The sequence below is a fragment of the Amblyomma mixtum genome, chromosome 6 (genome assembly GCF_055824585.1).
Source record: "Amblyomma mixtum isolate Tamu chromosome 6, ASM5582458v1, whole genome shotgun sequence".
Classification (NCBI taxonomy): domain Eukaryota; kingdom Metazoa; phylum Arthropoda; class Arachnida; order Ixodida; family Ixodidae; genus Amblyomma; species Amblyomma mixtum.
Genome location: NC_143017.1, coordinates 113736500 through 114018874, shown reverse-complemented (window position 1 = coordinate 114018874; position 282375 = coordinate 113736500). Strand labels below are relative to the sequence as shown.

The 282375-nt window shown below is 46.9% G+C and overlaps 7 protein-coding genes and 1 non-coding gene across 14 annotated transcripts; 4 read left to right on the top strand and 4 right to left on the bottom strand.

Annotated features, from left to right (window-relative positions):
• Positions 1 to 55861: 55861 nt before the first annotated feature.
• LOC149340091 (uncharacterized) lies at positions 55862 to 101908 on the top strand. 4 transcript variants are annotated; one of them, XM_089548831.1, is made up of 11 exons: positions 55862 to 56193; positions 63300 to 63494; positions 66128 to 66250; positions 69897 to 70275; positions 71879 to 72003; positions 72037 to 72049; positions 76143 to 76293; positions 87721 to 88405; positions 90967 to 91539; positions 95413 to 95517; positions 101057 to 101908. In XM_089548831.1, exons 1-10 carry the CDS (start codon positions 56143 to 56145, stop codon positions 95491 to 95493), a joined length of 2376 nt encoding a protein of 791 aa, XP_089404957.1. In that variant the 5' UTR covers positions 55862 to 56142; the 3' UTR covers positions 95494 to 95517; positions 101057 to 101908. The 4 variants fall into 4 exon arrangements, with proteins under 4 accessions (XP_089404957.1, XP_089404956.1, XP_089404955.1 ...); XM_089548830.1 differs by having other exon boundaries at positions 71879 to 72049; positions 87724 to 88405; XM_089548829.1 differs by having other exon boundaries at positions 71879 to 72049.
• A 12018-nt stretch (positions 101909 to 113926) lies between these two features.
• On the top strand, positions 113927 to 135740 carry LOC149340090 (uncharacterized). The gene is made up of 10 exons (XM_089548827.1): positions 113927 to 114222; positions 119168 to 119287; positions 120540 to 120741; positions 121508 to 121611; positions 122394 to 122596; positions 125261 to 125429; positions 129681 to 129953; positions 132539 to 132683; positions 132974 to 133231; positions 135543 to 135740. Exons 1-10 carry the CDS (start codon positions 114208 to 114210, stop codon positions 135674 to 135676), a joined length of 1623 nt encoding a protein of 540 aa, XP_089404953.1. The 5' UTR covers positions 113927 to 114207; the 3' UTR covers positions 135677 to 135740.
• Positions 135741 to 140071: 4331 nt separating this feature from the next.
• On the bottom strand, positions 140072 to 146016 carry LOC149340089 (sodium- and chloride-dependent glycine transporter 2-like). Its single transcript, XM_089551048.1, has 3 exons — positions 145675 to 146016; positions 141766 to 142251; positions 140072 to 141214 (listed from the first exon to the last, which is right to left on the bottom strand). The coding sequence occupies exons 1-3, from the start codon at positions 145996 to 145998 to the stop codon at positions 140072 to 140074; spliced, it is 1953 nt and encodes a 650-aa protein (XP_089407174.1). The 5' UTR covers positions 145999 to 146016.
• A 5056-nt stretch (positions 146017 to 151072) lies between these two features.
• On the top strand, positions 151073 to 167244 carry LOC149340088 (flavin-containing monooxygenase 5-like). Its single transcript, XM_089548826.1, has 3 exons — positions 151073 to 152636; positions 162299 to 162592; positions 164722 to 167244. The coding sequence occupies exons 1-3, from the start codon at positions 152304 to 152306 to the stop codon at positions 165865 to 165867; spliced, it is 1773 nt and encodes a 590-aa protein (XP_089404952.1). The 5' UTR covers positions 151073 to 152303; the 3' UTR covers positions 165868 to 167244.
• Positions 167245 to 169283: 2039 nt separating this feature from the next.
• Positions 169284 to 231531, bottom strand: LOC149340087 (galactosylgalactosylxylosylprotein 3-beta-glucuronosyltransferase S-like). 3 transcript variants are annotated; one of them, XM_089548822.1, is made up of 6 exons: positions 231274 to 231531; positions 186508 to 186596; positions 179900 to 180171; positions 178276 to 178479; positions 176907 to 177194; positions 169284 to 170260 (listed from the first exon to the last, which is right to left on the bottom strand). In XM_089548822.1, exons 1-6 carry the CDS (start codon positions 231276 to 231278, stop codon positions 170141 to 170143), a joined length of 978 nt encoding a protein of 325 aa, XP_089404948.1. In that variant the 5' UTR covers positions 231279 to 231531; the 3' UTR covers positions 169284 to 170140. The 3 variants fall into 3 exon arrangements, with proteins under 3 accessions (XP_089404948.1, XP_089404947.1, XP_089404949.1); XM_089548821.1 differs by lacking the exon at positions 231274 to 231531 and adding an exon at positions 190495 to 190616; XM_089548823.1 differs by lacking the exon at positions 186508 to 186596.
• On the top strand, positions 212247 to 255464 carry LOC149340086 (uncharacterized). Of its 2 annotated transcripts, none has more exons than XM_089548825.1 (3): positions 212247 to 212754; positions 247992 to 248034; positions 255026 to 255208. In XM_089548825.1, exons 1-3 carry the CDS (start codon positions 212570 to 212572, stop codon positions 255053 to 255055), a joined length of 258 nt encoding a protein of 85 aa, XP_089404951.1. In that variant the 5' UTR covers positions 212247 to 212569; the 3' UTR covers positions 255056 to 255208. The 2 variants fall into 2 exon arrangements, with proteins under 2 accessions (XP_089404951.1, XP_089404950.1); XM_089548824.1 differs by lacking the exon at positions 212247 to 212754 and adding an exon at positions 224444 to 224521 and having other exon boundaries at positions 255026 to 255464.
• Positions 255465 to 262786: 7322 nt separating this feature from the next.
• LOC149340084 (uncharacterized) lies at positions 262787 to 269780 on the bottom strand. Its single transcript, XM_089548820.1, has 2 exons — positions 269557 to 269780; positions 262787 to 265287 (listed from the first exon to the last, which is right to left on the bottom strand). The coding sequence occupies exons 1-2, from the start codon at positions 269566 to 269568 to the stop codon at positions 262927 to 262929; spliced, it is 2373 nt and encodes a 790-aa protein (XP_089404946.1). The 5' UTR covers positions 269569 to 269780; the 3' UTR covers positions 262787 to 262926.
• On the bottom strand, positions 265723 to 265795 carry TRNAP-CGG (transfer RNA proline (anticodon CGG)). The gene has a single exon. It is a non-coding gene; the product is annotated as a tRNA-Pro (tRNA).
• Positions 269781 to 282375: the final 12595 nt, after the last annotated feature.

Here is a 282375-nt window from a genome sequence, read left to right as displayed (position 1 = left end):
TGTTTTTCTGCCCGCAGCTCGCATAGCCTGTCCTCCCACAGACGAATCAGGGCCCTCGTTTCATCTTCAGTCCAGGCTGTTCGCGGCTGCCGAGCAGGCTTCTCCACCCTGCTTTGCGCAGATGGTCCAGCGGTGGCCATGCTGATCTTTGTGCGATCGCGGGAATGGTGGGTTGCTTAACTCCGCGCACGCACAGCACAAAGCGAAAATGGCGCCTCACGGAGGCTACCAGGGTAGCCGTGTAGAGAGTATATGACCGTCATAAAAAGCAAAACGACTCTACGGCTAATGACCGCCAATAAATTACTGTTTAATGTAACAGAACATGTTTTTAAATATACCAGACGTTTATTGATGCTGACCATGAGAAATATTGTGTTGCTCACTGGGAACAGGACTGCTCCTTTAGCTCGCTGAGGGAGATCGCCGCGCTCCCTTATTATAAAGCTTGCTTTAGCGAAACGTCCTTAACTTTTCCGTGTGACACCTCGCGCAACTCCCTTAATATAAAGAAACATTACCTTAAAGGACTTTAACGTGCCCGTGTGACAGGGGTATAAGTTAAGGTGGAATTGCCAGCAAACGTTGATGAGTGCCGGTGCATCGGATAATCATGCAAAATTTATCAGTAGGGTTCCTGTTCTTGTGGTTTTCCCCCTCATGAATCCAGCCAGTAAATTATTTTGCCAGTAAGAGCGAAATCTTAGTCCACAATGGAGAAGTTGCATTTCGAGCGCTTAATGCACGTCATGTCACAAACTGTGCTCACGTGATCGCGCTACTGTAACAGCAGAATGCTCTTCTTTTCTTTCAAAGCTTTGCTTTTCATTTCGAGCTGCATACTGTGAATCGTCGTCTTAGCCTTCCACCAACCGTTCCTTATGCGCTTCCCAAATACTCGGCGTCAGGCTGTCGCCGTGGCCGCGCAAGTGAGCCGGTTGAGTCAAGACATAGAGAGCGTCTCCAATGTAGTAGTAGTAGTAGTAGTAGTAGTAGTAGTGGTGCTTTATTTTTTAAAAAAGAAAAACAAAAAAGGCGAGGAAAAGAGTGTTGCCGGCCGCGGCAATTGCTATCTAATATTTCAAGCACCCGAGCTGCAGCCGGCGGAAATGAAAGGGAAAGGGAGAGTATAGTGAGGAGAAGTATAGAGGGGAGCGACAGCAAGAAAGGGCAAGGGAGAGAAGTCTCCAATGTCGCCACGACGGTTTCATGTAGCAGCAGACCAAGGTGGTAGTACGGCTAAACGGGTCTCTGATGCCGATCAAGAGCGGGCTATAGCGCTATGGCGCGTCAAGCAACGGGAACAAAGACGCTCAGCTCACTGCCCATGACGAAAAACAGAAGCGATTGAATGCGGTGGTACACGAGGAACCATAAAAGGCATATGAAGGCAAGCCCGCTGTCCAGCTAGCGAATGCGGCTGATCGCGGATGCTTCTCAAGCTGAGAAAGCAGCCAGAGAGGCCGTGCACGTTGCCTGTAGTTAGTAGAACAGGAACGGGCGAAGTAGGGCCGCGTTTAGGAACCAATAAATCAGGGTAAAACACGACTTCGGCTACAACCCTCTATGAGCCTTCCTAGAAAACGGTACGGCTTTCCTGCAATATGCCGTATGCTTGCAACTACTGTTGACGACGAGATGAACTGAAAATCTTTGCACTTCGTCTCATCGAAGTATGGCCTCTGCGGCAGGAATTCTGTTCGCGACCGCATGCCAAGTAGCCGAATGCGACAACTATAAGCGCCATCCCAGCGGCTGCAAAAAATACCTGAAGCCCATTTATACAGCACGAAAGAGATGAAGGAGATATTTATTTAAGAATAAAGGCAGCGAGATCGGCCTGAGAGTGATTCTCTGTTTAGCTCTCTAGGGGGAAGGGAGGGACAAGAAAGGAGGGGTATGGGAAAAAGCATTCGACACAGCCACCTTGAAAGGCGGGATGCATCCATGACATTTCACATTCCGCGAGGAACTCACAGCAACCGCCTAAGACGTTCAGACTCTGCATGCTCTGGTTCGGGCCACTTCCCGAGAGCATACAGCGCATAATCGTGGTTTTGCTTAGAACTCACACGAAAAGAGGCTGGTATTAACCGTTTCCTTGGCGTGATTCAATAGCAGGCTATTGTCAGAGGACCTCGTACTGCACGGGGAGTCCACCACAGGCCAGCTGCTCCGGGCTGCTACGAAACGGCCCGAGGAGGTTACGAACCCGATCCAGATCGACCAATGGAACGCGAATTCACCTCCACGGAGCAAGAAAACCTGGTCTGGGTCAATCTGAAATTCGCTATTGATTTCAGTTACTCCGCTAACAATAATTTTCTGTCTGAAGTAACTCCACACGAATACCTTGTGCTGAGGATAACTAACAACTTCAAATGCAGTCAACACATTTATAAAGTGACCACTGATGCTATCGTAAATTTCTTTTCTCAGGAGGGCCTTAAAACTTTTCGTATGTCCCGTTAACTTACTAGCATAATTGTAACACGGCCGCCGCGGTGGCTCAGTGGCTATGGTGCTCGGCTGCTGTCCCGAAAGACGCGGGTTCGATCCCGGCCGCGGCGGCTGGAATTTCTTTGGAGGGGAAATTCTAGAGGCCCGTGTACTGTGCGATGTCAGTGCACGTTAAAGAACCCCAGGTGGCCGAAATTTCCGGAGCCCTTCACTACGGCGTCTCTCATAGCCTGAGTCGCTTTGGGACGTTAAACCCCATAAAAACCAAAACTAAAAACCAATTGTAACACGGTTATACATCGTGCACTCGATTTTACAGCAGTTATCTACAGCCGTTTAAGCAAACCATCAGAAAGCTAGAACGGGTGTATAAAACGGCGGTTTGGATCATTTATAATAACTCTTCCCGCACCTCAGTAAAATAACTTTTAAAACGAGCCAACCTGCCTGAACTAACACAGAGTAATCGAGCTTCTCGCCTAAAATTCACTTACCAAATTGAAAATGGACGCTACAATGTTGGCTTCTCTGATATAATTCCTTTTCTTCTGGATATGCCACCAGGCAGAGATATCAACTAACAATGGCACCATTGTGGGTAAAAAACAACTGTTTTAAACTTTTTTTTTTCTAGGGCCGTAATCCAATGAAATAACTTGGCTAATATCGAAGTCGCTCAGCTTTCCTCTTCGTTCTTTGCTTCCAGTCTCGGTTGATTCTGCATCAGAATCAAATATTCTTTGTTTTTTTTTTCATATCGCACTTCATTGAATAACGACATTGTTGTACCGTCATTACAAGCAGTATTTTTGTCTTCGCTTTGCATTGTTGCGCGTTTTGTTTTGTGATACATCGTATTTACGCCCTGGTAAAATCTCTTTTGTGGATTGCATTATGTGTAAATAAATAAAAAAATATTATGTGGACGGGTGACATGTGGCTTGCCACTCGTATTCATTCATTATGTAAGAAGAAGAAGAGGACGACTCCGCAGTGCTGCACTTCGTCGTCATCGCTGGCGGTTCGGGCGCGAGTCTCGTGCTGGAGCTGCTTCCTTCGGCTGGTTCTGCCGTCCTGCTACGACCCGACCGCTGCGTGCGTTGGTCGCTGTGACCCCTTAATAAATCCACTGTTCACTGCGAGAAGTACGGGGATCGGTACTGCCGCGCCTCCACCAAGTGAACAGTCGATTTATTAAGGGATCACGGCGACCAACGCACGCAGCGGTCGGGTCGTAGCAGGACGGCAGAACCAGCCGAAGGAAGCAGCTCCAGCGCGAGACTCGCGCCCGAACCGCCAGCGATGACGACGAAGTGCGGCACTGCGGAGTCGTCCTCTTCTTCTTCTTACAATTATAACGGCATATTAAGAATGCTCTTTACCCTCCCCTCTTACACACTCCCTAGACAGCGCATCAGGCTTGAGTTCTCGTGCAGACAGCGCTGCCTGCGAGCACGCGCGCTTCCTTTAGCACCTTGATTATGTGTCTTTTTTTTCAACGAGATTCCTTTAGCATTCGCGAGAGCTACCAAAACCATGCACATCACCCCTCCCTCCGATTCCCCCGCAGTTTATTTCCGCCTTTGCTACTCTGTTCAGTGGTGTCGTCGCCCTCCTCATCTCGATGACGACGGTTTCGCTTTTGAACACGCTGCTTATCGAGCGATGGCATCCATGGGAAAGCGTCTATAACGCGCAATCGATTCGCATCTTTCGCCGCCCGACATCCGCCGTCCTCTCAGGCCCGTCAGCACTAGCTCTTCTATGCACTCGCGGGCAACACCAATAGCGCCTTTATCACTGCCGCTGTTATGAATTTCAGAAGCTCGAAAGATTTACGTCCCGAGTTTCCTTTCACCACGCCCAATTGCTTTTGAACCCTCTATCCGCGGGTGGCACCCGCATACTTCACAGCGGGCCGTGGTGTCGCCTTATCTTCCGCTCCTGAGGAGGTCGCTTGTTCTTGCCGCCTATCGCCCCCTCTTACATGGCTGTCCAATATACGCTCTGTTATGTATGAGCGGAAGTCTATAAGCGGCACATGGTTGTGCAGGGGGCATGCTGCTTGGGGTACCTTGTGCCGTAACCGCAGTTCCTAGTGCTGTACAGAAGCGTGCACCCAATCTTAGCAGTTTCGAGGATGCTTAAGAATGACATTAAAGCTCAACTTGCTGGCCCAAGTTTTAGCCAAGAGACACCAGGCGAAAGGAAAAAGGAATCTCAAACAACTTGGTTCCTCTTGCTAAATGATTCGCATGCCTAACTAGGGTATTCATAGCTGGTTTCTAGCACCTTGAGGCTTCAAACACAAGTAATCAAGAATATACGAAAGAAGCCAACATTTGTTGGCATCAAGGTGAAACCAGTCATTGAAGTAAAGCTCAGTTTCAAATACTTTTCACTTCTTTTGCATATATTTTCCAACGAGCCTCTTGTCTCCCCACTCCTATCCGCTAAAGGTTAAAAAGACATTCACTAATGTGGCACATTAGTGAATGTGCCACAAAGCGAAGAGATTTAGCGCTGTATCTCCTAGTTAAAGAGAAGCAAATTTTGGTGTTTTCTAGTACGTGTAACCTATTACGTGCACGAATACTGTCTCCTCAAAACTCATGCTTCGAATGAGAGAGAAAAAATACTTACGGTTGGCATAAGGCAGACAGAAGTGCATTATTTGGGCGACATTAAATGGACGAACAGGACTGACACAGCACCATCTCCTGTCTACTTCGTCTGTCTGCCGTCACAAAAATACAAGGCATTTGCAACGAAACGAACTTACCTTCTCGTCTAGATACGTACCATGAATGAGCCCTCCACCGCAGTGCCAATCATAGCCCACGCATCTCTTCGGGACGTGAAACTCCATGTACCACATATCACTGCCACATTTCTTATTCATACTTCCGACGGCTGCTCTTGTTCGGGCGCAGTGGGAAGGGAAGCAACTGTGGGGAGTCGTTTTTCCTCCCCTGTGGTTGTCGTTTTTTGCGCTGTCTTCCCACCAAGTATGAATTACCAACTAGCCCAGCACCATGTTTTATTGAAAAAACGGTGGGGAGGAAAATAGCGGATGCGTAAGATGTTAGCTAATATTTTACTGACAGCCAGGTTAACTCTGAGTAATGAGAAATACGCGAAATGTATCGATAAATATATGACAAAGCTAGCACAGCTGACAGCTGCACATATGCTGAAGCACTGGAGAGTTTTATGTTTCGCTTGTCTGAGTTGGATGCAAATATGAATTTTGTTTCCGAACGTTCGGAACTCTTGAGGAGCTCTTGAGCTCTGCTGTCAGTAAGCAACCCACGTCGCCCCTGTGCTTACGGTGTCCTAACCTCACAACTTCAGAAAAGACGATCGCAGACACCGCAAGAAATGAAAGCAGGCTTGATTGCTTGTTTAATAGATGACTGACAGATATAACTTAAAGTCTGCAAGAATGCTTCCAGCACTGAAAAATGATTGGGATGTCTGGAGGGTGGCTTGAAAGAATGGGGGGATGTATAACTAGTGTAGGCGCGAGCAATCCCCCAAAACCGTGCTGTGATAAGCCATTAACAAGCTCCAGTTTTTAAGCTCCAAAATCTCCAGTTTTCCATATCTGTTACTTTTGCAGCCGATTCTTTGCTTCTTGCTTTCTTTCGAGCCCACACTTAGCGTTCGCGGTCGTTGGCCGATACGCTGCTAATTACCTAAAAGAGAGTTGTAGGACACATATATATCGTGGCATCAATAAGGCAAAAGTACAGAAATACATACTGCAATTATAATTTTTTACTGTTTTCAAGTTTCGCTAATATCGCAAAAATTCTGGCTTTGTCACATCGACTGTGAAGACGGTCCGAAGTAAGGCCTTCGTAATTTCTTCGTTTTTGTTCTGTGGCACGAAAAAACTGCCAGTGCACTGCACTGATACGCTGCACTGCTATTTACCGGCTTTTGGCTAATGGTGCCTTTTCTGTAGACTCGCTGCTATCTTCCAATAAATTCAAAATTTAATGTGATTTTCAGCTGCTAGAGAAGACACACAGAAAAAACTACTTTTAGGCACGTCTAGAGCAAGGAATATTTCATCCTTTTTTTTTACCACAGTAACTTTCGGCTAGCGATTTTATCAACTTTTTCGCGATGCTCACGATGTTTTAGAACTACGGAGAGATTGCGAGCGGGCATTCTAGACTGACAACTGTCATTCAAGAGAGCAGGGATTGTGGTTCGCTTTCCGGACATACCACGAGAAAGAGCCTCCCTTTGATATGCGTGCTTGTAACGTTCCTCCATCAATGCCTGTTCGATCAATACCTGAATGGCTATAGGACGCTAAAGAGACAAGCCCTGAGCTTGGCCTTGTCAGTTCTTGACATCGGCGGAGCGGGACGCACACCGCAGCGCTAATCTAGAAATGTCTAGTAGCAACGTGTCTCTCTGCGAGCGTCTGGATTCGCCTGCAAGGCGACAGCGGCTCGTAACGTTGAGTCAGCTACTCAAGCGTGCCGTCGCGAAGGTGTTCATTTCGAGCCTTGGCGACTTTGTCAGTTGAAAGAAAGCAAAGAGTAAGCAAGAAACAGAAATGAAACAAAACAAAAACAAAGCAGCGCGCCGTACCACGTGGACCCGGAATTCAAACAAACAACGCAACCGAAGCATTCCTTTCGAACTATGCACACAGACAGGCGCTAAACCTGTTGTGCACAGGAGACAAGGGCCGTAGTGGGGATTCCCCAGGGTTGACCTAGCGCTGTCCTACATCCAGCCAACACGCGCAGAGAAGTAACACGCACGCGGGATAGGGTCACCGTGGCGAGCTGCGGCTGGACCTCGCTGGGAGCGCTGCGCAGACGGTTCCTTTGTGTCCTACCTGTATCCGCCTCGGTGGCGGCGCTGCGATGCTCGCCTCATTCGCGACCTAGATACTGGAATCCGGATTCTGCAAGCTATCCTTTTGAGGAACTGGCCACCCTGCAATAATCTGACCATGTGTGGGATGAGTTAAGCCCTACCTGCCGCAATTAAGTTACAGGCGAAGAGCATGACTGCCTAATGTAACAAAATAAGCTGTTGGCTCGATCATAATAGCGAAATTATAGAGAGTTGCGCGGGAGTGACACTCCGGGTGATCGGGCATGGTTACAGCGACAGAAACGGAACTAGGACGCGCGCTCTGTGTTCGTCAACAAACGCCTCAGGATTCCGGGGATTCGGTGAGTCTTTTCTAACAGCTTTTGTAACTTGAAAAGCATGCACAAACGTGCTTGATTTTTGCTGCGTTTTAATGTGCTGAAAAACTTTAATCAGCCTTGTCGCAGCACTTCTAGTTAATTTATTTTATGTATTTATTTAATTTATCATTTGTAAGGCTTCGAAGATGACAAATCGCGAGAACTAAAACTAGCGTTGCGCGTACGTTAGTTAGACTGAACTTTCTCATCTTCACTCATGATTTTTTAACCTCTTTTCTCCTACCTTTGCGATCTTTGATGATGAACTGAACAGTGGCCAAAGCTGTTCTCACGTTATAGTATTCAGAAACGATGGCCTTGCTAGCTTGTTGCAGCAGTGGTTCATGGCGTCATAAAACTGAACTTTGTTCATATGAAGACTCGCATGCGTCAGTTGTCATTTTACTTCATTAAAGCGTCTCCTTTCTATGCTTAACATCAGCAGTTACTTCGTTTATTGTCGGATTGCACCGACTGGACTCAAGCTGGACGCAACGACCACCTTCGAACAGTTTGCCCACTACATACTTATCCCATAGCCAGGAAAGATAAGTGTACAGGAAGGAGATGAGATAACTCGCACATATCTTTACATTATAACATGGTCCATCTTGTGTGCGCCTTCTATCTGAAAACGTACTGCATGACCATTTCTCTGCCTTGTTGTGGCGTTCTGGATGATACATTCTGCTGCTCGGAAAGCTGTACGCTCGAGTGAATAGTGGCGCGACGAACAGTAGAGGTAAGGCAAATGTGGACAACTTGTATCTTCTTGGAAGCGAATGGGGAGCATGAGAGGAAGGCATGCATCTTATTTACACCTGTTTCCTTTCTTTTCCTTTTTTTCTTGCTGCGACTGTAAAATGCTGTACATATGTTAAGTGCGAGAACTGGTTGCACGCGATTTTTTGCGTGTCAATATTCTTTTAATGTCGCATGTCAATGTTCATTCGTCAGGTGTTGGGCGCTGGTAAACAGTACCAGCAGTCGGCATTAATTACGAAGTAATGATACAAAAAGAAGATAAGTTACGATTTCAAGAGCAATTCTCATGCCACATTAACACTTCTGGCCATGTCTTGTGCGCAGCTTGGTGTAAGGGAACCGTAGCAACATTTCTGGAAATTTTTCACGGAAATGCAGAGATAACTCGCCATCGACTCGAGTGTAAACCTTGCTCTTGAGTGTAAACAGAGTTAATTAAGGTTGACTGGCCTTAAGCTACATAGATTTTATATAAGAGGACTAGGCTACAGGTCTTCGAGTTCAACCTTGCGATCTAAGCAATGATATGGCCGCGAGGTGACACAGCTTCTATTCCAGAATAATGCTTTCTAATATTATCACTCGCAAATAGCGCTGTGCTAGAACCTTGTCTTTATCTGGCAGCTCCGCAGAAATCTTATCTCTCTATTTTATTTAGAATCCAAGCGCAACATTATTTCGTGTTGAGCGATTAAGTAAACGGCCTTAAATTGTCCAACATTTTGATGTGCGTGTGCACCGAAACCATGGCACACGCACTTCAAAACTTTTGCCGTATACGTGCCGAGGGTGCAGAGCGTATAATCTTCGGCCAAGCATTCCCAATATACCTCTGTGTAATGAGGCTGATGACATTAAGACAAACAGCATATTGGTCATTTTATTTTCACACTTCATATAATCCACCGTAAAAGACAGAAACTCAGAAGAGACACCGGCCATTATTGATGACGTCTAGCGGGAAATGCGGATTGATGGAATCGAACATTGGTTCTTCCCTTGCTCCTGCTGCTCCCGTAGTGAAAAACGACGAAAAACTATACTTCGTATGCTTTGCACTTTTTAAATCCACCTCATCAATCATTCATTTCTTCCGGGGAAACTAAGAGCTTTGAAAATTCTTTGAAAGTCATCCTTGTTAACGCAAGAATTACGCCCAGAATTAAGATGCGCACTCTGAAGCCTAAAGTGAGCACAAACAAGCACAAGGCTCTGTACTAGCTCCAAAAATCTTGAAAATTTTTCTCCACAACTTTTCCATTACTATCACAAGAGCGCTGATGCACAAATATCCAGATGACTTTTTTCTCTTTATGATTGTTTCCGATTTCGAGGTTGGGGGGCACTGCAGGGTGATATTTATGCAATGGAACATAACGCGCTTCGAATGACCTCATTTTAAACACGTCCAAAATGAGTTATCTCATTTTCAAGAAAGCGTATCCCTTCTGTTTTCTGTTATTTCCTTAGTGACGAATGTGACCACCGCTCAGGATCTTGATGTTCATAAGGACTCTCGTCTTTAGTTTCACGAATACGGTAATTACATTTATTATACCTTTTCTTTTCTATAGTCTGTGTTATTACAAGAATTATGAGTGTTCCCAGTGATCCCCATTGTTGTTTGACACCATACTGCTCGCTTTGTGCTTTCAAGCAGGAATTCCTGCCGGTTGTCTGAAAGCGTATAGGTACTGCACTTAAAGATAGAAGTTAAAATTTTTAATGCCATTTCATCAACATGTATTATAGAAAGTCATACAGGTTTACCATTTTTACGACGAGAATGCCAGGATTATTCTAAGTTGAAAGCTTGAGTATGTGCCTTCTTCTAGTTAAGAACTAGGTGCACATGGACTCACTTATAGCTTTTATATTTGACAATCAACTCGGTTTAGCGCACCGGCGAGACGACTCTGGTACCAGATGTTGTTTATCGGCGCAAGCACTGTGGTAGACTGACCGCTTAATAAGCGTGGAGTTCCCCCTTCTTGATTGAAATAACTCTAACTGCGGAAATATCACCGACATTTTTGCCTTACCTCCTAAAGCTTTCGAATTTTCCTTAAGTGTCTGATTTCTGAAGTGCGCATCATTGTTAGATTGCAGCCACGCTAATAATTCTGATCTCATCTCGTCTTGCAGCTTCGAGAATCACGATTCTTGTCCTATACGCGTGTCACAAGTACTACCTCAACCTGCCTTGAGGTGTATATTATTCAATTTTGATCTTGTGAATTATCTTATCTAGTTGATGTCATGCACACAGCTTTTACAGATCACTTTCCTCTTGCCATACTCAAGCTAAACAAAGATTTAGAACTCCAATCTAAAGCAAAAAATAAAATCAACTACACGATGTTCTTAAAGCTAATTTCAGAAAAAATATTATGCTGAGTTCAAAACCATAGACACCAATGCTCGCTGTGATCTTTTAGTTGAAAATATAAAGCCTTTGATCAAAGGAAGTACTACTGCAGGACAGTAAAAAAAAAAAAACTTTACGAAACCTATATGCCCTCCGATAACATCTTCAATACTGAATGTTATGAAACAATGTAACTTTTGGCTGAATAAAATGCAACAGAGTATGGTAATGAATATTACAGCATGCGGTATCGCATGTATAGACCAAACGAAGCTAATTTAGTCTAATATAGAAAATAAACTGTTTGCAATATCGCGTTAATTATGCAATTATGGCTATGCTGTGGAGAGTTTGTAGGCTTACTTTCTTGGTGTGGTTGCATGAAGTTCGTATCATCTTTTGTGTTCGTACGTGCGGTCTTCTGCCTCAGTCATTAACATTCATGTGCATAGATCCAGCACTAGACTACAGCTATGGATCTGCTCGAATTTTTATATTAGAAGAAGGTTTGGTTGGTTTATTGGGGTTTAACGTCCCAAAGCGACTAAGGTTATGAGGGACGCCGTAGTGAAGGGCTCCGGAAATTTCGACCACTTGGGTTCTTTAACGTGCACTGACATCGCACAGCACACGGCCCTACAAAATTTCGCCTTCATCGAAATTCAGCCGCCACGGCCGGGATCGAACCTGCGTCCTTCGGGCCAGCAGCCGAAAGCCGTAACCACTGAGCCACCGAGGCGGGGCATTAGAAGAAGGTAGCGACAAATGACAATAAACTGAAAAAGCTTGCTATTCATGATACATACATATCGCGAGGCATTAATGTCATACGTTTGGCAGCAATATGACAATAAAGCTCCGGAGTGCAGATAGAAATTACTTATTCGCAATTGTGAGTTGTCAACAGCCGAAAATTCATACCCCTCCCCCCCCTTCCCCCTTAATTATTGGTCGACAATGTCCAAATGATTGCAGCCTTTTTTTTTTTTTTCTAGTCCTAATATTTTCGATTTTGCATGTAATAATCCCAGGAAAGCTAGATTGTCCTCTTTCCTCTTTCTCTCTTTTCAAACTCTAAGCCTTCAGAACGACGACTGCAGCCTGAAAAGCTGAAAAGCATGGGTCGGTGGGAGAACCACGAACAGGGTTCAATGTATGCAAGTATACACAGGCATAAAAACCCATTAAACTTGTCTCCAGTCCGAGGGCAGCTGATCAAACATGCGGAGCGCGATGTCGTGTCCACGTCCCTGACGCGTAACCTTAGAGCAAACATGGTTGCCCCTCGGCAAGGAAAGTGCGCCTCTGTCAACACTGTCAACAGTACGGGAGGCTGCTCGAACAATCTTCGCACACAAGTGATCAATTAAAAACTGATCGTGCATAATAGGTGCCCGAAGGAAGCATAACATGGTTAATGTTCTTTTTTTTTTCATTTTCTCTCTTGCACTTTTTTTCAATTTTCAAATGCTTTATAATTCAGTTGCGTGCGCTTGACTCAGCGCAGTATAGCAGTGTATCTCGAACAGAAATAAACGTTTCAGATGAAGTCTAAAAGAATTTCATTTTTTGGTTTTATTGGTGGTTTAACGTCCAAAAGCTACTCGGGCTATAAAGGACGACGCAGGGAAAAACTCCGGAAATTTCGACCACCTGAGGTTTTTTAACGTACACTCACATTGCATAGTGCACGGGCCTCTAGAATTTCGCCTCCATCGAAATTCGACCGCCGCGGCCGGGACTGAACCCGCGTCTTTCGGCTCAGCAGCCGAGCGCCATAACCACTGAGGCACCACAGCGGCTAGATGTGATTTTTTTTTACAAAATTAATAGTATCAAGGAGTATCCTACAGCTTCTAAGTGTATTAGTAAACTGGTGAAGAGAACGAAAAGATGTGCATCTCGCAAATATCTCTTTCTATGATTTTGCTTGCAGACGGTTTGCCGAACTGTCTAAATTTATGGAACAAATTTTGCTTCCATGTAGCAACGTCATACTCGGAAATCTTGGACAAGCGCAATCTTCATAGGGAAATAATTTATGAACCCATTTTTTTCATATGTCGTAAAACTTCACTATAACAGGTTTGGTTTATGGGGTTTAACGTCCCAAAGCTACTAAGGCTATGAGAGACGCCGTAGTGGAGGGCTCCGGAAATTTCGACCACCTGGGGTTCTTTAACGTGCACTGGCATCGCACAGTACACGGGCCTCTAGAATTTCTCCTCCAAAGAAATTTCACTATAACAGTCAATATATCCGCAGATCTTAACTCGGCAGCCTTGTAGTTTTTTTTTGTTTCGTTTTCTATGGCAATCTTCACTTCTTGCTGCGAGCGATGGACAAACTTCAAAAGAAATACTTGCTACGCATCGGAAGATTATTGCCTTCGATATTTCCATAACAGTAGCTTACAACATTCCACAGTTATCTCATCATTGAAATCGATGTTCAAGAATCATGGACTTGAGGGCAGCAGTGTTTCACTCGGAGAATTTTCTCTTTGTCTGGGCAATTTTAGGCTTAAAACTGGATGTGAAGAGAAAAGCAAATCTTCAAATGTTTCTGGCGAATTTTAAAAACTCCAAGGCAAATGAATATAATTTTTTTCTGCTTGAGATGCTGTTGGAAAAAAAAAATCCTGCCGGTGTAAGGCACATACTGGAAAACAAACGCAGAAAGAGAGGCGCAATCGATGCCTGTGCGTGAAGCCTTTCCCTACTGCCTCCATCTAGCCGTCTTAAAGAAAGACAGTTACAATCCATTGCTAGTGCGAAAAAGATTCGTGCACTCCCTTTTTTCAAGCCAGAGGAGAGGCAGATTCTAATATCATCAGGTACATAACGGTGATCAGAAAAGAACCCCTCCATGCCGTCGCCTACCGTTCGCACTACGGCACTATCATTCTTTTGTGGTTCAATAAATTACTGCCTTTAACATACAAATTTCCATAAAAGTGTAAAAAGCTCAACTTCCTCGCTGCGCAGATGTTCGGCCAGGTATATAGACGGGTGCATTATGCAAGTCGCTTGGCAAAGTGCAAGCACACCCTACAGCTTATGGCTGCTTGCTTACAGAACCAAGCGATTAAGTAGTTAAACTTTTGTGGGCAGCTCTACGTCATCGGCGACGTCGTGGACGTATAGGTCACCAACCGAACATTGGTAGAATGGAAGGAAGGTTCCTTCTCGCGTCTTGTACTATGCTTTCCTATATATCGCACTTTCATGCTCGTCCCTAATTGCACCGAGGACTACCACAGCGCTGTCCCCGGTGGCGCATTTCTTATGGCGCTGTTGAATTAGCAGTGTGTAATGCGCCTTGCTGGTTAGCTGAATCGCATGTCGAGGCTCAAGCTTTCCTTGAGCTATCTATGCAACATTCCAAAACCAAGAATTTTTTTTTTTCAGTTCTCGAAGTTAGGACATCGACACGACGGATCAACCAGTTTGCAAGTAGATACGATAATCACGTTGAGCTCATGCTAGCCTGAGTTGTAAAAGTTGCGTACGACATGCTGGCTAGTGCTGGCCATTTGCATGTTTTTTTTTTTTGTCCCATTACGAAGTGACTGAATAAGGCTTGAAAATTTTTAGTAGCCATGGCGCTGGCTAATTCCGATGAACCAACAAAGATTGACAAAAATTAATACAAAATATACCACTGATTTTTCGAACTGCTGCAATGAAAAACGTGCAGGATGGAGATTTTTCAGTATATGAACGGGATTTTTTGGCTACAATAGTATGAAATATCACAGATTTAGGCCAGCGGATAATTTACTTGTAAATATATTTATTTCTTTGAATCAATTACTTGTACTTACATAGATCATGAATTTATCTTGTGCATGCACAAGATAAAATCGTAGCCCTCACTGGATCGTCTGCAAATGTAGGCGTGGAAGTTCTCGGTAAAAAGAAGAAATATAACTGCCCTTTTGCCGCGGCTACATATTCGTGACTTATTCACATCACGACCTGTCTTAACGACCAGCGACCAATTCTCGGTAAAACTGACGCTTCAGTGTGGCGTTCTGCTTTGCTGCCTGGACACGCCTCAAGCAAGCAAGCTATGCTTCTCGGTAAAGGCGCCCAGCGACTGCCCTGTCGCTGCTTGTAACTATGACATCAGTGATTATGCTCCCAGAGTGTCTCAAAAGAGTGTTTTGCAAGCATCGGCCGGTTTATTGAGGAGTGAGGATCCAATAGGCGGCCGGACTGCCTTTTCCCTTTCCGCTGGCTCCGCCCGCCGAAATCATCTTTCCTGCGCTGCGCCACTTACATTTTACGAACAGGTTCTTGTTTTTTAACAGCCTCATCTTTAGGTCTGCGGATTTTAGGGCTGTCCTTAGCACTTACTGAGCATCGTTATCTTCTTATTGACTTGATCACGCGACTTCTCTGCGCAAATAATGGTCGTATGAGAGGTGGAGTGAGCGTGCATAGATTAAGCATCTTTACAATTAGCGACAAGGACTAAGGGCTCAATCTTATGCATCGCCGCTGCATCTTCTATAAATTTACAAGCGCAGTATGCACATGTGCATACTGCCGTTAGTATAAAGCTAGAAGTGTTAAAATACGAGATGTATAGGTTTTGTGTTTCCACCGTATCGAAGCAACAGTCCTAATACATCTGAGACATTAGTTTCATGGTTTCGCAAGTTGTGCTTACGCGGCTAACAACTTAACGTGTTTAACGCCTTCGTTGACTGTTACAGAGAAGATCGCTGATTACGTAGATCCCGAAGCATTGTCCTTCACCTGCGTTCTTTGAAGTCCACGGAGCACGCTGGTTAGAGTTTACATCCACATCAATCACCGGATATATTTATTCGAAGCATACTACTTTTTTTTCGAACAAAAAAATTTATGAACAGCTTGATAAAAAAACTATGTCTTTTTAATGAGTTTGTGGAAGGGGTACGATTTTACACTTTTGTTGGGTTCAATAATTGCTTAATCTCACAGGCACATGCAAACGCTATATTAAGATTGTATTAAAAGCATGCGCTTATAACTATAAACGCCTGATAAACATCTAATTCAGAAATAAAGAAACATTGCCGGACTTTCACGTGACCTATGTAACTACACTGGGCTCATGCTCGAGAGTATTCTCTGATTAGCCTTAGCCCTCCGGCTAAAGCAGGCGCTTCCATTTCCGGCATACGTAGCTGATACCGACGGCAACGCCGTCTGCCTAGGAAAAGTCCTTCATAAGCTACCTCTTTAAAAACCTACCTTCTTTTCTTCTAAAGGGCAATTTTTAAGGGCAATCTGCCCAGCATGCCGCACAACTTATGCCATTCAAACATTCGCTTTTATTTAACAAAAACAAAAATGCGTACAACCAAACCATAGTAGCGCTCTTGAAAGTTATCACGGCAGTATAAATGTATGGCTGCAGCGAAATGACAATTACGAAGAAAAAATGCCTGCGTCCATCTAATTTAGCTAAAAATTTTTTACTGATATGGCAGACACGAATTGCGTTAGCTTGTTCAAGTGATAAGTGGCTGATCGGTTGCCGTTAACCTCGGATTTTGTAGCGCGGCGTCAGTAATCAGTGCGAACATTGATATTCATGGCATTCGCTTCCTCTAAATAACACTTGTACGCGAATTTAAGGCACGCGGTATGGACTGCATGAAGCGAAGGAAGGTTTTATGCAAGCACAACTTCATCCCATAGGAAAACACAGTTTTCCTATTTGCAACTAGGACGACATGATCGCACTAAAAGAGGAGCAAGGGGGTCGAAAGGACGGGTGCCTTTCTGTCTCTCCCGCAGAAGAGGTGAAGTTTTCAGGCTTTTGGAATCTGCCCTTGGCGATGTAATAACGCCGTTTTATTTTACCAGCTACGGAGGTTTGTTTCAACTTTAGAATTAGATGCGCAAAGGTGCATTGCAGCAAATCTCTCTTATTTTTTGAAGTTTTCTTCGTGTCCAAGCTAGGTTGCTTCACAGTGAACACCTAGCTTCGTAAATATGACCTATTGTACATCTGCGACCTCTATTCAGGTTGACAGATATTGTCCTTATGTTCCTTTCATGAAAAGGTTCGTTACGTAGGTCTGCTTCTTCATGCAGGCCCTATAAATGCGCTTTCCAAGCACTCCGGGGTGGTCATGCGCTTCTCGCCGAAACCATTTCTGCCAGCAAGCTGCTTTAGGCACGCACTATTAGTAATTTCGCTATGAGCGTTCATGGCAGCTGGTGGAAGGTCCGCTTCAGCGTCTCCGATCTTAGGCAAATTTGTACGAAGGCAGTTTCGAATCTGTGCTAGCCACGTGCGTGCAGAACGTATCAAATGCATTCACTGTTGTATGCGCGTTGCTTCCGCCTGGCGACAGCGTAAAATCGAACCGGCTGGGCCAGAAGGCGTACCATGTGATTGGCAGTCAATGTTCTCGGCCACTGCTTGATCGCTGGCCGAGGGCAATTGTTCCGCACTTTCAACGCTGTTACGTATGCACCACGCTTCTGTTTCCACTTCAGACCAACCGGAACTCGTGCATGCACGGACTGACACTGTAGCCCGTCGTTGCACGCTTGGTCGGCGGCGTCAGGGCCTACTTTTTAATGCTTTTTTGTATGTCGCCACGTCGTTTTAGAAGTGCTTGGGGGTGCCAAGGTAGCCAGAAACGCTTTTCGGTCTCTTCGCAGGCCGGAAGCGCATGTTTTCCAACTGTGGGGACGAATTTTCGGCGCCTCCTCGTTCACCTTAACCGAGTTGTGCGGTCGTTGTCGTTCGTTGTATCTGAGACACAGTGCCATTGCTCTAATGCATATGTAGACGGTAGTGTCCCCCCCGCCCCCCCCCCCCCCCCCCCCCCGTTCATAATACGCGAGCGTTCGTTGTAACTGCGGCCGTTATAAGTGGCCTCGACTGTATTAACACTATGTTGAGAGGTGGATGTAAATCTTTTTTTTTTTTTATAGGGCAAGACGGCTTACAATCGTAGTGCGATAGGCGCCCGAACAAAAGGAACATAACCACGAGGTTGGCTGCGGAGAACAAGCTACCACCTAAAAGTATAACCAGACCCGTCGGAACAAATGCTTGCTTTTGTGCGTTTTTTTGTGCCCTCTTTTGGGTGTGTATACTGGTTGTGCTCGAAATGGAGCTCTTATACCGAAAAACCTTTCGTCCAAAGCAAAAAAAAAAATGAAAATAGAAGCCTTGTTACGATTTTGCTCCAGAATCTCAGCTTAGAAAGTTTATTAGAGTCATGTATTTGCTGTGTTGTTGGTGTACTTCTACAATCTCGTTGTACCACATGCATACGTGGGCTAGAACTGTTGCATTCTTGTAATACTATCACGACTCCTGCGCCTATCTCATAGGGTCGAACCGGAGCCGGAACTGATGCAGTACTTTTTGGAACCGGAACCGGAACGAACCCATATTTTTTTATCTTGAAACTGAGCCCGAACGGGAACGATTTCCGTTTTGAGCTATTTGTAGAAAATTTTAATCGAATTATTAGAACTGCTCCAACTCACAAAGCACCACGCGAAAATAGCTTTCTTCTCTTTGTGACATGTACCGCCCATAAAATAAATACAGGTGTAACGGTCCAACCATCGAAATATTTGCCGTCAGAAACGTGAATTATCTCAGGGAGCAGTTACAAAGTAAACGCTGTATAGATTGTAGCAGATCTTTTTCCAGTGTCCGGACATTTTTTTTTTTTTTGTTACAAGCGATGCTTCCACATCACTCGTCACTAGAAACTCGTCACTGAGGGGCTTCGGCTTAGTCATTAGCTTTAGTCATTGCCTTCCGCGCATTAGCATTGGCCTTGCCTTTTTTTAGCGTCAGTCGTATGTTTTGACGTTGAATCGCGTCGTTTTTTTACCGCTTGTCATGACGAATCTGAACTGGCTCGTCCAGCACCTTAACTTTCGAACACAGTGCTACTAAATTACCCATCATTTTCCCTTTTCTTCCTCTGCAAATTATAAAGAGGGACAGGGCAAAGTTTGAACAGAAAACACCTGTCCGCATTACAGTGCAATGTCTGCAGTGGCAGCACCGCCGAGACGTTGCGTCAGCCACCGCTGAACTCTAGAAGAAGCCTACGGAAGGTGATTTCTGCAGCATCTGGCTGAAATTTTGCACGGTAGTGTCCAAAATTAACCATTCGGTCGCGACCAGACGGCTGCCGCCATGAAAATGCAGAGCAGCTCTTGTTAGGAAGAGGATTAGTCTGTGTCGCAATTTCTCTAGATCCTGAATACCGGGTCAGCTTGTAATTCTTGACGTGTAGTAACAATCTCTGCCATTTGTTAAGCAGGGCAATGGCGTGAAAAAATCGGAGGACACTAAGGTTTTCACTGCTAACTTTTATCCCTAAATTTTCCCAACCCATCCGCTTGATATCTCTCATATATATGTGATTATAAAGAGTGGTGGGATTGCCCAATGCTTAAGGGAATCCTCAATGTGGAGTAGATTCGTGATAAAAGAGTAATTACTCATTAGCGCCCACCCAAGCGCAGCCAGACAGCTGCAAAGGAAGGCTCTACATCATCCACAGAAGCACTGTAGTTGAAGGAAAATTCGTCCTGGCCTAGGGATCGAACCCAGGACCGCTGCCTATCCGGAGCAGTAGCTCTATAACTAAGCTAAGCAGGACGACGAGCACAACTCTTAGTTTTACTACAAATTTGCTCCACCTTGGGGTTCTCCTAAGCATTGGTCTAAAAGCTGTTTAATTTTTTAATCCTGGATTAAAAAATTAAACAGCTTTTAGACCAATGCTTAGGAGAACACCAAGGTGGAGCAAATTTGTAGTAAAACTAAGAGTTGTGCTCGTCGTCCTGCTTAGCTTAGTTATAGAGCTACTGCTCCGGATAGGCAGCGGTCCTGGGTTCGATCCCTAGGCCAGGACGAATTTTCCTTCAACTACAGTGCTTCTGTGGATGATGTAGAGCCTTCCTTTGCAGCTGTCTGGCTGCGCTTGGGTGATGTGATCTAGGCAAACCAGCGTATTCACAGTCTCTGCCTTTTCTACGCAAAGTAGCGCCTTCACGACGTAGACCTTTCTCTGTTTCTGTGAGCCTATTTGGAAGTGAATGAAAGCACTCGGGGTTCCGACACTTCCCTGGCACAACACTTCATTCATCCGCACGCTCTCTTGCACGACGAGTTCTCCTTATCTCACCTCATTTTCTTTTTCCTCGACGAGGCATCGAGCGTCCATCGAACACGGTGCCCGGCCCGCTGCCCGCATCGCGCCTACGGACCCCGTCGTGACACAACCGAGAGAGGAGCGAGCAAGCGCACCTGCGCACGCTTGGTGCATACACACTTCGTGCCCGATCGAAAAGCGATGCAGCCCGGCGGCCAGACATGAAAGGCGCCGACGGTCCTTTGTTGGCAGCCACCGTCCCGGGCGCGCGAGACGAACACACCATGCGCAGATACGCGATCGGCGAAGCTGTCGCGCTACGCATTCATCCCCCCCACCCCTTCGACCTAGCCTGCCAAATGTTGTCGCTGAAGGGCCACACTTGCGTGAGCATTTCGGCGGTGCAGCGAGCCATGTGCAAGAAGCCACAAAAGCTCTTCTCCCTACTGCCAACGAACCATACCTTGAGCGTTATTTGGGCAGGCAGTCACTGCGTTAGAGCAAGGACAGAAGGACTGAAACGGAAATGCATGGAAACACTGTGGCGAGGAGTTCCCGACGATGCTAAGCTGTATTGCTGTGTTTAGTCTCGATAATTGAGACGGACATTGAAGACAAACTGATGTTGGCCACCTATCGTGGATTACCGCGTTCTAGCGATAAATACGTTACTATCACCAAAAAATGGAGATTTTATCAGGTAGAAAGGAAATAAAGGTGTCGCCGCCACCGGCGATTTTCGCAAATAAACTGCGTTGCGTTAAAGCAGTTTTTTGGGTGCGGATCTCTGAGGCGATAGATTACGCCGCCGTTTTGTTCCGAACAGTGATCACGAGGTCGACCACTGTTCGCGACTTTAAATCGCCGAGGCTTTAAACGACTGGAGGGAAAATTTTTAGTGAAATTTCGACCGCAATAAATGCATCTTTTGCTGCCGGACAAACATCAGCGTTGGCCAGGAAGAGGCATGGAATCGGTGTTCGCTGAGAACGAGAATTGCAAGGGGCTGTCCTCAATGTCCTTTTGAAATGCGATATGCTATACTGACGGTACGTAGACGAGGCCCGTACGAGCATACACGACAGAAGCAGAGGAGGCTGGTTATAATGTACACATACGAAGGACATATACGAGGGCTTTGCGTGTTATGCGCTCAGCGCCTGCTTAGTGGAGCCTGCAGCGAGTGGTCTACAGTTCCGATGTTTATTTTATGTGGACAGAAATCTGGAGCTTGTTCGAGGACACGGGTTGCATTTATAGCATTTATACATAGTTAATATTGCCACGTATCATTGTAGTGTCTGTTCGTTCGCGCAAGACCGCAGGAAAGGGGTGTTATCATTTTTGTTCTTGACGCGAGAAGCGACTGGACTAATCTCGATTGATCACAGCCATGAAGAGCTGCATCTACGCGTTTCCAGATTACTCTAGATGATCTCGACCTGTTATCTAGAAGTTTCCTTGCCGGCTTTAAATTGAACGATGCCGCGAGCAGCGGGCATTCGTAGTTCGACGACCGACGAGCACGTTTGTTGCTTACGCCGCCGCCGAGTGATTCAGTTCTTTTGTGGGCGCAAGTCAGCCCAAATAAAGAGCTTCGTTTCCAAGACTGGTTGGTGTCTTCCTGACCGCTGGACTGCCGTCACTACAACGTGACATCTGGTGGAGGTGCTGGGTAGCCTCCCATGTTCCGGACACCCCCTACAAGTCGAGACGCCAGCCCTTTGAGTTATCCACCGGAGGACCGGACTCCAGTCTACCACGCAGCCTCTGGAGCCTCCATCCATGACTTACGCCGCAGCAGAGCGCCGTCCTGTACCTCGACGACGGGACCCAAGCCCCTATCGCCCTTAGCTAGCTGCGCTGGAGCGCCGCACTCTCGCCCCAACTCGCCCGTCCTACGAGCGTCGCACACGGCCGAGCAAATGCGACGAGTGGAAAACACCCGACCAGCGCCGCCCACTATGCTTCCACTGCGGAGAAGCCGGTCACATTCTCCGGTGCTGCGCATACAAAAGAATGGGCATCCGAAGGTTTTCTTACGACGCCCTACGACCCCGACCCGGCCAGCGACCAGCCGAAATCGAGGAGTTTTTGCGTCGGGAAGAATGCTCACCGCCCAACCGCCTATCACGTTCCCCGTCGCCATCGTCACCGCGCTTGGTATTTCTTAGTCGAGTCTACGCAGTGCGCGGACGCTCCCCCAGGCCCCGAAGGTTAAACTGAATAAAGCAGCCTCTGGAGGTGAGGTTGCTGATGAGCGCAAGAACTAAGATCCTCCATCAACGAAAACACAAGACTATGCCTCAACTACGACGACCCCTACGACGACGACCCCTACGACGACGACCCCTACGACGACGACCCCTACGACGACGACCCCTATGACGACGACGACCCCTACGACGACGACGACAAATACGACGACAAAAACTACGACAACACCGACGACGACGACGACACGGCCAGATTTGAAGCTTTTACCTCTGCCCTTACACCTTATTAGGAAGGCTAAAGGACTCTAAGTTCTCGAAGCATTCTCCGCGTTTATTTTCATTTTAAAGCATCGAGACGATGCTTCTTTGAGAGGAGGTAATGCCACGTATCATTGTAGTGTATGTTCGTTCGCGCAAGACCGCAGGAAAGGGGTGTTATCATTTTTGTTCTTGACGCGAGAAGCGACTGGACTAATCTCGATTGATCACAGCCATGAAGAGCTGCATCTACGCGTTTCCAGATTACTCTAGATGATCTCGACCTGTTATCTAGAAGTTTCCTTGCCGGCTTCAAATTGAACGATGCCGCGAGCAGCGGGGATTCGTAGTTCGACGACCGACGAGCACGTTTGTTGCTTACGCCGCCGCCGAGTGATTCAGTTCTTTTGTGGGCACAAGTCAGCCCAAATAAAGAGCTTCGTTTCCAAGACTGGTTGGTGTCTTCCTGACCGCTGGACTGCCGTCACTACAACGTGACAATATTATTTGCGGCCTGTATAAGCGTGTTCGTACACAAACTACAGTAGGTATTGGGGTTTGTGTGCGAAGTCTTTCTTTTTTTTTTGTATGAGTTTTTGTTGATGCGTGCGGTGTTTTTTTTTTGCAGCTTTGACAAAGTCATCACTTCTCTCCAACGTGTTACACCCAAAGTGGGACAGACTTAAAATAAGGGAGTAATTGGCAATAAGATCAGCACTGAGTGCTGATCTTATGGTGGTTCTGTGAGCACTCAGTGTTTGCTGGTTTCTAATGACATTCTCGCCTTCAGACAAAAAAAAATCTTGGCTGCAAAATAGTTCCTCACCAGCAGTTTTTAATGTGCTGTAAGCAATGGTGACCCTGACGTCGTGAGGGTGTGCCGTGCACACCTACGAACGCGTTGACCTCGGTACGCTTACTGTACACACGCGACAAAATAGCGCAGCCCCGTTTCAACCTCGAGCGACCCGTCACCGTCCCCGATTCGGCAGTGTTGGCAAAGAAGGGAGGGAGGGTAGCCGCAATTTCGGGCAGCTGTCTCGCCCGTGGTCTCCGCAGCGTGTGTCTCTCCACCCTGTGACGGGCAGTGGGCGCGGCAAAGAGGACCTCTAAGCGCCCCGCAGCTGGAGACTGCTGCCCCGGCATCCATGGCTGGGCCCAGAGCTCGGAGCGGCGTGCACCCGGGCACAGAAAATGAACTCGCGCAGCGGGATCAGCGCGCGGGGCACACGCTCTGGCAGCACATCACGGCCTCCTCTTGGGTGGCGAGGAGGAGACGGTGGATCAGACAGCCCACGCCGCGGGGACTCGCAAATCCCCGCGATATGAGCCCGATTTTTCACGTTACTCTCTCCTCCTCTGCCTGTCTCGCCCTTCCTTCTTACAACACGCGACAGCACTGAGAAGGCGATGTTGTGAACTATACTGCGCCGAATAGTGCGAGAATTAAGTATAAATGAATTGGTATGGGTATGGGTATGGGTATGGTATGGTATGGTATGGTATGGTATGGTATGGTATGGTATGGTATGGGTATAAGTATGGGTATGGGTATGTGTATGGTACGCTATGGTATGGGCATGGGTATGGTATGGGTATAGGTATGCTACGATACGATATGATTCATTGTACAGTACGGTGGGTTCGGTAAGGTGCGGTTCGGTACGGCTCGGGCCGATTTGGTTCGTTACAGCACGATACGGTACGACACAGTACGTATACTCTATCTCATTAATTTCTTGCAGCGCTATGGAAGGTAGAGACCTCCTCAACCAATCAACCAATCAGGAGAGCGCGTTAAACATGCTCCTCCGCGAATCGTCGTCTACTCGCGGCGTACACTAACATGCTTAGTAAAGAGCCTAAATCGACGCTGTCTACGTTCAATTAGCGTATGCACGCTTACGCATTCTAAACGCAAGTATTCTGCATGATGCTTTTTATTTCAGCTTATGCAAACGGAGACACAACGATAAATTCAGCACAATGGCGCCATCTGGTTGCTAGAACAGGAACAATTTTTATCATCAAACCAATGCTCCTCTTAGGACTAGAAGCGGCAGAATCGTCACTCCAAATAAAAAATAAAGCGACTTTTTCGTTAATATGTTTTATTATAGGCGAGATAAGATGAAACGAAAGCAGGTGCCCTTTTTATGGCCAGTGAACGTACTGAGGACGTCAGTAGCAAGTAACAACGACGAATTCAGTCCGAGGCGAGGAGTCCTGCTTCAAAGGGGGCCGCCGTTTTGGAAACAATGTTAGAACGTACGCAAGAGTCGCGCACGCTAAACTCTCTAAATATCGTACGTAATGCGATCGTACGTTAAGGCTCGATATGAAATAGCGTTTGGCGCATGCGCATTTTAAAGAACGCTATCCCATATGCCCGTATGCCTATTTTATACAGGGCGTTACATTCTGCGGCGTCGGAACGTCGCCTGTGTACTCATCATAGATTTGGTAGTACTCCAAGAGGCTACTGAGATGGAGTATACGAACGGTATGGTATGTGGAGCTTTAACGTGAACAAGCTCCTCATGATCTATTAATGATGTTGCACTGAAAGGCACAAGATTAACTTCGATCACCTGGGATTGTTTACGCTCACTGTCATCGCACGCCACATGCGCAATGTTTCATTTCGCCTCTATCGAAATACGGCTGTCGCGAACGGGCTTAGATGTTGCAACCTTGAACTCAGCAGGAAAGATCTATAACAACTGAGCAACCGGATTCTTGGCATAAACCGAGGTCACAAACGCTGCAACTTGGGGACCCTCGTATAGCTCAAAAGCAACTATCGCATGGCTCAGGTCCCAAAGAGGCGAGGCACGCGTATGTGTCCCGCTTGCATCGCCCACTGAAGTTCGTCCCTGGCGCGGCACCACCCGTGGCATACCGCTATACGAGGGGCATTTGTCTTACAAAACCTCCGAAATACGATGCCCTCGGGAAGGGCAAGTTGCCGCGCCTTTGCCGCCACCGTCGGTGCAACGAGGAAAGCGGCGTATTTTGGGCAGCCGCCCGCGTTTGCCCCTCCGGGACGCAACGGCCCAGCGGCGAAGTCGAACCACCTTTCCGTCGTGCCGAGCTCGGAGTTAGAAGACGTTTCTCCCGGATGTTTGCTAAACTCTTCCACCAACGTACGTGCTACGCCTTTTCCGCGGGCCGGAGCTGCGCCGTATCAGGCGTCCGCTGTACGGTGTATACAACAGAGGCCAGGAGCGGAAGACCGATTGAGTCACGCCTAAACACAGGGGCGTTGAACTAAGCTGTAAGTGCGGCCCGAGCCTTAGGCCCCGTGACAAGAAAACGTCATGCTTTTTATATTTTGTTTTAGTAACAGTGCACTTTGCGAGGCTGTACCCTCGTCACCCTTCCCCCGCCCCTTCCCAATTTATAATGAAGGCTCGGTATACTGCCGACAGGAGAGTAAGTCATGCTCCGTATTTGTACCTTAAATGACATAGCACAATTAGAAAGAGCAGAGCGTGAGAAATGGAGGTCCTTCCCGGTGCTTAATAAAAACAGCAAACACATGTTTATATAGACTGTCGCGCGCAACCGGAACTAAAAGAAAGAGAAAAAAAACACTCTCCGGGAAAACTCTGGCACAAACTCTTGTGATGTCGCGGTGAAGAACGTCAGTGGCCGCAGCAGAAGCGCGTTTCAGTGCGGGCATTGCTTGTTCTATATGCAGAGCGGCGTTCCTGGAACTAGCGCTGTGTCAAAGGAGAAACGAAAAATGCTCACGTCTGCCTCTCTTCAGAGTTGGGAATTAAATGGATTCCAAAAACTATTTCTTTGCCAATTTGAGTCGCCTTTTCACCCGTGACCACTCCTTTCAGCTCTTACATACTTTATCTCCTCCTTTCGTGGCGCGAATGAGCCTTTTCAATCTGCTGATTCGGGCACTACAGATGTGCCTTTTTGCATACAAGCTGGCTTTGCAGCGTGGCATGAGTGTACGTTGAAGAAGCCGACTTCAGCCCGCCTGAGGCAGGGAGTTTTGCTAGTGATACCGTCCCTTCAACTCCTCGCTTTGCGGTGGTCACAAAGGAAGAGACGTGGAATCAAAACAAAGGAATAGAGAGTGATAAGAGTCGAGCAGAACAACTCTAATACTTTCCAAGAACCAAAGAAAGGCGGAGGTAGCCGTACCGCCAATGGCAAAAATGGCGGCCAGGAAATGAAAATTCCGATGAAAGCGAAAGAGGGTGCAGTGAAACCTTTCCACTAATGTAGAGGTAAAAAATGCGGCAATTGAGCAGCAGAGAACTTGAGGTCTGGTGAATGATGATGGAGATAATGCGCTAGAAAGCATACCCTGTATGAACATTACCTCCTTAAGTGAAGTGTATGGCGAGAATGTTAGTATTACACAGTGGTATATAAAAATGCTGTTGGCAGAATTAGACAGCGTTGACTAGCTTATTTTCTGTCGCTAACACAGGTATTTGCTACAGTGATCACCATTGGAATGAGAGCAACATTAGCTTCTGTCAGTCAAGGGAAAATAGTAATTTTCGGACAGACAATAGACCCCATTCACACCGTCAGTCAAGTTGTAAAGGAATGCGAAGAACATAATCAGTCCCTCTATATAGCCTTCACTAATTACGATAAACTATTTTATTCAGTCGAAACGACAGCAGTTTCAAGGCGTGGAAAAGGAAATGAAAACGTGGCACAGAGCGTTGACAGGGAAAGAAAAATGACCATGTCCTCCTCAAGAAAAGTAAAAAAAATAGCAGCCAGAAAGTGCGCCCGACACACTGACAAAATCTTTCCGCTGCTATTCACTGCTATGGTGTTTGCACGAAGTGAACAGTCATGCCTAAATGTTAATAGAGGACACTATCGTAACCTCCGATTTTCTGAAGATATCGCCCTCCTAAGTAACACAGAAAATGTACTGCAACGATCATTCACGGCTTAAACGTGCAAAGCCCGAATGTGAGGTTAAAAATTAACATAAAAACAAAATACTGTACAACGGTCTGGGAAAAGAACAGATCTACAATAGCTAGTGAGGTATTGAAAAAAGTAAGGAACTCCATCTATACAAGTCAAGCAGGGACCACCCATCCTGATTCCGAGAGAGAAATTACTAGTAAAATTAAGTAAAAGTAAACAGTTGGAGTGCCTTGAGTGGCACTCTCAAGTTACCATTATACCTCACAAGAAAGTATTTGAAGATTGCACCCTGCCAATACTCGTCTATGGAGCCGAAACCAGAAAGGTAACGAAAAATCTTGAAATTAAGCTGAGGATGCCGCCGCGAGAAGCAAACGGGATAAGGAAGGCAAAAAAACATGATTAGGGGAGCGTATGTTAGAAAACAAACATAGATTGATGATATATTTGCTGGAATCAAAGTTGCAAAATGGACACAGGCAAGATATGCAATGCGTAGAAAAGATAACTGATAATTTCTTAGGTACTATCGGGGACAAAAGTGGTATACTCCACGCGGCGGGAGCCGGAGCAACGGAAAACTGATGCATTTTGGCGAACTAAAGCACGAAACATTGAAACGAGCCAACCGACATGTCTACTGATAATAAAGGTCATGCATTGGCTGTCTCGATCCCAGATGCCGCCAGTAGATGGCGTTGCAACGCAGTTTTCCGTTTCTCCGGCTCCCGCCGCGTGGAGTATACCACTTTTGTCCCCGATAGCACAAGAGTACATTTTACGAGAAGAAAAACGTTGCAGGGGACGGCAGAGAGTCAGGTGGGAAATATAACATTATAAAGTTAAAGGGGATAAGTGGCCGCACCTGTCACTTTGCAAAACATGTTCACGTTTTTCACGGTTACCTGTAGCTTACGAAAAGCCATCCTTTGACGTTTACTTGCATGTTAGTGATAAAATTTTCCTTATGAATCCGAGATTAGCAGTTTGGACGCTTGCCATGCTCTGCACCGGAGCTAAACAAAAAAGATGGGCGGCGGGGGTCTTCATTACCGACGGGTATCCCTTGTAGAGCGAGGGGAACTGAGACCGCGCCAAGTAACTAGCTGTTCATTCGTAATTACCATTTTACGACATTATTTGGTTAATGCGAAATATATTCATGGTCCACATAATGAGGTTAAAAAGCTCCCCTTTGTCACAGGTCATGCCACCTTGACACCTGCGGACATGCCTCTCTAGGACTGCTTGCAATGACATCCTGAGGCTGCAGTATTTGCATATAAGGGGAAATTCCCTGAATCATTACCCCACGGTCCAGATGGCAAAGAAGGAACAACAGAAGAAAGTGGCTTCTAATATCGGCAATCACTTTGCTTCTTGGAAACTGAGATCAGATGATGTTGCTCACGACGGGAACTCACCCTCAACTGACTCCTTAATCTTGTATGTCTCAAAAAAAATGAAACGACTATGAATACCCCACGCACATACTTACACACTTTTTTTCTCTCTTTATCCTTCCTTAGTTGCTACATTGCTTGCCAGCTTGCTTTTTTTTCATTTTCTTTTGAATAATCACCAAAATACAAAATTTGGATGTTTCTACTACACGTTCAACTGGATGCCAAAAGACAAGCGATGACGATTGAACGGAATGAGTGCGCATAGTGTTTACCTCCGTCTTCGTGCTGCGAACTAAGCATCGTAAAGCGCAACGCAGCATAAAATCGGTCTGGTCATTGAGCAAGTAAAAGTCACTCAAAAGTAGACTGTTGAAGTATTTCTAAACCGCCGCAGAAGTCTTGAAATCAACAAGGCGCAGTCATTTTCACGACTGAGTCCTAGCGCAGGAGGCAAATAATACGCGAAAAAAAAAACGCAAAACATGGAACGAGAAGGTTGAAACGAAAAAAGAAGAAAGAAAGCCTTTGCCGCCTTTTCGGAGAGGAAAGCAGAACAGCCCACCGAGAGGGATCCAGCCTGATTCAAATGCAAAGCCGTTCGCGACAAACGCACATGAACCAAGGGACGATGGGACAGCGACGACGAAGACTCGATTTCCCCAGCGGGATGGCCGGGAGAGAAAGGTGGGAGCGGAATAAGGGAAAGGAAGAGAAGGGGAAAGAAGGGAAGGGGAAAGAAGGGAAGGGCGAGGCGACGGCGGATAGGTCGGGTGAGCATCACCGGCGCGGTCGAGTGTCTTTATCCGCCATCAAAAGTGAGGCCGCCAGCACGCGCTTAAGCCGACCGCGCGCAGCCCACCTTACGAGCGTCTATGGGCGCTCGGATGAAGCGGTGGCGGCAGCGCATACCATCCATCATCGTCGAAGATCCTCGCACGACCCGGGCTCGCTGCAAGAGAGGCAGCCCGGGCAGAAGGAGAGAGAAGGGACAGCGGCGAGAGCCAGAGCTCCATCCTCACTCCGAACGTCAGCGCAGCAATCGAGGTGCGAACGGTGGAGGCAGGGAAAGACGGGGGGAGAGGACGGGGGAGGAGGAAGAAGGGAGGAAGTGGCCGTAGGAAGTGTCTTTAGTAGAGGAAGTTCAGGTGGAAGTAGGCAGTTTGGCCTTCGGAAACTTGCACTTAGTAAGTGGAAATCCGCTCGCGACCGCCGCCAAGGAGATAACGCCCTCTGACGACCGGGTGAGGAGGCGTCGAAGAAAGAACGAAACGTGAGGGAAAAAAAAAAAGAGCCGAAAAGGATAGAGGAGAATGGGAGTCCTGTGCTGGCGGGTAAGCAAAAATAAGTTCAGAGAGGTATATAGCAAGAAGCGGAGGATGATCATCGACGTGCAGCTTTCTTTTATATTAGTGAGCTTCGGTTCGCAGCTCTCCTCACTCTCTCTCGAGTGGTACACACACACACGTGTCCTCGCTTTTCGTCCAACTCCTCCTCCTCTCCCTTCGCGTTGCGCTGCCCCAGCAAGCTCTGCTGCGCCCCGTCGCGTATAAACCGGCCATGAAGCACAATTTATGAACGCTTCTTGTTTCTTCCGAGCCGGGATATTCTTTCGGGCCCCGCTCCTTATACACCATGGCAGCGAGCAGCACAAGCGCATCAAGAGCTCATGGTGTAGAAGCTCTTTTCTTCTTTTTTCCCCCCTGTATTGTGTCAGCGACGTGTATAACCTATGCTCTTGTTGCCTCACCAAGTAGCGCTTTCTGTTTCTTTCTTCTTCTCATCTTCCTCGTGAACAGCGAAAGAGAGAAAAAAAGGTGTGAATGAAAGCATGAACAAAGAATAGTAGCCAGAGTGCTAGGGGGAGAGAGAGAGATTTGGGGGGGGGGGGGATACGCTGGAAGCCCCCCCCCCCCCCCTTTTTTTTTTTTTTTTCTGCAGCGGCACCTCGATGGAAATCACTTCCGTCCTGAGCTGTCCGAAAATACAGCGAGCGGAAAGACGCGCGTCCGGTGCTCCGATGCGGCGACTGTACGAGCGTGGCGCCGCTGGTGGCGGTGGTCGCTTTGTATACGGTGAGCGCTGCCCGTTAGCGCCGCACTGGCGCGCAGTTCACGGAACGAGGGGCCACTCACAGTGGGAACGGTTTTGAGAGTTGCTGATTCTGACTTGAAAGAGAAAAAACTCTAGAAACGAAAATTTAGTTACCAAACGTTAGATTATTTTCTAATGCAGAAACACATTCAAGGGCTTGGTCGTTTTTGCGTCTCAAATCAAACAAGCTCATCCATCGATGTCTTTAAAGCGTACGCTTCTTACATGTCCACGTAGGTAATAGGACAGGTTACCTCTATTATCCAAATGAGCTTCGATGAGGCGGAAAGTGAATAAGGGAAAGAAATATTAGACCATGACGACGAAGATCATCTCGACTTAATACAGGCCAAAAACAACAATAACATGGCATATTTTTCTGCAAAGTCCAATGGCACAACGGATTTATTCTGACCACCTGGTGCTTTGTTCACCGTGCGTTGGCATCGCATTGTACAAGAAGTGTGCGCACCTGGCCTCCATTGAAACGCAGCCACTGCAGCCGGGATTTCGTCCCGCGAAAAATGCTCCACGTTTCGCGGGTGTAACTGCATTTTTATGCGAAGCATACTACTTTAGCTACCACTTCAGCCCTTCACCGTGGTTATGCGCCTCCAAATCACATGACGTCACACCACGTGACACGATGACGTCACGACAGTAGAGAAACGGGGGCCCACCTCGCACCGTCGCTGTGGTTGTGCGCCTCCAAATCACGTGATACATGACGTCACACCACGTGACACGATGACGTCACGACAGTGGAGAAACGGGGGCCCACCTCGCGCCGTCGCTGTGGTTGTGCGCCTCCAAATTACGCGACACGATGATGCTTCGCATTCTCCAGGCTTAACCAAGTTAAGCCTCAGCCATTTTTTTTTTTAGTGCAATAGTACTAGATGGATACCACTAGCGAAAAAGCCGTTATATCCGGTTGAAGCTCGGAGTAACAGGTGCAGCCACCGGCGGGGTTTGTGAGGGACGCAGGTTTTTCTTTCCGAGCAACCTCTTTCGTCCAATAATTCATTTAACTGCCACATATGCCACGGTGAGCAGGTTGTGATGACGTCACAGGGTTCGTACCGCCCCCCGCGTCATGCGTCAAGGCCCTTTAAACTAGGGCAAACAAACATACAATGAACAAAACAAAGAAAAAAAGCCGAACAAAAAGAAACAGAGAAAAACGAGGGCAAATGTTCTAGTGCACCTAAGTCGTATTTAGCTTACCAGGTAAACTAGAGGCGAATTTTCTTTTTGTGTGTGTGCTTGACATTTACCACTAGTCCACAAACCCAAAAGCACGGAAGCTGCATGCCAGTATTTGGCCCACGCACAAAATTTCATCTTTGTTTTATTTCAAATGTCTTTTTATTTTATTAGTCAAGCTGCACCTAATTATCCTGCTTTTCCACTTCGACTCTGGAAACGTGCACACACACTTCCTTCGTGCCAAATTATTTTATTTTTGACACTGAACGCTCACCATGATCAAGTGCGTGCGAATTACCTTAGCAGAAATTTTATGCTTAGACAGCACAGAGACCTCAAACCATTCTAGACCTGTGAAACAACCTTGTCAGGTCTGCAGCCACCGCCATCGCCGCCACTCCTTTCCTCTTAAGTAACGACGCTTTCTCACGCACTAACTGTAGTCAGCAAAAACATAGTGCATGAGCTAAGGATATTTACGACTGACGTAGATAGCGTGCAATAAGCCTTTGCCGAGTCACTTAGCCAGCCCGTGCGCAAAGCCTAGAAACCGGCCGAATCAAAGAGCAACCCAAAACAGTGGAAGCTAGAGGTTCGTGAGCGTTGTGCGGGGGTCGAAGATTTACGATGGGATAAGCCGGGTGATAAAGGAAGCTGCGAGTTCCTTAATGTTTTGTTCGGATGGTGAGGACGCTGCCATAACGGGGACGTGATCTGACTCCCCAAAGGTGACCCGTGAGGAAGCTTTAGCGAAACAGAAGATCTGCGTCCCCAGAAAGCCCTCATAGAAGCTTAGATGAGGTGCGTGGTCCAGATTCCCCGAGAAACAACACTCTCCCCGTGAACACAAGCGACTGGAATCCCACCCTCCTATCATTACATTAGTTTTATTTTCACGCGCATTGGCATACATAAATAAAATGGGCCCCTTTAATTTCAGTCGCTAGCTTTCACTTCCATATTGTGCATTAGCATTTTCACGCTGCTTATAGTAAGGGGAGACTCGTTGCTGGGCAAGAACAGCCAAGGCCTAGCGCTCTACAAAGATGGAAGGAGTAGAGTTCCGATGTTCGTTTCCTTCAGGAAGGTTTTGGCGTGGATGAAGATGACCAGGGGCCGTACTTGTAGAAGATGACAGCAAAGGATATATTCACAGCATTTATATACAGAGAGTAAAACTTTACGAGGCAGAAATGAATTTACAAAAAGAACAAACTTCGGGCTACTTTGCTTATCGACCTAACTCCAGGTTTAGAGCCAAAGTATAACGCGTTACGTGCTAAGCATGGAGCCCCAGCTCAGACTGGACTGGATGCTTCGTCATTCGTTAACTTTAATTTTCAATACTTTAATTAACAAATAAATTGGGGTGGTCATTTTCAGTTGCCCGCCCCAAGCATCAATTCACCAACGCAAATATCGTGCAAGGTTGGAACTACTCCGTGGGCTGGGCTCATCCTCGAACCCAGGTTCCTACCTTAGTAGGAACGCTAAATAAATCGAAAACAAATACCACAGTGCTCCGTCAGGTAAGAGCTTCCGCACCCTCTTCCTTCGGGGGCTTTCTTCCCACTTGCCTCCTGCACACAGCCGCCTGCCTACGCTGACGTTACTTGTAAAATTCTTGACATTGATGCGCTCCCACTCGTCATCCATGCTTGTCGTCCATCAACAACAAAAGAGAAGGACGGGGCGTTCAGCGAACAAGATGACGAACGGTCCTGGCTCCCACGCATTGGTAACTTGGACAAAGAGACGCCGTAATTGCTTTTTCGGGCACTCGTTTCCGCCATCTTCGAAAGGCGCCATGGTTAAGCCAACAGAGTAAGCCTTTTGACAAGTCGGCGCCAGTACTCTGACAGTTCGCCGGTCGCCTGAGTGCCCGCGAGACCGCCATGCAGGTGTTCGGAACCATGTCGAAAGGCGTCAAGCAGTCCCGCTGTCAATGGCCCTGTCCATTTCTCCTTTACACGGTGCAGGACGCGTGTTAGATCCCGGCATGGAGGGAAAAAAAACTAAGGAGGGAGCATGACGTCACGCGGCCAGCGTTCGCAAGCCTGAGTGTTTTGAAGTCGTTTTCTCCCTCAGTTTTTCGCTCTCCGAGCCGGTCCTTTATGTTTTGATTTCGGTATCTTTTAGTGCGCGCGTATGCGCGACCCGCGGCGCGGGCGTCTACAGCAAGGAAGTTGATCTACAGTTAGTCTGCCGCGCTAATCGGCGCATGCGCGCGCGCAGCGGGGCTAGACTTTACCGCACGCTATCACGTGGTGCGATCACGGGGGGGACACACTCTCTTTTTTTTGCTATATCTTTACTTGTTAAGCCTAGGCTTCGAGGTTGCCGCCGGACGCTCCCTCCTCAGTTTTTTTTTCCTCCATGGATCCCGGCCGTGGCGGTCGCATTTTACCAAAGCCACCATTTTACAGGCCAGTGTACTGTGCGATGTCAGTGCACGTCGAAAAACCCCAGGTGGTCGAAATTTCCGAAGTCCCGCCCTGCTCCTCCACTACGGCCTCCCTTATAGCCTGAGTCGTTTTGGGACGTTAAACCCCATAAACCAAACCAAATCTACACGGTAAGAGATACATTTAGCATAGCGGGTGCCGCTGCCGCTTACCGCGTAGAGCGTCCCACCACTATGACTACGCATGCACAGATCGCACAGAGGGCGCCAGGTGGCACCACGTTCCCATGAACAACGCGCCTGCATGCGCAGTGGCGGGGCACGGTACGCGGTAAGCAGCGACGGTAGTGGTACACGCCATGCTAAAAGTATCTAATAGAAAGTAGCTTCGGCGGGTGCAGGCGTCACGCACTTCAATAGAAAAAAGAAAGTAGCTGGAAATGAGCGGTGGCCTCATATAAGGGAAGTGTAAATGAGCTAGGAAAGCAAGTCCCAGAAGAAAGGCGTCCCCACGCTTCCATGTAAGCAGAAGATGCCGACGTATACTGCAGAAATATTAATGCCAGAGTGAATTCGAGGCACCAAAAGAAAAAAAAATAGCGACTCCTAATAACACCCAGCTTTCGAGGTTTCATTAACTGCGCGATGTCATGTATGATTTCTCAGCGGTTGATGTAGAGTTCCTTGCACAACCCTTCCTATATACTGCTAAATACGGACCCGTATATATCCTGTCAGGTTACAGCTAGGCGCTTGACATGAAACCTGTTACGCACCATTATAACGTGAACTTCTGAGGTTAGCTATATTGTTTGCTTATCCGCTACCTTTCACTATCTATGCTTCATCCCTGTGCCGCTCCTCAGTGGTTCTCGAGTCGAACTTTCATAAGCTAGAAAGCTTTTTCATAAGCTAGAAAGCGCCAAAAATATCAAAAACGGGTGTCGCCACCGCCCGCCATTTTCTCAACCCCGCGGCGAATTGAAAGCAGTTTTTTCTTAGCAGATCCCTAAAGTTATAGCTACGTTCCCATTGAATTTCAAATGGTGATCACGGGGTTCTCTTCGGTCTTTCCTTCGCGAGTTTGAATCGAGCGACGAAAAAGAGATATCTCGATTTTAAATTCACTTTTCTACGCAATATATGCATCTTTTAACTGCTGCCGGGAAAAGATCAACGTAATCATAAATACCCATAAGATCCATTTCTACTGAGCATAAAAATTAGATGGAGCTGTCCTCAGGGTTTCCTTAACAGCCCCTAGTGGAGAAGGCAGCAACTACGCGTTTAGAGTACTTGATACAAACCGCAACAGGCATACCCGCGTCCAGACTATAAGCGATACAACCATGCGCCAAAGGCTTTTTGACCCTCGGAGGCGCATCCATAGCGGGGTCGACCAGCTGGTCTGAATTAGGCGACGCGGTAGCCACGCTTTTTCCGAGAACCGCCATGTTCGTGTGCCGTCACGCGTGACTCGTGTTTCGCGCACCACGTCTCCGCATCCAGGTGTAAACAACACTGCGAGGCACTGCACCGGGAGCAGGGAAAACCCGTTCGCCAGCTCGGCGCGAAGCCGTGCGCCGCCTAGCGTTCTCGATCAGGCTTGCGGCACGCGCTGAGCACGGACGTGGGTGCTCGCGCAATAGGTCATTACGAAGAAGTGGATCCCTCGGAAGAAGGAGGGAGTAGTGCACAGTTAAACAACTCGCTCCCCACCGTTTTCATGCGCATGCGGCGTACGGTCACGAAGGAAAGCCGCGAATTATTTAAACCACCTGGGCTCGAAATTAAGCCAAGCGGAGGAGAGAGGACAAAGGGGTACCCGGTGCACTCCAGAAAATTGAAAAAGCGAGACCTCATGCACGATGCGTAGTAAACAGAGTATTCTTTCAGCTGGGTTATGTGCACACATTTCGGTAAATGCTTTTGTGGGGAGAGAGAAAGGGGTAGTGCTGCCTATCAAAAGAGCTAGCGCGCTGCGGCGATTTAGAAGAAGCATTGCACAGCCTCCTGCATCCGTCATGTAACCGGATCTGGAGAAAAGAGGCGTAACCTGCCTCATCGCAAGCTTCCATCGCTTGTGCATTGAGAAACCGTACGGGAAACAGAAGAGTTCACAAAAAATAGTCCCTCATCGAAATCGCCTAGGTGCGACTAGCGATTAGACTTTCAGCTTAAATTGATGTCATGATACTAGAAAAAAAAATTGCCACCCACCTAATTTTTTTAACAACCGCAGTCCTGACATTGCTTTTGCTGCTGCCGTGGAAGAGATTTCGCTTCAAAGTTTGTTTGTTTGTTTTTCGTTTTCCAGCGTGTTGGAATAAAAAACCGCGAGCGTGGCGGATTACATCGAGCTTTTCCTCTGCTCTTCTACTTAGGGCAGTTCGCGTCGATGCTCGTGTACTATGTCGAGGCTGTTTCGTCTACTTCAGCTACTGTCACTTCTTCTCGGCGCCCGCCTGGATAACATGGATCACTCCTCCTACCTATAAACGACCATGCACGGAGTGCGCGTCTATAACGGCCCAATATGCACACAGTTCACTCAGGGTGCTCTTTATCGTGGTCCAACCCGGTTCTGAGGAAATTGTGCTCACCAGGAAAGTGTGGAAGTGATGGACGAACCGTGAATGTAAACTTTAAATGAAATTCTGCATTGAAGAAAAAATATGCACACAGTTCACTCAGGGTGCTCTTTATCGTGGTCCAACCCGGTTCTGAGGAAATTGTGCTCACCAGGAAAGTGCGGAAGTGATGGACGAACCGTGAATGTAAACTTTAAATGAATTTCTGCATTGAAGAAAAAAATATGCACACAGTTCACTCAGGGTGCTCTTTATCGTGGTCCAACCCGGTTCTGAGGAAATTGTGCTCACCAGGAAAGTGCGGAAGTGATGGACGAACCGTGAATGTAAACTTTAAATGAATTTCTGCATTGAAGAAAAAAGAGCGTTGATTCTGGGTATGATACAGAGACCACTGGTGGAGAAGTCTTTCGCGTACAGGGAAGCGCACCTGAAGTTTGCTCCCACTGCACCAGCGCCACTTCTCCCCTGCCGGTCATTTTGGCGTTTCCGTCCGGGCACGTCGCTGGCGGAGCGCATTGAGCCAGCAGCCTATCGGCTGGTACGCGCGTGCTGCTCGCGCAGCTGGCACTCTCTCTTTCATTGTGAGCACGTGCCGTCGTGCTCGCGGGCGCTCAAAAGTGGTGTTGCCGCTCGCTGTGAATTCCGCGACGTTCTAAGAGTGGAGAAACTTGTTGTGTGTGGGGCTGTCACAATAGTTCTCTGAACATCAACGGCCAAGGACTGCCCATGTAATTCTACAGATTTCCTGGTGATGTCTTACATTCTTGGGCAAAAAAAATTTAATATTGGAAATTGTAACTTACAGTAACGGAAATATTGAAGGTTCTATATGCAGCAAAATCTTAATATTTTTCATCGCTCGTATCGAGCAGTTGACGATAGGAAAAACGTTAATACGAAAAAAAATGCGGTCATACATTTTTTACTATTCAAAAATGTTTTTGTCCGGAATCGTTGGGTACGAAATGGATGAGAACGAGAAACGGCAAGCCTCGATAACTGCTAAGGGCAGGGTGAAGTAAGTTTTTTCCTGTTACTAGACACGTTTGGTATGTTGCACGCGTAATATTATTTCTGAGCAGTTTTTGCTGTAATTCACTAAGCATGTAGTGTTTAGTAAAGCTCGCGCTAACGAAACTCATTTTTTTGCCGTTTTTTATTTTGGAACTGACTACAGCTAGCGGCATTATGTAGACGCGTGTGAGGCAAGGTCAGAGATCGCCTCAATGTTCCGACTTGTGACGCCGGGCTCAATTTTCGAAGTTGCTTTACATGTAAAAAATTTCAAAAAATAAAAATAATCAAAATGTTTGCTTGCACATGAATGAGCGCTTGCATATGAGCGATGGCTCTGCAAATAAATTGTTTTGGGGATGCGCGTGCGCTGTACTCGGAATTTAAATATACCAACCACTTATCTCCGTTGTAGCGATTGACAAACTAGAGCATTTTTTCTCTTAGCCGTATATAGCAAGCAGCTGGTAGGCGCATTTCGTGCGTGTTTTCGTTTTTCTCCTTAGCCTTGCGTGTCGCCTTAAGGCCACTTTATGTTAAGTTAAAATAAAAATTATTTCCATCATTATTCATCGAAACACGTAACAAAATCCTTATTATTTGGCCAACAAACCTGCATGCACCGAAGTGCTCAGTCACCCAACGAAATTAAGCATCTTGCGAAGATGGCCGCGCCAAGAAAAAATGGTATTTACCTCGAATTCCACGTCTTAAATGATCTCGTCATTTACTTGCGATACACATTTCGCCGTTACGGTACCGGCTTTTTCGTCAACAATCTGCTTCACGTAGTGGGCCTGATCCAGCTAGCAGTTCTTTTTTCAAGTTCGCAGCGAAAAAAAAAATTCACTGGCCACTATTTGTTTTAACCTACATCTCAGAGCGTACTGCCGCGACCGAAAGAAATGCGAACAGCGAAGTGCCTAGGCGCTCCGCTGTTGGAATTTATTTTCGTCACGCTTATGCTTGGCTCGCAACACAAATACGCTAGAGACATCCGTGATACAATAATGTACCACTCTAGCGTCTTTTTGTTACTACCGAGATAAAAACGCATTGAAGATCAATTCCGACTGCGCAGCGCGTGGGCGCCGTGCTGTTCGCATTTTTTTCTAGCGCCCCTGTACATTTTGCTAATCCTCCGAAGCTCGTCAGCGTTCAAGCACGAGGGAAAAGGCTCGGGACTGCACAAAGAGATTTGCAGGCTGGCCAACACGTGAAAAGTACGTGCAGAACTGCCTTTTTTTCAGGGGAAAGCGCGCTGCTCGCGCAGCTACTCAATGGGAGGGGTGACCGGTTTGCCCGGACAAAAATACGGTGTCGGCCGGAGAGGGCGCTTTTCACTGCCGTCCGCAGCGCCCCCCTGCGAAGCTGCGGTCCCCTACATAAATGCAAATGCCCCTCAAAACAGGCCGTCCAACCAGTGGCATCTACCGATTGTCACGCCCTCGCAGTTAACCCCTCTGCAATCCATTCACCTGCTAGTATGACGCAACAGGTAGCTTGAAGGTGCAAAAGGATTAGCCTCGACGTCATGACAATCGGTAGACGGGATTGGCTGAAGGCTTTCCTTTCAAGGGCATTTGCTGCTGTGTTCCTGAGTTGCATTCGTCTACACTAAAGTCATTTCATCTATCTGTGCGTGTTTCTACAGTAACATTCTCAGAAAGGGCCAATTTCTCTTGAGGAGACATCGAGACATCATGGGGAGAAGTAATTTTAATTAGCACAGAATGAGAGGCGGTTCCCTCATTGTTTTGTTATGAACAATGTGAAAATTTTCGCTCTCTCGATGAAAAAATTCACTTGAATAGTGGACTGATACGAAATCATCATAGCAGTCTTCTAAGCAGTTGCTTCTTGTCCTCACTTCAAATTATTTTGTCTTGTTTCGGTTATTTTGTTCTCTTTGACCCAAAAGCAATCCACTACGTATAGCAATGAGGGAAATGAGTACAAGGAGGGCCCCCTTCCCCCACAGATCCTCTTAGTAGTGGTTTTGTTGGGCTTGGCCCTCCTCCCTCGCCCCGATACAAGAATTTACGTGCCCCCCCCCCCCCCCCCCCCCTCCCCCAGAAAACAAATCCTGGCGATGTGTCCGATGGCAATACTTGGACGCATCATTTTTCTAAAGGACGCAATGGACTATGGTGTTTCCTTCAAGAAAATAATAGTAAGAAAATACTACAAAAGAGCATGTTTATTGGCGTTTTTCAGTTGGAACAGGCAATCCCGACCGTGCGTTTTCGCCTATGAAGGTGGGTAAAAATGAACGCAATCGAGTACCTTTTTCCGTTTAGTTCAAGTGCTACTGAATGCCACAGTGTAAAATCATTTAGAGCGTTGAGCGCTGAAGCCACTTGATTTCCACAGGCTCGACACTGACTAAAAAAATAAGCACCGTTTCCCAAATGATTGCAGCAAGCTGCCGTGGCAACGCATGATGTGTCGGGGAAGCAAGTGTAACGAGCCAGACATCTTGCGGATGGCCCAAGAATATCAATTAGCCTAGGTAGCAACGCCTCCCCAAGCAATCTTGTTTGCCCAGCGCGGGAAACCTAGCAGATGGAAGCCGTCGTGTTCGCCACCCGCAGAAAGCCGCAAACTAGGTTTTGAAAGGTGGCAGCGAACGGTGCGAGACCACCCAGATCTACGTCGTCTCTTCTTTTTTTGTTCTTGGGAAAATTGAGAAAAAACAAGGGTGCACCAGACGGTGCGTCCATCGGTGGCCATCGTCGCCAGGGCTTTCCTCGGACACCGAAGGAGCGAAAAGGACCACCCCGATAAACGAGCCGCGTACCCTTTAGCAAGCCGCGCCGTCGGCATCATTGTGATGCGAACGAGGGGCTCGCTGATGCCACTCCTCACCCACGCACTAGCCGCGCCACTACCACCGTGAGTCTCCGCGGTGGTCGATGATGAAGACCACAGGGCGAGCGAGGACTCACCGCCTCCGGCCGAGAGCGGGCTCCTCGAAGCGCCCTTTTCTTCCTTTGTAGTTGTCTTCGGCGCGGACGTCAAGCGCAGCGATGGCAGGATAAGAGGCGCCGGCGCAATGTTTCTTTCGCGCGGTGGGTCTAAAGAGCGTTGTCGCACAGGACGCTCGACGCCGACAGGCCATCTTTGCAGCCTCGTCTAATTTCCCCACGCGGCGCCTCTGAATGGGCCTGTGCGATGGGAGGTACCGTCGTTTACAGAAGGAAAATGTGCGCGTCCAAGGGATTCGTGTCGCTGCTTGCTGCCAGCTTGTTTGCGCCTGTGTGTGTGTGGCCAAGTGCGGTCGAGGCGCGCACACCGCCATCTTCTTTTTTATCGGCGTAATGGGTGCTTCCACGATGACGATGCATGCGCTGCCACGTCCACCGAGCCTTGGCGAATTCTTCGGTTGCTCTTGTCGGGGCCAGACCGCACTTTTGGCCGGCGGCTGTGCGACCACCAAGCAGGGCTTTTGATGATGAGTCGAGTTGAGAAGAAAACATGCGCTACGCATTCTCCGGGCAAGTAGTAGTCGCTCGTGGAATGGAATTCTCCATCACAGAAAGCGAAATACAAGCTTTATATACGGTTTGGTTTGATTCATGGGGGTTTAACGTCCCGAAGCAACTCAGGCTGAGGGACGCCGTAGTGAAGGGCTCCGGAAATTTCGACCGATTCTTTAACGCGCACTGACATCGTACAGTGCAGTGACCTCTAGAATTTTGCCTCCATCGTAATTCGACTGCCGCAGCCGGGATCGAACCCATGGGTCAGCAGCCGTGCGCCATAACCACTGAGCCACCTTGGCGGCCCAAGCTTTATATTCATGCGACCCATTGTTTGTGCTGAGGAGCGAAGTTGGCCCTCGTTCAGAGACTGCGCGATTCTTTGTGACGTGATTCCAAAGAATTTTAATTGCAGCTAGCACTCGACACTATAATTAGTGTCGTTGTAATTGAAATATTTTTACCCTCAAATCGATCACAGTGGCTAATATATTCGTCCCTTGGTAAAAAGTATAATCGACATTTCGCTGGGAGCCGATAACCAGCAATTTATTCGTATTTAGCTGCCTCCGTCGAAAAAGCATTTTTGAAAACTTGTTAGACTATACGGTCGGACGAAAAGCCGCTTAGTGTATATGGTGCTGGTGAGAAAGTTTACTCTTGGCGGTTCTTGAGAGTCGTGCAGACATCAAAAAAGCAGAAAGGCAATACATCGAACTAGCGCTGAAATAAGTGCCGGGAGGGGGGGAGGGGGGGGGGGGGGGGGGTAAGGAAGCGCTTGCAGTTTTAAAGTGCAGCTATTTTACATTCTGGCACTTGTGCCAAAATGGCGTGGTCCTCCACATTGGCCCATCAGCGGGTGTCAGCGCTCCATAAGTCTCGCGGCCTGTCCGCGCGGCGCATATGCAGTTGAACAAATGGAGGCAAACCGGTAAACTATGCCTTCCATTGCAAGGAGGCGCTGCAAATAGCGCCAACGTCGCGCAAGAGGTGCAGCGGGTTGCAAAGCAGCGCTTCGCATCAAAGTCGCGGCGGTGTCGGTCGTGGTGGCCGCACGCGCTCTGTAATTACGCCAGTGTGAACCGAGGGCCGCTCAACGTGAATCCCACTTCCTGCGCTTCGCGCGCTGAGTGGCTGAGGAGGACGCGACAGCTCCGCTGCCCAGGGCGCCGCCGGAAGAAGTACCGTTCCCTGGAAGCTACTGCCTTTTGTTTGCTTGCTTTCCCCCCGAACAGCTCTTTCCGCGCATCGTTAGGAGGAGTGCGCGGGTTTGCAAAACGCCGACTAGCGGCAGTTCCTTCTGGTCGGTTCGCGAGTCGCTGTGAGAGAAGAGAAAACGCAGATCCATCTTCGTTTGATCTGTACCGACAGCAGCGTCTTGTGTGGCCGACCGACCGATACACATGAGCAGCGGGGACGTGCGGCAAAGGCAGGTGCTGCAAAGAAGCGTATTGGGAGCACGACACGGCCGCCTTCCCCTCGGTCCGCGATTGGAAGAGGAGGACCGAATGAGGAGACGTCACTCCACGGCACATTAGTCTGGCGCTCCTTTGCGGGCGTCCGCGAGATGCCGACTGCGCAGAAGAGGTTAAAATAAAGGGAGAACGAAATGTGCCGTCGAAAAGAGTGAGCAGTAGAGGGGAAAAATGAAAAGAGAGTCTGTGGCCAACAGAAGCCGGACACTTTGTTCTTTTCCTTTTCTAACAGCTTTGAAATGCTTTGACATACGTGCCCTAACCAAAAATAAAAAGCAGCTTGCGGGAGGGGCAGAAATTGCGTAGTACAGCCTGCACACCCGTCACACTAAAGGTCAACCTGTGGCGCAAAATCCACTTGTGCACCATACTCGTTAAACCCCACACCCCTAATCCCCACGCTCGCACCCGTTGACTACTATTACACCCGGATACTCCTACACTTTCAACGCGCCGCACTCCCACATCCTTTTATGTGTCCATACATATATGTTATAGATGGATGGTGACCGTGCGTGACACATGCCTACCTTGCCCCCACGACACACCTCTGCCCTTTGCCACATGGTAAACGTTCGTTCACTCGTCGACCGTTCACGCCAGCTATCCATGCATGAAGTTCGTCTCACCACAAGGGTAAATGTCTGGGGGACTTCATCATTTCTTTGCTACAAAGTAATTTTTTGGGCCTAGCAAAGTTGGTCGGATGCTGTCAGAGTGCGCGCGCGAATTACCTGTTTGTGCCATTTTGTTTACAGCGCCTTTTGTCTGCAGGTGCGCTGGCTCTGGCTTTCCTGTACTACCCACACCAACTGGACGCGTTGCTTCGTATATCGTGCGTCGTGTCTTCCAACCTCACATCTGGCCCTGCAGTGACAGCCGCGCGTCGTGCAAGGTTTCTTCCTGTTCCCCACGAGCACTGTGACGGACCAGAAGCTTTTCGTTGTCCAGCTTCGTCTGTAAATGTGCACCATTACTGCATGCAGCGTGTTCTTGCCATGAACTGCATTTATCCATTGCCTCCGCTGCGGTGTTCGTCGAACAACGTGCTCCACCGTCTTCATCTACCATCACAATACCTGACTCTGAACACAAACAAAAAGAAATTCTGTGCCTTCCGCCGCGACCTCTTTCATAAGAAGTGCCAATAATTAAACACATCTCACCGTGCAGAAACAACAGCCTGTGCTGGACACTTTTGTTAGGTATAGCTATGGGCTTACTTTTACCACAGAAACCATTCAACATGGCAGGATTCAGTTTCTGTATCTAGAACTGAGGCTCGAACCGGGGCATGTTTGCTGGCTGTATTCGCCCGTTCCGTCAAGAGGCTACTAAGCTTCCAGTCGGGGCATTCCAAGCTGGTGAAAGATGGCATTGCCACTTCATGTATTCTCGCCGCTCTAAATAAGTCGTGCTTCCATTTGATTGAGGAAAGTGTGAAAAGCCATACTGCCAGGCTTAGGGAGGCAGGTTTCCCAGAAATCACGATTGGAAGGCTATGCGAAAGAATGGTGTCAAAAATGAAATCTACCCAGATGCGTGAAGCAACCAAGCGCAAGAAAGTCGCGGTTATTCCTTACATCCACTCGGTCTCTCACCGTCTGAAGAGAGTGGGCCGTAAATATGAGGTTGATGTTTTATTTTCGTCTCGAAGAAAATTGAGTAATATTTGCCCGGCTGTACAAAGAAGGCGTGAGTCCCTATTTGGTAGGAGGGCCGAAAGTGAATGTACCACTAACAATGCTGAAAGGAGGGTCGATTGCGTAAAAAGGGGTTGTATACAGAATCCCCCTGTCTTGCGGCGTGGGGTATGTGTACGACAGACAGGACGTTGCTTAAACGAGCGCCTGAGGGAACATTTTAATTCGTTGGACAAAGCAGGCGGATCAAATTTAGCTCTGCATAGCATACAACGTGAACACGCCTGCACCCCTTTACTTCAAGAGACGTCTGTAATTTTCAAAGTCAAAGATCAGACGGTAAGAGAATTAGTAGAGGCGTGTCACACTGACAAGGGGGGTTCCGTGTGCGTCGCAAAACCGTCGTTGTCATTGATTAACCGTGAATTTGCCTTTCTTGAGAAGTCGTTGCCGGAAGTTTAAGATAGGATAAGTAGGTTTTTTGTGTGTGTGTGTGTGTGTCTTTTGGCGGGATTAAATATAATGTCTTTTGTGATAATAAATTTTCAGTTGAAACTCAGCGCTCGTGTTGTTGTGTGTAAACGTCGTCGTCTTTTTCGCGCTGTTAAAAAATGCCTATCTCCCTCTGCTTTACGTAACCTCAATTAATTTATTGCGTTGTCCCTTTAACGATCTGTTTCCGGATAGCAGCTACGTTGTTTGCTTAGTTTGTGAAAAACTAAGCAAGCACCCAACCCGTAGCTTATTCTTCTCGCTAAAATTCGCATACGTGGAGTTTAAACTCCCGTGGGTTTGAAGTTAGCGCAAGCCGAATGGAGTCCGCTCAGCCGTCGTCACACGCGATCAGAGATATGGCGCGCGCACCCCGTTTCCACTGGAGAACACGGCTCGCCACAAGGAAAGCTTCGGCGTTTATGGAGCGGACTTCGGTACACCGCAAAATATCGAAAGTGCCTCATACGTATGAATGGAAGTAGCCAGGAGTAATTTTGCAGTTCGCACGCTGCAGCCAAAGATGTGTGCGTTTTCCGGCAGCTCGTCCGCTCATCGCGACTAAAACCACTGACATGCATGAAGAATCAGCAATAATGAATGCACACGAATATGTTATGACGTAGTAAACACTCTCAGCACTCTTCAAAATCGCGTATATCGGTGTTCACACCCAGCTGTGCGCGGCGCAGCAGCAACACCGGAAGCGTGTACGAACCACTTCCGGGCAAACACCAACGCTTTTGTGGGGAAGGCGGGAAAAGTCCCCGCACATAGAGTTTGAACGAAACCTGTGCACAGGGTTAGCTTGTACTAAGCTTGCAATTAATAAAAATTACTTGAAAATTAGCACCCGTGTTTCTACTTCCCCAGTACGTGCCTTCAAGCTTGGGGAACCAACTCGCCGGAACAGCCACCCGGATTGAGTTTAAACCCCCGTGGATTTGAACTTAGCGCATGCCGAAGGGCTAACTTCAACTTCGTGCGTTACCGGAGCTGCTGCGCAAGGCCTCCTCCGCTGCCGCTCCGTGAAAGGTCGAGGCTTCACACATACCTCGGGTTTTTCAGCTTGGCTAGCGAACTGGCGCTTTCGCGCTAAAAAGCCTCCTGCGGCCGCCCCGTGCGTAAAAGCGTTGCCTCCACTATAAGGTTGAGGCTTATAGGTTCATGCAAGCTCATGCAAGCTTCATGCAAGCTGCTACTAAGCGGAGATTTTTGATGTAGACATAGCTAGACCAGTTAGATTGGGAAAAAAGCAGAGAAAGGATAAAAATTGGTAAATTGGTTTTTGAGGAAAGGAAATGGCGCAGTATCTGTCTCACATATCCAGGTGGACACCTGAAGCGCGCCGTAAGGGAAGGGAGGATGGTCAGCAAGATAGTTCTGAGGACTGCGAATTTTTGCACACACTGATTACGCGTCAAGCAGCGAACAGCGTTCACGTCAAGCCTATTCTTCGCCGAATAAGTTGGGACGGAGTTCCGCTTACTATGTTGGTGTACACACGGAGTGACCAGTTAGTGTGATTCCGCGAGCAGTGTTCAAGAACACCGATATAAGTGGCCACGACAGCAGACAACAACAATGGAGCTATCATGTTTCAAGGGGGAGCCTGCGCTGCCCAGGTGGCACTGCCGTTATTCCACTATTCGACTAAAAACTGCTGTCGTCAGTCGCTTGGGCCGCTACAAACAGCGGGCACATTCTGAACGATTAGAAGCCCGCGTTTGGTTGATAGCACTATTTGCCTCGCTTCTGTAGACATAACCCAGATAACTGACACGCACCACGTGTGGCTTCGACAGAGCGCAGAAGCTCACGCCATAAGCTCAGGAAGGTGGCGTGGAAGAGCATTACGAGTGCACCAAAAACTGCTTGCGCCTCTCGCTATGCTGCGTGTTACGGCGCTGCAATCGGCACGGCAAACTTCAGCGCAGGTTCAGAGTCCACTTCCTATCGCTGGGAAGTTGCAACTCACTGCGAGCCTGGGTGCAACGACTCTACAGTCCAAGCAGGTTGTTGTTGATTGTCCAGGACCGACGCTTTGCGGCCGTGACACTATCTGCGAAGCTTCAATACGGCTTGCGTTCCAGTAATCACTGCCAACGCTGTGGCGTGCGTACAAGCGGGCCCCACAGACAGAAGGTTGGAAACCCTGCTTTCAAGGTACAACGACGTTTTCGCCTCGCGACTTGGATTGCTCAAAGGGCCACCGGTCCACCTGTCCGTCAGAGAAGGTGCCAGGCCTCGGTTTTGTAAAGCTCGGACGGTGCCGTACGCGCTCAAGCAAATGGTGTCAGAGGAGCTTGATAGGCTAGTCTATGAAGGGGCGTTATCTCCAGTGACGTCTTCGGAATAGGCAACGGCTTACGGCCTAAAAGCGATAACATAACAGCACTGCTCGACGCCCCATGAGCCACCTTGGTGAGTGAGCTGCAAGCTTTTTTGGGCCTTCTAAATTACTACGGCTAGTCCTTGCCACATGTGTCAACTCTACTGGCGCCCTTACACGCGCTGTTGGCGAAAGGCGTGGAGTGGTTCTGGGGCAAACAGCAGCAGATGGCTTTCGAAGCAGCTAAGAAGGCAATAAAGAATGCAAAACTTCTGGTGCATTTTGACCCAGACAAGCCCCTTCGTTTAGAGTGTGATGTGTGAGCAGTGGGTCTAGGAGCCGTATTGTCGCATCGAGTTGGCGGCGTGGATTAGCCCATAGGATGCGGATCACGAACGCTAATGAAAGCCGACAAGAACTATTCCCAGCTAGAAAAGGAGGCGCTGACTCTCGCGTTCGCCGTTTTCGAGACTATCTGTATGGAAACCACTTCGAGCTGGTAACAGACCACAAACCATTGACGGGACTGTTCAGCCCGGACAACGCGATTCTGCCGATGGCCGCTGGGCCATCGTTGGGCCCTGCTCTTGGGAGGATAGCGGTACAGCCTGTCATACCGTTAGGAGTCCGAAAATGTGAACGCTGATGCCTTCAGCCGTATCCCTCTTCCTATTCTGCGGGAACAGCCTAAAGAACAGGAAGACGCGCCCGAGTATGTGTTATATACTGAGGCTGTGAACGTGGCATCCATCAGTGCCAAGGAGTTGGCGGCCCTAACCAGCCGTGACCCTCTGTTACAGCAAGTGCGGAAATGGATCTTGCATGGCTAGCCGACCTATCTGGCAGAGACAGAGGGGCAGTTCCGGCCGTCTTTTTTTTTTTTTAAAGTGAGTTGACTGTTAGTCAAGACCTCATTTACTAGGGGCAGATAATAGTCGTGCCGTCAGCGTCCTCTACAGGTCTTCTGAGGCTCCTCCATGAAACGCACCCAGGAATGGCTGCGATGAAAAACCTGGCGCGAACCATTTTCTGGTACCAGGGCTGGATGCCGATGTCGAGAGGCTAGTAAGCGAATGTGATTCATGTGCTCAAGCCAGTGCGATGCCTCCGGCACAGGTACCGGCACCGTGGCCAGAAACCGGCCAGAAGTGCTCTCGAGTGCACACTGACTTCACAGGCCCCATCGAGGGACACATGTTCCTAGTGGTGGTGGATGCCGAGGCCAAGTGGCTAGAGGCCATACCGATGAGAAGCACGACGTCCGAGTACACCGCGGAAGCGTTAAAAGCCATGTTTGCTAGGTTCGGACTGCCCCATACACTGGTTTCAGGTAATGGGCCACAATTTGTCTCTGCAGTGTTCAAGAACTTCGTAAAAAGGAACGGGATCAACCATGTGACGACTGCGCCTTACCACCCGCAGTCGAATGGCCTGGCGGAACGCGAGGTGCGCACAATCAAGGAAGGCCTTCAAAAAGCTCAGGGGAACAGCCTCGTCCCCCGCCTGAGTAGCTTTTTATTCCGCTACTGACGGACGCCTACTAAGGGTGGAAAGTCTCCATCCGGGCTGCTGTTGGGGTACCCGCTCCAGATTGTTGCCATCCGAATGCAGCCGGTGAAGCGCAATTTGAAGCACGTGCGTCTACCACGCCGTTCTTTGCAGGACAGCCAGTGTGGCTCAGAAGTTTTCACCGCCGGCCCAGGTGGTTGCCTGGAGTGGTCGTGAGCACACAAGCGACTCGGATGGCGACTGTGTCTTCACCGAACGGCGGGCAACGTCGTCATGCGGATCAACTGCGACCGCACAAACCCAAGGGCTCCAACACAAAGCCGCTAGCTTGCGCCACAGGACCCGACACCTTAACCAAACCTCGCCCGAGCCAGACAACATTGCGAACCCCGCTCCGGGGGAGTCGCCTCCCAATGAGCACCCGCCGTTTCGTCGGTCTACCAGGCAACGAAGTCCACGTGAAAGACTCAGTTCGTAAAAGGGGGAGATGTGCTGTGTCATGCAGGCGTGCAGGCAACCACCCTCAGGCAGCAAGTCCGTGACGTCATCTCAAGCGATGCTGCCTATCGGCCGCGGCGTCACCACGAGAGCACATATAAACGGCGCTCGTGAACTAAAACCCGATCATTTTGCCTGTGTTACCGAGCGGTTCAATCGACACAACAGCAATAGTAACCTACTTCTGAGGTTTCCGTTAGTAGCCAATGCTTTCTCGGTTCTATTTTCATTGTGGCACTACTACTAGTCGCCAATTTCAATTTTGCAAGGAACGTGGGGTTTGTTACGTAATATTTTTGTGCTGCAATTATGCGTAATATCAATTAGCACGCGGATAACTGTGATTAAACTGTTCGCACCATTTGCGTGCAAGAGTGCAAGCCCTTGCTTTCACGCATGTGGTCCGGAAAGTGGGAGTTTGAGTCAGTTGCACGCACTACATATCGCGCTTAGACCCGCAGACGTTCGTAACAGCGCCCTTCTCAGAGCTCAGAGTTTTCATTTGAAGCAAACACTGCATTTTCTCGTTTCTTGTATACCATAGCGTTCGTACAGAGATATGTGAATCACATCACAGTGAGTGGCTGGCGTTGAGCTGCTGAGTTCGGGGTGCCAGCGGACGGCAGGCGAGCTTTTGGGCTGTATTGTCATTTCGGCCTCTTCTGCAGGGCTTCATGCAGGTGGTTGGATACACTATATATATAGGTACGGCGCCTGATTTCAGCAGCCGTCTTTTGCAGCCCTCTCTGAAATCTGAGGGTCGAAAATGCAAGCTACCGACGGTGTCGTCATTGCCAATCGCGATAGTGTCACAGTCGTCATTTGAAACTGCCTTCAGCCATCGTTCACGTAAATTGCTGTCAGATGGTTTTTCATAAAAAGATAAACCGGGTTCTTTTCTTTTAGTGAGTTGACTTACATTGCGGCACGAAGCAGTAGTGCATGATGAGGCGTGGCCAAAGCAGGAGCATGGGCCAAGTGTAAGGCAGGAGCTGAAGGAACAACTATTAAGAAACAAGCGCTGGCACTCAACAGATGGAACAGCAGCAGTACGTTCGTCTGCTGTTATGAACCCGCATCACTCTTCGAGTTGAATAAAGAAAACTAAAAAATAAAAAATAAAATTGTGCTGTTCGGTGTTTCATTTACATTACAATGTTCTTGTTTTTTTCAATGAACATAAAAGCGCAATTGTTTTCGTCTGCTAGCTTTAACTGAGAGCAATGCACTCTCCGTGGCCTGCTACCAACCGCAGCTAGCAGACGACACTCGTATGCTCGTTTCCTCCGAGATAGTGTATGAAATGTAGTCTCGGAGGCCAGGCAATGTTGGTTTGTGGTTGCGGGTTCCGTCAAGAAATAGCAATAACTGCCGCTCACTTTTAAATTCGCTTATTGCTCTTAAAAAAGCACAGAAAAGGGCTTATCACTTGGTTAGAGAGGTTTTTTTGTTTTTGGGTCACTGGGTGCTCATAGAGTTCCTGTATACACCATTTTACGAGGAGCGGGCAGGAGAGGGAGAAATACTCTCAAACACGTGCGCTGCGCGACACCCCACTGTTGCCTTCCTCCCCTGGGCTGATAAACGGGCGCGCGGAGCAACGTCCGCGGCTGCTTAGCTACCTGTCAAGCGCGTGTTTGCGTCTGTACAACAAAAGCAGCAATGTTGTATGGAGCACCAACGTCTTCTAGACATCTTTGTTTTATTTTCGCGATTGCGGAAACAGTCGACGAAAGTAGAAAAGAACGAACGCCGCCAGTATGTACGCGCACCATGTTATGTGAAGGTCTCAGCACGTCTGCGGTGCCCATTTCTTCACCGCTTTTCCGCCGGTCCCGAGTTGCATTGGCAGTGGGCGTAGTTGTGGAACAAAAAATACTTGCGCCAACAAAAAGCTTAAAAGTTAGCGCACTTTGTGAACGAAAAGCAGACAGAAACAAACCCACTGCCTGCGCCTAATATCGGGCGCGGAACGAAGCGCAGCGCCTGGGTTACCAAACTATAATCTGTGCATAATCTTAAGAGATCAAGTATTTGGACGGCCTTGGCAGAGCTCTTTTAATTCAGCAGTACACTATGTGAGGACTTCACAAATTTGGCCACAACTTCGTTTCGCCGCCCCACATGATCGTCAATATCGGGAGGGTGTGGGGATCGCCACCTGAAAAAAATAAACATGTCGTTAGTGCAAAAAATACTAATTTAATTTGCACAGCATGGCATGAATAGAAGCGGCGATATGAACTTTTACCCAACTGCAAAGTGAGGAAAAATGCAGCCATGGCAACGTAAGATGAAAAAATACACGGCATGCACAGGACGGTAAACTCTGCCACGCATTGTAATAAATTATTCGACTGAAATCGCATCGAATGCACTGTAAAAAAAAATCCACACTATGCATAACCGTGCCAGAGATACAACAAACGCAGCAACTTGAGCAGTGCCCCGACCCGATTGAGGCTGGAATTCTCAACACAGGTGCGGCGATTCTGCCTATCAGTAAGTGGTGTTCCATTAGCGTACCAACCTATTAGATCGTGTAATTGCACATTTTCTGGTATTTGTGCACTAGTGAGTACTGGCGGGAGCGGAGAAAGCGAGAATGCGAATTGCTTTCAGTCAACTGGCTTGTATCACTCGTAGCACGAACAGCGCTACGCAAGCGGCAGGAGGGGCCGAATTTCAATTTCATCGCGCGTATCTCCGCAAACAAACATTCTAATCATCAGAAGCGGATTCGTTTCGGTCATGTACTCGCTGTTTCCAAAATGTTCAGTTTGTAAACGGGGTACTCTGTCGCAAGCTCAGCATCTAAACTATCACACTCGCCGTGTCCAAGCAGGCAGCGAAAGCGTTCATGAAAAACTGCGCTCCACGAAAAACTAGATATTCATTGCTCTCCGCGATCTTGTGTTTCAACACATTTTGCTTTCGTTTTTCTAACATGCAACACCGTGCCGCATTCGCCCTACAGGCAACCGGCGACAAAAAAGCACGCGTGAACTGCGAGCATGGCACTCACCGATGCTGATCGTTCGCTGCGTCGAGGAATGGTCGCTTGCTCCCAGTTGGTTATCGCAGGAACATAGCACACACGAGGATGGACACGAGGCGAACGCCCACCCAAAATTTCTAGGCTTGGCAGGAATAAAACGGGCGAATGACACTTTCAGAGATCGCACGCTGCTTCGTCTGCAGCCCACCGGCTGCAAATTATCAGCCCAAGATGGCGTCGGCGGTAGGCGGCGCTCGAGTAAAACAAACATGGCGGCGCCCAGGTATCGAAACTAAAATGCATATACACCATTTTACGAGGAGCGGGCAGGAGAGGGAAAAATACTCTCAAACACGTGCGCTGCGCGACACCCCACTGTTGCCGTCCTCCCCTGGGCTGATAATCCGGCGCGCGGAGCAACGTCCGCGGCTGCTTAGCTACCGGTCAAGCGCGTGTTTGCGTCTGTACAACAAAAGCAGCAATGTTGTACGGAACACGAACGCCTTCTAGACATCACTGTTTTATTGTAGGTTGCGGAAAAAATAGACGAAAGTAGAAAAAAACAAACGCCGCCAGTATGCACGCGCACCATGTTAAGCGAAGGTCTCATCACGTCTGCGGTGTCCATTTCTTCACCGCTTTTCCGCCGGTCCCGAGTTGCATTGGCAATGGACGTAGTTGAACACAAAATACTTGCGCAAACAAAAAGCTAAACGTTAGCGCAGTTTGTGAACGAAATGCAGACAGAAACAAACCCACTGCCTGTGAGCTAATATCGGGCGCGGAACGAAGCGCAGCGCCTGGGTTACCAAACTATAATCTGTGCATAATTTTAAGAGATCAAGTATTTGGACGGCCTTGGCAGAGCTCTTTTTTAATTCAGCAATACACTATGTGAGGACTTCACAAATTTGGCCACAACTTCTTTTCGCCGCCCCACATGATCGTCAATATCGGGAGGGTGTGGGGATCGCCACCTGAAAAAAATAAACATGTCGTTAGTGCAAAAATACTAATTTAATTTGCACAGCATGGCATGAATAGAAGCGGCGACATGAACTTTTACCCAACTGCAAAGTGGGAAAAAATGCAGCCATGGCAACGTAAGATGAATAAATACACGGCATGCACAGGACGGTAAACTCTGCCATGCATTGTAATAAATTATTCGCCTGAAATCGCATCGGACGCATTTAAAAAAAAATCCACACTACGCATAACCGTGCCAGAGATACAACAAACGCAGCGACTTGAGCAGTGCCTCGACCCGATTGAGATTGGAATTCTCAACACAGGTCGGCGATTCTGCCTGTCAGTAAGTGGTAATAGCGTTCCATTAGCGTACCAACCTATTAGATCGTGTAACTGCACATTTTCTGGTATTTGTGCACCAGTAAGTGCTGGCGGGAGCGGAGAAGGCGAGAATGCGAATTGCTTTCAGTCAACTGGCTTGTATCGCTCGTAGTACCAACAGCCCTACGCAAGCGGCAGGAGGGGCCGAATTTCAATTTCATAGCGCGTATCTCCGCAAAACAAACATTCTAATTATCAGTGGATTCGTTTCGGTCATGTACTCGCTGTTTCCAAAATGTTCAGTTTGTAAACGGGGTACTCTGTCGCAAGCCTAGCATCTAAACTGTCACAACACTCGCCATGTCCAAGCAGGCAGCGAAAGCGTTCATGAAAAACTGCGCTCCGCGAAAAACTAGATAATCATTGCCCTCCGCGACCTTGTGTTTCAACACATTTTGTTTTCGTTTTTCTAGCATGCAACACCGTGCCACGTTTGCCCTACAGGCAACCGGCGACAAAAAAGCACGCGTGAACTGCGAGCATGGCACTCACCGATGCTGATCGTTCGCTGCGTCGAGGAATGGTCGCTTGCTCCCAGTTGGTTATTGCAGGAGCTAATGGCATAGCACACACGAGGATTGACACGAGGCGAACTCCCACCCAAAATTTCTAGGCTTGGCAGGAATAAAACGGGTGAATGACACTTTCAGAGATCGCACGCTGCTTCGGCTGCAGCCCACCGGCTGCAAATTATCAGCCCAAGATGGCGTCGGCGGTAGGCGGCGCTCGAGTAAAACAAACATGGCGGCGCCCAGGTATCGAAACTAATGGTGTCCGGCTGACGGCACTCGTGGAGTTTTCTACGCACTCGTGCGGTGCCCCACGTTCGGCTGGATGCCACTCGTGCAGTGCCGTACATTCGGGTGGGACGAGCACGACACGCGTGCGCGCCACCGCGCCACCGCGGAGACCGACGGTGGAGCGCGGTGCAATCCCGTCGTGCAGCGCGCGCTAGCAGACGACGCTGTTCGCGCTCGTTGGTTGACGCAGCATCGACGAAGAGCAAAAACGGACAAAGCATTACAAGTGGGCACATTTTATAGAAATGTTGAATATTATAGCGGCCACAATGCATTTATTCGCGCTGCAATCACGCAGCCACCGGCCGGCGAGCCATGTGCCTTCCGTTGTGAGGAAATTAAAGGTTTGTCAATATTTTTTGTCTTGCAAGTTCTGCCTTAGCTCTTGCAGCGAACGGCATATGCTGTTCATCCGGCATGCCCGCACTTTATAACATCGTACTTTTTGCCAACGTATGCACAGTTTAAAGGATATCAATAAAGCGACAATGTGGGGCGCTTCGTGGATTGAGAACCACCTGCTGATATTTTCGGAAGTTTGCATCGCGTATGCATCGAAACTGGCAAGCATAACGCCTTGGTGTGGTGTCTTACAAACCTGCGCCCCCATAATTAATCGCAGTATCTCTCGAGCAGGCTCGTGGGTCCCGCGTTTTCCGCCGATTCTATCAACGCCTGTTACGCGCGCGCGCTACTGCACTGTTCTGAAGAGGCTGTTGCTAATTATACAAACTGTTGACTGCGCTCGTTGGCGTCGGCCGCTCGTACGAATAGCCTCTGAGATCATCGAGGGTCTCGGAGGCCTCAGTTAACAGACGGCAGAAAGAGCAACGGCACTCTGCGAGTGTTTCGCACGTTCAGCTGATGTGCAAGGAGATGTGCCACTCGTGTAGTTTTTGACGTCACTTCCTGCGCACCGGCACGAAGGCAGTGCGCGTCAGCCGAAGACACCATAAAATCATGCATATACAGGAACTCTAGGTGCTCAGTTCGTGTGCTGCCATCTGTCGACCGTAGCGCCACTATACTGAAGTAACCATCGGAGGCAATCATATTGTATTTAAAGCAAAATCTACTCATTATGCTGATGATATAGTTAGAAATTATTGGATTCAGTTATCACTGTCATGAGCTTTTTTGATGTGCGCCTTTGTACAAGACGATGAGTAGGAGAGACATCGCAAGCCGAAGCCCGAAGCAAGTAGCCAGCGTGCAGCCAATACGAAGAGCTGAAGCCGAAATTCGTATTGTTTCCGCGTTTTAGTCTCGTAGTTTCGATATTTGAAGAACGTTGGCGTTCGTTACCTATCTCGGGAAGTTCGCAAATAGAGCGCTCTTTATCGCCGAAATTCTGAGTTGGAAGTGCCCGATATTACACTTCGGTTGGTCAGTGTGTTTCCTTGCGTGGCCGTACGAGTGAAGGTGCTTCTTGGCGCATTTTCACCGCCGGCTTCTGTCGTGGGCATCATGTCCGAATGAGACAACAGCATGTTCCCGAGAGCACGTGTGCTGTCTGGCACCGAAGACGTGTCAGAAGATGTAAGTCTAACTGGCATATTCCTAAGCTATCCACTTCTTCGCTCGGTCGTCTGAGTGCGTGGCATTGATTTCTGAGTTGTGTTTAACTGCCCGTGTGGAGTGCCGCCATGCGCGATGTCGCGGCTTGCGCCGGTGTTCATGTGTTCCATGTAAGCATAACAGTTAACGCACGAGTTCATGGCTTGAACTCTGATACAGGCTGTTTTTCATTATACTGCTTACTGCCTGCAACCATTATCCTTGGCCCCTAAAAGTGCTAGACTGACTTGGTATTACTCATGTCTTCCGCCTTTGCTATATTTGTCACGGCGTGGGCTTAAAATACTTTTTTTTTTTTTTCAAACACATGCGTTTCTAAACTGCCACTGAATTGATCTTTGCGTATTGCTTTGTTTCTTTCGTGACATAATACGCGGACAAATAGTCGGCGAGGCATATTTGAACTAAGTAGAAAATAAGAGCGTTGAGGGGCGTTGACATTATATTGCTTTCGTTATCTTAAGCAACTGCACTCCGTAAATGGAAAAAAAAAAAAAAGGATAGCAGCCATTCAGTAGTCTTAAACAGGGCTGTTGGGATTGGTAGAAAAATGCGGCGGGGTTTAAAAATAGTCTAATAAGGCTGCGCTCCGAACCGGGGTAGGCTCTCATGAATGTCCAACGTTCAAAACATTGATACGTATTGTATCCACAATACGAGCTCGTGGGCATATTTTTGTTCATTACTGCCGCACGGCGACCTGCTAACGGCCGTTTTTAATGGTGGCCTTATGAGGCCACACTAGGTTTCAAAGCGTGTGGCATGGGCAAGTGTAATGGTATTTTAGTGAAAGTGCTCGTTGGCTTAACCGTTACAGGCTTTCAGTTTACTGATCTCTAATAAGATAGCTTTTATCCACAATAAAAAAATTTTTCAAGTCATGTACAGCCTTTGTTAAAAATATAGATCCAAAGCGGTTTGCTTCTGGTCTGTGCTGTGTGGATCATTATGCATCATCAGTGTTTTAGTTCTCCTCGCCCCTACAATAGTTGGGGCTTTCATGGAGGCTACATTAGCCCTGCTGTATGGCTCAGAAGCAAATCCCTTGGTCTCTTCTGTCAAAGGCTCTATGTCTGCTGATCTAAAGAGAACGAGTGCCCATGCCAGTTGACATTTGTAAGACGTAAACAGAAATTTTTCTTCAGGTATTGTCGTGAGCTTTATGTACGCGAATGCGGAAGCACATGGCAGATAGTCTCAAACTGTACTGTACTGTAGCCATGTTTCTCTACGTGGTGGAAAGTTTTCTATTGCCTTGTCTGCTTCTGGCAGTGGGGGATCACACCTCCTTTCTACTTGGTTTCTGAAAGCATCCTCTGTGTATCGCCACAAGCAGGGGCCACAGACTACCTGCCACGGGCTTGTGTATTCCCCTTCATAAAGCTGTCGGCAGTACATAAACCTTTCAAGGGTCGCGGACCGTGTACTTCTTAACTACCTTTTACTATTGGTGGGGCCGTGGGAAGCTCATTTTCCACCAGTGAAGCTCAATGCTATTTCCTCCAGTTTTTGAGCAACATTTTAACCCATGGCAGAAAAGTTGTCATTGGTAAATGCTTCATTTTGTATTGGGGTAGGCATTTCTCACTGATTTTTTTTTTCTAGTGCTTCATCAGACTACTGAGTGCAGCAAAGATTTGGGATGGTTATTGTTTGTGTATTGTTTAAAATGTTTGTTCCTGCATTTGGCCCACCCTCTGGACAATAGGGCCCGTGGGTAAAACCACAGTGCATTTTTACCGCACGGTGCAGATTTTAGGGCTGCTTGACGGTGGAATTAATCACCAGCCTGTCAACGCAACGGTTTGGTCCAAGACCCTTTTCCCAAGCAATTCACCCCAGAAAGGCCAAGTACTAGGCCAGGGGAAATCTTGTACCAATTAGAAACCGGTGGGTACCCGGTGGCACTGGGGATCGAACCCAGCACCTCCCGAATGCGAGGTGGGTGCTACATGCAGTAACACGTTGGCTTCTACTGCAAAAGGCGGATCTAAGGTTGCTTGGCGGCGGAACGAATCACTGGCCCGTCAATGCAACAGTTTGGTCCAAGATCTTTTTCTCAAGCAATTCACCCCAGAAAAGCCGAGCACCAGGCCGAGGGAAATCTTGTACCCATTAGAAAACCGGTAGGTACCTGGCGGCACTGGGGATCGAACCCAGCACGTCCCAAATGCGAGGTGGATGCTGTGCCCTAAGGCTGCTTTTAGAGGGTTATTCGAATAATTTCTAAATTGAATAGCCCGGTTGTAGTCCTTCATTTGCATTGCAAAGGTTGTCTGTAAAAGAGTCATTGCTACAGAGCATGATTCTTGATACACCAAACATGAGCAGAAGATGAGCAAAATATAACTGTACACAAATGTTTTTCCCCACATTTGTGTTTTCTTTCTAGGGTAAAGGGGTCAAGTCAGTTGGAAAATGTGCTATGTGTAGGCCTGGCTGCAATTTAAAAGTCTGGATAGAGCCCCAGCCTAGTTAGCCATCTCCATGATATGATCTTGTCAAGAATGGGGTGCTTGAGAGGAGCATGCTCAAAAGAATTTCGGACTGTCACTTAGGAAAGCAGGTCCTTTGTCAAAAATGTTGAGACTAGGTATAAGTAGAATATGAGTTGAAAACACGTGGAAAATCAGAATCTTGGTGCCTACTGTGTAGAGATATGAATGGCTTCAGGCCACTCACAGGGGAAATTGACAAGAGCAGCAAGGTGCCAGAGCCCCAGTGGTCCTGAAAAATTTACATGAAGATGTGACCAGAGCCTCTCACGGAATCCATTATATGCTGATGGCCTAATGGTTTGAGCATCTGCCTGGTATGCCTCGAACCCTGACCGAGGTGCAGGGTTCCATTCCCACGGCTGATGAGGGGCACCCACTGGTTTTTACCCCTGGCCTTTTATTAAAATTCTGCCAGATGAAACACCTGGAAAATATGTCTTCGACCTTATGCAGGCCAAACACAGCCAAGGCACTCTTCGGCGAAAGCTGCCCTTGCTGCATTCAAGTCAAATGTTCATCTTTGAATAGGGCGTTGTTAGTGCTGCTAGAGCTAGTCTCCGATACACCTGACATGCATGGCAGTGCTGATTGACTGCTATCTGTCGTCATCTGTAATTGCCACCGGGGTGCCTTCTAACTGTCGACGTCATTTTTGTTTATCAGAAAGCTTCATAACTGCTGGATGAGTCAGTTGCTAAAGACTTGCTGTATTTACTCTCATATTGGTGGATGTGCCATATAGACCTTCCCATTGGGCCAGGAGGATGTTATACCCGTGCCACACGCGCACAAGAAATGGCAGTAAATGCTTAAGGCCTTAAGTTTGTTAATGCCATTATTTTCGGAGTTGGTGCTACACGTCCACATTTAATGCCATTATTGAAAGTGACGGTGACGATAACGCTTGCAAGGTAGTCAAAAGTTTAAACTGAATATAAACATTCCTAATGAGCACAATATATCGGGAATCATGTTCAAATGTAATGTAAAAACGATTTTCCAGAAAATATGGCTGTTCCTGCTTTACAAGTCGAAAAAGTAGCCATAAACTCGCATGTCAACATACAAGTCGAGAGTACCAGTCAATAAGGCTGGTTAAAAATGGCGCTCTTCGCATCGAAAATGCGGTATAGATGCCTCATCTGGCTGAAAGTTAACAATTAACCATTTCCTACTGGTTAGGAAGTCGTTACTGACAAAGCTGCATGCTTTTCTGCGTGTAGAATGGGAACGAGCGTACACATTGCACGGGCAAATGAGTTGTGGCGAACTCAGTAGGTCGCGAATGGCAGTAAGTCTAATGCCATTAAATTCATGCGTGTGGCACCGCACGAATGCCATTAAAAGTTAAGGCAGTAAGCACTTAATGGCATTAAATCTGTCCGTGTGGCACGGGTATTAAGGCGCCCCGTTGCAAACTGGTTTTTCTGCCGCTACCACCGTGCTAGAGCAAGGTGCATAAAACAGCCCAGCGAGCAATGTGGTGACGCCCAGGGAGCCCTCAATGGAAGGGTTTATAGGTCGACTTCCTAACTTCAGGCACTAGAAAAAAAAGTTGGATTGTCTTATTAGTCTATGAATGGATGCTTGGAGCTGTAAACCTTTCAGATATGCATTATGTTCTACTATTGAGGAAAATCTGAAAACTTGTGTGTGCACATTAGAGCCCCCTATTTAAGGAAAACAGTGTGAATGGTTCAAAACCTTTACGAATTGGTGCATGCCACGCACTTCCACCCGCATGGAATTGCAGTCTTATTCTTATATTAGACACATTATATGCACAATTTTTTTTAATCGTTCGAAGCTGTTTCTGCAATGAAAACCTAACTTAATAAATTGTTCCATTGCATTGGAGAAGAAAGAAGTCACAGCAGCAAACAGCACTTCTTAGGTGCACCAAAAAACTTGAAGACGTGCATCTTTATTTCTTGTTTTGGAAAAGCGGTTAATTTTTCAGGACATAAATAGTCCGGCGATTCTGTCGGGCAAGAGTTTGAAATGTATATCACTAATTTCTCGAGAACTCCGCTAGTGCGAAAAAAAATGTCGTGCACAATTTTTGATGCCATGCCACTAAGGGTTAATAAGGTGATCGGCAGACAGGTGCTCCCACTGCTTTTCCGAGTGTCAGACGCACTTTTCGATGACATCAAAATCGTGTGCTGTTGCTTTGTTTTCTTTATGCCTTTGAGAATGAGCTGAAGGCTTGCATAAATGCTGCCTAAAATGATCCGCTGTGATTGGAGCGCATGATTTGCTGTGAGGCTGAGCAACTGACAGAAGTTTCGTTTTACGATGCTTCCGTTTAAGTGTGCAGTCAACAAGGTAGTCTTGGTGCAGGAAGGCACCGTTCTTATCTTCATATCGGCCTTATCTAGGAACCTCTTGTGTGGCTCGCTTGAGAAAGAAGGGACACAGGAAACCATTGTGCAAACCGTTGGCAACAACTTCCGTAGTTTTGTGAAGGCTCTAAGGCGTAAAAAATGCAAGACTCTCCACAGTAGCATCTTTGGTATTGTTCTTCATTATATTGCCAATATAATGAACACTCGCTTATTACGAACGAGTGCAGTACTGTGCATTAGGGCAATGGCAATTCATCTTGGGTACAACCAACATTTATGGCTGTGCCACTCTGTTACAGTGAACTAAGAGGGTCTGTTAACTTGCTACCAAAGTTGACAAACTTGTGCCTATAATCGAAGAGCACCTCTCAGCCCCTACGACACCACCCTGGAAAATACATGTTGACCCAAAAAAGCAATAAAGTGGCATCATTGAGACTGTAAGTCATTGCTGGCTGAGCACGAGCCGATGGCCTAAAAGGTCGATCATTGCCTGCTTGGGCTTGAGACAGGAGAAGCGTCGGAGGCAAAGCTGTAGTGCATAGTCAGGGATGAACTAACTGCAATTTGAGAAGTTAGAATGCCTTGTTGGCACGCAAGTCACCTGGTATGCATCTCCAGCCCCAGTCGGCTCTGCCTTTTCTGCTGCTACCATGTGCAGGCCACGCAGATAGCGGACAGTGCAGCTGGTACAATCTGTACACATGAGCGCTGTGCTATTTCAGCCGTGCTATTTCAGCTGTTCTATTTCAGCCGTGCTATTTCAGCTGTGCTATTTCAGCTGTGCTATTTCAGCTTTGCTATTTCAGCTTTGCTATTTCAGCAGTGCTATTTCAGCAGTGCTATTTCAGCAGTGCTATTTCAGCAGTGCTATTTCAGCAGTGCTATTTCAGCATGTAGCTGAACCTGGAGCGAAACATGAGTGAACATGTAGCAAGACTTATCTTAAACACTGCAAAACTTTCTGCCCAGATGGTATCTAGCAGAAATAAAACTTCACCATAATTTAACCAAGGGTGGAATTCGAACCAGCAGTGTAACAAGCAGAGCAGCTTTGTTTTCCAATGCATTATACCCCATTTCCATCACTGCAGCCTTTGCCGATTTGTGATCTAACTGGCAGCCTGCCTTGCTGTGCATCTAAAATAGTCTTATTTGTTTGTTTATTTGTTCTGCGCTGTGATTGTTTATGGCTGCTGAAGAACAGGTGAGCGCTATGGCAACCCAAATACTGAGAGCAGTGAAAGGCATTGAGGGTGCTGCTCAGCACTAAAAGAAGCAGCTTAATGTGGCGGCATGTAAAGCACGAGAGCGGCTGATGGCAGAGGCTCCCCAAGTTGCAGAAAAAGCCAGGGAGGCTATGCATGCTGCTCAGCTTCAAGAACACAAGTGGGAGAAGGCGGAGGTATATTTGGCAGCCACAAGACCTGAACAATACTCGTAGAGTCTGGATACCATCATCTCTATACATTCCCAGAAAATGCTGCGTCTTTCCTGTTGTGTATTCATGGTTACATTTACTCTTGATGGCGAAATGCCATTTTTGTTACACTTTACTCGCAGTGCGGAAGCAATAGCTCTAGTTGCAGGACTACCCGGTTAACAAGAAGGTAACCCTATGTTTAAAGAGATACCTTGTTGGTTGCCTTGGGCCTAGGAGACAGAGCTTCTAAAAGAGCAATACTTTTCCCTTGCATTAGACAGGTGTGGAAATTCATGCCATAACAGTGAAGGAGACAGCATCAGTGCACCATTGTTGTCTGCTAAACAGAAGGTCGTAGGATTGAACCCCAGCCATGGTGGCCACTTTTCAGTGGAGATGAAATGCAAAAGTGCCCATGTGCTGTGCAGTGTCAGTGCATTTAAGGAATCCTAGGCTGTTGAAATTAATCCAGCACTTCCCTTCCACTCCTCCTTTCTTTCCCTTTGCTACCCGCCACTGTTCATGAAGCATTACAGTTTTCAGTGCGTTGTGTACTAATGTGCTTGGGTGACAATGTCTTTGTTGAGAGCGCCCCCGTCTAAAATCAAGCGCTATTAGTTTTATGGAGCCCTCCTTTGGGCAAGTTCACAGATTTGTGCATTCTAGCTAAAGGTGTAGGGGCTTCTGAATTCTCTGCTTTCGTGCTTCCTCTCATTTTGTGGTGCCATCTGCCGCAACACAGGTGTGGCGAAGCTTTATTTTGCACTTGTCAGTGGACTGAAGAGTGTGTTGTCGCAGGACGAGGCGTCCTTGGTGCAAGAGCGTGACCGAACACTGCGTTCGGCCTTGGATCAGATCCAGCAGCGACGCCGCACGCCACCTGTTCGCCAGGCTGCCTCTCCCCCTCCTGCTGCCTCTCCCCCTGCTGTCTCGGAGCCACAGCCCAAGGAAGCTGATGACAGTGCCCTCCCATTGGCACCTCTGCCACCCCCGGTAAGGTAGATGGCTCGATAGCGTCACACAGTACGAATGGAGCCGCGTACAGCAGTTGCATTTGATAGTGAGGAATACACACTTGCTGCATTAGGTTATTCTATAAAAGTGGTGGCAAAGAAGGCTACTGGGTTCATTTTTAGTAGTTTACGCTAGCTTAAGAATGGCAGTTAAAGTGCCTAAGATATAGCATATGGGTAACGGAGTGGATTCCAAGAGAAAGCAAACGTAGCAGGGGACGGCAGAAATTTAGGTGGGCGGATGAGATTAAGAAGTTTGGGGGGATACAGTGGTGGTAACTGACAAAGGACAGGGTTAATTGGAGAGACATGGGAGAGGCCTTTGCCCTGCAGTGGGTGTAGTCAGGCTGATGATGATGATGATGATGATATAGCATATAGCACCAGAGGTTTACTGATGCCTGTAATGACGCGTTAAATTGATGCGGCTTTTGTTATATCCTTCCTCTAATGACGCTAAGTGGAGTTTGGCTGCATGCAAAAAAACAAGAAAAAGGAACTGTCTTAGCAAGGGCATAAGCCTTTTTAGATCATCTGTGATGCCGTCAAGCTATGCAGGAGGGAGGTTTCCCCTTGGCACTTTAATCCTTGTGCTGTGTGAACCTGGTGGGGCTACATTGCTGGGCCTGAACCTGACAGCACTTTGTGTGCATGGGTACTGATGTGTCTAAAGTTCCTGTGTCATTTGGGACCTTGAGAGGAATAGACAGGAATATGGCTTGCATTTTCATCATTGCCTCTGCAACTCCATGGGTCCTGAACAGTGCTGAAGCACAGGCAACCTCTGCATACACCACAGTTGCGAATATCTCTGGCTGAGGATTGGGCATTCACATTTGACTCGCGGGTTCCTTGAACAGAATGGGGATCAGTTCACCTGCAAAATGTGGGGAGGCGTCGTCCCTTTCTTACACATACTAATTTTGTGCCCATCTCCTGAATGAAAACGTTACTACTTCTAGCAAAACAGCGTGCAAAAAAACGGGACAACACGTCTGTCCCAATGTTTGCACGCTGTTTTGCTAGAATCGCGTACCAACTGGCTCAGCTACTTTCTGTAATGTAATTGCTGCTAACAAACAATGTTTTATTTCGCCCTGTATTTAAACATTTAAACTCTCAATGTTTGGTCTTTAATATTTGCCCATAGCTAATTGCATTAAATACCGTATTTGCTAATGTATAGAATTCTCCAGTAAGCACTCCCTGGTCATCACCATATTGCTTGCTGCAATATGGTGATGACCAGGAAGTGCAGCAGTGGAACTGTTTTGCAACAGTCCAGGAAGGAGGTGGTTCTGCATTTCTCTTGCCTGATGGAAGGGTCTATTGGTCGGCCCTTTTTTTCAGAATTGCGCTTTCCGAACGCGGGGGTGGATGAATATGCAAATTTCGGCCAGGATAAGGTGTAAACTCAGCTGCAAATGCAGAAGTGGAAGGGAGAGAACACAGCCAACCATGCTACTGCAGAAGGCCTGCATTCTGGCCCCCTTCTGGCCCCCTGGTTGCCACTGCACAATTAAGCCCAAAAATACTATTATACTGCTGTCACACGGGCACTTTCGATCGCAATCAAGTCGATCAAAATCGAACTCTATGCAGATCTGGCGTTGCTACACGGCGAATTCAATCGTGATCGACCGCAATCCTGCTGAACCGCATGTAGTACGATCGAGGGTTGCAGGATGCGTTGACAAGATGGTGGCGCCGTGCTCGCCCGCTTCGGAATAAATACATGTCACCGCTGGATTCTTCGACGCGATAGCTCGCTCAGTGGTAGTGATTCACTTTTATTTCGCACACTCTCGCCCACGCCTAGAGGTTTAAGCGATAACTAGCCCCTGTTTTTCAAATAATTTGGCGATTTTCAAGCTGTTAGGCCTAACTAAATGCAGTGTTTGCCTCGCAAGAGCGACACCTGGTGAAGCAGTTGTCTTGCTTTTAGTCAGTTGTTACATTTTCTGCTATTTGCAGTTTTTCTTCTTGGAACGAAAAAGAAGGCTTGCAATGCAGAGACCATAGTTACCAGTAATTACGGAAGAAAATTTTTCATCACAGAGTTCATGTGCTTTGGCGCCTTGTCGCTAGATGTCGCTACCATTTACGCGTGCCCCGAGCGTTGTTTTGCTGCTGTTTGCTATCGAGTCCACTGCTGGTTGCAGCAGAAAGTACTTAAGCTGCTTTTTCTACTCATAGTTTGAAATTTTCGAAAGAAAATTTTTATTAGCGATTTTTATTTTTAGTTTATTAGAAATCGATAGCGATGATGACCGTATGCGCAGCGCCATATCGTATGTAGCAATCTAACTAGTTGATCGGAATCGAGGGGATACATGTAGCGGCTGTCCAGCTCGACCGCGCTTCAAACTTCAACCGCGTTAAGACCGATCGCGGTCCGAAGTGCCCATGTGACAGGGGTATTACACTACATTTCCATTCTAGACAATAACTTTGGACTAAGGGGCAACAGTTTTGCTGCGTTCAGTGGAACTTCAAGTGCTTCATATTTTGAGGAATTGAGTGCAGAATGAAATAGTAATGTTTGCATCAAGTTGTCTTTGCCTCTTGCAGTGCTGTTAACAAGTAGTGTATGTATGGTGGGCAACTGTGCAGGCGTCCTGTGCACAGCAGAGTCCGCTGGAGGCACTGCGGCAACGTGAGTGGCTGCTGAACCTGCAGGAGCAGCAGGAGCTGCAGCGCTTGAAGGCTGCCACACCCCCTCTCCCTCTGCACAAGGTATCATTTCTGTAGTGTAAACCTGTCTCCCCTTACCCTTCGTGATTATCATCACGTAAGGAACTGCTCCCAGTTTAACTTTGCACTTTCTAGGTGGTCTGTGTGTATCTGTGTGTGTCTCTGGGTCTCTTCATTGTGGATCGTCCCGTGCGTGTGCAACCTTCACCTTTACAGTAACATGTACCAACTAGTAGTAGTAGTAGTGGTGGTTTTTTATTGAACATTTGATATGGAAGGTAAAAGAATACCAACTTGGCCCAACTCAAGTTTTATTGAAGCTCCCTGTCTAGCCTCCTTTGTACTTGTTCACATTGTTTTAGCCACAGAGACACTTTGTGTGCCTGCCAGGTCAAGGAAGCGCCAATTTGCTGTGTAGTGCTGTTGCTGTAAATTTAGACCTAGCGAATATCAGTGGTCACCTTTGATTATGGCGCATATGTCTGCCAGTTCTGAAACTGATACCTGCAGAAATGGTTCTAATTTCTGTGTCTATGGCAGTTGTTTTTTTTGTTAGGGTACCGCATTTGCTGGGTGGTGAGCGCTGGCAACCTTTTGCTGAAGAGCGCGCCGACGCTACATGCAGATGCGACAGTGGCAATGAGTTTTAAAGCACATTCATACCTTCCATGCTCATACCTAGCACACCTTAAGAGTAACATGCAATAGCATTAGAGGTTGTTGCTAGATTGATGTTTGTGTGTCATTTTCTATGTGTTTTGGTGTTGCACCTGAGACAGTTGTCAGCCTTGAACCGGCCCTCTTCAATCACAATGCTCAATTAGCAGATGATTAGGTTGATCGAGCACTGACGCACCACATACACAGTGTTTTCTCGAAGCATCATATTGCTCTCACATTCCGGTGCGTGCTGACAGTCCAGTGGGGGGGAGAGGGTAGGGTAGGGTAGGGTAGGGTAGGGTAGGGTAGGGTAGGGTAGGGGGCCACCAACCCTAATGTGCAGTTTTTAAAGACGTTACGAGGTCACGGGACCTCTGTCGGTGGGTTGGTTGCCACCTGCCTCTGTGGGCACGTTGTGATGGCATCACAAAATCATGTGACCTCTTTAGGCCAATCACCAATTTATTCTCTACCTGTCATGGTGAGCACATGTCTCTCAATCTGCTGGTCCAGTTGCCAGCAGCTGCCACAGCGGGCAGGTTAGGATGATGTCACAAGGTCACATGACCTCTCTGAACCAATCTGTGAATTTTGTGACACATGCCATCATTTTTGCAGAATTTGGACTCTAATGATCTCGCCTTAATAATACCGCTGTCATGCATCGAGCTCAGTGGGGATCGGTCAGTGCTACATGCCGGTTTTCAATGAGCATTGAACTCAATGGGCGTTGACTAAATGAGGGTTCGCGAAGGGCCATTGGAATCTCAATGGCCATTGAGAACAGCTTCACACTCGCTACACGTTGAGGTAACAAGACATAAAAACTAATAATAAAATTATGGTTTTAATTTAGTTCCAAATTTTGGGGTATAATAGCCAGCTCATAAATTAACTTTTATTCTGTAGCCAAATGAAAGCTCTGCGCACAGTTTGGTGGTCAGATGTAAACAAACCAACCCAGTTCATGTTGAGCGGTGTGCCGCTGTGTTTTGCTCGTATTCACCTCTAGGATGCTTTGTGGCAATAGTGACCAAAAAGGGCCCCACAAGTGCTGAAACGTTAGTATCTATGAAGGTGACAAAGGCTGTCAGAGTCTGTGGTAGCTGTGTTGCTCATCGTCGCCCCGCGATCGTCTGTGGTTGTGCCGAACTACAAAGTATTTAAATAGCTTTTCCGAACAAACTTTCAATTACAAATAACACTACACTAATATTCGTCTTGTTTTATTCTGCTTTACTTCCTCTCAATGTTGCTGTCTCTTGTTCCAATATCTCCGATCGCATGCTCACTACTCAGTTATCATTAAAATTCACTATGTGGCAGCGGTGCATCTGGATGGCCATCGAAAGTTCTGATGGCCATTGACTCGATGGGCTTTGAGATTGCCCATGTGACAGGGGTATTAAAGTCAGGGACACTCTTAAAGGGACACTGAGGAGAAATTGAAGTTGACTTGCATCGACAGAATACCAGCTCCTGATTACAAAAACGCCATTCATACTGACAACAAAGCTCCTGTAACATAGAAAAGAGCAAGAACCAAAATACAGGTATCGCCGCCACAGGCCAAACTCGCAAGTACAAGCTTCATGGCGTCATAGGACAAAACAGTGTTGCTAGAACCAATAGTTCTAGCAACACTAGGACACGAGAAGCTACGAATCACTGAGGCACAGCAAATGCATGCGCAAATCTCCTTGACGTCGCCAGATGACGCCACGTACCCGATAGCTACGCGCGCTCCTGCAGCGCCGGGACCAATCAGCGCTTGCTCTCAGCGGTATGGGGGCTCCCGGTATTCCGCTAACGGTAACAAGGTACACGGTATGCTAAAGGCGTCTATTTGCGAGAACTTCGTTGACGACTTCGAGAACGGGATCCATTGTAACGCTGGCAAAACGCCGGTGCAAATGTAAACGAAGCGACGGCCGCAATAGCCGATAGATGCCTTCAACGTGCGGCCGGCGGTAGCTTTCTTTTCGGCTGCTGCTGGGCCGCACTGCTGGCCGCCAGAAATCACGGAGTCTGCGTTACGTCATGTGAATGTCATGTTTCACGTCACTTAGTTCTGTGTCGTCATAGCAGAATCCCAAGTTTGAATCAGAGCGGCGGGAAAAACTATTTCAACTTCGAATCCAAATTTCTTAGAAATAAATGCATCTTTCGCTGCCGGCCAAGTGGCAACAAAGCCATGAAATGCCGAACTATCGGATTTTGCTATAAAAAAAAGCTCTCCTCAGTGTCCCTTTAAGTTTAACACAGATGCAGTGGAAGAGAAAGTGCCCTGGTGGGAAGCAGCTGTCGCCATGGTGAACGGTGAAGGCAAGCTGCCGCACCATGTGACTGGCCATTTTGCAAATGCGCAGATTTGGCAAAGTAGGTTTATTTGCTTCTCTTGCTTGTAATGTTTAATCTGGCTTCCAAGGAATCTGTTATCAATGCATGCTGCGAAGGTGAAAACTGGCACAATTGAAGAACATGGTCTAGTGCAGGATAAGGTTGCGTCCTGGCCATTGTTTGGCTCAGGCATGATAAGATCTTGTTCTTGGCCTGCCATTTTCTGGGCCCTATGCTTGAAGGGGGGGACAGGTGGCGCTGCGAACCCATGAATGTGCTGTTCCTCTTTCCAGCTATGGGATCATTCGTGAGGTGGGCAGTTCTTGCAGTTACCTTGATGTGTGGAAAAGCCATGATGTTGCGCTCGCATGGAAGTCTTTTTTTTTTGTCTACTCTTTGCACTGGTGTAACCTTTGAATTTCTTGCAGTTTTTGTGCGAAAATCAAAAGCCATCAAGGTTTCGGATGCTTATGGGCACACCCCTGATGAGGACTGTGGCTGTGCATTGTGTCCCCATGCACAACTTTGTGGTATTTAGGTGTTCACTGTAACTGGGTCTCGTTTTCGCTGATGTTCCTTCTATCTGAGACTTGGTGCCTTAGCCCTAATGGTCATCGTGACTCATGTTGCCTTTGCTGGTACTGAGTGGGTGTTCCTTATAAGTGGGCTTGACTATACTTTGCTGCAGGATGCAGTGGAGAAGGAGGATCAGCTGCTGTTCAATGGGGAGGTGCCCCCGACCCCACCAGCATGCTGCCAGGCCACCACCACAGCAACCTCGACGTGCACCACGACGACATCGACGTGTTCGATTACCTCAACAAGCTCCACGGGTCCCAAGCAGTCTGGGACCTTGACAAGCAGCAGCACGATGTTGACTGTGTGTTCTACAGCTTCCAATACACCTTCAACTTTTTCGCGTCCCATGACGAACAGGGGGGGCCCCTTACTCAGGGGCAGAGGGAGTGATCGCTCCCGTGCATTGCTGCATCATAACCACAGGGGTGGAGGCAGTGGCAGACCTTTTCCGCGTAGGGATCATCCCCAGCAGCAGCAGCAGCACCATGGTGAGTCAGACATCAGTGGCCCTGACTGTTCGAAACTGTGATTGTTCAGTTCGGAATGTGCATAAGTTCTCTTAGAGTTTTTCTGTGAAAGGCCCTGGAGCTGGTTTTTAGCCAGTGGGCCTCTTCAATTTATGAGCCCCTTACTGTCCACTGACAAGCCGCAACTTCAGCTCTGACAGAAAGTGTCGTCATGGTCAAGATTGGCTTGTTGGTTTGGAAGCCAAGCTGTCGCATTAATTCTGCTGTCTATTTTTGCCTGTGCAATGCATTCGGGCTCATAGTATTAACGCTAACCTATTAGGCATGGTAACCACATTCATGTGTTCAATGAGTGTCACAGTGTGGGGAATTTGATATGTCTACTAGGCTATATGTGCACTCTGTCAAGTCACCGGTCACCGCCAAAGAAGAAAAAGTAATATAACCTTCTATGTCACCACAATACAGGAGTGAAAGCTCAGCGACACAGTGCATATGTTTACTTCTTGATCGTCCACACACCTGTCCATAGTGCTCGCGAGATGCACTGGGTAGTAAACGTGCATCATTTATGAGTAACCTGGGGCTCACAAAAAGACCTTATCATGCATACACATTCCAATGGATCGTGTCTAGCTTCTCATGTCTTTCAAAGCTATATCAGATCTGTCAGGTAGTGGTGACTGTCATAAATAAGCAACAGAACACCATTCGAATGCTGTAGACAGGTGTGTGGACGACTGTACTACAGATGTGTTGAAGATTGACAGCAGATGTGCGATTGATTTGCTTCTTCTCGAAACGGAGTGCAGCATGCCTGAATGTCAAGCATTTGACAACGTGAGTACCATCCTAGTTGGAGCGCACGAGCAGCTTCTCTTTGCTGAGATGATAAATTTGTTTATGCGTGAAGTGGCAAAAGTGCAGAGATGTAAATTAAAGAAGCAGTTGCTAGAACGTCACACATATGAAGTTCTTGCACATGACAGCACATTGTGAGTTCCATATTTGAAGAGCACATACGTTGGTATAGTTTATTTTCAACGTTATGACTTATGAAAGCATATACTGTCCAAATCATTGCTCTTATTCAGCAGGTTGGGACCAGCATGACTGCCGAGCGTATTTTTGATATGTTGAGGTTACTGCATACAACACAAGCTTGAGCTTACTGCACGCAGCACAAGCACACGAAAGCCATTACAAAAATGTCTTATAGCATGAGCTAGCTGCTCCAGCACATAAAGAGCTTGTGGGATTGCTGAACTACCAATATTTTCCTGCAGGGAGATGAAAAGCATGCAGAATGCCATGCAGCCTAACTCATTATGGCTGGCCATTTAGGTTGTCACGTTCCTGGTAGCGGGTATCTACTAGGTAGCTGCAAGATCTGGAACTTCTTTACAGCTCCAAGGAGTCTATGGACTGTCAGAGGAGAAAAACTCTTTTTTAACAGCTTTTATGCCGGTGGGTGGAGAAAATGGAATACGGCAAAGCAGTTCTGGGTAGTCAGTAAATAATCCGGTACTCAAAAGTTGACGGCACCCATTGCAAAAGTGGAATGTCACACGTTTGTGGCAATTTTACCGTGTTTGACTGCTTGGCGATTGCTTCTCTGTGCCAGGTGGTCGTTGGGGACAGGAACGCAAGCCGCATGGCCGGGATGGTCCTGGGCACCATCCGACAAACGACCGGGATGGTCCGGGCCACCATCGTACACATGACCGGGATGGTCCGGGCCACCATCCTGCACACGACCGGGATGGTCCGGGCCACCATCCTACACATGACCGAGGTAGGCACAGGCGAAGATGTTGGGCGCTCATGTTGGGCTCTGTAACCGTGATGGCGTATCCCCCAAGATGAAAGTGTATGGCTGTGGTTAGTGGGGGTTTAACACCCCTAAGTGACTAAGGCCATGGGGTATGCCGTAGTGAAGGGCTCCGGAAATTTCGATCCCTGGGGTTCACCCGCCACGGCCGGGGTCGAACTCGCGTCTTTTGGTTCAGCAGCAGAGCGCCATAACCACTGAGCCACTATGGCGGCCTGAAGGTGTATGGTAATGCTTGTTTGGGTGCTCGCCGATAGGGTGTAAACTTTGAGGCGAACGAAAAGGCTGAAAATGTAAATTGAGGGCAATGCAGCTAGCTGTAAAGGAACATGTTAGAGGTAACATGAGAGCAGAGTGGGTTACGGAAGAGGCACAAGTCAGGGACAGCCTATCTGAAATAAAGGCCTATCTGAAAAAGTAGACAGCCGATGGCATTAGGGTTAGAGAGTAGCTTCTTAGCATAGACGTAGTCATTTAGTTAGCAGTATCTTACCGCTACCACCGATTGATTTTACCCACGGTGGATTGAAGACCAGGTGAGGTGTTAAAGAACCCCATGTGGTCGAAATTATCCTGAGCCCTCGACTATAGTGTCCGTCATAGGCTGAGTCGCTTTGGGATGCTAAACCCCATAAACCAAACCTAACCAGGTTTCTTAGCTTGACCTGAACTTTATGATAACTCCTGCCTGGTTGTTGAAACTGAAGTAGCATGGTAGAAAAATTCTGCGGTACATTTTTTACTTGCACAGGCAAACTCTGTGCGATTATTTTACGTGTATTCTCGTTATAATGGATCCGGTTTTAATGGATATTTGGTTATAACATAGTGATCTGCAATGTTTCATTGGTTTTAAGTTATCAATCAATCGCTTACTGCGGATTTGGCTACAGTGGACATTTGGATACAGTGGACTAAATTTTGACGATAATTTGGAAGTTTGCACTTAACAGCTTACCTTCAAATGATCCTTGGCGCACGTTAGCGACGCAAAGCAATAGTGGCAGCAGCGATGGCAGGTGCCAGTTTGTTATCAATGTATGTAGCTGTCGTGTATGAATAAACTTTGAATGCAAGTTGATCGATGCTGAGCTCGCACCTATGGCTCGCTGAAAAAGAAATATCGGTAGACTTTAAACACAAATCAACAACCCCTCCTCCATGTACCGCCCGAGCTGGTCAAGGAAAGCTGTTTGCTCTGTATCCCTCGGTACGTAGCTTTTTGCTAACCTATGCTCGCTCACCTCTCACACATGGCGTTGTATCCAGATATCTGAGAATCCCTTCTGATATGGATTTGCCTTGTGAATGATTTTCTGTTGCGGAAACGAGTGGAGCGAGTTGCCATTATTTTAGACGAAAAGGATTTCCATTGCAGTGAAGGCTGGCTGAAGGGGGGGGATGAGGGTCTTGAAAACTTTTTTTTATTTGTGAACATATCTTTCTGAAACGTAGCACCTGTGTATACCATTGAATGCTGATTTCGAATATGCATTTAGATTTCAAATAGTTCAGCTGGAAGGAAATATATGGCAAAAATAAAGTATCCTAATTAGGTCATTTCTTACGGGCCTTTTTGGTAATTTATCAGTTAAATAAACATTTTTAAAGAATAAGCAGACATTTGCAAAGGCCCAAAGCACACCCTAAAGCTAACGGAATGTCTACAAACTAATTTTGTTGATCATAAATAAACAACAAAGTTGGAAAGAAAAAATGACGTGGCAGTAATTAGCCCACACTTGGCCTAATTACTCATATATTAAGTTTAAAGGAAAAAAGAAAGCTTTAGCATGTGTTTTGGGCCTTTGCAAATGTCTGCTAATTCTAAAAAATCATTCTTTAACTGATAAATTACTATAAAGGCCCGTAAGAAATTACCTAATTTGAATGTTATTTTGCGATAAATATTCTTCCAGGTGAGGTATTTGAAATCTAAATGCATATCTGAAATCAGCATTCTATGATACACCTGCGTGCTAAGTTTCAACGAGTTATGTCGAAAAATAAAAAGCAAGTTTTCAAGACCATCATCCCCCCTGGCTGAACCGCTTCGTATTGCGCCACGGAATTACCTTTAAGTGCATTTCCAGCTGTGAACCAGAAACGCAGGCTATGAACAGCACGACATTTTCAACACTGACAAAAAGCGGACTCTTCAAGAATTTGAGGCCAGAAAGACGCTTGCTTTCTCTGCAGATCCAGGCCACAGAGTGAAGCAGTCGAAAGATTGTGCGAGTATTCTCCTCTGCTGCAATATGGATGGCACTGAAAAAGCAAAGCTACTAGTCATCGGAAATTCAAAAAGGCCCTTGTGCTTGCGCGAAGTGCACATTCTTGTGGACTGGGGAGTCCAGTAAAAGTGCTTGGATAACGAAGGACATTTTCTACAAATGGCTATTGAACTTGGACAGTAAGAAAAGGAAGGAGAAAAATGAACACACTAATGTTCCTTGATAACTGCTCATGCCACATGCAGGCACCAAGGCCACAAGGGTGTTGTATTATGAGACACAACTTTGTAAGCAGAGTCAATTGACCAAGGTCCTGTTCACTCGCTGAAGGCAAGGTACCACACTCGCCTTGCACGACGCTTGCTCTGTGAGACAGAGCAGAAAAGGGAGTTGGCAATAGGCTTGAAATTTGCCATACAGGTCGTTTTTGGCATTGTGGGAGCAGCTTCAGGCAAATATTGTAAAAAATTGTTTCTGCAAAGCTAGATTCATCTCGAGCCTCTCTGGCAGAGGATAAAGACGAGCCAGATCCAGGACTACGGGCACCTGTCAGAGATTCTTCTGGTAAACAAGACTTTGCAGGGCACGCAGACATGGATAATGAACTGGTCAACACGGAGTAGCTGACTGACAAAGGTTGTTGCACAAGTGAGGAAAGTGCCAGCCACTGATGAAGAGGATGAAGGTGGCACTGTCACTCCAAAGGTGGCCTCTGCCGAGGCACTCCATCATATTCTAGGCCTGAAGTCCTGTTTTGAACAAAATGCTGCACCTAAAGAAGCCAGTAGCCTTGTGCTAATGGAGGCACAAGTGTGAAAAGCTGTTAGTTGCTCAGTTCAGTCAAAGCTAATTTCTGTCAGAAGTGTTAGATATTCAGCAAAGCATTTCTTATGTGCCAGGGTGTATAGCTTTAGTTCACTCTGTTGCCAGCAGATCCAGGTGCGGTTACACATGAGTCTTGTGTAACGGTATTCTGCAGATCTCTCCTACAACAGACTGAAACTTTGGGCACTACTGAGGTCTGTTATAACGAGATTTTTCTGTATATGCTAATGTCTTATGCACAGTTGCAAGGAAAATAAGCAGACAAGTGCTTGGCGATCACACTCCATTAAGGGGGTATGAGGGTCTTGAAAACTTTTTTTTCATTTATTAACATATCTTTCTGAAACTTAGCACCTGGGTGATCATTGAATGCTGATTTCAAATACGCATTTAGATTTCAAATATCTCAGCTGGAAGGAAATATATGGCAAAATAAAATATCCTAATTAGGTCATTTCTTACGGGCCTTTTTAGTAATTTATCAGTTAAATAAATATTTTTAAAGAGTAAGCAGACATTTGCAAAGGCCCAAAGCACATCCTAAAGCTAACAGAATGTCTACAAACTAATTTTGTTGATCATAAATAAACAACAAAGTTGGAAAGAAAAAATGACGTGGCGGTAATTAGCCCACACTTCGCCTAATTGCTCATATATCATGTTTAAAGGAAAAAAGAAAGCTTTAGGATGTGCTTTGGGCCTTGGCAAATGTCTGCTTATTCGTAAAAAATCATTCTTTAACTGATGAATTACTATAAAGGCCCATAAGAAATTGCCTAATTTGAATGTTATTTTGGGATAAATTTTCTTCCAGGTGAGATATTTGAAATCTAAATGCATATTTGAAATCAGCATTCTATGATATACCTGCGTGCTAAGTTTCAACAAGTTATGTCGAAAAATAAAAAACAAGTTTTCAAGACCCTCATCCCCCCTTAACTCGCATTTGTAGTTGGAAAGAAAACCTAGTTGAGCTCGAAAGTTTCTGCACCATGCAGGGCATTCACATGGCCCAAAGAATGAGGAGCCCCCTCCAGCGGCTCCTCCGCCAGCGGTGTGGCAAGGACCGCCGGTGCCCCAGTCGCCGCAGGATGAGGCCTCGATGCTGGCACGGGCGCTCGAACTCAGTCGCCTCGAAGAGAGTTCCAGGTGAGCTGCCTCCTGTGTCGCTGTGCCAATGTTGGTAGCATTGGTCTTCATCATAACGGGCCTCTTTGAATATCTATCCCTGGCTGCCCACGGGTTGCCAGAGTGCAGAGCCTGTTGCTAGTTTTTCTCTGGTCTTCATCATAGTAGGCCTTTTCGATTACCCACCTCTGGCTCCCATGGGTTACCAGAGTCGGGAGCCAGATTAGTTAGTTTTTTTTTGGTTTGCTCTGTCCACTTCTGATGGCTGCCCGGAACGTGTTTGTTTTTCTCTGGCTGGATGGTTTTGGGCCACCTGTTTGCAGCCAGACTCATCAGGATGATTTTGTGCTGGCTGCACATGGGTAGCTCTCTGGCAGCTAGCAGATGAAGGATTTTAGTGCTTTTCATTCAAGTGCTTGTTCTTTATGGCGAAGGGATAGCACATGGATGTCATATGAGGCTAAATTTGTGTGAACGGTACACTCACTTCCACGACAAAAGCATTTAATCATCTGATGCAGGCTTCCCACCAGCAGCTATACCGTATCTACTCGCATAATAGCCGCATCCCCAGTTTGGTTGCGAAAAACCCATTTTTTTTTATTTCCACGCATAATAGGCGCACCCCGAACTTAGCACTGTTATCAGTACTGTATTTACCCCCCCCCCCCTTAATTTTTATTTTAACTAAGTTTTTGCTGAACTGACTACTAGTCCTCACTACAGTAGAACCCCGTTCATACGTTTTTCACCGGACCGGGAAAAAAAAAACGTAACAGCCGGGAAAACGCAACAGTGAGGAAAGCACCGAAAATTAATAAAAACAGTGCAGCTTTGACTTTAAACAATTTATTTCCGCAAATTGACCCTAGGACTTTAAAAAACCAAGAATAGTGGATTGCAGTTTCTTTCGCTCGCTGGAAAGAACAACGCGTTTCTCAATAGCAAAGGCCGCATTGCTGTCAGCGTCGCTTTGCGGTGCGGCCACACTGCACGCAGCAGTGCTGTGCAGTTCACGCGCTCACTGCAGTCCACGCTGAAGCGACGTTGTGCACAGCGTCAAGCACTGAAATGTTCGTAGGCTGCTCGCCGCGCTGCTCCGCGTAGGCCTGTCGACTGCGTTTAGTACGTCCAGCTTTTCCTCAAGGGGAAGCGCCTTCCGCTTACGCAACGCTATCCGCCATCAAAGCACGCTGTTGTTGCGACTGAGAGAAGGATAAAAAGGAAATTGCACAGGCCTGCCGACTGGCTCCAGCGGAGCCACCACCGCTGTCACTTGCAGATAGAGGAGAGTTAAAAGATAAAAAGAAAGAGTGAAAGAAAAGAAAAGACGCGCGTCGCAACAACTGCATCCGCCGAAGCGGACGCTGGCTGAGAAAAACAGATAAGCGACCGCAGCCGCGCGCCTCCTCGTCACCACCTCCCACGATAAAGATCTCGGCATTCGGCGTTCGCGAGGCAGATAACCATCTAGTGGCGGCCTCTCCAACTCGCGTGCGGCTTCTTGCAGCCAGTTCCGTAGCCAAGCCTGGCCAAGACTCGTCAAAAATCAAAATGCCGGTTGGCGCGCATTGCCCGGGCGGGTTCGGGGTGCCCGGTTGCGACGTATCATGCGGGATCGTTTCCTCGGCTACGACGTAACAGCGGGGTTCCCAATACATTGGATCCTATGGAAGCTGTGCCGGGACCCGAAGAAAACGACGTAACAGCCGGGAAAACGCAGCAGTGAGGAACGTAACAGCGGGGTTCTACTGTATTGCTGTTGTCGTTGCAGCTGCTGCAGACCCACAGCACATACAACATAGCATGGAACAGCCGCGCAGAGTTTTCAGGGATGCTCACTTTAAACGTCTGTTTGGAAAGCTTCATCTGCAGCCGGACACCTTCCCGACTTATACCCCTGTCACACGGCCAGTTTCAATGGCCATCGAGTCGAGGGCCTTCGAGATTTTCGATCACCATCGAACTCGAGGGAGTTGTGGCGCTACTACACGGCAAATCTGAATGGCCATTGAAATGGTTCTCGCGTCTTACGCCAAGCTCGTGTAGCGCTACAATCGCTCCGTTCGGTTTCGCACAAATACAAAAAATATTGCTATAAAACCTGACTAAACGTTGAAATACACTTTTCTGCAGTCATAAGGCGCGTTCACACTTGTCCAAAAAAAAAAGTGAAGGGCTATCGCTCGCCGCAAAAACTAGGACTTGTTCTCATCTGTTGACGCCCGGGCGAGGTGAAACTGCCGCGCAGCTGCTGTCTATCGCTTTTGCTCACCACGTCGCCGCTTGCGGCGTACACAGATACAGTGAGAAAAGGACATAAATTTATGCTGTATACGTACCAGTGTATGCATGCTTACGTGCGCTAAACACAGGCGCATTCCCACCTTTAGTTCAGCGTATGCTAGCACAGACGCGAAAATAAACTCAGCCTCTAGGGGCGCCATCTGATTGTCAGGACGGAAACGATTACAGTGAAACCTCGTTATAACGAACAGTTAAAAAATCGGAAAATAGTTCGCTATATCAATAATTCGTAATATAAAATTTCGTACAAAATACATGCAAGAGCAGCAAAATTCAATCAGAGAAGACACAGCGACTCTGAGAGTGCTTACTTGGGTCACGTCCATTTATTTAGGCGCAAAGAACTGCGTTATCGCGGCCTGCTTTTTTGCGTTGATCGCATTCCGTATCACGCCCTGTTCCACAGTTTGCAAACACTCAACAAGGGCAAACCCACTGCCCTCAATAGTACTGCAGTGGCGGCGCAGTAAATCCAAGGCAGCAAGCGCTTCTTGTGAACTCGGAATGTTCTCATCGTCTGCGGCGTCAGCGTGAGCTTCGTCTGCGGGATGTTCAGAGACTTCCGCAGTGATTTCGACTTCCGTCAGTACAGCCGTGGTCGCTGCGATATCGTCGCCACCTACAAAGTCTTCAATAGTCATTGTTGCGGGCATGTCACTAACAAGACGCGAAAAATCGTTCCAGGCCTCATCGAGCTCGCGGAGCTCTGCTTCTGCTTCGTCGGGATCGTCACCATCGTCACTTGATGCACGGGCCTCCGTCGGAACAAAACCTGCGTGCCGAAAGCAGTTGGCAATCGTTTCACCTTCCACGTTGTCGCATGCCGCTTTGAGCATCTGGATTGCTCCCAGCAAGTCGATCTTTAAGCCCTGCTTCATACGAAGCCTCACGAGAAGAGTGTCAATCAGTCTCCTCTTGTAAACTGCCTTGAAGGCCCTGATGACGCCTTGATCTAAAGGCTGCAGCTTGGCCGTAGAGTTAGGCGGAAGAAAGCGGACTTCAATGTTATTGAGTGCGACATCTGTGTTGTGTGCGGTACAGTTATCAACGAGGACGCACACTTTGCGACCCTCGCGCTCAAGCTCGCAGTCCCAAGCTTGCAGCCACTTCGCGAAAAGTTCTCGCGTCATCCAACATCTACGATGACGAAGGGTTGCAGCTTCACAGTGCCGTCCATGTTGGCGGCAAGCAATACAGTGATCCGGGCCTTTCCTTGCTTCCCGCCATGGCACAGCTCTCCGCGCGCGTCAAGGGTAAGCCTGGGTAGCATTTGCCAAAGTAGGCCCGTTTCGTCTGCATTAAAGATGTCCTTGGGCTGATATTTTGCAAGGATTTGTGGCCACTCCTCTTCCAACCACTTTTTGATGCTCTCGCAGTTGACCGTCTCACTTTCGCCAGAGATCATTTTGCCTACGATGTCATAGCGTGCCTTGAACGTTTGCAGCTATCCGGAGCTGGCGACAAAGTTTTCGGCATTAAGGATACAGGCAAAGTCTTTCGCTCTTTGTTGAAGCATCGGTCCCGAAACCGGTATGTTTCGAGCTCTGATATCCAAAAACCATTTGTAGAGCGCCTTCTCCATGTCGCTAAACACAGGGGGCCAAAGACGATGTGCACTTGTTCGTGTGCTCTTTTGTGCTTGTGCCTTGATGGCATCTTTCTTCTTCAAAATTGTACTCAAAGAGCTGCTTGGGATTGCAAATAAGTTCGCAAGAACGCACTTCTTTTTGCCGTTCTCGACATGCTGAATAATCTCGAGCTTGGTCTTTAACGTCAGCGCTGCTCTTTTTTTCGCGTTCACCGCCATTACAGCACTACGCACGCCCGCGCACCACACTTGACACAACCACCGACGCAGCCTCCACAAATCGTCACGACGACCACGCACGGCTAACACTAAAACGCAAAAGACTCAAAAGGACAAAAGCAACATTCCATCGCGCCGCTGCTGAAGTGGCGCTGTCAGCGATTGTGAGATGCGATTTCTTTGGCTGTCAACTCTCACTGCCGACGTGGCATCTGTGGCGCTGTCGGTGCCTGCAAGGTAGTCGGTGCCTGCAAGTTTGAGAGAATAATGTTTGTTCATGCTGATGTATCGTGCACGAAAGTCCTCATCGGTGCTGTTCGAAGCAATGCTAGCAACCTTGGGCAACGCTCGAAGGCCCTCGAATTCTCGACAGAGTTCCGGGCTGCTCCGCTGACTCGATAGACTATTGACTCCATGGCTATTCAAACTGGCCGTGTAGCAGTGCTCGATTGCCTTCGAGTCGATAGACTATCAGTTCGAGGGCCTTCAAAATGCCTGTGTGACAGGGGTATTAGGCCCACGAAAACCTCAGCGATAGGAGTCGAAAACGAAAAAATTTGGCACGCCGCACTCGCAACTACCGCACTTCTTGGCCACATCGAATTTCTGGCCTGCCGCACGCTTGCCGTGTTCGACAGAAAACTCCCAGCAGTGTAGCAATTAAGGTACTAGCCCGTCGTGCTAAAATAGCAATGCTCGGCGGCAGCACACGAAAGCCACAACTGCGATGGACTAACTGGCTACCTCAGATCCCGGGCCTTTGACAGCCACAAAAAAACTGGAGCTGGTGATGCTGATGCCGATATGGATAGCGAAAGCTCGTGGCAGAGAAAAAAAGTTGGTGATTATGATGACCTTGGTCTCAGGCGTCATCCGTGGGCGGCCCCTGTAAGCTCCTGTGCGCGCGTGAGGCCTCCGTAATCAAGCACCCGTTGCTCGCAGCCAGAGCCGATCGCGGAGGCCACGGTGTGTGCATTTCGAAGGCTATGCCTGCATGGGTTGTGGGAAGTTTCGGTGGGGCCCTTACACGGATCTCTTTTTTTTAATGTTTCCTTTGGGAAAACGGTGCGGCTCGTACACGGGTGTGTTTATTTATTTATTTATTTATTACCTCAAAGGCCCCGGTTGTGGGGCATTACATGAGGGATGGGCGGATTACATGCAGATTATATAAAGATTACAGAGTACATAAAGATCAGGATGCATAAAGATTACTGATTACATAAGGATGGCCTCAGTCTTTTTCTTGAAGTTGATGCAGTTGACGATGAGTATGGCTTCCGGCGGCAGATCGTTCCAGTCCTGAGATGATATGACAAAAAAGAACGGAAATGAGATGTAGTTCTTGCAGCGGGTGGGTATACAGTCCTGATGTGGTTGTTGCGGCTAGAAGGAAGATGAGCTGTTGATATGATAGATGATCCTAAAGGTGAATGATAGAACTTGTGGAATAGGCATAGTCGAGATATTTTTCTTCTAGTTTCAAGGGTAGGCAAGGATGCTCTGGATTTTAAAGAGGACACGCTAGTATAGTAAGAGTAATCACAATAAATAAAACGGATAGCGTGGTTTTGAACTTTTTCAAGGATTATAGAAAGGTTAGATTGATGAGGATCCCATACTGCTGATGCGAATTCTAGTTTAGGTCGGACGAATGTTTTGTTTATGCGGTATGTTTAATTTTTGTTAGTTGAAAAATTTCTGGAAATTTTACCCCGCATAATAGGCGCACCCCGAACTTTGAGCCGGATTTCTTGAAAAAAAAAAAAGTGCGCCTATTATGCGAGTAAATACGGTAGTTGGCAAGTGACAGACTATAGTTCGGTGGCACGTATCTCAATTATTTTTCACTCTGAACCCACAGGAAGCAATTCATGACTGTCGAAATTGCAACAACCTCAGCAGAATCACTCATGGGGGACATCTGTGATTATGCTCTGCAGGTAGCCAACAACAATGGGAAAATTTGAGAGCATGGCATGTTGAGTGATGAGCAATGTGTGTGTTGTGTAAGCCAGCCAAAAAAAACTATTAAAAACGACAGCAAGGGCAGCACGCAAACGGCATTTATTTCCTTGAACCTGCTCCTGCTCACTTGTCCTCACCATCTCTGACCTTCTTATCACTCCCCTCTTCATACAATGCACAATATTTGGTGATATCAAGTGCATTGCAAATGCTGCACTTCTGAAGCATGCATGCAACCAAGCTTTCCAGGATGCCATCCCATTCCGCAGCAATCCAGCTAGCTACAGTTAAAACTCGATTTAACGAAGTTGAGGGGAGCTGTGAATTATTTTGTTAAATCGGGAGCTTCGTTAAATTGAGTGAGGCATTTCCTGGGCACATAATTCGGTACATTCGATTACAGTCAGGCCCACTTATAACAATGCTGGTTATAACAATATATTGGATATAACAATGGTCAGTCGTGGCACCATCAGCTTTACCATGTGTTCTGTGGTAAAATAAACTGCTTATAGCAATGCTGTCAAGGCACATTATTGGTTATAACAATTAAATCTGGTAGCTGAGTGTCAACCATTACGAAAAAAACAAACCAGAAAATGCTACGGCCACACCAGCAAAACCATGCTTACAACACAAAAGTGCGTGCGTGTGGGGCTGATCAATGGACTAAGCCGGCGCAGCGACAACACGAAAGCAAAAGAACCCGTTAATGCGTTCCCCTGAGCAAAAGGCCCACGCAGAGAAGAAAGTTTCGAGCATGGTAGGGAGCCTTGGCGGAGCAGTCCATTATTAACATTTCTGAGAGGTGCGCCGCTCGCAGAAAAAAATGCGCAGATGCGTTTTTCTTTGTTTTTACACTCTGAGCTACAGCTGGCACCAGCAGCGTGTACGTTGTCCCATCTTCTGCTGTTCTTCGCTAACTTCCCCACAGTCCCCGCTTCCCAAATTTCACGTGTCCCAGAGGCAGGCGTCATCGCATCAGGCGAGCTGCTGCATTGCTGCATTGGCTACACGCACCATGCGTACTCCCATTCCGTCGGTGCAGTGCGTGTGCGTGCAGCCAGCGCGGTTTTTTTCTTGTGAGCTGTCACCACACCCTTGGTTCTGCATGCTTCTTGAATTTCCCATAAGAATCGCTTCCGGAAAGCCAGCTTGATTCCTGTGACAAGGAGGTGCGCGAAGCTCCCGCTAGTGCAGTAATGGCGGTGCTTTGGTCATTGGTGAACGGTGAACATTTTTCCGGTCCCGTGAAGTTCGAATTAATGAGCTTCTACAGGTATTAGAACAATCAAACCCCTCCAGGTGTTTACTGTCGATAAATGATCTGAAGTTTGTCATATTTTCTTTTTTTTTTTCAGCTTAACCCTGTTATAACAATTACTGGTTATAACAATGGTATTTCCATGGCACTTGAATATTGTTATAAGTGGGCTTGACTGTATATGGTATGCTGGCATCCAGAAAGCTACCGCAGCATCATATTTGTGAAGCGTAAATGCTCCAAAAATGAAACTGTGGACCGCGGACACTACTGGCGCCACTAGCGCATGTGAAATGAAACAACAAAAATTGTTAGTCAACAAGAAAGCCCCGAGAGGACTACAAATTTACTTTCCAGCAAAGAAGTCGGTGATCTTTGCTTGCGTGCGTTTTGTGAGCAATGGCCGCACTGATTTCTCGTAGGTCTGAAGTGCGTCCAGCGCGTCTTCCATCCCCTCGTGTGCTCCGGCAAAATGCCGCAGCAGATCGAAAGCATCCATCACCTGACCCGGTGTCTGCATGGGAGCTTCGGCACCTGCAAGGTCGTCATCAGTGTCTTCAGCCTCCACTCCCTTCACGCTTCCTGCAAGCTGCAACAGATCGGCATCAGTCAAAACTTCTGTTGTGACTGCGTTTGCGTCGGCTTTCACGTAGTGGGAGAAACTTATGCCTATGGGCACTTCTTCCACTGAGTGAAGGTGTTCCCAGGCATCTTCATCCTCGTGCACGGCGCTTGCGCAGTCCGGACCAGCTTCGGTAGTTTCAGGGCCTAGTGTACCAAGACCGGCAGCCCCGAAGCAGTTGACAATCCGCCTTTTTCACGGTGCGACTGCGCATGCGCCCTTCCCCTGGCGGCATTGTCGCGAAACATACTGGAAGTGTAAACTAACCGGGTTCCTACGCAGGGTGCGTTGCTGCAGCCATTGGGCGCTCAGCACGATGCGTTTGGCGAGGCCTATGACATGTGTTGCATAAGGCTGCGATGCCCATGGTGTAAAAGGAAGCAAAGTTGGGTTTTTTCGCTTTCCGAACGCTTCCCGGGACCGCCTTCGACGCGAAGCGTGGATAAAAGCAGTTCGCCAGCTCGACGATCGTGGCCGCCCTTGGGCACCGTCTAGCACGTCGAGACTGTGCAGGAATCACTTTGTGACAGGCACAGACGAGGTACTGTGGTTAAATGCGTGAGCAGTGTATGACAAAATTTTTTATTCATGGGCAGGAAGGCCTCAGATGGCACCGCAGCACCCAGACTTCCGGTCGCTGATCTCAAGATCGCGGTTTCGATGCAGACCACGACAGCCACATTTCAGTGGAGGCGAAATAGAAAAGCACTAGTGTGCTGTGTATGTCAGGGCACGTGAAATAAGTCCAAGTCGCATATATTAATATGGAGCCCTTCACTGAAGCGTTCCACGCAGCCCTTGTGTCAGACGTTTAAGTCTACGTATCAATACCATGGTGTGCGCTCATCGCAGGCAACTGTTTTTCAAGAAACAAGCAAAGGTGCACTGCGGCGGTAGCCTCACATGCTTTCAGTTCGTCACCAAAAATGGGTTTAAGATTGTATCCCGGTAGGGCAAAAACTGAATAGGGCATATTTAAGTTATCGCTAAAAGTTTTGCAGCGTGCACAACCCTACGGATCCCTACAGACGGGCGGACAGTGGAACGGAAGAAAAAATAGCGGACACTTGAGGCGAAAATGTGGCCATTTCATCTGTTCCTACATTAAAACACTGCAAAATGGAATTGAACACTAGCAAGCACATACGAGCACATACATTTGATAAAGCTAAGCAGCACTACCGCCAATAAATGGGAAATGATTGGGGATATTTCATTGACCATTACGTTCCAAATGTAGCCTTCATCTTCGAAGTGGCGGCCCTTGCTTAGCTGGTGATCACATCGCATGCCGGATGATCGGAGATACTGAAGAATTTGCTCTTCGGTGGGCACAGCAGCCTGCCTCGGACTTCGCACCAGCCATAAGTCAGCCCTAAAAATCCTTCAGATACCAGGTGCTGCCCAGGACACGCTATCGTCGACAGATTCCAACAAAACAAAACGTGCTCCGTCGTGGCACTCAGTCTGGCCGGGTCGGGCGCACAGTACCCTTCCAGTGAGCTTCGAGCGTTGTACGCGAGATGGCAGCACAGGAAAATGAAAAAGGCCGACTATCGACGGCCTCAATGCTCTCCAAGTCACCACCACCAGCTCAACCGCCATAAAAATATCTATTACATACAAGCGTCGACGACTCGACGATTGTATGTGCACTTAATGCTGTTAATTATTCCTTGATCCAAGGGCTGAACCACAGACGTTGCGTTTGGGAGGAAGTAGCGAAGCTCCACGCTGGTCAGCTCGACCTCTGCCACGTAGTGGGCCGTGCAGTTATCTAGTAATAGGTACACTTTCCTTTTCTGGCGACACATGTTGCTGTCAAATTCCTTAAGCCATGTAGCGAAAATAGCACACGACATTCAAGCCTTTGAGTTGGCAACATACTTTACAAGAAGCTTTTTGGTGCCTTTAAAGCATCGCGGCATAGCACTCTTTCCGGTGACAAGCGGGTCTCGTTTGTCGGTACCGTCCATGTTGATGCACAGCAAGAGATTCAGCCTGTGTTTGCTGTGTTTGCCGCCGTGGCACGCCTGCCCCTTCAGTTAGTGTTTTTTTAGGCAGCATTTGGTAGAAGAGACCGCTCTCATCGGCGTTGTGGATGTCTCTGGGGCATATTTTCCCAGAATGTAGGGCACGTTTTCAGACTGCCAGTTGCCGACTACAGCCATGCTTACGCTGCTTGCTTCACCGCTGAGCACTTTCCCGACAATGCCGTGTCATTCTTTGAAGAGCGACAGCCAGCCGGGACTTTCCTTGAATTCGTTGTCGCCCAGCAAGCACGTGAAAGCGCGAGCTTTTTGTTGGAGCAGGTCTCCACTCATGGGAATATCCTTCGCCCACAAATCCATAAACTGTGTGAAGAGGGCCTCTTCCATTTTGCCTTGGGGAGTAGTCTTCAGCGTTTTTTTGCGCGAAAGATTCCCCGACGAAGTGGCGCGGAGGATGTCATCTTTCCCTTTTGTAGAGAGAGTACTCGCTGGAATGCCATGTGCTGCAGCCACGTAACATTTCTTCTGTCCACTTGTCACAGCACGAATTATGTCCGCTTTCTCGTCCAGCGTAAGCCTTTTTCGTTTCTTGGAGGTCTCCATCTGCTAGTCAGGAGGGTTAGCGGCACGCTTGCTCGCACACACCACGTCCGCGTTCATGATAGCAAGGCTAGACTGACTGGAGGGACAGCAAGCTAAGCTTGACAAAGACATGTGCTCAAAGGCACGGGGAAATATCTGCACGACGACGACGGTGAGCGAACACAGAGCACAACACACATACACACACACAAAAAAAAGAAACACTCTGAACTGCAACAGTGCCATCTATTAAATGTGGCACGAAACTTTTTTACCGCTGGCACCATCCGGTGAACTCAACTCAACATTACAGCTCTCGTTTTGCGCCGCGCAGTTTGAAAAAAGCGGGAAGAAGGTGCTCCGCGCTGTTACCGCTTTCTCGCAATCAATAAATTTTCGGGTGCTCTCTACAAAATAGACCAAAAATTAACCTTTTCACCTTTATGTCTCGAAGAAAGGTTCGTTAAATCGGGAAAGATCACGGAATCGGTTTCGTTATTTTGGGTTAGTCAAAGCACTGAACCCTATGGGTGTTTGAGGGGGAATTAGGAGATCTTCGTTAAATCGGGGCTTTCATTAAATCGGGTTTCGTTAAATTGAGTTTTGACTGTATACACATTCCTATCATATGTGTGACGGTGCCTCAGTGAGGTCCGAATTATTGGAGTCCGAAAGATTGGTGCCTGATGTCTGTGTAGTGGGTTGTACTTTCGGTTCTACTTTCAATGCTGTGAAGCTGAGCAGATTGAGGACAGGTACACGTAAAGCCCACAGTACAGCTGGTTGCGCACTTGTGCGACCATGTGACATGTAGTGAAAGGTTTATGAGCCTTCTGCGGATGGAGCTTGTCACAAAGCTTTCAGTGTTTGTTGCGTCTTTGCTGAAGTGTTCACTGTCATGTGGCAGCAGCATCGCCGAGGAGGAGCAACTGCGCCAGGCCCTGGAGCAGTCACGGTGGGAGGCGCGTGGAGGCGGTGGGAACCGCCGAGGAGCAGCGTCGCGCCCTCCACGCCGAGGCTGGGGTTCCACGAGGGACCGAGGTGTTGAGCACCACTCGGGGATGGCCAATGAGGCCCCATCTGTGCCAATGATGCACAATGGTATGAACATTGTGGGCAGCATAGACGCTCGACGCCTGACGTCTGGAGGTGCGCCGCCACCACCACCACCACCTCTGCTAGCGCCACCCTCGGCACCACCACCACCGCAGACATCGGGTGCGGAGCCCACTGTGAGCTTTGACCAGTGGCTCTCGCTGTGCAGTCGCTACATGCCTCTGCTGGCGCAGAGCATGGTGGAACTCCAGAGGACCTGCGCAGCAGTCCGCTCGGCCGCGCCTTCGCTTGAGGGCTCGCCCTTGCTGCTTCCACCACCACCCCTATGGCCTCCATTTACACCCACCTCAGTTGGGTCCCCATTGGCTCCACCTGTTGTGGCCCCACCTGCAGTGACCTCAATCAGTGTGCCCCCACCCCCGGTTATCCCACCCATGGCTCCGCCTTCTCGTGAAGGTGGTGACTTTAGTGCCAGCAATTCTGTCTTCCAGTGCCAGCACCCGCCTCAAGGGCGTCCGCCAAGGCCACCGAAATCGGTAAGTCGCTGTGCCCTGTGTGCTCCGAAATAGCAGCTCAGTCCAGCAGAAATTTTCAGAGGGGATCACCTCCTGACTTCGAAGACTGCACAATGTCTGGTTACGTGCATAGTGGTCAGCGATGGAAAAATGCTGGGTCAAGGGGGTCATTTGGTCTCGAGCTCACCAACAAGTTAGTTGTGAAGAATTAATCAGAAAATTGTTTGGCTTCTGAAATCTCTGTCCCCATAACTGTCTTTCATAATCAGTGGTACCTTGAAATTATTGAGCAGTGGAAAGGGTGTCAATCAGTTTTTTTTTTTTTGAATTGCTGAAAAAAAGAAAAATAACTGAGTCTGCTGCCTGCATGCCATTTGCACTAAACTACAGTACAGCAGACAAGATTTCTGGTGCCATAGTGATAAAAAGCTGGAATGTTGCACCAAGCTGCTTTGAATGGTTGACTTCGGAATAGGGCAGCTTCATACGCCGCCTGCTGTGACAGACAGGCATAACCTCAGTTTGTGCCCCGGTTTGAGAATGGAAAGGCCCATTTGAAGCCCGTTCATGAACACGGCTGTCATGAGGCATTTTTTTTGGTTGTATTCCGAAGTTTCCAGTAAAGGTAGATTCACATGGCGGACGAAATCGAAGGTGGGCATGACGCAACCCTACATCACTGATTCCTGCGGCTCCGCTTCGGTCCATGAGCAGCTATTTGTGATATGACTAGGAGGCCGTTTCACAGCTGGGATCTTCCACAAACGGCACTTTCTTTTCTTAATTATTTCCCTTGACGAAAGTTCTCTAGCTATTCTTCTTGTACCCAGGCATGCACAGTGCGACATGATATCACACTGAAACGCTGGAGGAAAGCAACAAACAGCTTTACGGGACTCTCTTGCACAGCCGCGAAGCGCACTCAAATGAGCATCGCACCGTTCCATGTCGCGATCATTTTAGTACGATGTTTGTATTTTACACGTAGTACTAATGTGTCTGTTACTCAGTCTCAGATTGCAGTAGCTTGTTAGTATTGTGTGACAGCCATTTCTATTTTGCAGTCGCACTAGTCTGTAGTTTAAAGTCATTTTATAGTCTTTCAGGCAGTCTTTTCATCCACTCTGGTTTTGTATTGAAATTACTGTGACGGCTTGTCAAAACTGTGCGACACTTGATGTGTTAACTTTGGGGCTGCACAGTTCAGTCACTTGAAGGAATTTTTTTCTTTCGTCTAGAGTTTTAGCGTGATTACATGTTACGCTGTATAAGCTTTAGCTTTTGAGTTGTACAAGGAGCATGAAGGCAGCAATCCGGGTGGTTGCCTTCCATAGTTTGAGTGTGGCGTGTTTATGTAGTTCTCATTGCAGTAAGCTTGATTGCTTGCACTGTAGAGGGTCGCTAACAGCTTCGTTTTATGTCATGTTGAGTGCGACAGCGAGCACGGCAATGCTTTGGCAAAACAGTGCAGCATTAGCAGCAGTACATAGCCACTACGCCTCAGCCCGGTGTCCATATTGACAGCTGCCCTGGGCAGTAGCGTGCCTGCGCAGGGCTTTAGGAACAAGGGTTAGTCCTCGCTGTTGTCTGCTATTTTGTCCTGTTGTGTAAATGCTCACCGCGGACGGGCGGACCGCGCGTTAAGACGTCACGTGACCGATCGGTCCGCGATCCAGTCTCTCGTGTGAATCTACCTTAAGCGGATTAATCATAAAATAAGGATCTGGTACAGGAGCTTCTGGGGCATTATTCGTTACAATATACTGACTTGACATTGCTAATTTCTAGATCCAAGAGCCAGATGCTGCATGACATTCTTGTTGTTAGTTGACTTGACTGTGTGAGCATTTACTGTCAAGGAGTGTGTTATTGAGGATGCCGCAGAATGTTTGAGCGAGTTGACTTCGTGCCAGTGAATGAAACAATGGGGATGTGGGCATAAGGAAATTTATGCGTGGGCCTATTGTGTCATAGTGATTGTTGTTTCATGGTCATGAAAGTGCACTGAGTTTCCAAGCAATTTCTCATTCACATGCCTTGCTATGTTAAGTTTGGCTCAGCAAAGAAATGTCCCATTTCTTGTTTCCATTGAGAGCCAAGTAGCTGCTGCGGGCAGCTTCAAGTGCGCACCAAGAAACTCTCAATGAGCTGTTCTGGTCATGGCCTGGCGTGCACCGTGCCCCTGTAGGGCACATTCTCTGGCAAATGAAGGCAACGTCCAAAGGATTTACGTTACTGTTAAACAGAAAGCATAAAGCCTTCATCTCCTCTTGTCCCATACATTTTTGTTCAAGCTTTCGGAGCTTAGGTTTGTTCTGTGTCTTCCTGCTCGTGTGCTAAATGTGGGCAAGCAGCATTGTGACCTTTCTGGTAACGGGGCCCCATGCACAGTTTACGTGGCTTCCTGACTGGTCCTGCTTTCGTTTGCAACCATCTAATTTGTTGGGAGAAAAAGTAGGCAGAATGGAAAAAAAGGTTAGGGAAGGTGCAGCACAGGCAATTCTTTGTGAGCAGGATACTGTTTTCACTGCGTTCACAATTTCTCATGGTGTCTCCTCTTTCTTCAATGTCATTGTATGCAGGCTCGCGGTGGTGGTGGACATGGTTCTGGCGATGCGGGGCATCGCCCTCACCAAAAGACTAGCCAGCAACAACAGCATGCTGCAGCTGGCAAAAAGCAGCATCAGCAACACCAGCAGCAGAATCAGCATCAGTCGCAGCAGAATCATCAGCAGAATCAGCACCAGCCACATCAGCCATTCCATCAGCACCAGCAACATCAGCAGGAGCCACTGTATCAGCCACCTCATCAGCCATTGCATCAGCTATTGCATCAGCCACAGCATCAGCCACAGCAGCAGCCACAGCAGCAGCCATTGTATCAGCCACAGCAGCAGCGACAGCAGCAGCCTCATCAGCAGAAGCCTCATCAGCAGCCGCCTCATCAGCAGCCGCCTCATCAGCAGCCGCCTCATCAGCAGCCTCCTCATCAGCAGCCGCCTCATCAGCAGCCGCCTCATCAGCAGCCGCCTCATCAGCAGCCGTCCCAGCAGCAGCCGCCTCAGCAGCAGCAGCCTCAGCAGCAGCAGCCTCATCAGCACCAGCCTCAGCAGCAGCAGCCTCAGCAGCAGCAGCGGCAGCACTCTGGCGAACAAGTAAGTGGGCAATAGCTTCTCTGGGTGGTATTTTGATGGGAGCAAGGCGCAAAAATGCCATGTGCTGTGTGATGTCGATTTTACGTTTAAGGGGGGACACTGGTCTTGAAAAAAAAATTTTTATTAATGAAGTCACAGTTACAAAATCTTCAGGGCATATGTATTTTTGTGTGCTGATTCCGAATATATCATTTAATTTCATGTAAAGCAATTCCTTGAGCACTTATGCAATTTTTATGCTAGTATTTTGCAGAGAGTTTTGAAGAAAATTTGCTGCGGGAAACTCGCTGAAATGTATGCCATTGGGTTCTCTTGACACCAAGGAATGCAATAAGGGTGAAATTGTCTTCCTGCCTATCAAAGAACTTAAGTTATAGAGTTTTGAAGTTGTCGCTTCAGAAATGAGAAGGAAAATGTGTATTCCTGTGTGTGAAATGGCAGCTTCAGTACCTTATTACTCAAGTTCTATGAGAGCCAGGATGATAATTTTACCCTTATTGTATTCCTTGGTGTCAAGAGAACCCAATGGCATACATTTCAGCAAGTTTCCTGCAGCAAATTTTCTTGAAAACTCTCCGCAAAATACTTGCATAAAAATTGCATAAGTGCTCATGGAATTGTTTTACATGAAATTAAATGACATATCTAGAATCAGCGCACAAAAATACATGTGCCCTGAAAATTTCATAACTATGACTAAATTAATAAAATTTTCTTTTCAAGACCAGTGTCCCCCCTTAAAGAATCTGAGGTGCTCAAAAAAATTTCCCATGCCCTTCACCTCATTATCCTTCGTAGTCCCATATGCAGCTTTAGGAAGTTAACCCCCACACACCATACACCTACACCATGTTTACAAACAGAAGGGGTGCTCACTGCAGCCAGACTCTGCTGGGGGTGAAAAGTAGGCTTAACGCTCATAGGGGTACATTGATACGAATATCTTCAGAGCAGTTATCTGATTTCACACCTCGCTTGTGATGCCGTTCCTTTGTGAAGAGTAATCATGAAGATCCTAGAATGAGATTGTGAAAGTATGAAATGTCATTTCAAAGGCGTTGTATTTTTAAAGCACCGCGAAACGTGTGCACAGTGGCTGCTGCTGGTGGTGCGGCCCAGTAGTGTGACCCATAGAACCAAATGTAAGCAAAACTTGCCGAAATATTTTTCTCGTTTCATAGAGCACCCATGGAGGCTGCCGTTTGTTACATTTTGGCGAGTGCTTTGAAGGAGACTGGGCCAAAGTGTACTTCATCGTTTCGATGCTATCTTTGTAAAACATCCTGACAATCTTTTTGTGAAGCCGAACTTGCTCCAAAAAGGCGCTCTATTTGCTGGATGTTTCTCTTAATTGCGCTAGCTTCTCGTGCAGTCCAACATGCCTTGCATATGCTAATTTTGCTTATCAATACAGTCGTTCACACCTGACAGCATAGACAGCATTACACAAAAAAGCTGTTCGGAAATGCCTTCATGAGTGAATGGAAGAGAACTGTGCACTGTAGTGGACGATGGCACAGCTGATACCGACGGCAACCTGTGGCTCCAGCATACGCGAGTGCTACCTGTCTTTGTAATCGCAATGTTGGTTGTTTGCTGCTTTGCATGGTTCAGTTATTGCTTATTGTGTTGTCTGATGACTGTATTCAAAATAAACCCTTGTTTCAGGTTAACTGTAGTATTTGCGAGGGAGTGTAGCGAGCAGCAGCAATGTTGGACTGCACGAGAAGCTTGCGCGATTTGGAGAAAACCTAACGTATAGAGCGCCTTTTGGAGGCTTGTCTGACTTCGCAACAAACATTTATTTTGGCCTTTGAAGAACACAGCTTCGAAATGACATAGCGTACTTTGTCCTACTCGCATACTCGGCAACTGTGAACGAACAGCGGCCCCCTTGGGTGCCCTGTCAATCGAGAAAAATACCGTATATTGCCGCGCATAAGTCGACGTTTTTCTTTTAAATGTCCTTCCAAAGTTGGGGGGTCGACTTATAATCGGAGTCAACATATATGCGGAGTCTTAAAGTCGGCCTATATGCAGGGTCACAAGTAATTTCGACCAAGTCGCGGATAATATCGTGCCCTGTGTGCTCGTACTTCCATAATAGTTGTCAGACATGGTGTGAAAGTGGATCTGCTTAAAAAAACTTGAATTTAATTGAGGTATGCTCCAAAGGTTTGTTGTAATATGATAGCAACTTGTTATCGACAAACCAGCGGCAGCAGTGGCTCATAAGATGATGATTGCAACGGTGTCCTCACAAGCAATGACAAGTCAGAGGTGTCTCGTGAACAAATAAATGTTTCTAAATTTTTGGGCGAGCTAGGACCGCAGGGTGTGGCACGTTTCGAGGGTGTACGTTTCGAGGAAAAGCTGGTTGCATTGTTACATTAATTGAGGATTGGTTGAGAGGGTTGTGGCGTCACACCTTGAGCTATGGAATGAAAACAATTAAAACCAGAGTTGAATTGTGACTATGAAGTCTCAACATGACTGATGTCATTGTGAGATATCAAGATGTAAAGTAAATTAGTTATGCTGAAAAGAAAATTGCAAAAGTACTATTTGGTAATTGAACCCATGACCCTTGTGTTGAAAGTCAGAAACGCAGCCCCTAGGCCATTGAGACACATTCGTTTGGTTTGGTTAAAGGCAGACCTTTTGTATCTTGGTGTGTATCCGGTGGTCTAGTACACATACTAATGTATGGTAATGATGTGTGTAGGTAATTAGAAAGGGGTATTAATTAAAAAGAAAGTAGCAAATAACCATTAACGCTGTTGGGTCATGGTACTAATGTCAGAGTGTAAATGCGCCTTGAGGCAGAGCTTCAGTGTCCCCTTAATTTCTTTCCTTTCTCAATACATTTTTCCTTTCCTTTTCCAGTAACCTGTACTGCCTTCTTTCTACTTTCATAGGTAGCTGTTCTTTTTCTGCAAGCACTGTGTGCTTTGCTTCACGGCCTCAAGGCCTTCGAAAAGTTGTCATCTTGTCGCAGCTCTCGAGCTTGGTGGAGAAGCCATCTTAGAGAGCGCCGTTTTATCGCCTTCGGTATCCATTTTCCTCCGAAAGTTGGCCTCGCGATGCTAGACTTCATGCGTGCTGTGGTGTCATCATTCCGTAGGAAATACATGGCTACGGCCAGATGCTTTTACTGTAGCTGTTTCTTTTAAAAAATATCCTTACTATAAACGAAAAAAAAAATTACATTTGTCTATGGAAGGTGAACGAAGACCGCAGTTTCACTTTCCTATCTTCGAATTTTTACTGTATCTAAGTTAACTATAGCAGGGTTCTAATGTACATTAAGTTAGCAGGCGCACTTATTTGTCCTGTGCCTGTAGTTGCACATTGCAAACTAGCATGGACACACCAGTGCTTACAAATGGGTCGCTGCTGCATAGTCTTTTTTTTTTTTTCATTAGCTTTGCCTTGTTACGAAATGGAGGTAGTAGCAGTGTATGTATTGCAAGGAAGGTGAAGCCCACTAGGAATAGTGATTAGTGGACTTGTGTCTGCCAAAGCTGAGCGAGTGGCTGTGAAGCTCACAATAGTGGAGGGCTTCAGAATAGTTTTTGCTTCCCGAGTTTCTTTGACTTGCTCGAAAATTTAATTGGTGTTATTTCATGTTGCATTCATGGAAATTCAGATGCTATGCAGGCTTGGTTTGCAACTGTGATCTCAGGTGCTCCAGCTCTAAATAGCCATTTGTAGGGCACATGGTACAAGCGGTGTTTGTGAGAATTTGAAAGAAAACCGGTTCGAGAAGTGAGCTGGCTTTTTTTTTTTTTGGGTGCTTGAGTTGCCAGCGAGAATCGGGGTGGGCACATCTTTTGCGTTCTCGTGTGAAGGGTAGACCCCGGATGTTTTCAGCGACGGGCCCCTTCTTCCCAGCGAGGTGGGGCTCGTTTAAAGAAGAGGAGGAAAGGAGACAAGCCAGCTAGCTCCTCTTAGCTGCTGTGTTGTGTGCACGCACTGGTGAGTTCTCCTGGTCCACTCGATACACCGTGCCTGCTCTGCTTGCGGCTCCTCGCTTCTCCCCCACGCCCTGCCTTCGCATCTTCAGCCTTGCCCATGCTGCTCAGGACGGTCAGCGGTCGTTCCATGGAGCTTGCTTGCATTTGTAGCTTTTGTGTGCGTTATCTCCCATGCTTTGTGCACGTTGGTGGTGGTGGCTGCCGTGGTTTCGTTGTCGAAAGGTACGGTTTTTGAGTTGCATGTGATTGGCTCCGGCTTGCCGCTTGTATTCTGGCATTATAATTACTGCTTGCCCATGCTACGATACCGTCACCAATGCCGCCTTGGTTGTCAGAAATCTTCTTTGGTTTTAGTTCCCATCGGTCATTCGCCATGCCTGATTTTTCTTGGGAACACGGGCTACAATTTCAGGGAAGCAGTAGTGTAGTAATTCCTTGGTCATTTCCAGTTTTCACCTCCCGTAGCTTCATTCATTTGGCTGTTTGTCCTGCATTAACTTCTTTTAATGTCTTGATCCTCTTGTCACTTTTACAGCAGTGCTGGAGGATATTTGTGAAGCAGCATCCCTTAACATCCCAGAAATACTGCACCTTTATTGAGAGCCCCTTTTAGAGATCGTTTAAAATGCAGGGACTTGTTCCGCGAAAGCATTTCTAGGCTATGTCGGTGGGGTCGTGTCACCAAACGTGTCCGTAGCAGTTGTGACATTCTCAGAAGAGGTAGCATCAATCGATTGGTTGTAATCAAAAGAGGATGATGTGAGGATGCTGTGCAAAAAAAATTTGATGATTAGTAAATAATTAGAGCCAAAAATGTAAAAAAAATCTTCGAAATAGCGAGGACATCATTATAGTGAGTGAATGGGAAAACAGCCATGGACGGCAAAGGATTGAAAGTAAAGTTTGAAATGAATTGAAATGTATTTATTGAGTGATAATTAATCGAACAAAAAGTTAATAGTTTAATTGGTCATTTAATTATCAGCAAAAACCATTGGACAGTTGAATAGGCTGGACGGGGATAAAGTAAGTGGACGGGAAAGCAACCACGGCGCCAAATGAAAAACCAAAATGGTTGATTGAGGTAAAAGAAAATATAATCAGAGTAAATAAATTGATCTTTAATTCAAGCATAAGATAATTATGCTAATTCAGTCGTTAAATTAATTAACAAACAAAGAAAATGATAAAGAGAGGTGACAAGTGCCGAGGAGACGTCTATGCTTTTGCATTCTCCCAATGCGGGGTCGCCGCAGTGGTCTCTTAATTTTTTTTTGAGTATCATACTGGATTCACTCAAGAGCTAAAAACTGCAGTTACAAGTTTGGTAATGTCTAAGAGGATTTGTACACTGCAGTTTAATTGTAGCAGGACCTCATTAATTCAAAGCCCGTTAATTAAACTGTCGGAAACAGCTTGAATTAAATGGTTTTTGAAATTGCCTGAGAATGGAGTACTGATTATCAACATCATCACCACCAGCCTGACTACGCCCACTGCAGGGAAAAGGCTTCTCCCATGTCTCTCCAATTAACCCTGTGCTAGTAAATGGAGTACTAGGGCTGAAAAAAATGGGTAAAATATCCAGCAATGGCTCACAGAAAACTGGAGTTACTATCATTAGGGCCTCTCACTTTTTGCTGCAAAAAATTTCAACTTCTGCAATGTCAGATTATGCTCTACAGAATTCACATGCACACAATAATTATGAAACTTTTTCTTTGAAGCATGCCTTCAATAAATAAAAGGTGGCTACGGTAATTCAGCACTGCTTAGTGATTGGTGTTCTATCTCACTGATGGTGCCCTTTTGATACAATGTCCGCTATTGACTGAATGTTCATCATTCCCCATCTGGTGTGGTGACTGTGCCTGCTGATGGTCGGCTGCCCTCCAAAAGTTTGGTCACTCGCCATCTGCTCACTTTCTTTCCTGGAGGATTTGGTATCCAAAGAAATGAAAGCTTGCAGAACAGATGCACGACGTTACCGAACTTACTAGGCTGCTATTAGACATATTAGGGCGTAAATCTTAGGCACCCTATCCTGGATTGAGCACCGTGCCTTCGACGTCACCAAACGTGAAGCGAAGCGCAGCAGGGGGTGAAACTGTGATATTGGATACTGCGCGAGGAGGAAACTAGAGGAGGAGGTACTTTGGGAGTGTGAAGGCCGTCATCTGCTCGCTGATAACCTCATCAGTAAGGTATACGTCGCTCACAAGAGATGGCGCCAGAGTAGCACGCACTGTAGGCACACTGGTTGTTCGCCCAAGGCGAGGTGCAGTTCATCGGCAGCAGAACGCTGTGTGCACTGCCCAAGTCGAAACCCAAAGCCGCCTCCGTTCGGCACTGGGTGTTTAGCATGGAGTCGCCTACGGTTTGAGTACTATGGAAGCTGTGCTAAAAAATCATGGATCATTTCTCATTCATTTGCTATGGAAAGCTGCGCAGAGCACTGCCATGCATATTGCTTCATGTGACGCTAGGGGTTTGCATGCACAGATCGATCGTGTGAAAAGTGGATTTCCCGTACCTCATTCGCGCGGCTTATGGTCACCTGACTGCACAGCATGTATGTAATCGCGCGGTCTTGCTGTGTTTTGTGGAAGACTTAAATTTGGCTTAGCAGCACTGGTTAGTTAGATTGCAGAGAGAGTACACACTTGCTGCAGCATGCACTCCACTGCTATGTGCATCTCCGAGGTGAAGCGGGTGTACTGACCGGCATGGGCTGTCCACCAAGACGTCTTGGGCTACGTGAAAGTCAAAAGATGTCGGCGAAGGAAAGCACATGTGCCGGAAGCGGCGTGCAGCATGCCGGCTAACGGAGTGCCTGTCTTGGGCGTTTTGGTAGTTCTGCCGTTATGCATTCTTTTCTCCTCATCTTCGTATTTCTGGTTTGGGCTCTCCATGAGGCCTCTGCAATGGAGTATCTTCATACTTTTGTATCTGGGCTTCACCCTGTCACGTGTCTGTCGGCTACATGCACAGCACTGCAGCCGTCCAAGGCCGAGTTAGCGGATGCAGCTGCCGTGCTAGCTTCTCTGTACACGACGTGCACTGAAATCAGACTAATGGTGTGATAGCGCAGAAGTGTCAGAATGACCATTGACTACTTCCAGCAGCTTGTTAATTTGGAGCTTTTCAGCAGAAGCTGATTTTTCGAACATTTGAGCGACCCCTGTAATGTCTGAATAATCGATCACGGACTGTATTTGAGGGTCGGTTACTTTCATTGTCCTAATTAATTAGGGAGACTCATTGTCGACACAGTTGCCATGCCCATTGAAGCTCATCATTGCTGGGGCAAACAAATGAAGCAAGCATGTCAAAGCATCAGCAGAAGTTTCTTTGTAACCATTATCTATCTTGACCATTCCTGTAGCTGAATGATCCCATTCCTATTGTTCTTTCATTCCTGTTGATGGTACCCAAGGCAAGAGTACAAATTGAGGTTGCTAACATGCAATTCTCTAAAAAATGCTAAATTCCATACATTTTTGTGTGATTGCTACAGGCCTTAGTTAGTATTTTTGTTGAGTGCTTTAGTTTTAATGTAGCCAAGAGAGGGCATGACCTTGTGGGGTGTACAATTGTTCCTTTGACTCCACTGTTTCACATAAGGAGACTTCTGAACTTTTTGCTCCTTGTGACTGTGTTCTTATTAGAACACTTCAAACATTTTTGCTCGCAATTTGGGGCAGCTAAAAATATTATTCTACAATTAAAGGAGTATAGACGCCTAGTTTTGGTGGCATGTTTTCTTCTCTGCAATGATGCTGAAGAGTACTGAATCACCACGTAGTATTCACCTACGACCGCTAAATAATTTACAATCGTATTTTTCAGTCATGGCTGTTTTGGTTTCAACAGCTGAACGGTGGCTGTGTCATCAAAGAATGGTTTTATGTCACTTGAGGCATGGAAAAACATCGATATAATCACTGCTTCATTGTTTTAATCCACAACAGTGCTGAAGGCAGCCTTTCTCAAGAGCCAGAATGACGACTAATGTGAAAGCAGCGATTATATTGCAGTTTTTTCGTGCCTCACAAGACATAAAACCACACTTTTGACGTCACAGTCCTCATCCGGCTGTTGAAGCCGAAATCGAAACAGCATGAGAAAGAAATTCAAATAAAACTTATTTAGCAGTTTGCTAAATACGCAAATAGTTTGCCTTACGCATCATTGCAAACAAGAAAACACACAGCGAAAAGTTAGGTGTCTATACTCCTTTAAGCCCTTCACCGTTTTGTTATATCAACGAATTTCTTAACAAAACTGCTTATTTTTTTTTATTCTTGATTTCGAATATTATTGCAATAAAAAGCATGAATTCGATCTTTTAAAAAATATCTGAAGCAAACATGAAGTCAAATTAGCTTATTCAAGTTTATTATTTCTGACATTACGGTAAACCAACTTCCTGCTGGTAATGAGCGATAAATATATTCAAGCAAGTCATCAGGCAAGCTTATAGTGAACATGTTACCGGGAACTGCAAGAAAAGGAAACCGAGAGGGTCATGTAGGGATGTTACTGACGTTGGCCTTCATGCACTGACTCGTGCTCGCAAAGTTCGCTTCTGAGGTGTCCACTTCTTCATCGGAAGAACTGATAAGCACAACGTCAGCACTGTCGTCCTCGCTCCCTGAAACAATGTACACTTCAGTGTCTCAGTCACCATCGTCTGAAGAAGATTACGACGAAGAAGAGCGTCTTTTCCGAGAAGACGGGCCAGCAAAACACGCGTCGCCTCCGCCGGATGCCATTTTTAAAACCCAGGTTGCCATACGAAAAAAAAAACGTTTATGCGGTAGAAGAAAACGAAATTAACAGGTCAGTGCTGCCATCTGTCGAGCAAAATGTTATCTCAGCCACACACGAGCACTGCTCGTCCGAAGAACGTATTCAGAGAGGACGAGCTACAGTCGTCCAAAACGGTTTGGGGACGGCTTGGCAAGGACGAGCACAGCTCGTCCAAAACGGTTAAGGGGTTAATAAATAGTTACTCACTGATGTCCACCTGAGTGCAGCTATATGGTCACAAATTTTTTTCATTTAATTATCTGCATATGGACTGAAGGCAGCCCCAAACACCTCTACCCATTCACTCACCTCTCCTCCTTTGCATTGTTTGCACCCACAATTAATTTTTTTTGCACCTGTGCGACTGCATGCTTGTACATTTGGCTTGCCATGTAGTATCAGGTCAAGCATGTCTTCTGTGGGAAATTAATTTTTGCCTCACATTTTGCTGTGGAACAGTGCTCTTTGGCTTGCTTTGTAGCTACTGTGAAGGAAAGAACAGAGGCACCAAAAAATTAAGGTGAAAAAGTGCACTGTAGTCGAGCAGATTCATTTGTGCTCAATGAATCCTTTCAAGGAGTTCATTTTTTGGCAGCTTGACACTGTCACTCGTTAACTGAGGGGTGATGTCATTCTTACTATTTGTTACAAAAGTAGCATAATTTTTCCCTGTTGATTAGCATGGTGAAACCAAAGTAGCTGTTGAAATTTTTACTTGTTTATTGCAGCAGTGAAGAACACACTTTCGACGCCGTGAGTGATTCAAGATGAGGACATTGTGATGCTTGTGTGTGAACTCCTGCACTCGAAGCATGGTCGTTAAACGCGCATCTGTGAATCATTCCTGTATGGGGCAGCATCGTCGTTATTTTCCTGTGTATCCTTGTGTGTGTTAATTAATTTTCTTTTAAAAAGTTTGCTGTGCCGCTAAACTGTTTTTGCTGGTTACAGAGCTGTAACCAAACTGTTCTTGCTGACATCTTAGTAGTAGTTACCAAGGACAGCGTTATTGCCCTTTGGTCATTGCGCACCACTGTTTAACTTTGATGCTGGGTGTCTGCACCCTCATGAACCTTGTGCACAGGTTCGATACTAACATTTCTGGCTCCAGGCATTGCTGAGTAAGATAAGAACCTCATGTCATTTTCAGATATGTACTATGTAGTTTTATTTTCCAGCTGTGAACATTTCTGATGCCGTAAAAAATTGTGAGGAGTGTGCATCTACTCTTGTTTACAGAACAGATTTCTGCATTGAAGTCTACATGCAGTCACGGAATGCTAGTTGGCTGCCCCCCCCCCTGGTGTGCTGCAAAGCCTTTGATTGTTGTCTGCGTTGAACTGAACCACAGTGTATAATTTGTGTTTGATTGATGTGAAACACCCTGTAAATTTGTAAAAATTAAATGAACAAAGGTCCACAAGCAGTTTACGGAGTGCCAGCAGGCTGCACTCCTGGCCTGCTACAAAGACCTTGATTCAGGTCTTTGTGGGACTGAACCAGAGTATATAATTTGTGTTTGAGGTGAGATACCCTGTAACTTTGTAAAAAGGAAATAAACAGCTATTTTTCATAATTTACTGCTCGGGGTTAGGTGTGCCTCAGAAATTTGCATGCAGCATTGCAGTTCGCTTACCTTGAGCTTAGTTTATCAGCTTGATTTTGTTTTTCTGCTTCCTTTTGAGTTTCTCTACTACAGGAATGAATTTCACCCACGAATGGTATAACTAGGGATTGTAGAACAGAAATTGCGAGGGAAGATATCAACATTCTCTAACAGACAGCTTCAAGAGTGATGGAAGACCAAGGTAAAAGGTAAAGTGCTGCTTCAATTGTTCCATTGGGGAACCAATCTCAGTAGAAGGGGCCCCTCCATCCTGACATTGAATAAAGGCCTGCATTATCAACAGTTGACTCAGCCATATGAAATCCTTTTCTGTGTATCAGGTATGTATGCACCTTTGTATAAAGTTGAAAGAACCATATGCAAACCACTGTCACCTTTTGCACTTCCTATGTTGTGCTAAGAGTGCAAGACATTTCTAGCCGCCGCGGTGGCTCAGTGGCTATGGTGCTCGGCTGCTGGCCCGAAAGACGCGGGTTCGATCCCGGCCGCGGCGGCTGAATTTCTTTGGAGGAGAAATTCGAGGCCCGTGTACTGTGCGAGGTCAGTGCACGTTAAAGAACCCCTGGTGGTCGAAAGTTCCGGAGCCCTCCACTACGGCGTCTCTCATAGCCTTAGTCGCTTTGGGACATTAAACCCCATAAACCAAACCAAACCAAACCAAGACATTTCTGGTCAATATTTCAACGTGTCAAAATTTTGTGAGGCTGTTAAAAAATATGTGAGAATATGTGAGGCTGTTGTTTGAAATTGCACTTGAGCGTCTGCAAAAATGCTCATGAAAGATTTTTAGAGTGAGAGCTGTACTCCCTGAGGTGCAACTTCTATTTTACCTTCAGTGCCTCACAAGGCCAAACCGAACTTAACTGCATGGTGCTGTGGCTCAAGCCATCGTAGTGTGACCACGTGATTATACGATTATGACCATTGGGCACCCGACCTAGACCTTGGCATTTGATTTGAGACTGTGGAGACCGTGCTTAACAGGGCTTTCGCTCTTATAACTAGGCGCAAGCCACGTTGAACCCTAGCCATTTTTTCATGGCTTTGGTGTGCTGCCTGCATTTGGTATTTGGGCATCAATGGCTGGTTGCACCAATGAGCGCTGATCGACCACTTGTTTTTACACTGTTTCCCAATTACGCAGAGAAAGCCAGTTTTTTGTGCAAGCCTGTGGAGGCTTTCGGGCCAGTAATCTGGCAGAATTCTTCCACCTTTCATTCCAAAAGCACCAAAATCTTGCTGTGGATATAAAGTGTGCACACTCGCATTTTTGTGGAATGAAATCTGAATACTAGTAGTCGCCATTTTGTTGCGGTCCGTAAGATGGTTTGGTTTGGTTTATGGAGTTTAACGTCCCAAAGCGACTAAGGCTATGAGAGACGCCGTAGTGGAGGGCTCCGGAAATTTCGACCACCTGGGGTTCTTTAACATGCACTGACATCGCACAGTACACGGGCCTCTAGAATTTCTCCTCCAAAGAAATAGAAATTCAACCGCCGCGGCCGGGATCGAACCCGCGTCTTTCGGGTCAGCAGCCAAGCACCATAACCACTGAGCCACCGCGGCGGCAGTCCGTAAGAGTAATGACTATTTCTAGTAGGTCAGTGATCCGGAGACAACTTTAGACCGGCATTTTCTTCATTTTCCTCGCTTGCACCCATTCCTGCCATAGCCTCGGACCTACCAGATATGTTCTGCGAAGCTAAATGTAACGAAACTTTTAATAAATGGAATGTCCTAGCCCAGTGAAACCAGCTGAGACTTGTTTAGAGTCACATGGCCTAGTCTGCAGTTTATTTTTTTCGTTCTGCAAGCTTCAGTAGTTAGTAAAGACTAATTAGCTAACCTTTTAACTGTCTTTTAATGCAGAAGTTTTAGATAGCAGTATTGAAAGACACTGACTGAAATGCTTTTACCAAGCTACCGTTTACTCTTTTTTTTTTTTAGCAGCAATAAAAAAGCTTCCACGTGACAGTGGTGCCACTTCAACTTGCCACTGAACAAAATCCATGTGTTTCTGGGGTGCTCTCCCCAATGAGGCTTTGTGTGCGTACTGGGGCATTGATGGGAGCCAGCAGCTGGCCACATAATTTTCTTTGAAGGCAAATAAACCAAGCTATGCAAATCATACCATGCTAGCTGTTTTTCGAGATTATCTACAGCTTCTGTGTGGACACGTTGTTCTTCAAGACAGTAATTAAAAAGTTGGGCTTTTAGTCTACTTCTTCTTCCATTAGCAATGCACCAACTAGACCAGACAAAAGTCTCGATTCGATGTTATAAAATTATGCATGTTGAGAATGTGGTTACACTGCAACGTTATGTTAATGTTAAAAATTAAGAAATGACTTGTTCTTTTATACATCTTCAACATTTGTTTAACGTTCAAGCTAAACAACATTTTTGATGGTTTAAGTGATATTATAACGTTCTAATCGTCACTATCAAAACCACATCGTACACATGCATTTCAAATAATATGTCCTAAAACCTCTGCTGTTCATCATTCAGTAATGATGCTTTTGAACTTGCAGAAATTGTCGTTTGACCTTCCGCACTGTGCCTGCATGCCATATTTACTCATGTAAGACACACCCAAGACCTTTTTTTGTGATGTAGAAATAGGGGGAAAAGAAAACACTCATGCCCCAGTTTCCTTATGCGTTACTGGATGGTGCTAGGTGCTTTTCTGCCAATGATCTAAATCGTTGTCGCTGCTGTGCGGCCGCTGAATCGCGTGCATGTTTCTGTTATGCGTAGGAATGCATAGCATGCCTGCTGACCAGAAAGACGCTGGTTTGATCCCGGCCGCGGCGGTCGAATTTCGATGGAGGCGAAATTCTAGAAGCCTGTGTTCTGGGCGATGTCAGTGCATGTTAAGAAACCCCAGGTAGTCGAAATTTCTTGAGTCTCTCACTACGGCATCTCTCATAGCCTGAGTCTCTTTGGGACGTTAAACCCCATAAACCAAACCAAACCAAATGCATAGCATGCATTGTGCCTTACAATACCTTGTCTATAGTGTTGTGGTGTTGTGTCAGACTGTGAGCAGTGGGGCACGAGCCTTCGGATGCAATGGGTACAGTCGCCAGATGTTCACTGCAGCCTTCAAGCTTGAATGGATGCCAAGGAAGACGGTAATTGAGCGGTTGGGTGTAAGTGTGACGTCGATGAGATGTGCATGCACTGGCGGCTTCTCTTGAAAGATGACTTCGCTTCGACCGACCAGACCCGAAATGCCTTCAGTGGAAAACCATGCAGGTTTCTGGACCTTTAGGAGGAGCTCCTGAGTAACATTCGCAGCACTGGGAATAGTGGCCACGCGGTGTTGAGGTGGTACGCCTGAAAGGTCTGGATATCACCCGCCGTATGGACATCACATCAGCGGATTTCAACGCAAACCGAGGATAAGTTCATCGATTTAAGAACTGGCACACTCTCCATACGCCGTCTAATGGCGTTGCGCCATATGCTAGCAGCTGAATAAAAGCACAAGTCAAACAGTGTGACTAGCAAAATCTTGAGTGCCAGGCAAATTCAACCATGAAAAACTGAGTGCAAATCGAATCGAATATTTTTCGAATACGCCAAGTTAAATTACAGATAAAATGTACCGAGAAACATGGTGCCGTACAAAAAAAAATTGATTAGAGGTGTCTGAATATAAAATATTTTGGGGCGAAGCGAATACGAATAATAAAAATTGGGCGCAGAGCCATTAGAAAAATTTCAGTTATCAGTACAGGCAATTAAAAACCAGAACAAGAACTTTTCCACAAAACAAAGCTGTGAAAGGAAACATATTGCAAACAAGTTTTATTTTTAGTCATAATTTGTTCTACTCGCGCACTAACCCCAAGAGCATCTGCGACTCTAACCTGGAGCAGTGGGAGACTGCATATTGTCCAGCTTGGACCCAGAGGTACAACTTCGTGTGACAGGCAGGGTCGAAGAGGTCCCTGTAAGGCTGTGCTGTGGGAGCAATCTTACTGGAACACACTTGTGTTTAGTGCTCTGTAGCGACCAGTCGCCCCAGTCTGGAAGAGAGTCCACCGTGAACTTTAATCCGAATATCCCGTGATTCCCTTGCTGACACTTTTCGATGAATAAAGTTGTTCTGCTATTACTATAATTCGTGTAAGGCCTACCGGGCATTAAATATGGAAGCGGGAATTGTGTAGTGGCAATGCCAATAAACATCATGTAGACTAGTAACTTGTTTGCAGTTCTCTCAGTACCAGTTGCTGTTAGTGGAAAATATCAGTTTTACTTACAGGGCCTCCGAAAAGGGGTGTTCGAGGTTGGCTTTCAAATTATGTCGTTATGTAGATTACAGACCACCGAACGTTCATGCCATGGTCAAATGCGAGCGGGTAATTTACATTTTTAAAACGCGCTTTGGCACCTCGCCGCAACCAACGGTGGCGGGCTTTCGCGCGTAACCTGGCAGATGGCGTCATATCGTGCAAGTAACGTCAGCAGCCGGGGATTGTCACTGGTTCGCCGTCTGCGGCCACTACGGCAGTATAGAAGCCGGAGGAGAGACCGGGGAACCAGATTACTGAGGACTGGCTGGGTGGATGCTAAAATGACAATCCTAGCTTTTGAATCAACACCCCTTATTGAGGTTGCGACGGGCGTTCTGCGAGTCCGTGAGGACAATGGCTTTGGGATTCGAAGCTATATAGCTAAGAGCCAATAGCTGCTGCTTCTGCGTGAGTCGGTTTAGACGTTTTCACCTCGGCGCAGTTGACCAGCGATCAAAGGGTTGAGGCCATGATGGTCATCACTCCCTAATATGCATCTATATTCATCACTCCGTGCGCAGGGCCAAACGGGCACAAGCGCTTGAGAAACGCTTCCGATCCTACGAAGACGAGGACGTGGTCTACGTGCATGCCGATGAGTATGGTAAGAACACGATGACCCTCGCGGTCGTCAATAATAAGCAACTCCTAAAAATAAGTGCCTGTAAACTGTCTGGTAACCCAGAGACTGCAGAGGAAGCTGCCATATCACTGGCTTCTGCCGGCACAAAAGCGAAGTATATCATCAGCGGCTCCAAAGTTGCCATATTAAATTTCATAAGGGGTCGAGTTTCCCCCCTGACAAATACGATTATAAGCCATCATGCAATAGACCGAAAAATTGCGCTAGTCTGGACACCAGCACATGCATCCCTGCCTGGTAATGGATGGATCACGCCCGAGGCTTTTCCTTCCGGGCGGACCCGAGCGAGGTGGTCTTTACAGACAGGGATCGCATGATGGGATACAAAAAAATTACACAGCACTATCGTTTTCAAAGAGCTAGACGTCCTCCAGCGGATAGATTCTTAACCAGACTCCAAGCCACCAGCTGGCGCCGGTTACAAGCTTGCACATTTTCCAACCCGCCCCTCTGGAGTCTTATGTACCCAAGGAAGTTTTCAGAGAAAATGAGCAAAATGCAAACTTAGGGCCACCTTGGACCACATACTATGGGAGTTCCTTCATGCCCCCCTAGAGGGACGACACGCAAAGTCGAAAGACCAATGGAAGGCCTTACTACTTAGCTCCGACCCGGAGACTCAACTAAAGCTCGTCCGATTGGCCGAAGCCGCCGCCGAAAGGCAAAGAGCTTTCGGCCGTCGTCTAGGCGGTTAGCCCTCTAGCTACCCTCTTTCGGTTGGACATTAAAAATTCTCCTATCCTATATACTTTATTTGGTCTTGCTGTGTCCACGTACAGAGTGTTTGGTTTTTCGTGCCAGTGCCTTTTTGCAGGACCGCTCCCTTTGCTTTTCTTCTTTCAATGTTATATGAAGGACGCATATTCCTTGGAATCGGGTACACGGTGATGAGTCTCCTGACATCACGTGGTATCTCCTCCCTCTGGTAGTTGGTATAGGGAAGACTAATGTGGACTTTCTCCAGCCGGCCCGGCTTTGTGAAGGCGAGTCTGTGGAGTTGCGAGAGTCGTTGTGCTTCTCATATCTGAGGGTATCATGAACTTTGAGCTTTGCCGTTGACATAGAGTGTAGTAGCCCCAGCGCCGCCTTTAGGATTTCGTAATCAGGTTCTCCAGCTGTTCACTTTCCGTCTTGTAGAGATTAAGGAATTCCATGCCGCACATTATCCGCGAGACCACGAAAGCTTGTACCTAGCGCAGCGCCTCTTTCCTTCATGTCGGGATGTTTATTCCCGATACGCTGTATCATTCGGATGATTTGCTGGGTGGATGTAGAAACCTCTTCAAAATAGTTTCGTTGTGTCATCCCTGCGGGATATATTGTCCTAGGATCTTGACCCTCGGGGGTTGCTGAACTGGTTGGTTGTCTATAAGCACCGTGCTGTTCTGTGCTGGTGGTTTCCACGGGTTTTTAAGGATGAACAGCGAATTTTCCGGCTCCCCGAGTTGCACTAGACAGGTGTATCGTCCGCATACAAGGTGGGTTCGATGCCCGGCATTGCGAACAGAAGGGCTGGGGAGTCTTTCATAGCCAGATTGAACAAGAGGGAGGCAGTACCGCCTCTCTGTCCCAGAGTGATGGGGTTCTACTTGATTCAGTCTTTGATGTAGTTTTTTCTGGCGCCGTATTTGGTATCTGTCATGCCTCGCTGGATGTTTTTAAGAACAATGTTATTCAAAATTTCTTTTAAATCGAGCGCCATGATAGTTCTTGTCTGCGACCTGGGAGGCTCCTGCAGGAGGTCCTCATACAAGAGGACATCCTACATCGAGAGGTGAGGGCGGAAGCCGAATTGGGTATGGGGAAGAAGGTTGTCTTCGAGGTATCTGCTGAGTCTCGTGATGTCCCTCTCGAAGAGCTTGCCCAGACACGAGGTCAACGATATCGGTTTTACTTTGTCTAATTTAAGTGGTTTGTTGGGCTTGGGAATGAACCGAACCTCGATCGTTTTCCAGGATAGTGGTAATGTTCCGGTAGTCAATTGTTAATCGTTGAAGCACACCACCAACGAGGTGATGGTAACATCGCTGAGATTATACATATAGGAGTCTCGCTGTTATTCGGTCTGGACCTGGAGCTGCATTCCTCATGGTCGCAATTTCTGCTTTTACTTCTTTCGTGTTGAGTGTCTAGCTCCAGAATCGGGAGCTCAGAGTATTCCGATGGTTCCACAGGTTTGTCCGTGCTAAAGTACATGGTTTTGAGCTTATCTATAAGGTCGTCCTTAATACTTGTGGTGGTGTGTTTGATTTTAGTGAGTCTGTCTTGAGTTGCCGGCTTGCTGCTGGTAGGGTCGATTATAACTCGTAGGAGCTACCATGTCTTTAAAATACCGAATTTCTTTTGAATACCGTCGCAGTGCGGTTCTGTCTGCCCAGAGATGGCGTAGGCTTCCGCCTTGCTGTTGATCCCCTCCATCTTCGCCCTGAATTTTCTTTTTAGTCTCCGCCTTTTCCATCTCTTCGTCAACGAATGTCTTGATTCCCATAAATGTAGAAGGGGTGGGCCGACCGCTGGACACTAATCTGTCGTCTAGACTTGCTTGGCGAAGGCTTTCAAGCTCTCCATCTCACCCTTGACCTATACCTCTACGTCTGAAATAGCGTTTTCAGCAGATGCCTGTGCCTTTCTCAATCTATGCCGTTTAGTGAATTGCAATAGACGATATGCGAAATGCGCAGCGCCATCTCTCGGCGCTCCGAGAACTAAGTCCTCCATGTTGGTACGGTACAGAAAACGAAACCGCTGCCCAGCGTTGGGTTAAAACGGCTGCGCTTCGTTTGAAAAGTAAAATGCCGATGCAGTGTTGCGCTACCTTCTCCACTGTGAAAAGACACTGCGATGTGTGCCACAACTAGGTGCGCTCCAGCTTTTCGCTTTTTACTCTGTCCCAACGTTTTAGTAACACAAAACGCCATGCGAGGTATCATGTGTCAGCACGCGGATCAGTGCGCAGATTTCGCTTTCTGCGCTGATTTTTGACAAATCTCTCGAGGTGATTTGCGTTTAAATTAAGATAAGGACCACAGCCTTTGTTGTCTCTGATCAGAATTAGAAGCCGATTTCGTGCATTTATCAACTCTCCGATCGGGCGTGAATATATTAGACGCATACTTGAACAACGTGTAATAGATAAGGTAATTTTTTTGATCGGGCCAATCGCTCGTGCCGTGGCGAAATAAGTTCACTCGAAGAACCATATGCCGATTACTGCTTAGTTTGCTACGTGTTCAGTTAAGTTTTTCCCGTCTTCAATTAGTTCTAGAAGGGCGAGCAAACTCTCTGGACCATACGCATATGTTATGCGCGTTAAGGAGTCTTTGTGAAGCAATACAACCTACGCATAAAAACTGAGGTGCGAATGCTTTATTTCTTGAGGATTCCTATACCTTCGATATCTGCGGCGACGAAAATCTAAAAAAAAAAAGGAGCGAATAATATAGCTACTTTATTATGAAGGAGGGACGCATTTCTAAGCTAGAAAGTACGTGCAACAGTGTTCTGAAAACGCTTCAGGCCATCAGATTTTATTATCGTTGTGGCAAGCTCCAACAGCTTGCTTCGCAACAAAGCCATTTGTCCAAGTTTGGGAGTGAGCTAATTAAGTTTCGGAAGCAACCGAACATGCTAATTTCGCCCCTGCACACACAGATTGACCAGCGTATCGAGTCCGCGCATGCACCTACAGCTGTAGCATCTTTCTCTAATCAAGCCGCCGCGGTGGCTCAGTGCTTATCTGAAAAAAAAAAAAAAAAAGCTGCGTCTTTGCTTACAATATTTTGAATTATATGTGCATGCCTACTTTCCTCTTGTTAATGTCGACTGACTGCGTCTTAAGCAGGACGCGGTTTCAACGAATTGTGGCGAAAATCAACCGACGCCGGGCTCTGAAACGGTGACGTTGAAAACCGCGGATGCGCATTGCACATTACAGTAAAGGAATCGAATTACGCAGCTGGTCGAGGGTCTTGTGTGATTATACTGCAATGCACGAAGCTCCTGGCGTCGGCGCGAAAGAAAGTTCGCACTGTCAAAGAAGTTTGTCAACACACGTGCGCACTCACCGCAAAATAACCGCTCGCTACCCTACCAGATTAATTCGTGTCCACCTGGGAATAAAGTAGCCATGATAATGCGTGATGTTTGAACTGGTGCTTTAATGCGAGCATTAAAACGACAACAGCACACGGTCACGGTTCGACTTTCCAACCCACTTTCGAGTGCCGATTATTGCGATCATCAGCGCCAGACTTCAAGCGAAGCTGAGGACGCGGTAGGAGTAAGCTGGCGCTTATTGAAAGCACCTACATTTGGTCAAAGATCAGCTGTGAAAACAACGCAGCAGCTGAAGCTTGCCTGTTGAAGTTCCACTCGCAAGAAGAAAGTACGCATAGCAAACGATGCACCAGCTCGACGAGCTCGACCGCGCCAAGATGGAAACCGGAAGTTGTGGGCGCGGTGTTGCCAGACCGCTAAGCAATTTCGCATATCGTCTATTCCAATTATCGTTTGCACTTAGTCGTGCTTATCTCCAAGGAAGGGATGACTTGTGATCGCTTCCCAGGTGCTCTTCGGTATTTTTAAAAATGGTGTGGTGTTCTTAGCGAACGTCAGGTCCGCACACGTATGCCTGCTAACGCTGTCTCTCAGTGTCGTAGGTGGGGTCGGTGAGGATGGGTAACCCTTCTTGTATACTTCCAGTTTTTCTACCGTTGCGTGTCGCCGCCGGGTAGCCCCATGACGGGTTCGGTGCGTTAAAGTTGCCTCCTATCACGAAGGGGGCATTGCCCGCTAAGGTTAGGAATTTCTTTATGAGGGAACCCAATTTTGAGTGCCTGCCTTTAAGAGGGGTTTAGACAGTCAATACGTTCGTGCCTGTCGCTCCACTTTGGAGGGGGCGAATAATGGTGTAGCGGTGCGCTATATCCTTCTCGAAAGGGTCGTGGAGTACTGCAGAGTACAATTTGTGCTCTAACGTAGCAGTTAACTGTTCGTGCTTTACGTTGCGTACTCTTAGAGTTTGACAGGCATTAGGTGCGGTTCTTGAATTAGAATAGCTGGCGGAAGGGGGGGGGGGGGGGGGTCGGATTTCTGAGGTAGGAGGGGACTGAGAGCCGCCTGCTTTCTTTTATATTCCCGGCAGTTCCACTGCCAAAGCTTTATACTAGGTTCGAATGACATGTCGAGTCCGTATCTGAGGGCTCGTCCATTTCCATTGTATGAGCGAATTTGGACTTATGCCTTTTACCTTTCTGTTCCTTCTGAAACGCGGCAATTGCCATCTCCGTGTATCGTCGGTTGTTGGAAATCTGCTCCAGAATGTCTTCGAATTACGCGCTTACATAATGCTGGTTCGCTCGAAGCTCCTCTTTAAAGACTCTGAGTTCCTGAATAATTTGTTGATAGATCTCGCCTATGGCAGGCTAAGAGTTTGGTTTTGGGGAGTTTGATGTGGAGCACTGCAAGTCATGTTCGCAGCCAGCTGTTGACTGCATCGTGGCTAGACGCAGGACGTGTCGCATGGTGCGGCACGTCGTTTTTCGAGCCGTCGCGGTGGCTCAGTGGTTATGGCACTCGGCTGTTGTTGACCGGGAAGACGCGGGACCAGTCCCGGCCGCGGCGGTCGCATTTTGATAGAGGCGAAATGCTGGAGCTCCGTGTACTCTGCGACGTCTGTGGACGTTAAAAAACGCCTGGTGGTCGAAATTTCCAGAGCCCTTCACTACAGCGTCCTTCATAGCCTTAGTTGCTTTGGGACGTTAAACTCCAACGAAACCAAAGAAGGCACCAGCATGCTCTGCTTATTTTTGTTCGCACCTGCATGTCGTGTGGTCTTTCACATTGTATGATAGGTGTGTGTGTGTCTGCGTGGGCAAGAGGAGCCGCTGACGGGACCCATTAACGAGCACTATAGCGGCATACCCTTAACGGCGAAGCTGAAGTATCCTCCAATTTTTTTAAAGGTGTCTATCACGCACACAAACACACACAAAAAAAGAAAATGGAACGGGGAGGTAATCAAGGAAATCATGCTAAAGGATTGGTGTGTGTGTATGTCGGGGAGAGGAGGTGACATTTTCTGTACATGGGCTGTGCCGGCCTTAGGTATTTGACGGTAGTGTTCTGTGTCGCGTCTCGCACATCCCGTTTTGCGTTCAAGCCGACCGCGCTCTCATTGGCCTAGGATATATTTTGCGCGATTTGACTGTCGTCCGTACTTTCCGGCCGTTGAGTGGAGGCGAAATTATTATTATTTTTTACTCTATGTTGCGGCTGGCCATTCACAAGAACATGTAATAACTGCAGCTCTTCTCTGTCCGCACACTGATTCATAAACGCTCCTCACACTCTTATTTCCCTCCGGTTAGCCGATTTTAATGAACGAACCTCGTCGTACTGCTATATGCAGGCCCCCGGCTTTGCACCTTGCGCATGCACTACGTACCTAGAATAAGTGGTAGCTCTTCATCAAGGTTGCAGTGAAATTCTTTCGCCTTTCGCCTAAAAGCGTGTATATTAATTGCTGCGTACATTCTGCCTTTTACTCTGCTTGATTTGTATTCATTTCAGTGGCATTTTGTCTCTCCCTGGTCGCTCACAGCCTAATTTAGATCGCCTACATAGCCTATAGAGATATAGATCGCCTCACAGCCTATATAGATCGCCTCACAGCGTATATAGGCCGTACGCCCTATATAAGGGCGTACTCGGCTGCTGGAGAGAAGCGGACATGTGATCTACAGACATGAGTTCGTCCTCCGTTGTTTGCCATTTCTGTAGGAATGGCAGCGGCTGATCAATGTCATTCAGAGTTCCCGGCCACCTGCGACAGTTGACGCGGGCTCGCCCGTCATAAGGGAGAGGACGAAACTGCGGTTCACTCTAATGAGAGAGCCAAGCTTTCCGCCTGATTTTACATGACCCGCTTCGATGGGGCCACGGGCGCTGTCGCCCGGGCGGGAACGTCGCCGCCGCTGACGAGAGCTGTCACGTCCGCGCACAGCTGCAGCGTGAAGCACTCTTAGTGCGCACAAGGGAGGGAGAGCTACTTGTTTGCTATTCTTGCTATGTGTGTATTCCTCACCACCTGGCCGCAGTGCTGACCAATGAGTGCGTGGGCTGTTACGGCTGAAAAAAAAGCTTACAACAGCGCCGAGTTCCCTCTCAGCTTCACGGCTTCCAGCTCACAGCGACGTCGCCTTCAACAGCGGTGTTGTGTCTCTCTTGTTGACACCGCCCATTCTCAGACGCTCGTGCACCGTCCGAGCACTGTAAGTCCTCTCTGTCACCGGCCGATACGCCATGATGATGTCAAAGGTATGTAACACCTCCATTCATCCGAACTGAAAGCAGTCCCCTTAGTAGTGGCAGTATTGGAGTGTTACACGGGTGCATTTAGTGCCATTTTCAACGAGTGACATTCGCCTAAATTGTTATTCGCGTAGTGTCACACCATGAGCTTCAGTGACACTAGCTGCAGAAGGCACTTTGGCGAACTCACTTCACTTGGCCTGGCAAGGTGATTGTGTAGTCTCAACAGCAGCGCCTATCACTAGGCTGGGGAAAATCGTTTACCCTTTAGAAAACCGGTGGGTATCCGGCGGCACTGAAGATTGGACTCAGCACCTCCCGAATGAGCGGTGGATGCTTTACCACAAGGCCTCCGCTTCGGTTCAGTGGGTGATGCTGCAAGCCCTTGTCGTGCCTACTTTACGTCCTTGTCTTTCACGGTGGTACAGCCTTTTCCAAAAGGAACCAGGCTCCTTGGTTTGCTTCTCATTCGTATAGTAGAGCCCTTACGGCTTCCTTAATGATCAAAATGTTTTTGGAAAGTGAGGACAAGGGTTCTCCTTACCATACAGAGATTTTAGAGTTTGATGGCTGGCATAATAGCTTCCATATACGACTGAGAAACAAACCGTCCAGCCTGGTTACTTTTGGCACGAACTGTACATTTAAAATGATGCTCTAACCATTGGTCCCGTTCTCTTGCAAGGTGAGGCGAGGGCGTGGCCGGGATTTTGGGAGGAGGACGGGAAAGTGAAAAGATAGGAAAGCGCTCGTCACTAGCCTAACTTTTCGAGGGCCACATACCAGACCGCAAGTGGTGCTGGGTACGAACTAAAAATAAAAATTCTGTGGTAAAACAAACTAGTGAATAAGAGATAGTAAAATGTGTAAAGATTCTAGTTAGCAACTACCGCGACGTTTTCTTGGGTCATAGTTTTTTTTTCGCCATTAGATGGTGTCGCATGCACGGCACTGCGTGGGGGTCGAAGATATGCCGTGCGAAGCATAGGGCATTATGGAGGTACAAGAAGTATGTAGTATTCTGAGACATTTGGAAATAATAATTGTTACAGGGCTTACTTTTGTGATCGCATTTTTGTACTTAAGGGCGGATGTTCAGTCGGGAGCTAGAAATAATTCGAAAACCTGTTGGAAGAGTAGCAGTAGGTGCCCACGGCAAAGCCACAAATGAGGGAGGGCAGAGGTAGTGAGGTGAGTGTGAGGGAGGACAGGATGCACGGCTTGAGGGTGAGGGTGTATGACAAAGATTGTGCCTGCCGCGGCATTTTTTCGAGCTCTGATATTGAAAATAGAACATCATATGAGACCTGGTCAAATGCCTTCTCCAGACCAATCTGGAGCATGGCCACGGCACCACTCATACTGTCAAAGCACTCTGTAGTATGCTCCTGGCCACTTGAATGTTAATAGCAATGATCGACCCTATATGCCGCATGTTTAATGAGGGCCCACAATATCTTGATTACGGTTTGCATCCTCCTAGCTGGTATTGTCGTAAGTATTTTGTGTATTTTACAATCTGTGGAGGCCTTGTGGATGATTGGTGTATCACGTGATCACGTGTATGCTAATTAGTGCGCTAATGCGATGTGCTAATTGAGTCCCGTCATACCCTTAGAAGCGGAGCTAAGGCGTCCCCCCCTTCAAGTTTTTCTTATAAACTGCCGGTGAAAATGTTTGTGTAGCTAATTGTTTCTTCTGGTATGGTTTCCCCGATCATGGTTCTTACTTCCTCTCGCGTCGAAGAAAAGAAAAAGCATCAGCAGTGAGAAATAGTTCTATTATTCTGCATATTCTCACTCCTTTACGTAGCAGCGCACTGGTACGTAAAATTCGGCCAACCGTAGTCGGCTGATACCATCGAGCAATGGTGAGAAGAAGCAGAAGAAGAAACAAGTGCGCACACTGAGGTGGGTGAGGTTAAATACTTCTGCAGACTTCAGGTGAGACTGAAACGGCTTGCACAGTACATTCCGCTATCAGGCTGCTCTTCTTGGCCTTATGCTCCTTCCTTTGAGCGATGCAGCTTATCCACATCGTGCAATGGCAAGGGCGTCATGCAACTGATGTTCACTTCATCGCTTCTGTTGGAACATAAGTGTTCGATCGTCTTCTCATTCAAGAAACGCTGATCAGCGCGGCTTCTGGAGATGCGAAGAACGAATGGGATAAAGACAGGCAGACAGATTAACCATAATTGTTTCCGTGTGGCTGTCTTGCGGAAAATTTGAAGCTTGCTACCTAGCCGTGTTGTTAGCCTACAATCCGGTGGAACCCGATGCAATCACTTGGAACTGACGTTGATGCTCAACTAGTATTTGAGGCCTAATTGCGCGCAGTGCATAGTGGCAGTTATAGAGTATAATGGTTCACGCTGTGCTTTCTCACGGCCGTGGTGCGGTCGGGGAGTGCTTGAGCCTCTGCAGCCTTCATCTGTGTGTACCTCTCATTTGGTGTACATGGTGCCACAGGAGACAAGCGATGTCCTGCCCTATGAAATAGTCACCGTTCAAGCGCTCGTTTTATTCCTGGCACGTACAGGGTCAGTCACACTTAGAGGGAACACGGCTCCGCGTGGCCACGAACTTGCGGAGTGTGATTGCATCTAACCAGCTCATGAATCGATGCAGAGTGGCACACGAGAAGAGGGACCTCGACGTGATGCTTCATGTTATCTGCCCCTTTGCACGCGTTTGCTATCGGCTTGGTCGCATTGGTGCTCCGCGTGTGCGCAGCCACGCGGAACCGTGTTCCCTCTAAGTGTGATTGACCCTGTACATACATAGTTCCCGCTCGTGGCGCATCTGTGGCCATCTGAGCTGGCAAAGCGAAAGTTCGGTTATCCGTGTTCTCGCTAGGCGTTCTTCAAGCGTCTTCTGGCTGCAACGCAAGCCGCGTTTGAGCTTATTTGTCAGCATGACATTGCATATACTTCTAGTCTACGTACAGCTGTGGCATGACGCTTATAGGAATGTGTCCGATGGAACACTTTTAACTCGTACTTTTTTCTCCTGAGGCCAAAAGCAGCCGCTGTGTTATCGACGGGAAGGAGACTTAGCTCTTATGGTGGCAAAAAAAAAAAAGGAATACCATTTAGCGTGATTACGCCGAATGCGAATTCGGTGCGCTAGCTCTGCGGTTTCAGTTCCCGGCTCGGTTTTCAAGGTCAAGCAAGCTTCAGTCAATGATCGATGAAATGGGACTTAAGCTCCGCCTGAAGGGTATGACGCGATAGCTTTAATGTGTTATTGCCCATATATGCGGAATGGGCCGTTCTCTGCTTGACATTCGTAGATCCCTGAGAGTCCTCGTACCGCTCCTGGCGCAGTGGTGCAACGGTTAAGCGATGCGCCACTGCCTTGCGATGGTAGATGCTGGCGCGGGTGGGGCTTGTGAGACTTAGTTTGCTCTTCCTGAACAACCTCTCACGACCAATCATTAACTGAATAACTACCACCTGCCACGGTGGGTACGGTGGGACTGGACAGGCAACGGCGAATTCGGCGAGGGGTGCTTTGAGAGAGGAGAACGTACAAGTTAATAAGGCAGTGCTGCACATAAACGTGCAAGAATGCCGGCACATATTCTTGCTTGCTCACGTATATTTGCTATAAGAACGCTTGTTTTTTAGATAGAGTAAATTATAGTTGAGAGGCGTCACTTATAGTTTCCATTACACGTATTTTGTCTGTCTGTCTGTCCATCCGTCCGTCCGTCCGTCCGTCCGTCCGTCCGTCCGTCCGTCCGTCCGTCCGTCCGTCCGTCCGTCCGTCCGTCCGTCCGTCCGTCCGTCTGTCTGTCTGTCTGCCTGCCTGCCTGCCTGTCTGTCTGTCTGTCTGTCTGTCTGTCTGTCTGTCTGTCTGTCTGTCTGTCTGTCTGTCTGTCTGTCTGTCTGTCTGTCTGTCTGTCTGTCTGTCTGTCTGTCTGTCTGTCTGTCTGTCTGTCTGTCTGTCTGTCTGTCTGTCTGTCTGTCTGTCTGTCTGTCTGTCTGTCTGTCTGTCTGTCTGTCTGTCTGTCTGTCTGTCTGTCTGTCTGTCTGTCTGTCTGTCTGTCTGTCTGTCTGTCTGTCCGTCCGTCCGTCCGTCCGTCCGTCCGTCCGTCCGTCCGTCCGTCCGTCCGTCCGTCCGTCCGTCCGTCCGTCCGTCCGTCCGTCCGTCCGTCTGGTTGTCTGTTTGTCTGAAGCCGGTTTTGTGGCAGAATGTTCATCAGCAGCCTGCTCACGGTGTCAGGCGGCAGCTCGGTTAATAGTGAGAGGCTGCTCGCGAGGAGCAACCCGGATTTCAACCTAACCCAAGCAACCCAAGTCCCACCTATGGCAGCACCTGCTACAGAAGGGTAATGGCGCATTTCTTGACCGCTGCACCACTGGGCCAGAGATCTATGAATGTGGAGAATGACCAATGCCGCATATATGGCCGTCAACAACTGCCGTCCGTGAACACTGAATCTGAACACCGGGACCGAAGTGAAAACCGAACTTAGCGCACCTAATTCGCATTTGGTTTAACGACGGAAATCGAGCATCATTTTTTTTTGTTTCTTAGCATAGTTAAAAAGGCTGATGCATCACTTACTGATTTGTCGCTGATAACATCAATATTGTTGTATACCGTGTGCATTATCTGGGTATCAGTGTAATCATATCCAGGGGCCTCCAATGTTAGACCTCTATTGGCGCACACGTCTGCAGTCTAGCGGTTTTACCAACTTCGAGGTAGTAACAGCCCCGTGACCTTCGTTAGCGTTCCGTTTTTTAAACGCAAATGTATAGAGGCGATGCACACGTAAATCACGGCACCACTCCGGGAGGACCCGCTTTATTTCCGGGTTGACCGTCACGAGTGCGTTGCAATATATCTGTTGATGCGTTGATGAAAAATGGGTTTGTTTCTCTTTGCCATTTAAGGCCGCAATAAATGTGTAAAGAACCGGCATTCCGTTGCATTCCCAGATGGCTGTCGTGAAGGACCGCATAGTGTACTCTTCCTACCCGGACATCCACGTACCGGAGTGCACGTTGTACAACTTCATGGTGAAATTCCTGAAGAAGTATGCGGACAGAACAGCTTTCGTGAGTGCCTTTTCGTGATCCACATTTCAAGTGTAAATGCTGTACATGGGGGAGTATAAATGATGTAGCCTGTGAATGTTGATCAGAACGAAAACACGGGAGTGATTTCTTTTGAATAGCAAGAATTGTCCTGCGTACATTAGAATTCTTGATCCGGATACTCTTTGGTGTAGTTCACTTATCCGCTCTTCGTACGTGAACATAATATCGCCACCTGAGAACTCCAGGTATCTGAAAACTGATACGCCGTTTCTATACTCAAATACAGCAACGCAAACCCTGTTATTGTCTCGGGATTGAGGAAGCTGCCGCATCTCTCATTCGCAGCCTTTGGAACATGGTTGTGCAGCTGTACATCCCGGATGACTCTTAACGAAGAGCTCCCCTCACCTAAGCTGGGACGTGGTGAGAAGGAGAGAAGTAAATTGCTTCGCCCTTGCGAAAATTGGTCGACGAATTGTAAATGGTGTAATTTTATTCAAATCTCTGCACCTTACACCTGCCTTCTCCGACCCCGTTCTTCTACGGTGCAAACAGCAAACAGGGTTTCCGTTCTTCTAAGGAAGAACGGATATCCGGCTGTTCGCACCGATTGGAACTTTCGGGCAACTGAGACAACGTTCACTGAAACGCAGCTCTTTCTCTTTCTCTTTATTTGTTCCTTTCCGTTACAGAAAGCCGGAGCGAAAGCTAAAGGCTGCAGTGCCTGACAAAGGCTTTCGCTCCGGATGACGTTCAGCGAGCAGGTAAAGAGCACACAATCTTTGGTCACATATAGATTTGTGCCATGCATGAACACATAAATACTTACAAAATAGACTAACGTAGAATTGCTGATTGCTTTGCAATAACAGAACATCTAACTAAAATATATTGAAAGCAAGACATGTCGTTGTAAGAAACATTGCTAAAGAAAATCGGTTATACTAAAAATAGACATACATTGTCAGGTACAACAAAACAAAAGAAACAGCACAAAATTACACAAATACAAAGTCATGCTTGAGCAATAAGGTTTTTAGAAAAAGTTTGGACATTGGTTCCGTAAAATTTATTAATTCATCAACACGATTCAACAACAAAGGTATCTGGAAGTCTGTATGTTGCCGGCGCACCGGTTTCGTCGCGCACCGGTTTTGTAAACAGATATCAGACGAGCTGCAACCCAGGTCCGCCACATTTGTGCTCGCATGAAGCATCGTCGGTGTCAATCCACTGTCTTCATACCTTTCCCCTTTCTGTGCCTTCCAAGATCGACGGTGCGGATACCACGAGCTACGCACAGCTGCTGAGTCGCCTTCGCCAGTACGCCACGGGTTTCCACAAGAACGGCGTGCGGCGCGGCGACCGCTTCATCGTGGCCGTGGACAATTCGACCGATGCTCTGATCTCCATCCTGGCGCTCATGTTCTCCGGATGCGTGCCGTGCTTCTCTAGCGGGCCCCGGACGACACGTACGTGCAACTAACTGCTGGACGTCCCATCTGCAATGTGTAGAGACGAAATTCGTGGTGATGAAATGCAAGTTTTTTTTAAACTTTTATTTGATACAGACATGCAAATTGACGCTGTACCCTTGAAAAAATGTTCCGTGTCCGTGGGGGTGGCAGAAAGTTAGGTGGGCAGATGAGATTAAGAAGTTCGCGGTGATAAAGCGGCTATTGTGAACTCACCATATTTGTGGGAGTCGAGCGCCTTGTCTAATCACGTTAGCGCGAGTTGCTGTAACGTCGATATCGGCGAAGTATGCGTGTGGCGGCGCGCACGGCAGGAAAGAAGCGCCGCGGCGCTGGCATGATTGAATGCTCACAAACGAAAGAGAAACCTTGTTTTTACCTCTTCGGAGGCCCGCACGTTTCCGCTGTACTGTATGCGCTAAGCTGTTCCGCTGGCATGGGAGCGCAGGGCTTAATCGAGCAGTGAGACCTGTCGATCGACTGTTACCCTTTGTTACGCGCTACGCGCGTTTCGTCCTTGGTGCCAGGAGACTCTCCAACATAGTGCTGGGCCGGCTTCCCCCGTCGTAGCCGCTCTGTTAAACCGATAATTACCTTGGTATCGCTTGTGTATGTATGCAGGGCATCGAGCTGGTGTCGTAAAACATTTTTCACCCGAAAGAAAACCGCAGCTCAAAAGTACCTTTTGTTAACAGTGCTTTCAGCGCGAAGAGTCTCTTCTTCAATGGTCTTCCACCATGTTTGTGTTCTCTTCTCTCAACAGGCGAGCTGGCTTATCAGGTCAAAGACGCCGGCGCATCGTTCTGCCTGGCGGACATCGACAATTTGGCGTCCATCATTGATGAACAGCCACAGTGTCGTTTCAAGGTATCTGCCGTATCGCCCAGTGCGCTCTCATGACTTTGGTACGCAGTGTTGGGGCTGGTTCCGATTAGCAAGCAATTCCTCTTGCTAACCCTCCATACGTTTTTTTTCTGTCTTTTTATAGCTTGCGGATTGCAAGCAATCTTAGAGGGCCGTCCAGCACGAAATTGCAGGAACACTTGGCGGGATATAACACCCTTTATTCGGCATGCACCCCATGAACTCCCGTCTGCTATTTCTTGCGCTTGACATTACTGTTTACATTCTCCGTTAGAGGTGGCCTGACGCAGTGGTGAGAAGCTTTGCACTCTGTTTGACTCATAAAACTTCCAACGAGAACAGTAATAGTTCTTGTAGTTCTTGTAGGGATTGGTTGCGCCGCTTTAGTCTTCACATGAGTGATGCAACAAGCATGATACTTGATTAAAAAAAACTGCTCTGGGCTTTCTCGCTTTTGGCCACCGTGGTACGTAGAATACCAGCGCCGCGCTCAACATTGCAATTGGGGACAATAACGCAAGATGAATCTCACTCACATTATTTAATTTTTATTGCCTAACATCTTCTTTGCTGCCTCTTCCCATTTCTGTGTGGGGTCGCTGTTTCTGCTGAACCTTGTCAACTTCACCCTACCATTGAGCTTCTTCACCCTTAGATATTCCTCCATATGTCATCTTGTCACACCTTCTTTGTCTACGGGCCTCCCGGTGAACTGCGCTTAAGGCGCGAGTTTCTCATTGTCTTCGTGTCGCTCTTGAGTTGCTTTACTGTGGTTTCTGGTGCAGAAGATATTCGTGATGAAAGAGACGCCGGGCTTTGTCGCGGTGACATCGTTCCGCAAGCTACCCGAGATGAGGCTCGAGGACCTGCGCGAACCGGACACCAAGAAGGCGCTGTGCGCGATCGCCTACACGTCGGGCACAACGGGCGACGCCAAGGGAGTCATGGTGTCCCAGTACAGCTTCGTCGCTGCCATCGAGAGCATCAAGTGAGCGGCGCCCTCCCTTACTTACGGCGATATGTGAGGGCGGTAAATTCTCCGAGGCGAGCGGGTGTTGCCGTCAACACACCATACTCAAAAGTCCTATATGAAATCGTCAGAATAGGGAGCCCATATCGTATGGAAAAATATGTGGATTTTTTATTTGAAATGTATTTTAAGTACGCTTTGCAATTGTTTTTCACGTGGTTTCTAGTGTTTGGGCCAATGAGCGCAGCCTTGTTTGGAGTGCAGGTACTGTTCAAAAGCGATTAGTACCTTTGAATCCTTCGTTGCTGCAGCTGGTATCGCTACTGTTAAGCGTTCCTGCTGACCAACGTCATTTGTTATTCGGGAGTCACTCACCTCGTGCATCTGAAAGTTAATGAAGATACCGATTTACAATTGCCTTGGTTTTAAATCAGCTGTCCTGGCGGGCCGAATCCAAGCTTTTCTTGCCGTCATGTATGAATGGGGTACATTCGCGTCACAGCGCTCAAGACAGCATTTTAGATGTATCAAGTCACTGCGGGTACAGCAAGGGAAAAGAACTGTCAACTGTTATCCCTAGATATATCGAAGGCCTATGACTGCGTCCTACGAGAAGCCATTTTTTTTTCTCAGCTACAGCGCATGAAGGCGACAGGGCACACTGTTCGCTTCATTCAAAGATTTCTCTACGAGCGTCGGATGCAAGGCCGCCTTGGGAACACATTTAGCAGCGCGAAGACACTCCCTCAAGGAGTGCCGCAAGGAAGTGTGTTATTGTCCTTTTGTGTAACATCGCCATGGCAGCACTTCCGGACGCCCTGCCATGTAGCCATGCACCTCCGAGAAGATCAATTTACGCTGGTGACATCTGCAGGGCGACATCCGGTTGTCAGCTCAAGTCTCTAGCTGGGATCGCACAAAGAGCTCTTTCTGTTGCAGAGCCATTTGGACACGTTAGATCTCTGCTGGCCCGAGGAGAAAGGCGTCGGTGAACGCATTTAGGCTTACGAATGCATCACACCCAGGTTCGCCAGGCAAGAGATGCGAGTTTCCTGGGCGTGATCCTTGACGTCTGACATGCAAGAGAGCGGTGGACAACATCGTTTTCTCCTCACTGCCAAGGCTAAACGTACTGAAATGTTTCGCAGATGCGACGTGAGGTAGTAGTCCTTCAACAATACTAAAGCTGTGTTCAACTATTACGGCCATTAAAATTCTATACTCCCTGCCTTTTTGGTCGCCTTTAGAGAGCCAGTATAAGCATCTTGAGATTGCCCACACCACAGGGGAGGCCAGAAAACTGCACTGAGAGTTCTACACCAGGCAGCTTCCAGTAAGGTCTTGGAAGAAGCCCGTTCCCTTCCGCTGCGTCTGAAGGGCTCCAAAAGGCTGCTTCTACGATTAGTCCGCCTTGGAGAGACCCAGACAGGTCGTCCTGCTTCGTCGACTACGAACTAGGACGCAAAGCCACGCCTTTGCTGCTTTTCACACCCTGCGCACTTTAGGTTGGTCTCCCACGAAAATCAGGAGTCAGCAGGGCCTGCACCATGGTTTTACTTGGCATCAGTTGCTGCTTAGACATCCCCAGCGTACGCTAAAAACGATCGATGCCCTACGTGGAACTAAGACATTCGATTCTTGAGTATCTGAGCAGCACCCACAGGGGCACCTATATGTTTACACCGATGGTCATATGAGCAGAAATAAGCAGGCACGTGTGCAATTGTAGTGCTTAACACTGATAAATCTTGGGCTGGCCGCCTTCGAACATTAATGTTATTAGCTATGACTGAATCACTGGCCATTACAAAATCGCTCAAACATCTTTCATTCTGTGAACCGCAGAGTGTTGTGATTTCGTCGGATTTCAAATTCGCGTAAAGCATCTGCAAGCGGTACTCCCGCCGTTAAAATTTGCCTCTGGTTTCTGACCTGGCTCAGAAATCTACACTTAAAATGGTTTACAGTTGTCTTCCAGTGGATGCCATCTCACGTTGGAGTCGCTATTGATACAACGGCAGACTTTCTTGCCCAAGAATCTCGGTCATGTCAAACTTCAGTGGCTGCCCCAAAGGACGAGAGCTTCGCTAAACAGCTTGTGGTGTTCAACTACTCTTTACATCAGACGCCTCTGCACCTTCCATACTTTGCACGAGGCTTGCCGCGCGGCGAAGCCTATACACGAGGCCTATACGCCGGCATGGCTGCACAAGGTTTACCGTGCCACCTCACTTAAGTGCGTTGGTTTTGCTGTCGTGGGTGATGTGAATCAATTCTTTTTATGGTGCCCTTGTTTCTGTGACGAGCGGGAGACACTCCTGTCCAGCCTGAGAAAAATGAATGTTCGATTGAACGACATCTATCGCATCGTGTACCCTGAAGGCTCACGAAGTGAGAGGCAAACAGTGACAAAACAATCAATGTTTTTCGAGGACACTAGCCTTAGGAGACAGTGGCAGACCGGAGCAGTTGTAGACAGTACACTGTAAGGCTAATCCCGTGCGTACATAAACACCATCACCATCATCGTACACACTGGCACGCGTGTTAATGGTTGGTCCAGAGCGCCCTGGTTACGTCTTTCATTACAGATTGATATGACCGTATGTGGGAGTCGGTAAATGAATGGCATGGAAAAGCAGACACAACAAAGGACTGCGGCATTATTTCCTCTCATTTCAGAGCGATGAATTGCGCCCAAGACAAAGAGGTGGTCATCATTCTCTGGTCACTGTTCTCCATAAGCGCGGTTCGTCTTTTCATCGACGCGCTGTGCATCGGAGGTACATCAGTGATGGTGAAGCCAAAGCTTGGGACTGCGAAGATTATAGAAGCTATAAACAAGCACAAGGTGAGCCCTTAATTTACCTTTGCTTTATGCTTGCATGCAGGAGAAACATTTCCCGCATGGAAGTTAGTTCTCACTTAGTCCCCTCAAATGCACGACTAGTGCACTCTGTCGAGAGCGATGAAAGGGGGACGCTGCAGTTAGAACTATTTTCATTATTTATTCTTGCAATGTAATAAAATTTCGGCCAGGTGTGCAACTTGTTATAGTGATTTCAGAGCTCCATTTTATTTTAAGCTAGCTCGCTATCTTATTATAAGCTAACTGGATGTGAGTAATTGCATTTAACGCCTTCATAAATTCGTCCGCGTAGCGTTAGATACTAAGAAGAACGTGCACAAGTTTTTATCTCAGCATGGTAACAAAGCCATGTCCCGTGGAATGAATCAATTATTTGTTTAGTTGCCCAGTACACATGTAAATAAATCTCAAACTTGGGCATGCATATTTACAAGGAAACGGTTCATACAGGAATACTTTTCAAAAGCTATTGCACGTGTACATAGCAAAATCGAGAGCTGCATTGCACTCCTCAGCGTCTCAGGATTCATGCGCAAAACTCATTCTGCTGTTGTTCATTACGAAATGCCGAAGGGATGAATGATTCCAATCGTAGAAAATGCGAATGTGCAGAAAATGAACCATAAAGTTTACTGCCTAGTTTGCCTAGCGTATCGCTTTGTATGCTTTTGCTTTTGATTAGCGAAATACGGTATTGCAGTCAAACGAAGTTTTGATCTTCTGATCTCTCCTCTTGGTGGTGATACTAAGATGGTGGTACTCCGTCGTAGGAAACCTGTAGAATTTACGATGCGCCGGTACCATCGGAAGAGGGTTTTGCTCACAATTTTCCACGACCACACATAAAAAAAAACATAACTTTCTAAAATTGTATTGCATATTTCGCTGTAATTTTTCGTCACAAGACAAATGAAACCCGAGGACTGCGATAAAAATTACGCGTAAAATGAGAAATCTAAAATCTCGACCGCATTGGTCATTTCATTTGCCGCGAAACCCCTTAAGCGGTTGTTTTCGATAAATTTATTTCCTTTATTTACTTGTTTAGGGCATGTTTGATTGCGTTAACTTAGGCCTTGCCACTTTTTCCTCAAGTTATTGTTTGTCACAGTCTATACCACAAGCGTGCTGGAATGGATAGCGTGAGGCACAGGGCAGCACATGCAACACCCCCTATGTTTTGCCATTATAAATTTTCATATGATTTGCATCTCTCTATGTTTTTTTTTACCGGCGGTGTACATGTGAACGCGCTTTATATCCCATGCCTTACACCGGCGCATTTCAGTGTTAATGCAATATTGTTATTGAGCGCTGCTCAATTGGCGCTAATACAACGGTATCTCTGAAAGATAAACTACAGGATAAATCTGCAAGATGACATTTAGGGCTCCCTGAACACAAAAACATAAATTGACCCTCTATATCGCAGATGTCATAAAAGGAAGTGGGCAGGAAAAGCGGCGGTAGAATGGCGCGAAGACCACCCACGTAGAAAGGCGCTCCACATGTTGGGAAATCTCTTTTGGTAGTTTCCGCTCTTTTGCTGCATGTGCTCACAGTCAGGTTCATAAGCGAAGTCGCTGCACGTTACAGGAAGTGCAGAGCTGGCAGGGAATGAGGACGCGCACTTTACAGCTGCGATGCCGCGCGGAGCTGAACGCTTGCCCCTCATTAACTTCTCACCTCAATTTAGCCTGTCATGGGCAAACACGTGCCTCTAGTGACACGTGGCAATAAATTGAAGCCAAAAAAATTCAATGCAGTTGCCACCTGCCCAGCGTGGCGCTGCACATCAGCCTTACGTGAGCTCGGGAAGAGCAACCTGGGTCTCACAAGCCATACCGGCCGCGAAACAGCCACCTACCGGGGAAGTGGCACATCGCTTAAAACCTGGATCGAGCGCGCGGCCCCGCCGCGCACGTGTGATCGAGGCGGCCGTGAACCGCAAGCACCGCTGCGCCAGTAGTAGTATGATGAGGATTCCCCGCGATTTATGAAACGAATGACGTCATCAACACCACGTGACCACCAGTGGGTACATGATAGGGTGTCTGCCAAATTTGAAAATCTGAGGACCCTCAGAATTTGGAAGTTGGCCCATCGCCAAAAATTCCAAAGGGCCCCCAGATATTTGGAAGTAGGCCCAGTACAGAGAATGAATTAAAATGGATTAGTGGGGATTATCGGGTGCGTTAAGGTAGATTAGCTAGTCGGATCAGCATAATCCCGCATAGTAATCCAACGTATTACTCGCCGCGGTGGCTCAGTGGTAAGGCACTCGTCTACCGAGCCGGAGTACCCGGGTTCGAACCCGACCGCGGAGGCCGCGTTCCGATGGAGGCGAAACGCAAGAGGCGCCCGTGTGCTGTGCGATGTCAGTGCGCGTTAAAGATCCCCAGGTGGTCGAAATTATTCCGGAGACCTCCACTACGGCACCCTTTCTCGCTTTCTTCTTTCACTCTTACCTTCCTCCCTTCCCTTACGGCGCGGCTCAGGTGTCCGCCGAGATATGTGAGACAGATACTGCGCCATTTCCTCTTCTCAAGAACCAATTTACCAATTTAACAATTTAATCCAACGTAAGGTACTCGAATATTCTAGAGGGTGATGACACATATGGAATAAGTGCTATGGAATCGCTTCGAACAGAAGTTTTGGCAGGAAAATTGCAAGAACATTAGAGACTCATTACCTTGCGTAAGCATATCCCTAGCCTAAATCGCACAGCCAGCGCCTACCTCACTGCCCTGTCACCTTATAAGCGGCAGCACACCCACCTGAAAGATCTGTTCGACTGTACGAGGAACGTTTGAGAGCACTGAAATCGCGGCGCACAAGCGGGTGCCATGTAGCATTTTTTTTTTTGTATTTCGCGGGCATCTGCAGCGAGTGAAAAAAAGTGATACGTAATAGATGGAAAGTTAGAAACTGTTCAGTCGGACGTTTTGCGGACCGTTCTACAACTTTCTAATTGGATTTTTCTGGTGAGCTTCGTTGCTTGCGAAGTTTGTAACAAATTCATCTCGAATAGTTATGCAGCTAAGCATAATTTAAAAAATAATGTGAATTGCTAAATGCAATAGCCAGCAACGTGCATTTGGTCCCGTCGTCTTAGAGTACTTCGGCATATTTTAAACCCTGGCCTAAGTTAGCGGGGACACCCTTTATAATGCACACCGCCGACGTGTTCAGTGGTTAGCGGGCTCGGCTGCTGAGCCTGAAGGTGCGGGTTCAGTCCTGGCCACGTTTCGATGTAGGCGAAATGAAAAAAAATTAGCGAATACACTTTGGAAATTCTAAAGTGTGCTTGGCGAAAGCCTTGTGGTCAACCCACCGCCACTTTCCCGAACCGCTTGGTGCGTGGCGGGCTTCCCGCATGTGCGATTTTTATTGTCTTCGGTGACTGCGGTCTCTATTTTGACTGCAGTGTTTTAGAGAGAGCTCTTTGGCTGCCGTTTCGCTGCGTGCCCGTCGCCGTTGTCCGTTCGGCGTTCATTGTGTTCATTGGCGTTGGCTTTGACGTTTTACACTCCGATCATTTTAAGGAAAGGAAGCGCTCATAACTGGCTCCCCGGGTCAGTGGACGCCTGAATCGCGCTTTTGTGTTGTTGTTGCGGCTGCAAGAGCCGTTGCCTAGCAACCATCGCGGTGGACACCCGAACCGCACCGTACAGGAAGGGAGCGAGTGGGAGTGAAAGAAGATAGACAAAGAGCGGCCGTAGTGAAAAAAAAAATGAAAATTCTATTTGAAGAAAGGAAATTACGTCGTAACTGTCTGGCATCTCCTGGTGGACACCCGTCATCCGTTTCCAGAGGAAGGGAGGAAGTGGCAGTGAAAGAAGGAACAGAATGAGTGCCCGTAGTGAAGAAAACGAATTTGAGGAAAGGAAATTACGGAGGAGGTTGCGCCGCTGCGCGGAGGAGAGGCCACACTTGGCACGATTACAGCTCAAGGACGGACACCGCGAGCATGCACGGACGCCGCGAGCACGGACGGACACCGCGAGGAGCCATTAAAGGCTTTCGCCTTAATACGGCCGTGTGCTGTGTGATATACGTACGAGCATGACGTCAGAGGTGGTCGAAATTTATCTGGAACCCCTTGCTAGTATTCGTCCTTTTTTCTTTCTTTCACTCCCTCCATCATCCTTTCCCTGGACTGCACGGTTCAGGCGTCCACCGGGGAAGAACATCCGTTCTTTCCTCAAAGCCTGTTTCCTTTCACCGCAGGTTACGACTGTGTGCGCGTCGGCCGCGCCCATGCAGCGGCTGGTGCGCGACGCGCTGAACGCGGGCGAGACGCTCCCGAGCGTCACCTTCGCCTGCAGCATCGGAGGCACGCTGCTGGAGTCCTCCGTGGAGCAGATGCGGCGCGTGTTCGACCTGCGCCGCCTGGGCCACTCGTACGGGCTCACCGAGGCCGCCGGGGTGGTGCTGGCGCCGCCCGTGCAGGACGTGACCGTCGCCTTCCTCGGGTACCCGTGCCCAGGGGTGTGCATCAAGGTCGGGAGGCCCACGCGCGAGTCTGTTTTCTGTTTGCGGAAAGCAAGATTTTTGTTCGAGAATGTCGGTTGAGCCTCTGTGGCATGGGGCCGATAAAGGCTATGCTGCTTGACGAAAGCGTCTGTTCCTGTGTAGCTGAGAGTTGCGCACTTGCGTCTTTGCACACTAAGGACCAATGTTTAGAGTGCTCCAGGCCTCGGTGAGGATGCCCAGGGAGCGGCTCGCCTTCATCCCGTCAGTTTTCCAACGACTGCAGTTAGGCGCCCATTCCTGGCTTACGCGTCGTCGTAATAGTAGTAGTAGATACCGTGGGAGGAACAGGGTACGGCGGGAGCGTAAAAAGGCGCAGCCGGTGAGTGGTTGCCACGCGAATAAGCCGGAGGTTAGTTGCCTTGGAAGGAGGAGGAGAGTTATAGTGGCAGGAGGCGAGTATTGCAAGAGTGTGGGAATGCGTAACCGGAAGGTAGCTATACCGTGGAAGGCGAAGGGAGATTATGGCGATAGCGGAACACGATTCATTGGCGGCAGCTGCTGCGAAAAGCGCTGCCCGAGGATAAGGTAGCGCCGAGCGCCCAGAGGGGCGGTCTTGGAAGGAGAGCTAGTAAAAAGCGAGTATTTGTGGACAATTAAAAACAGCGTTCTAAAACTGTACAGATATGAAGTCGCTCTCATAGTCTACCTTAAAAGTTGTCGCTGAATCTCCCGTTACACAGTGGTAACCTTTTTGTTTTTTCAAACATGACTTAGGAATCCCTAACGAGGCCTCCTTTGGAGCGTCCTTTCTTTGAGGTAGCACAGCGCTGAGTCCTAACCTCGCTCATTGGCCTCAACGCATGCTTCACTGCATGACGACTCTGCGCTAGTCCAGTAGGGCGGCAGTGACGACGTCGAGTTCATAATAGCAGAGCTAACATTCGCTGCTGCCGCTGCACTCTAAAGAACGGGACGTTGCCAGGTCAACTATGTTTTCCTGCCAAGCCATTTGGAGCATTGATATAATAGCGCTAAAATGAAAAACGAGCGCACATTCGCACGTTCGTACCTTAAAACAATACCAACAACAAATACAAACTTATAGATGTGCGCTCGTTTTTTTTTTTTTTTTTTTTTTACTGTGCTAGCACTAAGGCCTCCACACGCCGATTTCTCCGATCTTTGCATGGAGCCTGCTTGTCATTGAAAACAAAGCCTCGAACCCGAACCGAAACAGATGTGCTAGCGCACCTTATTCACATTTGGCATAACCGAGCTAAATCTTCCGTCATTTTTTTTTTATGTTGAGACACATATATTTATTAGGCGCATGTTTTCGACATCAAATGCGTACGTGCGGCCGCTCGTAATTTTGAGCGCCTCCTACCCATGGAGCGGCTAAGAACGGTTGTAAAATTAAATTTCTTCCATCAACGCTTCCTTCAGATAAGGGAGCTTGGAGGGCTCCTCATCTGAGGTAAGGAAGCGGTGTAAGCTGAAGGCGTTCTGAAATTTGACCCTAACAAAAAAAATCTGGCACCCGTATCACAGATTGCACAGACAGAAATAACTAATATTCAAGATTTCAATGAGGCATCAAGGAATATGGTAATGAATGAACACAGTGACATTATGATTTTTTTTTATGATGCGCTGCGATGGCTTATTGACTAGGCATAGAGCTGCTGAGCTTAACTGCTAAGTTATGATACACCACTCTAAACGTACGTCGGATTTCAAATTGTTCACTGCGTTAGAAATTTGATGTCTGTGCTGTTGACTTTGGACGAGGTAGATATGTAATTGATTTATATATTTTTACTTTATATTTCTTCACCGTTTGGGTTGAATGGCTAAATCTCAGTTTGTGTATAGGCTGCGTGATATCATATGCCTTTTCCTGCCGTCTCTTTTTGAGCGGTACTTGCATAATTTCGTGATAGCGGTCACACCCCAGTGCTCGTACTTAGAAACCTTGTTCTGTACTTGGGTTGTACGTACCTCTGTACTAAAGTGCTGCACATACAAGAAATGGCCATAAATTCAACCTCAAACGTGCGTGTACCAACAGACACGATGTTCAGGGTTGCCGGTTGTTGTGTGCACACTAAAAGATAGTGTAGGAAAGAGCTCTCGAAAGAACGGGTTTGTGGAAGTGGCACAGACAAAATTGGCTGACTAGCAGCTGTAACATTCATAAGTGGCTTGAGAGCCGATCGTATAGATTTCCATGTGTGAAGAGGTATAATAAAGAGGAATACTGGCATAAATTTGTCGCTGTCGACCAAAAACCATGCTTTGATTTTTCATATATATTAGTCTTTATAGATGTAGTCATTTTGTACCAGTGAAGTTATTATTTGACAGCCGCTCGGAGAAGGATGGGGTGATGTTAGGCACCAGGTCGAATAAAATTGCAAACAGTTTTGTCCTTTCAAAGTGTTCCATCTGCTCTGCTGCATGATTACTTTGTATCAGATATTAAATACTTCAATTCATCGCCCATCTGGGAGTAGCTGCGATGACGCTATCACAGTGCGAGCAGTGCTGATGACACTCCATGAAGCGGAGCTCGAACTGTGAGTCGTGCAGCTTGCTCGTTTTTCGCACAGGTGGTCGACGTCGACACGAGAGAACTTCTACCGGCCGGGAAAAGTGGTGAAATCTGTGTCAAGATTCCGAGCGTAATGATGGGCTATCTGAACAAGCCGGACGCCACAAAGCAGGTCCTTGACCCCGAGGGATGGCTCCTTTCTGGTGAGTGCCTTTTGTCGTTAGGGTTCGAAGAAAGATAGAATCATGCCCAAGGTGTTCTTTTACGTGTAGAAGCAAGTTTTGGGGATGAGATTGTATTCTCAAGTATGAAGACGCGCCCTCTTGGTGTTCTGAAGCTGTTCTCACAAGATGTATTAAGAGTGTGGTGTTTCTCCGCTGGCTGATTTACTCGAACGTGACAACAGCTCCCGCCATAATTGCTTCAGTTTCTGGTGACCCTCTCGATACCAGTGCACCTACTGCTGCTGTTGCTAAGCGCGATGCTTTCCCAGGCGACTGCGGTTATTACGACGAAGAAGGGCGCGTCTACTACATCGATCGACTCAAGGACACAATCAAGTGCCGCGGCTACCATGTTCCCACCAGTGAGCTGGAGCAAGTGATCAGCTCGATGGCCGAAGTGAGCGAGGTGGCCGTGGTCGGCGTCCCGTGCCCCGAGAATCAAGACGCGCCTCTGGCGTTCGTAGTGCCCCAGGCGCCCGCCACCGGAAGCGCTGCCCTCGCAGAGAAGATAAAGAAGCATGTGGCAGGTAAGGAGCAGGTCGTGCCACACCCCACCGCTGGGACTTAAAGCGCATGCTCGCTTTGTTGTTTCTCGCTTTCGACAAGGCCGGCACCAGACTTGAGTTTGCGAGACAGGAATACTTATTCCTTAACTGCCAAGGCTATTTTTAGACTACCGCGGCCACAGTTATTGCAGAGGTCCGAAAGATGCAAGTAAGTGCATCGACAGGTTTAAAATAGAAAAAAACGTGAGTGTAGACGGCCTAAAATCTCCATTCCTTGTACATGAGTCCGTTTGTATCCGCTATGCACCCTGACCAGTCCCCCCGCCATGGGTATGTCCCATTAAGCCTGAGGGCATCATCATCATCATCATCCTTCGCATCGCCGACAGCATCCGCTGTTCGCCATGTTCTTCCCACCACCACTCGCCGGCACTGCATTTCGATAGACCTTAAGAATGTAGCAGCAAATTGCACTCAAATGAAGCCCTCCAGCTGATGGTGTCGACCGGTTATCCCGTCGTCACGGTCGGTCGCCTTGCACCTGATAGAATGACATTGCTGGGGAGGACAGCTGCAAGAGGATAAACCGTGGATTAGCCACGACGTCATGACAGTGAGTCGCGCCATTGGCTAGAGGGAGGGCCTCCTTTGAAGGGAATTTACCGCTGATTACCTGAGTTGTATCCGACTGCAGTGAGTGTCTCCGAACAAGCCTGTTTGCATGCACACGGCAACACATGGCAAGCAGACATGGCGCGGTAGACTCTGCGGACCCGCCTAACTTGTGCGCCTGTGAACGCGACCTTCCTATCTGTCAACTCCTTATCGAGGAAGAATATGGTGGGCCGGTGAGCAGTTTGTCGCTTGTTCTCATCGTCGCAGTCGTCGTCTGTCTGGCTGCGATGTCTGCGTATACTTCTGCTGTATTCTGACACGCTCTGCGTGCTGCGCCAACAGGATTAAGTTACGTAAATGCGCGCTAAAAACAATGGGCTCATTACTGAGTCACTAGCTCTGCCATCCCACAGCGACGATTTCGGTTGTTCTGTGTCTACTCTAGAACAGTGGCAGTAGCACGGTGGTCCTCTTTGTCCTGTCGGTGTGGGCCGTCAGCACCTTCCTGCCTCGTTTGTTGCTGCTCTTGTGTGTGCGTTTTATTTGTGCTGCGAATTTTTTCTACGCCTTGGATAGAGCAGTGGCGCAAGATTGTTTTTTTTTTTGTTTCTGATTCACTGCTTATGATGACCACACACTCTGCGCGCAAGCCACAAGATTCAAAACGAGAACTGCAACGCTCTGGAACAGCTCGGAGGAAGCCTGGTTGACTCTGGCTTTATATCACGCGGAGGCGTCTCTTTCTGTGGCATGTTTAATACGTATTCAGCTTGAACTACTGTCTTTGAGTGAAACTCACTCGGTGTTACCGTGCAGAAAAGGAGGTGTAGCGGGTCTCTGTTTCTAGTCGCCCTATACTGCCATTAATTATCCTGTACGAAATAAAAAGCCGCACAATTAACGGCATTTTCTTTGTGTGTGTGTTCGACAATGGAGGAAGGTGTATTTGGTCACAGCTCCTTAACTTCATAGTCCTTGCGCGGTGGTTAGTTGACTGTGTGTGTGTGTGGGCCGCTTGCGCTTTCTGCTGTCAAACAGCGCGAAGGACAGAGACACTGAGAAAATATATGCACAACTGAAGCCTTTCTTTGTCTTTTCGTTGTCTGCGTGGTTTTTTAGAATATATTGCATACTCGCCGAGGTGTACGTTATGTTGGCGCTGTGAACACATGCGCTTAGAGTGTGAGTTTCTAAGCGTGTAATTTTGAAAGAGTCGCGTAGGGTATACGGCGACCTTGGACCTTGTGGTAACGCGGCCTGAGCCTTGCGTGTGAAGGAGGCCGTTTTGACTTTCAGCTGACACAGGGGTTATCTGCTCCCTGAGGACAATCTTAATTATGTGCGTGTGTGCACGTGCGCGCAAGTGGCGGGCACCATGTCATTTTTTGTCATCTTTATCTAGAGTAGCTTGCCAGATATATTATTATGCAAAAAACTCCATTCACCATTAAGAGTCTTTCCTCCGTTATGAGAACAAACTTTCCTGGTTGCTTTGAGGTCACCTTTAGTGGGATATTTTTATGTATTTCAAGTTAAAACCTTTGGAGACTGTGAGGACTGTGTGTGTGTGTTTTGTTGTCTTTGACAAGTCAGCTGGGATTTTAAAAAATTTGATGACGTTGCTGTTTGGGGAGACTGAAGGCGTAGCTTTCTCATTTATTCAATTTGGCAAGTATGGACTGAAGCTGGCTTCTGACAATCATATTCCCGTTTTCAGCGAGAACACCGAGCCACATGAACCTGTACGGAGGCGTGGTTTTCACCGACAGCCTGCCACGAAACGAGATGGGAAAGGTACTGAAGAGAGAGCTCAGGAAAATAGCTGCTGCTAAAGATACGGTGAAGATGTGATTTATAGTAGTTTTAACGCTTTACGTGTGGGCTTGTAATAAATTTAAGCAAATTATATGCTCGATGCAGGTTTGTGCGTGTTTATTTTTCTTTCCCAGGGACCTTGTCAGGTACTTTGTACCTTTAATCGCTATGAAGGAAATTCAACCTTGAAGCCCAATTCTACCGGCGCCTGACCCATTCGATCGCCTGTGGTTATTGAAGCACTATTAGCCAGGAAATGCTGAAAGCGTTGTGAAGCCATGAGGCGTGATAACTCTCAGCGGTGCAGACCCGCAGGCTGGGTTGCTTATTATGGATGGGTGGAAGACTGGAGCGTCCCCTATGAAACGGGGTGGTGACATCTATCACCGTGCTTGGCTTTTTTTTTTTTTAGCGAAATAGCGTTAAGGCTCTCGTTGTGGAGAAAATCCTTCGTTGTCGTCGTCGGTGACGGTGGCGTGAGCGAAAAATCCCCGGAGAAGCAATCTAGGTGGGACCTAGGTCACGTGACCTTGTGGCGTCATCGAAACCTGCTCACCGGAGTGGGAGAAAACTGCCCATTGTGGCATGTGGCATTTAAGTAGATGATTCTCCGCTAAATGCTACTCGGGAAGAGCAACCTGCGTCGCACAAGCCCTACCGATGGCAGCATCTGCCATCGCAGGGCCATCGCTTAACGGCTGCACCACTGCGCTAGGGGCAGTATGAGGACTCCCAAGGATCTGTGAATGCAAAGTCGAGAATGACCACTTCCGCATATATGGCCCTTAACCCCCTAAAGGTATCGCGTCATACCCTTAAGGCGGAGCTTGAGTGTCTCCTCCAATTTTTTTTTTAGCCAATCCGTATCTGCGTCCGTTCATGATTTGCCTTTTTCGATTTCTACATAGTTCTACAGTTAGCTTCTTTCCTATTGAATTAATTCAGCTCTGGTGTTATGCGTTTTTTACCTGTCGTTTAAAGCTCTGTATTTCTCAGTTCTTGTTTGCTGCATACTCACTGGTGTGACGACCCCACATAATGCGCAGGTCCACACGGGACGGAGAGGCAAGAAGACACCGTATGGCTCAGTTTAAACAAAATGATGTAATCAATAATTATACATTGTACATCAGAGGCTGGGGTGTCCGAGCTTACGTGGCGACGCCGTCATGGGGGCGATGGAGGGGCTCCGGAGTTGCGATCCGTCGGTTGCTGGCAGAAGCTGCGCGCCGTCCGGCTTCGGCGCTGAAGGACCCTTTTCGTGAACCATGTCGTCCAGAGCGTGCCTTTCGTCCGCACTGCCCAGCTATATGTGCTCCGCCGGCCACGCCCGATCTCCTGTCTTCCAGACTGGATTGTTTCCTTCTTCCTCCTTTCCACGGCGGCGCCTGCGGCACCCCCGACCTCCCTCGATGGAATGTCGTTTGTCTCCCGTCGGCAGCTTTCTTCTCTTGTCCGGTTGTCAGCCTCCCCTGCCGACCTGCCTCGTTGGGATGTCGTTTGTCTCCCGTCGGCAGCTTTCTACCATTGTACCCCTTCAGTGGCTTTGCCGCCGCTGGGGGCTCGGTCTACGCGGCGCCGCCGAACGCGGACCGTTTAAGGGGAGACAAGGGAGTAGGACGGTTGAGCACAGAGAAGATTCCGCCGAAGATATGGGCCCTGGTAGCTCACGCACGGAACGTCACACTGGTTAGTCTCTTTCCGCCACTGTGAACACTCATTTTGTGTAAGTATTACAAGGCCTTAGCTTGTTACCTGTTATCATCCAATTTCCTCAGGCGCCCTTCATGTAATATTTCTCCGTGCTTCGACTGATGCTCATCCCATGTCCTGAACTGCCTTATTTGTGGTTTTGCCGTCGGCCCCTAATGCTAATCCTCCAACAGTTCTCTGATTTCTTTCTAGTCCTGACTGAACTTCTGCCCATAGGCACGAGAACTGCAGTCCCAAGAGCAGGCCCTGATACCTTTATTCCTTTCCAAATGTCTTTGTATTTCTTACTTGTTGTGCCCCTATAATGACCCATGATTCAGTATCGCGTCATCTCTCCGCCCTTTCGCCCTAACAGTTTGTTCGTTCTTTTCCACGTATACCTATCCCTAGTTTAACCACACACGGATATATTTGTATTATGCTATTCTGGGCTCCTCATGGCCTTGTATTGTAAGCATCTGATCATTGGAATCGCTGAAAATCATCAGACTTGATATAATTGTGCTAAAAGTGACGTCTACAGCGTTTCCTTCGTCTCCACATTAGTTAACCAGGGTCTGTAAATATTCCTGGCTGTCAGCTAATAGTAAAATATCGCCCGCGTTCATTAAACCGGGAGCCGCTGCTCTACGACGATTCCGCCTAATGTTTACGATATAGTATAACCTAGATTACTTTCTTGTAGTCATCTTTCCATACTTACATGTAAATCATGAACACCAGCGCTGATAGAGGACAATCCTGCCTTAATCCTTGGCGTACCTCGCCAGTTGCCGCACTTCCTATGACTTCCCATTTAATTTCAACTTTGTTATCTTGGTACATCTCATTTACGAAACAAATGATCTCATCTCCTTTCTATTTATTAATTACAAATCACAATTAATCAATCTGTCACATTTGGCAAGGCGCTTTGAAAATTCTTAACATTGTCACTATGTGCGATTAACCGTGGTGCTGCTTTTTTGTGCTGTTTCATTTCTATGTGAACCCGATCCTGTCACGGCCTCTAGCCTCTAAGTGAGACCAGCAGTATTAAATAAATGAATAAATAAATTCTCTGTCTCCAGCTGTCCCAGATTTGCTTATTTGTTATGGCAGTATCCATTGCTGTTAACTACATTTCCTTACTGCTTGGACCAAGTCCATTAGTTAGCTTGATTGGAATTTCTTTTATCCTTGCGGCTGTGCATTTAGGAAATTCGCCACAGACTTTTTCCAGTTAGTCTCTTATGCTATCCTGTTTTGCTTCTTCATTCGGTGAGATTGCCCTATCGTCTCTCCTAAATGACTCAGCATCTGGAATCCGTTCTTGTTTTCTTCTTTACTTCTGCCTACAGCTAAGGCCGGAGTTTCGGCCCGCCAGGCGCCAGCTCTCACCCTTCCTCTAAAATGGATGCACTCTCGTCCAAACCACCTGCCAACACCTGCGCCACGCATTTCCCTTTTATTCCTGTCACTTCGAGGGCGTTATCTTGGCTCAACTCCCCGATCTCCCGATTAACAGTTGCAACTTTCCATCAGCCTCTTCGTTCCGTCCAGCAAATCCCGTACTATGCACGCCACGATCAGCACTTACAGTGCTATTTCTCTTATACTGTCAGAGAGAGAGAGATAGAGAAAACTATTGTCAGCAATAGGTTGATGTTCTTGGGTTCTTTAGCCGCTCCAGGTGGCCGGCAGTTTAAGTGTGTCGGCGACCTCCTGTGCTCTTGCCGTGGCCCTGGACTGAACGTCCGGGTCCGGGCTAGCGAGAACAGCTTCCCATTTTTCAAGCGTGGAAGGTGTGTCTAGACCTGCCGGAGGCGGATCCTCCTTGCAGTCCCTGATTATGTGGTCTAAGGTGGCAGGCTGGCCGCACAGCTGACCGTACAGATTTACCAAATCGGGAAAGATTAAAATATATCCACGGGTTTGGCTGCGACCGCATTTGCAGCCGCCTCCACGTGGTAGCCTTCTCGCGGCTGAGCGAAACGTGCGGATTAGGCACGCTCGCCTTAAGCTCCCTGTTATAATTTGTTATGGCCTGATATGCAATTAGCGCCTCACCCCTTGGGGCATCAGGGTGCGAGACCCCGTCACCGGCTCGGCTGAAAACACTCGTTGAGCTAATATTTCCACTACTTGTGCTGGTCACCGTTGAGAGCATTATTCAGTACCACTGCTACCACTGCCAGGTTATGCTGTGCAACATTTTTCGACAGTTTGTTTTTTGTTTGATGCGAATATCAGTTGTGATTGCAGCGCTGTGCTGCCAGACTTTGTTACGGCGGCAGCAGTGTGCTGGTGACGAGAAAAACAACCGCCAAGGAATCAGTACTAAAATTGGTTTCCTTATAACCGTCACTTCACTAAACGAATGCGGTTTTCTAAACTATACTGTGTGCTAAAGATTGCCCCTGCCTCCACCTTAGGAGAAGCAAGCGGAGCAAGGTGGTCTGACCCGCTACACTATCATGATCGCTTAGCAGAAAAATAACCCAATAGTTTGCGTAAGGCATGAATGACGATGTGGTGGGATCTTTCTGCGGAGTTCTGCTTGAGCACCTTCCGCACGCAGTTGTCGCACAGCAAAATAGATAACTGCACTCACGCTTTCGTGGGTGCGCAGCAAATATTAGAAGATGCCTTCTTGTTTGACTGACAGACTTCTTACACAGGACCTTGTAAATACCGATGGTTATATTTGACCACTAGGCAGTCAGGCGTGATCGGTAGTCAGGCGTGATCGGTGTGGGTGCTTTTGGTTTTGTGGTGGACGTCTCGGGTGAGCGGGTAGTAACAGGCAGCCAGGCCTGACTTCTCCAACTGGTCGAAGTAGCGCAACCTGTACTTCGTCTCGTAAGGACCCCAGTCGGCGTCCGGAGACATTGCCTTCCACCAGTCGCCGCTGCACTGGCGTACCCTGACCACAGCGAGAACCAGGACCGGTGCCATGCCCACAATAGCCAGTGTCCAGCCGAACCCGTCAGCCCAGATTGGAAACACGTAGTCTCCCACGCTGCTCCTCGGCAGAGTGGCTAGCGTGTAGGTCAGAAAGGTGCCGAGCACCGTGGGCGCCACGTACTTGATGGTGATGAAGAAGAAGTAGTGTGGGCAGGTGCCCGTCATGAAGGCCACGTCGAAGCAGAAACGTTCCATGCCGTACACCCAGGCGACGATGAGTGTTTCGCCGAAGCAAGTGATAAGGACAATCAGGGCGCCCAGGTAGTTGTCCAGGATAGTGAGGAAGTAGAGCCCAGCCTGCGTAGTCAACGGCAGGCCGATCATGAAGCAGAAGGCGCAGTACAGGAAGGTGGTCAGTTCCCGGCGCGTCTCGAAAGGTGGGAAGAGCTCCTGGACAGACTTGACGACGAACTCGCAGTTGGCCATCTGCGAATCGATGCCCAGCATGAAGAGCATGGCGAAGAACAGCACTGACCACATGTTCGGCAGGGCGATAAGTGACAGGGCCTCCGGGTATGTGACGAAGGCCAGGCCAGGCCCCGCGCTCACTACTTCCTCGATGGGCACGTCCAGTGTGTGCGCCATATTTCCCAGCACGGAGAAAATCACGAGCGAGGCGAAGGCGCTGGTCATGAAGTCCATGATGCAAATCAAGCGTACACTTGATTGCATGTCGTCGCGGAACTCTTGGAAGCTACCGTAAAGAACCAGGCCACCGGTGCCAATGCTGAGGGAGTAGAAGACCTGCTCTGTGGCCGCGGCCCAGACGCTACCGTCGAGCAGTGCCTCCCATCGCGGCAGCAGCAGGTATCGCAGCCCGATGGTGGAGCCAGGAAGTGTGATGCCCCGGAGGAGCATCAGGCTCAGCACCAAGTAGGGCACGGTGGCAGTGAACAGCGCCACTTTTCCGGAAACCTGTGGATTTTGCAGAATGTTGAATGGCTATAAATTGTTTTCGGTAACAAAGTTATAATGAAGAACAGTAACACTTGTTTGGGCCGCTTGCTTGCCTATCTCGTTGTCAAAGCATTGTCTACAGCGCATTCCAGGGAAGCTGGAGCGGGTCTCAGTGTAGGACATGTATTGCAGACGAACATGCTTCATCTAATACTAACTCAGGCTTTCAAAACATGTTAACGCTTGTAAAAGGAAACCAGCGCTGCTAAATACAGGTAGAAGTATAAAGGATAAAATGGGTGCTACGTCTCTATCTGTCGTGCGAAGGCTGAAAATACGATTTGTATGCACTTGCACAAAAATGCTTCAACAAATATTTGCATGTGGACATTGATAAGCTAAATTTTACCGCGTGCATCACCTGATTACATATACTTTAAACCTTCTTATGTCATATCCTGCCTTTTGCCTGGCATGATATCCCGCTGAAACTGCGGGTCGTACTGTTATTCGTCCTTTCCCGAGTTATGCGTTTTATATCATTTAATCTAAACCATCAGTGCCCCCACCTGGATGCCTCGGAAAATGACGAGGAACACCAGTGTCCAGCACAGGCCATAACAGAGGATCAGCGGTGGTTGGACGTTGCCGACCTGCTCGATGCTGGGGCTCGAGTTCAACACGTAGTAGTTGTAGAATGCCTCTGTGGAGGACACGTTGGCGCTGAGGCAGCCAGCGAAGCGGATCGCATACTCGGTCTGCGACACCAGCACTGTGCGGTTTAGATACGACACGGCCACCACGGACTCGGCGCCGGTGTCGTTGGCGCCTGCATTCACCAGGATGCGCCGCACGCTGTCGCAGAGCCGCTGGTGGCTGTCATGGCTGATCCTCCGGAAGCAGCCATCGAGCGGCACGCCCCACCATTCGAAGCAATCCGTCCAGGGCAAGGGCCGCTTGAACGAGTGGTACAGGTAGAGGAAGGCGTACGTCAGCACCATCTGGTAGTAGACTGTGGTGATGAAGGCGCCCCACATCATGCCGAACGCATTGCCCTGCAGAAATGAGGTACGAAGTGATACATGAAGCGAAACGGACATAGGGATATATGAGGTCCTTGTTGAATCGAATGTCCCAAGTACATTATTATCAAATAAAAGGACGAAATGGTGATGTTTATTTTAAAAGCAGGCGATTTTCGTCACATTCGGAGTCAATTCAAATAGAGTAGAAGAAAACATTTTACAAGAACATAAGAAGCCAACTGCCTCTGCATGCCTCGTTCCATTTGCTACCAATGAGCCTTACAGCAGAGACTGCCGTTTCATCTACTTCCACAGATGTCTATGCAAGTGCCCGTAAACGTCGAACCGCAGCGGCAAGCCGTAGAATGATATCTAATGGTGAATACGCGAGGACAAATGTTCTATAGCTAGCGTGCATAGCGCTGGATCTGCGTCCCGCGCTACTGCCCCCTTCGTCGTTTTCTTTTCTGTAATGCAGATCACAAAACACAATACTCATTATGGTGCAGTATAACATATAGCATGCAGGAGATAAGAAAGTCTGTCAGGCTGTCGGCACTAAGGGGGATTTGCTCGAAGTTAGAAGCAGCAACATTACCGTCGTCAGCTACGTTTATGTGTTTTAGTACATAAACGATCTCGAAAGCAGATGGAAAACGTTGTTGATGTAGCTGACCTGGTACAGTGTACTTGCGACTTCCGAAGGTTACGGGTATCAACTTTCTTTAAATGGGGAGTTAAACTCCACTGCAGTTGCAGAAACGAATCCCATTTTGCATTCTTTTGGCTTCCGATTGTCTTTTTCTTCATCGGTTTAAATAATTTAGCAGCTTTTGCCGATGAAAGCAAGTGGCTGAAACCCTTACAACTCAGAATTATGGCAGGTGGAGCTATTATCCACTTCTGTCGTGATTTAGAAGATGTCACAATTGTCTAATCCTCGCATAAAGAAGAAAAATTATATATAAAGGGCACCATTTGTTACCTTCATGAAACAGCGTAAGACCATTTGTACTGGCTTGAATACGTTTTAGCCTCCATTGTTGCCGAAGGATGGACGACGCTCCTGCGACGATTAATCATGACGAAATTGGCACCTTCCGGTAACTTTGAACTTCTCCGCATCTAATTACTACGGCTGGCCGGAGCGGACTACTTCGCGATGGTCTGGTTTTTTTTAGTCTGAAGATTACTCTGTAGTTGTGAAGTAGGAAACGGTACTCAGCATGGCAATAACTTGGCAACCTTGAAGATTTCACATGACTGTGGCAGCGGCAGCCGTGTTTCGAGATGAAACGTACTGGTGGTGTACATTAAACAACGCCTGCAGATTGAAACTAATGCACAGTGCTCCATTATAGCATATATAAAACTCAATCGAAGAAAATTCTAGAACTTCCAGAATTCCAGAACACGCACGCACGCACGCACGCACGCACGCACGCACACACACACACACACACACACACACACACACACACACACACACACACACACACACACACACACACACACACACACACACACACACGCACGCACGCACGCACACACACACACACACACACACGCACGCACGCACGCGCGCACACACACACACGCACGCACACACACGAGCACACACGCACAGAGAGAGAGAGAGAGAGAGAGATAGATTTAGAGTATTGCAGGATAGACGCGTTTTGCCGCGCACACAGCACGAAGCGCCTACTCAATTCGAGTTACACAGTTAAAATTGCTACTTCAAGTTTCCGACTTCTATTTGCTTGCTTTGTTTTTTCACCTCAAGCCTACTGCTTGCGTATGTCAGCACTTTCGCCACACCGTTCTCATTCAGGCCCAACGAGTTTTATAGCTGAATGTTGCCCTCTCAATTCCTCGAAAGTTTCGAAAATAAGAAGACAAGTTTGTCCTAGAAAAGTGAAGGCTGCCTTCTACCTCTCGCTGTAGTGATCGCTTCGATAAGAGCTCAGCGACAGAAGAGTAGTTCACTGTCGCCCCGCCCGCGATATCCCGGCAGCTGAGGGTGAGTCAGCTCAAGTGTCCTCGTTACGGACAGCGACGCGACATTTCCGACTCGACAAGTAGACCTCAGAGTGGCCGCAGCAGCGTGGAAAGTGGCACGCGCCGCAGTTAAAGCTAACGCCTGTCGTGGAGACGCAAGCGAAAGGGCCATGGGAGCAGCGGGCCGCAGCGTGTGATCATGGAGCGGGCGATAAGCATCGTGCCTCAGCTCCGACTCGGAGGCGCATGATTGAGCGAGCGCTGGGGGCCACCGGGTGCGAGGAGCCATCGGACAGGTAAGAAAGAAGAGGGTGAAGGCGACCGGCAGCGCCAGGAGCAGCCGCTGCCGGAGGAACGGCATGTGGATACCAAGCAGAGGGGGATTCGGCTGCTGTGGCTTTTAGCTGCGCATTCCGCTCGCCAGTCTATAAGCTGGCACTCGTATATAGGCACCGTGGCAAAGCTGCACTAGAAGGTTGCGTAAAACTGCGTGACCGAGGGGAGGTTGCGGGGAGGGGTGGGAGTGCATAGGGTGCTTTGGTGAAAAAAAAGCAGAAAAAAGGTGGCTCTGGAGGTGAAACACCACTCTGTGCACAGTTGCAGTAGAAGTACGGAGAGTTGAGCTAGTTGGTGCATGGCAGGACTGAACAGCGCACAAAGGACGAGGACACAGAGAAGATGCGACAAGACACGAGCGCTGTGTCTTGTCGCTGCAGTAATGCGGTGTTAAGGTACAAGCACGCGCAATTTTCTTATACGTAGGAGATATTTTTCGGAAGATCTGAAAATCGGAGGCAGTTTTCATTTCTTAATGCGAATAAAACTATGGTCCCGGACATTCTGAAAAAAAAAAAAAAATGTAATGCTTTATATGCTTCCTAACATTTCGCCTAAACTACGTTCCTAAAGGCTTATGACCTTCAAAAAAAAGCGCGAAGTCAGCATTCATGTCCAGGTTCGTACACCTAACTAGACAGTTCCTTTAGTAAGATATGCAGAAATCTGTCCTACATAAACACGATCCTGAAGTGGTAATCACATGTCCCTGGTGCTACATCGGGGCCGCTGAGTAGTAAGCGAGATCTAAGTTGTTAAAAACTGGCCTCTTAATCAGTGATATCACGTCCGACGTTTCACCTTTATACCTAAATACAGCCTTTGTGAAAATACACAGAGATTCGCTTTTGGGCACAAGCAAACCCGCGGGACCCAACGAACCTGGCTTGTTTTGCATAGCAGTTGCTACAAACCTCTCGAGGGTGAGAGCAAACGTTGTCCTCTATCACCCAGAGCTTTACAGTGCAGACAATTTGATACGTCGGCCAGGACCAGGCAACCAACAGCAGACCCGGTAGCTTGGAAGCTGCTCTTTGATTGCGGATGCTTATGGCCTCCCGTTTGGTACAGTAAAGGAGCGAGGCTAAGCCCGCTGTCTTTGAAAGAAGAGCTCGCCTGGAACATGGGCGACAGCCGGAATGCTCCAAGCGGACCGGAGCTGCTGAACTGTCCGAGCAGGAGCTCGAGGTGGTAGATGGGCCTGCCGACGACCATGTTGACGATGACGTACGGCACCAGGAACGCCGCGCCGCCGTTCTTGTACGCCACGTAGGGGAACCGCCACAGGTTGCCCAGGCCCACGGAGTTGCCGATGCACGAGCACAGGAACTCGATGTGGCTGGACCAGTGCTCCTTGACCACCACGCGTGAGCTTCCGCTGGAGCCCGACGGAGACAGTGGGCTCATCACCTGTGCTTGGTCTTGGTTGGTGCCACCCATGGTACTTAACTAAGGATGCAGAGTCCTTGGTGCAGGCTGTGGAAAATTAGCGACGGAAGAGAGCAGCGGCGGCCGAGGCTTATCGACTGGGACCCTGTGCTTGACTGCGCGCGGCAGGAGCGTGAGGCACGGACACTTGTTATCTGGCTCGTCGTCTTCTATCTGGGGGCTGGGCGCTTTTACTTTTCTTTTTCTTGCCCATTCTAACATATGTTTGCAGCCCATGGAAGTGAAGGAAGCCGAAAAGCAAGCAAATCTCATATGGACGCCATGCAGCGCATCAGTAAAAGAGGAACGAACGCTCGCAGGCCGCAGCCCGAGCACTCTAATCCCAGACACCCAAACACACGGACGAGTGTAAGTACTCAAATTTACTGACCATATGCTGAGAAGTCCTACAACGCTACAGGCTAGACAGAAGGAAATGCGTGCCACCGGAAGAACCAGAGAAGGGAGAGGAATGACACTGAGAGGAATACAAACACACATGTACACAAGCCCAAAAAGACTACGCAACCTGCCCAGAAACATATGTGCTACAGTGCGCACACTGTGGCATAGAAGTGGATCTGGACCACATGCTCTGGCCCTGCTAAAATAAATAAATAGAAAGGATAAAAGAACCGACGATTGAGCAGTGAACGAAATGCGGTCCAGCTCAGTCTCAAAAGTCCAGCAGAAGCTGACCGAAAGGGAGAGTGGCTACAAGCGCCAATGGACTCGTGGAATAAGGGGATCGGTCACTAAATTTAGTTTCAATTAAAATGTCTTCATCATCATCATCAGCTTGTTCTGGCTGCCAGCAATCCGCCAAAATGGTCAGCAGTGCGAGGCTGTCGTACACGAGGTAATGTTTAATTATATTTTGCTTCTTTAATCATGTCTGTTAAGAGGTTAGAGGACGCGCCTTAATCTGTGCGGGTAAGCTCATGATTGTGCAACGGTTCTGCTGTATGCTATCGGAGTTGTGCGAGCTGTATTTGCATTCGGCTAGGCATGAACCTAAGGCTGTTTACACGTACAAAGGGTGCGCGCCTATAGCAGTCACGACAGAGCCCTAAAATATTTAAGTTCACTTTATAGTCACTCCTGCTAATCATGGCTTGTTTATGCCAAGACTGGCTTGTGAACAGAATTTGTGTACTCCGCTTGTAATTACACTCGTAGACAGCCTTCCGTGTTGATGCAGCCAAGGCTAGGCAGGAAAGGGAAGTAGACGCTCCTTTGTTCATGTGCCATGGGGTTTGGGTTCTTTGTTCGCGCTGGGGGTGCGGCGGCTTGAAGTGGCGAGACCGCGCGGGGTCGTTGGGGCGGAGATAGGCCACTCCCCACGGCAATGGAACAAAGCCTCGTCTCGCTGCCTTTTCGGCCTGGCCTTGGCTGCACAGCCACAGAGTATAGCAGAGGTGTAGGGTTCTTGAATGATTTTATTCAAGGCAGGATATTAGCGGACTTTTATGTATACCTCTGTGCGCCGTTCGTTCTGGCACCTTTTCGTAGTGCGCCTGGGAGTGAACTTCACGCGTGCAAGACAGAAACGCTGCGTTTCAGATAGTCAAAGGGAATGCCTGGAAGCCAGGCTTCGAGTAGCAAGTATCACTTTGTTAGTCTTGAAGATACCTTTATGTAAGCATCCAGACAAAGTGTGAACAAAGGAGTTATCAAAGACGCTTGAAACACGCCACCTCTTTTTCTATGGACACAAAATGTAGCGGCTGTTCGAGGCCGTAAATCTGCACATTATAAAGTCTTGGTAACTTCTGTTTTTTGCCCCTACCAGCAAAAAAAATTAAATCAACCTGAAAAATTCTGTGGGCACGAGGGAATGCGCCAAAGTGTCTTTTCAGCACCATTCAGACACTTTGACAGGTCATATTCACATCCACTGCTAGTACCGAATCTCGCAACTTTGTTACGTGCACTGTATTGATTTGATGTCAGTAGCTCTTAGACTGCAAAGAACAGCGCACATGCAGCCTTTGCCGTGCAGAGAAATAAATTCAAAGCAGATGCCCGGGCTAGCCCAAGAAAACGTTTGCAAACACTAGCGCCTTTGTCACCACAAGCGAGGTCTTGCGAAAACGCATGACAAAGGCTACATCCTGTCTGCCCTCCGCTCATGTCCGAACTGCCACTCCGATTCCAGAGGAAAACAACAGCGTCGGGCAGTAACTCTTTTTATCCTTGCCTCTGCATAAATTTTCTCTTTTTCCCGTCTCAGTTGGCTCAAAGGTTTGCCGTAATAACCCTACTTGGGTGTGACGCTCCGTCCCTTTGTTTTTGCAACTCCTGCGGCAACGGGCTTTTAGGATGTTTACGCGCGGGTAATTTCTCAGAGCTCAGCCAAGTGTAACTGAAACACGAGCGAAGACCCTGGTTACTGTCTTCTTCGTTAATTATGCGCTATGTTAAGGTTGCCACTCCCTCCCGCTTACGTTTTTTTTTTTTTCTGTGACGTGTCGTCCTTGCTCAGGTTGGGCAATGAGCTCTCTCTATTCGCCGTCGTAGAGCCGTTAGTGATGCCTTTGGCCATTGAGGAAAAAATTGCGAGGACACTTTCGCAGCTGAAGTGTTGAGAGACGAAAACCGAGGGCACTATGCCGTGACGACTTCCGGTGGATGTGACGTCACACCGTCGCCGTGGATATATCTATACCCAAATTACACATCTTTCGGGGATCTTAAGTGTTAATTATGCTTAATTACACATTTTTCCATTTAGTTTGACCCAGACCGTCGTTTTTCCAACCATTCTGTGACAATTATCACTATGCCGTGACGACTTCCGGGGGATGTGATATCACATTGTTCCCTTGGCTATATCGACGTCTGCGTTATTTCGACGCAATCTTGATATTTTCGATTATAATTAATTAACTAATTACTATACAGTCATAAAACATGGCTTCTGGGTTCATTTTATCCTCCTCTATCTGAAGCAACCATTCGTTTTCTCCTATCTTTTTAGTTCCCGAGTTAACACTCTGCCAAAGGTGTGACACCCTCTGCTAACAGACGACAGTATGAGCCATTAAAAGCTTTCGCCATAAAATATCGATGATTTAGGAGAAAAATCAGCTTAACGTTAGGTCGCGATTTTCGGTCTGGAAAGCGGGAGCTCTTTGGCAATGTCGTTCATGCGGCAAAGCACGAATACCGCTTATCGATTAAGAAGGCCGCCAGTGGATGGCTTTAAGGAAATCATGAACGTGCCACATTTGACTACAGTCGGCAGTAATACAGATCGCATTGTTTGGCTCTCATTAGGCATTTTTCGCACCGGTAACGCGACCAGTTAGTGGAAGTACTGGTGCAACGCCAAAATGCAAAATCTGAACCTCGTTAACAGTTCCCAACAGTATGAAGTTAGTTTTCGTACTGTAAACCCCTAAACAATATAGTAATAAGTAAAGAAAATGTTGAACAAGAAATGCCAGTAAGGTTTTCAGTAAAAAGAAAAATAAGAGAACTCTGTAGCTATTTGAAGTGAGCTGCTGTTTTTATTGCCCTGGCTGTAGCTTGGATTTTGAATTGTCTTGCATGCTTCGGCTCGCAAGCAGCCGTCCAAGCTATTTGTAACGGTGAGAAGACAGCGATGCTGTTGCGTTTCAAGGAGGGCCATTGTTTTTCAGTCAGAATTTTAGAAGGCTTTATCTCGGGTTCTCCCGGTAATGTGAGTGTGGAAATCAATAAAAAAAGCAAGAAAGAAACAAAGAAAAAAGAAAGAAGAGGGAAAGGATGAAAGAAAGAGAGAAAGAAAGAGAGAAAGGAAGAAAGAAAGAAAGAAACAAAGAAGGAAAGAAAGAAAGAAAGAAAGAAAGAAAGAAAGAAAGAAAGAAAGAAAGAAAGAAAGAGATAAAGGAAGAGGTAAAGAACGGAGATACTTATTGGGGGGGGGGGGGGCGCGGTGGATGTGTTGGGCATTCTGCTCCCTTTGCCTTTCCTGCTCTGCGGTCATGGCAGACACATCAGTTCAGTGAATGTTGTGAGCTTCAGCCCTTAGCGATGCAAAGCGGTTTGTAATCGTATTAGCATTTTTCAGACTGTCAACATTATCTGTTACGCAACATTTCTGCGGTATTTTCGCTGCTCTCGAACAATGGTATAGAGTCACATGAGATAGAGTGGCTTAATATGCTTTCATATTTAGAAAACTAATTATTGGTTGTCGTCAGGTTCGGAGGCAGTAACGAATGCGCTGGTAATAAGTGCTAGCGCTACTTGGCTGGCAAAGCGCTGTTGACAATGATAAGAAGTGACTTCAACAAACTTTCGCTTGTCAAGGGTTTATTGCGCTTTATATACGAAAACCTTTGAGCATAAAATATAGTTTGTAAGAGAGCTAAATGACAAAAACAAGAATTTCTAAGCAGGTAAAATTTCTATCCAGAGGAAGTCGGTAGTCAATATTATGCCTTCCACATTTTCTACTGCCGGGACAGCGGCAGCTTTATTTATTTTCTTCAACAAAAAGACGATGCTCAGTGCAACGAAGTTGCTTGGCTACCTAAGCATATAACTTTTCAGTATAACTGAACCATTAATTGTTCTTTTGACGTTTAGCGCTTAAGAGTTAATTTCGTCATGTAGGCCCCACTGCTTTCGCTTTTGAGGTTAGCCCACAAGATGCATAAACATTAAAGCTGTTCTTCACCCGTGCAGTTCGTGGCAAGCGTAAAAACGCAGCGGCGCTACGATGTCCTTGATGAAACGTACGAGTCATTCAAGTGAATTAGAGCCGCAGTATAGGAAGGCGGGAGAAGTCATTGAACATTCTTCACATCCGGCTACGCCGCACCAGCGCGCTCGCGTTACCTTGAATACCGCGAAAATAGGTCGACATCCGCAAATAAACGCGAGGAACCCCAAACTATCGTCGTCGTCTACTCGGTGCACGCTTGGAGTGGATATCTGGCGGTTAGAGGAGTGGTAAATAAAGAGAATCTCCACAACTTTCTTGCCTCGAGCACTGACGCTATTTGCCTTCTTTCTGCGCGCCTCCGCCATCGTGTTAGAAAACTCAGCAAGCCGCCGCTGGCTGCGTACTGTTCACCGAGCTGCCTATTTGTCTGTCAGGTTTTTCTCCCTGTCTTGCAGTTTCATTTGCCAATTCGTTGTCTTTTTCTCTTCTTTATCCCGTTCCGCCGCCCCTGCATCTGCCTACTTCGTTGCTGCTAACGACCTCCTCGTTCTGCTTCTCTCCCTACCACTCTACCGGTCCGCTGGCTTGTCCCCGGACGCACACTCAAGACGGGTTGTTTTCTCTCGGCCCCTTTGTTCTGCCCGCTCGTAATCGTGCATAGCCTACTGTTCCCGTGTCTCACGCAAGGCGTCGCCTCTCTGCTTTGTCAACCACGTGCCTTCACGCTCACGCGAAGAGGCTAACCGACGTGCAGCCCTCGGGCAATTATGCGCTCGTCGTACTCCACTCACGGTTGCTCGTTTTCTAGTTTATTTAGGAAGCCGCTCCGCCAGACGCTTTATAAGCTACGGCGCGGAGTGTAGTAGGAGCATGAGCGTGGAGCAGCCTTACGGAAAAAGCAGCCGCCGTCTATTGGGCTGCGTGGTTGTCTCTCTACGTAATCGCCGGGCACCATCCGTGAATGAGTTGTCCTGGGTTCATTTTCGCCTGTTCTGACAGCCAATCTTTGGTGACTTTCGTGCTGCTGCAGTGTTGATTACAACTGAGGAAAATAACAGAAGCCACCCTCCTGAGTGCTGCGATCCCTCGTGAAGGATGTCTCCGCAGCTGTCACAATAGAAGAACCAACACTGTGTGACCTCTACTGGGCAGGCATCCTGCAGTAGTGGACTTTCGTGCGTCTGCCTTAGTCACATCGTGACTGTTTTGTGCGAGACGTGAATTTCCCCTCCGAGTTCGCTCAGTGGTTATCATGCATGGCTCAGGCAAAACAGGCAGGGTTACAGTGCGCTAGATGTTTAGAGCATTCGAGAGCGAGCGAATCTAATAGCGTAGCGTATATATAGCGTGCTTATAACGTACCCCGTCCTCGTGTTAGGAACAGTTCAGGCTTGACGTATGCGAAGAACGGCATTTTCTTCTTGAAGCTCATTTCACAGTTTTCTCTTTGCTGATGTGTGTTGTGCGCCGGAAAGCAAGCTTAACAGTGTACGGTTGAAATTCATTTTATATTTTTTACTAAACTGCACGGAAAGATCGAGAGGAAAAACTTGGTTTACAAGAGCAGCTGACGACAACACGCGCTCTCACTATCTCGTTGAATGTTTTCTGAATAGTCGAGACTCTTGTAATCTGTAGCTCAGCACCCGTCGTTTCAGCGAGAATGACTCGCGTGGCGGTGATCGGCGCCGGCGCGAGTGGCCTGACCGCTCTCAAGGCTTGCCTCGAGGAAGGCCTGGACGCGGTGTGCTTCGAGAAGACGGAGGACCTCGGCGGCCTGTGGACGTACCGGGAGCACAACGTGGACGGCGTAGCCTCCATCATGTTCTCCACCACGACCAACACGAGCAAGGAGTTGTCTGCCTTTAGCGACTTCCCGCCGCCCTCGCAGTACCCCAACTACATGCACCATAGCCTCGTGTCCCGCTACCTCAACGACTACGCCGACGCCTTCAGCCTGCGAAGCCGCGTCCGTTGCTGCCACTCCGTACTCAGGGTAAGCATAAAAAGTCGGAGCGGCTTAACTACTTTCATACTGGTGAACAGCGCAAAAAAGGCGGGACAACAACAAGACAAGCGCTGACTATCAACTGGGTTTATTGAAGGACGGAAGGGTATATATACAAAAACATAACACAAAGAAGTAAGAAGATAGTGTGAAAAGGGCCGTGAAAATCAAAAGTTATGTCACATGTGAAGTGATGTAAGCCAATTCCTTGTTGTGTTACTTCTTTGTGCTATGTTTTTGTATATATACCCTTCCGTCCTTCAATAAACCCAGTTGATAGTCAGCGCTTGTCTTGTTGTTGTCCCGCCTTTTTTGCGCTGTTCACCAGTATGAATGCATACCAACTCGCCCAGGTCTCAGCCTTACTTAACTACTTTCCCTAGCGTGAGCATTTACCATCATTAGCCCGCAAGAATGGATGCGTACGCCAGTTTAGAACACATCCGCGCCGTTCTTGAACATGCGCCATTTGTCTCCCAGCCAGAAAGCTGAAATTTAAATTTCTCTACATTTTTGTTTGCACTTGTCGCTGATTTTTTAACCACTTGAGATAACAGCGGAGAGTTACCTGAACCAAAAAATAATCACAATAAAAAATTGTAAGGACTAGAATTTTGATACCTGGCTTTTTAGTCAAACATTAAAAAGTTGATTTAGTTTATTATTGAGATTGGCCATAATACAGTACGCCGCGGACCATGGTCCAGTGCTAGCAACTGCTGTTTTTTTTACGTTGTATCCTACCATACTTACGCTCGCAGCTTGCACTCCACTAACTCGAGCGGTTGCATGCATGACAAATCAATAGCCCAAAATGGCGAGAGGGGGATGAAGTGGTCCTTTAGTGCTTTGTCGTTTGTCGTCATTTTGTTCCACGGTTTCTACCTCGGAGTCGGAATATACGGTATAGCTTTGTCTTCCACTACACCTTGTGCTTTCAGAAAAACAACTACCACGCCTCGCGTTCTCTAATAGGTCTGCAGCCTTGGGCATCACGCGCAGCTTGTGCTGCTCGCGCTTCTTTTCTTTGGCGAGACAATGACCTCCAAACTGCGGCTGCTAATGAGTCGCGCCGCGCCGCGTTCGCGTGCTTGTTACGTTAAGTTTCTGTTTTCATGGTAGGCGTTGCCTGCTCGCTTGTTTTTCTTTTTTTTTTTTAGCGACAGGTGCCTGAATGACTTTCGCCTCCGCAAGCGGTATGCCGTAATCGGAGACTATTGGACGGCCCCGGGTTAATTTCGGTGAACTAGGGATTTTTAAGCTGCACTGACATAGCACAGCACACGGGCGCCTTTTGCGTCTCGTCCGCGTCCTAATTGAATCCACTGCCTTGGGCTCAGTAGCCGAGCCAACCCAGCGGGCAGCCGTTTATTGTGCGATCTCAGTGCACGCAATTTCAGGTGGTCCAAATCTGTCTGGAGCCCTCGGATCCTCCTTTTCTCTTCCTGCTTCCATTACCATGTGGACAATTACTGTGCTTTTCCTTCCCTTAAAACCAGTTTTCTGAGAGAAATTACTACAGCGCACCTTTTACTAAACTGCGTTGAACAAGTTTAGATGGGTGCCTACTTTACCATAATATTTATATCCATTGATTGGTCGCACGAATCATACCCTTTAACAGATGCCACGCTTTGTTCTGAGCTGGGAAGGCCGCGTCAGTTGTTCTATAATAAGCGCCACAGCTGTACCTAGAATTCTGGTCGAAATTCCGGAGCCCTTCACTACAGCGTCCCTCATAGCCTGAGTCGCTTGGGGACCCCCAGAAACCAACAAAACCAGAACTATGTTTTTACTTTGTCGTATATAGTTTTCTCGGCCAAGGCGATGTCCCTCAGAAGCCTACAACTCGGTGCGACGCTTCACGTCATGCATGGCCACACCTTCTAAAATCGCTCGTAGGATACACTTCAAAAATGTTCTTTCACTTTGAATTGCAGAAAATGGGAGAAATAGCTGTATAGCAGAAAATCGCCACCGTTTGTCTTATCATAATACTTGGCTTCTGAACAACTTTCACATCCTCGTTAAAAGGTTGGTTGGTTGGTTTGGTTGGTTTATGGGGTTTAACGTCCCAAAGCGACTAAGGCTATGAGGGACGCCGTAGTGAAGGGCTCCAGAAATTTCGACCACCTGGGGTTCTTTAACGTGCATTGACATCGCACAGTACACGGGCCTCTGGAATTTCTCCTCCAAAGAAATTCAACCGCCGCGGCCGGGATCGAACCCGCGTCTTTCGGGTCAGCAGCCGAGCACCATAACCACTGAGCCACCGCGGCGGTGCCCTCGTTAAAAGGTGTTTTTGTGATGCAGGCATGTACGCGAGACTTCTTAGTTTTGGAACACTCGACGACAGCAATCTTCGAGCGCGACGAATTGCAGCAGAGCGCTCTGCAAGCTACTTTGCTTTTGATTCGCGGGAAAGTTCAGAGTTGGATTGTGGTGAGTGCGGGCTTGCTTCACGGTACATTGAAAGGCCTTAACTTGGGAAGCACCGCGAAACTTGTGTAAGCGCACTAACAGGGGACGGTTATGTGGACTTCATTAGCTTTAAAGTTTGAAAAATATATTTTGCAAGAAACCCTGTTTCGGAAATAATGGCAGCGTGATTAACAACACTGCATATTTATTTATTTTAATGTTATCGATAGCAAACGCAGTATCATCAAGCTACACCCACTCAATGCGTTGTTCTGAATGGCTGTAGCGCATCATACATAGCCGTATCTTCAGGACTGCCCCAGGGCGGCGTTGTGGGGCCACTTTTATTCTTGTTTTTTTATTAATGACATTGCAGACGAAATACAGTCCCCCATAAAACTGCTTGCAGATGACTGCGTTGTATGGAGAGAAATAAATTCACCATCAGATGCAGCGATCCTGTAGAACGACCTTCATAAAATAGCAAATTGGTGTCTGCGCTGCAGTGCGAGTATTGGAAATAATATACGTAATCACGTCCGTTTTTAAAATAAAAATATCGAACTTGAAACACAATGCAAAGTTGGAAACATAGTAATAAAAATATGTCAGAATGCAAGTACCTTGATATTTATTTCGTACAGAAACTTAAATGGAACGCACACATACAGCAGTCTAATCTATTTTGATTTGTAGAAATTAGCGTGTAGTTTTTGTGTTGTAGGAATTTGAAAACAGCGTTTACAGATGTCAAGATTGGAAAATTAGTTTTTGAGGAAAAGAAATTGCGCAGTATCTGTCTCACATCTCGGTGGACATGTGAACAGCGCCGTAAAGGAAGGCATGAAGAAGGGAGTGAGAGAAGAAAAGAAGAAAGATGTTGAGGAAACACTTACTTTTCGCATGTAACATTGATGCTCGATTAAGAATGCGTTATTTTCGGCCAATATCAGAACTGTTTGATATAACCAATAGAAAAACTCCAAAATCAGGCTGCACGCTTCGTCTCCAATAATTACGAGCCTTTTCAAAGTGTCACCGAGATAAAGTCCTTGCTGGGCTGGAAAATGTTAAGCGCCAGAAGAAAAAAATTAAATCTCAGATTTTTCCATCGCATCTTCTATAATAAAACAAGCACTGATAGGCGCGACTACCTGTCGGAACCAACTGTCGCCTCGGCTCGGCACGGTGCGCGAATACGACTGCGAAACGATGTTTTTCCAAATACTTCTTTCCAAAGAACAGTGAAAGATTTGAACTTGTTGCCAGAAGAATCTGTTTCGGTCTCTGATAACCACGATTTTTATTCCCGACTGTATTTGTGAAAGTGTATTACTGTTTACATTCCTATAATTTCTGTAGCCCTTAATAATGCGAACTTAATGTTTTAACTTCATGTTAGCTCTGTTCTATGTACTTTGTGGCTTTTTATTGTGAGCAATTACCACATCCATCTAAAACTAACGCCACTATAACGCCTCGAGGCGACGCAGGTATTCTGTAAAATAAATAAATAAATAAATAAATAAATAAATAAATAAATAAATAAATAAATAAATAAATAAATAAATAAATAAATAAATAAATAAATAAATAAATATTTCTTAAATAGTGGCCTCCTTTCAGCATTTCTCTTAGACACTGTTAAAAGTAGTTATTCAGCATTTGACGAGAAACGCGTGCAGATACTTAGGGAGCTGATGGTTTTTAGCCTTTTATTAAGGGATAAACTTCGCAATGCATCCTATAGCTAAAACGATATTAGGTACAGCGTATGGAAACGGGTTTTCACCGTACTTAGCGGATTTAGAGCTTGGGAGCGTCACCGACCCGTCGAAGTGGATGCGGGGAGGGGGGCAAAGACCCTGTTCCAAGCTTTTGAGTCCTGGAAATCCGAACACCAGGATAGAAGAAAACTTGTACCCATTAGAAAACCGGTGGATACTCGCAGCTCTGGAGATCGAACCCCACACTTCCCGCGTCCCATTCGGATGCTCTACTAGTAAGCCACTGCAGCAAAAGTTTACGGGGTGTGGGTATGAAAAGACAAAAACAAAAACTTTGGGCTCATTCACGCAAGCCAGTGACCTGAAATATTTGCAACTATGAGGGGACCTGCATTCCCCACCCGCTATCATCTTCAGGCGATTCGTTTTTGAGGCAGCACTAGATAAATTTGTTTCTCAGCATGCCATAAGGTTTCGCTGGCGACAGTACATTCTTTACAGTACATTCACGACTATCACCAGTTTTCATTAGCCGTGAACGCCAGCACTATTTAAGAGCGTAGTTCGGCGACCGAAGCGTTGCGTGTAACTTATGCTTGTGCTTTGCAGCTGTCATTACTGCTTACATTTTGTCGTTAACATGACACGGTGCACGGTGAGGCCCCTGTGCAGCTTTCGGTGGACGTCCAAAATTACGGCAATTCGTTATTCTGCTGACTGGGATATTTCATCCAATAAACGCACCTTTAATTGGTTCGTGTCTTCTTTTTATGAGCAAAGGTGTCGACAAAACGAGTTGGCTGCTCTTACAGGTCTTGTAGAACCAATCCTTTATTCAGAGATATAGGTCGCCATTTGAGCATTCATCAGTCATTCGCAGCGAAGAACGCTGCAAATCTCTCGGCGCGACAACCTGTAATTTTTCGCCGACACAACGTCGATTGCAGCCTTCATCTTTGTGGTCGTGGTCGAGAGCGTGTTCCTATGTGCGCCATTGGTTTCTTAGCGGCCATTGTTGAAACAATGGTTCGCGACACAAGGCCGGGGACGCGAGCAGCTTCTAGGCTTTTTATAGCAGAGGCGGGCTCATTAAGATAGCAATTTTCTGCCGCAATCGCCTTCCCAAACCATTCACCGCAGCGTAGGATGAATTAGTTTAGCCTTGGCAGCTTTTGTGACGGCGATGAATAAGCGAGCGCTCGCTTATCAGCTTACGTAAGCTATTGTGGCAAAGTCGAGCATGCAACGCGCTTGCCTCGCGGCGCTCTTTCAACAGCTGCGGGTCTTCGTTTTTCCTTTACAGCGAAAGTTTATGTGGGACTTTCGGGCTTTGATGACTTAGGACGTCGTAGCTTAAAACTCCCGCGTTCACCCGCTAGCCGGTGAGAGTGCACGACAGGGTCTGGGCTAGGCATTGAGACTCATCTGTTCCTGGAAGTCGGTGCTGTGAGGTTGCGTCTTTAAAGGACAACTATGTAGTTCTTTGAAATCCACGAGCTTAAAAGGGTCGAATGTGTGAAACTTGCAGGTAAAGAGTGCGAAGTTCTTTTGGTCTAGCATTTGAAATGGTGACGTAATTACGGATTAAAATCGCGACGGCCCTCAAGCTTCTCCGCAGCGCGCAACGCCAAGTGGAAGGGGGGGGGGGGGAGGATGTGTCGTATGATGGCATCATCAAAGGTATCGGCACATTTGGGACGCATAAACGCCTGTTTTGAAGGGGAAAAAAAAACAACGCCACCAAAGGCTAAGTCCGCCGAACGTTGTTCGGCAGCATTCAACTAGGCAAGGCAGTGTGTAGCTGACGGCAGCGATAAATTTAAATCATACCTTCCGTGACGTCACACTGAACTTCCCGCACCTCCGGTGCCTTAAGGAGAAGCGCAAAATTCAATCGTCGACTGCGTCACTATTTTAAATGCAAGCGCAAAAACACTTGGCAAGCATTGCCTACAGCGTATGTAAATGTGAATCTGTGAATATTAGGGGTGTGCGAATATCAAATTTTTCGAATACGAATCGAATACGAATACTTGGTTCCGAATATCGAATCGAATATCGAATAATCAAGGACAGACGCATTTAACCACTACAAAACATTTATCTGAGCGCCCAAGAACATCACAGTTCATTTATCAGTGATGAAATGAGCACGAAAGGTGTGTGTGGCTGCACAAAAAGTATCAAAGTCTCGAACATTGTTTTTATAAGAGTGGAAATATCAGAGAAGATGGCTAGTACAGAGCATTGATCAAGGCTAGCTTGCCATAAGCACAAAAGCGCGTTGTTGGGATGAACATAAAAGGTTGTCGTGAAGAAAAGCCGGCTGCTGCACATGGTCAGGTAGAAGTAGTTCCCTTCTAGCTGAAATGACTTCTCCAGCCACAGAAAATACCCTCTCAATTGGCACTGAACTGGCACTTATTGCGAGGTATTTCGTGCATAGCTCTGACTATACCAGCTTCGCAGGTATGGCCACAAAGAAGCTCACCAGCGTAGTCAGCTACTGCACGGCCTAACGTTACGCATTGCTAGGGTGTCTAGAATTGCTCTGGGCGCCGCCATGTTGTTATGTCTCTGTCGATAGGACTTGCGGACCGAAATGAACGCCGGTGCTCGCAATAAAATATTCGGCTAGATACGAATATTCGCGTCGTGTCGAATATTCGAAACAACACGAATACTTGCATTTCGAATCGAATACGAATACTAAAAATATAATATTCGAATTATATTCGAAAATTTCGAATATTCGCACACCCCTAGTGAATATCGCGAAATTCTCAAAAAGTGGTGCAGTTCCCCTTTAATGATTATGTGAGATATGCGTTTGCTTGGTAAGGGTGGTGTGGAAGGGACGCGGGAGTGCAGGTATCACTACCGTTTCATCGCCTTGTAAGAAGGGGAAGAAGCTGGAAGTATGGGTGATTTCGTTGCTTCGTGCTGAATCTTCTCCGGTTGTGGATATGGTACAAAGTGTTCAAAATTAGGCTTTGCGGATTTGAAAAATGCCAAGGGTACGCAAAAGTCATTATTGCAAATGGCTTGAAAGTTTAGACGTGCTAAATGTTTATACGTACATATCTCAGGACACAGGCGCGTTACTAAAATTGTACAAAATAGAAGTCTTTGAATTCGCTGCCTTTATGTTTTCAATAGAAGAATGCACGCTAACTGCAGCGAATAAAAAGTTTATAATGGCTTTTAGTTAACTGCTCAGGTTACTATGGCAATTCTTCTCACTCTATGTCCGCCTGTCCGCACAACCAATTTACAATAATGGCTTTTGTGTACAGCTTTTGGTGTTTTTTTTTTAAATCCGTAAAGCCTAAGTTCGTGCACCATCTATGCCTGGTGTTCGTACTTCCTGGTACGTCGCAAGTAACACCCATGACATCACAGATGCACAGACACCCATGAAACTCAGCAAAGCGGGTGCGTTACCGGTGTGATGTTAGGATTAGCAGCACATACGTACACTGGGCCAATTTTTTGCAGAATCGCTCGACCATGGACTCCTCGGCTTGTCAACGCCTTATTACGGCGCCGAGCGGTGAAACAAGCGAGAATAAGCGCACATGTCACACATGTGCGGTTATTCTCACTTGTTTCGCGCACTGTGCCGTGATAAGGCGCTGACAAGCCGCCGGGTCAACGTTTTAACCACGTTAGGTGCAGGCTTTCTCCACTCTTATTTTCTCCCTTGCTTTTCTACTTGGAGGACAGTGTAAACAATGGCGCTTTATACCCTCTAATTTTCTAATGTATTAGTGCGCTAGCAATAGATGAAATCGCTAGCGAAAAAGCCGTCCTTCCTGCAGGTAAAACATCCTCCTGACAACTGCAACCTGCCACGGCTGGCAGGTAGAGTGCGCTAGCACTAGGTTGGCCACTATCGAAAATGCCGTTGTAAGTCCTAGTGAAACCTCACCTGCCAGATTCCACCTGCCATGGTTTGCAGGAGCAAAGTGGAGAGTGGGAAATCTCCCTTTCCTTTTTGTGCGCTAGCGTTACGTGGGTTATTAACGAAGAAGCCGTTATGTGGTCTGACGAAACCCGGTACTATCCTGATGAAGGGAAAAAAAACAAAGCTGCAGCCAATAAGAAAGGCAGAAACGGCGTTCCGATTTCCATCCCCATTCTCTAGGAATTTGCACAGCTGAACACACTGACAGAACTAATTAAACAGCGAGAGATAACAGGAAATCTCAAGGGAAAGTATGTTATGCCCAAAGCATATTTGTACATTGCGGTGACAATGTAAACATGCACAATGGCTAACCCCCCGCCCCCTGCATGAGAATTCATGACTATTACTACGAACAAGACGACTAAACTTCGTTGTAAAGAGAAGCCGAGAACTCTACCTTTAGTTCACGTATGCCCAGGAGCATGTGTATATACGGAGGCGTCGATTATAGACAAGGGCGGCAGTATAGCAGCCACTAGCTGGACATACAAAGAGCTAAACTTACATCATAAATACGTACCAGACCACCCAGACCCGCTTGTTATGGAACTTTCTGCAATCCGCGATGCTATCGAGGCCATAAACAAAGTAGAGCCTATAACAGAAGCTCATATCTATACAGACGCCACAAAACAGCTGAAAAGAATGACAAAGACACTATGTGTACCTCGAGAGAGCCATGCACTCAATAAGAAAACAAAGATACTCATCCAGATACACTGAACACAATTCGACGCTGAGAACGCTGAGCAGAAAAAAGTGGACAACCTTACACACCAAGTTCCAAACACTAACGCATACCCCACCAGGCTCCCTTCTGATGCCCGCTCCGCTCTCCCCATCTTAGCATCTTTAAGGAAAGGTACGCGTACCATTCCCCTATGCACTTTTCCTCTCCGTCATAACCTAACGAGATTGGAGGAGGTATCCCTTAGAAGTATAAGGGCTGGAACGGCTCTGACCTCGTCGGTCACGTGTCGATGGGGCTCTCAAGAAGACGTAGCACTCACCACCGGCCCGAGGTATCGTACAGTGGCTGCAGAGGTGGATGCTCGCCACCTGCTGTGAACTTGTGCAGGGACAAGGGCTTCAAGGACACAAATTTTACAGGAAGTAGGACTAACGGTGACAAGGAAGAAGGATTCCTCCAAGGGGCTCACCGACATCAATAAGGGCAGGAGCCTTTTCTGGTTCCTGCATGAAAATACCTTACGTGATTTTTACAGTATAGCATACAGGGAACCCAAATTATGCCTTTATTGAAAATGTGGGGATAAAGAAAAAACATCGTGGTTTAATTTTTTTTGAACAAAACCCACTTATTGTGGGCAGTGTCCTCATCTAGTTTATCTATGGCTGCTTCAAACTGATCAAGTAACCTTGGTAGTTAAGTTGAAATCAATATCGCGATCGATCTGAAATAACTTGGAGTTTCGAGTGCCACTGACTGGCCATGTCTGCCATGTCTGTGCAGTTTCGCAGGTTTGGACTTGATAAGGAAGCTGAAATGCTATTCGCTATTCTTGGTGCAGCTCAACCCCATAGGCGACCACAATGAAACAGGTCGTTGGGAGCTGGTGGTTCATGATCTCCAAGAGGACAGAATCATCGAGGAGACCTTTGACGCCGTCATGGTCTGCACGGGATACGACCACACGCCTGTGACGCCCGAGTTCCCTGGCCTCTGGGACCGGTTCCGAGGTCGGGTGATGCACGCCAGGGAGTACAAGCGGCCCATGGGGTTCGTGGGTGCCAAAGTTTTGGTCGTCGGACTCGGAAATTCCGGCTGCGACATTGCTGTGGAGTTGAGTGCCATCGCTGACGCTGTGAGTGGCGAGGGGTGGTATTTACGCAGTTCGTCGAATCGTATATAGTTGGTGGCATGTGCGGTAACGTGCCGGCGCAGACGCCGCAGTCGAGAGCTCCTTTTAATTTCGTGCCGCCGCGGTGGCTCAGTGGCTATGGTGCTCGGCTGCTGGCCCGAAAGACGCGGGTTCGATCCCGGTCGCGGCGGCTGAATTTCTTTGGAGGAGAAATTCGAGGCCCGTGTACTGTGCGATGTCAGTGCACGTTAAAGAACCCCAGGTGGTCCAAATTTCCGGAGCCCTCCACTACGGCGTCTCTCATAGCCTTAGTCGCTTTGGGACGTTAAACCCCATAAAACCAAAACCATCCTTTTAATTTCGGCCACTTGGTAGTTGACGTGCGCTGGCATCACATAACGCAGGGGCGTTTTTAATTTCTCCCGCACCCAAATGTGGCCACCGTAACCGGAACAAGACCCCGGCGCATTGGGCTCGGGAGCTGTCTTTGAGCCACCGCCGCGGGCATCATATGACATTAAAAAATCTTTCTGGCTAAGTGTGGAGCTGCATCGCTGCCTGCAGTGTTGTTGTTGTTGCTTACCTCAGTAAACATGGCTCATAATCACGCGGGGGACTGGCCAAGGTACAGAGGTGAATGCCAAGGACGTACTTGAGCAGAGAAAAAACGCGTGAGGCGGTGAATTAGAATAGTGGATTGACTGAAACTAGAAAAAATGATGTTAATTGCTGAAAAATTTAAATAAATGAATCAAATTTGAAGTACCATAAATAGCATAAAATACATTTTTTCAGACATACGGCAGAATTTTAGATACGTTAAAAAGGTAACCGACCAGTTGCAATAATGTAATCATGAAGGTAGCCGCAAACAGAACTTAACGAGAATCGCTTGGCACTCGCACAGAACGAGAGAATAACTGGTAGAGGCACAGGGTGTCTTAACCTCGAAAGAGGGGGCTCCAAATACTGCTTTCTCTGAAATGCGAACCGCCGGCAAGAGAGGAGAAAATGTTCTCTTGTTGCAACGTCTCCACATGAGTGACAAAGGTTTGTTGTAGCGAACCCGCAATGTCAGTAACACATTTTTCTTCCTCGTCTTTGGTTTGTTCGGTAGCAGGGTTTCGTTTAAAGCGCTTGTTTACGTCGTTTGCGAACACTGAGTTGATGGAATGTCTTTACGTCTTCTGTTCTGTGCGAATTTTAGCACAAGAAGAGAAAACCGTGCAAAGATGCGTGAAACTAGACATCCATACAGCATAAAGCTGTCTTGAAAGGCCCCAAGCATCAAACATTTGCATACACGAGAGAGACTAAAGACGAACTAAGATCAAGCAATAATGGTGTCTCTTATATGTTGTTCCACTTGACAGTGATTTCCTATGGCTTTTATCGCGAACTAGGGACAATTTTCACATATTGGCAGATGAAGCAATGCCATTTCTAACGGACAAGCTTATGTTTAGCATGGAACATTGCTGTATTGAGAATCGTTCTTTTAGTACACAAGGTTCTCTTTCTACATTTAACTTGCCTGAAATTAGTTTTAACGAAGGCAACAGCAGCGCAAAAAGACGGGGACACAAGAGACACACAACCAACAGGACTGGCGCTGATCCTGTTGGTTGTGTGTCTCTTGTGTCCCCGTCTTTTTGCGCTGCTGTTACCTTCCTTAAGATGAATCACCGACTAGCCCATACAAAAATTTTGACTGAAATTAGTTACTGTTGAATACAATGGTAAAGGCGCTAGGCCAGAGCGTCTTTTCGTTGCGGAAAATCGCACTGCTTGTACATAATGCAATAATGGAGCTGCCACCGTGGTTTCCGCTTCAGGTAGGTTCAGACAGCCCTGCTTTCCGTTATGGGGTCCTTCAAAGCTTTTAATTCATGGAAGGCGTTTTTTTAGACGGTTATTTGAACCAAACTTTTTCTTCTAGGAAAAAACGTAGTTTTACACGAGTACAAGATCTCAAGCGTGCTTTGCTTCTAGCTCGGTATGATCGCGACGAACAAGCGGCAGATAGCGGAGTCTTCATCCTTTGTAACCGTAGATGTGTCTTAGAGTTGCCGCACTCACGATAATTCCTGGCGATGAATATGAGTGTGCTGTGTTCTATGGGACCTGTGCAGGTTTACGTGAGTACGAGACGAGGCTGCTGGACCATTCCTCGCGTTGGCTCGCGTGGCGAACCATTCGACGTCGCCAACGTCAGGCGCTCGTGGAACTGGCTTTTCCACCGGCTGCCTTACTCGTTGGTGTGCAGCGTGTGCGAGCGAGACGCCAACCAGCGCTTCGACCATGCCCATTACAACCTCGCCTGTCAGCACCGCATCCACAGCCAGCACGCCACCATTAGCGACTTGCTGCCCTCCAAGATCCTCAACGGAACTGTGGTCGTCAAGGGCGACGTGCGCTCTTTCACGGAAGACGGGGTCATATTTGAGGATGACCCGAAAGTGGCCGCTGTGGTCGACGTTGTGATCCTGGCCACCGGCTACACAGCCCATTTCCCTTTCATAGACCACTCCGTGCTGCCCGTCCGAGGCAACCGCGTACGCTTCTACAAGTACGTCTTCCCGTCACGCATGGAGAGGGGCACGCTGGCGTTCATAGGAGCAGTTCAGCCCGAAGGTAGCCTGTTCCCCATTTCCGAGCTACAGAGTCGATGGGCCGCGGGGGTGTTCGCGGGGCGCTACAGCCTGCCGTCTGTCGAAACTATGGAGGAAGACGTGGATTTCAAGGAGCGGCGCGTCCGCGAACGCTACATATCTGGCAGCAGGCACGCGCGGCAAGTAGACTGGATAGACTACATGGACGAAGTGGCCGAACTAGTGGGCTGCAAACCGCGCTTGGGCCGGCTTCTTGTTACCGACCCTATGCTGGCCTGGGCCTGCGTGTTCGGGCCTTGTCTACCCTATCAGTACCGCCTGTACGGTCCCAGACCGTGGCCCCGTGCTCGTCAGCAGATACTCGAATTTTGGGAAAACTACAGGCTCGGTCTTATGACGAGGAGGCCTCCTTGGATGACGCCGAAGCCATGGGAGGCTTTTGGGTCAAGAAGAACGGTGGTTGATCTGAAGGTAGTCGTCATGGTGCTGTCTGTTTTGGCGACAGGGCTTAGAATGAAGGTATTAAGACTACTCCTGCTCCGGTGCGTTGCGTTCTTCGTGCACCTGATTCGCTCTCTAAGCGTCGCCGTGCACGATCAAAAGTCACAGTCATTGCAAACCAGTATGAGAAACTATTTAATGCTTTTTACCCGCACGAAGGCATGATAGAGGTCACATGGTACAATGAAGTTCGCTGTGAATGCATTGCAGCAGCACCCATGAATAGGAAAGACAACAAGGGCAATGTCTAGAGGCCGCTGTTATGGCTTGGACGAAGTTTCATTAGCAGGCGCAGAGCATAATCAGTGCGCCATCATTGAAGCTTAGCGCTCTTATACTAGCTACGAGATTTTAGTCATGTGGTGCCCCAGAAAACTCCTCTTATAACAGTTTCTTCCCTGCTGATTTTGCTGCTGCTTGCTTTAAGAAGAAAATGCTGCTTCCTTAAATAAACAGATGTCCTGTTGACGTCAAGCATACTTCAAATATTTGGAGTTTGTGTATTCTTTCAGAAGAGCCGATACATGACTGTTTCGCTTGCTGCCTTGGCCAGTGGAAATGAAATACTGCGCGTTTCATGCTTATTTTAAGAGTGATTTAACTAGCTATGGAGAATAGTATGCAAGTTGTTTTCATATTATTCAATACGGATTTTTCTTTAAAAAGCCGTGAAAGATACTTCGGTGCGTTTTGTGGAGTTTTTATTTTACGTGAAGGGGGACATTATTTACGTGATAAAGTGCAATAGAAAGACTAAACTTAACTGAAATTAACTGATTAGCTTTTTGTTATTTAGTGCGCAAGGTTAAATTGCGAAATTGAAGCCCAGGAAAATCCAGCACAGTTTTTGAAATTTCAGGATCGGCATAAGGATACGAGCTTCCAAGATGATTAGGTTTATCATGCGATCCCTTGCTTTTTCATCCCTTTCTGTCCGACAACTCGCCTATGTAACATTCATCCGTTCCAAACTCGAGTATGCCTCGGCGATCTGGAACCCCCATCAGAGTTATCCAGTCGATCACTTGAAGCCAACCAAAATCGCGCGGCCCGTTTTATCATATCGCAGTACGGCAGACAACACAATGTTAACTCTTATCAAGGCATGCCTTGATCTGCAACCCCTGGCACTTCGGTGTAAAATTTCACAGCTTTGTTTGTTTCACAAACTGTACTACACCTTCCCACAGGTAAGAAACTCTGTATTGCACCCGCCGCTTTGCATCTCACGCCGACTTTTTATCTCTTTAAGTTTGCAGCGCATACACGGCTCCACAAACTCATTTAATAAACCTTTCTTACCTAGCTCCATTACATTGTGAAATGACCTACCCATTTTTATAGCCACTGAAATAGAACCTAATAAATTCAGGCAGTTATTAACAGCATATTTCAAGGGCTGAGTTTTTTTTTTCGTGTTTCTGAGAGTGTGCATGTGTGTTTTCCTACATTTCTCCGAGTTGTTCTTGAGCTGCTGTGTCTTTCTTATGTTATACTTTTGAAAATGTTGATAAAGTTAATGTTCAACATGAAGCTCGCACTTTGTATTTCTTGTTCATATTACCGACCACTGTACTATGTAACGACTGCTACCCCCCCCCCCCCCCCCCCCCTTTAAGTAATGCCCTAAGCCAGGGCCCTTAAGGGTATATAAATGATGATGATGATAACGAACGTGAAAAATAGGCTTTTGCAATCTTTTCAAGGTGGCTTTTCAATGTTGCATATCCATAAAGTGGGTGTTCCTTGAATCAAATGCAGCAGCAGTTCATTTATTTTGCGCTGCCGCGGTGGCTCAGCGGTTATGGTGCTCGGCTGCTGACCCAAAAGACGCGGGTTCGATCCCGGCCGCGGCGGCTAGAATTTCTTTGGAGGAGAAATTCTAGAGGCCCGTTTACTGTGCGATGTCAGTGCACGTTAAAGAACCCCAGGTGGTCGAAATTTCCGGAGCCCTCCACTACGGCGTCTCTCATAGCCTTAGTCGCTTTGGGAAGTTAAACACCATAAACTAAACTAAACTAAACTAAACTAGTTCATTTATTTTAGGACGTAGAAGTTGTTGACTTGATTCCCGTGACATTGTAGCCATGCAAACAGCATATATACGCGTGAAAGTAAGTCATCATCATGATCAGCACTCTCATTACGCCTGCTGGAGGACAAAGGCCTCTCCGATATTCCTCCAATTAACCCTGTTCTTTGCCAGCTGCGGCCAACCTATAAATAACGCAAACTTGTAAATCTGATCCGCCAAACTAACTTTCTGCCACCCCAGCTACGCTTGCTTTCTTTTCGAATCCACTGCGTTACCCTTAACGAACATCGATTATCTTGCCTTCGCATTACATGCCCAGCCCAAGCCCATTTCTTTCCCTTGATTTCGACTAGGATGTCATTAACTCTTGTTCGATCCCTGGCCCACTCGGCCCGCTTCCTGTCTGTTAACATTGCGCCTATCATTTTCTTTTCCATAGCTCGCTGCGTTGTCCTCTATTTAAATTGAACCATTTTTATAGCCTCCACGTTTCTGTCCCACAGGCAGAAACATATAATGCAATATGAAATCAAACTTTTAATTTCGTCCCCTGTCTTCTATAATTGAGGACACACGAAATGTACACACTAAATGAAAGTATGCTGCCACAGATAGTCTACAGAATGGAAAAAAAAATGCAACAGGCAAACGATGCTTGAGCACAGTGCAGTCGAAGTAGCGTACGAGTGTGCTGTACCTGCCTCGCCCAAAATCTGCCTTTGCTTAAAACATGCACTGGCTTTGCGAATAGAGTACCTTGAGGGGCACGGAGGTTGACGCTAGTCCTATTGAGACTTGTTAAAAGGTGGTTGAAGCTCCTCGCATTTTTGTCACAAGAACGTGAGCGCGGGATGTACAGCCTTTGTCAAAAGTTTGGAGCCCAGGGGGTTTGCTTCTGAAGCACACTGTCTGGTTCGTAATTCATCTCCAGCGCTCCAAATTTGCTGACGGTAAGAAGATTTCTGGTCCTGCCTTCTCCAATGGGTAGGACTACCACGAAGGTTGCAGGAGTCCCACTGCGAGGCTTAGAAGCAAACCCCCTGGGCTCTAAACTTTTGACAGAGACTGTACTGGCTGCATGCAAAAGCAAATGACACTACAAAGTAACAAGCTTGAGGCGGGAATTGAGATCTTTTTCGCTATTTGTCTTTAGGCGTGATCAAAGAAAAAACGTACTACCACTAAGGGCAGGCATAGGTAAAAGCACACTGGCCACGTTGCTTTCTAACAAGCACTTCGTTCGCAAGTCAGACCGTTCGAACCATTTAGAGAATTGTTTAATGTTCTCCACATTAGAATCCGAACTTACCTAAAAGCTTCCCGCCAATAAAGATCACCATATCTTCCGAGAATTCCCGCATGAAGAAGTGGGAATTTGAAACAGGCAATTATCTGCACCATTCATCTCGGTTTACACCCAAATACATGAACGTTTCATTTAGACAGCGAATCCAGATGTCAACAATAATAATACTGATGCAAAATAGTTATAATTTGTGGCAGGAAGTTAGTATCGCCTGTCAGAACTACCTAATGCTACAGCACAGAAAACCAAAGGGCCTTTATTTCAAAAACCGGTAATTTCATACATATGTTCCGAGTACTACGAGAACTTATGCAATGAATAACAACGACTTCGACACGATGGTGGACACTTCCTCCCGTATGAGCCGAATGCTGCTCCGGGCTGAGGCAGAGCGACTGCTCCTAACCATTATAACCGCTTTGTAAAAAAAGAACAAACCGTTGCAGTGATACACTGTTGCGTTGATTAAGTACATATGCCTCACTCGAGCGCAGAAAGCGCAGGCCATGCCTGCTGTCTGAAGTTTTCTCCCATTGTTCTGACGGCAACTTCCCAGGACAAACACGTAGAACTTCAGTTGGAATTACCCGCATCTAAAAAAGAAAATAAAAAGAACACGCATGTTCCTCAACAGTATATGTAATTGCGTAATGTTGCTGAAGATTGCGTGCTCACGGGCGCCCCCTGCGAAAAAAAGCAATGAGGCTGCTAGTGTGCGTATGGCATCCATGACTGTAGCGGTATTTTTGAATAGCGGAGTGAACTGCTGTACGTTTAACTAAGGAACGACACATGATGCACCCTTCCGAAGCAGTTTTGCATAACTTGGCTTGATTATATCACTTCGGCGTGCGACGACAGGGTCGCAGTCTGAGGATGATCTGCACAAGCCGTGTCGACTTAGACAGTGCCAAGAACATTGCCACTTCAAACGCTGCATCACTGTGGCGTGCACTACTCGTCACTGTCCGCCGTAGACGTCGTGGAAATGTCTAAGTTCACGCAAGTAGGGGATCACACGGCACATTCTGTAGAAACGCACTTGTTCTAAAGAACGTCATTTTCTCTTGGATGCGTCCGTGGGTCCCGTTCGGTCGCTAGGAATTGATGTAGCGTAGTAGGGCGTCGAGATTCGTCTTCAGTGGCCTGAAAGTTTTGCTTATCCTTTCCGCAGACGGGAACACTGATGGCTTCGACTGCGTGTGCCAAACGAGAACCTGTTGGGGCAGGAACATAGGTACAAAGGTTATTCGCAAGAACGTTCAAGGAAGAATCTTATGGGCTATAGTTTTGAAATAGTGTATAGGCTACTATGTTGCATTAGAAACAAAAAAACGCACTACCACATTGTAGGAAATATATCCAGCGGATCATTATCAAATACCACAAAGCCATGAAGTTAAGGTTGTTTAAACCTTTCATTTGGCATTCAAGAACAACGTAAGTATATCTATAAATATTGGTCAAGAATATATACAGAGTAAAAATGCAGAAAAAGAATAGAAAAATAAAACAGTGTGACAGGGGCAGCCTAGTTGTCTTGCTGTCGTTTCTTTTGGTCGCTCCGCAGGTGTGCTGTACCTGTACTCCATGTAACTTGACTTACATGGCGTGAGCCGTCCACAGCACGTGCTGCCAGCTCGCCCGACTGCCTGGCATCAGCCCAAGATTAAAATAAGTAAAATAATGAAACAAATCACAGGGTGTGCTCTGCAAACAAAATAAAGCTCGAAGGGAGGCAGCCGTTTCTATGGCATCTAGTGATGTTGCATTAACAACAACGCATTTTACGGTATGCGCAGATGTATACAGTGGCCACTATTTCTCCAGCTTGTGCACTCATCATCTTTGTGTTGTTTACGGGTAAGATTTACTTACAGATGTAGACACTCTTGGCAGCGCGTCAGCAGCGCAGCAATGGGGGTACTGGATAATATCAGTACTGGACTATCATCATCATTATATTATCTACGTTTACTGGAGGACAAAGGCCTCTCCCAAATCCCTTTAATTAACCCTGCCTTGTGCCAGCTGCGGCAACCATATCCCACCCAACTTCCTAACCTCATGCGGCCGCTTGACTTTGTCTCTCTCTGCTGCGCTTGCCTTTTCTTGGAATCCTCTCCTTTACCATTAACGATCATTTTTTATCTAGCCTTCGCATTATACGCCCTGCTCAAAGCCGTTTCTTCTTGATTTCGACTAGGAGATTATTCACTGACCCATGTTCCCCGACCCACTCCGCTCTCTTCCTGTTTCTGATCGTTGCACCTATCAATTTACATTCCAAAGCTCGCTGCATTGTCTTCATTTCATTTCATTTATTTGTCCCTTAAAGGCCCGAAGGCATTACATAAGGGGGGGGGCGTACATACAGGTTGGAGGGTAGTGGCAGAGAACACAAAAAAATAAGAAAGGGGAAAAATACACGGGGTACAAAAAGAGTACAATAATATACAAACTAAAAGCAAGAAATAAACATACAAAAAGAAAACAAGGAACAGTTGGCACTTCGGTGTCGCAGTATGAATATGTTTATGAGAAGTGATTAGCCAGTTTCTCGCGGAAAAGGCGGCGATCGGAGCATGTTATTATGTTGTCGGGAAGGCCATTCCAGAGCACTATGGCGTCGGGAAAAAATGAACTGCTCATTGCGGAGGTGCGGGTTTTAATGCGTGCGATTGGGTTACTGTGGTTTAGGCGGGATGACGTACGTGGGGGTGGCTGCAGCAACAAATGTCTTGGTGAGCGATAAAAGAAAGAGTGAAAGAGGCATAGACGGGAAATAACACGGCGAGTTGCTAGTGTTTGAAGGCCGAGGGATCGTTTTAGTAATGTTACGCTGGTTTTTCTTGAGTACTGCGATGTAATGAAACGGGCGGCGCGATTTTGAATGGCTTCAAGGTCTGAGATGAGATATGATTGTGATGGATGCCAGACAGATGACGCGTACTCCAATTTAGGACGTACGAATGTTATATATGCCAACTTTTTTACTTCAGGTGATGCAGATTTTAGATTGCGCCGGAGAAAACCAAGTGTGCGTGATGCTTTGGAACAGATGGTCTGAATGTGTGTTGTCCATGACAGCGATGATGTGATGTGTACTCCTAGGTATTTATAAGATGATGTTCTGGTGACGGCGACCGATTTTATGTTGTAAGTGCTATCAATAACTGTGTTTTTGCGGGAGAATGATATGGATTGGCATTTATTTAGATTAAGAGGCATGTGCCATTTGTCACACCACGCTGAGATAGTGGTTAGATCCTGTTGAAGAGCGGCAATGGCACTAGCGCCGTGGATGGGGCTGTAAATTACGCAGTCATCTGCGAATAAACGTAGCGTGGATGTTATGTTGATCGGTAGGTCATTGATGTAGATGAGGAATAAAAGAGGTGATAAGCCTGCACCTTGAGGTACGCCGGATGTTACGTCGGTAAAAGCTGAGCGACAGTTATTAACACAGGTGAACTGCTTACGTCCTTTAAGGAAGTGCTCTAGCCAGGAGAGCAAAGTTTGTGGAATGCCGAGCGATGACAACTTAAAAAGAAGAAGATTATGGGAAACACGATCAAATGCTTTTGAAAAGTCGAGAAAGATAGCGTCGATCTGGACAAGGTTATCTAAGTATTGTAAAATGTCGTGGGTGAATTCGGCGAGCTGGGTCTCACATAACAGCTGCTTGCGGAAGCCGTGTTGATTAGGATAGAAAAAGTTCATTGATTCTAGGTGGGTCATAAGATTGGAAAAAATAATGTGCTCAAGTAGTTTAGACGGTATACTAGAGAGGGAAATGGGACGATAGTTGTTAGGGCACGTGCGGTTATCCGCTTTAAATATGGGTGTAATTTGAGCTTTTTTCCAATCGTCGGGGACAACCCCGGTATCTAAGGATTGCGCAAAAATTAGATGCAGTACCTGGCTAGACAATGAAATGGTATTTTTTAGTAGCTTACTGTTAATTTGATCGCAGCCGGCAGATGTAGATATTTTCAGTGAGGCAATAAGCTTTGATACACCATCAGGGTTAATTTCGATTTTAGGCATTTCTGAGAGTGAGATTTCTGGAATGTGCTCATTAGCAGTAACGTTAGCAGCGGAAAAAACTGACGTAAAGTAATTGTTGAGCGCGGTCGCACAGTCATCGCTTTTGATTGGTTCTCCATCAGCATCTAGGAGTTGCACATGGCGATCTTGTGGTTTATTAGATAGCATGCGCCAGAATTTGTTGGGGTTAGAGTGAAGGATTGATAGTAAATCTTGAGAGTAAAATTTATCTTTAGCACTTGTCAGTTCTGTGGTATACTGTTGGGCGCACAAGCGATATTTTTCCCATGCTAAGTGACTATTTTGAAGTTTTGCTGTTCGATACAGGCGCTTCTTTTTGCCAAGGAGAGACTTCAGGCGTTTGTTAAACCATGGATTCTTGGTATCTGATTTAATAAGTAGTGTTGGAACGTACTTACTTTCCAAATGTAGTAGGGTGTCTTTGTACAAATTCCAGTTTGAGTTAGGTGTGCGATTTAGATAAGTGCAACGAAAGTTGTCGAAAAATTTTGCAAGATCATTGTTCATAGCATCAAAATCAGCCCTTTTGTAGTCTTTTATCAGTTTGCTGGTTGGTGATTTCTTTTTTAAAGGCAGTGTCATGGAGATATGAACAAGGTTGTGGTCGCTTAATCCAGGAAGGACAGTAATAGATTTTACGTCGTCCGGGTGACTTGTGAGCAAAAGATCAAGGATGTTGTCTCCTCTCGTTGGACTTGTTATCACTTGCTGAAGGTTAAAGTCAAGGGTTAGTTCTAGAAAAAGTTTCTGTTCGTTTGCAGGTGTCGAACTTAGTGTCGAGAGCAATGACCAGTTAATTTGTGGGTAATTGAAATCACCAAACAGAAATATGGGTGCCTTAGGATACTCATTCCTAATAATCGTTAATTCATGGCGTAGGGAATCGGGGAATGATACGTGACTGTCTGGAGGTCCATAGCAGACACCGAACACTAGCTTTTCGGAGGCGTTGTGAAGGCATACCCAGATCATTTCTAGGTTATTATCATGCCGGATAAGCGAGGACTGCAGAGTGTTACGAACGGCTATTAGAACACCTCCCCCTTTTCGGTTAGTGCGATCTTTGCGGTATGTGGTGAAATGGAAGTCTGAAGAAAACAATTCGTGGTCTTCTATCTCTGGGTGCAGCCAAGTTTCTGTGAGTATGACCATATCGGCGTCTGTGACTTCAATGAAACTGTGAACCTGATGGCGTTTAGGTAGAACACTCCGTATATTAGTAAAAGCGATGTTGATGAGTGCGGGTGAATGACGATTGCTTGGCGGAATCGGTTCATGCAGTTCAGTAGAGTGTCACTTGGCTTGCTCTGAGGCCTGCTGTGTATTGTCCTGTGCTCCATTTATCTTTGCCGCGGGCTTGGTGTTCGTATCTGTTTCTGTTATGGTATCAGAGGCATGATCGTAGGTGTAACATTTCTCGCCAACGATAAGTTTATCGTATCTAAGTTTAAAGCTACACCCTCGGGGCTTAATGAATTGAACTAATTTGGAGCGAGCGAGTCGAGTGGCGAATTCGAAGTCTTCTCGGATAACTTAAGGTGTTTCTTTCAATTTACGACCACATGCAAGCACGCTTTCTTTTCCCTTGTAGTGATTCATTTTAACTATTATTGGCCGTTTTTTTTCCGTTGAGAATTGACCAATGCGGTGGGCGCGTTCTATTGCGCTTGGTTCTAGATACAAATCTAGTTTTTCTTTGCACAGCGCAATAACTTTTTCCTCCGATTCAGTCCACGATTCTTTGTCGCTATCATCTAAGCCGAAAAAGAGCAGGTTGTTTCGGCGCATTCTGTTCTTCGCGTCTATGTTGGCGGCCTTTAGTTCAGCGATGTCCTGCCTAATCTGGCTAGTCTCTACCTGTTTTGATGGTGATACTGTTTTACGCTGGTCTAATTCGAGCACTGCTACTCGGTTTGAAAGTGCAGTAAGTTGTGTTTCATGGCTGATTTGGGTTGTTTTCAATTGATCAAGGTCGGCACGCATGGCTGCATGGTGTTCTTCTAGCCGCTTGAGAGCATCTAAAACATCGGAAAGGTTGGTTGGTCCGGGGCCAGGATTAAGTTCAACATCTCCCGAAAGCAGCAGCATTAGCTCAAATAGCAAATCAAAGGCAAGTATGTCACATAACACACGCAGCGCAGTGCGCCATTTCAAGTCGTAGGGGCACGACACCGCGAAAAGACAACGATCGCTACTACGAGTCTCCTTAGCGTAGTCTAGGTAACTAACCTGGAAGGCCAATACCGGGGTGAACATCGTGCAACAGTCGATGTCGTACCCCGCCGAGCTGACGTTGTGCCGCAGATTAAATACTGTTGCCTCTGGCCATGTGATTGATGACGTAGTCGATGGCGGTGGTTTCCAGGCGAAGGCGTCGAGCGGCGCCAAATATGGGCGGTCAGGTCCGGTTGATACAGCAGATGACTGTTCAGGCATCCACGGAGCTGAAGAATCCGGGAAGTGCAGTGTAGGTGATGGGAAGGGGTCCAGGCCACGGCGCGTACCAGCAGAGAGCCAGTACGACAGCACCTGGAAGGCCAATACCGGGGTGAACATCGTGCAACAGTCGGTGTCGTGCCCCGCCGAGCTGACGTTGTTCCTCAGATTAAATACTGTTGCCTCTGGCCATGTGATTGATGACGTAGTCGATGGCGGTGGTTTCCAGGCGAAGGCGTCGAGCGGCGCCAAATATGGGCGGTCAGGTCCGGTTGATACAGCAGATGACTGTTCAGGCATCCACGGAGCTGAAGAATCCGGGAAGTGCAGTGTAGGTGATGGGAAGGGGTCCAGGCCACGGCGCGTACCAGCAGAGAGCCAGTACGACAGCACCTGGAAGGCCAATACCGGGGTGAACATCGTGCAACAGTCGGTGTCGTGTTTTTGTTTTAACTTTTGTTTTAACTTTTGTTTTTAAATTTTTTAAATTTTGTTTTAACTTTTTTCGTTGGCTTCTACGTTTCTCTATGTGCCTGTACGTTCCTCTACATTAGCCTCTACGTGTTTGCTAGTTTGCTAGTGTAGTACCACTGGGCTCCGACCCGCGCGATGGCTCAGTGCTGAGGGCGCTCGGCTGCTGAGCTGGAGTACCCGGATTCGAACCTGACCGCGGCGACCATGTGTCGATGGAGGCGATAGGCACCCGTGTGCTTTCACTCTTACCATTCGATGGCAGAGTGTGCCGCCGCTTAGTTTTGAGGAAAAGAACGGCGCAGTAATTGTATCGCTTCACGGTGAACACCTCAACGCGTTACTTGCGTAACGCGCAACGCGTTACGGCTGTCGTTTAACCCTTAAGGGCTTATACAAAGCCAAGAATTTTACTCAGTATTAGACAACCAGCTTACTAGTTAGCATACCTTAGCTGTACTTTGATGCACTACACCGCTGACAGTGCTATGCCAAAAAAAGCGTTTTTCTAATTGAAAAAGCCTATTTTTCAAAACTGCAGAACATCTTAGGTGAAACATCCGGTCTTCTAAGGTTTTCTTTATCTCATGATTAATAGCGTGAGTATATTTCATTGTCGAGTAGCCTTTCCGAAAGCCAACTTGGCCCCTTTGGTTGACTGTTCTAAGGTTGATCGAATTCCATTAGCGGTTACCTTAGTAAATACTTTGTAAATACTACACTATCAAGGCCACCTAGATCGACTGCCACGACACTATCCACGCCGCAATCTAGGCGTTTGTTCTACTACCACGTGCATGCTTATGGGCTGATCCAAGCATATCTCCTGTTGCTAATAAATGTTTTCGCAACCACCATACGCCATACTCGAGCCGAAGCATCTACCTTGGTGGCGTTTTCACAGAGCGGCTCGAGGTCGCTGATGGAGATGTTGAGGCTCTCGAGGAATATGGTCTCCTGGTAGCCCTCCATGTGCGGCATGTACAGGTGGCTGTTGTTGAGCAGCAGGCGCAGGTTGACGGCGAACCCGGCCATGTCTACAGCGAAGCGGCGCTTCTTAATGTACGGATCGTGGAAGCCCACCACTGTTCCGTCCACAACGACGGGGCTACTCACGCCGGTGACCAGCATGGAGCCGACGGGGAATACGCTCACGCCCTGTGTCCACCGGATCTACGAAAAGGACGCAGGCAGGAGTGCTGGACTGAGGACGACGCAGAAAGGGAACGCCAATGAAGAGGGGAGGCAGGATACCTTCCCTTGTCGCATTTGGGATCAGCTTAATTTTTTTTCTATTATATTGTGACGCAAAGAGAGTACAGCGCGCTGACAAATAAAGGGTGAAAGCATTAGGCACATGTCTTAAGGGTATAGTGTCGCATAGAAGGAACTACACCCAGGTTATATGCGTTATACCGTTTCGCCGCCTGTTATCCTGCATATTGCGTTGATCTACACTCAAAAGTGAGCTTAGTATAGGGCCTCACGAACCGTTGGTGACAAGAGCTTCTGCACTACTCCCACTTTAAAGCTCGTGCAAAACAATAAATCAATTTTTTTCTCTAAGGCAGGTTTTGTTGTACATAGTAATTTGAGTGCGCATGCTCTTTCCCTAATAAAATGGCATTTGCAACAGGAAAAGTGCATGATATCATCTCTGGTGAGGTTTTCCTTGCACGCAATAAAACGATCTGCACTCTAGACACGAAATGAGTAAACAGGGAGTAAGCTGTTCTCTAGCGCACTCCCTTTGAAGTGCAGGGTATACCACCCAAGCCTTAAAGTAGATTTCCATCACTGAAGGTAAGGAATACTTATCGTTGACAACAGAAACAAATTGCATCTCCAAAACACGTGAAGTTCTAGCATTCAAGAAGGTTATAATCGAGGTTTCAACCTTCTCTATTTGTTAGCCTCAAGCCCTCCGCCGCCTCGTTGAAAAACCTTGTCCCATTGCTAACTGCATCAAGTCACTATACTTTGCAGTGCGAATATACCTCCGTTGCCAAAAGTAAGCATTCCGCATATTTAGTCCTCGATATCTAATTCGGAACTTGGGCAGCATAAAGGAGTAGGCTAGAGAACACTTACTTTTCTTTTTACCTCCCTACTAATTCGTGTTTAGAATGCAAGCACCGGCTGTGATGGGTCGGCGACAACGGTGTTTGCCACTTAGGATGAGGTCACTGGTTCGACCAGAACTAGTTCAAGCGGGTTCGAACGCTGTCACGATCATTTTCATGGGCAGGCTCACCGCGTCGAAGAGCCGGTGGTCGTAGGAGTTGTCGTCGTCGGCGAAGTAGAGCACTCCCGGCAGCGTGGCATTCGCCTGTATCCAGGCCAGGGCAGTGCGTCGGGCCGACACACCGCGGCCCTTGCTGCGGACCCTGAGCTGCGGAGGGCACGGTCCCAACAAGTGCACGTGCGGAAGGCCGCAGTCGCGAAGCAGCCGGGACACCTGCGCCAACGGTGCCGAGTCAAACAGGACTCGGAGACGGAGAATCACGCTAACTCGATGAATTGCGTTACGTTTAGCGGCCCGTGCTTAAACAGCGAAAATATCCCCATTTGCGCCCTATTCAGGTTATGTCCAAGGTTCTGGGGCCTTGGACACAACCTTCCACACAAAGGAAAGTGGTGAAAGCACTACCAAGATTTTTGAAGGACTCGGGGTTGTATTCTCGGCTATAATCTTAAAGTTTTTAGTGCGCGCCCTCTGTCCCGTTGACATAGTGGTCGATGGACACCTGATAAACTGATTTCATTGCCGCTCTTTTTTCTTTTTTTCCCCTTTGTTCCCCTCCCCAGTTGTAGGGTAGCCTATTGGGCGTCGCCTGGTTAACCTCCCTGTCTTTCAGTCCATTTTTTTCTCTCTCTCTCTTGAAGCAGGAATGCATTTACAGCCCTCTCTCACCTCAAAGATGTCCGGAGACCATTAATATAGGCATGCGACCCTAACAATATGCTCTCTCGGGCTACTTTGTGTACTCTCAGCGTCAGGACAAGGAAGCAGCGCCTGAAGAGGTTGACAGCTTCAGACAGGCAAGACGCTGTCTGACGATGTAGTGCTCTTTCTGCGCTGTTTCCTTGTTATGACGTTAATATAGGTATCGCCTTTAACACAAGAGATTTTAACCGCGTGTTTGGCGCATCATAGCCCTAGTTGCTTTGAAACTCAATATAATTGACTTGTTAGACAGCCTAAATTTGCACAAACCATTAATGCCATGAGAAATCGGCAGATAATGTTCGAAATGTCTCATCGAAAGTATTTTAATGGCTTGCTTTCCACGGGTGTACCCGCCAAATTTCGAGAGCCAGGGATCGCCGAGGGTCATTTGAGGGTCATTTTCCTCTGCTTTCTTGAGTTGTGTCCGACTATGGATTGTGGTGTTCGTGTACGGTTGCGACTGACTGAGAGAAGGATGAAAAGGAAAGTGCACGGGCCTGCCAACTGGCTCTTGCCGAGCCACCACCGCTGCCACGTGCAGATAGAAGAGAGTTGAAAGATAAGAGGACAGAGTAAAAGACAGAGTGAAGACGCGCGTCTCAACAACCGCGTCCGCCGGAACGGACGCTGGCTGAAAAATACAGATACACGGCCGCAGCCCGAAGGCTGAAAACCGGATGCCACAGATATTATTCAGTGTTCGTGTACGCGCACCGAAATCTCATCACACGGGCTTTTTGCGGGTCGCTCCAATAGCAATGAAGCCGCTTCAGGCAGGTACTGACTTCGTGTCGGTAAAACAATACCCTAGTTTTTTAGTTACATCAACAGTTAAATGACCGACGGACTACTCGTATGTTGACTTAATTTCCGAAGAACTGATAAAAGAACCCCTAATTAATCGATTGACCGACTTTGTAATCCATACCGATTCGGTGGGTTTTGTTGCATCTTCGACGAGCACCCAAAAGATTCCCGTGGCCAGCATGAGTGCCTGAGCGACACGCAGCAGGTCTGGCACCTGTGTCGGCCTTCGGTAGGTGGGCGTCACCACGTACACGGTCGGCAGCACTGGGACCCCGGACGAAGCCACGGCCTCCGAATACGAGGGCTCCCAGTTCATGCAACCCGTCGCCGCGCCGTCCTTGCTGCTTCGTGTGGCACTCCGACCGCCGGCGCTGAGTGTCTTGTTCTGGAAGCCTGGACCACAGGATTAGTGGAAGAGAGCGGGAGAGTAATGGTGCAGAGAAGGAAACTGGCACAGGGGTTTCAATGAAGACACTTTAGGAAGAACATTGGTTAGGTGACAATTAAGGTGATGTCACTGACCGTGTTATTGTGTTATAGTGCTGTGCCCATGAGAGAGGCGAGTCACATGTACTCTGGTGGTGCCATCTGAATGTGTGTTTACTCGAAATATATATATTTTTTATTCTGCAAATACAGTCATGTCGAAATGAAAAGCAGCGTTGTTGCTTAGGCAATGGACACTTTTGGTAGTTGTCCTAATTAAGCTGTCGTAGTGTTAATACTTGTCAATAATTCTAAGTATGTGCACCTCAAGACCGCACTAAAAGCTGTGCCTTTTTTCTCAAGGCTTGATGTCATTAGGCAACGGAAATGCGTGCGCGAGTGTATTAAGCGAAACCTCACAGGTACCGAGAAAACTGGGAATCTAGGTTGGCCTTCTGTTCTCAAAACGACTTATATAAAATGCGAAAAATGTTGTGAATTAGCATGCGCCCCTGACGCGCGCGTATCTAAGCTACATATACAACGTCCATGCTTTTTAGCGGCAGCGGTTGCGGTAACGTCAACAGTCAAAAGGCTACCAAAGCCGCCAACGTTTAATAGCGATGGCTTGTTCTTCACCAACCGCCTGTCGATTCATTAAAAGAACCCTTCTTAGGCAAACGAGCCAACAGAGCTCGAGAACCCCCTCAGGGGCGTGCTGTATAGCCAGCACCGTTGCTAAATGCTCCGTTTCTCTTTCTTGATTACTGCCTCTCACTTTCGAGCTTGGCCATGGGAGATGCCAGTCAAACTCAGTGCCTGTCGTGGTTCTCGCTTACGGTATCCGGGAGCCGTCAGCTGTAACAGCTTCACAATTTTTTCCATGTATTACAGCTATGGCAGGCGTCGCAGCATTCGTACTCTGTTAGTGCATACGGATTATGAGAAAGGTAATCATAGTTTAACGAAATTGACCAGGCTTTCTGCGCTGTACATGTTTCAACAGCTAAACGTCACATCAAAGAAAGGCCATCGCTGCAGAGTTTCGCATTTACGTGAACATAGTCCGAAAACTACACACTGCAGCACGTATACACGTACACATGTAAATAGCCGGTGCAAGTTCTCGGCAGTGAAACGCTTTCACCACTGTGAACATTATTCTCATTACGAAGGTATCTGCAGCAGTCTGTGAGCAATGCCACATGCATTTTTAGCGGCATATCCAGACAAGAGGCTTTCATTAAGATTGGTTTAACGAGACCAGTTCTCCTTCCTGCCTCCGGAGACGTAGCATACGCTATAGGAATATTACTTGCTTGTTCCTTTGCATTACACAACAATCCCGCAAGAGCGACGCTGCAATCTCTTTTGTCCCGTGCTATTGCGTGATTCCCTTTCATCCACCACCTCTTCCTAAAGATGTGAAAAAATATGTATATACCATATTCCTAATTTACTACGGAAACTATGACGGGCGTCATTTGACAATTTAGACAAACATTGCGTTCCTATCAACAACGCGATTGATTACAAAGTCGCGGTTGCTGACAGCTGAAAATTCGGACACAGACTAGAGTTAAGACCTCTGTTTTTCTACATGAAGCGCCTTGCTTTCCCGAGCACCATCCTGTCTGGAAATCGTCCGCGACCGTAATATCAGGAGAGGACTACTAAACACCGCGTTGGTAAAGTAGATCGAAACGAAAAATAAAGCCGCTCGAATCCTCTAATCCTTTTAAGCGGGATGCTGCTTTCAGCCTAATCTCAGAGTTGCTGCGGCTTAGCGAAGGAGGACGTCAGGGTTATTTTCCGTTTGTGTTTTTAGAGACATCTTTCTACTTCTTTCATAATGGTTGTTATTCCACGTTTTACGTAATACCATCTCAACACGGATCTCCAATCCATTGAATTGATAAAATTCGTGATGAGGACGTCGATTGCTCTCAGGCGATTGTTGGCGCCGTGCCGTGGGTCGCCGGAGAGCGTTTGCATGGAGAAAGTACGTTTGACGTCACTATGTTTACTGATGTGAAAATAATGGGTCCTTCAGATGTGTAAAACTTTCGATTTTACCATTGGTCATTAGTAGTTTTCCTGGCTGTGCGTTGCACATACCGCGGCATTGGTCCCGGTTGTGCCCGGAAGCAAGTTAGACGCGTCACCACAAAAAGTGTCCCGGTCGAAAAATTAAACAAGACAGTCCATGTGTAATCCAAGTTCTTGAAGGCTTGAACAGGAATAAAAACCCAAACTCTCTTGATTTCTGTATTTCCAGCCGGATACTCTTGTCAGCACTGCACGTACGAATCTCTATGTGCACGATGAAATTGCGTTCTGCAGCTATGACGTCCGGCGGGGTACGATATTGGGTTTGCAAATAGGCGCTTCGTTATTGCATTGCACAGCCTTTTCATAACTGGCCATGATTATTTACGGCTGGAAATACAGAAGTCAAGAGAGTTTGGGTTTTTATTCCTGTTCAAGCCTTCAAGAACTTGGATTACACATGGACTGTCTTGTTTAATTTTTCGACCGGGACACTTTTTGTGGTGACGCGTCTAACTTGCTTCCGGGCACAACCGTGACCAATGCCGCGGTATGTGCAACGCACAGCCAGGAAAACTACTAATGACCACGTGAGATCGTCCGCAAGCTGTTGTCGCACATACGTACAACTATCGAGGCCAATGAGCGATGACAGCTGAAGGGTGACAAGTTGACGCGAACTAGCGCAGTACGTTCTGTAACTTTCCATTAGTGCACTGGTGCCAGCGATTAGATTGTGTAAGCCTATTTTGCTTTCTATGTATCCGTAATCTAGTTTAAAATTGAGAAAAATGAGTTCCTCGCGCGTTCTTCATGTTTTATGTTATGTAACGTGGAATGTGAAAATTTTCACGTGTAACCGCAAGTGATGCGTGATGCGTATAGCATGAACAAGGTTGATGAGAGAACAAGGCGCGTTTGTTGACAGCATCCTCCTACCAGTGCTTAGCTTTAAGTCAGTCTCGGTATTTTCATTTTGTTCGCTATCAGAAGAGACAAAAAGCCGGGAATGTGCTGTATTGCGCTCAATTTAGGCTCAGGGGTTCCATTTTTCACCTTATCTCGCAGCATAGTTCTCGTGATGCTTATTTGTGAACAGTATGCACCCTGTTTGTAAAAGAATCAGCTAGTGTCACTTCAGTGTCGCTATCAAACCCAGAATGTCTCAGGGCTATTGATGTTGGCTGCACAAATACCACATGCTTTCCATTGCTTTAATTATCGAGTGGTGCCAATACTACCCCGGTCCTATAGCACATAATCCATTCTCATTGAAGTACAGAAGCATTGCTCCGGTCATACCAAGCTGATCACCGTTGTTAGAAAACTAGAACGACATCTGCTCAAGAAGAATTTAGCAATTCTCTTCCTACGTCAAGGAACGGCTGGAGTGAAGAACCAGCGAGAAACAGCGGTTCATTATCCATATACATGAAGGGCGGTTTCCGTAGACAGTTGATTCAATTGAGGCCTGCACAGATTTTCACCAACAGGACTCAAGTTTGTGCTCAAGTTCACTGTAACGATCAAGCATCCAACATTCAAGCATCAAATGAAGCATCCAACAAACATCCAGCAGAAACTTCTAAAAGCTTAGCTTTAAACAATATGCCCTCAACGGCGAACCAAATCGATAAAGCCATTGCGCTACGTAGAACTTAATCGATAGGCTCGCTATACAGCACGTCAAGAAACAAATATAGACTGAAAATTCTAGGTATTGCTGGCAAGCCCACGACGCCGAGAGAAATTTCAATTATAAAAAAGTTTGCTTTTTATCGTGCGCTTAGGGACACGCAAAGGTTTGTTAGCGGTATGACGTACTACAGGAGTGGGTGCTACGTAATTCAGAATTCTGAGGCATGTGATATTGGCTCTCGTGTTTCGCTCGCGCCGTCAGCAACAAATATCCGCGCTCAAAAGCTGTGACTTGCTCTTGAAATAAAGTGTGCGTCAGGCAGCGGGAGTATCTGTATTTTTTTTTTATGTCTAAGCAGGTGCAGGAACAATTCTGTTTATTTTATCGACCACCGTCAGGCAGGGACGTCACCGATATGCGGCGGCGCTGGTGTTAACAGTGGTTTTCATTGTGTAGGCAAAAAGGCGGGACCGTCAGCATTCGGTGTACCACGCTTGCTTGATTTTGTACACACTTCGCGGCATGCTAATGAACTGTGGCGCGGTTGGTTGAGCCGCTAGACGGAGGAAAGGAAAGGGCAAAAATTTCCGCAAGTTTCTTGCGGTCAGATGGGGGCGAAAACGAATGGCAGCGGTCGAGGAGCGGGATAAGTTCGATTGGGGGTCGGGTTCGCGGCTAGCATCTCATTTCTGCATCGAAATTTGATCAGTTAGCTTGCGTCTCTTTACCTGTATGGTTGCTTTTCGGTCGCGCCGCAAAAAATGCAAGAATCAATGCTTGCTTCCACAAGCGTGTCGTTAAGCAGCGGTCCTGATAGCGATTAAACAACGCAAGGATCTCGGCAAAGTCACGCAGTGTTAATTCCCAGATTATTTGAACTTTCCCCGATGCAGGTCGATCAGAACCTGGCGAACACAGCAAATACCACACTGAAAGCTACTCCGATGAAGCAGAAGGAGCACACTTAGACGAAAATTAGAAACAGAATGACTTATTTATAGCTCAGCAGAGCGAACGATAATTTTGTTGGAAGCTTCAGGAAAACGTCTATGTATGCGCTTGTGTAGGTCTCCCAACTTAAAGAGAGAAGAAAGAGAGCTTTCTTGCGTGTATTACCGGTGGAGCGAGGCGATCGACTCCTGCCATTAATGTCCGTTTCATCAGGCAGAATAAAGCATTTAAGTTCGCTGCGAGCATTACAATGTTCCGAACAACAAAAATATCGCATATTCACCTTATTCAAAGTAACTGCATGAATTAAGTACTCGGTAATTTATACGTTCTATGAAGTCAAGTGGCTCGGCCAAAATGGGATCGAAACACATCACGAGGTTCGTCATGTGAGAAAGCTGCTTTGCGTCATGCATCGCGTCGTCCGGCTTCGTTCGCTAGCAGTCGGTTATGCTGTATGTGCTCAGAAGTTGAGAACAACATCCCAATACCTTGCGTTTTCTCGGTTTCATTTAATCAGTCAGCGTAGTCGACCGCTCGCTCAATCGTCGCGGTAGGCAGAACATGATATATTTTCTCTACGCCTATACACGGTTTCATGCCAGTGTCCTACATGTAGTTAATAAACCTACTTGACCAACTAACTGCTCTAATCGGATGAGGATAGTTAACAAACAGTGCTTAGCCAGCAGGCGGCGAGCAGGAGGTGCTCGCCGCCTGCTCAACAGGGCACGTCATTTGAGCGCTCTAGACAGGCTAACTTGTAAAGGTCAACTTTTTATGTATGTATGTATTTATTTATTTCTTCTGTGCTGCAGTGAGAATTAGCACAGGGACGGCCAGCTCGCTTACATGGTGGATTTTTCAGCGGCACATGAAAAAAAAAAAAAACTTCACCGCGTTTCGCGCGCGTTGTCCTGTGTACTTCTCCTGCTTGTGAACGCGTCATTTCCGCTGGTTTTCCCCTTACCACGCACCAACTGGCCCAACAAGCTAAGCTTCTTCAATTTTGTAGAACAGCAGGCTTATGGTTTAGGTTTATGCGGGTTTAACGTCTCAAAGCTACTCAGCCTATGAGGGACGCCGCAGTTATGGACTCCAGGAATTTCAACCACCTGGGGTTCTTTAACGTGCACTTACATGGCACAGTACACGGGCCTCTAGAATTTCGCCTCGTTCGAAATTCGACCGCTGCGGCCGGGATCGAACCCGCGTCTTTTGGGTCAGTTCATGTTCATGTTTATAATAGGCGACAGTTAATGATCAGTCGAGGTGGTTTTTATGGACTGCCACGTAACCAAGAGATGAGAAAAGCTCAATAAGTGCGAGGAGGATCATCGAGCAAGCCGTGCACTGTGCGCCAGCCTCGCTTATGTCTGATCTGTCCTTCAATAAAGCGCGCTATTTTCTATTTTGCGAGGTTGTTGTTGATTTCTTACAATCTTCAACTGTAAAGACACCTTGCGACGCGAAACCAACTTTGAGAACAAGGCAACAATAACTTGTTATTCGTAGCGTATAGTAAGTGCAAACATCCGGCGAAAATGATGGTGGGAGAAACAACTTAAGACCCATTAAAAACCTCTGGTTGCCTTTAACTAGCGAGCTCTAGCATCTCATTAGGCTCGCTGTGGATTAAGTAATTCTTGGCGGCGCTCACTGACCGCAAAGAAAGAGAACTGCTGCGCACATGGTGGCCGCGATGATCAGTGGCACTTTCCCACGGAGTGCTGGCGCCATGGGGCAACTGCTCCTGCGAGGGATGCAGAAAAGGGAAAGAGTAAGAGAGGGCGTTCAACGTGGCTTTGGTTGACGCGGAAAATGCCGCTCTCTGGTTTCACATATTCCTGAACTGCTCACGGCCCAAATGGACAATCTACAGAGTAAGAAATTTATTTTTATTTCGCCAGTGCGCGCAAAAGACTAGAGGAGTGGGACCAGCAGCTAGGCTGCATTTTGTTTCATGAAGGAATTGTATAATAAAGATCGGGATCTATGGGAATATTATATTGATCTTTGCATATGAACACAGATGAAAAAAAAGTATTAAATATTGCTAGGCACTCACTGTAAGGAATGGGGGTGTTATTTCTTTGATCAAATGTTTAGGGAAATCCTTAGCAGATTATTGCTATTGCTTATTATTTTATTGTTATTGCTTTGTAGAGAAATTGAACTACCAACACGATTCCAGGACACGATATTTGTTCCCAGGGCATTTTAGGATTAGTTGTAATATGCGATGGCAGATCAGAGAAACATATTTATCTTTTGCGGCGGACAAAGTGGAGCAGTAAGTCTTCAGACAGTCACTGAACTTGTTCTTTGAAGAATAAGCTCACGCACGCTTAGCAGTCCGGTAGAAACGCTTTTTTTTTGTTCTTCAGCTGCTTAAGCCTAATCGCAAATCAAGGGGTACATCTACTTCTAGTTATTGTGATTAAAGGACCATACCCGCTGACAGAAGTCTAAACCTTATCTCTAAATAGCACCCAGTCCTCTTGAATGAACCAGTTGTGAAAATAAGGTAGAAATGTATGACGAAAGAAGATTTCAAGTGCTGTGCTCATAGCTGTGAAATTAGCATTATTGTAATCATGCATCGTCTTTGTCACATAGACCTTAAACGGATCTGGAATGACTATATTTATTTAAGTAAGTGATGATCGTACATTGCATCAAGATCAGTTATTTCTCTCATCGTTACCGGTGCTGTTGTGTGAGATCCGATTTTGTCAGTGTCATGAGTTGGCTAGTTAACGACCTGAAAGAGGTTGTAATAAAGCGTCAGGTTGCAGAATTCAGTTCAAATACGACAAGATCATGATATTTTTGGAATAGGAATAGATTTGTTCAGCATTCAAGATTACAGAATATACATATTCCGTCCGCATAAGCCGTGTGACTTGTATGTGTGAGTAGGCAGGCTACACAGGAGTTGGTGCGATTTTTCCCGCCGAAACTCCGGTTGGAACCGGTTCCATGGCCATTATATGGCTGCTTGTAGAACGTTCGAGTAGTTTCTATTGGATTATCATTCGGAATTGTACTAACCCTACCCACTTATCACTTATTACCCGTAATGCAGGCACTGATGCCCACTAATCAAGCTGAATTCATTTCCTGGGTGGGCCTACTTCCAAAATGTTGGGGGTACTTTGGAATTTTTAGGACTTGGCCAACTTTCATACTTTCAGAGTTCCTCAGATTTCCGACCAGTTGCCATCTGCTACCGTGGGCACGTCGCGGTGATGTCACAAGGTCACGTGACCTATCTCAACCAATCATAAATTTCCACTTGCCACAGTGGGCAGGTTCCTTCCAATTCTGTTGGGCAGATTGTGGTGACTTCTCAAGGTCATGGGATCTCTCTCGTCTAAACGGGGAATTTCATGACAGATAATTCAGATTTTTTTTGTGATACAACCTAAATGCTAACGCCTTAAAAAAGAGTACGCTGTCTTCTGAGACAATTGCGGGGTCTTGGCGTTAACTTCGATCACTAAATATAAACAATCCTTTCTCCAGACAACGGCGGCATATTTCCGCTGATAAATATAGTAGCTTGATGTAGTTATCGATGGGAGGAGGCCTTTAAACGCGGCATCGGAGGTCTTGAGGTTAGCAAGTAGAGGAAATTGAAACCTTTGTCAAAATCATCGTAACTGCTTGAACTTCGCATGTTTTGAAGACGGAATTTCCACTGACAACCGTAAGCATTCTGTATTTTTAGTAATAGAAGTATACCCCAGGGCTTCGGTAGCGCGCTCGAAGGCAGCTTACCCACTTTTTACTTCCACGCAGTCTAATTTGTGTTTACAGTGTTAGGGATTTGTTCCCGCATCAAGAAGAACAGGCGGCACCGAATACGCCGGTGATGCACACCCGACTCGAATACGAGTCACAAAAACAGACTTAATTCTCTCTCTCTCAATGACGAAGTGCATTCTTTCCACCACGTAGTGATTTAAACCAAAGTCCTTGCAAATGAGCATGGCGACAACATATCAATTACTTTAGGCTCGTAACTTCACTCGTAAAGTTGCGTTGCCCAATCGTACATTGTCTTCACCCAAGGACTTTCTCGGTATGCTCTACGCAGTACGTGTAGTGTGACCAGCACTGGCGCAAGCACGAATTGTGCCTGTACGGCAACTTCGCCCGCCTCTGGTCCAGCATTTGGATAGCAACAGCAATGCGGAGCCTTTAATATCCGCATGGGGAAAGAAAGGCGTGTGACGAAGCATCTCGCCGAAAAAAGATGGAAGCGAAGGATTGGGCCTGTCAGAGACCGAAGCGTCGTGCAATGAAAATAGATGTTTTGTTGACTGAGGGCTGTATGCGCCCAGCAAGCAATGATACCAGAGCGCCTGCATCCTGTTCGTCTTATTGCGTAATAAAAATACGCAGGACATCCAAATGCGCATACTACCTTATCCCTCGTCTTGTTTGTAACTCGAAATGAAAGGCTGTGCCTAAAATAGTCACTAAGCTTCGTGCGCGAAGGAAATAAACGTACGTATGGGATCTGCCGCGATCTCTTTAATACAGTAAATAGGCTATTACATCCACTTTCCCTTTTTAGTGTTCAAAAAATAGCTTCAGTGAACTGACATAAGACACGCAGTGCTTAGCAGCAATCGAGACAAGTTTCTCAAGTCAAATGCGAGGCAGTATTTTTTGGTTGTGTGCAAGTTTGAGTTGGAACAAAGTCGTGGAACAAAATACACTAGAGAGAAGCATTTCTGATATGAAGGCACTTCGTCTGGAATTATTTTTTTACATGTGTAAAATGATTAAATTTATTGCATTGGTACCTGATGGCATGCTAACTTCAGGGGCGGTCAAACGAAATCATTGAATTTGTGATGAATTCCCGGGGCTTTCATCCTGGCAGCTGCTTCAGAAGAGCACTCCCTCCCCCATTGAGCTACAGGTGAGTTGCCATTAATCTCAAAACACTGGCGCTTCTCTCGACGACGCAAATACACGACATGCATCATTTAAGCTAGCTGTGCCTAAAATCAGGATTTCATAGCAACTTCATCACCCTCTTTTGACTGCGCACGTTTTCACTGCCGGCATGCTGAAAAAAGCTGAAGTCCGTATGTTTTAAACACTGCTGGGAAAGTGTAAGTCGACACACAACATAGCAGTAGTAAGTCAGTGAATGAAGTTGCCTGAAAAAATATATCTGCAGTTAACATCTACGGGGGCACGTAACGCGGATTTGTTATTAAATCTATTTTGAACACAGAGATATAACCCCTTTCGTCTCCCCACAAAAATAAATCACTAATCAGCAGGCATGTCTTGTTGTCACCGGTCGCCGAAATAACTTACAATGTAATCTGAAAACCGACAATGACGTCAAAGTTGATTAACCAAAAGTGCCATGGACTCTAACTGACATAAGAACGACGAGCAACGAACAGGCAAAACAGCATGACCGAACACTTCTCACATGTCAGCTATTTTCGGCGGTTGCTTCAGATAACACCCTGTATTTCGAAAAGCATGGTCAACATGCTGGCCAGACATCTTGTCAAATACGAAGAACACAAGCGTGCTCACACTACTGTCATGACAGGTAATATTACCTTTATAGTTCATGAACAAGATGCCGAAAGAGGTGACCGATTTCTACGTACTCAGTTTTGCTGCCCCCACAGAGACGGTGCAAGAACGACAACATCGTCCGTCCAATGATGCACCTTGCCAGTCGAGAACGGCGTGAAGCCAGATACGCTGAAGACACGCGGTCGCTGAGCCGGGCTAAAAACGGTGCATTAGCTGGGCTAGAGAGGCGACAGTCGGAAACTGCGTGGCGGATACCCAGAACGGAACGGAAGCCGGTCGGGAGCGATAGCATTGGCGCCTCCTAATTGCCTTCAAGGCGACAGAAAGCTCACTGCTTTTTTGGTGCAAGTGAGCTTTGTTCGGACGTAACCTTCCGCCGAGACCTGATGCCTCCATGCCAGAAGCAAACGAAGCAAGGACACACGAACCTGTGTTTGCACAATTCGCACAAAAAGCCATCGTCCCGTATTCGATCTCCCAGCTAACAGGTCCCCTGTCGTTGCGTCGTCCAATATGTCAGCCTATTCCCTATTACTACTCCCTTTCCTCTATAAATGCTCCTATTTCCAGCAGTTCACCGCCTGTGTTTTGGCCACTCTCCCGTAGTGGGTATGTGCCATTTTATTTGAGGCCAACCAACCAACCAACTAACCAACCAACCAACTCTCTGCTTGCGACCTGTGCCTAGCCCTTTTGATTCCGGTTCTATTTGTGACATTTGTGGTAGAGTGCGCTGGGTAAATCGCCCTGGAATATTTCGCACACCCCTCCTAGCACCGAGGACCCCAGACCTCTCCCTGTCGACACGCCAGTGCATCGGGTCAGTCGCCGAAATCTAGGACTGTCCCCTGAGCATGGGCTATTAGAGACTACCTTGGCGCCTGGCCGGCTGCCTCCTGAGCTCAGGCCATTTGACTCTACCTCGGCGCCTGCCCCTCGACCAGCCATGCAAGGCGCCGCGTACTACACCGTCCAGAACCGACGGCTACCAAAGTCTTTTCACGGGACTCAGCTGGAGGACGTGGAAGATGGCTCCTGCAGTTTGAAAGTGTCGCCGCATTTAACCAATAGGATGACGCCGCCAAGCTGAGGAACGGTTTCTTCAGCTAGGAGGACGGCGCTCGTACATGGTACGAAAACCGTGAGGACACTCTTTTATCATGGCATGAGTTCCGACGTCAACTGCTCGCCTCGCACGTCAGCGCTGATCGTCAGGAGCGAGCTGAACGCACCCTGCAGTCCCGCATGCAAATACCCAACGAAACGGTTATAATGTACGTCGAAGACATGACGCGTCTCTACCGACGGGCTGACCCAGCCATGCCGGAAGCTAGAAAGCTGCGCCACCTAATGATGGTGTTAAAGGATAGCTTTTCGCTGGCCTCGGACGCAGCCGCCCAAGTAATGTCGTCGAGTTTCTAGTAGAGGCTGTCACAATGGAGCAGGTCCTTCGACAGCGTTCCACCGCGTACGACCGGCCAGTCTTTGCTGCTTCTGTTACGGAGTCTCTCCCGACGTTCAACAGCAATACCGACTTCCTCCGTGACATGATCCGTGCTGTCGTCCGTGAAGAGCTAGAGAAGATCTGTGGTACGTCGCAGCCAAAGGCCAGCTCCCTTATGGGCGTTATCCGCGAAGAGGTGCAGCAAGCTCTCAGGCCTCCGTTACTACGCGGCGAACCACAGCCCATTCAGACCGACTACTAACGCCCGACGTATGCTGAAGCTCTGCTACGCCCTGCCCCAAATCCAGCGGCATTCCGACAGCCCATCCAGACAGACTACTGCCGCCCGACATGTGCTGACACTCTACGGCGCCCTGCCCCAAAACCAGCGGCATTTGTTCAAACCCCTCACGACGTCCCCCTACCCTCCGTGCAGCCAGTGCAGCACATCCCAAGTGATCGACGATCCCTGCGCAGAGCGGACGTCTGACGTGACCCTGACCGACGGCGTTTGTGCTTCCATTGTAGGGGGCTCGGTCACCTGTTCCGCCGGTGCCCATATCGAGAGCTTGGCCTGCAGGGTTTTTCCTCCGATGCGCCAAGACCTCGATTTGGCCAACTGCCCCCTGAGATTGAGGAGTACGTGACCCAGCAACCCCTGTGGTCCATGGCGCGCCGTCAGTCCCGGTCAGCGTCACCTCGCCGATCATCATTTTCACCGAATCCGCAGAACTGCTCGCGAGCGACGGCGGACCGCTCGTCCAGCCCTCGCCGGGAAAACTGAAGACAGCGATCGGTTTTCTTTTTCAGTTCACATTTGTGATCTTCGCTTTGCTAAAATCAAACAACGACATGACCCTCAACGAAATGTCCTCCTCAAAATAATTATGATAATAATATTCCTGAAACAGCAGTGCAGGAATCATACGCACCAGATGTTTGTTTTTCCAATAAAGTTAACCCTGTCAGGTTCACTTTCGTCGCGGATGGTCTAGAAATGCTTAGTTATGTTTGCCTTAAAAAAAAAAAGCGTTTCAGCAGAATTATGTGCTTTCGGCAGAGGGAAAAAAAGTAACCAAAATGACTTTTAGTGCGTTCTTGGTCAGGCGGTTTGTTTCTTTTTTTTTTCTGCGCAAAGAAGAGCTTGTAAATTGAAGTTTATCGGACAGATCGCGTAGTGGCAGCGCCAGCACCACTTCAGAGTTTTCGTGAATTTCACAAATACCTGGAGCAAATGAAAAGAAATGTTTGCGCACATTCCCACGGGAGAAATTTTCAAGAAGAGATGCACTCAAGCTTCGCTCTTTCGTTTCATAAAGTCGCTTAGAGACAATCTACGAGATTTTGGTTTAACGCTGCTGAAAAGAATCCAGTTAGTATCCCGCTTTTTTGTCAATAACACACTTCCAGAACATCGTAAGAACCGCTGCACACGAATTGTGATCCAGAGGCATCGTAAAACATTATTTTAAGGATGCACTCTTTCAGTGTTAAGTTACTCGAATCATGAAGTGGGGCAACTTCATCGCACTGCGCACAACCTGTGTGTATCCTGGCACTTTTTTCAATGCCTGGAAGACCAGCACGCTGAGTTATTTTTTTTTCACGTTTTCTCTAAAACGCTGAAGCTGTCAATCTTTAGTTGCACGTTTTCATTTGAAGCCTGCATTGAAGTGACGGGGAGAACAGGATTGGTTGCCATTGTCAGCTTTCCGTTTTTTGCTTCTCTGTGCGGATTGTGGCAATTGAGAAAACGACACATCAGAAAATACTGCAGCCTTCTTGCTGGAGTCCGTGTCTCTGTCGTCGGTGCAGCAGCAGTTTGAAAGAGGCACTTAACATGTCACTGAACAACAACAACAAAAGTATATTCTCCCCACAGTATTAGGCTGTCCTGTGAGGCCACACATGGGGCACTTAATGCACAATTTCTAAAGCAAGCATATAATCAAACATAACTAAATATCGGGCACAACGGGGTCGACATCAATCACCAGCTCTTCCTCGTGCGTCTGCTGCTTTAGGACACAAAGCCAGATTTACCCGGGAATACTCTGTCGAAAGGAACTCAGCCGTGGTAAGAACATTCATGCAATATGCATGACAACCGAACTCCAACCCACCGCGGTGGGCCATGGGGAGGGGGGAGGGGGGTGCTGTGTAATGCAGCGGCTGAGCACGCGGTAGCTGATTCTAGCCCAGTAGCGCTAGTGGTATTTCAAAGGAGGTGAAGTACGAGAGAAATCGTTTTGTGACACTTTGCAGTGCGCAAAATAACATCAGATGGCAGTAGTTAGAGCCGAAACCCTCTAGTACGGCTTAACCAATAGAACACGGTGTTGTTCTGGCACCTAGAAATTCGTTATCTTATTTAAAAAATGCTCCTGTTTTGTTACTAACTGGAAAGCGGGCAGGATTGCATAATGCTCCGTAAATGGTCGTTCAAAGCAGTGGCTCGGGGTCACCGCATTTCGAGTGGCCAAAACTGGGTTAAGTCAATACACTTAGTCTCGAGATACCCGCAATGAAGGGCAGAGCTGGGTAAGATGAAACGATAGTATCCGAAATTCGGACGAGGTAGTCTTGGTTTTGTAACGATCTGATCAGTGAGCGTTGCGGTACGTGTGCGCTACGTACGTCATTTATTTCTGTAAGAAATAGTAAACGATTGTCATGCGTACTGCTGAACGTCGAAGTGTCGGCGGACCGTTGTTGCGAATGTTCGAGAACCATCTCGCCACGTCCACAAGACAACTCTCCTGCGAGGCGAGGAGGGAATAATCCTGCCTACCATCTGCGGTAAACGAGCATCATTATAAAATGCGCAGAAACTTCTAGAATGCTTCGATTAGTTTTCAAGCTTTATTTCAGTGCTGCTTGCTTTAAAGTAATAGGGTTAATACAATGCAAAGTAATACTTTTTGCATAACACTGGCATCAAAAATTCGGACATACTTGCGGCCGATTTTTTTTTTCCTGATGAGAAGGTATTCACACGAAGCTCATGAGAACAGCAAAAATATAAGATATTTTTAATTATATTTTAATCATATCATATTTTAAGATATCTTTAACATTCAGCCACTAGAGCACCGACGAAAAATCGCAGACTCCGCCTCTTTCATAACTTATATTGAAATTTTCCTGATCCTTGTGACATATTATTACTAGCTCCATGAGAACATCGCGCCGCCTGTTTAACCTCCTCAGCGTTCAACGTATACAGAGATCGACATTAGCATTTAATAAATCTTTTCTTCCAACTGCAATGGGAAACTGGAACCTGCTACCCGACTACATTGTGAACTAGCGCGACCCTACTAAATTTCGACAGGCATTAATTAATCACTGTACTGAATAAACGGTATTGCCCATTTGTCTAAAACATCATCAAGTTACACTTATTCTTTTTCTTGTTGTTGTTACCGCCTAATACAGCCTTTTGTCACTCAGCGTTGTGTCGTGATGTATAATTTTTCATTTTAGTGTATTGCATCATGTTTTGTTGTATTACCGTGTTATTCTCAATTGTATTTGCATTGTCCCCCCATGTAATGCCTCAACAGAGGCCTTTACGGGTAAAATAAGTGATGGCGATGATGATGAACGAATAGGTTGTACGTATAGGTTGTACGGTTGTAAAGCTCTTACAGACTCATACCATACGTACTCGCGCAAGCAAACGCATGACAGTATATCTTCCTGGAACCACATTGGGTGCTTGTCCACACTGGTACTCACCTAATCGGCATCGGAACTACCTAGCTATGAGCACTGTCTCAAAAATTGACATAGAAAATAAAAAAGAAAAATAACAGTAGGACCTTCTTGTTGGCTAGTTGGCTCATTTTCGAACGATGTTAGAAACCACGCAAAAGGAGGAGGACAGTAACAGGCTGTCAACTGTCCCCAGGAGGAACACAAGGCCCGCCTGTCCCAGGAAGGAAGGGGAAGGATGTAGAAGAAAAAAGAGGCATGTTAGACTCTGCTTGACCGCACGCACAGCCCGAAAACCACAGGAAAGGCGCACTGGTCCTTAAATAAAAGGCGGTGGGGATGTTTTAGTCATTTTATTCACGTTTCGCACCTTTCAGTCATGCGCTGTTCTGTTGTTTTGTTCGTAGTGCCGCGATGAGTGGATCTGGTTTGTTTCTTTGTTAATTTTCTGCGTTCCCTTCTCTGTATTTATTCTTGACTGATTTAGAATAGCGAATCAAATGAGCCGCCACAGACGTCTCCATTCTTCAGGAGAATTGACTTTAAGTATCTTACGTGCTGACTGCAAAGAGTGAAACTGTAGCGGCAAGCCAACATCAACAAAACTTTTTAAATATTCTTAGTTTCCTATATCTTTCTCTTGTCTTGCATACAGGGAGATACCTTATACTTTCATGATAGAAGGGCTTTGCTTTATGTGTTTGTGTTGGGTTTAATGGCACATAGGCAGCTAAGGCCATCATGCGCCAACCACAAGGTAAAATGTTTTAATGCTTTAATGGAAGATGATAATTAGCTTCGAGGGTATACAACAGCTGTATCTTACCGGTACTCACCTAGGGGGCAGAAACGTGGAGGCTAACAAAGAGGGTTCAGCTTAAGTTAAGGACAACACAGCGAGCTATGGAAAGAAAATTATAGGTGTAACGTTAAGAGATCAGAAGCGGGCGGAGTGGGTGAGAGAACAAACGCGCGTTAATGATATCCTAGTTGAAATCAAAAGGAAGAAATGGGCTTGGGCAGGGCATATAATGCGAAGGCAAGATAACCGCTGGTCCTTAAGGGTAACGGAGAGGATTCCAAGAGAAGGCAAACGTAGCAGGGGGTGGCAGAAAGTTAAGTAGGCGGATGAGATTAAGAAATTTGCAGGAATACGGTGGCCGCAACTGGCGCAGGACAGGGCTAATTGGAGAGACATGGGAGAGGCCTTTGCCCTGCAGTGGGCGTAGTCAGGCTGATGATGATGATGATGATGAAACTTTTCAGCACTACGCACCTTCGTCACGAGTGGAAAAACTGCAGGAGGGTGCCACTCCTTGTGACAAGTAGTTACTATTTCTTTGTATCACTTTTTAAACAGGATCCTGTCACAAAAGACAGAATGCACCCGCTTTACTGACTTAATCTTCTTCTGTTTACGTCGTTCATTACGAGTAACAACAGCTTTAAAAGCCTGTCTGGCCTGCCGATATAAAGTGGTACTAAAGGCAGTATATATAAGACTATACTTTTAATATTTCCGTGCCTGAGTGTGCTCACAACGTTGTGGTGTTTAGGGTCGAATACTGGGACGGAGCTGTAAAGGTCACTTTATAAAGGGAACATGGAAGCTTCTATTTTTTGCACCGCTTCCGCTCCTGTCGTTTTGGTTCGAAGGTATTTCATCAACCGGGGCTGTGCACCTCGTGACGCATGGCGAACAGGAAAGGAGAAAAATGAAATGGTGAGTACGAGCCAGGCAAAGTTGTTGTATATTTATGCCTGGCTGATGAAACACAGTGATATGTTACAGTCTTGCTCCTGACACCGTAGCACCATAGACCGCGCCTTTATTTTAAACTCCAGAACTGAGGACGCGCGTGGCACGACGGGACCCCCAACTGAGCCTTCGTCGCTTACCGAAAGTGCAAAGAAGAATAAACAGAGCGAAGACCACGAGTCGGTGAAGCTAGTTTTTCACGATACTTTGGGAGGACGAGTTGCGTAGGCGTAACATAAGCACGGATTCCTCAGAAGTTGCATACAGTGCGGTGTGCAGAGTCCCGTGGAGTAGATTCCTATGCACGAGGAACACAGCGCTATGTTACGTAAAGATGGCGTTTCTCTGACAGATGGTCTCAGAGAGAGATGCTGTCACACTAACGGCACTATCTTATGCTGATGGTGCGCAAATCTCTGGGCGCATGAATGGAAAATCTCAAATATACATTGTGTCTTCATGCTGGCGTGTGGATACGCTGGGTCTCTATTTGATCGACACTTTAAGGGAACATGTTGGTTGTTTAAAAGGGACATAACGCACACATACATCTGCAGAGGGAAAGCTGCGGAAGCACTTAGGGGAGTAGAAAGGGCACTCTTTTCAACCACTCAGACCCTAACTCACGTTTGAATGCGCGCATGTTAGTAGCGGGCACTAATAATAGTATGCCGAATGATGATAGTCAATCCGATTCGTCATCTAAAGTGTTGATCACCACTGCGCCGTACAGCGATGAAATGCGTCTATCTCCAGCATTGCCTGGAATTACCGGTGAGCAGCGGACGACGGAACGCAAATACATGGTCGCCGCGATCAAGCTGAGCCCTCAAGACAGGGCCCTCACCTGCATCCCGTCCGCGGGACGGGGATGCAGGTGTCGCCGTCGCTCTTGTACTGCTGTTCTTCCAGGGGGGGGGGGGGGGGGGGGGGGGAGCTACGCGAAGAAAGCGAAGCTGTCGAGCGCCCTCACGTGCGACTGGCTGCCGATAGAGGTGGGCTTTGCGAAGGACAGGCGTCTCATCGGTGACGCCCGCGGCGCAAACCCGCGATGCCGGTGAGCCTCTCCAGCCGTAGCAGCGAACGTGGAGCATTACACTGGAGGAGGCTCCGAAGAGCATTTGCCGGAGTACGCCATCCTCGAAGCAGCTCAAGAGACAGACGTCGCATCGGCGCAGAGGGCCATCATGGACGCCCGCTTTGTCTCGAGAAGCCAGCGGAGTGTAAACAACGCAGGGCCTGGCAAGCATCAGCAACGCATCCCGTCGGGCATCCGGCTGAGAGGCCTTTTGGCCGACCTCAACAGCGCTAGACTAAGATTCAGCGAGGCTGTTTGTTGGCTGCAAATCGAATCATTGCAGGATGTGGTCACAACTCTTGTGTCACCGGCATGGCAGGTCTTCTAGGATGGCAGAAACGATGCTTAGCCAATTACAAATGGCGGAAATAAGCTGCTCGTGCTACTGGCGCCTAGTGTCAGGGATTCTGATCCGATAAACAGGGTAACCTGAAATGGCGGAGCGACGCCCTAAATCTGCCCTAAATCTTCACGCAGTGCCGACAATACAAATCAACAGTCAAAGTGCTCCCTGCCTCTCATTTTGAGTGACCCTGCGGTCGTAACGTTTTGTGAAGACACATTTTCGGATCTAAGCAACAGAATCAAAACGCAATAAAAATTGCGAAAGTAGAAAGCATTTCATAATGGTCGTAGAAATGATACGGGGAGGTGCAGACATATCACGCCCCTGGCTCGTTTAACACCCATTATGACGGCCCAAACGCGCTTGTCTGCACCCTCGTGGCAGTGTCTATCAATGGTTTATATTCTCAGAGGTGCTGGAAGCCACCGCTTATTCCGACCGTCGTTCCGTCCTTCCAGGTTAGCTTTTCCATGGTTTTGATAAGAACGGGCGTACTTGCCAAAGCGCGTGATACGTAATCAGCATTTTCCTTTTTTTGCGCATTATATCAGCTTTCCACCTCTCGAGCATCACGCCATGTACACATATAAATTTATTTCAAGAATAAACGTAGTTGTTGGTCAGCGCTGCGTGAGTCTTTTCTCTCTGCGTCCCTGTCTTTTGCGCTATTTTATGAAGCATGGACCGCCAACTAGCCCGCATGTCCACCCTTGTAAGCTTAATTTACATCAAAGCATGCAGATTTATGAAGGTGCTGCACGTGACTACTATGTAGTGTCTGCGGCTTGTTTCTTTTGGATGGAATAAGTTGTGATGCTCTTGACACTGAGTGACGCGTGTGTATGCTAATTGCGGGCCCATCGTGTGTGCCCTTTGTGACTCATAACTGACGTTTGCCTCAAAGATAAGGCTGCAAGCCAACAATGTGAGGCGCCTTAAATTCCTTAAGGAATAATTCGTTACACTGATGCATGCCGCAAATACAAAGGACGAGTACTTTCACGGGAACTCATTTCTTCGCACTCCGTCAAAGAGTGGAAGGTTCCAGGATGACCCCAAAGATTATATAGTAGATTATTGTTCGTGATAACTTTTCTTGGCAGGCTCGGTCACGACGAAATTCCTCGTCGTGTTTGCTGGTTCAGTTTGTAATGAGGAATAAAAAAACCTGACTGTAATATCGCCTTTGTGCAGTCCCTCACTACGAATACATAGTATCGGGTTGGCGCTGCAGGTATGCTTCCAGTGAAAGCATTTGCCCTGGACGATCCTCCACATATGAAGTTTTTCATGGCATCCATCTCTGCTGTTCGTGGTGGTTTGATACGCTGAAGAAATTGCTTCTTATTTTAATGAAACAACAGCATGACAAACTCGTCATTGGTGCGTAGACGCGTCTTGCCTTGGCGTCTAACTGTCACCTAAACTTTTTTTCCCTTCACAGCTCACATCATCATAGAATGAAATCACCATTTTTTCGTCTTTCAATTTTAGTCACCAAATGCTGCTTACCTTTGCGACACTGCCAAGTTTTCGAGAGTCGAAATTACGAACCGCAGCTAATACGTTGTGTTTCAGTTCTCAGGAATATTTCGCGTTCAGAAGTCTGGATGGTGCTAAATGCTAGCGATTGGGGACTCATTAAGAACACGCCATTAAAAAAAAAATCAGCTTTTGGGCGTTTCTAAATCCAACATTTGCTGGATTCCAATTGGTAGTTTTGGGGGCGGTTTCCTGAACGATCAATACTTTAAAAAATGGCTGAGGCTTAACTTGGTTAAGCCTGGAGAATGCGAAGCATCATCGTGTCGCGTAATTTGGAGGCGCACAACCACAGCGACGGCGCGAGGTGGGCCCCCGTTTCTCCACTGTCGTGACGTCATCGTGTCACGTGGTGTGACGTCATGTATCACGTGATTTGGAGGCGCACAACCACAGCGACGGCGCGAGGTGGGCCCCCGTTTCTCCACTGTCGTGACGTCATCGTGTCACGTGGTGTGACGTCATGTATCACGTGATTTGGAGGCGCACAACCACAGCGACGGCGCGAGGTGGGCCCCCGTTTCTGCCCTGTCGTGACGTCATCGTGTCACGTGGTGTGACGTCATGTATCACGTGATTTGGAGGCGCACAACCACAGCGACGGCGCGAGGTGGGCCCCCGTTTCTCTACTGTCGTGACGTCATCGTGTCACGTGGTGTGACGTCATGTATCACGTGATTTGGAGGCGCATAACCACGGTGGAGGGCTGAAGTGGTAGCTAAAGTAGTATGCTTCGCATAACAAGAGCTGGGCCGTATATCCTTGCGGACTCGACGCGGTGTTTCAGTTCCAACGTGGCTGTACATTCTGCGCGAGGTAGCAGGCTATCTATAGGCTAAAGTAGCCGCATATCAGCGAAGTGAGGCGCTGAAAAGCTCATGTGCAAAGAGTCTGCTTCATGTCAAAGAACCTTAGGTCATCTAGACTATTCCAGAGCATGACACTACGGTGTGTCTAGTAGCGGAAAGCTTTAAACGTGCGAACTTCGACCGCGAAAAGCTTTACCATCGAGTATGTGGTGCGCATTTCATAACAGGTAAATTTGCGATTTCTGCTATTGAGTATGCAATAATGGCAAAGCACGGTACAAGTCACTTATTAACCCGAGTGTTTTGCCAGCCAAGGTTACCAGCCAAGTAGCTCGAGGAGAGAAATACCATCTGGGCCCCCCGTAGTTTCTCCTTGGATACAAGGCCAAGCATGAAGATTTCGCAAGACGCCAGCGTACAACGAGACATTACACTGCGAAAAGCGGCGAGCTGAGGCCCGGAAACGGTATGCCGAGGCCGACGCGGTTGGGACACCGATCGAGCTGTGCGCGGTTGTCTCGTTGTTCCGTATCGAGGCAGCTTAGCCCTGCGCCGATCTTCATGCCGCCACAGCGAATTAACGGCAGAAATCAACGTTTTTGTGAACTGTGTTTTAGCATAAAAAAAAGAGCTAACATTTACTGGGAGTGATATATTAATGCCTCTAGAGCAGTTCATCTAGCTCAAGAGCTTAAAAGTAAAGAAAAAAGTTTAGCGGTGACCTCTGAAGTAGGGCTCCGTCTTTTAGCTGCGTTGCTAACAAGCTCTCACTTGCCGCCAACTAAGGGAAGGTGTGATTATAGCTATTTTTGCACTTTGAACCGAGGGTAGCGAAATTAAATGTTACCGTGTAATGTCCTCAAACAAGCTATGCCCGCGGTTTTCTCTGCATGCTTCCAGTCGTGAGGGGCCGATGTGATAGCTCTGGCGAACCTTTTCCTCGCGCCGAACGTGCGCCGAACTACTGAAGCTGTTATGGTCGTCGATAGCTGTTATGGTCGTCATGAAGGGATCGTGTCCTCAAAATGAAAAAAAAAAAAACAGTGTCCTACTGCTCTTGAAATAGGAATGAATAGCACCGCCTTTGCTTACAACCCTAATACTCTTGTTTTAAATAAAATACACCACCAATCGGTTATTGACATTTTCGACCTCCATTCCGCATTCCACCTGTCCTTGCACTGAGGGAAATACAGACCGGTTCCTGAGAAAAATTACAACGCCTTTCAAAATGAACGACTGCATCGAGCTAAACTTTTCGTTTGCTTTGTTAAAACAACGTTTTTATTGCTTAGGTTTACCGCTCGAAAAACTTGACCTGAACGGAAGACAGGGCATTGAAGCTGAGAACGAAGCACGCCATGTGGTCAGCGCCCTTTTCATCTTTAGCGACATTTTACTCTTCAGTTTTTCCGACTCTTTTCAGTTTTATCGTCAACAAACTTCGCCGCAACAAGAGAACGATTGGAAAACGAGCAGGGAATCCCCTGTGTGGCAGGAGTTAGTAGGGTGATGTCGTCGCAATAAAGAAGTAAGAATAGAGAAACCAAGCAAAATTTTACTACCAGCCCTGGCTACATTGTTATGCAAGATCATTACTTTCAGCAGCAAAAAATCAGCGTTCAAAGAGCCGCGCCATCGTGCATTCGTAAGATCGCAGAAAACACACCTTTCCCGGAAAAGCGAGCAACGTGACCGGGGGCCAACACAAACCCGTCTCAGTTTGTCCCCTTATAAAAGAGGGGCAAATATTGGATTAACGTCTCGTATTTGCCCGGACACCGGGTGTTCTAGGGCATTTAATATGCATCTGCCGTTATTCGAAAGCGTTTGTTTGGTGAGCCCGAGGAACGTGTACAGAATTTCTTGTACATTGCGCTACCGAGTGCCACGTTCGTGCTCTGCCTTCGATCTGTGCCCGCATTTTTCACCGACGCGGTCAAAAGCTGCTATAACAGCTGGGGCACTTCGAACATGAAGAAAACCAATATATTTAAGAGCTGACCATAAAAGATTACATTTTGCTTTGGTTGAAAGCCTTTAAAGCAATTTTTGCACTGGATGTTAAAGGGAGTTGCGCGAGAACCTACTGCAGTTTTGCATGCGCCTCTGCGTTTGGCACCTTACACGGTAATTTATGCACGAAGAAGATCAGGGCTGAAAGGAAAACCATATGGCCGTCATGAAGCACAGCGAAAGACGGGAACAGGACAGCGAATACGACACACAACCAAGAATTTAAACACACATTTCAGTTTCACCACAGCATCTTTGTTTAAAAAAGAGTTGCCGTATAGTCTATTACTTCCATAAAGGTTGAGAACAAGCCGATTGCGTGCGAGAGGGAACCTGTGTAACTCTTTTTAGTCATATTTCGTGTCTGCTGGTTAGTGTACTTTTTATGCGTGAGTTGCACTCAGCTTCCATTCATCGCCCAGAAACTGCGGCGAACCTACACCGAACGTGAGGGCGATTCTGAACCGAACTTATGCGAAATTTACCGTCCGGATAGTATCCAGCAGAAAAAAAATGATCGACGATTACGGGACTCCCTAAGACGAAATTTTCTGTTTAATTAAGTTTAGAAGAGTTAAAACACTGCCAACTTTTGTCTTTTGTCCACATCATCACTATGTGCAGGTGTTGAAATTAAACTGGATTGAAATTTGACTGATACCCTCTCATGCGCTAGCTGCTGGTGTGGCGAGACAATAGCAGACGTTCTACGTGAATTCTCTGCACATAGTGACAGATGACAATCGATGCGCCTTACACTGGGAGCGCTTTGATCGTCTTCCGCTGACGGAGGTGAAGATTATCTAACGGTGGCTGTGGTGATAGTCGGCTGTGAAGGCATGCCCAAAGCATTGCTCTGTTTCTTAAGGGCGTCGGGCCTGCGTGATAGGCTATGACCGTGACGCATGATAAGTCCTTACTAAATTCACTTTAATATTACCTCCATTTTCTCCTTCCCATTTATATCCTCTCATCCTTTTTCCTAGGTAAAGGGCAGCAAACCGGTACCTTCTGAAGGTTAACCTCCCCGCCGTTCCTCATCCAGCTCTCTCTTTCTCTCAAATAAATGACTAGATGTACGCAAAAGTCGCTAGCGTACACATGCGCTCACTTAATATTCACAGGGCTCATGTAAGTCTTGTGTTCCTGAGAAACCAAACGGGCGTTTGTACTCCACGCCCAGTCGTATAGCTTTGCAGTAAAGCTTGCACTTGTTCTGCGACCGACGACATTTGTCAGACAAGTTGTCCGCTTTCGTAGCTGTTCTGCCCTTTCGTTCTTGCCGCTAACAGGGCTCTTGCTTTCGGCCGTTCTCCTGGAAGCAGCTCTTAGCAAGATGAGGTCATGATAATTAAGTGAGGCGAAATGATCCTCCAATTAGTGTCAGGCTCCACGCTGAGCTCTTTTTCCCGCCCTCTTTAACGATGGCAGCCGCGATCCGTGGTCTTGCATTATGAAGAGACACACTCTGCTACTTCCGGCTGCGTTCGTCGCAGTCATTGCCATACTGAGCGCGTTGTTATCAGCCCAGTGTCCCACGTTGTTTTTCGCGGAAATGCAATGCTCTGGAGGACAAACTGGAGGACAAACTGAACCGCTGATTTAAGACCCACCCGCATCTCAGGTTGTTTAAAAGAAGAAAGGTTAAACTACTCTTTGTAAAAATTGAAAATTAAATTATTCCGAAGCAAAAAAAACTTTTTCTTAAATATCTGTTTCAGGAATTCAAGGCATTAAGCATGGATGCGACGCTCACCCCTTTCATACGCCTTGTCATTTTTAATTTTTTTTATTGCCTGGCTTTTGCAAAGGAAATTGGACAAAACAAACAATCAACAAAACACAATAAACGCTATGTACATACGACTCGTGGTCAGCCAGCATGAATCTGGCTTCGTCTAATTAAAATTCAGGCAATGTACAGAGCGGCTCTAGTTTTGAGAGCCACTCCGGAGGGTCCGCAGCGGCCTTCTGAATGGCCAGAAACATGTCCATATTTTCGCGAAAGTAAATCCTGGCAGGTCTTGCGTCTCGGTCACAATGGTAGCCTGCCATTCTGGAGCGCCATATACAGTGGAGGCCTGTCAGCATTATTAAGTCGAAAGGCAGTGCTTTCGCAATGCCAAGGCGTATCAACAGATAAGTACCGTACGGCATTCGGTACTTATCTGTTGATACGCCTTGTCATTGCGAAAGCACTAATCCGGTGGTTCTGACCGGAGCAAAATCGTCTCTTGCCGATTGTACTTACGTCCGAGAAGCGCGAGCGCTCCGTCCCGCGACACTGCCTGCTCATCGTCGTCATCTACGTGCTTTCGCACTGATTCGAATGCATTAAACATTCTATGCCATCTTTTCGGCGACGCTTTAAGCTTTGTTTTACATTTAGGCAGCTCTAATTATTTTTGCGTGCATGGAAGATTTACCATGGAAAATGTACCAAAGGGCTTGGTAGAGCTTTTCAATGTGAATGCTACAGTTCTATAAATTTTTGGCTCTAACAAAGAGACTAAAATCTAACTTTTGTGTTTCTTGAGATAAAAAAAGTAAGCTTGTTAATAAAGAAAAGAGAGCAACGCCGCTCAATTGTGAGATAATTCCATTGAGAGAGAGTGTTCTATTGCGAGATAATTCTAGTAGAACAAGTTTTGTAAACAAAAGAAAATAATAAGGGCAAATAAATGAGCTCGACTAGCATTAGTTGATTTTGGTGACAAAAGCCGAACGGAAGATTCGAGCAGTCACATGCCCTGAAATATTGCTATCCTGCATATACTGCTGAAGTCTTTGGATCGCCACAGGAAGTGGCCCTGAAGAGCTCGGTAACTACAATGCATGTCAAGAGAAGAAAAACTGTACAGCCCTTCAATGTATACGGATGGCTTAGCTACAACAACTCAACTCAACTCAACTCAACTCAACTCAACTCAACTCAACTCAACTCAACTCAACTCAACTCAACTCAACTCAACTCAACTCAACTCAACTCTAGCTCTGGTGCAATGTTCTCGTGAAGGTGTCTTTCAGCTTCCCAAAAACGCCATTGGCTGCAGTTTTCACTGCTGAAAGTTCTTAAAGTGCAAATTTTCTCCTTTTGCTCATTGCTTTAAAAAAAGCTGTTGAGCGCTAGTGCATTAAATATGTAGTAACGACTACCCATTATAGTTTCTTTTTAGCTGAGTAAAAACTTACATGGATAATGACCACGCCATGGAAGATGTACCAATGATCTGACACAGAATATTCATTCTGGCCAAAACACATACACGTCACACAGAGGCGTGCGTCACTATTAGCGGAATTTCGGTGCGCACAACTCCAGTCAATATTTTCAGACGCTTTCATCTTATGTTCCTTGAAGCGACAATCGTACGTAGCAGCGGGATTTTGTTCTTTCCTTCCAGGGTTTCCCCATTCTCCGCGCATTGTTTGTTCGTTGAAAGGCATGGGGATATAAATGGCGCAGTGCGCGCTTCGCATGGCCTGTTCAGCCTGTCTTTCGTAATTTTTCTAAAGAAAAAGCTTTTTGTTGTTGTTGTTCACCTCGTAGAATGGCGAATACCCACACAGGGGCACCCTTTTCAACGACGCAACCGTGCAATCGTTCTCTTTTTCCCTCATGAAAGAAAAACAGCCAGTGTTTTGAATGGTTTCATTATACTCTCAGTGACACAACGTGCACCCTCCTAACGTCACAGAGGGTACAAGGACGGTGAGAAACAGGACGGCGCAGAAAATGATTTTCAGTGTTGCGGTTAAGTTTAAATTGCGCAGTTTTCTTACTGTGGCGCTGCTCACCAAATTCAGTGTCCGCTGCGGTATTTGTCACATGAAAGAAAGCAATCTTAAAAAGCTTTTAGTTTTCGTTAAGGACCATTAGCTTCTGCATAGACCAAGCAAATTCGATTAGTTGTGTACAACATAAAGAAAGGGAGCTCATCCTACGGCCCTGGTCATCTACTAGAGTGTTTCAGGACAAGAATGCTTAATTAAAAAGAATATCTAACCGACTAGCTTACCGTGTGCTATATTTTTTTCCCTGTAGGTACGATTAAGCCTTGTCTGCCCAGTCTAGTAAGCTACATTGTTTGCTGAATACGAAAAGTATTTAGTTTTTTTTTTTCGCGAAACCACTTTTCTGTTCATTGGTGCGCACTAGCTTTAGTTTGGTTGGTTTATGGGGTTTAACGTCCCAAAGCGACTAAGGCTATGAGAGACGCCGTAGTGGAGGGCTCCGGAAATTTCGACCACCTGGGGTTCTTTAACGTGCATTGACATCGCACAGTACACGGGCCTCTAGAATTTCTCCTCCAAAGAAATTCCAGCCGCCGCGGCTAGGATCGAACCCGCGTCTTTTGGGTCAGCAGCCGAGTACCTTAACCACTAAGCCACCGCGGCGGCCGCACTAGCTTTAGTTTTGACGCTTAATAATTTAGTGATCACAGAGAAGCACCGTTGTAGTGACGACATCTAGAAGTAAGTAAAGTAAGTAAGCTGACGCTAATTAGCCGGAAAATACCGCTCGCTACCATCTTTTAATTGCAAAGTAGAAAAATTCCGCGGAAAGTCCACATTCAGCGGCGTCTAAGAGCTCTCATAACAGCCGACAATCAAACGTATTTTGCATGGTCACCATGAATGAAAAAAGCAAAAAATAAAATGAATCCAGAGGAGTGCGATGTCTGGAAATAGCACACGACTGCTGACCTAAAAAAAATAATACACCAAAGAGAGTCGCAGAAGTAATACGGCGAGAAAGAAAAAGCAATAAAGGATGGAGGGCGTATGCAAATTAAATCGGATTAAATGGGAAAAATACGGTCATGTTTTCGCAAGAATACAAAGCACGTTTGTGTTCGGGGTGGGTGACCGCAGATGCTCTTGAAGAAGAAGCTAGAATTGTGGAGTGTCCATAAAGAGCGAATACATCGCTCAAGGTGAGTAAGACCAGAGAAACGGGACTTCCCCTACTCTCCAACAGCAGAAGGATACAAAGAATATGCCAGTAATACCATGCATACCGCATCCTCGCAGAACTGTGTTTTCCGTAAGGGAAAAGCAGGGATGTTACAGTTTGTACGCTAAGAAAGAAGTGGCGAATGCGAACAAATGGAGTTTAGCAAAGAGTTTGTGTAGGTGAACGTACGTTGCAAAGCTCACTCCCAGAACCAGCGTTGAATTTACATATGCTACATCTTCGTCGCGAACTTGAGAACGGCAATACTATTATGCGACAGAAATAGGCTTGCTGGTTATGTCCTTGTGGCATCTCAGACGCAGTTAATTGCTGAGCAGTGCTGAGACACAAAAGTGCTTCGACCACTGAGTTACAAAAGTGGACACAGCATAGGCGACGCATATGCCTCGTTTTCTGACATTGATGTAACGGTCCTTCGTTGCTACACATTCGTTTTCACTTAGTAATTTCATTACTGATCCATTACCTATGTGCTACACTTTGAACATGTATTTTATAATTCTCAACAGATCATTTAGAGAGCCGATACAAGTGTCTCAGCGAAGAGCAAACCTCCGTTGGGCGCCCTCGTTTCCCTTCGCTGCTATTTTACGGTGTTGTGCAGCCTCGCCTTTGTGCAGTTACTTCGGTGAGCAGCTACAGGTGCCCACAGGTAAGTACTCCAAGCTTACGCGCTGAATGCACAGCCGAAGCAAGCAGCAAGGTTGCGAGTTAGGCGAGCTCATCTTGAAAAGCGAGCTTGAAAAGGTAGAGCCAAAGAGGCATATCCTATAGCGCGCATAGCCGAACGGACGCCTATGTGCTACCGTCTTGGTGGGAACAAGTAGCGCGCTGGCGCGACGTGCTAAGTATTGTTGGTGATAGCGCGCAACTTGCAGACGTCGTAGATAAAAAGGGGAGGATGAAGGGAGGGGGCACAAGAGGAAAGGATGATGTTTGCGCTGGGAGTGATCCTTCACGCTACACTGCATCGACAGGGCTTTTTGCGTGTTTGGTAGTTGGTTGGGTCGAATGTTTTCTCTTCTGCAGGGCTGGATGTCAAAGCCATGCTGTCCAGTTTTCGCGACGGGCCCTGTAACTTCACCGCCTTCGAGCGCAGGGTGGAGCTCGCTCACATCCAGGCGTATATGCGACTCACGTTAAGCAGGCGCTACGCTTGGGCAACAGCTGTATGCGCGCCTGCCCATAGTAGTAGTTAAGCAGGTTGGCTTAGAGCGAAACAAACAAGGACAAGAGAGGGACACAGGACGAGCGCTAAGCCAACATGCAAATCATGAATTATCAACTGGCCCAAAACTCTACTTTGCTAAAGTAGTAGTTAAGCACCGCTCCGTAAATAGAGGTGTAAAACCACGACCGTTGGCGCGGACATGAACTAAGTCACGACTTTTCACACAACCGACGACTGGGAGGAGCGGCGTAGAGCAGAAGCCCATGCTCAGGACGCTGCACAAAAGCGGGAGGCTGGAACCCGAAACCACGCCGAGGGCCGAACAGAGCAAGAATGTGCTGGATATCATCATCATCATCATCCTTTTTATTATAATTATTCTTCCAGTTCGCAGGCGTTCGGATGAACAGGGTCCCGAGGCACGAGCTCAAGCATTGGAGGAGAACAGTGCGTCAACACAAGACCAAATGCACCACCGCCAAATCATCATTGTGGCCACTAAGACTACCACTAGCGTAATCGGCATCGTCGCCATCAGTCGTCACCAAACTCGTTATGCATTGCGTCACAGTTTCTTTAAACATTTCGCGAACCAGCAGGCTGCGGTCACTCCCCGAACCAACAGGCAAAACATTCGTGATTGTTTGTTATTGAAACCATGATTACTAAATAAACAAAAGGTGCTACACCCTCTCATTTAGCGACGTGTAGGTAGGTGGTGTCTATTTTTTTGTGGAATGTCTCGGAAAGAATAAAAAGCAGAAAGAAGTACATTTTTCCTTCGTCGTTAGTCAGGAGGTATTTTACGCGTTATTACCTGAATTTATTCGGGCGAGATGCGCAATTTGGCCGTTCTCGTTCATAAATCGTTTACGCAAACCAGCGCCAGGCGATCAGGGCGTTGCTGAGAGCTTAGATGCGTACAAGTGGAAACAGGGGAGAAAAAAAAAAACAGGATTAAAGGCAAAATCTTAACATGGGAACGTTCGGCTCGTTAAAGCCCACCTGGAAGTGGAGATTAGTTATATCTGACGCCAAGAAAGAACGAAGTCATGGTCATGCATAACATCGCAGAAACCTCGGTTCCAACAAGATTTCTGCACGAGGAAGCTCCGCACCTGAGGGGAGTTGCATGGCTTCAGAAACCTTTGCAATCCGATTTTATGTTTCCCATATTAATGAACACAAACTAAAAGCATCTGTCATCAAGTATCTCTGAGTGAAGCTTTATACATGGCCTTTTCATTCATTACGAGGCCTCGAAAAATTTAGGTCTAGTATTATAGTATTAGACCTAAATTATATAGGTAGTATTAGTAATGCTATCAGATAGTATTAGTATAGTTGCACCTTACTGTTCAAACTACTGCAAGAGAAAATTTAACTTCAGAAGAAGGCAGCACGAACCTGTTTCGTTTGCTCGCTGTCTTCCTCCGTACTCTTTAGTACGTTACGTCGCTAGGCTAAAAAAATAAAAATAAAGAGCGACCAACTATTATGAAAGAGGCCTCTATTGTGCAGTAAAAGTTTGTCAATAATTCATTCGTTACTGTCGGACACGAAATCATCCACCACAGATTCATACTATGTCTCCGAATTGGCTCGCACAAAAAGAAGTCGGAGATAGCGTCAGAAAGAGGTTAAACATTAAGACAATTCACAAGCAAGAGCATTTCGAGGCTTACTATACCGCCTTTGACATCGACTATAGTCAATGCACGGCGTGTAGTCATGGACAAACAAACAATAAACGACAGATTGACGACCAGAAACTACCAGTGGCGGCAAGCAGCAAAGAGTGCATGAACCGCTAACACCGGCCACGGAAGTGCAGGCAAGAGCGCCTGGGTCAGCATAATCGGTGACGGGTGCGTGCCTTTCTTGCGACTTATTATATCGCTCTTAAGGTCAATTACTGAGCTCTCTTTACTTTTGCAGTTTTTGCTATATTTTCTTTCTGGCGTCTAGTCTAGTTTTCAAAGGCGTTGTCATAGCAGAGCCATTTCGCTCATGATGCGACGCAATCTTCACTTCCGTGCGTGTGTTCGTTGTTAGGCAATGTTCTCTTAACTGCACAGCGCCACAATAGCTTTTGGTCGTCGCTCTCTCATTTTGAGTTAGCTCGTCCATGACAAGCATCTAACACGCACAACAAGGTATCCACCACTGCTGTTTGGCCGGCGGAAGCTCGCACCCATAGCTCATTCCGTTGTGTACGCGGTGTCTAGCGCTGCACAATGGCTCAAGCCCCCACGCAGCTGCCCTGATCAGCCTGCCACGCACCCGCATGTTTTCTTGCTTAGGCGGCAGCAGTCGCAGTGGCAATGACCATTATCCCTAGGGGAGCACGGGCTCGGCACGCGGGCCTTGTTATGCCCTACGGACAGAATAAAAATAAACATAGAAGAAATCAAGGAAGAAAAAAGAATCTCGCGTCACTTTTTCTTTGATTACTGCACTCGCTCGCCGCGTCGCTCGAACCGGCAGTGTGGAGGATGAGTCAGCACATGGATCAGCGGCAGCACAAAACTCCGCAGACGACAACTGGATCCAGATACGGCGGCAATATAGGCTCAACGAAGGCGAGACGAGAGCTGGATACATGCAAATGCGTCGGGTCGGGACGATATTGGCTGTCGCAGTTAGGCTGCATTCTGTGCATTCGTCTCCGCTCTACCCTGGCCAGCTCGCCAACGGATAGCGCAGAGCGGGCATCGCGATTGCACCCTCGGCGCCGTGTCATTTGTCTGCGTCGCCGCCGTCGCCCCTGCGAAACCCCCGCGGCGTTCTGCGCCGTCAATGCGACGCGGGCGCCGCGCCGCGGGAGGCGCGCGCTCGACGGCGCACCTTCCGCGGGAAATCCCGCTTTCCCGCGAGCGCGCAAACCCCCGCGCCGGTCGCGTCTCCTTTCTTCATCGAAGTGCTTTCTATTTTTGTGGGCGTCCTCGTTCCCATTGGCCCACGGCGCGCGTCTTTGACCACGTGACCACTCGTACGCACGCGTGCGCGCGCCTTATAAAACGGGCTCCGTGGGAAGTCTTCTCCCGGCTGACCTGCGCGCACGTAGTACGTCCGTGAGTACTGAAGTGCCGAAGACAAGTGTGCGATCGCGGGGCGGATTCCGGGAGATCGACACGGCTAGTCGCCAACCTTCCCAAAAGTGAGGGAAAAAAACGGAAAGGGAACACCACGCGTACGGGTATCCGAGAGAAAGAAGAAATAAATCGAGCAGACGCATTTGCAAGCCCCTCGATCATCAGATATCCTTGTAGCCACTGCTGCTGAAATGATGGGAGTCCCCAAGGGTCGCGCGGTGGCCATGACGGTTGCCCTGCTGGTTGGCTTGCTAGTCCTGCAGATGACTGCCGTGTCGGCCCGAGCGTACCCAGAGGAAGTTGGAGGGAACGTGGTCGATGCGCTGCGCTTGCTTGAGCATCTGGACAAGTATTATTCGCGCGTCAACCGACCCAGGTGAGTGCCACGCATCGTTTGACTCTTTTTGCTAACGTGTCCTGTGGTGTGCAGACGTCTTGAGAAAGCGGTCTGCCCTTTATGTCTTCAATCAAGGCTCCATTTCGTCTCGGAAAAGGAGGCGTTCATCATAAAAGTTGGTGTTGGTTTCATAACAAAAAATACATTGTCGTGTAGTTTTACGTATGACAACAGAAGACATTGGCATAGTTGAGTGTCGTCACGGATGAGAACCAGGTTGAAAGATGCACAGTAGAGCATGCTAATTCCTCTGCCCCCAAGCTTGGCACCCCATGCTTTGTTCCGGGTGGTGGGATTTTACCTGCCCCTAACTAATATTTCAGCTATCCACATGTGCACTATCTGGCGGTGCATGCAACTCAGTTAGGTTTTTAGTGTAATGTTTCATTCGGTTTCTTTTTTTCCTTTCAGGATGGGTGGGGCAATTTATTAGCATCGTATATAGCTGGATGTTTTCATGCCGAGAAAGTCTTGTATACTAACGCTGATTGAAACGCCGGCATAGAAACATCCTCTTGGAGATTTGGACGCACATTTTGCCAGCGTTGGCCGGCAGAATATGCGGCACAACTCCTTTGTTTGATTGGGTATTTTGTGTATGAGGGGAGCTGACTAGTGTTTGTGCCTCTTAGCGATTAAAGTCAAGAATTTATCCCACAAATATTTTTTCGTAAGATCAGCTTTATTCTAAAGTTGTTCGCTGAAGGGCAGCTTTCAGCACTTTGCAGTCGAGTTACGAATATTGAAGGCATATATCCAATGCGACCGCACAATATTATTGAGGAATATTGCAATCAAACTTCCATGCTTGTAGTTCGTTTGAAATTTTGTGAAAAAAAAAAAATGCTCAAGTGATTGATTGACTGACTGACTGACTGACTGACTGACTGACTGACTGACTGACTGACTGACTGACTGACTGACTGACTAACTAACTGACTGACTGACTGAATGATTAACTGTCTGACTGTCTAACTGACTGACTGACTTACTGACTAAAGCACGTCCTTTATTAAAAACACTTCACGTACGCAGTACTCACACAACATGATATTTTTTATGTTGTGAGCATTGCTCCTCCCCAAGACATCGTTACTCCTCAAATAGTACTCTGTTTACGCAAGGATTCTTCAGTAGGAAGTAGGTTTCGCGTGAAATAAAAAGAAATGAGAGCCTTCGGAAATTAATTATGCGCATAAATTATCATGGTGATAGTAATGTATGGCAAACTTAAAAACTGCGAATGAGGATAACCTCTGCACATGCCTATTCTTCTGAAAAAAAAAAAAAATTCGTCCACCAAAAAACTTAGAGGCGCTTAGGGCTTTTCTCGTTTTCAGAAGTTCTTGCTGTTGGGCCATAGTTGGTTCATAATAAATTTGAATGTCGCAAGAGAACGAACACAGGAAGGCAGAAAGATAACCTACTACCAACTGAGATCATTGCAGAAAACATCTCTTTTTATATGTCAGTACATTATCATTATCAGTATATTATCAGAGCCAGAACAAGCCAACACTAAAAAAATGACAGAATCAAGGTGATATTGATATATGAGCGCCAGTGCTTTACTGCTCCCAGAACAAGGTGTGAAAAAATTTGGAAAAACGATAACATGACCGAATAACAAGATCTACACATGACCATCTAAAAAATCCAGTTCCTGGGAGCTGAGTTTAACTAACGAGAGACTAATAAAGGTGGGCCCCCTTTCTGTATGTGGAATGCTTCTATTACTTACCTTTCAACTCGCTCTCTGTCTTTGCCGATAAACTTTGCCCTTTCTAGCACAGGCTCGCAATCTTCACAATCTCTGCAGGCATCTCGGAAGTTCCCCCTTTCATTGTTTCTTTTTGTCCGTTTTTGCTCGCTCTCTCTCTCGTTGAAACAATGGCCGGTCTGGCCAATGTAGACACGCCCACACTTGAGCGGTATCTCGTATGCGACCTCAGACCTGCATTAAGTATATCGCAGCCTATGCTTGATAGCGCACCTTTGGTGTCGTTTGTCCATCATGGAGCAAATCTTTGCAAGCTTACATGGTGCTGAGAACACCACATTCATTCCACATTGACCGCCTGTCTTCTTGGCGTTCTGCGCTATTTTATGCATATAAGAAATTACCGCCATAGACCTTTTATCTCGCTGTATGCTTAGTAGATCACCGCTAGAAGCAAGTTTGATGTTTAGCAGCAAAGCTTCGCAAACCGCGGTTATCATAAGGCACGGACAGCCAGCGTTGTTCAGTCTCTGAAGCTGCTTGTCAAAGCCAGCCTGCACACTGTGTTCGCATGATTTTAAGAGAGCGGCGTGTAAGCACGTCATGGCGATGCTTTATTTCACCAGTTTGGAATGGGCACTGCTGAACGGCATGAGGCTTTTCTTGGACCGGCTTTGTTGGGTGTATAAGACAGCCTAGTGACGGAATTCTAATGAATTCAGAAATAAATTGTAATGAATTCAGACCTATCCTAATGGGTAGTTCTGAATTTCATGGCATCCATGATTTCCTACCGTACGATAGCTTTTCGCATTATTAGAACCTCTGATAGCATACCGATATTTTATTGAAAGCGTTGTTTTCGGATGTCTTCGAAATAATAGGGGTAAATGAGGGCTTAGTTGTGAGAGTCAGCTTTTAAACGTAATAGCTCATCCCGTCTCCAGGAAGGTCTTTGCGTTATGTCTGAGATCCGAAGGCGTCGAAGAGTGCTTGTTAGGCGAAGTCGAAAAAACCTTACTAACGGCTGAGCTTTTAAACCTCACTAACGATGTCCTCATGTGGCCCCAGTGCCTGTGACGTTGTGATAGTGAGCTATATCTGTAGCAGACTCATTTTCAGTAGCTGAGGATTTGCTTTAAGACACAACAGCGCTGCCCACTTCTACTGTAATTGCTGCCTTTTTCGTGTCAGTAGGTAAGTCAGCCCTTAAAGATTTTGCTGCAGTATAACAACGGATGTAAAAGTCGTTTCTTAGTAAATCCCGCCAATGCTTCTGAGAAGGTAGTTTGAAGAACTTGACATGGATAGAGAGGAATTTAGCACGAATTTCTTCGTTCCTGAAAGCTTTAATATCAGGGAGCGTGTCTGCCTCCTTAAGTGTTAGTATTTTAAGCTTTACTTGCAGTATTTGGCTCTTAAAATAGATCAGGAGTTTCAGGCGGCACAGAACAACATCTCATAATAGGTGAGGTTAGTTTTCAAGTGAAGTGAGCGTTCGCGAGGAGAACTTTAATAACGAGTATTTCCGAGGCCGGCATGCTGTGGCGTGAGAGTTAGGCGTCGAAAATGCAGCAAAATTTTATACTCGAGAGTTATTGCTGATTGCAAATGAGCTGCGCCGAACGAATATGTAAGTGTAATGACTTGAAAATCCTTTTCTCTACCTCACAGACAAAACTAGTAGGCAACACAGAGCGCAAGAAACTAAGAAATAAGCTATTTTTGTTTGCGAGCGAAAACGCAACAAACGTCAACCTTGTGTGTAATACTAATGAACGGACGTGAATGTGGAGAGTTTGTTTACTCCTTATTCGAGAACATTTTTAGTGGCTGCAGCGAAAGGCACTGCGGCTTCTTTGAAAAGCCAGCATAGTATACGTTGCTAGGAATATAATAAGGGATGGTCAACTGCCCTGTCTAATGCCTCCTGTCCCCTTACAGTAATTAAAGAAATAATTTACGGATCTCATGTACCATCACTAGTTTTCAGAAGTAATGGGCGTAGCATAACCTCAGAGGAGGTGCCGCGAATACGCGTAGCAAACCTGCGAATAGCTTTCATTCCGCCGCAAGTTCAGCGTCGAACCTCAGTGTGTGGGGCGTCTTTTGGCTGTGCAGCAAATTCGAGATATAGTCGCACTTGCCTCTTCTTGTCGAGATCGGAAACTAAGAAGGCTCTTACTCCCAGTTTGCAAGGTTGGTAAAAAAAATGCAGTTAGGTCATAAGGCTGGGGGTTAGCCCCGCTTTTTAACCTCTTATTTGCTTTTAAAGATAATATGAAGCGCTCAGTTACACTTCATACCTTCGTGGTCAATATGTAGTCTATGTCATTATGAAGTTTTAGGAGAGCGGAAAATTCGTAACATATACGTATACCGCATTCCGGACACCTTCTTCGTCACCTACCTTCTAAGAGAAAGGTAGAGCCAGTTTCAAAGCTTTTTACGGAGTTTTCAGACGACGTGTCCTAAGCGCCACACACACGCTTAGCGGCCTGGTCAGTAGAGTATGCCCTGCGCATCAGTGTTTTTCATGTCGACTTCTGCCGTGCATAGTTTCATTTCCGCTCGTGGTGGGCGGATGTCTGACAGGCGCAGCTGCCCTAATAGAAGTGAGTGGCCGTTGAGCCATCGAGCAGTAATTGATTTGCTTATCTTCAGACTCACTCGGTGGCCCCAAGCCTGGATGGCCCGTTCACATCCCCTGAATGTCACGCGCATATCCTCATGCCCCTCGCACGATTCTCGAGAGTGCTGTCCATCGCACATCCGCTCAGTGGCAGCGTCAAGTGGCTATCGGGGTCGGTTAGTGGCCCGCGTGAAACAACTATACAGCGCTGCTGCCGCGCTCTGCACATGACGCAGTATTTTTCGCGCGCAACATAGTATGAGCCACCGGCTTACCACGAGATCGGAAATAGCGCTTATCACGACACTCGAGTTAAAAGAGGGACATCCGTTAATGCCCAGGGATCATTGCAGCCTGCCCGAAGGAACGTTGCCGAGACAGAGACATATAGGGTCAAGCTGAAATCCATACAGCGCCTCTCTGACTACTTACAAGCGAGGTATGACTTATTTCGGATGCTTCGCAACTATGCAGCAAAGTGCATCTGCCTTGCTTTTTCTGCTCTGACACACAGATGACCCTTTATTTCCTGGAGCGCTAGCAAGGAAGGAGTGATAAACGCGAACCCCATTGCCAAAGTGTCTCGGGGCTTCCTAGGCTAGAACATATTCTTCTCAAGCAAGTTAGAGGCGCCATCTGTCTCGAGCGAGATGCGAACGATTGCTTGTAGTTTTCAGACAAAGGTCAGAGATCTGTGGTCTCGTAGTCGTTGTCAGCTTCGTATTGGTATCTCGTACTTTGAGCACGCATCTCGCCTTCTATCTCTTAATAACGTGAATCAATGTAAGATAAAATAGTAAGAGGCAGCGCAGCGCAGTGCACTGACCAGAAAGGACTGCAAATACAGGCTACATCGTGATCTGATAAGCAAGCACACGGCGACCTGAGTGGGCGAATGCAGTAAGGATGAACCAGATGAATTATGGAAGCGGTCACGGTAAACTTGATCACTGGTGAATGATCGAAGCGGCGAATAAGATGTTCATGTAGGAAACACAAATTGAAAAATCTGCCAACGAGTAGATATGTCTCCTAGCGAATGAAAGAAGCAGTGAGTACTGTCCACACGAAGCGTCGATGTTTTAGAGCTGTGCGCACGCCTCATTAAAGACGCCTCCGCTCTCGGCCACCTTACATGTTTAGGAAGCAGACCGGAGTTGCTCGTCATGCTTGTAACTTCTGAATGGCGCACGAAGGGAAAAGACACAAGTGTTAGTCGGGAAAGCATTTGGCGCGTTGCTTTCTTCGATTCTTACAACAGCTGTTTCTTTTTTGTAGGGGTCGCTTGTCTCTGCGCAGGCCCGCAAAGTTTTTCTTCTTCGATACCGAGAGTCCTTGTCATGAAATTTATCTAGAGAAAAGGTCAGGCTCGAAATATAGTAAAAAAGAAACCGTCATAGTCCGGCCATGCTTGGACCAGTTTCGAGAGCCGTATTTTTGGAGTAAGATTATAAATGCTGCGTTTACGTAACACTGTAACTGAACCAGAAAAGAAAAAAACTGGCATAAATTGCGCAAAAAAAGCACGTAGTATGAAATGCGCATTAGTTTTTCCCTCTACAAGCAGTGAAGGTTAGATAACACACAAACTGCGAAGATTCTATTCACCAATTTTGTTGCTCTGCGGTAGCGATAGGCTACTGCGTTTGTTTTTTACAGATGCCTCACAGAAGCCGAAAATTTTCAGTGCTTTTGATCCAATTCTTACGTTTGTTGTTTTCTGCTGCTTCTCTTATGCTGTGCATGTTATGCCGGAAAAACAAAAAAGGAAGACAAGCACACAGAAAACAAGCGGCGTGGAGACTGTAGGAACCCACTCTGCCAAATCATGAAGCCTTTGGCCACTCCTGTTTTTTCGCTATGGCTCAAATTTTTCTCAATGAAGTGTCACTGTTTCCGCTTTCATAGCCAAGCAACCAGTCTATAATCTACATCTAGAGACATCGATAGGAAGCTCAAGGTTACACAAGGCTTATTTGAAACGGTAAAGAAGACTTCTTCGGCTATGGTTGGGCATTTGGATTGGTTGTGTGAAGATTCTTTGCTTGCGTCACATTAGCAAGGCATTTATAGTGTCGCAAAATATTGTTACGAGGTGGCAAGCCTAGGAAAAGCACGACATGATGACAGATGATAAAATGGTTTAATGGCTGTGGGCCTAGCACGAGCGCTCCGTCCCGCGCCACTGCCCTCTTCTTCGTAACACGACCCGGGTCCTCCGAGCGATCGTCCCGATCGATTGGTTAAATTCTCGAAGATGAGGTGGCGATGACCATGAACACAAAGGATAGAAGAAGATGAAAGGCTTGCCACTAAGATGAACGAGATGATCTAATGAATGGTTGTCCCTGGAGCTTCAGGTCCAGCGGTCGGTCGCCCACAGCCGAAGGTCAGGGGTTAAGGACTCGCCGGACAGCTTGGGCGGGGGTGCCGTCTTGATTAGGGTCGTCGTCGGGTCATGCTGCGTCTGGTCCTGGTCGTCGTGTCTTGTGGTCGGGGCTGGGGACGGGGCTGGGGAAAGCGGCTGGTCGGTTCTGGTCAGGTCGGGCTCGGGTTGAGCTGGCGGCGGAGTCCAGGTCCCCTCGGCCAACGACGAAGGCGAGCAGAAGGTGGCGATGCTCCAGGGACCAGGATGATGAGGAGGAACCCGCACCTCACACCAAATGTTACGAGGTGGCAAACCTAGGAAAAGCACGACATGATGACAGATGATAAAATGGTTTAATGGCTGTGGGCCTAGCACGAGCGCTCCGTCCCGCGCCACTGCCCTCATCTTCGTAACTATATTATACTATAATACTGGTTGACTTCACTCCATACATAACAAGAATGAATAGATAACTATTCAAGAAAAAAAGTTGAGGAAATGACACATAATTAATTATAATTAGAAGTGCGTTGAGAGCCTTCCGCCTAGCGCACTAGTCGAGTCATGCTTTCAGCGCGCAAGCAATAGCAGAAGCGGAGGAAATGACCCGGAGTTTAGTGCAAAGGGTAGATGGGAAGAAAGGTGATTAGGGGCTTGTTTAGGCTTGCCGTACAAAAAGGCTTTTGCACAAAATAAAACGGAAGAGTCTTGTCGCTAGCTTGTTTTCGCTAGCCTGCACCTTAATTAGGCCTTCGTAATTACGCCCTCTCCATTTGTATACGCAAGGCATTACGTCGCGCTATGTTCGTAATGTTTGAAAGCCATCAGACCTTAGAAACAGTAATGAGCCTGAGTTCTGGCACAAGGGGCTAAAAAAATTTAAAACAGTGCCAAGACTTAATGGGCTCGATTGGAACATGTTTGCTGCTCTAGCTAAGCATAAGTAGTATGAAACAGAAAAAGAAGTCACTTCCACCGCTGAATTTTGTACTAAGGAAATTCGCTCCTGAGAATAATGCAGTCACTGACTGCTTATTTAGTAGTTCAATTTCTCGCACGGTGCCTAATTGGTCGCGAAGTTTGTGAGTATTTACAACATCATTTTGCAACCGAAAGGGCATGATTACTGCTAAGTCTAGGATTCTGGTAACTCATAATTAAGTTTGAAAGAGCAATACAGCTAGTGGATGAAATTAGTAATGGTGAAGATGAGAAACATCTATTCGCAAGATAAAGGAATTTCTTGCCCTTTTCCTCTCGCATTCTTGATTGCGCTACTTTATCTCGCTCCACAGTTGCACTCGTGTCTTGCTTAAAGCATTTTATTTGCAGTGGTGTCTCTGCCATCTGTCTCGCCCTTTTTCGGAAGCCTCGTCAGTACACAGGTAAAAGATATAAGACGCGTGTAATCACCGTACCATCATTCTTCACAAAAACCTGCCCGCGTCGAAATGTTCAATAAATGCGTTGAGTTTTTCACTGTTCAGTTCTTCATTTTGTGGTGATTTTCTTTGCATGTGTTAATCAGCTGCCAAGAAACCATTTGTGATATATGTACAGTCTTTGCCGAAAGTAACCAGGCTGCATGGTTTGCTACTCAGTCGTGTATTAAAGCTATTATGAAAGCTCTCAAGCTGCCCTGCCTTAACCTTCAAAGAACTTTTTGATCTTTAGGGAAGCCGTGAGGGCTCTAATATACGAATGAGAAGCAAACCATGCAGCCTGGTTACTTTTGGCAAAGACTGTATATGTGTGTGTGTGAAGAAAGCCAGCCACCGCAACGAAGGGCCATAAGGGAATGTTTATTATTATTTTGTTAATTTGTGTCTTTGGCTTCCTTCATATGTATGGCCTAATGAGCCACTCATTTCCAGCGCCTCGTTTTCTCTCTCTCTCTCTCTCTCTCTCTCTATATATATATATATATATATATATATGACAGAAGCCAACAGCCACAGAAACCAAGGGGCACAGGGGATTTTTTTAATTAATTTATTAATTTTTCTGCTGTTGATTAATTTAGAATATTACTGAATATGTCATCGCTTAAAGCTAATTGATTAGAAAAGCAGAAGAAAAAACAACCACATGCCGCTGGTGGGATCCGAACCCACGACATATTTACAACGAGCCCCTCATTCCCCTTCCTTGTTTGCTTAATTGCTTAGCGAGGGCCTCGATTCTGGCAGCCTTGACGCCATAGGAAGCATAAGAGGGTTCTCACACAGCTTCCACCCTCTCCGTTCGATGACGTTCTACGTCACACCTGCGGTAACTCAGGACGTTCTACGTCCGCCGCTTATGAACTTGGGTGGCGCTGACGAACACTCTCAAGGTTAGGTTACTTGTAAACATAAATACCCCCGAAAGCAGAAGGTTTGACAGCCGTCGCCGTAGCTCAGAGGTAGAGCACCGGACGCGTAATTCGGAGGTCGTGGGTTCGGATCCCACCGGCGGCATGTGGTTGTTTTTTCGTCTGCTTTTCTAATCAATTAGCTTTAAGCGATGACATATTCAGTAATATTCTAAATTGATCAACAGCACAAAAATTAATAAATTAATTAAAAAAAAACTCCCCTGTGCCCCTTGGTTTCTGTGGCTGTTGGCTTCTGTCATATTTACAACGAGCCCCTCATTCCCCTTCCTATATATATATATATATATATATATATATATATATATGGGTGTACCCTGTGTGCGTATGAAAGCTTATGCGTGCGCGTGTGTGCCCGTGTGTGCGTCCACCGTTAAAAAAACAAGCATTTGTATGGCTGTATTGAATGTTTGGGCTCCTTTAGATAAACTAATATAAATGAAAATGACCACTTTCTAAGTTTATTTACATATGCGATGACTGCGTCTTGAAGTGAAAGTGCGGACAGATAGATCCTTTTCGTCACCGAGAGAGAGACACGCGGTACTCTCTTAATAACTTCATTTTGCTTTTCCCCGCACCTGCCTAAACAAACAAACTGTAGTGGTTCTATAACCCAGCAATGGGTGGCGTAAGCATCCACGTTTAGAGCTGAGGAATATGTGCCTCATTCGGTCGATACGCAAAACAAGCCAGCGACGCACTTTGCTTCTGTCCGGTCCTTTCGTTCTGTCCGTCTACCCGCGAACACCTTCGCCTTTTCTCGTGTCATCCTATTATCCTGTCAAGGGGACCGCCCGTGGACGCCTTGTAGATTCCCTGTTCTCTTACGGCATATGTCTTCCCTTCTCACGCCCCCACCAATCGAACCATGCGGGGCTGGTTCCGATGCTTTTGCTTTGACAGTGCGAGATCGTCAGCTCTCGGCGCGGTCTGCCCGTCGAGCGCAGCTAACGCGATCTATACTTCACCAGAATAATTATATGCAACGCTGTCAAGGCTCGGATATATCCCCTGGATGTCTTTTCCGCAAGCGTGGCAATGTATCTCATCTGCGTTGGCTATCGCGTCGCTAGTTTTGACAAATGGTCAACGCACTGACTACTTGCAATGCTAGACTTGGCATTTGGCTATTTTTAACTCACAGTGTACTGGCGGCGGCTTATCACGGGCCGACCTTACATACATAATGGGGAACATTTTGAATAGAGCCCCCGAAATGTCTTGCAGAGCCTCAGCGAAGCGCAACTTAAATATTAAGCTCTGCAAGAATCCTTTATAGAGCGTCCTTAATTTTCGGGTAGAACCAGATTTTAATCGATTCTTGCACCCCGAACAGATTTCTTGAATATCGGGGTAAACCCAATTTCTACCCGGAAAGGAGCCTTCTAGAGAACTGAGCTTTCTTGTGTATAAAGCTGAAGACCCCGCACGTGAAACACACCTGTCTTGTGCTTAATAGAAAAGGTATGTTCAGTCAACCGATGATTTTAAACTTTTTAATGCTATTTATTCGTGTTGGGACATAATCTGAGATGAGGTTCGAACAGTACGTTTTGGAAGAAAGAAGCCAAGACATTAGTACTGAAAAAAAGTGCCTTATTGGCATCATTGTACCAAGCACTACCCAAGCTGCGACGTCCTGCTCAAGGCTGTTCTGCGTTTAAAATGATCGATGTGACATTCAATATTTTCGCACTGTATAAACAAATGTAGGCAGGTCTTGCGCGGACGCGGAATTGCTGTGCAGCAGTTGAAGATGTTCGCGGTGAAATAACAGTGATAAATTTAAGAAAAAATCTTAATTGGTAAAAGTGTTGCAGCACTACAACCTACCGTTTCCACGTGGTTTGTAAAACAATGTTAAGAAAATAGGAACATTTTGTCCTGCACAAAAAAGAACGCCTATAGTGAACTGTGTTATGCCACAACGTACGATGTGAGGTAACCCGAATTGTGGAATATTTTGCTGGATAACCTGATTTGCATTTGCAGTGGCGGCAAAAAAATATCGCCCGGTTTTTACCTCCGAATTCCCAAAAAATGAAAACCAGAATACGAAGGGTCAAGTTCCGCTGCCGCGCAAGGACCGACCAATGTAGCGACCGAGGCCCTTCTTGAACGCCATGCTGACCGGAATGCAGAGAGCTACAGCTTTTCTTCAAGCTGCACGGAACTGCGAGGTCATCAGGAAGGTGGATGCAGAAGACCGCCCCCTTTTTGATGACTCCAAGCGTGTTTTTATTGCGAAAGCAATACTACTTTCACTTTCAAGCCTTTGCGGTGCGACGGCGGTGCACATGAAATGACCTTTCGCATGACCTCTGTGTGACGTCACGCCGAAGAGCTGGGCGACCATCTCGCGCCGTCCGTGTGCGACGGCGGTGCACATGAACGGCGGCCTAACTCCCGCTCTCTCCGCCAGGAGCGCCACAGGTGTTGTGACGTCACGCCGAAGAGCTGGGTGACCATCTCGCGCCGTCCGTGTGCGACGGCGGTGCACATGAACAGCGGCCTGCCTGGACTGGATTGGATTATATTATATTATATTGGATTTGATTGGATTGGATTGGATTGTATAACCGATGCATCGCCACAAGTCTAACCACAAGCACCACCACCAGCTACACTACCAGCTGAACCATGGCGTAGGTACGGATATTGCTTTCGCAATTACCGGGCTTCACCAAGCTAAGCCACAGCGAATTTTTTTAGTTTTATTTTGAGCGTGCTTTCGGAGTGGTGCGTTGAGCAGAACGCGAGAAATATTTTGCAATGAGAAGGCCTGCCAGATGGAGGCGATGAGGAAGGTGGGTAGAGGAGGAGTCAACCGGTTCTGCATTGCGATCCCCATGTTGACACAGGCAACACCTATGGTGCCCTCAAATTAATGCCATGTTTCGAAAACACTCACGTTACGAATTGGGCTCCCAGCCGTGTGCCGAGGACATATTCGCTCTGACGTTTGGTATGGGCAGGGTGGAAAGGAAGCAAGTGAATGCTGCGCCATATAGTTTGTGTAGTGACTGGACGGGGCAAAGCAGCTCACGATGCCGTTCTGTGAAGCCGCAGAGTTTTAGGTTGTGCAGTTGCGCCTCTTACTTTTATTGCGAAAGCAATACTACTCGCACTTTCAAGCCTTCGCGTGACCCGGCTGCAGTTACGTTTGACCTTTAGCGGGGTGAATATGGGCGACCAACTCGCTCCTTCAGATAGCCCGGCTGCAGTTGCGCCGCGCACCTGTGGCGCTACTGCCGCTGTGACGTCATACCAGCTGTAGATTATGTTTTCTTTCTCTAGTCGCAACAACATCAAAAACAAAATATAAAAAAATTACTGGAGGCTCTTTGAGTCGTCGCGCAGCGGCGGCCGGTAGCCACGCGTGACGTGTAGACGCGGCGCACTGCGTTCCAAGACGCTTTCAGTCGTCGCACAGCGGCGGCCGGTAGCCACGCGTGAGCTGTAGACGCGGCGCACTGCGTTCCTTCAGTTGGAGGCGCTGCGCTTTTGCTTTCGCAACCTACCGGGCTTAACCAAAAATTCTAGAGGCTCGTGTACTGTGCGATGTCAGTGCACGTTAAAGAACCCCAGGTGGTCGAAATTTCCGGAGCCCTCCACTACGGCGTTCCTCATAGCCTTAGTCGCTTTGGGACGTTAAACCCCATAAACCAACCAACCAGGCTTAACCAAAGCTAAGCCCCCGCCATTTTTTTTTATATCACTTGAATGCGCCCCATTATGAACCTATCACTCGCATTTGTCATCTTCCATTTTTACGGTCTGCCGTTATGAGTAAAGTCAATCCGGCGCATCTCGCGGTGAGTGTGTTTACCTTTCGAGGCGTTCATCTCTAGATCTAAATCGAGGACGCCACCAACGGCATTGCGCCTATCATAGAATATTAGCGACGCTTCCAGGAGGATGGGAAACGAGTCAGAATTCAATCTCTCATGAGATATTGACAGCTATGAATCCCAATTAGAAATGGGCCGCTTGGTTCGCCGAAGGCACTGGAGTCCTGGCCTAGTGTGAAAAAGAACAAGTAGAAGTAGCGCGATGCACGTGCACACATACACGTGGCACATTCGCTAAGAATTTTATAATGACGTTTTTTTCCTTTTTACCCTGCAGCAGACAGTAAACTAATTTGTGTTCATCGCTCAATATGAGTTGTGTTATTATGATAATGTAACGTTCTTGATTTTAAAATATCAGCATGTTTTCGGTTAGCCCAGTAGCTGTACGCATGTATATTATGCATGAATTCTTACCCGTTAATTTTACACTCTATGTCTCAAACCATTTAAGTGCCCCTCTATGCTTTGCAAACTGGGACTTAAACGTCATGAAGCGATTTGTTTTTCACTTTTGTTCAAGTCCTTGTCACTTCGACTGAAAGAAATCAGATTAAATAAAAGAAAAAAATAAAGGGGAGGCTCAAGCTCCGCCTTAAGGGGATGACGCGGTATCATTAATGAGTTTAATGCCCTCATAGGCTGAATTGATCATTCTCTACATTCATAGATCGCTGGGAGTCCTCATAGCACTCGTGATGCAGCGGTTAACCGATGCGCTCGCAGTCAACGACGCCGACGACGACGCCGGTGTTTTTTGCGACACGGAACTATGACGCTATCGCGTTTAAATATTCCCATTAAGCTACACTATATTCGCTGCTGGCGGCCTAAAAATGGCGCTAGTTTCTGATGTCCATGAAAGCTGAGCATGTCTTCCTCCATCTCTCCCTCTTGTCTGACGGCGCAGGAAATATTTGTTTCCGAATGCTTGCCAAAAACGGACGTACGCAGTGAAGAATAGCCAATAAATTCAGGCTTACAGGTGAGCAAAAAAATTTAAGTAACATGAAATAAAGTTAAAATACATGCCGCACTCGTGTTGCAACAAAGGTAAATCGTACTATCTTGAGTTTGCGGTCACCTAAAACTTGGCTGGTCATTTAAGCATTCTTTCACCTCGGGCTGTTTCTATACAGTGAGATTAAACACTTAAGTGGGTGTCGTCTTGATTTCGATCTGCTTTTAAAGGATTTAAGAAGGTATACTTGAAGCGCTGAAGTGCTCCCCTCCAGTGCATCGAGTACGATAGTGAACGCCATGCGGAGTATGCTGCCCATGACTGGAGTCTTCACAAAGTGTTGTCATCTTCTCTCGAGATGCTTTTATGACGGCGAGGACTGTGGATTGTTTGCTTATGCATGTCTAATGGGGCGCTGGGAGAAGGGCAACAATGAATAAAACGCCCGAAGAGTTTTCATGCAATATTTTCGCTGTTTAATTTGTACAGTGAAGCCCCAGAAAAAGGTGAGCGGCTTAGAGAACTAGGGGAGCCGCTTACGATTTTGGAGACATCTTAGCGCCAGCACGCTACGGCTACTGAGAGATAAGCGGAAACTTGGCGTTAAATATGCATATTTTTTCTAATAATAAATATGTGTTAAGTTCGTTCAGTACAGTATATGTTTTTTTAATCGCCAGAAAAATTTTATTAAACGAGGGCTTCGACGATGCTCTGCGATACGCTTGCGTGATATTTATTGTTTATTGCGCTTATGATAACGAATGCAATTATGGGCACACGACTGTTGTCTAAGTAATCTGTAGATGACCCACAAAGTTAATATTGAATAGTGCCAAAATAAAGCACGCACTATGCAACTGGAGAAATTGTCCCACTAAAATGTAGATGGCTATGGACTCTCTGTACGCCCACATAACAGTACGCGATACATATATTTTTGTTCTTTTTGTTTTCTCAAAACACCGCAGTTACTGCGCAAGTAGGAACAATTTTCCGAAATTAAATTACTCGCGTGTAGCCTGGAAGTTGTGAGAACTGTGCAAGAGGTTAACAGGCAGAGCGCTACACAAGTAATAAAGTAACAAATAAAGGATTCATTCAGCCATTCACTTCCACGTCCGTCGTTAAACGTTTTCGGCGAAAATTATACTTCATGAGCAGGGAGTCGCCCAGCCACAGCATTAACTCTCGGTTGTAAAATCAGTTTTCTCGGGTTTTGGAATATCTAGGTCAATGGTAGCTTTTCTTCTCATTCTTTTATTTTTGTCTCGTATTCGGAGTGCAGCTTTGGCTGAAGAATGATAAATGTTCGATCGTATTTATTTTTTCATCGTGTATCTCTAGTGGCTCGGCATCGATGTTGCGTGTACAAAATGAGAAAGCGGACCAAAATGTGTAAATTTTATGATTATTAGTTATGAATCACCTACAGTGCACTGCCCACTGTCTGGAAAAAGTCAAAACATCCCTGACGTCACTCTCCGTGAACTCCAGCAAACCTGGCCGAGATTTCGTCTCCCCAATGCGCTCTCTGTATCACCCGGGCGATAACAAGGAAGATATTGGCTCCAGTCCGTGCTTCATTCTGAGAAAAGACGTGAAATGAGCTCACGCGCTGGACACGTTGTTCTGATCATGCATCCGCACGCATTTTCGCCAACGGATGTTTGACAGCCAGCAAGGGTGCGTCCCGAAACCCACGCGATTTCCGGTCTAGACGGTCGAACCCGCGTACGTGCGCAGCTGGGCCGGGCTGACGTCACTTCCTTCCCCAGGAATAGCATTATGGCCCGGTTGCTGCTAATCACATAAGCAACTGTGTTTTTGCGGCCAGGCACGCTCGCAATCCCCTGTCACGCACAATGTCTGATGTCATAGCTTCCCGAGCAGTATTAATGCAACACCTAGTCATTTCTGTCGCCGCCAGCCGAGCCACAGCACAAAACGGCAGCCGGGCACTAACTTCCGGCGCCGCATTGGTAAGGGGAGTGTGGGTGGATCACCCTATGCCCGTTATTTCTGCTGGGTGTTTTCGTAGCTCTTCTATGCTGCGACCGAGGAGAATGTACCATCGGGCGTAGCTGCAGCTATTTATACATCATGGATTTGAATACGGGTGCACTTCAACGGACAGCGTTGCTGGCTTCCCAACCCCATCTCGGCATCCCATCCCTCCTGTTTTCACGGACATGTAGGAAGAAATGAACGGAAACACTATATTGAAAATATGTGGTAGGGTGGGTAAGGAAATAAAGCTTAAATGCACAGCTCTTTGAATGCGTTGCTTCATTCAATGTATCGAAGGAGACATTTTCTTCTTTCAGCTTCTCGTTTCGCCCCACAGTCAGACATTAAATGGCACTTCAAAGTACTTGTTTGTTCACAGAGATATTTTTGGCAGCAAGACCCAGTTCGCCTTTCACAACGTTTCGCTACTCGTCCTTGCTGTAGTGTCCTTGATGCCTGCTTAAGTATGCATGCACTTGGGAACTGCGTACCCGTGCTTCAACAAGGTCCCATGGTTGCCGCTCTCAGGTAGTCAGCGCTTGAAGTAGTAGTATATTTAGCCGTTAGCTTGGTTACATGCGAATGAATTTATATAGAAGTGTAACCCGAAATTTAATCTCCATATGAAAACCGTAGGAGCGAATCCTAAATCGCAGTCTGCGTGTCTGCCGCAAAATGCGATACCCCCCCCCCCCCCCCCCCCACACACACACACACACGCTCCAAAAATGATGTAGTAAACAACGTAATGCCGTGCGCGAGCCGTCTCTATTTTGCGGCACAGGCTCAATGTTTTGCAAAAGTCGATTCTGCAAAAGGCCTTGCAGCAAGAACCCATAAAAGAAAAACGATAAGATAGGTTAGGTTGGAATGGAATTTCTAACGAGAGATGGGGACACGTTTTTATGAAGCATGTATAGTGCACCGCAAGCTTTTTATTTGCTTGTTTTGAAACTCTGGCGATGACGATGGTGAGCGAGTTCTTTTTCGTCACATGTATTCTAGAAATACAGAGGTAGTAATGCAGGCTTGAAAGAGGACGAAAATTTCAGCGTTATTTAATGTACTTCACTTCTGTGTGTGACTCAAGTTATAATACGGTCGCATTGCCTTTGAAGTCTTCCCGGTACCAATTGGTAAGGGTGCATCCGAAATTCAGCTTCGCCTGCAGACAGAATATATTATCGCCCGACGAATCAATCCTGTTCGAAGAATGAGATTACGTTTCTCAGTGTGCTGAGCGCTGCCCCGTAATGGAAAACGGTGCCGCGAGAATTTTCGAGGAACGGCCAACGATTTCAAGCAAACTCGTTACGGTTACCCTTGTGGCCGCTTCTGACAGCTTTTTGGTTAATGAAATCATTGCGACCTTACTGGGCATACACACTCAAGTAACAACGGCCAGTGACAGCTCATAGTATTGCTTGTGCAGAATATGTCCATAATATGCGACCTCTTTTCTCATGTCTACCTTTTACAGTTTGTAGCTTCAGCAGCGACCGCTCGAGCTCACATTCACAAAGCCCAGTCACGTCAGCGAGCAAGGAAGGCTTCAGCAATAAGGGTCATTTTTATCGCGGGACCTCGCGGACCAGAGAGCGCCGTGCCCACGGCAAGGCAAATAAAGTAATGTCGATACATTTCAAAACTGCTTTTTGTAAGTCTGCAATGTGCACTCCACTTCAACCTAGATTATAGAAAAAAAATTTGCTTTCAGTATTTCTGTTTGGGTAGTCATGTTCGCGGAATGTCCTTTTCTTGAAAAACTTGGGCATTAGGAACTAAAACTAGCTTCGCAATGAGATACATAAATAATCATGCTGGGAGAAAATAAGGTTTCGATTTTACTTCGCAAGCTGTAGCCGGAGAAGAGATTCCCAAATTCTGCGTTGTCGGAACGCCAGCTCTTATGCCTGATATAAGCAGCCATTATATGAATATCAGGGCCTATTGAAGTGTCTGGGAGCGGGCAAATTTATAACGTCGTTTAGGTCTTTCGTGGAGCAGCTGCACAGTAACGGTGATTATGTACGAAATCATGATCTAAACAACGCTTGCCCTTACATGGAACTTCGGTGAATTCTCTTATTGCGCTGCCATAAATACTATGATGATGTTACAGCCGGAGAGCAGGGCACTAAAATTATTTCTCTCATTATTGAACGATCGTCGGAACATTTATAGGAGCACTATTTCTGGTATATGCAGCGCGCTTGTCTCGAGAAAATTTAACGCAGCTCAGGAGATAAGGTTTTGAAACCATTTCCAGACGGGAGTGCGAGAACGACGCCATTATTCCGAGAATATAAAAATAAATCTATATTTGTTTCAAACAATAATAGCTATAATAATGAACAATCTCAATGACGCTGAAAAAACGTAAACACTCTTTGGAAAGTTCTTAAGCTTGTATTAATAACATTCCTAATCATTTTACTCCTCTAAAACAATGACGTTGTGTCACAGTCTTTGTTTACGTCTATTTGTTTTCAATTTTCATGGTTCTCGGTGTTTTAGGAGCCACAGGTAATATCTTTCTTCCTTACCCCCTCCCCGTCCCCTTGTCCACCCTCGCTCACCGCATCCGACAGCTTCCTCAGGTTAATCCTCGGCTGTCCGCTGAGCCCAGGGCTTCATTTTCAGCACCGGCAGTTGAGGCCGCAGTAACCGAGCGACACCGGTCAATGCTGCATCGGCGTGCCCGAACGCGGCGCCGATGCCGAACATCTTTCGGCACCACACAACTCTGTCGTCGATCATAATTCTAGCGACACTACAAGGACCATGTGCGCTTGCCACCAAAACGTCGCCATTAGAGCTCGCGTTGTCGCCGTCTTCTCGCCTTCAGAACCAGCGTGCTATAGAGAGAGAGGGGGGGGGGGGGGGGGGCTCTCGATGAGGAGAGGAAAAGTACGCTCAGGGGGGAGGAGAAAATACAAACAACAAAGCAGCACGAGGCCATGGTCGTATACTTTTGGGCTTGTTTGTGTTTGTTCTTCCTGTTTTCATCGTAGCGTGGCACACGTCACACGCGACCCGACGTCAGGCGTGCCGTGTGACAGCTCCATTTGCCTGCGGTTGCCTACGGCGTGAGCGTCGCACCTTGTCGAGAGCGGGAAAAAAAGACAGAAATGCCAGCTGCAGTCGTTTGTCGCGTCGCACGACGTTCTTTTAGCGAATTAGAGCGTGAACGATGACGCTGAGAGAGCGGGATGTGTAGCGCGGGAACTGAACGGGTGGTGCAGAGCCCACAAGAACAAATGCGTTCATACATACGTATTTTAGGCACAACAAATGTGAAAGGGAACACCTTATTTTCTTGCAGGAAGGGGATGCTTCAAAGCAGGAATGAGAATTATACTTCCTGTTGCTTCAAAAGTAGTGCTAACCAAGTGCAAGTGATTTCCGTTTCGCTTTTTTATGTACCTCTGCTGATTAAGAGTGGAATGGATTACTGATGGCGAATTAAGTGTTTTCTTTCTTGTTGCATGTACCTGTTCGTTCGGTTCGCAGTTGGTCGGCAGGGCTTGTATGTTTTAGTAACCATGGTCTACGTGATGACATTCATTTCTCGTCCCCATTCCTCATTCCCCCTTAATGCCCTCTTTCCTGCCTACATATCCTTTACGGTACGGTACCCGGCCCAACAAAATAGCCCTCGCATCGACCAGCACGAGGTCTGCGCAGTCTTAGATAAGACAAACCTTCCACGACACTGACTAGCCGCCCATATTCGTATCGCCGTTATAGTAATTAGCATTTTAACTCTGTTGCACTCATGCTTTCTTTCAACCCATCTAGGGTTGCCTTTTACTCAGGAAGTCGTTTAAGGGATGGAGAAGGTATGCGTTAGTTAAGTGGCCACATCAGGACGCGCAAGGTCACTCAGTTCTGGTTATGTCGGTACATTTTCCCACTTTGAGGCGTCTTCAGCATCTCGAAATGAAAAGGGGACACCTCCATGACTACTTGAGATTCTGGGTACGTAAAGCGGCGCCATTAAAAAAAAAAAAAACAGAGACCGAAACGCTAGTCCGTCAGTATGATTTTCACTTGATTTGGTTCAATCATATGCAACCAATGAACCATACGTTTTGTGGGGAATAGATAGAGAGAAAAGTGATTAAAATAACCAAAAAAATATTGCATTTTTTTCGTTCCTTCATCAATGGCTTCATATTTTGCTGGTCTTCCATTAACCATGTGTTAGAAGGGGAGGCTATGTTTATCTTTCATAACTAGGCGAGGAATTACGAAGCATTTCTTTCCAGAGCTTTTGGTTGACTGTCGAGTACCGTCAGATTACTTACGACATGTCTAAAGTACACTTTTACACTCTTGTACTTTTGTACTTTTTACACTTTTGTACTTTTTAAAGTACACTTTTACGAGTTCGGACGTTCTCGCATTTCACCAACCTCTCTTCGTGCAGCCGATATGTAAACGCCGCATCATGCATTCCTTTTCTTGATTTTAGCTGCCCATTAACACTTCGGCATACCCCTAATAACGGTAGCCACAAGCGACCGATGTCGCAGGTGAGCTCCTACATATCTCCTATCTTGTTAGCGATTCCTCACACGCCATGTGGGAAAACATTTTGTTCCTGGCCCACGCGACGTTATTTATTTTGTGCGTATAGAGTCAGTTTTCGTATGTTCTGCTTTTCATACGTTGGCTATCAATTGTAACGTTCCGTTGAAATCTATACATTCAATCAAGTACACAGAGGCCCATACTTCGAACAACGTACAATAGACTTCTTTTGGGTAAACACGCTGAAAGAACAGGGCACAAAGAACAGGAACACGCAAGGCGACAATGCCTCTGTGCCAAGTCATCGTGAAATTTAAAGAACCTCACTGTATTGAATACCTGTCTTCAAATAACTGTGGCGGTTGTTAGGAGGACTTGTGTCGTTTGGCGTATTTTATTATTTCTGTCCTGTTCTTTTGCTCTTGAGAAGTATATGTTTTCACTAGGCCCGTTCAAAACCTTGCCAAGGTATAAACACTGGGCCCAGTTGTCAACAATGAAGATTATATTGGAGGCTTGCTGTACCTATGTTTTTATAAACAGGGACTCCAGAGGGAACAAAACGGTACAGGGGTGACAGCGATGTGAACCCATTTAATGTACAGGGTGCGACTGTCGCTTAGCTAGCACTCTTTCAACGCTTCTAGCATGGGTGGCGTGCAAACACCCTCACTTCTATAAGGCTGCGGCCGATGAATGCTATAAGTTACTTTGACAAGCCCCCGTATTCCCGACGACTACAGAGATATGCGGACTAAAGAGCTTGATTAACGATCCCCTCAGAGGTTGATTCACGGTGCGTCGCCAAGTTCGCACCATGGCGTCAGGCTTTACGACAGAGCCCAGGCTTGCTCTGTGGTTGCCCAGGGCGAAGGGGAGCAGCGCGTGTTTGCGGTTAATTAAAGCTACCCTCTCGAAGGTGGAGTGAGAGGGAGGGCTTGATATCGATTTACTGGCGACACCTGAGTCACGCCTACCTCGCTCAAGCTGCCACACAATATAAAAAGCACACAGCTGAAGTCAACACCCGCCCTCCTCTTTCCTCTTTCCTGAGCTCGGCCCATTAAAGAGCATCTCGAAAGATGGCTTTCATGGAAGGAAAAACATTGCACCACTGCACGATGTGAAACCTATTTTGGAGTCATCTTCACTATTCTGTCTCCAGCTCGTTTACCGCTGATTAGTAATATAGTTAATACTGAAGCCGACAACGAATACTGCTGGCAAACTATCTCTCCGGACGTGACCGGCTGTGGGACCGATTGGTATAGGGAAAAAAAGTAAGCAGCAAAAAAGAATAAAGGAAGCGATACAAAATTCACCTCCTACTTTCCCCTTGCTTCGTTATTATCATACTAAAAGCAGCTTAGATACCGTGGTTGATGAATACGTGAGAGTGCCTTTCCCTTGGTATGCACCGTCTGCATCTCAGAATTACAAAATTCATCTTTAGAAACAGAAATGAAAACTGTGTCATAATAATGCCAAACACCGTCCATGTTTGGGGAACGCAGCATTTTTAAGGCGAAAGCCTTTAATGGCTCATACTGTCGTGACCAAGACGTGTTAGCAAATTTGCCCGCGTTTCAGATTGGTCGAAATGGTCGCGACGTCACTGCGCGCGAATTTTAACTGGTGTCCACCGAAATATGTGAGACAGTTACTGCATAATTTCCTTTCCTCAAATACAATTTTCATTTTCTTCATTACGGCCCCTCTTTCTCTTTCTTCTTTCACTCCACTTCCTCCCTTTCTGTACGGTGTGGTTCAGGGGTCCACCGAGATGACAGAGAATTACAGCGCCATTTCCTTTCCTCAAAAAGCGTTGCGTTCAAAGGGCAATGCATCGCGCCGAATGGGTGGTGGCGTTCAGTGGACTCCCTGGCCCCGGTTGGGCCCGAGTACACGTACTCCGGCAAGCCAAATCAGGATTTAGACGCCCCTTTTGAGTTGCATGACCTTAAGGCGGCCCTGGCTAAAATGCGCCGAGGTGGGGCACCGGGTCGGGATCGCATAACAGTGAAACTGTTGGCGAACCTCTCCGACTCTGCATACCTCCATTTGCTACAATACATAAATCAGATCTGGGATGGGTGTCCGCTCTTACTCGAATGGAAAACATCGCTTGTAACGTTCATCCCGAAAGCAGGTAAAGCCGTGACTACGGACAACTTGAGACCCATCTCATTAACCTCGTGTGTGGGAAAGCTCATGGAGACGATGGTTCGGGATCGCCTCTCTCCATACATGGAGGGAAAGGGCCTCTTTGCAGACACTATGTTCGGGTTCCGCCCGCATATGTCTGCACAGGATGTCCGGCTCTAACTACACAGGGACATAATACGACCCACAGACATGCAACAAAACGACAAGGCCATTCTCGCCCTCGATCTTAAGGGGGCGTTTGACAATGTTAAACATGGCACGATACTCTCTAACTTGAACACCACTAACTGCGGGGCGAAGGTCTTCGCCTATGTCAGAGACTTCCTCTCGTCGCGTCAGGCACTCCTCCGGATCGAGGACGAGGAATACGGCCCGTACTCTATGGGTACACGAGGTACACCGCAAGGGGCGGTGTTATCACCGCTCCTTTTCAACATCGCCATGATGCACCTGCCCGACCGACTGGCTCAGGTGGAGGGCCTAAAACACGCACTCTACGCAGACGACATTACAATCTGGACCACCGAGGGGAGCCTTGGGGAGATGGAGGACCGCCTTCAGCAGGCCGCCTCCATAGTCGAAGCATATGCTGCCGACTGTGGTCTCCAATGTGCTCCCGCCAAATCAGAGCTTCTACACGTCAGGACAAACCACAAGGACAACACGTCTCTACACATATCTCTGTCGGGCGGTCCCATCAGAGAAGTGGCAGAGCTCCGGATCCTGGGTCTGTTCATCAATAACAAACTTAGGCCGGACTCTACTATAGCGAAACTCAAGAGCATAGGTGAACAGGTAGGGCGCATGATCCACCGTGTTTCCAACAAGCGGGGTGGTCTGCGGGGCAGGGACGCGCTACGGCTCGCCTATGCCTTCGTGACCAGCCGGATCCTCTACGCCGTGCCGTACCTACGCACCACCAAACAACAAGACGAGCGCATTGACGCCATCATCAGGAAGGCAACAAAGCGAGCACTGGACCTCCCGGTGGCTACCTCCAACGCCAAACTGAAGGCGTCGGGAGTGGTAAACTCCTATCAGGAGTTGCGGGAGGCCCACCTCGTGAACCAATATACGCGGCTATCGCAGACGGTGCCTGGACGCCGCCTGCTAAACCGCTTACACATCCAACACACATGCATACCAGAGGGGACGGAGAACATCCCGATGCTGTGGCGCCACATGCTCTTGGTCGCTCCGCTCCCGCGTAACATGGACATGGCTTCACATGAAGGTAGACGACAAGCGCGGGTTCGCACGCTTGAGAGGCAATATGGCTGTAAAGAGGGCGTCTATTACGTGGACATCACAGGGCCGTCGCCCGCGGGATTATTCACGGCTGCCGTAGTCCACCGGGGAATGAATGTAGATGGGCTATCTTTTCGTGCCCCAAATTCAACACGAGCGGAGGAAGTCGCAATAGCTCTCGCTGCCGCCGATCCAAAATCGAAAACGGTTATCACAGACTCTCGCCGGGCCTGTGAACATTATCTTGCAGGCGAAATATCACCTCTTGCCTCACAAATTCTAAGACGCGCTCTCGCCGATCCAACTCGCACAAAAGTGATCTGGGCTCCTGGCCACCAGGGTCTACGAGGCAATGAGGCCGCTGATGCGGCCGCCCGAGCGCTCACACACCGGGCTCCTCATCCTAGCTCTCATGGCTCAGAAGCTAATAAACCGCTTCTGCGGTTCCGCGAAATCCTAATTTATTATTGCGACAGCCACCGTCTCTACCCGGCACCTGCCAAGGGGCTGAGTAAGGCGGAGGAGCGAACTCTGCGGCGCCTGCAGACAGGGACCCTTCTCTGTCCTGCAATAGCAAAACACTTCGATCCGAACACAGATGGGCGCTGCCCGCACTGGTGAGAGATCTGCGATATCTTTCACATGGTGTGGGCATGTACTCAGAATCCTCACCTTCCCCCCTCCCCCACCCCCACCCGAGAGGCATGGGAGACTGCCCTCCTCAACTGCTCCACACTGGAGTCCCAAAGGGCTCTGGTCAAGCGGGCGCGAGACGGGGCCTCGTCGTGCGGTGTCCCGGACTAAGGATACCGACCATGCAGCAGGGTTTTTTTTTACCCTCAAGCTCTCTTTGATTAAAGTTTTTCACCACCACCACCACCACCCTGGCAGCGCTACAACACGCTGTCGCGCTCCACTCCTAAAGGCAAAGGTTAAGTGTCATTAATGGGCAGTTAATTAATTCTCCAACAAAATGTGAAGTGAACAATCGCGTAGCAGAATGCAGCACTCAGGCTTTCGCCTTTCACCACTTTAGCCGCTAAAGTTCCTCGAAATTTTTAAAGATGAGTTGGAAGTGAAGGTCTTACTACCGAAATGTTACCCAATAGTGAGTGCCAACGATTCTGAAAGACCCTCTCCGAAAGGACTCCAGACAAGAAATTTTAAACACCAGCAAGAGATACCATTTGCATTCTGAACGTATAGTGGTTCCACATGCACGCAGCAAGTATTAATCAAATGCATTGACTATAATTTTATTCCACATGGCTTTCAGTATTGGCAAGCGAGCAGCTTTGTCGTTTCCACCAGCACACAAACGGACTTCAAGTGACATGAAATCCGAGAACAACAAAAAGGCTGACGCATATTTGCCTACAAACAGCGGTGACGTGGAACTTGACGAGTTGTCCGTTAGCGCATGGTGTAGGCGCGAACAAGTGAGCTTCTCGCGTCAGAATTTCCGAGCCCATGTGATCACCGAAACTGCAGCGGGTTGAATTTGACGTCATGCAAGGCTAGCGCGCTGGCACTGACTGAAAAAGAAAATGAGGGTAAAATATAGGCTAAAAATATTTAGTAAAATGGCGCGTTGGATTTATGAGGCAATTTTCTTCATTACTGTGCTTGCAGAGACCTTCTAAGGGGAAGTTCAGGGAACCAGCTTCGACAACCAATGGCTGAGAGAGATTGACGAACTGCAGTCAGCTGGCGCCTGACTCAATCTTGCTTGCGCAGAAGCTTCAGTGTTCACGTCCATGCTTATTCGCTCTTAATTATTGCATGAGGGAGAGATGACGCGCAGCTGAGAGTGGCGGCTGACGACTTTATTGAGTTCGTGGCTGTCGGCTCTCCGAGCATTCTACGTGACTGGCCTATGAGGGGAAGGGAGTGGCAGGGTGTGAAGAAGTGATGACGCGGTAATTAAGCAGTGACGGTGCCGAATTTCGATGCGGTGAATGAACTGGATGCAGGCCCCGTGCTAAAGACAGAACACTCAGTCGCTATACCTTGTGTCTACCTGATGCTCGATGAGCTTCAATTAAACATAGTGTGTTAAAGGTGTTATGGGACCATCATCCTAAACACAATTATTTCACAGCGCTGAGTTCAACTTAATGGATCAGCTATCGGAGAATGTCGTATATAATGTAGAGCCGTTGATCACATGTGGTACATTTCTTTTTGTTACACGGGGATGAGTTTGACACGTCGATGAAGATGACATTTTTTCCTTTTCTTTTTGCGTATTTCAGAGTGATAAATTTGTCCAGTTTTGCTTCCTTCTAGCGCAAGTCACCATTTCTCTGTCGATCCACGCTCCGCAGAAAACGAGGCACTTTGCGGGACTTACGAAAGCACCACACAGAGAATCTTGATCGACGCGCACAGCGACTTAGCTCGTTCTCGAATGCAGTTAAATAGATACCAAGTCTGGTTAAGTTGGCTATGCTGCACATCAAAGGGCGAAACACTGCCGCAAGGAAATCGGTGACGTGAGGTCTGAGGCTGTGGTGAAACAGAACGAAGAAAGTGTTTTTTTGCGCGCACTGTTCATAAATTATGAAGAGTAAATTAGGGCAATTGGGGCAAACAGTGCGGGGCACCACACTGTTTGGAATAGCAGCAGCAGCAGGAAGGCTCACGACGAAGACAGTTATTCAGGTAATAAAAAAACGCTACCAGGCATTACGAGTACCAAGTATTTATAGATTACCGCGTCAGTAGGACGCGGTAATCTATAAATATATCTTCATTATGTTCTCGGTGGCGGTATGTATAATTTTCGAATTGATAATGTTTTAGCCCATTCAACATAGGTCGTACGGTATACGCATATATAAATAGTTTGTTGAATGGGCATGAATTTCTCGGTTGCCAACATGGTGGCTAAATGATTTTGTTTTTGTACCAATCTCTTCGACGTCATCGACGATCTCTTTATGTTATATATGTAGCGCGAAAGCAATATTTTGGTAGGTAAACCCCGATCAAGATCTTGCGATTTTTGTTGCTTTGTGCAAAGTTTAATAAATACTAAATAAAATAATTCAAATACTGTAAGTATCCGCGACTGCGATTCGAAACCGTCGCGGCGCGAACAGATCAGCTTCGCTGGCCGCTGTGCGAGAGCACTAGGCTATCGCCGCAGCTGGACACACATCTTGTTCAAGATGTTCACACTCTCGCGCTGTGCACTGCACATAATTTTCTTCATCTACTAATACTACTATCAAACTAATACTCGCGCTTTGAGCGATGTGGCGGCAGTGACAGACAGGTGGGCGCTGCATGCGTTGCGCGTGGACAACGCTGTGGCAGAAACACGGCACTAGAGCAACAGGCGTTGGCGTTGACAACATTGCGGCAGAAACGTAGCGCTAGAGCATAGGCCGCCGGTAAATTGGAATTGACGATTAAAAAATTGAAGGCGCCCATGGCTGGCTCCCTCCGAGGCGCACAAATTAATTACTAACTGGAATATCTCTGAATAAACTAAGTTTGCTCGTCGGATTAAACGTAAGTAATGGGGTACGGTCTTGTTGCAGGGAAAACTTTGCTCGCTGCCTGCGCCCTTTGACCCCCCTTCACATCGCCACCCGCCGCCTATATCAAACCCTGCTGATCCTCATGGGAACGCACACAGGCGGTACCAGGCCCGGGTTCGCGTAGCTCAAAAGTGAGCAAAGAAAGCGAATAATCGGATTTAGCTTAAAGTCGTGTAAACAAGTCCGTCGTGACACCTGTATAATTAAGTGTCCGGATTTGCGCACCCGAGCCCCAGGGCGGCTAAGAAGTGAATCCCACACAGTGGTGGCTTTGCCGAACTCCTCCCGCAAACGTGGTTATACCTTCAGAACAAGGTGCGCTTACAGCGGATACGCCTTTGAAAAACCCAGGCGAAAACACTATGGCCATTTCGGCCGGCGACCAAGGGCCTAGCTGGCTTGCTTCGCCGTCGCAAGTACACAAGCTGCTTGTTGCCTTTGCGAGCTCCTTATGTTCACCTGCTGCGCCTAATTGCAGCAGGTCCGTGGCAACTTGGAAGGCTGTAATAACTTCGTGCGGGGCAGAAGAAAGAAGGTGGGCGTGTGTTGTAGCCGTATAAATTATTCCCTCTTGGCTGCGCCGTTATATGGCGAGGCTCGCCAGACCCACCGCAAAAGGGCCTTTATAAATCACCGTCGTCACGACTGCTCCCTAAAAGAAGTCGCCATTTTATTTTCGCCCTAGTAGGCGGAGTGTGCTACCGAAGAACTGCCCCATAAAAGAGGAAAGAATGAAAATGTTTGGCGTGCTTGCAGTCTCTCTTTTCTTGCATTCTGGAGGAACGGCAGCGATCCAGAGAAACGAGACCAACAAAAGCAAGGGTGAGGAGAGAAATAACATCGCAGGAAACTTCTGTGTCGGTCACTAGGTGTCGGCGGCAAATTAAGTCTGCACGCAGGTCAAAGAAAAGTGACGGCGTCGGAGCGGAGACTCCGCCCAGCAAGCACACGGCATTACGAGAGACAAGCAAACACAATACACAACCAACACACGTAGGCATGTACTGCGGTTGTCAATATACATATATACGCGACCCGAATGGCCTTAGGTATCGTGTTTTCTACAGCCAGAGTCAAAGTGTTCCAGTCTCATCTCTAGCAAGCGCAGCCTAGTTTTTCTGCAGATGAGGGCGCCTCGTATATGGAAGTTCGGTACCCCGTGAGAGCGATCTTGGCTGAATGCAAACGCGAACAGAATTACAGCAAACTGACTGGCTCCCGGGTCATTTTGAGGAAACGGAATTCGCCGCTCCAAGCCATGAGCAGCGAAACGGAGGCACGCACAAGCGTTCGAAGCAGCTAGCTTTTCATGGAAACAGTTGCAAAGCTTGGATACGGTTGCCGTGTAGGCGGTATTTTTCTTCTTCCGCACGGCGATTCCCGAAAGGCTCACTGACTGCAAATTCTGTTTGATGCGCGACCTTTGGGGACCTGTGCATGCACGAGCGTTCGTGTTTGTTTAGATTCGTACGAATTACATCTTCTTCGTCCGAAAATGTTGGTCCCGAATTCTAGATAAGGCTGGTTTTACGACTAACACGTCTCTTGGAACTTCACAGGCCCCGATACTACAGCGATTTGGTGCGGGTACGGAATTTAGTACATCCAGAATTTGCACTTGAGCTCTGAGAAACTCCGTAGTTGAAGAACGTGGATCAATTTCGTCTAACTGGGGTTTTTTAACGTCGGCTGACGAGGCATAGCAGCAGCTGGCATTTTTATTCCACCAAGAAGTGAAATACAAAAGCGAAATACAAAATACAAGAAAGTGCGGCCCCTCCGGTCGGGATGAGAATTAGAACGTCATGCCAAATCACCAATCGCGGCGGACGCATGACGACTGTATACAAACATATTTGTAATACCTGCTTGTTTCGACGGCGAAAACAGCTGGCCGTCTTGAACAGGACTACAGAACAACATAGCCACTACGTTAAAGCTATGACTGAGGAACAGAGGCTCAAAGAAGCTTTACGAATGCGAAATTCTAGGAAAAAAAAAATGAATGTTTTGGTTTGGTAGAGGTCTGCTTTATGGCTGGATGCTTACATCTGCAACCAGTTAGGAGTTTTCGTCATTTCCGTGTACCGAAATCTTTTGTTTCCCTGTAGCTATGGCTCCAACTGTGCCCTCTGCGGTCAACGCGTCGATAAAGCCTGATATACGGCCTTGCCCCACCAGAGTTGCAACTCAGTAATTTCGGGTAGTATTAGAGCCAGCCACCGAAGTCATCACGAAGCAGCGTCTTCTGATCACCTAAACTCGATCTCAAGTTACGTTTTCCTTTTCTCAGTTGGGTCTTGCGATTATTATTTATTTTTTTTTTTGCGTGAGTCGGCCTGTTCACTCTGTGGAACAGCCGTAGGATGGTCAACATACCGAGCACATCGCTGTACTGAGAGTAGTGAGCTTTGGTGCGGTGAGTACGCGCGGCGCAGAAAGGACCCTTTGAGTATAGTTACCTTTTCTAAGACGCGTAAGATGTGCGCGCCTAATTTTATCATCTAAGAAACGAAGGTGAGGGTGCAAAGTTACGTCAGCTGCTGCACCCTCGGAGCGGGCGAGCGCCGGCCAGTGACAGCGAGCCCAACGCTGCCGCACGGCCGCACGGCCGCGCGCCTGCTCCCACAGTCTTACGGTAGTCCCGGAGAAGACGATAAGTACCCGTGATCTGTTTTCTGCATTCCAGCATTTCTTTCCGACAAGCTCAGTGGAAAAGTTATGATAGCGTCGATAAGGGGCTGCTATCATTGTAAGAAACAGATCGATTTTTACAGCGGCATCTACGAAACGTAGTTTTTGCGCCATCTTTCCTGATCTCCTGGTTCCGCGTACCCAGAACTGGGTGTGTTACCGGCTTCGCAGAAGCAATGGAAGCTATAGAAAAGCAACATTTCCGAAAGAGCTCCTTACTGTGCAGTCTCCCTCAGCTTTATAAAGCAAGCCATGGATGTTTCGCGATGGTAGTCAGGAAGTAAAAAATTGGGACAAAAAAAAAAGACTTAAAATTTCGTTGGTCCTTTGCCCTGTTTAGTATCCTGCAACGCTTTTAGCTGCGTGAATGACGACGGTTGACCACGTGGAGCACTTGCTTGCAAGAAGCTATTCGGGCCTTTCTGCTTTGCGGATTGTTACAACAGAAAAGAGCGTGCCTCGCATTTTCGAGGAAGTTTTGATTCTTAGAATGTGCGCATGCAGTACACTCTGAAAACTGGAGCTCCTGCCACAACCACAGAGAATTCGGTCATCTCACTCTTAGGCTCTGGTTAGACACCATGTTTTCCAAGAAGGCTTCGCCATGCGATATTCGTTCGAATGAGGGCGCTGCTTTCACTGCCGATCAATTCAGCGTGGATCTAGCTGTGTCAAATGTTTGTTTTCTTCGAGCGGAGTTATTGCGTAATGCTCAATATGCTCCTACTTAAAGGTCTAAATAAACGCCTTGTTCTGAAGAGATACCAGTGCTGTACGATATACATGATTCTACACTGCCGAGTCAGCACACGTAACGTTCTTCTCTCAGAGGTGAGGCACAGGTCTATCGCAACACAATCTCTAGCAAAGGAGGGCGCTTGTACCGCGAATGAGCGCACCAAGGACTCAGTTCTAAAAATACTTTCCCTCCCGAAGAGAAAAGAAACAAAATTAATTGGTGGTACTAGCGGCCTCTTATTGTGTCTATTACCTCTTATTGCCTTATTGTCTGTGGGGTGACTTGTTTTGAAGGGTGTCCTTACGTCATACCGTTTTCCTGTGCTGTTTAAAGCTGTCAGCTTGGTATTTAAAGTTCTCTGCCTTCGAGAGTTTACATTCACCGCGCGAAAACAGCTCGAAATGAATGCGTAGCTATTACTGGAAAACATTGTGTAGCAATACTAACTTCTCGACATTGGATGGGACTACCAAGGCAGTGGCGGTTAGTTGTAAAGGAAAGCACCTTCGTCACAATCACTACCATGATGGGTCGGCAACGATGGTATAAGCAATATTGGTCGCCGAAAGTGTTCTCGATTGTTCATTGAGATATAGCTAACTTCAGAGCTTTGTTCGATGATGCCATACCTCGAAATATATACTGAGGAAAAGTCGCTGAAACTGGGATGGTCTCCTATAAGTCGTATTTCCTGTAGCCATCTCCTCAGTCAATATAAATATTAGTGCTTCTCTATCAGTAAACCCCACAACTCAGCGCACAGGAGCGTAACTACTTCCTTCCGCAAGCATAATTAGCCCTTGTCGTTATCAGCCATAAACGTTAATGTGTAAGAGCTACACAGATATTTTGTTTACATCATCCCATGATACCACGTGTATAGCGCGCCTGTAGTGCTACAGTGTTTCGTTACCCGCCAGAACAAATAAAGAGAAGAGATTAATGCATTGAGGCTTAACTACAATGTTCTTGATACAACAGGGAATGGAGATGAGACGTCATGCAGTGGAGTTCTGTAATACGTAGAGGGCATAAGAATGGAGTTTCATGGCGATTAAGTTCATACTTGGATAAAATTAGTAAAACGAAGGTAACAATGCATCCATCAGTCCAGACCCACATGCAAAGGCCGTTTAATGCCATGCCTAATGTCGCAATGTGGAGAATAACAGTTATACTCCCCTACCCCCTCAGGCCGGGGAGTTACTACGACCCCGAGAAAGCGCCAGCAATTTTCGTGGATATGGTATAAAGGTTTTAGGTGTGGCATTGTGAAACTTCCGCAACCATCATCCGTTCGCCATAGATGTAGCTCTTTGAATGTTTGTATAAAAGCGCGAATAAAAGACCCATTGTGGTCGGCAGTGAGCAATCACGATGATGGTAGTAGTATAAATTCTGACTTGTTTTAACAGCTCCCACACTGGGCTGTAGTGCCTGTGTAGGATGAAGTAAAACTCGTTGTCGGAATAGGCTGTTGTTGTCTGGCCGAACAGCAGGGGCGGTGATTGGAATTGCTAGATCTCTGCTCGCTAACCAACCTTCGCAGACACGCGCTCAGACCCAATGAATGAGTGAACGAGTAAGGATTTATCGAGGACGTACTCACGGCCCGGTCGGGCGGGAAGCGTCGAAGAGGACGGACGGCTCCACGCAGGTGTGGGAGGCCCGGTAGTCCGGTGATAAACATTTATTGCGGTCAAGAACGACTATATGTGCACAAGCTTGTGACGTAATGGGTGACGTAGCGACGTTTGAACTATCGCCGTAGTGACGCATTTTGGTCTCTCGGGCCTCTATGCTGCTTCTATAAGTACAACGTGTACGTTCTTTGCCGACGCGGCATCCTTCATCATCAGCTGACTTCAGTTTGCCCTATGACGAAAGCACCTCCCAGTGGTAATCAATATACGGTCTTCTTTGCATACGTGTTTCTTTTTTTTTACTATTTCCTATCTATCAATCCTATTAGTGCGGTTCTTCCTCTCCCAAATGCTAACTACGGCAGACAAATGCTGTCCTATAATATCCCGTCCATTTTAAACAATTTGTGAAAAACTGTAATTAGTGAAGAGTAACAGCATATAGTTTCTTTCTTTAGTGTACTAACTCAGCCTGCTTTTATGCCTTCCCTCTTTACGTGATATGTTTGATGGTTATGTGTTTTTTGATGCCCTGAACGTGTTTATTTTCGATGCAATGTGCTTTTGTTTTAAATATGTCACAGGCATAACATATAATGTACCGTTGTGTGATTGTGGGTTTTTGTGCACAATGTAGTTGCTGTAGGGGGCGGGGACCTCCGTCAAGCCTCTATAGGCTTTTTGTCCCCGCTCCCCACATCCTTGATGTGAAAATAAACCTGATTGATTGATTGATTTCTAGCTTAGCGTCTATTTTGTCTTCATAGGACATCAGTGGTTTTCTATGCGACGATTTTCATGACGTGTACTAAAATCGATGTCTTGCTCATTTCAGTCGCGGTATGAAACTTTCTCGCGCTTCTGTCCTGATCGGTTCGATACAATTTTTTTTTCCTAATTATATGCTCGCGGAAACCATTTGGGCGGAATATGAAAAATGGAGAGGACGGTGCTTCGTAAGGGTCACAGAGTGGACATGGTAACCGTCTTTTTACTGGACGGCTACGCAGCACGGCATCTTAGACATGGTGCATGCAGGAATTGCCACGGCATAATGTACATGAAACTGAAATGGCACTGAGATGACAACACTTGTACACATCACTACACGGAATATTTTGTGTTCAAAAGAGGCAGGCATGTGGGTTTCATGGGCCAAAGCTGCACGGTGGGCTATGGGGGAGCAGCGGTGGAGGGTTCAGGACTAACTCCGACCGCCTGAGGTTCCTTAGAGCGCAGTGACATTGCACAGGACACGAACGTGTTTGCATTTCTCCTACAGCGAAACGCGGCCTCCGTGATCGGGATTCGATTCTGCGATCTTCGGCTTAGCAGTCGAGCGCCATCGACACTTATTCATAGTGGCGGATATTTGTTAAGTGAAATATTGACAGAACATAGGCCTCTAATTACCCGCGTGGTCTTGCCTCTCTCGCAAGCATCTCTTTGCCTCTCTCGCAAGCAGAGTATATTCTACTCTTCGCATGTAATGCTTGCCTTGAAGCGTAATGGGCATTGAATTGCGCGCTGTTGCTTCCATCCGGTATGCAGTGAAATAATGAATCACATTGAACACGTTCAATGAGGGCAGAGACTTGGAACGTACTGTAGATCGATAAGACAAGCAAACAAACGATTGTCAACTTAATTTTTCTAAAAGCGAAGTAGGAATATCCCTCGATTTCAACGACACTGCTGTTCAAAGTGAATTATTATTTTTTTTTTTGCCGGCGTAGCTTATATTCGTAGCATGCAGCCTGGCGGATAATGTTTTAGGAGCCTTTCCTTTCGATTATGAAATTCATGATAGGGTGCTATTCGCACTCTTGAAAAACACATCCAGCAGCTGTGAAATGAATTGCGTAGACGTGAAGGCAATATATGCGTGACTGAGCTCGGCGATGTATGCATTGATGAGTGTGGTATCTACTTTGACAAACTGATTCAAGCTTGACTGCCCATTTTAACGAACACACCGCACATGCATGGAGACCGGATCGCGTTGATGTTGAAAATCGAACCGCGATTCTTTTCTGTTAGTACACAGAAAATTACCTATGACACGGAAGGAGACCATCCGGAGCAAAGCATGCTGACTGAATAACCATACGGGTTGTCTTCATGACATACAGTGTTTAGAATATTTTGCTGCACATACAAATTTACCTGTGTGCACGTTGTTGCTATTGGCTACATGGCGTGTTCACCCAACAGTACAAGTAAGATTCCTGCTTGCGATTCAAGCCACTTATTGGTGTTGGCTTACTGGCGTCTTTGACCAACAGCTGTACCAGTCAGGATTTTTTTTCAATTCAAGCCACTCGGTTGGTATAGGCATAATTTCGCGTTTCGCCAACACGGCCCAATAAGGAATCTGTTAGTGTTAGCTTACTGGCTTGTTTGACAAACAGAGTGCCAATAGCAATTCCTGTTTGCCATTCAAGGACCAACAAGGAGAGACTGTTGGATTTTTTGATAGGGTCTTATGAAACGACAAGACAATCCACACTGTTTAATGCCGCCACTAATAACAAGCAGCCGGAATAATTGGGGCTAGGGTTTTTTGCTTTTCTTTGTATGACGTTTGGACGGTCATTTTGGCATGTACCTAAATTTGCGGAACGTTTTCAGATTGACGCGTTCTCTCTGTCGTTTTTGCGAAGTGCTCGTACCTTTGTAGTCTGTTGTCAGAAGGTAAAAATTGCGTCCTTTTGTTTTTGCAGGTTCGGAAGAAGCGTCCCTGTGCGGTTCTCAGCCGGCTCAAAGGTGGGTACATTATTTAGCACCGCTCGATCTTCGCCTGCAATTTCTTCAGTCCCTACTATATAAATTAAACTACCTTGTTAGCAAATTATATCTGCATGCTGGAGCACTTCCGAAGATGCAAAAAAAAAGGCAATAAGATTCATTCGTGTGAGACGCTGGCCAAGAAGCACCTAATTAGTGCGGCCATTTGCTATGTGCACCAGAGTCAACGCTACTAAATGGGAGCCTAAATTGTACCTATTTTCAGAATCACCTGATTTATGATTATTCGCTTTGCTGCCTTGATTTTTTATGGAAATATGCATCCATCGCACCACGTTGAGCCTAAAGGTTAAGTACTATATATTTCGCCAATAATAATAAAGTGACTGCGGATGGTGCCTGAAAGTTATTCCGTGCAAAATGTAAGCTTTGCTGACTTGGCCATGTGTCCACGCTAGTAAAGTAGGAGCGACGCCACTTCAAAAGTGCCTTGCCTGCACACTTTAAGTGCCGTTTAATAAATAATACGTTCACCAAGACGACACCGCTTGTTCAGTGGCGCTAATATTTTGCTGTTGCCTACACAGAACGGCGCAGAGAATCATCTGGAGATTAGTTCGTGAAAACTTGTGATTGGAAGTCATCTTGAGGATGGCGCTTTGAATTAAATGCAATCTCACTTCATTACGCCTGAGCAATCGTTGCATGAAATTGCGCAAAAAAAAACATAATGCTGCATTTTTTTTTTGCGGAAGATCTCAGCACACAAAGAGCGGAATCACTTCAACTGTGTAGCAGACCACATTTATACATGCAGCATATATGAAAAAGTCCTAATTTCGACATGAAATATGCTTGAATGGTAGCAAGTTGCTGCTTCGTTCGCTCTCTGAAATGCGGAGCCAAAGTTACTGCAGGTTTGCTTGTATGCCCGTTTCCTCTCACGAGGATTTGTACGTACGCTGGAGTTACTAACGGCACAAGCAACACAAGCGAAGAAAACACCTCCACTTCAAGACACCGAAATTAGGCCGGGTCCAGTGTTCTGGAATTACCTGTTGAAAATTTGCCCAATTTCATCACGAAAAGTGATGAGCTGAATGAAATTTTGTTGTTGGATCTTTATTGGCTGAGCCTAATGACCGTCAAGGAAAGAAAACTACTGCAAAAGATTCTCAAAACGCTTTAATATTTGCTTTTTTCATAATGAATACTATTGCACGGGCTGAGAAGCTGCCTTTGCTGGCTGTGCAGCTTACTGTCATTCTCGCAGTGCTGGAGGAAAAGTACGAAATTTTTAGGCTTTTGGCGTAGTCTGCCATTTCTGTATATTTCTCCTTCGGGTATAATGCGATCGTTCATAATGGAAGTTCTCGGCGGAGTGTAGGTGAAAGTTAATTTTTTATAAGGTGAATATTTATTGAAGCACTTGGAGCAGCAAAACTTGCTAGGGAACCTTGCAGTCATGTTGTGCACTGGTCGAGGAACCTGCAGCCATAAAACAAAACCAGGTTTGTTCAGTTGGTTACTGCAACGAAGAAATTTGGATAATCACAAGAACTAAAACACCCACTTCCTGCAAAATATTCTCGTCCGGCGTTGAACAGAGTGAAGGCCAGGTTTAAACAAAGCAATTTTAGTTACTCAGCTGCGTTGGGCTTAACATTGCCAGGCAGTTTCTTCGCAAATAAAAATTCTCTTACATATCATTCGTGCGCTGCGTTCTTTTTTATTTATTGTTTGTTTCTGTTTCCTGTGTGCGTTTGTTAATACTCATTGGCCTTGTACTTATGCAAGCAGGCAGTCAGACGCTGCCGCCAAAGCAGCATTCGCGATGCCGCGAAGGATACTACGTAATAAACTGTTTGCCGCATATCGTAACAGAAAACAAATGAAGAGCAGATGAGTTTGTTTTATCACTTAGTTTTTCGCTTCAGAATCAGGGTGATTGGGTCTCCTCTCTCTTACTGACAAAAAGAAAAAGAAGCCAGAAGTACGCGACATCCTGCATTCTGAAAGCGGATAAGGAAGGGAACGGTCGGCAAAACTACCAACAATATGTGGGCCTAAGTTGGGGCACCTCTTGTCTCGTGTGCCTACGACGTGGTACCATTTGCGGACCATGCAAGTTCCGGGAAAGTTTCACTAAGCTTTTGCGTACTATATATCGCACCGTATACTGGCTCTCTCATTTTATCTCTGTTATGATACACAACACATCGACGCTCACGTGCAGCAAACTCCTGGGGGCGGTGGGCAACAGAGGCGCAGAAAGGATAAATATGCAAATGGAAGAGGCCAGATCTGAGCCCCCCAAGAGCAGGTCGTCCCGGTAATCAAGCGCTAATCAATGATGAGAAGCCAGCCTCGCTGCTCCCTGCATAATGGCTTCGGCGGACTTAAAAGGCAGAAATGCGAGCAGCAACGCATGCCGGCTTTCTGTTATGCTCGCTTGAATGATTCAAGTGGTTCCTTTTACGCCGTGTCCTATTAAGCGATACGCGTACCAGAGAACGAGCGTGATGATCGGGGCCAGCTAAGAGGCTCGGGATCCCCATCGGGCAATGTTTCGCCACCGCAACCAAACAGGCAGTAAACAGCCATTGACATTCCACAGCGCCTTTTGAGTGCACTTTCTCCGAACCGGGGTCCGTGCTGTGCACCGCGTGGGTAGAAGCATTATCTGATTAACGATGGCCATAAAATAGGTCACGCTGAAGAATGATGCAGCCGGTACTAACAGGGACACGAGGATCATTCGCGTTACGAGGAAAACACGCCTATCTTACCTGCCGTAACTACACGAAAGCGAGAAGGCACGCCTTTCTGGCCTTTATAAATTAATATTGATCTTTGTGAAGAGGTTAATGGTGATGAACGAGTAGTTGGTGAAATTCGAGTGCGCTATTGGGCTTGCCGTTGTCCGTTGATATTTGGGGTACTTCAGCGGTACGCTAGAGGGAGCTTGCCTGGATAACATATGCAGCAGTAACCCCGTGGTTCGACTACGCAGTAAGAGGTAAATGCAACTGCACGTACCGTTTCGTTGACTTAGCGGAAAATCAATATATTTTGTTTATAAACTGCAGGAGAGACCTAAATTTTATTATCGAGCTACGAGGGCTATCCCAGACAAAGAACGATTTTTGGTTTCACGATCCAATGTAAAGAGCCCGTAGAGAGTTCACTTTTGTTGTGTTACAATATTCAGGTGGCCTCTGTTATTACAGATACTGGTAACGTTTGAAGGCCAAGCCAGTCTTTTGACAAGCAAGCCGGCTAAGCCTGTGAGCTCAATCGCGAAGCAGCATGTCCAGAAAATGTTTCCGTCGAATGAACGAGTACACCTCAGCGAGAATTGAAGTAGAGATCAAGCGTAGTGCTCATAATCGTGGGAGTGCTGTAAAGGTGGCCCATTAGTGAACCACTATACAAGCCTTGGTGCCTTGAATGGCAGTGTAGTTGCTGTTACGGTTTCTTGAAATTAAATTCGTAACACGTCGCAATTAACACTTCTCAGGTTCGCAATTGGACAGACGTAGGTTCCAGAAAGGAGCTCCTAATTCATGACCAACTACGCTGTCTGAAATTTTGTACAACTAGATAACTCTTGATCTTTAAAAGGCATACATCTGACATCATGTATACATGTAATTAAAGCACGGTTTAATGACAAGGAAGTTCTCAATCACGTACACGGTGACGAAGCATCCTTGCGCCATATTAGCCACTCGAAAGTGCAGCTTTTCCTCTCTAAGCACTGAAATGTATAAAATTGCCCTCATTGAAATTGTAGGAATTTATCATGAGTCACATTCGAGAAAAAACTCTTCCGCGGAGATTATTTCAGCGGTTGCGACAAGATGAGGCAAGCAAACAAATGCTCTTCCTACTTTGCTCATTTTCAAATACGAATGCAATGTCAAGTTGCATTAATCTGGATGATGTATGTATTGACGGAGACCAAAAGTAAAAGCATTTATATTTGTACAACCGCCACTTCTAATTATGAAAACAAAATGTAAAAATCGAAGGCTCTAGTTCGCCTTTACAGGTCTGTACAAGTAGATGGAAAAAAAAAAGAACCCCTAACTTCTGAATAATCTGGTGTGTCATATTGGAATGACAGTTCTATTTTGAGGGGAAAGCAAAGTCTTTTGCTTTGGCTTCCAACTACGTACGTTTGGGTGAAACTTGGCTGAAGTTGCCCCATATATTCATGGCCATGAAGGGAGTCAGTTATGGAGCTTAAATGGTCTATCGTTATTGCCTGAACTAATGACTCTGACCCTTGTATTCAGTTGAACCCTTAGATATTTCATGAGCTACACAACTTGATCTGTTGTTTCTACCGACTGGATGCGTGGAAAACCAGTCTGACAATTAGGTATTACTTCCACCGCATAAGGCTAGCGCTACGAGAAGTAAAACGTTTAGCAGTATACAGAAAAAAAAATAGAGATTGGTCGAGAGCAGCAGCCAGAATACAAAGGGCACAGGAGAGGCTGCTGTGCTTACTCGTCTCTTGCTCCGCAGGCTTGTCATTCAGGGATATGAAGGTCAGTGCTCCGGCGTTGCAGTCAGGAGGACAGGAGGAAAGGAGGAAACAGAAAGGAGGAAAAAGAGAGTGCTCTAGTGTACTCGTGAGCTAGAGGGCAGATTACTCCCTGTTTGCTTTCATATAGGCGTATTCGTGCTTATATTGCGGACAGTTGGCGTCAAAGAGCGACTGCCGCCAGTCCAAGAGCCGCAGTTGTTTGCACGTGCGATACTATGCGCTGTTGACGGACACCGAACGCCGTTGAGTGCCGATATGTTCATAACGAGGGAGTGCGTTATCCAGTTGGAAAAGTGAGAGCCGCATCCTGTGCGTCTCGATAATGAGGTCACAGCTGTTTACATTTATCTCCGATAACGAGGCCAACGAAAAGAAAAATATATAGGGCGTTCTCACCGCCGTGGCTAAGCCCTCAGAGCTTATTAATTTCTCTGCCAGTGCCACGCAAACATCGCAAGCCACAGCTACGCAGCTGCGCATATTGCACTGCACTTCATTTGAGCATGGCAACATTGTTTGCACGCGGTCATGTCATGGAGGTTATGTAAAGATGCGGAGATATAAAAGTGTTTATGGTATTATGGCGTTTGTTTTGCGCCCGTTATATTAACAGGAAAGAGTTTCCGGCCACTTTATCAGGAGTCTTATCCCGCAGTAAATGAAAGCTTATGCATGTTCCTCGCGGCAATGAGAATGTTGTGCAAAAAAGTGAGTAATCACTGTATAGAACGGCAAGGTGGGAGAGGGCTGTTGATGGAGCGGCTGGGACAGCCATCGTTCTGAATCAGTGGTTTGTAACGGGCATTGACTCTTAAGTGTTTTTAGCCCCTTAGCCCCTCTTTCATTATTGCATTTCTGGTGTATACGAGTGCTTAATAAAATGATTTTTTTAGAAACAGGGAGTTTGAGAAAACAGATTACCGGAGAAGGCAGGTTTTGATATAGAGGTGGTTATGACTGGCGCCTAAAAATTTTCGCTCAGCTAAACTCCACATTCATAATTTTACTCTGACATTTATATGTAGTTGAAGAAAACGGTGAAAAACTTTGATAAATAAGTTGTTGGGAGCAATCAATGCTAATTTAAAGCGTCTTCCTTAACAAACTTCGAAATCTACTGGTAACATGAACAGTGAGCCATGGTTCAACTTTTTCCTGTTTTATAGAGTTTTTACCAATAAGGCGTTTCAATAGCATGTCATGCACAAAGTGGCATTAAAACGCGTGAGCTTAGCTTACCGCCGCTTTTATAAGATCAGACAAGTTTGAATTTGGCACTGGAGCGGCAAAAGCTTTTCTTAATGACTTGGCGACTCATGAAAGCCTTAAAAGAGGGTTTAACCCACAGGTACCGCCAAATATTTCTTTGTCAACTGCGTGTTTTGTAGTGTTGTAGTAACTGCGGGCGTGTGCTATTGATGCCTTTTTTTATCAGTAATCGCATGCTTGAGAATAGAGCTCACCTTATCCTTAGCGCTGGCGCCGTAGCATGAACATAAATTATTTACAGAAAAGTTTGCACTAAACAGTCCACATGTTTTTCATGAAAAAAAGCGGCATCCCGACAATAGACATGCAATATTGAGTCAAGCGTTACATTCATGAATTGAAAATTCATACCTTGGCTTTTACTTGACTTTCAGCTTCTCATAAAATTTGATATTAATTTCATTACAGCTGAAATTAGTAGAGTTCTGGTGTCTTGCCTGAAGGAAAACAATACATTTTCCTGCTCGAACGAGAACCATGTTGCATATAACGTTAGCGCTGAGCATGTGGATGCTTGTGCGTGAGCAGTGAGGTACCCCTAGGCAGTGATTGACGGTCGTAAATGCCTACTCCAGGAATGTTATTAAATACCTACTCCAAGAATGTTATTGTGACGCCTGCAAACGAAAGCTGGGATACACTACAAAACGCAGAAAGTCTTTTTTTTTTGTTAAAGCTTTTGTATTATATTTGTCATTTGAAATAGGTATCGAACCAGGCCATTTTATTCTGAGTCCCATTTCATCACTTCTTCACCAGAAAACCACGGGTGCAGAAGTGTATGGGAGAGCTGTTGTGTTGAAGTGCCTTTTTCGAACCGGACCGTCAGATAATGAAAAAGCTATAGACCATGTTATGGCCGTTCTTACGTGCAATTAATCATTGATGTCTTGGCTCCAATGATTGATTTTAGTATAATTAAAATGACAGTTGTCGATGGCAATAGCGATGTTGCATTTTGTCACGTGTGTCTCTACTAACTACATTGTATTGTTATCGACCCCACCTTGACTAGCTGGAATGCCATATAAAACAGGAAGGTGGGTGCGCTGAAAATTCAAATAAATAAATAAAACACACGCTCCCAAATTTCGACAGTTGATCAGCGTTAACACTGTAAGTTGGACTTGATTCTTAGTGTGGATCTCATATCCTTGGCTGCTGTTCTTTTGTCCATTGCAGTTGTCGTCGTCAGACGAGCACGAGAGATAGCACAGGCAGGAACGTCAGCGAGGCACAGAGGATTCAGTCCCACCCTCCTTCCAGGAAATCCGTGGTTCAAGCATGCCCAGACAGCTCCTCCGTCACCAACTTTTTCCTGGAGAAGCCAGACCATGAAAAGACGAAGAGAAGAAAAAGAACCCCGAAACTCATCAGGGACTTCTTACTTTCAATGAAAAAAAAAAATTCGACATGCTGACCGTGGGCCTCGGTTCACGTGCTTCTCTGGGAATTTTCCTGCCGCCATCTTAACGCAGACGAATTCGACGGCAAGCGTCCTTTCGCTAGCTGCAAAGAAGCCACGTCGGCTGGCCCCTACGGCACCCCATTTTCCTTACCACGTTCCCATTGTATGAAAACCACACCAACGTCCTGCCTCTGAAATAAATTTTTCTGCTGTCGTCAGTTTTTGCTGCCAGTTTCTACCAAAAGGGTGGAAATTTGGGCTGGTTGGTGCATGATCTGAGGATAAAAAACAGCGCAAACGGGGACGAAGCAGAGAGAGGGACACGACGCTGTCGTGTCCCTCTCTCTGCTTCGTTTCCGTTTGCGCTGTTTTTTATCCTCAGTTTCTACCAGTTTGTGCAGTAGCTTCTGTGGGCATTCACTGCCGCGATGAAAACAAACATGCTGCTAAAATGTTGGCATTGAAAGCGCATAAAAAATGCTTCCTTCTGGTACTCGCAGCTTACCTTTAACCGTCTCTCGCAATGGAACAAGCGCTGGGAGAAGCTTTTATATCTCATCGTTCGATGACTGTAATAGACCTTTATGACCCATTGGCATTGTTCGGCATTCTGTGGCCGAACAATGTCAAATATATGGTAGTTATGGTTTGTGGACGGGAAAAAATACGGATTACAGAGTGCGGGACAGCATTCAGGTGTTCTTGTCAGCACAGCGCAGCGCCACAGCGGATAAAATGTGATGCATTTAAAAAAAATGAATGGTAAGAGCCTTGATATATCGCCGCGGTGGCTCAGTGGTTATGGCCCTCGGCTGCTGACACGAAAGAATTACGATGGAGGCGAAATTCTAGATGCCTGTGCACTGTGCGATGTCAGTGGAAGTTTAAAAACCCCAGGTGGTCAAAATTTCCGGAGCCCTTCACTACGGCGTCTCTCACACCCTAAGTCGCTTTGGGGCGTTAAGCCCCTATAAACCAAACCTAACCCAAAACTTGATATGTGGCCACCGAAAGGACTGTGCCCAAATCCCCATCCACTAGAGCGGCGTTTGCTGTGAGGGGGAGCACGTTGCTCTCATCATGCTCTAGTGCATGCTTTCGCCTGATGTGCCACTAGGGGATGCCAGCTAGCCTTAAATTCTTGAAACAAAAGATTTAGCAGCAGCTAGGTGTTAAATATCCAAATTATGTTACACAGTCAAGTTAGCTTTAAGACACTTGATGACCTTGTTGACCTTGAGGAGGGAAGGCTGCATGTCTACTAAATATCTATCATCATGTTCCCGTACTCCTTATTGTTACGTTTATATAATATGCAGAAAACAATATTTAGTAGGTTTGAAAAAGAAGAAGGAGGATAAGTGGAGTAGTAAAGTGCCAGCTGCTTAAAAATGAGGTGAAGAGCTAGTTACTGCTTTAGCAAAAAGCACCGGGACCTGCAAAGTGGTTCGAGTTATAGTGCCTAGTAGAAGAAAAATATAAATTGCTTCAGAAGAGTGCAAGTTCTTACTCAGTAAATTTATATTGAAAGACCTCGCGAGAAACACATACTTTTTAAAGGATCTTTAGCCGCAGTTCATATGATTAGACAAGCGACCATTTCTTCGAAGTAAAATAAATGCATAGATGACTGTATTTCTAGAAAGAGAAGCCCCACAAACACTTCAGTCGAACAGAAACTGCTCAACGTAGCACCTTCTCGCTTAGGTAGACGCCTTGGGTTATATGGCCTTGAGAAAGTGCGTGCAAATACCATGGGGCCTTCCTCTTCCAGCGGGGAAAACACAGTGTGAGAACGTATACAAGAGAGCACTGCGAATGAGGACACCCTGCTGCTGCTGCTACCGGCATGCATGTCGGTAAGCACTTTGTATGCGCATAGAAGAAGTGCTGTTGCCTGATTCTCGACTGCTCACAGAACAATGAGAAGTGACATAGTTTCAAGGTAAAAAAAATTGCACCTGCTGAGTCCAATCAGTTCGATTATATTACGTTGCACCACTGAACTTACAAATGCCAAACAGAAGTTTAGCTTGTAATACCTGACCGATATGCTAAAAAGCTAGCTTTGATTCTTTCTACTTTAGATTGTATAGATAAATACTTACTGTACAGCTTAACTTATAGTTTTCTTTATTGGATGGAACAAATTCTAACACGGCACTTTGCATCTGAATTAAATGGAACGTTTTAAGCGACCACATCATGCACGCTGGCTTTCAGTAGCGAATGTCGAAAACAATATTGTACATCACTGAAGTTACGGCTTCAGACAGGAGACTTACTTGACATGTGCTTGGCTGGTTCCAGGTTTTTCTTCTTAGGTAACCAAGAGTTGAGGAAATCTCCACTGAAGTACAGGAAGCGAGAACAATAAAATGATCCTGAGAACAGGGAGACGCCCGATTGGGAATGACTCAGAAAAAAATTATATGACTGAGAATAATGACCAAGGAAATATGAATTAAAGAAGCGATGATGAATAGAAAATGAATAAGAATAGAATCAGGATCACATTAGAGTCAAAATTGTAATAGGACAAGAATTAGACTGTAATCAGAGTTGTAACAGAATCAGAATTGGAGTAGATTGCTGAGTGAAAGAAAATGCAATCATCATTGTAATAGCATTTCCTCCTCATCAATTTCATTGATCACCCGTCTAATATATACTTCTGCATTGATAGTCGTTATCTTTTTTTTGGAAACAGTAGATCTCTAGGCCTCTAATAATTTTGCTTCCAGCGTTTCACCACATAATTCACTACCGCTCTTCGCAGCATTCCTACTTATTTCATTAACAGTTGTCTATGGACCATATTTAAGCATAGACTGTGGCCAGTATGTGTGTTCTGACTTAATGACAACCATATAATTCCATTCCATGGGGTCGCGAGGCCATGGGGACATGGGTCACTGTTGCTGGCAGATAAGTACTCGTACCACGTGACATTAACTTGCAGGGTATCTCAAGAATAATTTTTTCTTTGGCAGGAAAACAAATTTTGCGATCAAAATTTCTGGCAATAGCAAAACTACATTCCATCGTTATGTATTTTGTTATTCCGGGGTCAGTCGCCCGCCTTCGCATGTTTGATGTGTGCAGCAGCGAACACTTCGACATCAAACATAGTACAGACTGTGACTTTGGTACGCATGTATGCTATTTACCGTAACCAGAAAATTTTATGGGTTTATCGCCCTGCGCATGATGCAGAAAGATGACGTGGTGCAGTTGAAGCCATAAGGGTAATTAAGCTTTAGTTGTATTGCAATATAAAGCTGTTATCAAACGCTTTCGGGAATTGCGGAAATTCCCTGAGCTTCACTGTTCTAACCTTACAGAATTTTTTCACTGTTCCTGCCGCAAAAGCCGTCACCTTACGGCATTTTTTCACTGTTCTTGAGTGTAGATTGGTTGCCTGTTATCCCCATAATTTGTGATATGCTATTGAGATGGCAAAATCCGCAACAAGAAGACAAACAGCGAAGAAAATTGCACCCAACTTTCATTTAGGTAAGCTCTGAATATAAGGTACATTAATTAAAAATGAACGGACAAAAGACATCAAAGCGGCTTGTAACGGCACACTTCTGTCAACTTTCCTGGAATGTAATTTTTGTGCTCGCTTATGCAATCTTCTTGGTGAATTCTTCGAACTTAATTTCTTTTTTCTCGTTTCTTTCGACTCGTTTCTTTCTACGTGCTCTGTAGTACGCAGTCTTGCGTTACAAGATGATTACGTGTGCGGTGGCTGAAAGCTGTTACAGTGCCAGTTCCCTTCAGAAGCCACACACAGCGAAAGCCACGCGGTAAAAGCAGGCACCGTGCCATTAGCGAATGCTTGACAGGAACGCCCATCAACATTGTGCACTCGCCGTATCTACTCTGCTGGAGGCACTGGCACGTGCGTCCACATCACGAACAGGTGGGAGGCAGGACGAAGAGCCGGGGAGCGAAGCGGCAGTGCTGCGTGAGGTACACAAACGCTCCCGTTGTTTTTCTGCCCGGAAGAAGCCTGTTAGCCTAAATACCAGCCCAGCCAATGTTAGCCCAGCCAGATATAAATGACACACTTAGTGAAGCGCGTGGCCCTGGGTACATTTAGATGACAAAAGGCTCCCTTGCTGGAAGATGGGCTTCTGCAGTAGCCATTTTCGTTCAGCTCTATGCGTGTGCGGTGAACATAATTTGCCCATTTCCGACATGACGGCAAATGCGTTAAAATAGATGAAACGTTACGAGGGAAACACCGAGAAGTGCTGTAAAAAGTGATAGGATTCAAAACTACTGAAAAATGTTTTATCTTTCGAAGCCATTTTACTCAGCGAGAAAATTTGTTGGGATGTTCAAAAGCGCATGAAGTGGTTACACGTAAGCCGGAAACTTTGCGGGCCAATAACTGGAGAAACAAATCTGAGTGAAGCGGAACTGGGATAGTTGATGAACCAGTTTCTCAATTTTTAAGGGATCTTGAAGGTCGTAACATTGAAAGGCATTAGTTTCACAAGAAATAGCAGTGTGGTATATAAATATGAACGCGGAGAGCATTTGGACGCACGCTTTTCTCATGCCAAGAACAGATGACGATTACCGTGGTGCTCGCGCGCGCGCGCGTGTGTGTGTGTGTGTGTGTGTGTGTGTGTGTGTGTGTGTGTGTGTGTGTGTGTGTGTGTGTGTGTGTGTGTGTGTGTGTGTGTGTGTGTGTGTTACCCTTGCAAGTAACATTTTATGCATGTAAGGAGTGACATTGAGCACACGACAAATTACCATCTGCCGGTAGCCTCTGGCACTATAGGCATTAGAAAGTGAAAAATAAGAAAAGGGCGGGTAAATCATCTGAAAATGGTCTTCACATTGGTGCTGTTTGCTTTGAGGCATTTGGAGAGCTTAACGATGTGTGGCCTCACAACTCCATGATAAGATTAATGATAGAGCCTAAATATCTTCCCAGAACGTGCAAAGCGCTGTCAACGGGCCTCAATAGTGGAGGTGGGCAAACAAAACTGCGCGGGCTCCCAGTAGGGCATGAAAAAAAGCTGCAGCTAAAACTCAAATCTTCGAACCTCTTTAATTTTGCCGCCAGAGAATGACATTGAATACAAACATATCCTATGACCATAGGTGCCTACTACATGCCGCGAGTGAATGGCATTGGATAAAAAAAACAAAAAAAAAAACATGGCACGTCGTTTGAGGTATTCCAGCTGAAAGACGGTTTTTTTTTTGTTCGACACTGCACATCTTTGCAGTAACTTCCCTGCCCACGGAGAACATAGCAGACACCGGTCCGGTCTCAGCAGGGCAATACTGGTACCGTAATTCTTGGTATACAGTATGCACCCTGTATTTTTTACTGGATTTTTTGCGCCCGGTATATAGTCCGCATTTAATGCACTGTCCGCGCACTACACAGAATCGCGTTGGCGATTCCAGGTTATACTGTGTGATATTGAATACGAAAATGCCGTATAGCCCGGGCCTATGACAGCAGGCAAAAGCTAAATTTTATCTTTTAAGCATGTATAGCCCGCGGGCTCTATATCCGGTTTTATGGCAATCTTCACCTTGCGAATCAACAATATGCACATGTTAACTGCAGGAGGGAAGGAAAGGACGGTCGGGCTATGTTGCTCAGTCAACTAGTTTGCTTCATGAAAGCCAGTTAACCTGTGTGTCTGAGAGGTTGCCTTGCTCAACATTCTTTTTTTTTTCGGAATGTAATGCGTGCGATCGCACAAGATAATTACAAATATCGTACTTAAACCGCATCAGGCTTTTCGTTTTCGGGTGTCATATTTCAGAAGAAGGAAGCAAAGATCGGGCAAGATTTTTTTTTTTGTCAGAAATTGTCGCTCAAATCAGGCCATCGAGCGAATAGTCGCATAAATCGCAGGTTTCCGAGCTCCGAGGACCCGGCCAAGCAAACCATCGCCACCGGCCGGGCTGCCAGCGTCATGAGTCTCCGGGACATGAACTTTTGAGTGCAGTGAGGCCGTGCGGGGGCCCAAGGACCGACGTGTCCAAAACTCCCTTGTTCAAATAAAGTTTTCATCATCATCCGAGTTTTCATTTTTTTCCCTCAAAAGAAAATTTACTGTCAGCGCTCGTTTTGGCGCGGGACATAAAATACCGTATATTTTGCTCACTATTGGACAAAGAACATGGCATTTGCAGGTTGTACGTACTAATCAACTGTTTGCCAAGTCGGACTTTTTGTCCTTAGCTATTATAATTACTTCATTGCGTACATTACGCAGCACCTCCGCGTCCGTGAAAAACCTTCCCGTCTTGTACACTGCATAACCTTTCTTTCGATGCCACAGCAGCCAATTTAACCTCGCAAGAACTTTGGAACAGAATGTCATTAGCGTAGATAGTGCTTGATGCAGTGATGCCAATAAGACGTGTAGTAGTATTCATGTTTTGGTTTCTGGCTACTAAAACGAACTTTTCGAACTTCCGTTCAAATTAATGAGGATCATGAATAACGACCGTTCAAAGAGGTTTATAATCACCGCCTGGTTTAAAACAGCCCTACGAGATAAGTAGGAGAGATCCTCACATTTTCGTGAGGTGTCTGTATACCTTGGTGTACCGGAATGCGTGCATTGCCTAGGAGGTACATTTTAGGTTAGAAATCAGGTTTACTTCGAATTTTTTAAATACCTTCTCAGGGTAGAAGGGTAGTATAAAATCGACTTTTACCGGAAAACGAAGGATCCTATATGTACGATAATCATAATGTTTCAACAGCGAGGTACCACCGCTGGCAAACTTAACACGAATGCTCAAGCGTGTGGCTGGAACACCACTGCGAAGCGTTGGCTGTCGGGTTCAAGACCATGCTGCACGGCGTGTTTAAAGTACCTGATGATATTGGGTGCACTATATTGACCATATCATGGTCTCAGCTCTAACGACCAAGGCTCACAAGTGCTAATATTAGTTCAAGCTACGCATTCGAGCATTAGTATTAAGTATCAGTATATGGGACTGGGGGTGTGAAATGTTTTACACTATTTACTGTCAGCAGTTTTTATTGGGCTACCGTGTGATTACGCTAGCAACCTGCGCTGCATGAGGATTTGCTGTGAAATTTTTTATGGGTCAGAGATTTATAAAAAACAATGTGAGGGTGCCTGGGCCTTGCGTTCTTAAAAAAAAAAAACTCTGTGCAGGCATGTATGCTTTCTAATGCTTCAATGTGTACCTGGAGCAACGCGCTCGCATTAGTAGGTTCCATTCACTGCCAGCCGTAATTTGGCGTCTACATTACAATACGCTGTCGCAACCTGCCGGACTCAATTTTAATGAATCCGGCAAAGATTTTTAGTTCTCTCTTAATATGTGGTCGTGTGCTAAGCGTGACAGGCAATTAGGAAGTTAATTCAAAGTTTTTAAAGACCTAAAAAAAAAGAAAATCTCGATTGACGTAACTAAGCGGACGTCCAGCTTACGTCAACGGACTGAGCCTTAATGAAAAGATTTTTGTTAGTATTGTGCTCCTATAATGCAAACTAAGGGCACTGACATCAGTATGGCAGTTGCTTTATTTCGTAGACGCTTTAATAAACGAAAGCATTTAGAGAAATGGCACCAGACGCCTTCCTTTTTCTATGGCTCAAGGCTGAGAGTTGATCCTTTCCAGCCAAGTCAAGGTGTTGCGAAGTTCTCAGTCGTCGTCCTCAGTCAGCTCGTCATTTGCCGTCGCCCGTTGGCGTACTTGAGTCTCGGCGACGACTTCTTGCGTGTACAGGCTCCCGGCAACCGAATGCTGGCGCGAAAGCTGTACACTCTGCCTTGAAGGCATGGTTATTGCGATGATACTACTATCACCACACTCTTGGAGTTTTAGGCACGGAGCAAGTGCTCTAGATTGAAGCAGTCCTGCTCCACCACCTCCATGGCGGCCACCGTATCCGTCACCATAGCCACTTCCGTGTCCACTGCCAGTGCGGCTTTCACCACTACCACCACTTACAGTGACGTTTCTACTGCTGCTCTCCCTACGATATTCGCTATAGCTCTGCCTACCAGTGCCATCTCCGTATCCAACGCCACTTCCGCTCGCGCCCGTATTTTGGCTTCCATGAGCGCCAGCACAGGCACCTCTGCAGCGGCCTCCATAGCCGCCACCATAGCCACCTCCATAACCACCACCGTAGCCGCCCCCATAACCGCCACCGGAACCACTACCAGAACCGCCACCGGAATCCCCGCCGGAACCGCCACCGGAACCACCACCGGAACCACCACCGGAACCGCCACCGGAACCGCCACCGTAACCACCACCGGAACCGCCACCGAAACCGCCACCGGAACCACCACCGGAACCGCCACCGAAACCGCCACCGGAACCGCCACCGGAACCACCACGGAAACCACGACTATCAGTGCTGCCTTCATTTTCGTTAACGTTTGTGTTACTGCTTGCACTGCCATAATCAATATCACCCCGACGGCTGCTTCTGGTGCCACTATCGCTCGTGCCACTGCTTATGCCCGTGCTCCGACTTTGATAATCACCTCTATATTCGCCCTCCTGCCGACCTCCATGGCTGCCTTCGTAGTGACTTCCATAGCCGCCGCCATATCCACCACCATAGCTTCCATTGTAGCCACTACGAAAGCCACTTCGTTGCTCAGTGTCACTGATGCTACTAGTTCTGCTGAGGTTTCTGCTACCGCCCTCTCGACGACTTTCTCTGTCACTCCATCTCTCGCTTCCAGCTCCGTATCCGCCACCTCTCCCGCCTCCGCTTCCAACTCCGTATTCAGTTCGGCTCGCAGTTCTACTGTCACTTTCTCCCCCGCTCACGTCCGCACTGCTCCTATAGCCGCCACCGTGGCCCCCTCCATAGCGGCTTCCGTAGCCACCGCCATAGCCGACCCTATGTTGGCTTCCAGAAGCACTGACGTGGTCGCTGCTGTTGCTACCGCTGTGTCTACTGCTGCTCCACATAACACTTTCGCTGTCGTTCCGTCTGCCGCTTGCACCTGCACTTCCATGTCCATATCCGCCACCGCTTCCACCACCGTACCCGCCGCTGCTTCGTGCTTCAGTGCCTTGTTCCTCTCGGCTTCCTCCCGTTCTCCAAGTTTGATAACCGCCACCATAGCCGCCACCATAGCCGCCTCCATAGCTACCACTATAGCCACCTGCATGCCGACCTCCATAGCCGCCTCCAGAAACACCACTGTGATCACTACCACCCCTGCCGCCGCTTCTGCTAGAGTTTCTGGTGATAGTCCATGTAATACTTTGGCTCTCGTTCCGGCCGTCATTTCCTCCTCCAGTCCCGGATCCGTATCCGCCACCGCTTCCGCCTCCTCTTCCAGTCCCATATCTGCCGCCACTTCCATATCCACCACCACTTCCACCACCACTTCCGACTCCACTTCTACCTTCATAACCACCACCACTTCCACCACCGTAACCACCGCCTCCGCCACCGCTTCCGCCGCCGCTTCCGCCGCCGCTTCCACCGCCGCTTCCACCGCCGCTTCCGCCACCGTGTCCGCCACCACCACCGCCACCGCCTCCACTACCGTACCCGCTGCTCCTTTGTGCTCCGCTGTCGCTTCCTCCACCACTCACACCTGTGCTCCGGCTTTCAAAACCACCACTGAAGCTTCCTCCATAGCTTCCTCCGTAGCCGCCTCCATAGCCCCCGCCATAGCTACCGTGACTGCCAGTGCGGGTGTCGCTGAAGCTACCACCGTAACCGCCACCGTAGCCTCCACCATAACCACCACCATAGCCGCCACCGTAGCCACCACCGTATCCACCGCCGTAGCCACCTCCGTAACCACCTCCGTAGCCGCCTCCGTAGCCACCGCTGTAACTGCCACGGTGTCCAGTGATCGCGCTGGTGACGCCTACGGAACTTGACACATCAGTTGCTTGATCTTGTCCAGTCCAGCCGCGGTGAGCTCTCTGGAGGTTATCGTCCCACGGCCACCACCTGGCATCTCTTCGGTAAAGGCTGTATCCTGACGCGACTCCCAAGGTCACGACGAAGTAAATTAGATACTGAAAAGAAAACAATGCCCTTAATATAAGTCATACACAAAGCTAATTTTTTCTGAGGAGTCTCGAACTGCTCACTGAAGGAGCGTTATCAGCCTTCTCACTCAAAACGCTTCCTTTCTGGGGGGAATATTCATTTTCGCGGGAGAAATACATGTCCATCATTTCTCCTAAGGAAGCTCTCTGCCCTTCTTCACATTAGTACAGCTTTTCATGCATCTATTTTTGTGGTGGTTGCCAAGAATCTATTCTCATGCATTCTTATGCTCTTAAATAGGTTTAGCACTGGCCTCTGACAATGCTCAATCAAGACTTAATACAGCAGACAAGTGAATGGAAAGAGGCGCTACATGACGGAAGCCAACAGTCCCCGAAGCCAAGGGGCATAGGGGATGTATTTTTTCTGGTTTTATGAATGGGAGATTATTAAAAGCTGAATGTCGCCGGTGGGATCCGAACCCACGACTTCCGAATTCCGCGTCCGGTGCTCTACCAACTGAGCCACGGCGGCGCAGAAGCAGAAAATTGGACACCCGCCGCCGCAGCTCATTTGGTATACAGCGCGGGACGCGGAATTCGGAGGTTATGGGTCCGGATCTCACTTGAACCATGTGGTTGTTTTTCTTCTTCTTTTGTTATTTTCCCATTGTTTAAAATATAAATAAAAATACATACCCTATGCTCCTTGGTTTCGGTGACGGTTGGCTTCCGTCGTTTAAACCCTAATGCAAATAGACTTTTCGTTCTATTGGAAGTCATACTCCATCGAGAAAAAATAAAGAATCATTGAAACAAAGGGAAGCGTACCGAAGTGTTTCTAATATATTTTGCTGGTGCTAGATGTAGAAATTAAAGTGAAATCATTTCAGGTGAAATGTCATTTCACAAAGTACAGGCAACGCTAACATACTGACGATGAGAGCTGAACCCACGACCTCCGTATGCCATGTATGCTGCTCAGTCAGTTCAGCTAATGAAATGGCTGCCTTCCTTTTTGTTTTCGGAGGTATTTATGTTTATTTAATGCTCCTATATGACACCATGTAGGTTTGAATGAAACCATTTACGTGTTACTTTGAAAACATAATAGGTGTACTGGTTCTAAACATTAAGTACCATTTCAGTTGTGCCCTTCTGCACGAACTTGAACTCTCGTTGATGTTTTCATTGTTTGCCTGAAGAACTGAGAAAAAATCAGTGGAGGCTATAATTTTTTAGAAGCCTTTAAAATGTGCCCGTGAAATAGTGCACACGGCAAAAAAAAAAAACACAATAAAACCCCCGCCATCTCATAATCAACGTATTACTCATTCTTGCCGAGTGCACACGAAGTTGGCTGCATGGACACATAGACAGTCTTATCAAGCTTATTCGAATGACAGACACCGTGCCCAGGCCGATCTCCTACCCCTTCCAGAGAGGCATGGGAGACTGCCCTCCTCAACTGCTCCTCGCTTGAATCCCAAAGGGCTCCGGTGAAACGGGCGCGAGACGGGGCATTGTCATGCGGTGTCCCGGTCTAGGGACGCCGACCATGTAGCGGGGCCACTCTGTGGCTCCCAAACTCTATTTCAGCAATTAAAAGTTTTCACCGCCACTACGCAAGCACTGTTTTGTTTCATGGCCGGCTAAAGTCGGGATGGTTCTGTAGGCAGTTTTTGCGTGTAGCCGGTCGGAGTTTAGAATTTACTGACTTCTTCGCAACTTTTTTCTCTGTTAGTGCAGCAGTTCGTGCTCTTTCGCTCCGCTGTACTGAATGGACATGCGATTTGGTGAGATGCGTAGCGCGTGAATATTACGTTTAGAATGGGGTCGTAGGCTAGAAGGTCACAGGTTGCCTTGTCAGAAGGTGTTGCATATTTAGCTGCCCATGTGCTCTGAGAAAGTGCGGCGCTTAGGTTCGCGCGGATTTATAAGCAGTTTCATCGTTTGATATTATCTCATTTTCTTAACTGTTCTGCTGTGGACACTTTTGGGCACACGAAAACACTTGATACTATCGGCGCATCTTGCTTCTCAAGAGCGTTCTTCATGTATTGTGCGTGTTAGTCGGTATATTCATGATTTTTCTGTTTTACGTTCAGACAATCCTAGTGAGCGGGATTAGGCGGGTAGATGTTTACAGCAAGCAATTAAACTAATACAGCTGCTTCAGTCCCTCCTGTACCTCAGAATGTCTCATTTTGCCCCTCAGAACCCAATTCTCAGACTTTACGTAAGTTAAGACCAATAACCAATTATTATAATTTTACATTAACGCCAACCTAGGACGGTAAGGTGACTTAGCCGGATAGTTTAGAATATTGTTTTGTGCAGAATTTCGCGCCTTTTAGACTTTTTTTTTTCACCAAAGCTCATTTTGCAATTTTTTCTCCTGCGTTGAAGGAAAACAATCTGGAGCTCATATGCGGGAATTGTAGTAGAAATGCGGCTGGTCCTATAAAATGAACATCAACTTAATATGAATGCACGTTTTTATTCTAGGAGGTGCTAATTAACAAAATGCCGCGTTTTGTCTCGTGTCATGTTTTGCCCTACTCTTCTGTAACTCTGAGTGGAATGAGACTGAAAGCAAGGAAAGGTTTGAAACGACTGCTCCGGGTATTGTGTGTTTAAAAAAAAAAGCATACGTGATGCAGCAGCCACGATGCTCGGCTGCTAGCCCGAAAGGAGCGGGTTCGTTCCCGTCCGCGCCCGGTCGCACTTTACTAGAGGCGAAATGCTAGAGGCCTGTATATCGCGTGATATCAGTTCACGCTAAAGTGCCCCAGGTGGCCGAAATTATCCGAAGTCCTCCGATACGGTGTCCTTCATAGCCTTAGTCGCTTCGGGGTGTTCAATCCCATAAAACCAAACCAAACGTACGTGATAAAGTCTTCGGCACGTTCATCACTGCGCATCTGTCTTTCTGAGGTTGGACAGCGGGAAGTTTTGTTCCTCCCTTGTAGATAAAGAAAAGTAGGCTCCCATTGCGATGCAGTGGATCAAGTCATGATAGATGGCATTCGTCCATTCGAATTTTACTCCCGGCAGCGAGCGGCAAGTAAATATTCTGTAATTACGCAAGAATCGTGCTACCCGTTCACGATCGCGCTGCTAAACACAGGTCGAAACGAAAAAATCCGACAGAAATCTATAAGCTGGTAGCAGCTGGAATGCGCGCGAATGTTTGTCTGTGCAAAGTGGCTGAGTAGCTGCGTTGTTGAGGCGTATGGAGACGAGAAACAGGTACAGCTCACACGTGTTCATATCACCACAAACTAATTTTGTAGCGAGATTCACTTAATCGCCCTCAAATAAGTTCTATTCGTAGTAAACTGGCATTTTGCTTGTTGGCTCCTGAGAAGGGATTATAGTCTCGGGGTCTTTGATGTTAGATCTGCACTTACACAAAGGTAGCGCCCTATGCTTGAGAAAATATTGTGGAAATTGCGTCTGGAGATTCACTTTTGGGGAGCGTGGTATGAGCGTACGTTGCACAGTCTCTACCAGCTGCCTTCGCTGAGGTTTATTCCTTCCAGCGGATCAATAATATTGTTTTTTTTCTTCAAATTGCGCTTTTTTTCCTAGGCTGATATAATGCCCATACAGTTTATACCAACGGCCCTCTCGGCGGTGATGTAAATGATTAGTTAGCCAGTTCTGACTGCTGTCGTGGGCTGATGGCGTGAACAAATCCGAACGTCTGACAACACTGGGGTCGCATTGTTACCTGGCGCACTTTGCTTACTCGTTGTAAAGATGATTGGTGGGGGGGGGGGGGGGGGGGGGGGAGTAATGGCAGTACCTGTTAATATGTACACCTGACAAGGAAAAAATGCGGCTGGGGTTATTATTTACTGACGGCATGGGCAGCAGACGTCAACAAGCGCCATTCGCGTCCGCAATTCTAAAGCTCTGCAGGTCCGAGCTGCAATAAAATATATGAGACCAGCTTAGAGTTCTTCGTATACCTTAGGATGAGCCACGCATGTCTTTCTACAGTACACTGATGAAACAGCCGTGCATTACTAGGTAATTTTCATTTTATCCTCAACGCCCATGCGTCTGCCTGTCTTAAACATGAACATAAGTCCTCTTGTTTAGGAACGCATCGTTATTCCTAACTAATGTAAATAATTGTTCCTAACTGAGGTTTAGAGCAACTATAGTTAAAAATTTTTCCAGCGTTGTTCTATTCCAGTGTGAGTCCTCTTTCATATGAATTACGGTAATTTCAGGAGAATACAACTACAAATGCTCGCGTAGGCAAGTTCTATACGGCACACTTACCGCAGTCTTCATTGGCGCTCTCAGCCAGGCAGGCGCGACCGCCCCAAGCGAGCGATACCAAGTGCTCTGTGTCTCGAAAACCACAGCGGCGGACGGCAATGCTGCTTATTTTTATTTTGACGTTAAGAAATGCTCTTGCAGTGCCCCAGTGAAGCAATGCTCTTGGCGCCGCACAATCTCTCACAGGCACCAAACACGCCACAGCGTAAGAGTGCTGAGCTCAGGTCCGGCGCCTGATAATCTCTCCCCGCGGTTGTCTCAGCCGTCGTCTCAGGTTCGGTTTTTTCCGCCCCGTTGTGAAACAGCCCCCCCCCCCCCCCCCCCCTTCCTTTCTACTTGCTGCTCATTTCCATCACTTCGCCTCAGAATCTCGGGTTCCTCTTCTCTGGAACTCTGAAAGGAGAGATATCGCTCATGATAACCATGGTGCCGAGAGACTGGAGCTGTGTCTGCTGACCGACAAAAGGCGGTTGAGTGTGCCATAGCTTCTGTTTTCAACAGCAAGGAAAAAGTAAACAGCTGCATAGCCTGCTTCAGAAAGGCGACTGTCCCGCAGTGAGAAACCTGTTACAAACCCTTTCAGTCATAGCAACATTTAACATCTGCTTTCTAGCTGTCGTTTAGTGCTGCTGTAAGGTGATCGCTACGCAATTCTTGGAAGGAGTGCACGCTATGGATGGGTTCTCGGGCTAAACTGTACCATGACGCCGAGCCGCTGGACCTTTCTTCTGGCAACCATATACGAAGTATCAGTAGTACTGACCGTACAAACTGTCGATCATAGCCCTGGCAAAAAAAAAAAGAAGCTACCACCTATGCATGGTATGCGCCTCATTTTGTGAACCGTCTTTAGTGCTTGGGGAAAGTGCACAATCATACACGCCTGCGCCACGGAAATTTGTCATGTTTTTGCCAGTCTTTGCAATTTCATCACCGTGGGTCAGTTGAGGCGTACGGTTAACACCCCCGAAAAAAATTCAGTCGCTTATAAGTTGACTTTTTGCGATAAATACGAAACGCTGAGTTTTTGAAGGTCCCTCTGCCAAACGGCAAACAGGATAAAAGGGTAAGTTGTGCCCCACTGGACACACTTGTAAGCCGCGATGTTTTGCCTTGAGGCAATGAAGACATGCAACTAGTCGACGACAGCTCTTGTTTCGGCATGAGACATGCGCCAAGAGTTTCTACTTACTGAAAGGAGACTGTGAAAATGGTCATTCAAAAAAACTTACGACTGTTTGTTGTGTGTAGAAAGCAATTAGTGTCGGGAAAATTTTTTCATCATGCAGAAGATTTCGAAAGTTTTGAAAATAAATGGGAGGAAAAAAATTTTTCTTCGTTTTCTAATGCCTTTCGATTCAACATGTTTGACTTAGCAACTCAACTGTGAATGCGACAGAGCAGAACGAAAAGACGCTGCGACTTAAAGTCGCTTTTGACTAAGCCGAGCTTTTGCAAAAGGCTTTTGTGAGAAGTCGTTTGCTTGAGGCTTTCATGCTGTCGCACGTAAGAACGCAAATGGTTCTCAAGAAGTCGTTGAAGAAAGCTTTTAAATGACGACTTATGAAACCGATATTTCGATTTAGGCTATTAGTTTGATGGTGGTGACCGACTTTGCAATGTATAATAAACTTGAACAATATACGACCTCGCCCTTTAACAACATGCACCCACATTTTTCTTCGAAATTAATTTGCCAAACGCTAGTGTGTATAGTTTGGAACGAACGAAAACGAATCACAGAAATGAGACAGAAGTGCGACCCTTCACATTCTGTAATTTTGCACCAGATTTGGCTTGAGTGTTTTAGGAAGGCCTCAGCTGGAAAGGACATTCCTTGACGTCTTGTCATACAAAGCATATCAAGGAGAACAGACAGCATACCGGTATTATCTGGAAACATCCGGATGTGGTCGGCGCAGACATCGTTGAACGGCAATAAAAAATGCATGAGCCATGCAAATTGTCACGCGTACTACTGACGGCAGTCCGGCAGTCTAAAAAGCATTGAAAGGTTTCCGAAAGAGACTCTTTACGGGGCGCACTCTCGCCCACAAGGAACTAAACAAATCGGTGACGGCGATAGCAACAAGAATGCTCGGCGGCAGTCAATGAACAGAATCATCACCGGTCTTGATCCGGCCCAAATTAAAGCACGAAAAGAACTTTCCAGATAGAGTGCGAACAGCACCTACGATAATCTCGTATAACCTAGAAGCAGTTTCGCGGAACTGCAATTATTCTAAGTAAATCTGGTTACATCTCGCGTCAGAAACAAAGCAGTGATGCCGCTTGCCGGTGGTTTAAACTATAAACAAATAACCATTACAGATCTTCGCGCACATATGTAAGCCATTACTTTAGTAGTACAGTGATAGTGCATGCATATTTATCGCTCACTGCGCCCTGTACCCCTGTTCACAACTCCAAAAAGGGGCCCCTCAGGCAATATGTGTTAAATTGTTTAAAGTGAAACTTTAATACGTGAGCCTAATTGGTTGCCTAGATTATAGTTTTTGCTGTATCTATTGCGTATCGCACTCGAAAATAAATTACGCAGTATTATGCGGTGTGCAGTATTCTTGCTGAAAAACCTCCCCGATGTGACAACAGCTGTATGTAAGTATTTATGATGAAAAATGAATGAAAACCCCTGTCTCGGTCATGTTTACGAAAGCTATTTTGTCGTTTACGTGTGTGGGATTTTCAGAACAGCTATTACATCGCAGCTTAAACTGTTACATAGAGAATATTAAAAAGAACAAGTGGTTGTTATTAAAAGGAAAATGAAATGCCTTTTCAGAATTCCATGAAAGTGAGAATTCGAATGTATAAAACTTGTGGGTAAAGCATGCCAAGCTATTTTTTTTTTGGGCGCTGGCATTTAAAATGGTACAATTGCCGATGGAAGCCTCAGTGACCTTCAGGCTCCTTCTCATCGCGTCGGAGAAGTACGGAGAAGCGCGGTATAACGCTGTTGTCGCTGAGATTTCATATATCTCCACTGCCGTCGCCTATATCCTGCCGCGTATCTCCCAGTACCGACAAACAACGCTTCGCGGGCGTGGGTTTATTGCCTTCGAGCCAATGTTTCATCTCTGAAAATGTGTCGCTGCCGTAGCTGGCGTTATCAACGCACCCACTTTGTATTGTGTGCTGCGGAGCAGCCTGAACACTGTGGCGACTTGATTCGGTGATTTTATTAACATTTCAAACGCTTGCAGAAAATGTCTTCGCATGCTTTACGTGTAAATTTCACAAATGCGGCCCTTTTGAGCACACCAAATTCTAAAATAAAGTTGCATTGTTATGATAACACCACAGCAATGCACCCCAAAATGCTAAACGCCGTACGCGGCATTCGCGAAGGCATGAAGCCTTGCAAACAACGCATTTATTTGTTAAAATCAGGCTACTGAGCCGGAGTGCAAAGGTTCGAACCCGGCCACGGCGGCGGCATTTCGATGGAGGCGGATCGCAAAAGGCGCCCGTGTGCTGTGCGATGTCAGTGCACGTTAAAGATCCCCATGTGGTCGAAATTATTCCGAAGCCCTCCACTACGGCACCTCTTTCTCTCTTTCTTCTTTAACTCCCACTTTCCTTGCTTCCCTCATGGCGCGGAATGATTGTTTTCTTCAGCACCTTTCTGTGTTTCGTGGCATTGCAGTAGCGATTTTAGCGGATATACTTATATTGAATACCGCGGACTTGTTGTGGACTAGTGAATTTAGGTATTGGTGGTCTTCTGGTAATCTGTATTGGTGGCTGATCAATCATTTCATCATATCAGGAATATAACTGCAGCACAAAGATGCGTTGTCCTAAGATAGCACGCTGTACACAAGAGCAAATGTTGCACTCATGAATGTTTGTTGCTAGAAGTCGGGGCCAAATAACTGCCTGTGCGGTACATGGACGAGAAAAAAATGAGTAAAGACAGACACGCGCTGAAGCGAACATCCGAACTGATATGCGAAGAAAAAATGTCTCATCCTAAGGCCGACAAAATGGTATAACTGCAGCACAAAGATGCGTTGTCCTAAGATAGCACGCTGTACACAAGAGCAAATGTTGCACTCATGAATGTTTGTTGCTAGAAGTCGGGGCCAAATAACTGCCTGTGCGGTACATGGACGAGAAAAAAATGAGTAAAGACAGACACGCGCTGAAGCGAACATCCGAACTGATATGCGAAGAAAAAATGTCTCATCCTAAGGCCGACAAAATGGTTCAGCTGCAAACTTTGCATGATAGTCGATGTTTTGCTAACACAAATAGCGCTCCTTTTCTTCCACATTTCAAGACAGCCATGGAAAAACGGCTTGCCTCTTGTTTTTGGAAAATAATGTAAAACAGCCAGCGGCAACGACGACTGACAAGAGTTGCCGGGTGGGATAGAGGTTGTGCTGGGCGTTTGGTTGTGCATAGAGCGCTGGAAGCATTTTCTTTGCAGGTGCAAGTGTCGGTTCCTCTTTTGCGTCACTCCTTCTTTGAAAGCAGGTGCTAACGAGTGCAGCCTCGATTAAGCAACACCTCGAAGCCTACGTTATCTTTGGAGAGTTCCATAGGGATCTCTGTCAGGGGCTCGTGTTGGGCTTCCAGGGACGGGAATGATGTATTGAACGCCTGGCCATTCCCGTTTGTTCACTGAGGCCTAGAATTAGGGCCCCACTGCCTGCTCCTCGCATTAACACAAATGCCCCTTTCGAGACCACATTTTTGCTTTAGTTTGCTACTCACGCGGTCAGAAACGCTTCATGTCCGCTATTCGCGAGAGGAGGCGAAGCGGCTTTCTAGCTAGGTGATTAGAGGTGGTTTTTACAGACAGCTACTCTTCAGTGACGAATGAATGAGCTCATAAGGAACAGTTGGAAGCATTTAAGCATTTGTGTTAGTTGAGAAATTGAAACCAGCCCTAAGGCTCACGGAAAGGTCAACGACCATGTGCTCATGCAGATAGCCTTCAGCCAGGCTACCTCTTTGTCTTTCAACTACCTGGCAGAGCAAATAATTAAGAGCCATATAGGCGTTGCTCCGTAAGGGAGGATAATATTTCCGCTTCGCTGTTTTCACCAGTGTCCGTGAGATGCAACATCGCTTGAAAATCAGTTGTCGAAATCCAGCGAAAAATTTGGCCATGTTGCGAGATTGCATCCTAGCCAAAGACGGGTTGAACAATGTTTCTTAGCTTATGGAAAAGAAGCTGATATAGATGTTTTTACAGGGCAACTTTTTAAACTGTTTACAGATTTTTATTAAAAAAAAACTGTTAGATATACGCCGGTGCGATTTGTGTGCATGGGTTTTACAGCAAGGCGGACTTTATGCAGGCTTAGAGCCCAATAAATAGACGATTAAGTAACTTAAATTAACTAATCAACTGCTTTAATTTTGTTTTTTTGGGGCAAGATTATATTGCGAAATCAAAGGCCGTCAACACTGAAGGTGAGCTCCGATTTACGTTTTATTCATTGGCATTGTGATGACAGTTAAAGATACGTGCTTTAGAGCTGCTGACTTCACTTTTCCGCACTGCATATTTATAAAATGGTCTCGCTCGCTTTTCTAATGCCGCAAATACGGACGTCTTTTGTGCAGTTCACTACGTGGAAGTATTTAGCGTGATTCCAGCGACGATACTGCGCGCAGCGGCGCCATTTAATAAACACGTAACACGGGAAAGCCACCTCAAGGCGATTTAAAATGTGTTGGTTTCACAATTAATTTTTCGAACCACACTGCAGACAAAAAAAATTTCAGAAACTGTGCTCACCTTCGATGTTGGCGGCCTTGAATTTCACATTGAAATGATGTCCTCTTAGGTAAGAACAAAAACTTTGAGTAATTCGTTTCATGCAACTGAATTCCTAAGTATCGACACCATAATATAAACAATGTCCGCTTTGCTGTACCAATGCACCTGCGCAAACCGCAAAGACGTATCTCTGACAGTTTTAAAGTAAACATATTTGAGTTGCACAAAAATTATCACCACGTATATGACAGCAATGAAAAAGAACAAAAAAGCCGCATTTCAGCCTCAGCATTACCAGTTTTTACAATGCTGTGATATGATATCGACCAAACATTAATAAATATTTAGCCGAAATTTCTTGGTGTACTCAAAAATAACTCTTATAACTCTTATCAATGAACAGATTTCTGAGAAAGTACTAATATAGTGTCATATACTTTATTTCGAAATCTTCTCGAACGTTTTTCCAAACCTGTCATTATTTTTGCCTTTTGTGCAGAGCTGGTCTTACTAACAACTTTCAGAGTTGGCTAAATGTGCCAGCTTGTACTGCTCCCATCTCAACCAACTGCGAGGTTAGTGCTTCCATGCCACCCTGTCTATTAAGGAAGAGCGATCAATCAATGTTTTGTTCGCTCAAGGAATTAACAAAATAATAGTTGAAATGATAGCGCGAGCACACGGGGAGTATCAGTTATGAAAGATATGTGGTTTGTGAGGTTTAACGTCCCAAAGTGACTCAGGCTACGAGCGACTTCATAGTGGAGGGCTCCGGTAATTTCGACCACCTGGGTTCTTCAACGTGCACTGATATCTCACCGTACACAGGCCTCTAGCATTTCGCCTCCATCGAAATGCGAACGCAGGGGCCGCGATTGAACCTGCGTCCTTCGGGTCAGCAGCCGAGCACCGTAACCACTAAGCCACCGCGGCGGTTCCAGTGTTGAAAGAGCAACAGAAAAAAACAATTAAAATTTCAAAACTTGAAACGAGGATGGGAAATGAACAGTTTCTCTACCCTTCCTGCTGGTTGTTGTTCTTTTTCTGTTTCCCTTCGTCTGCTCGAAGATTCTGCTTGTGGATGAATAACATGCCCAAACCGAACTTCTGATGCAATGCCAGCATTACCTACCTCAGAGTACCGATTACACAATTAGGAAACCGAGCTTGCTCCTCCATTGGAATTGATTTGCAACATGCTTTTGTTTGTAGAAAAATGGCCAATGTGATGCTTGCTTCGTTTGGTTTAGGGGGTTAACGTCTCAAGGGACGCCGCCGTGGAGAGCTCCGGATAATTTGGACCACCTCGAGTTCTTTAACGTGCACTGACATGGCACAGTACACGGGCCACTAGCATTTCTCCTCCATCGAAATGAGACCACCAGGGCCACCGGAACCACTGAGCCATCGCGACGGCGAACTTGATGCCTATTAACCATTTAAGTCTTGATATAGGTGGCAGCCTTGTATTTTCACTCAAAAATCTGATTGTGGTACCATTCGCCCACCGCGTTCAGTTGTATTTTAATCTAACATGGGCTTATCTCGTGCATTACCCAGCTGGGGCTGATTTAAAGAGTTACTTTCATAGCAAAAGCTTTGTGGTTGCAGTTCTAGTAGAGTGGTACCACAAAACCGCTATGGGGAAGCGATAGCGGCTGCTTTGATATGAAAGAGTTTTAGGTAGTCTCTAAAAGGAGAACTATTTTAATTTGCTGGAAGATAAATTTGTTCACTTATTCTAACGCGCGTCACGACTTTTGCGCTCTACAACGGAATAACACCAAAGCACCGGAGGCAGTAGCTAAGGCATAGCGTCAACGTGTCTGCTGCTGATGCCTACGTCTTGCAGGCCGCAGCACAGACAGAAACAAGATACAAGGCGGTAGCGGGATTTATGGTTAGCAAGCTCAGTACGAAGCGTGTTCGGTTTCAGCGTACCTTAGACGGGCATGTGTATGCTGTCATGCATAACGTGCGAGAAAAACATTCCAAAATGCTTACAAACGCCCATTAATCAAGTCGAGAAAATAAAGTTCTCGAAAGTCGGAAAACTGATATGGCTCTTACTAACGTCCGGCTACAAATCTGTACAATCAGGCGCCTGTCGGTAATAGTTGAAGAGTTAACGATTAGAATTTAGTGGATCATTTTACAAGTTGACATGATTCTCCTGTTTTGTTACGTCCGCGGGGTGCCGCCGCGATGGCTAAGTGGTTATGGGGCTCGGCTGCTGACCCGAAAGACGCGTTTTCGATCCCGGCTGCGGCGGTTGAATTTCTTTGGAGGAGAAATTGTAGAGGCCCGTGTGCTGTGCGATGTCAGTGCACGTTAAAGAAACCCAGGTGGTCGAAATTTCCGGAGCCCTCCACTACGGCGTCTCTCATAGCCTTAGTCGCTTTGGGACGTTAAACCCCATAAACCGAACCTACGTCCGCCAACACTGCTTCTAATATGCCGCAAAAACTTATTTGCCTCAAAAAAGCCTATTTCTAAAAATTAGTGGCGGGCTTCCTTGAAACACCTGGAGTACAGGGTGTTTCACCTGAGACTTTTTCGCAATATTTAAAACCTCACTTTTTTAGTTAGAAGCGCGCTTTTATCAGGATTGCGTTGTCGGCGGTGTAGTACATCAGAATAGAGCGAAGACGTGCTAACTAGCAGTCTAGTTAACTAATATTAAATAGCTATGTTTTTAAGTACTATGGTTAGGCTCATTAATTATCGAGAGGTGTATAGCCCACCGTAATATTCCCATCAGTTTCTAGAATTTCGAAAACGCAGTTAGGCTTGACGCTGTGGTCCAACAAATTTTGGCTATTTCGACGAGTTACGTGCACTGTAGAGGTTGCTTTGCCTGCAAGCTTCTCGGAGGCGCGTGTATTTTGGCGCGATGTAACCAAAATTTGTTGGGCCACAGCGCCTGATATGGAAAAAAACTGATATGGATATTACTTACGGTGGGCTATACACCTCTAACCGTAGTAGTTAAACGGTCATTAGTTAACCAGCCTGTTAGTTAGCACGTCTTAGCTGTATTCTGATGTACTACACCGTCGACAATGCTACGCCTAAAACAACGAACTTCTAACACAAAAAACATATTTTTCGAAATTGTGTAAAGTCTTTGGCGAAACACCCTGTAAAGCGAAGCTTTCGAGTGCCAACAAATATTCAAGCGCAGAGTACTTTTTAATAAATATGTAAGCGGATCGTACTTGAGTAGAGTGGAGAGCTGGGTGAGTTGGTACATATCTGGTAAAATAAAAGTAGCGGTAAGGATGCAGACACAGCAGAGACAGAAAGGAGGACGCCGGACTATTATTTGATTTTATTTCAGTGCAGACTACATACATATCCTTCAGCGACAAAAATCGGACTTGCGCACATATGTGATAATTCCCATAAAAACGGCAAAAAACACAACTAAAGATAAACATCGCTTAATACCACGCTTTTGACAATGACAATTATATATGGATGCTCTAATGAGGTTAAAAATTCAATTTTTTTTTTGTCGAACAGGCTCTCCGACGTGTCACTAGCACATGGATCTGCTTTTTTGATGATATGATACGCCCCCCAGTTTTCATGCTGGCTTCTCGTTTTTCCACACCCAACAATGGGAGCGTTCTTAAGCAACGGAGTGTACTTGTGCTTCGTGCAGTGCTTACGCACATTCCTGCTGAAGAGACCAATCTTTCCAAAAACAAAAAAAGAGAGAGATCTTTCATGCTCTTGAAGCCGAGTCTTAATAGAAAGGTCCGCTTGGCCGACGAACATTTTCCCGCATTATAAGGGTATGCAATACCCAGCTTGCTTCGTTAATTGAGGACACTGCCATTCATTGGCGTGGGAAAACGAACAGCCAGCGCGAAACTCTCGACGCCTACCATATGATCAGAAAACAGATACATGTGTTAGTGATACGTCAGTGAGACTGTTAACAAAAAAAAATACGTATTTAAGCTCTTTAGAGTGAAGATACATAACTACCGAAAGCGCGCTATGAGTGGCGTAGATCTCTTGTTGTGCTTTTTTGCCTTTTTCATGATAATTGTCATGGGTGCGCATGCCGAGTTTTTATGGATGAAGGGTATATAGGTAGCCTCTACTGAAATAAAGTCAAATGAGAGTGCAGCGTCATCTTTTGTGTGTCTACTGCGTCTGTGTCCTTTTCCGCTGATCTTATTCTTCGAAAGGATGCTGCTTCGTATGCACCGATTAGAGCACGCTGCGATGCTGTTAACTGCATGAGGCATTTGTGACGAAAGCTTGAAGAAATGATGCTCAAAAAAGAGATATAATAAAATTTGCGAAATATTCTACTTATATATTTTGTTACATCACTGTTACATGCACTTACGGATCTATGCGCCAGATATCATCGTGCGTGATGCGACAAAAAAATAAAAAGGTTACCACAAAAAGCAACTTCTATGACGGATACAAAAAGGCAGCGTTTTTTTGCCCACGATCAGCTAGTTCTGTAACGTGTCCACCAGTGATTGCAGGCAGCTTTAAAGCTCGTCGTGCAGATATATGACTGCGTAGGCTCGTATAAATGTTATAAGATTTATACGATATTTTGCAACAGAAGAGAAGAGCAGGAATAAACGACCGGTCACATAAAGAACATGTTAGCCCAAGTGTTCTCCCGTTGTAAGCCTGAGTTCAGCCGAACGCTTGGAATTTGCCCAGGAGAGAAACGTTGGTGTGCGTGCCGGCACGGATTATGCTCAGCACGTGTGATCCGTCAGTGCAGAAACTTGTATTTAAGCCCAGAGGGCAACTGTCTACGGTCATTGCTAAGGACGGGTCTTCCAGCAACGGACTACTACGCAACTATGAAGTTCACGGTAAGGACTTTTTTGGTATTTTCCGCGACCGTTGTGCCAATGGTGCGCAAAATAACAGACTTATAACGGTTTACCATTGAATAAGTGTTTAGTGCGAATAGCAAGCAATAGAAATAAATCGCAATCAAGACTAATTTGCCTTACTCACATTAATGCATACGAAATCAACCATTCTGGTTACGACGTAGAATCCCATAAAAAAAATGTTTGGTGTAAAAAACAGGCTTCCCCCCTTTTTTAGAAGCTTGGTTTTGCTTGTAAAACTGCCCGGTACAGTTAACGTGCAACACAGCCGGTGCAACAAGTTATCACAGCAATTTTGTGCGCCCGAAGGCTGCAGAGTTGGCTCAAGTTGATGCGAACAAAAAAAAAAAAAAGTCCCAGAAGACGAAGAAATACAACTTGAGGAAAAACACAGCGCACTCCTAAAACACGGACAAAGAAAGGCAAGACGATACAGCGCTGTATCGTCTTGCCTTTCTTTGTCCGTGTCTCAGGAGTGCGCTGTGTTTTTCCTCAAGATGAACTACCAACTAGCCCGCTCTTTCACCCTTGCGAGGAATACAAAGGCTACTAATAACTATACTTGTATATGAAGTTGCGCGTCTGTACGGGTTAACAGCGGCTAGTAGCTTACTTTGAGTTGTGTCTCGTTTTTTGTTCGCTGTTGATGTTTAAATTCTCCAAGCAGCGTAGACAGATATTAAGAAGCCGTTATCTTTACTAGAGTTTGACCTTATTATAAAAGACGTCTCCTGCCCGACATATATTTCGAAGCCTACATACTTTCCACACTTCCATGCCTTTTTAAACACTATTGCTGCATTTCAAAATCCGAGAAGTTAAGGAGGCACTGCCTCGAAATAAGAGCCCTACGATTTCGTTATTTCTGGCGGCAGAATTCTGGAAGTGGCGCGTCATGAGAACTACGACGTCTGCCGCATGTGCCAATGAAACTAGAATATGCTGGAAGCCCAACAAAAACATAAAACTTGGAACCAATTTTGCCATTTTTGGCCGAAAAGCAACACAGCCTGGGCGTTCGTACTTAGACTCCTGTGAAGGACGATTTTTTCAAGTGCAGAGAAAGCAGGCACAATAAATAAGGATGCTCTAGCATCACGCATGGCATTAGTAATTGCTTAAATATATGTATGTTTAGACACGTGGCTGCATAGGTGTGGTGAGGATCTAGGTTATTCATATTTGTTTGCCAGTAAAAAGCAGTCTTTTTTAACAAATTGGAGATATTCTTTAGAATTACTGTTAGAAGATCATCTGTCTTCGAAAGCAGGCCTATTCCTAAAGTTATAATGCTTGTATGCGAACCGTTTAAGAAGTTCTAGTAACTTGCAGCTGACTATATTATTTTTTCACTCGCAAACAGGTCGCTTTCTTCGTTTTTGCTTTGGCAATCGGTCTTGTCCTGGCTGGCGGGCACTACGGAGGTCACGGTGGCCACAAAGGATACGGAGGAGGCCATCATGTTCACCACGGAGGCTATGGAAAGCCTCACGGCGGATACCACCACGGCCACGGCTACGGCGGAAAGCATCACGGAGGCGGCGGATACGGCGGTCACCATGGAGGCTATGGGCGTTGACACTACTGAGAAAAGCAGAGTGCTGTTTGCAGCATGTGTGAGCCGAAGCTCTTGAATAAAAAAAGCAGTAAGGAAGCACTCTTGAAGATATTTTTTTACGAAAGAAAGCTAAGCAGCCTAACAAGCTTGCTCCACCCTTCCCTGAAAATTTATGCGCACTCTCTGGTTAGGGGCTGAGTACTTACCAAAACGCGTCAGGAGATTGTGGCGGAAACGAAAACATCGTGCCGCCTCATAGTGCAAGAATTGCAGCGCTACAATATGGACGAAACAATGATTTAAAATTCTACTTTATCACTGAAAAATTCTAAAACTATCTTGCGGCGAAGCCCACCTTTATCGCTGTATGCACCACGTGAGCCTATCTCGGTAAAATGTTGCTTATTAGAGCGCGGAGTTTTTATCTTTCAGGGATGTTTAAAAATGTTTTGGTAGTTTACACTCTTTCCAGTGCGCCCTTTGATGAAAAGCAACGCTCTCTTTGCGTCGTCGCCCTTGTGCCTTTAGCTTTTTTCACTAGATGTCGCTCCACCATATTGCATTTCTTAAATGGAGCGGCAACCAAGGTCCACTAAAACTTTATTCGATGAGGAGTCTGTACA

Bases quoted from the DNA above. Each gene is read 5' to 3' on its own strand.
- LOC149340091 (XM_089548829.1), top strand. From the start codon at position 56,143: ATGTTCCCGAGAGCACGTGTGCTGTCTGGCACCGAAGACGTGTCAGAA. The intron at 63,495-66,127 runs GTAAGGTAGATG...GCAACTGTGCAG, and splicing joins TGGCACCTCTGCCACCCCCG to GCGTCCTGTGCACAGCAGAG. The intron at 88,406-90,966 runs GTAAGTCGCTGT...CATTGTATGCAG, and splicing joins CGCCAAGGCCACCGAAATCG to GCTCGCGGTGGTGGTGGACA.
- LOC149340090 (XM_089548827.1), top strand. The intron at 121,612-122,393 runs GTATCTGCCGTA...TTTCTGGTGCAG, and splicing joins AGCCACAGTGTCGTTTCAAG to AAGATATTCGTGATGAAAGA. The intron at 122,597-125,260 runs GTGAGCGGCGCC...CTCTCATTTCAG, and splicing joins GCTGCCATCGAGAGCATCAA to AGCGATGAATTGCGCCCAAG.
- LOC149340089 (XM_089551048.1), bottom strand. From the start codon at position 145,998: ATGGGTGGCACCAACCAAGACCAAGCACAGGTGATGAGCCCACTGTCT. The intron at 142,252-145,674 runs GCGAGCTCTTCT...TCATTTCTGCAG, and splicing joins GGCTGTCGCCCATGTTCCAG to GGCAATGCGTTCGGCATGAT. The intron at 141,215-141,765 runs GTGGGGGCACTG...CAAAATCCACAG, and splicing joins TCATTTTCCGAGGCATCCAG to GTTTCCGGAAAAGTGGCGCT.
- LOC149340088 (XM_089548826.1), top strand. From the start codon at position 152,304: ATGACTCGCGTGGCGGTGATCGGCGCCGGCGCGAGTGGCCTGACCGCT. The intron at 152,637-162,298 runs GTAAGCATAAAA...TTCTTGGTGCAG, and splicing joins GCTGCCACTCCGTACTCAGG to CTCAACCCCATAGGCGACCA. The intron at 162,593-164,721 runs GTGAGTGGCGAG...GGACCTGTGCAG, and splicing joins TGAGTGCCATCGCTGACGCT to GTTTACGTGAGTACGAGACG.
- LOC149340087 (XM_089548821.1), bottom strand. From the start codon at position 190,538: ATGTTGTCGTTCTTGCACCGTCTCTGTGGGGGCAGCAAAACTGA. The intron at 180,172-186,507 runs GTCAGTGAGCGC...CCTGTGGTCCAG, and splicing joins AGCAGTTCTCTTTCTTTGCG to GCTTCCAGAACAAGACACTC. The intron at 170,261-176,906 runs GTAGATGCTTCG...CTGCCCCAACAG, and splicing joins TCTGTGAAAACGCCACCAAG to GTTCTCGTTTGGCACACGCA.
- LOC149340086 (XM_089548824.1), top strand. From the start codon at position 224,455: ATGCATCGCCACAAGTCTAACCACAAGCACCACCACCAGCTACACTAC. The intron at 224,522-247,991 runs GTACGGATATTG...TTGTTTTTGCAG, and splicing joins CCAGCTGAACCATGGCGTAG to GTTCGGAAGAAGCGTCCCTG. The intron at 248,035-255,025 runs GTGGGTACATTA...TGTCCATTGCAG, and splicing joins GGTTCTCAGCCGGCTCAAAG to TTGTCGTCGTCAGACGAGCA.